The sequence below is a fragment of the Lissotriton helveticus genome, chromosome 12 (assembly GCF_964261635.1).
Source record: "Lissotriton helveticus chromosome 12, aLisHel1.1, whole genome shotgun sequence".
NCBI lineage: Eukaryota > Metazoa > Chordata > Amphibia > Caudata > Salamandridae > Lissotriton > Lissotriton helveticus.
The window spans coordinates 586,919,063-587,207,420 of NC_136073.1; the positions used below are offsets into that span (position 1 = coordinate 586,919,063).

General features: G+C 47.6%; 1 protein-coding gene and 1 pseudogene across 2 annotated transcripts; both read left to right on the forward strand.

Annotated features, from left to right (window-relative positions):
* Nucleotides 1–73,975: 73,975 nt before the first annotated feature.
* On the forward strand, nt 73,976–198,160 carry HDGF (heparin binding growth factor). 2 transcript variants are annotated; one of them, XM_078668452.1, is made up of 6 exons: nt 73,976–74,567; nt 104,061–104,137; nt 127,630–127,765; nt 134,778–134,957; nt 159,991–160,160; nt 195,006–198,160. In XM_078668452.1, exons 1-6 carry the CDS (start codon nt 74,472–74,474, stop codon nt 195,010–195,012), a joined length of 666 nt encoding a protein of 221 aa, XP_078524578.1. In that variant the 5' UTR covers nt 73,976–74,471; the 3' UTR covers nt 195,013–198,160. The 2 variants fall into 2 exon arrangements, 1 of the variants encoding a protein (XP_078524578.1); XR_013603448.1 differs by lacking the exon at nt 195,006–198,160 and adding an exon at nt 161,185–162,934 and having other exon boundaries at nt 74,011–74,567; nt 159,991–160,661.
* On the forward strand, nt 94,791–95,792 carry LOC144799251 (histone-arginine methyltransferase CARM1 pseudogene; annotated as a pseudogene).
* Nucleotides 198,161–288,358: the final 90,198 nt, after the last annotated feature.

Here is a 288,358-nt window from a genome sequence, read left to right on the forward strand (position 1 = left end):
ATAATATTAATAAGGAGCTGTATAAAGCTATCTCTGATATGGACATTGTAGTTGGTGCAGAGAAAGACTTCGGGGAAGTTACCAAACTACATGAGAACTTTTTTGACAATATAAGGGGCTATTTTTTTAAGTCAATTGCTAAGCCAAGGGTAGACAGAACAACCATGTGTAGAGTGGGGTGGTACAATGACGCCTGTAGGTCCGCGAGAACATCCCTAGGTATTGCCATCAAAAGAAGAGATCCTAACGCTGTTAGAAAAGCTAGACAGGATTACAAGAAAAGTATTTATGCGGCAAAGAAATTGTGAGATGAACAACACTGGCAGGACCTTAAAGCAGCTAGTATTGCTAAGGATTCAAGACTTTTTTGGAGTATTGTCAAGTGGGGGAGGGGAGGTCACCCAGAACCCCAGACAAATTATGTGACCCATAGAGGCTGGGTAGACCATTTTGGACCTCAATATGCATGCCGCCCTGATGACAACATCAGAGAATCTCCAACTAATACCTTGTGTATAGATCCACCCTTTAACATCAATGATGTAATAGTGGCCCTTAATTCTGTGACGAGGGGAGAGCACCGGGGCCGGATGGGGTGCCAGCTGACGTTTTTCTTCAGGATAAAACGCGTTGGGGACAGTACATTATGAAACTTGTCAATGCTGTGGCTCAGGGCGCCTCGGTACCGACGTCATGGAAAGGGGCGGTAATAATCCCCGTATATAAAAAGGGCGACAGAACGCAGCCTGGGAATTACAGACCAATCAGTTTGATTGACACTTTACAAAAGGTTATTGGGAAAATGACGCTGGACAAAATATTAAATTGGGTAGAAGGTGAAAATATTTTGTCTCCTTTCCAGGCTGGTTTTCGTAAACTAACTAGCACCATTGACCAGATCTTCCGTTTTACCCTACTCCATTGGAAGACTGTTTTACTTGGTAAAGGCAGCATTTATGCAGCTTTTATCGACTTACGTGCCGCTTTTGATTTAGTACCACGACTCCAGTTATGGGATGTGTTAAACAAATTGGGTATGCCACCAGAAATTCTAACCCTGGTGATGAGGCTGCACGAGTCGAATTATGCAAGAATCCAATGGGGCAGGCATGGAAAAGTAACCTCAGAATTCCCGGTAGAGTGTGGTGTGCGCCACGGTTGTGCTATGGCCCCCACGCTCTTTTCATTATATATTAATGGTGTAGTTGATCGTATGATAAAGGAAAGTGTAGATGCCCCTATTTTGGCTGGTGTAAAAACCCCAATTTTATTGTTTGCGGACGACACGCTTATTTTATCTAAAACTCCTAGTGGCCTACAGCGTGCTTTGAATTTTTTTTAGGAGTTTTGTGTTGACCATGGGCTGGAAGTTAATGTAGCGAAAACGAAGCTCATGGCATTTAATCCGCATCCTAGTTTTAAAGGAAAGTTTTTTATGAATGGGCAATGCGTGGAAATGGTGACGGATTTTATTTATTTAGGCATCCATGTGGCAAAAGGCAATAAGTGGGGAAAACATATAGAAATGGCAGCTCTAAAACACCAAAAACAACAGGTGATGGACAGAATGCAGAACAATGTCATACATTCACCCCAGTACAGAGATCTGGGCCTAAATCCATCGTTTTTTTGCTCACCATGCCTTTCCAGTTTGAACCCAGCTATATGCAAATCAGTCTTGACCCTGTGCCCCATGGGATCAGTCCAGCCCGAACTGCCAAGCCAGGTCCTCCCTGGACTGGAAACAAGCATCCAAGGACCGGTTTCGGGCTTTCAGCCCTCATCAGCCTGGATAGCTTGATTCCAGTGGCATGGAGAGCACGGGACTCACGTCTGAGCATACCCGTCCCACTCGGGGTGACAAAAGCAAAAACAACAGGTGATGGACAGAATGCAGAACAATGTCATACATTCACCCCAGTACAGAGATCTGGGCCTAAATCCATCGTTTTTTTGCTCACCATGCCTTTCCAGTTTGAACCCAGCTATATGCAAATCAGTCTTGACCCTGTGCCCCATGGGAACAGTCCAGCCCGAACTGCCAAGCCAGGTCCTCCCTGGACTGGAAACAAGCATCCAAGGACCGGTTTCGGGCTTTCAGCCCTCATCAGCCTGGATAGCTTGATTCCAGTGGCATGGAGAGCACGGGACTCACGTCTGAGCATACCCGTCCCACTCGGGGTGACAAAAGCAAAAACAACAGGTGATGGACAGAATGCAGAACAATGTCATACATTCACCCCAGTACAGAGATCTGGGCCTAAATCCATTGATTTTTTGCTCACCATGCCTTTCCAGTTTGAACCCAGCTATATGCAAATCAGTCTTGACCCTGTGCCCCATGGGAACAGTCCAGCCCGAACTGCCAAGCCAGGTCTTCCCTGGACTGGAAACAAGCATCCAAGGACCTGTTATGCCAGAAACCGGTCCTGGGAAGCTTGATTCCAGTCCAGGGAAGACATGGCTTGGCAGTTCGGGCTGGACTGTTCCCATTAGGCACAGGGTCAGACTGATTTGCATATAGCCATGTCTGAACTGGGGTGGCGGAGTGAGCTAAAGAACGGTGATGGATTAAACCCAGATCAGTTGACTGGGGGTGAGTGTTTGTATTAGAAACCACCGCAATGGAGCGCACACCGCTAGCCCCTCCTCCGGATCACCCCTCGGGACTCTGGTACTTGTAGTTCAATAGTGGATCACCCAGGTGGGTGCAAGTCGGTCCTTGTTGGACTGATGAATCTCTAGACCCGATATATGTCCCGGGTTTTTGGGTATCGCCCGAGACATGGCTCGGGTTTCGGGATAACTTCCCTCATCAGTAGAGAAATGGTTAGGGGTGGAGGAGAAGGCCGCCAAACAACCGTCAATGGCCTCGATGCCCGAACCGGCACGCAGGGCAGCATCCAGGAGCCCGTCGGCTCAAAGCTCAAGGGAGCCAATTAATAGAAACCACCGCAATGGAGCGCACACCGCTAGCCCCTCCTCCGGATTGCCCCTCGGGATTCTGGTACTTGTAGTTCAATAGTGGATCACCCAGGTGGGTGCAAGTCGGTACTTGTTGGACTGATGAATCTCTAGACCCGATACATGTCCCGGGTTTTTGGGTATCGCCCGAGACATGGCTCGGGTTTCGGGATAACTTCCCTCATCAGTAGAGAAATGGTTAGGGGTGGAGGAGAAGGCCGCCAAACAACCGTCAATGGCCTCGATGCCCAAACCGGCACGCAGGGCAGCATCCAGGAGCCCGTCGGCTCAAAGCTCAATGGAGCCAATTAGTAGAAACCACCGCAATGGAGCGCACACCGCTAGCCCCTCCTCCGGATCACCCCTCGGGACTCTGGTACTTGTAGTTCAATAGTGGATCACCCAGGTGGGTGCAAGTCGGTACTTGTTGGACTGATGAATCTCTAGACCCGATACATGTCCCGGGTTTTTGGGTATCGCCCGAGACATGGCTCGGGTTTCGGGATAACTTCCCTCATCAGTAGAGAAATGGTTAGGGGTGGAGGAGAAGGCCGCCAAACAACCGTCAATGGCCTCGATGCCCGAACCGGCACGCAGGGCAGCATCCAGGAGCCCGTCGGCTCAAAGCTCAATGGAGCCAATTAGTAGAAACCACCGCAATGGAGCCCACACCGCTAGCCCCTCCTCCGAATCACCCCTCAGGACTCTGGTACTTGTAGTTCAATAGTGGATCACCCAGGTGGGTGCAAGTCGGTACTTGTTGGACTGATGAATCTCTAGACCCGATACATGTCCCGGGTTTTTGGGTATCGCCCGAGACATGGCTCGGGCTTCGGGATAACTTCCCTCATCAGTAGAGAAATGGTGAGGGGTGGAGGAGAAGGCCGCCAAACAACCGTCAATGGCCTCGATGCCCGAACCGGCACGCAGGGCAGCATCCAGGAGCCCGTCGGCTCAAAGCTCAATGGAGCCAATTAGTAGAAACCACCGCAATGGAGCGCACACCGCTAGCCCCTCCTCCGGATCACCCCTCGGGACTCTGGTACTTGTAGTTCAATAGTGGATCACCCTGGTGGGTGCAAGTCAGTACTTGTTGGACTGATGAATCTCTAGACCCGATACATGTCCCGGGTTTTTGGGTATCGCCCGAGACATGGCTCGGGTTTCGGGATAACTTCCCTCATCAGTAGAGAAATGGTTAGGGGTGGAGGAGAAGGCCGCCAAACAACCGTCAATGGCCTCGATGCCCGAACCGGCACGCAGGGCAGCATCCAGGAGCCCGTCGGCTCAAAGCTCAATGGAGCCAATTAGTAGAAACCACCGCAATGGAGCGCACACCGCTAGCCCCTCCTCCGGATCACCCCTCGGGACTCTGGTACTTGTAGTTCAATAGTGGATCAGCCAGGTGGGTGCAAGTCGGTACTTGTTGGACTGATGAATCTCTAGACCCGATACATGTCCCGGGTTTTTGGGTATCGCCCGAGACATGGCTCGGGTTTCGGGATAACTTCCCTCATCAGTAGAGAAATGGTTAGGGGTGGAGGAGAAGGCCGCTAAACAACCGTCAATGGCCTCGATGCCCGAACCGGCATGCAGGGCAGCATCCAGGATCCCGTCGGCTCAAAGCTCAATGGAGCCAATTAGTAGAAACCACCGCAATGGAGCCCCTTGAGCTTAAAGCCGACGGGCTCCTGGATGCTGCCCTGCGTGCCGGTTCGGGCATCGAGGCCATTGACGGTTGTTTGGGGGCCTTCTCCTCCACCCCTAACCATTTCTCTACTGATGAGGGAAGTTATCCCGAAACCCGAGCCATGTCTCGGGCGATACCCAAAAACCCGGGACATGTATCGGGTCTAGAGATTCATCAGTCCAACAAGTACTGACTTGCACCCACCTGGGTGATCCACTATTGAACTACAAGTACCAGAATCCCGAGGGGCGATCCGGAGGAGGGGCTAGCGGTGTGCGCTCCATTGCGGCGGTTTCTATTAATTGGCTCCCTTGAGCTTTGAGCCGACGGGCTCCTGGATGCTGCCCTGCGTGCCGGTTCGGGCATCGAGGCCATTGACGGTTGTTTGGCGGCCTTCTCCTCCACCCCTAACCATTTCTCTACTGATGAGGGAAGTTATCCCGAAACCCGAGCCATGTCTCGGGCGATACCCAAAAACCCGGGACATGTATCGGGTCTAGAGATTCATCAGTCCAACAAGTACCGACTTGCACCCACCTGGGTGATCCACTATTGAACTACAAGTACCAGAATCCCGAGGGGCGATCGGGAGGAGGGGCTAGCGGTGTGCGCTCCATTGCGGTGGTTTCTATTAATTGGCTCCCTTGAGCTTTGAGCCGACGGGCTCCTGGATGCTGCCCTGCGTGCCGGTTCGGGCATCGAGGCCATTGACGGTTGTTTGGCGGCCTTCTCCTCCACCCCTAACCATTTCTCTACTGATGAGGGAAGTTATCCCGAAACCCGAGCCATGTCTCGGGCGATACCCAAAAACCCGGGACATGTATCGGGTCTAGAGATTCATCAGTCCAACAAGTACCGACTTGCACCCACCTGGGTGATCCACTATTGAACTACAAGTACCAGAATCCCGAGGGGCGATCCGGAGGAGGGGCTAGCGGTGTGCGCTCCATTGCGGTGGTTTCTATTAATTGGCTCCCTTGAGCTTTGAGCCGACGGGCTCCTGGATGCTGCCCTGCGTGCCGGTTCAGGCATCGAGGCCATTGACGGTTGTTTGGCGGCCTTCTCCTCCACCCCTAACCATTTCTCTACTGATGAGGGAAGTTATCCCGAAACCCGAGCCATGTCTCGGGCGATACCCAAAAACCCGGGACATGTATCGGGTCTAGAGATTCATCAGTCCAACAAGTACCGACTTGCACCCACCTGGGTGATCCACTATTGAACTACAAGTACCAGAATCCCGAGGGGCGATCCGGAGGAGGGGCTAGCGGTGTGCGCTCCATTGCGGTGGTTTCTATTAATTGGCTCCCTTGAGCTTTGAGCCGACGGGCTCCTGGATGCTGCCCTGCGTGCCGGTTCGGGCATCGAGGCCATTGACGGTTGTTTGGCGGCCTTCTCCTCCACCCCTAACCATTTCTCTACTGATGAGGGAAGTTATCCCGAAACCCGAGCCATGTCTCGGGCGATACCCAAAAACCCGGGACATGTATCAGGTCTAGAGATTCATCAGTCCAACAAGTACCGACTTGCACCCACCTGGGTGATCCACTATTGAACTACAAGTACCAGAATCCCGAGGGGCGATCCGGAGGAGGGGCTAGCGGTGTGCGCTCCATTGCGGTGGTTTCTATTAATTGTCTCCCTTGAGCTTTGAGCCGACGGGCTCCTGGATGCTGCCCTGCGTGCCGGTTCGGGCATCGAGGCCATTGACGGTTGTTTGGCGGCCTTCTCCTCCACCCCTAACCATTTCTCTACTGATGAGGGAAGTTATCCCGAAACCCGAGCCATGTCTCGGACGATACCCAAAAACCCGGGACATGTATCGGGTCTAGAGATTCATCAGTCCAACAAGTACCGACTTGCACCCACCTGGGTGATCCACTATTGAACTATAAGTACCAGAATCCCGAGGGGCGATCCGGAGGAGGGGCTAGCGGTGTGCGCTCCATTGCGGTAGTTTCTATTAATTGGCTCCCTTGAGCTTTGAGCCGACGGGCTCCTGGATGCTGCCCTGCGTGCCGGTTCGGGCATCGAGGCCATTGACGGTTGTTTGGCGGCCTTCTCCTCCACCCCTAACCATTTCTCTACTGATGAGGGAAGTTATCCCGACACCCGAGCCATGTCTCGGGCGATACCCAAAAACCCGGGACATGTATCGGGTCTAGAGATTCATCAGTCCAACAAGTACCGACTTGCACCCACCTGGGTGATCCACTATTGAACTACAAGTACCAGAATCCCGAGGGGCGATCCGGAGGAGGGGCTAGCGGTGTGCGCTCCATTGCGGTGGTTTCTATTAATTGGCTCCCTTGAGCTTTGAGCCGACGGGCTCCTGGATGCTGCCCTGCGTGCCGGTTCGGGCATCGAGGCCATTGACGGTTGTTTGGCGGCCTTCTCCTCCACCCCTAACCATTTCTCTACTGATGAGGGAAGTTATCCCGAAACCCGAGCCATGTCTCGGGCGATACCCAAAAACCCGGGACATGTATCGGGTCTAGAGATTCATCAGTCCAACAAGTACCGACTTGCACCCACCTGGGTGATCCACTATTGAACTACAAGTACCAGAATCCCTAGGGGCGATCCGGAGGAGGGGCTAGCGGTGTGCGCTCCATTGCGGTGGTTTCTATTAATTGTCTCCCTTGAGTTTTGAGCCGACGGGCTCCTGGATGCTGCCCTGCGTGCCGGTTCGGGCATCGAGGCCATTGACGGTTGTTTGGCGGCCTTCTCCTCCACCCCTAACCATTTCTCTACTGATGAGGGAAGTTATCCCGAAACCCGAGCCATGTCTCGGGCGATACCCAAAAACCCGGGACATGTATCGGGTCTAGAGATTCATCAGTCCAACAAGTACCGACTTGCACCCACCTGGGTGATCCACTATTGAACTACAAGTACCAGAATCCCGAGGGGCGATCCGGAGGAGGGGCTAGCGGTGTGCGCTCCATTGCGGTGGTTTCTATTAATTGGCTCCCTTGAGCTTTGAGCCGACGGGCTCCTGGATGCTGCCCTGCGTGCCGGTTCGGGCATCGAGGCCATTGACGGTTGTTTGGCAGCCTTCTCCTCCACCCCTAACCATTTCTCTACTGATGAGGGAAGTTATCCCGAAACCCGAGCCATGTCTCGGGCGATACCCAAAAACCCGGGACATGTATCGGGTCTAGAGATTCATCAGTCCAACAAGTACCGACTTGCACCCACCTGGGTGATCCACTATCGAACTACAAGTACCAGAATCCCGAGGGGCGATCCGGAGGAGGGGCTAGCGGTGTGCGCTCCATTGCGGTGGTTTCTATTAATTGGCTCCCTTGAGCTTTGAGCCGACGGGCTCCTGGATGCTGCCCTGCGTGCCGGTTCGGGCATCGAGGCCATTGACGGTTGTTTGGCGGCCTTCTCCTCCACCCCTAACCATTTCTCTACTGATGAGGGAAGTTATCCCGAAACCCGAGCCATGTCTCAGGCGATACCCAAAAACCCGGGACATGTATCGGGTGTCTAGAGATTCATCAGTGTGGCGCTATTTACTAGTAGTGCGTGTGCAGTAGCAGTCTGTTCGTTTTAACTCTCCCGTTTTTGTATTTTTGTTTATTTTAAATTTGGGCACTTATTCCTTGATTTTAAAATTGCCTGGCCCGCATACCCTCATCTCTGTCATCTCTACTTGCACCCTAATTGGTACAACTCACCGCTCTTTGCGGGTCCTTCGCCCTGTTTCGAGGCGGCCATCTTTGGTGAGTGGGAGCAGCGTGCATCAGTCCTTTCTCTACCTTGCTGGTTGAGTATATAGGTAGGCAACCTCGGTCAGCGCGTTCCTTGACCAGCGTGTGGCGCTATTTACTAGTAGTGCGTGTGCAGTAGCAGTCTGTTCGTTTTAACTCTCCCGTTTTTGTATTTTTGTTTATTTTAAATTTGGGCACTTATTCCTTGATTTTAAAATTGCCTGGCCCGCATACCCTCATCTCTGTCATCTCTACTTGCACCCTAATTGGTACAACTCACCGCTCTTTGCGGGTCCTTCGCCCTGTTTCGAGGCGGCCATCTTTGGTGAGTGGGAGCAGCGTGCATCAGTCCTTTCTCTACCTTGCTGGTTGAGTATATAGGTAGGCAACCTCGGTCAGCGCGTTCCTTGACCAGCGTGTGGCGCTATTTACTAGTAGTGCGTGTGCAGTAGCAGTCTGTTCGTTTTAACTCTCCCGTTTTTGTATTTTTGTTTATTTTAAATTTGGGCACTTATTCCTTGATTTTAAAATTGCCTGGCCCGCATACCCTCATCTCTGTCATTTCTACTTGCACCCTAATTGGTACAACTCACCGCTCTTTGCGGGTCCTTCGCCCTGTTTCGAGGCGGCCATCTTTGGTGAGTGGGAGCAGCGTGCATCAGTCCTTTCTCTACCTTGCTGGTTCAGTATATAGGTAGCCATGCCAACGCGCAGCGGTCACGCGCAGCGGGGACGCCGAATTGACGCCGGAGTTACGCCAGAGTTCAGCCCGTCTGTGCCCGTCCGGGCCCAGACGGGCCTAGGGCCTGTCATCATGCCCGTTCCTCTGGCGCCGCCTACCAATAGGTTACGATATGGGAGGGATGTTCTTATCTCCTATCGTCCGCCCCACCCTACCATCTGTTGTTTTTCACAGGAGGGAACCTTTCCTTTTCTACCGTGTAGAGCCTGTCTGTCCGGCCAGAATTCAGTGGCGGGGAAATCCGCCCTTTCCATGGCCCTATTGAACTGCCGGTCCTTGCCGAGTCACGCCATTGAAATTAATTCACTCATCTTGGATCACGAGCTCGATGTGTTGTTTCTTACCGAGACTTGGCTCTCAACCAGCTCCGGCCCTGATATGGTCAGAGCATTCCCTCCAGGTTTTCTTATATCCCATCTTGATAGACCTATAGGGAGGGGAGGAGGCATTGCTATCCTTTTCAGAGACACGCTGGCTTGTAAGATTCAGATCGGAGGGGTGACTGATTGTGAGAGCTGTCAGTTTTCCCTTCGTCTTTCACCTACAGTGTCCTTGGTAGGCTTGTTGATTTATCGCCCCCCCGGACCCTTGGGAAATTTCCCTAACTCTCTCCTAGAAACTACCGCACTTCTTGCTTCCTCAACTGCCAACTTTGTCCTTCTCGGAGATTTCAATATCCATCTTGATGACCCCACTAACGCCGTGGGTGTAGATCTACTCGAGGATCTCAAATCTTTTGGAATCAATTTGGCCAACTCGGGTGCGACCCATGAGAAGGGCCACTTGCTTGATCCCATACTTTCAAATCTGGACTATCTCAATTCATCTCCGGCTTTGGCCCTGCCTTGGACAGACCATTTTTTGGTGTCCGCAATGTGGCAATTTGATAGTCCAGTGGCGGTGGCCCCAAGGGTTCACATCTTGGAAAGAGCCTGGTCGAGGCTCGCAGTTGATTCCTGGGCGGCACACCTGGAGGCTACACTACCCCCTCAGGGAGTTAACCCGATCATTGCTGATGCCAATCTTTACACCTGGCTCTCGGACTCGCTTGATACCCTCCTTCCAAAAAAGAAACAACTTACGAGGGGGAAGAGAGTGGGTTCGGCGCCTTGGTATTCGTCTGAATTGAGGACCCTGAGGAAGGGATGCAAGAGGCTAGAGCGGTCCTGGAGGAGAGACTGGAGTGAATCGAGCCGGAAACAATATCGTGCGGCTCTGAGCAGCTATAAATCTGCTATTCGGGTGGCAAAAGCGGGATTCTTTGAAGAGAGAATAGGCTCTGCGGCCAACTCTTCTAAAGAGTCGTTCAGGGTCATAAAGGAACTACTGAATATCCCCGAACCTCAGGTCATCCATGAGGACCCACGCAAAAAATGCATAGAATTGGCCTCCTTTTTTAAAACTAAAATCGACAACATACTGGCTTCCCTTCCCCGCCAGGGGGAGGTTTCTTCCTTGGAGGACAACTTCAGTTCCCAACTTAGGATGCGTTCAGTGGAGCTGGCCTCTCTTGGTCCGGTCACGATGGAGGAAGTTCTTTCGGTTTTGAGGACCATGAAGAGTGGCTCCCCGAAAGACCCAGCACCTATTAAATATCTTAAACAGGTGGCTTCTACCATCGGTGGCCCAGTGACGGACCTTGTAAACTTGTCCCTCACTCAAGGGATAGTCCCCCCCAGTTGGAAAGGGGCGGTGGTTAAGGCTCTTCTGAAAAAGCCTAACCTGGACCCCGCCGACCTCGCCAACTTTAGGCCGATCTCCTTGCTGCCGGGTATTAGTAAGGTGGCTGAGAAGTTGGTAAACAGTCGCCTGTCGGACTTCCTGGAAGCTAACTCCCTCCTGGGCGATTCCCAAACGGGTTTTCGTCCCGGTCAGGGGACTGACACCGCCCTGCTGGCGGTCGTGGAGAATGCAAGGGGCATTCTGGATTCGGGGGGATCAGTGGCAGTGATCATCCTGGACCTCAGTGCTGCTTTTGATACCGTGGACCATCAGGTGCTTCTCCAACGGCTGTCGGGGGTGGGGGTCACTGGTGTGGCTCTCAAATGGTTTGCTTCCTTCTTGGAAGGTCGGACTTTCGAGGTGTGGGAAGGCCATGAAAAATCATCTACAATCCCTCTCCAGTGTGGGGTGCCACAGGGCTCTTCATTGAGCCCTACCTTATTCAACATCTACATGGCCCCCCTGGAGAGTGTGGTACTGCCGCTGGGTATTAAAATCATCAGCTATGCTGATGATACTCAGCTGGTGGTTGGCCTCTCCCAGTCGGCGCATCATCCCGACCGGCTGCACTCGTGTCTGCAGAAGATCTACACGCGGATGTGCAGCTCAGCGCTAAAGTTAAATGGCTCCAAGACGGAACTCATGCGGCTGGGGAACTCCTCTCCATCTTTGTCCCCCAGCAGCTGGCCTGACTGTCTGGGCCCGGTACCCACCCCCAAGCAGGAGATCAAGAGCTTGGGTGTGTGGCTGGAGCAGGGCCTCTCGTTTAAAACTCATGCTAAAAAGACTGCTGGCGTGTGTTTTGGCCTGCTCCGCTCAGCCCGGAAGATCTTACCTTTGCTCCCAGCGTCCACTAGGAGGCTCCTCATCCAGGGATTGATCATCTCGCGGCTGGATTTCAGCAACGCGTTATTCCTGGGTGCACCTGAATCTACCCTGAACAAACTGCAGCAAGTGCAGAATGAGGCCGCCAGGCTCTTGACGGGTCTCCCCAGGCGCCAGTCTGCTCGCCCGGCGCTGAGGGCTCTGCATTGGCTCCCTGTTAGGGACAGGGTGAAATTCAAATCACTCTGTATAGCGCATAAAGTTCTGCATGGAGTAGGCCCATCTATTCTGGGGGAGATGGTTCAGCCTTACAAGGCTTCTCGCTCTCTTCGCTCCGACCATCAACATCTTCTTCAGGTCGGGAGGGTGAAGAGGGCTAGAACCGGTGGCAGAAGGTTTTCGATAAATGTGGCCACTTTGTGGAATTCACTGCCCCTACAACTTCGCTCGGAAGCTAGTCTTCTCCGGTTCCGCAAACTTTTAAAGACGTTTCTGTTTTCTGTTTAACCCTGCATTATTCTTTGGTAGCGTTATTATCTGGCGAGCGCTGGGATGCCTATTTGGTAACCAGGCGCTATACAAAACTCAGAATAATAATAATAATAATAATCAGTCCAACAAGTACCGACTTGCACCCACCTGGGTGATCCACTATTGAACTACAAGTACCAGAATCCCGAGGGGCGATCCGGAGGAGGGGCTAGCGGTGTGCGCTCCATTGCGGTGGTTTCTATTAATTGGCTCCCTTGAGCTTTGAGCCGACGGGCTTCTGGATGCTGCCCTGCGTGCCGGTTCGGGCATCGAGGCCATTGACGGTTGTTTGGCGGCCTTCTCCTCCACCCCTAACCATTTCTCTACTGATGAGGGAAGTTATCCCGAAACCCGAGCCATGTCTCGGGCGATACCCAAAAACCCGGGACATGTATCGGGTCTAGAGATTCATCAGTCCAACAAGTACCGACTTGCACCCACCTGGGTGATCCACTATTGAACTACAAGTACCAGAATCCCGAGGGGCGATCCGGAGGAGGGGCTAGCGGTGTGCGCTCCATTGCGGTGGTTTCTATTAATTGGCTCCCTTGAGCTTTGAGCCGACGGGCTCCTGGATGCTGCCCTGCGTGCCGGTTCGGGCATCGAGGCCATTGACGGTTGTTTGGCGGCCTTCTCCTCCACCCCTAACCATTTCTCTACTGATGAGGGAAGTTATCCCGAAACCCGAGCCATGTCTCGGGCGATACCCAAAAACCCGGGACATGTATCGGGTCTAGAGATTCATCAGTCCAACAAGTACCGACTTGCACCCACCTGGGTGATCCACTATTGAACTACAAGTACCAGAATCCCGAGGGGCGATCCGGAGGAGGGGCTAGCGGTGTGCGCTCCATTGCGGTGGTTTCTATTAATTGGCTCCCTTGAGCTTTGAGCCGACGGGCTCCTGGATGCTGCCCTGCGTGCCGGTTCGGGCATCGAGGCCATTGACGGTTGTTTGGCGGCCTGCTCCTCCACCCCTAACCATTTCTCTACTGATGAGGGAAGTTATCCCGAAACGCGAGCCATGTCTCGGGCGATACCCAAAAACCCGGGACATGTATCGGGTCTAGAGATTCATCAGTCCAACAAGTACCGACTTGCACCCACCTGGGTGATCCACTATTGAACTACAAGTACCAGAATCCCGAGGGGCGATCCGGAGGAGGGGCTAGCGGTGTGCGCTCCATTGCGGTGGTTTCTATTAATTGGCTCCCTTGAGCTTTGAGCCGACGGGCTCCTGGATGCTGCACTGCGTGCCGGTTCGGGCATCGAGGCCATTGACGGTTGTTTGGCGGCCTTCTCCTCCACCCCTAACCATTTCTCTACTGATGAGGGAAGTTATCCCGAAACCCGAGCCATGTCTCGGGCGATACCCAAAAACCCGGGACATGTATCGGGTCTAGAGATTCATCAGTCCAACAAGTACCGACTTGCACCCACCTGGGTGATCCACTATTGAACTACAAGTACCAGAATCCCGAGGGGCGATCCGGAGGAGGGGCTAGCGGTGTGCGCTCCATTGCGGTGGTTTCTATTAATTGGCTCCCTTGAGCTTTGAGCCGACGGGCTCCTGGATGCTGCCCTGCGTGCCGGTTCGGGCATCGAGGCCATTGACGGTTGTTTGGCGGCCTTCTCCTCCACCCCTAACCATTTCTCTACTGATGAGGGAAGTTATCCCGAAACCCGAGCCATGTCTCGGGCGATACCCAAAAACCCGGGACATGTATCGGGTCTAGAGATTCATCAGTCCAACAAGTACCGACTTGCACCCACCTGGGTGATCCACTATTGAACTACAAGTACCAGAATCCGAGGGGCGATCCGGAGGAGGGGCTAGCGGTGTGCGCTCCATTGCGGTGGTTTCTATTAATTGGCTCCCTTGAGCTTTGAGCCGACGGGCTCCTGGATGCTGCCCTGCGTGCCGGTTCGGGCATCGAGGCCATTGACAGTTGTTTGGCGGCCTTCTCCTCCACCCCTAACCATTTCTCTACTGATGAGGGAAGTTATCCCGAAACCCGAGCCATGTCTCGGGCGATACCCAAAAACCCGGGACATGTATCGGGTCTAGAGATTCATCAGTCCAACAAGTACCGACTTGCACCCACCTGGGTGATCCACTATTGAACTACAAGTACCAGAATCCCGAGGGGCGATCCGGAGGAGGGGCTAGCGGTGTGCGCTCCATTGCGGTGGTTTCTATTAATTGGCTCCCTTGAGCTTTGAGCCGACGGGCTCCTGGATGCTGCCCTGCGTGCCGGTTCGGGCATCGAGGCCATTTACGGTTGTTTGGCGGCCTTCTCCTCCACCCTAACCATTTCTCTACTGATGAGCGAAGTTATCCCGAAACCCGAGCCATGTCTCGGGCGATACCCAAAAACCCGGGACATGTATCGGGTCTAGAGATTCATCAGTCCAACAAGTACCGACTTGCACCCACCTGGGTGATCCACTATTGAACTACAAGTACCAGAATCCCGAGGGGCGATCCGGAGGAGGGGCTAGCGGTGTGCGCTCCATTGCGGTGGTTTCTATTAATTGGCTCCCTTGAGTTTTGAGCCGACGGGCTCCTGGATGCTGCCCTGCGTGCCGGTTCGGGCATCGAGGCCATTGACGGTTGTTTGGCGGCCTTCTCCTCCACCCCTAACCATTTCTCTACTGATGAGGGAAGTTATCCCGAAACCCGAGCCATGACTCGGGCGATACCCAAAAACCCGGGACATGTATCGGGTCTAGAGATTCATCAGTCCAACAAGTACCGACTTGCACCCACCTGGGTGATCCACTATTGAACTACAAGTACCAGAATCCCGAGGGGCGATCCGGAGGAGGGGCTAGCGGTGTGCGCTCCATTGCGGTGGTTTCTATTAATTGGCTCCCTTGAGCTTTGAGCCGACGGGCTTCTGGATGCTGCCCTGCGTGCCGGTTCGGGCATCGAGGCCATTGACGGTTGTTTGGCGGCCTTCTCCTCCACCCCTAACCATTTCTCTACTGATGAGGGAAGTTATCCCGAAACCCGAGCCATGTCTCGGGCGATACCCAAAAACCCGGGACATGTATCGGGTCTAGAGATTCATCAGTCCAACAAGTACCGACTTGCACCCACCTGGGTGATCCACTATTGAACTACAAGTACCAGAATCCCGAGGGGTGATCCGGAGGAGGGGCTAGCGGTGTGCGCTCCATTGCGGTGGTTTCTATTAATTGGCTCCCTTGAGCTTTGAGCCGACGGGCTCCTGGATGCTGCCCTGCGTGCCGGTTCGGGCATCGAGGCCATTGACGGTTGTTTGGCGGCCTTCTCCTCCACCCCTAACCATTTCTCTACTGATGAGGGAAGTTATCCCGAAACCCGAGCCATGTCTCGGGCGATACCCAAAAACCCGGGACATGTATCGGGTCTAGAGATTCATCAGTCCAACAAGTACCGACTTGCACCCACCTGGGTGATCCACTATTGAACTACAAGTACCAGAATCCCGAGGGGCGATCCGGAGGAGGGGCTAGCGGTGTGCGCTCCATTGCGGTGGTTTCTATTAATTGGCTCCCTTGAGCTTTGAGCCGACGGGCTCCTGGATGCTGCCCTGCGTGCCGGTTCGGGCATCGAGGCCATTGACGGTTGTTTGGCGGCCATCTCCTCCACCCCTAACCATTTCTCTACTGATGAGGGAAGTTATCCCGAAACCCGAGCCATGTCTCGGGCGATACCCAAAAACCCGGGACATGTATCGGGTCTAGAGATTCATCAGTCCAACAAGTACCGACTTGCACCCACCTGGGTGATCCACTATTGAACTACAAGTACCAGAATCCAGAGGGGCGATCCGGAGGAGGGGCTAGCGGTGTGCGCTCCATTGCGGTGGTTTCTATTAATTGGCTCCCTTGAGCTTTGAGCCGACGGGCTCCTGGATGCTGCCCTGCGTGCCGGTTCGGGCATCGAGGCCATTGACGGTTGTTTGGCGGCCTGCTCCTCCACCCCTAACCATTTCTCTACTGATGAGGGAAGTTATCCCGAAACGCGAGCCATGTCTCGGGCGATACCCAAAAACCCGGGACATGTATCGGGTCTAGAGATTCATCAGTCCAACAAGTACCGACTTGCACCCACCTGGGTGATCCACTATTGAACTACAAGTACCAGAATCCCGAGGGGCGATCCGGAGGAGGGGCTAGCGGTGTGCGCTCCATTGCGGTGGTTTCTATTAATTGGCTCCCTTGAGCTTTGAGCCGACGGGCTCATGGATGCTGCACTGCGTGCCAGTTCGGGCATCGAGGCCATTGACGGTTGTTTGGCGGCCTTCTCCTCCACCCCTAACCATTTCTCTACTGATGAGGGAAGTTATCCCGAAACCCGAGACATGTCTCGGGCGATACCCAAAAACCCGGGACATGTATCGGGTCTAGAGATTCATCAGTCCAACAAGTACCGACTTGCACCCACCTGGGTGATCCACTATTGAACTACAAGTACCAGAATCCCGAGGGGCGATCCGGAGGAGGGGCTAGCGGTGTGCGCTCCATTGCGGTGGTTTCTATTAATTGGCTCCCTTGAGCTTTGAGCCGACGGGCTCCTGGATGCTGCCCTGCGTGCCGGTTCGGGCATCGAGGCCATTGACGGTTGTTTGGCGGCCTTCTCCTCCACCCCTAACCATTTCTCTACTGATGAGGGAAGTTATCCCGAAACCCGAGCCATGTCTCGGGCGATACCCAAAAACCCGGGACATGTATCGGGTCTAGAGATTCATCAGTCCAACAAGTACCGACTTGCACCCACCTGGGTGATCCACTATTGAACTACAAGTACCAGAATCCGAGGGGCGATCCGGAGGAGGGGCTAGCGGTGTGCGCTCCATTGCGGTGGTTTCTATTAATTGGCTCCCTTGAGCTTTGAGCCGACGGGCTCCTGGATGCTGCCCTGCGTGCCGGTTCGGGCATCGAGGCCATTGACGGTTGTTTGGCGGCCTTCTCCTCCACCCCTAACCATTTCTCTACTGATGAGGGAAGTTATCCCGAAACCCGAGCCATGTCTCGGGCGATACCCAAAAACCCGGGACATGTATCGGGTCTAGAGATTCATCAGTCCAACAAGTACCGACTTGCACCCACCTGGGTGATCCACTATTGAACTACAAGTACCAGAATCCCGAGGGGCGATCCGGAGGAGGGGCTAGCGGTGTGCGCTCCATTGCGGTGGTTTCTATTAATTGGCTCCCTTGAGCTTTGAGCCGACGGGCTCCTGGATGCTGCCCTGCGTGCCGGTTCGGGCATCGAGGCCATTTACGTTGTTTGGCGGCCTTCTCCTCCACCCTAACCATTTCTCTACTGATGAGCGAAGTTATCCCGAAACCCGAGCCATGTCTCGGGCGATACCCAAAAACCCGGGACATGTATCGGGTCTAGAGATTCATCAGTCCAACAAGTACCGACTTGCACCCACCTGGGTGATCCACTATTGAACTACAAGTACCAGAATCCCGAGGGGTGATCCGGAGGAGGGGCTAGCGGTGTGCGCTCCATTGCGGTGGTTTCTATTAATTGGCTCCCTTGAGTTTTGAGCCGACGGGCTCCTGGATGCTGCCCTGCGTGCCGGTTCGGGCATCGAGGCCATTGACGGTTGTTTGGCGGCCTTCTCCTCCACCCCTAACCATTTCTCTACTGTTGACGGAAGTTATCCCGAAACCCGAGCCATGTCTCGGGCGATACCCAAAAACCCGGGACACGTATCGGGTCTAGAGATTCATCAGTCCAACAAGTACCGACTTGCACCCACCTGGGTGATCCACTATTGAACTACAAGTACCAGAATCCCGAGGGGCGATCCGGAGGAGGGGCTAGCGGTGTGCACTCCGTTGCAGTGGTTTCTATTAATTGGCTCCCTTGAGCTTTGAGCCGACGGGCTCCTGGATGCTGCCCTGCGTGCCGGTACGGGCATCGAGGCCATTGACGGTTGTTTGGCGGCCTTCTCCTTCACCCCTAACCATTTCTCTACTGATGAGGGAAGTTATCCCGAAACCCGAGCCATGTCTCGGGCGATACCCAAAACCCGGGACATGTATCGGGTCTAGAGATTCATCAGTCCAACAAGTACCGACTTGCACCCACCTGGGTGATCCACTATTGAACTACAAGTACCAGAATCCCGAGGGGCGATCCGGAGGAGGGGCTAGCGGTGTGCGCTCCATTGCGGTGGTTTCTATTAATTGGCTCCCTTGAGCTTTGAGCCGACGGGCTCCTGGATGCTGCCCTGCGTGCCGGTTCGGGCATCGAGGCCATTGACGGTTGTTTGGCGGCCTTCTCCTCCACCCCTAACCATTTCTCTACTGATGAGGGAAGTTATCCCAAAACCCGAGCCATGTCTCGGGCGATACCCAAAAACCCGGGACATGTATCGGGTCTAGAGATTCATCAGTCCAACAAGTACCGACTTGCACCCACCTGGGTGATCCACTATTGAACTACAAGTACCAGAATCCCGAGGGGCGATCCGGAGGAGGGGCTAGCGGTGTGCGCTCCATTGCGGTGGTTTCTATTAATTGGCTCCCTTGAGCTTTGAGCCGACGGGCTCCTGGATGCTGCCCTGCGTGCCGGTTCGGGCATCGAGGCCATTGACGGTTGTTTGGCGGCCTTCTCCTCCACCCCTAACCATTTCTCTACTGATGAGGGAAGTTATCCCGAAACCCGAGCCATGTCTCGGGCGATACCCAAAAACCCGGGACATGTATCGGGTCTAGAGATTCATCAGTCCAACAAGTACCGACTTACACCCACCTGGGTGATCCACTATTGAACTACAAGTACCAGAATCCCGAGGGGCGATCCGGAGGAGGGGCTAGCGGTGTGCGCTCCATTGCGGTGGTTTCTAGTGAGTGTTTGTATTGTCAACGCTCCGTCCATCACCACCTTTGGTTTTTCTTTGTTCGCCCTAAGTTGGCAGGGTATGCTCAGACGTGAGTCCCTTGCTCACTTTGCCACTGGAGTCAAGCAAGCCCGGCTGAAGAAGGCTGTAATGCCAGAAACCGGGCCTGGGAAGCTTGATTCCGGTCCAGGGAAGACATGGCTTGGCAGTTCGGGCTGGACTGTTCCCATGAGGCACAGGGTCAGACTGATTTGCATATAGCCATGTCTGAACTGGGGTGGCGGAGTGAGCTAAAGAACGGTGATGGATTAAACCCAGATCAGTTGACTGGGGGTGAGTGTTTGTATTGTCAACACTCCGTCCATCACCACCTTTGGTTTTTCTTTGTTCGCCCTAAGTTGGCAGGGTATACTCAGACGTGAGTCCCTTGCTCACTTTGCCACTGGAGTCAAGCAAGCCCGGCTGAAGAAGGCTGTAATGCCAGAAACCGGTCCTGGGAAGCTTGATTCTGGTCCAGGGAAGACATGGCTTGGCAGTTCGGGCTGGACTGTTCCCATGAGGCACAGGGTCAGACTGATTTGCATATAGCCATGTCTGAACTGGGGTGGCGGAGTGAGCTAAAGAACGGTGCTGGATTAAACCCAGATCAGTTGACTGGGGGTGAGTGTTTGTATTGTCAACGCTCCGTACATCACCACCTTTGGTTTTTCTTTGTTCGCCCTAAGTTGGCAGGGTATGCTCAGATGTGAGTCCCTTGCTCACTTTGCCACTGGAGTCAAGCAAGCCCGGCTGAAGAAGACTGTAATGCCAGAAACCGGTCCTGGGAAGCTTGATTCCGGTCCAGGGAAGACATGGCTTGGCAGTTCGGGCTGGACTGTTCCCATGAGGCACAGGGTCAGACTGATTTGCATATAGCCATGTCTGAACTGGGGTGGCGGAGTGAGCTAAAGAACGGTGATGGATTAAACCCAGATCAGTTGACTGGGGGTGGTGTTTGTATTGTCAACGCTCCGTCCATCACCACCTTTGGTTTTTCTTTGTTCGCCCTAAGTTGGCAGGGTATGCTCAGACGTGAGTCCCTTGCTCACTTTGCCACTGGAGTCAAGCAAGCCCGGCTGAAGAAGGCTGTAATGCCAGAAACCGGTCCTGGGAAGCTTGATTCCGGTCCAGGGAAGACATGGCTTGGCAGATAGGGCTGGACTGTTCCCATGAGGCACAGGGTCAGACTGATTTGCATATAGCCATGTCTGAACTGGGGTGGCGGAGTGAGCTAAAGAACGGTGATGGATTAAACCCAGATCAGTTGACTGGGGGTGAGTGTTTGTATTGTCAACGCTCCGTCCATCACCACCTTTGGTTTTTCTTTGTTCGCCCTAAGTTGGCAGGGTATGCTCAGACGGGAGTCCCTTGCTCACTTTGCCACTGGAGTCAAGCAAGCCCGGCTGAAGAAGGCTGTAATGCCAGAAACCGGTCCTGGGAAGCTTGATTCCGGTCCAGGGAAGACATGGCTTGGCAGATAGGGCTGGACTGTTCCCATGAGGCACAGGGTCAGACTGATTTGCATATAGCCATGTCTGAACTGGGGTGGCGGAGTGAGCTAAAGAACGGTGATGGATTAAACCCAGATCAGTTGACTGGGGGTGAGTGTTTGTATTGTCAACGCTCCGTCCATCACCACCTTTGGTTTTTCTTTGTTCGCCCTAAGTTGGCAGGGTATGCTCAGACGTGAGTCCCTTGCTCACTTTGCCACTGGAGTCAAGCAAGCCCGGCGAAGAAGGCTGTAATGCCAGAAACCGGTCCTGGGAAGCTTGATTCCGGTCCAGGGAAGACATGGCTTGGCAGTTCGGGCTGGACTGTTCCCATGAGGCACAGGGTCAGACTGATTTGCATATAGCCATGTCTGAACTGGGGTGGCGGAGTGAGCTAAAGAACGGTGATGGATTAAACCCAGATCAGTTGACTGGGGGTGAGTGTTTGTATTGTCAACGCTCCGTCCATCACCACCTTTGTTTTTTCTTTGTTCGCCCTAAGTTGGCAGGGTATGCTCAGACGTGAGTCCCTTGCTCACTTTGCCACTGGGGTCAAGCAAGCCCGGCTGAAGAAGGCTGTAATGCCAGAAACAGGTCCTGGGAAGCTTGATTCCGGTCCAGGGAAGACATGGCTTGGCAGTTCGGGCTGGACTGTTCCCATGAGGCACAGGGTCAGACTGATTTGCATATAGCCATGTCTGAACTGGGGTGGCGGAGTGAGCTAAAGAACGGTGATGGATTAAACCCAGATCAGTTGACTGGGGGTGAGTGTTTGTATTGTCAACGCTCCGTCCATCACCACCTTTGGTTTTTCTTTATTCGCCCTAAGTTGGCAGGGTATGCTCAGACGTGAGTCCCTTGCTCACTTTGCCACTGGAGTCAAGCAAGCCCGGCTGAAGAAGGCTGTAATGCCAGAAACCGGTCCTGGGAAGCTTGATTCCGGTCCAGGGAAGACATGGCTTGGCAGTTCGGGCTGGACTGTTCCCATGAGGCACAGGGTCAGACTGATTTGCATATAGCCATGTCTGAACTGGGGTGGCGGAGTGAGCTAAAGAACGGTGATGGATTAAACCCAGATCAGTTGACTGGGGGTGAGTGTTTGTATTGTCAACGCTCCGTCCATCACCACCTTTGGTTTTTCTTTGTTCGCCCTAAGTTGGCAGGGTATGCTCAGACGTGAGTCCCTTGCTCACTTTGCCACTGGAGTCAAGCAAGCCCGGCTGAAGAAGGCTGTAATGCCAGAAACCGGTCCTGGGAAGCTTGATTCCGGTCCAGGGAAGACATGGCTTGGCAGTTCGGGCTGGACTGTTCCCATGAGGCACAGGGTCAGACTGATTTGCATATAGCCATGTCTGAACTGGCGTGGCGGAGTGAGCTAAAGAACGGTGATGGATTAAACCCAGATCAGTTGACTGGGGGTGAGTGTTTGTATTGTCAACGCTCCGTCCATCACCACCTTTGGTTTTTCTTTGTTCGCCCTAAGTTGGCAGGGTATGCTCAGACGTGAGTCCCTTGCTCACTTTGCCACTGGAGTCAAGCAAGCCCGGCTGAAGAAGGCTGTAATGCCAGAAACCGGTCCTGGGAAGCTTGATTCCGGTCCAGGGAAGACATGGCTTGGCAGTTCGGGCTGGACTGTTCCCATGAGGCACAGGGTCAGACTGATTTGCATATAGCCATGTCTGAACTGAGGTGGCGGAGTGAGCTAAAGAACGGTGATGGATTAAACCCAGATCAGTTGACTGGGGGTGAGTGTTTGTATTGTCAACGCTCCGTCCATCACCACCTTTGGTTTTTCTTAGCTCTAAAACACCACCAAAATGCAGGAGCAATAAATTTATAGCATAAGAAATCACAGACAAAGCCGATAAAGCCAGCTCTCCAAGTGTATGAGGCAAAAGCCCTAAGCTCGGCACTCTATGGTGCCGAGATGTGGGGATACGAAAAACTAACAGCATTAACGCTCGCGGAGAACAAGTTTCTGCGTAACCTTACTGGTCTTCCAAAGAGTACTCCGATGAAGCCATTGAGATATGACCTGGGTAGAAAGGCTATAGCAGATATGGCCAGATTGCGTCCTATTTTATATTGGCGCCGGCTTTGGGTAACCCCCGAGCGTGCTCATTACGCCTAAGGATTTAGGGATGTTATTAAAATTGATGAATTCAATAAGATAATGTGGCTAAAGGAACTCTCCAGGACTCTGGCGGAAATGGGCATGCAGGGGCTGTGGGAAATTCCAGAGACAGCCCCATTTCCAACCAAAGACATTTTAAAAGAAAAGTATTGGGAATTGGTTGCGTATCGTGACTGGAATAGTGTTGATCCTTTGACCATGGAAGGTCGCTTCCTGGAGGTTAAACCTACACCCAGTTTAGAGCTATATTGGGATGTTATTACAAAACCCGGGGACAGGAAGCTCTATTTCCAGCTTAGAGTAGGATCTTTACCTTTAAGATCACTGACCGGCAGGTGGGCCATTGGTAATAGTAATATTTGTCCGGCTTGCTTGACTGAAAAGGAGACCATAGCCCATTTTCTTTTTGTTTGTCCTACCTATACAATCCCTAGACGAGTTTGGCTGAAAGCTATGTGCATATCGCTAGGTACCAGAGATAGTGCGGTGGCATTACGTTTAATTTGCACTAGCACTTTACCGGTTATCTCAGTAGCAGTTGCCAAATATCTGGGGTGGGCTTGGGCCATTAGGAAAAAATTATGCTGTGATTAACTGGTTTATCCTCGATGCTCTTATCAAATTATGAATTAAAAGTGTGTCTTTTCCCTGATGGGACTTTGCCAGTATGAATTGTGATAATATGAATTTGGTCTCTGTTTTTAATTGTGCCCCATTACCGATCATTGCCCATTTTATCGAATTGTTGATATAGTGCTGTTAAATGCTTTTTTATTCTCTTTCTGTTTCTTTTTAAAAAAAAGAGAATATTTCTTTCTATATGATGATAAATTAGTTTGTAATTGCAACAGAAACTGTTTTAGACATTGTTAATGTCAATGTGTTTATGTTAATAATGGACTGTACATTTTTTAATTTTGCTTTTATGAGTTTTTTGCTCAAATAAAGCTAATTTGACTGACTGGCATGTAACTATACGACAGGACGCGACTCTGCCAAAGATACCGCAGTACAAAATCTCACCAGAGGGGGAGAGAGCACTCACAGACATCATTCACTCACTCGTAGAAGCAGAGGTGGTAGAAGAAGTGGTGAGCAACATTTGTAACAGTCCTATTCTGCCGATCATAAAGAAACAGGAAGAGGAGACGGAAAAGTCTACCGCTTTATCATTGACCTAAGGGAGGTAAACAAGATCGTAGTGCCCCAATATCCAGTCGTTTCTGACATTACCACCATCCTGACCCTCATCCCATCCACTGCCACCGTTTTCACTGTTATTGATCTCAAAAACGCATTCTTTTCTATACCCATTCATAAGGATAGCCACTATCTTTTTGGATTTACCGCTCATTTAGATTTTGTAGAGCACCCCAGGGGTACACAGAAAGTCCGAGCATCTATAGTCAGGCACTTAAAAGACAGCTGGATGCCATACAATTACCAGACGGAGTAGCACTGATACAATACGTAGACAACATCTTGCTGGCAGCAGACACCACTCCAATAGCGGTCACTGCCACCATTCAGTTACTTCATTTCCTTGCCGAGAATGGTCACAAGGTCTCCCGCAAGAAACTGCAATTCTGCCAACCACAAGGGACGTATTTAGGACACCTTTTGTCAAAGGAAGGCAGAACGCTCACACCAGACAGGATCCAGACCATACTAGACACTCCTGTCCCCAAAAACCAGAAACAAGTCCGCTCACTGATAGGGCTCACCTCATTCTGTCGACAATGGTTACCAAACTTGAGCCTCATCGTCAAACCCTTCTCTCCCTCCTAGCCAAAGACACACCCTTTCTACTCCCTTGGACACCCGAATGCCAGTCAGCATTCAAGGAATTATGAGATGCCCTTTGTTCAGCACCTGTTCTAGGGACACCAGACTACTCCAAACCATTTTCCCTCTACACACACGAAAGGGAGGGATGTGCATTATCTGTCTTGACACAATCAATTGGCCACAAGCAACGCCCCTGTGCGTATTTCTCTGCCCCCCTCGACCCAGTAGCTAGAGCGCTGCCCGCGTGCTTACGCGCTGTAGCAGCTGCAGCAGTCTCCATACGACAGAGCGAGGGAATAGTGCTCTCCAACCCCATCACAGTGCTAGTACCACATGCAGTCGACACATTGCTAAACCAGACTAAGACGCAACATTTGACGAGTGCCCGACTGACTGGATACGAACTGACCCTGTTAGCACCCCACATTACGCTGAAACGATGTTCCACCCTCAATCCAGCCACATTGCTGCCTCTTCCAGAAAACGACCCTAATACAATTTTGCTACACGACTGCGTAACCCTCACTGACGAGCAGACTAAAAGTAGAGTTGATCTCCGAGACACTGCCCTCCCAGAACCAGACGGGGAACTATGGGTAGACGGCTCATGCCTCAAGCTCCCTGATGGCACTACCTCAGCAGCGTATGCCGTAACCACAGCTCAAACTGTCCTAGAAACTGCCCGCATTGCCCAACGATCTGCCCAAGCAGCTGAGCTCATTGCCCTTACACAAGCATGCATTCTAGCAGCTGGCACGACAGTCAACATATACACTGATAGCCAGTACGCCTTTGGAGTAGTTCATCATTTCGGACTCCTTTGGAGGGAAAGAGGGTTCCTGACGTCACACAGCACACCCATCTTACATGGAGACCTAGTCTCCGCATTGACAGAAGCACTCCTCCTCCCCAAGCAGCAAGCAGTAATTAAGTGTCAGGCTCATAAGAAGGTGACCGATCTCATTAGGCAGGGAAATGCACTAGCAGACATTACTGCCCAAACCACAGCACAAGACAGAACCACGACACGCATGTATGTGACCAGGTCACAAGCAGAACACTGGACTGACGCTAGGGCGACTGTAAGGGACATACAGAAGACAGGCACACAGAGCGAACTGACTGAATGGGCGCGGTGGGACTGAAAGATGAGGAAGGCTGCTGGAGGACAAAAGACGGTGACAAATGGCTGTTACCAGACGCCTATCTGATCCCCATATTGACCATGGCACACTTACCCGCACACATAGGATCCGCCCCCCATGACCGAACTAATCACGAGGGTATGGAATAACGGCAAGATTGCAGACTCAGCAAGACGTTTAGTACAGCAATGCATGGTGTGCTTGCAACACAACCCAGGGAAGGGGACAGCAGTACCACCGGGAGGGTTCGGGATCCCTGATCACCTCTTTGAAATCCTCCAAATGGATTACATACAATTAGAAAGGTGCCATGGTCTTAAATACATCTTAGTCATTATGTGCGCTTAGGGGTGAAGCAAAAGTTCCCCGCCGTCTTTCACCCCCAATCAGCGGGCCTAGTGGAACGACACAATGCCACACTAAAGTTAAAATTGACAAAGATAGTCTCCACAACTGGGCTGAAATGGCCCGACGCACTCCTACTGGCATTGCTATCGATGCGTTCCACCCGAACCAAGCACAGACTGACCCCATACGAAATAGTCCTTGGCAGGCCCATGAATATTTGGGCGGCACCGAAACCAACCACCATTAATGATGTCCTGGACATATTAATGTCTGATTATCTGTACAAACTAATGAATGAGCTAACGCTTATCCACCAACAGGTGCTGCATGCCATTCCGGACGTGTCCAGGGGCCCAGGACATGATATCAGACCTGGAGACTTCGTCTTGATCGGAAATTTCCAGAGGTCGAAGAATGTGGAACCCAGGTGGACGGGCCCCTGGCAAGTCCTCATCACCACCCGAACTGCCCTTCGAGTGGAAGGAAAGAAAAATTGGATGCACGCCCACCACTGTCGGAAGATCTCGCCAACCCTGACAACCAGCAAGGAAGTGGACATCCAAGAAGAGCTCCTGACCAAAGATCGACCAGCCTTGAACTGCTACCCACAGACAGAGACTCTAGAACTGGCAGAATATCCCAACCCTACTGTACCATCCAAGAAAGGGTACAACCTGAGGTCGAGAAAAGGAGGGCGTCTCGACACGCAGACCACTTACTAAGTCAAAAGTCTCAGATCGGTAGCCAAACACTACAAAGGCTACCAGGAGATACGCTAGACGAAGTATGTGGTCCTGTGAGTCATCGAGCCCCTTGAAAATGATGGAAGATCCCGGGCGACCGAAGAACCGCCGCAACGACGCCAAGACTGCCAAAATTCACACAGTAAAGACAATCGCACTCATAGCAGTATCTCTCACCAGCCTCTTGCTAATGGTCGCAATCTGGATCATCGAAGAGAGTGCTCCTGCTTATCGAACATTGATGCCCACTGTGCAACCCACCACTGAAAAAGAACACTATCTGGTATCACTGTCACCGCACCTCCGAGAACGACGCAGAGAGTTCTGGAATAACTCTTTCGTCCAACTGATGCACCAGCACAATCTTGTTGCAAATGCTACGAACTGTTGGGTCTGTGGGCTGCTACCACATGCCACTGAACATTCTATTCCTTTCATCCCTTCACCTTTCTCTGTTCATGGGTCCTGCCTTGCTTGGTTAATGCTCCTACAAGAAAGCTACAAAGACAATGCCACATCCGATGGGACAATAAAACAATTCTATAACGAGTTCTGGCTGAACAAGACTGGAAGAACGACTGTTCCCTTTTGTCCTCTCACTTCAAATGCGACCTTCCCAATGAACATTCCTGCAAAAGAACGAGTGGAAATGCAAGTGTTCAATAATCCAGCCAGACCCACCTTCTCCTATATAAATAAAAGAACAGCTGCAACCACAACTGTGGCCCTATCTGTGGTGAACGTCTCAGGTCTTGTCTGCATCGAAGGCCATGGGACGCAAATCGTGGGCCACAGTACTTGTCACATCACCAGGACTCTACACACTGCCGACCCCCCTTCATTTGTTGCATCGCCCAATATGTACTTCATCTGTGGTACTAAAGCCTTCACCTGGCTCCCAAAAGGCTGGGGGTGCACTTGCTACATTGCCTTTGTTCTGCCTCCGGCCTACATTGCACCTGCTGGATATCACCGAGAAAAGCGGTCTGGAGGCACAGACCAAGCAGATTCTGCTGCATCCCAGTTTCTTGATGCAGTTAAAGGCCTTGTTCCACTTTGGGGTCCGATGGCAAACAGCTGGGCCATTCGACACCTGTCTCAAGCATTAGAGACAGCTTTGAACGTAACAGCTGGCATCCTCACCAACAACACTGCCGAGCTTCAAGCGGTCCGCCTGATGACTTTGCAAAACCGTGGTACTAGCAGACCGTGGAGGAGCATGCCGCATCATCGGTGCGAGCTGTTGTACCTTTGTCCCTGACAGCTCGCCTTCTGTCTATAAGGCGATCGAACATCTGCACAGACTGGCATCGGAGATCCATCAAGAATAAGAGACTTGGACACTTGGAAGCTGGTTTTGGGGCATCTTAAAAGAGTGGGGGTGGAAAATATTGATGGTCCTCTTGGTTCCGATTTTTATAATATGTGGCTGCTGTTTGGGGATACACTGCATACCACCCTTGTGTTCTCTATGTTTGAAATCTTTGTGCCCTAAGACTGTAGATTCTCGCCTTAGAACGAATTAATGTAATACATGACACAGAGATACAGAACATTATGGGGATCGAAATAGCTTAGCAAGATGTCTTGGGAATGTTCAAAGGGAGGACTGTTAAATCGCAGTTTACAAACGTGAACATCACCGGCGCCATCTTGCCTAACAAGAGCCATTGTCTGCACGTAAACAGCATCCATTTTAGGTGCCGCAGCCATCTCACGCTTTTCAAGTCACCCACGATTCACCCTGACCTCGCAACCATCCCCGGTGCCCTGATTCAGCATGACCAAATGCACTAAGGTCATAAAACCTTGTCCTCGTGACAAGACCCTGGAGCCACTTCCCGCCCTAAACACGTTTGTTCTTTCATCCTCCACACTCGAGCAGGCCCTTCTGATAACCCCCAACTGCACCTGGCCACTCGATCCAGTCCCAGGTTGTAAACCAAGCCCTGCGGACGTAGTTTAGTGCCCCCACACAGCAGGACTTGTTGCACGAACAGAAATACTTGATCTTATCACTTGCATAACCCTTAGATGTGACTGATCACACACATTTACAGATCCTGTCGGAATGTCCAGCTGCGAGATATCAATCACTAATTAAGACCCGGGTGGGGGACGATAAACTGTTGGGACTCTGTGAAAACCTGCTGGGGGCGGGAATTCCTAGGATGTTTGACCATCAATACAGTTACTGTAAATTGTATAAAAAGGAGAGCAGCGGAGAAGTTGTTAGAACACCTCCTGAAGACATCCCTTGTGTCAGACCTGAAGTGTTCTCCTCTAGAGAAATAAACCTGTTCTTGCTTTCCAGTTTTCAGCGCCTGCCTCTTTATTTTGGTAACTATTGATATTGGGAATTAGAGGCGTCTTGCACCAAACAGCCTGAGTATTCGCTAGAGATTGTCTGTTTTTCCACAGCGTAATCCAAGGGTGATTAAGAGTTAAACTTCCGGAGTTTACAATTCCTCACCACACAGAGTAGATATACATTTCCTTGCTGCACTGTTTCAAGTCCATGATTGTACCCAGTGGTCGAAGTGGAGGAAAAAAAGTTGAGGAACTGTGGGCGAAGACTCCGAGGGCGGGGATAACCCAAGGATTGGATTAGTGGGCAGAGTCAGAGGTGTGGCCCGAATGTGCCAAACATCCCAATTTTTAGTATATGTTTGGCATTTCACCGACCAGTTACAGCTTATTGTGTTATTTAATTCAACCAATGGATACACTTGATTATTTAAGGTTTAATAGGAGTTATTGACATTTAAATATATTCACAAAGTGGAATATATTTCCAATCACACAATGTCCTAAATTCGCTTTTAACTTATAAACCGCAAGTAACAAAAGGATCTCTCTGACACAAGCAGTAACTTACTAACCTAGTTAACATTATGTGCACTTTGTGATCTGCATGGTACATGTTCTTTGCAGCAGGCACAATAACCCTCTGTGCCACCTTTCCAGGAGTCAACCCTTCCACTGGACAAAACTCCGATCTCTCTCTAGGAAGAACATTAATCACCGAAGTTATCATGACATTTTTATTGTTGTTGAAAGTTGCTGGAGGCCAGGAAGGAGGCAGCAAGTTTTTTTAAAACCATAATATACTTGCAAACACTACGCACCCACCCGAAATAGGTACCCAGTGCGGTCACACTGTTTGCACCGCCCTAACCTGCTCAAGGTTCATGTGACCTCAGTGACAGAGTCACAGTGACAGGATCACTGTTGCTCTAGGGCAGAGGTCTTCAAACTTTTATAGGTTGAGCCCCCCCAGCTGAATTTTTTTTAATGTCGGCCCCCCCCCCCACCACCTGACAGAAATTTCGGAAATCTGGTACACTACATATTCGACCGCCACCCGCATATCCCGGCCATATCCGGCAAATAATCTTCAACACTATAAGAGTGTTTAGTAAACTACAGGTTTGTGAGTGAGTGTGGTTAAATGACAGAGGCTTATTACATAGCCCAAAACACAATTTTCCAAGGTAAAAGCAGCGCAAATTTCTTTTACTAGGATGCTTAGTTTTACACATGACATAGATTGATTATAACACCACCAACATTAATGTGACGGGTGTGCCTGTTTTTCGCCACAGAGACGGTTAATCTGTGGATGGATTTTCGCTACAGCCATCCACATCCAGTCTTGAACGGTACTTAGTCTTTAATACCGCAAGTGCTGAGACTTAAATAACAAACTGAGTAGAGCAGGTCAATCCAGAACACTAAGAAGCTCCAACTCACTCCTTATTCCTCCAAAATTGAAAAATAAAACCACCCAATACCGATCGTTTTCTGGCACCGCTCCCAGGATGTGCAACGCTCTGCCTGGAGTCCTTAGATGCAACCCCTCCTTCTCCTGTTTTAAAAGGGACCTGAAACTCCATCTCCTAAACAAATACTTTCATGACCAACGTCAACTAACCTAGTCCTCCTTATCCGAGTTGTCTCCTCCCTATTTGGACATTCAAGAATAGTGGTGACCGGACTATGTCACTCTCACCTATTTTTTTTATTGCTCTCCTCCCCCCCCCTCCGCTCCACTGCATATTTATCTACCATGCTGTATTTTGTTCTGTGGTTTTCTTCCTTACTGCCTACAATGTAATGTAATATCCTTCTGCTGTTTACTGTGTGTTTGTAAAGCGCTCTGATACCTACGGGTCAAGCTAGCGCTATATAAAACTTTAAAAATAAATATAAAATAAATAAACCCAATCTCACATAAATAGGAGGACCTGAAAGGCAAAAGAGTTTTGATAGCAGTTGTGCTGTTTGTACAGATTCTGTGAGGATGAGGCACTCTTGCTTTACTTCCTGAAAATAAAATGTATTTGCTCTCTTGTGTTGTTCTTTTGTCTGGTAACAAGTGGCTGCCTAAGAGTGAATTGGTGATGCTCATTTGGATATAAGAGTTTTTGTAATAATGTAAAAGTGAAAATCTCTTTGAACAGGAGAAGGCTCCAGGTTTTTCTTGTCTATAATTGGGCACACAGAGTTTGTTTCTCCCTTGCTCTGTTTCTACGGACCTTGCTGAAACCCCCAGAGATGTTTCTTTACACTACTGCAGTATGGGCACGTCATGCCCCATTGCAAATTTCTTTAAATTATTTTTCTCTGCATTGGTGTGCCAAGGTTTCAGAATGCTATGTGGGGCTTTTTCATAATTTCAGCATAATTGTGAGTATGAGTGACACCTTCTGACAAGCAAAATCAAGCAGTGAAGATGAGGGAAACATAAATATATGGACCATTTGAGCAAAGTGACTGTGCCAGTAAAAGCACATTTTTATAGCATACCAAGTCAGTCGAACAGTAGATCATGATTTACACTCTCTTCCTGCACTGGGCAATGGCGATCTGACCAATGTCACCTTAGCACAGTGAGTAACTGAATGTGTTGTAATGTGAGACACTTTACAACTGACACCCACTGACTGTAGGCTGGAGCCTGATGACGCGCGGCATAAAAGGAATTTGCTAATGTATTTTTATTTTCTCTCTCTCTCTCTCTCTCTCTCTCTCGCTCTCATTCACTATTCAGAAATCAGCGAGTGGCTTTACCTGAAAAGGGAAGGACATGACTACAGGGTCCTGAAGGGACCCGTTTCAATGTCCATTGCTTATATCCTTAAATAAACGTAAACGGTATGATTTAAAAAGACCACATCCATAAACACAGAGGTACACATTTTGTTTTCCAATACACCCATCAACCAGGTATGCAATGTGCGACCCCATTGCGAATCGCAAACAGTGTCTGAGACACTGTTGTACATTGCATTTTGCAACTCGCAAATTGTGAGTCGCAAAATGTAAGCATTGTCCATCTGGCACCTAGTTTTACTGATGAAACTATACAGAAAACAAATAGTGTGGGTATCGGGTTTTAGTGAATAATTTATCTGTACATCAACAAGTCATTTGATTTGTTTTGATCATATTCAAACCTTTGTTTCCATCACACTTACGAAAAAGTGCTTCATTTGTGCTTTCCTGTCCACTGATATATTCTAAAATATTTGTAATGTTCATTTTTAGCCATTTAATTTTTGTTGTGTGCTTAGAAAAAATTAAACTGTACAGTCTTTCCTTTCACAATCACTGTACCCAGCTAGAGTGTGGGTTAGTTCACTTTGTAAACCCTCTTTGAAGTCGGAGAAGGAAAAAAAAAACACCAACCTCCTTTTCAAAAGAATAGAACAGCAAATTGACAGAAAACGTAACCTGACACTTGACCGCCTTCTTTGAATGCAGCATCTCTCACAAAAAAGCTAAAACGTAGCCTTGGAAATAGTGAGTCAGTAGAAAAGAGCCATGCACCCCTTAAAGGTTTTCGATGTACCGGCATGTGTATCATGCTTTTTTGCCCCCACATTGCTGTGGGCAATAAATGCACATTTACTTGCATACACTATCTGAAGCCACTGAGACATATAATACCTGAGGCGAATATAAGAGATTTGGATTAGGACAAATTATGCACATACTGTCTAGGACCACTGATGCTCGTTATAGCCTGGGCGACTGATTCATCTAGCTGTCAGAGGGCACTGACACAATAATACTGGGGGGAAACCTTTGCTTTGGGTCATGCATGCATACTGCATATTCGCCAACCTCCCCTTTCGTTTCAGACCCGTAAAAGAAAAGGGGCCTTGCAATTTAACATACTTAACATGTACAATACCTTGGATGGACACGTTTGCCGATATATGGGATTAGGAGAGAGGGTCAGCCATAGTCAAACCCAACGAGTAATGGGTACCTGAATTAAATTCTATGTGTTTCTTTCTAGTGATCTGTTGGGTTTGTGAGGTTTGAACCATTATTTCCTTTCCCTTGGGGGCGGGGGGTGTATTTTCAGAAATAGATTAATGTGGTCATGTAAGTACTTTGAAATTTACTCTAGCTCTGATGGGAAATTATATGCATTACTATAAAAATATCACCTACTGATTATTGCCTGCAATCTTACTACTTTATTTTTATGAGGCTAAGGCAAGCCTGGCAATTCAAGAGTGCCCACAGTAGTAAAAAAATAAAATAAGTCTGACATTGGGCGCTAGCTTTTGGCAATTCATGTTTTGTCATGGTTTTTGCAAAACGTACTTGTTCGAGAAACTGGTGGGCCCTTATTAAATCTAAAAAAAAACAATGGCAACTACCTTGTGTGTGGATGTGCTCTTTTTGAAAAGGTAGCATGCTGTAACTCATAGTGAAGTCAGTCAATGGCTGAAGGGGGTTAACATTGCCCCCTTGATGCCTGCTGGAGGGGGTGGAAGAAAAATGTGAATGATAAAATCTCAGGCTTATGGATGAAGTTTGGCTGAAAACCTCGATAAGTAACTGTGTTATACATACTTTTAGTAAAAAATAAAATGTCTTGTCTAACATAGTCCAAAAACAACACATCAGGCTGACATTGGCTGCTAGCCTCACCTTTGAGAAAGAAGGCAAAAATAAAGGAAGGAAGGAAAAAAGTAAGAAATGCAGACAAAAATGGAAGGAAGAAGGGCAGAAAAGGGAGGAAGGCAAAAGGGACGAAAAAAGGAAAGAAAAAAGGAAATGTGATGAAAGAAGGCAATAAAGAAATAAAATAAGACTGCAAAAATGAAAAGAGGACATAAAAGAAAATAAAAGGGAAAGGAAGAGAAAGAAGGAAAGAAAGAAGGCAAAGAGAAGGAAAGAAAGAAAGATAGAAGGAACGAAAGACGCAAAGAAAGCAAAAAAAAGGAAAGAAGAAAAAATAAAAGTAGGGAAGAATGAAAAAAGGAGGCAAAACAGAAAGAAAGAATGCACAAAGGAAAGAAGGCAAACAGGAAAGTTGGAAAGAATAAGGAAATAATGCAAAAGAAAGAAAAAAGTAGGAAAGAATGTGAAAAAAGAAAAAAGGAAAGAAAGAAGGAATAAAGCAAAAAAAGGTTTTTAAAAGGCAAGAAATAAAAGTGCAAGAAAGGAAAGAAAGGGGAATGAAAGCAAAAAATTAAGAAAGGAAAGAAGGCAAGGAAGGAAGAAAAAAGGAAAGTAGGCCTAAAAGAACGGAGAAGAAACAATAAAGAAGGCCAGAAGGGGCAAAAGGGAAAAAAGAAAGAATGAAATGAGAAAAAATAGGAAAAAGGAAAGAAGAAAGGAAATAAAGAGGGCTCCCAGTGTAGGATATTGGATACTAAAGCCTAAATAATATTTCACCTATGCTTAAATAACTGTTACAAGTGTGCTGCACATTAAGCACCTAAAAGTTTTTTTTCCGTGCAAACTTTATCAAAGAACCATTGGTGAAACTGAGTCAAAGAAGACATGTGCATGCTGAAAATTAGCAGCAGTTCCCTTCAAAAGGAATTTACAACAGCAATGGAAGGAGACAGAAACTGATGAAACTAGAATGTGCCCTATGCTCACTTCAAATGCATCCTACTATCACATCATGCAAGACTGAGACTAAGTGAAACTCTTTGAGTGTGGGTGTGTACCTTATGAAAGAGCAAAATGCAGTCACTCAATGTGACGTTAACCAGAAGCTTAAGTAGGATGACCCCCAGCACCACGCTGTATGTTGTAGTGGGGGAAGCAAAATGGGAATGACACAACAACAGACCAATGGGTGAAATGAGGTGGCAGAAAGCCCCGTTAAGTAAGAATATTGTACATATTATTTTTGTGAAGTCAAAAGGTCTTGACTAACACCAGACCTAAAAATGTGAGAAACAAGACCCAGGTAAAATTACCTTAGGGTCATTTCAGAAAGCAAGTCTAGTGAAAGTATGACTAGGGCTAATGAACTTGTTTGTGCTGTACTGCACCGATTTCAATATGTACATTTCATATGGAAATTGAAAGTATAAATGGACAGGGGACAGAAGTGCTGTCACTGCAGACTTTACTTTTGCTCAGTGTAGCCTTAAAGCAAGCTTTATACCACAGCGATGGGACTATCTCAGCAGCAGGCGAGTTCTACAAGGCTCTACAGGGAAACCATCAGGGGTGAGGAGGGACGGCACGGCAGTGCCTTTGTGTTAAATCAACGACTGTTAGCATAAATCTGGGGGAGCACCCTGTCATGCTACAGAAACAGTGGGTATACATGTTTAATAATATTTCATAGATACAGATGATTGTTGTAGTCATATATCAGACTGAAGGAAATGAAGTTGGCCGTTGTATGCCAGTTGCTTTATGGCTTTGACACATCCTTCACCCATTTCCAAACCTAGATTTCTTTAATATGGTCTACTGCAACAAATTGATATCTCTTCACCTTTGCCTGAAGTCGAACACAGTTTGAAGAGTTAAAATAGACAGCTCCGATTTTCCCATCTGCCTTAATATAACTCTCTCTTTTCCATACCTCTTTTCCTCAACTGCTTTCTCTCCCCTCCATCATTATTTTCTTTACACTTTCCCAATATATCAACATGTCCCTCATTCACACTCTCTCCCTCGACTCTTCTCTTCATCCCCATCCCTCCCTTTCTTTCCTCCTATCCATTCTCCCGTCACTGTTCTCGTCTTTCTCCTCTTCTCTCCCTGCTCCCTCTATAGCAACCCTTATACTTGCTTTTAAGGCTCACTTATTATACCTTTAATGCCCTGCTCCTTTTCCACTATCTCCTCCTTTCATCTGCTTTTTAATCCTTTTTAGGTCTCGTGACCTACAATGCACTCAAGCGCATTGAGGGAGCGAGAATTCAAGTGCTCGAAATCCTCGTCAAACCAAGGGCTTCGTTCCTGCGGTTTTCTTGAAGTTCACGTGGCCACAGGCACGTGCTTTTGGGCCATAAACTCTGTTCCCCAGCTCCAGCACCTCCCCTCTCTCTCCCCGCAAACAGAGCCTTACATTCATTTCTCCTCCCCCTCCCCAGCCAGCTTCCCCCAGGCCGTAGCAGCACTCCTCCCACACCAGCACCTCCCCTCTCTCTCCCCGCAAACACAGCCTTTACTTTCATTTCTCCTCCCCCTCCCCAGCCAGCTTCCCCCAGGCCGTAGCAGCACTCCTCCCACACCTCCTCGCACGAGCCTTCTCTTCTCTCTGCTCTCCCCTCAGGCGCCGTGACATACTTCAAAGGCTTATCACTTCACACGGCCGCAGGCCGTGCAACCAGAGCACTTCAGTTGGTGCGCAGCCCCCCTCCCAGCACTGCCTTGTTACTCTCGGCAGCCGTGACTCCCTAAACACTTTTTATATTTAATTAGCAGCAGCAGCAATTCTCCTGCGCCAGGCCACATCAAAGGCTCTGCTCCCCGCCCCCGCCGTCACTTATTCACGGCCGCAGGCCGTGACTCCCTAAACACTTTGTTATATTTAATTAGTAGGCTCGAGCTCCCCTGCTGTCACTAATATATAATGTGTTTCCAGCCTGAGATATTCGTCGCTTTTTGATCCTCGCGCCTTTTCCCTTTCAGTTTGAAGGCTCGAGGTCTCCTTCACGCTTCACTACTCACAGCGTATTTATTTTACATTAGAGACTCGTGCTGCTCTTCGCGCTCCACTGCACGCAGAATATTTACATTTGGTTGGCAGGCTCGTGTTTGTTGGCAAGTTCGTGTTTCTGTCAGTGCCCTGCCTTTTAGCTGATGCATTTTCACACGAAATGGCTTGTATGTCATGGGACACGCGCCTTTTGATTCCCATTTTTTTTCTTCCATGAGCCCAGAGGAGGTTAAAATATTCCCCATCCCTCTCTGTGTGCTGCCTTAATACACTGTGGCAAGAGAGGGTCTGGATTTTACATGCGGCTTTCTTTGTAATGCGATCTGAATACATTATGCTTTGTTTCATTTGCAACATGCACTGGCGAGCCATGGGCATGCTGCAGCTCTCGATTTATGTAACTGCTGCTTTCAAGCTTGTGAACAGAAGCTGCTCGGTTGCAGGTAAATAATAATTCAACTCCCCACACACACACACCCCCACACACACAACTCCCCGACAAACACAACCCCCTCACACACCCAACCCCCCCCACACACGCAACCCCACTCACACGCAACACCACACACACGCAACACCACTCACCCACGCAACGCCACTCACCCAAGCAACACCACTCACTCACGCAAAGCCACTTACATCCACGCAGTGCCACTTTCACCCACACAGCACCACTTTCAGACACGCAACGCCACTCACACCCACGCAAGCCCACTATCACCCACGCAACACCACACTCATCCACGCAACGCCACTCATCCACGCAACGCCACTCACACATGCAACGCCACTCACCCACGCAACACCACTCACACATGCAACGCCACTCACCCACGCAACGCCACTCACTCACTCACTCACGCAAAGCCACTCACACCCACGCAGTGCCACTTTCACCCACACAGCACCACTTTCAGACATGCAATGCCACTCACACCCACGCAAGCCCACTATCACCCACGCAAATCCACACTCACCCACTCAACGCCACTCACCCAAGCAACACCACTCACACACGCAACACAACTCACCCACGCAACCCCACTCACACACGCAACGCCACTCATCCACACAACGCCACTCATCCACGCAACGCCACTCATCCACGCAATGCCACTCACACATGCAACGCCACTCACCCACGCAACACCACTCACACATGCAACGCCACTCACTCACGCAACGCCACTCACTCACGCAAATCCACTCACACCCACGCAGTGCCACTTTTACCCACACAGCACCACTTTCAGACACACAACGCCACTCACACCCACGCAAGCTCACTCTCACACACGCAACGCCACACTCACCCATGCAATGCCACTCACACACGCAACGCAACTCACACACGCAACGCCACTCACCCACGCAACACCACTCACCCACGCAACGCCACTCACCCACACAACAACACTCACACATGCAACGCCACTCACCCACGCAACGCCACTCACTCAAAGCCACTCACACCCACGCAGTGCCACTTTCACCCACACATCACCACTTTCAAACACGCAACGCCACTCACACCCACGCAAGCCCACTATCACCCACGCAACGCCACACTCAGCCACGCAATGCCACTCACACACGCAACGCAACTCACACACGCAACACCACTCACCCACGCAACGCCACTCACCCATGCAACACCACTCACCCACGCAACACCACTCACACATGCAACCCCACTCACCCACGCAACGCCACTCACTCACGCAAAACCACCCACGTCCACGCAGTGCCACTTTCACCCACACAGCACCACTTTCAGACGCGCAAGGCCACTCACCCACGCAACGCCACTCACCCACGCAATGCAACTCACCCACGCAACGCCACTCACACAAAACAAAATCAACTCACATACGCAAGGCCATTCACCCACGCAACACCACTCACCCACGCAACGCCACTTACCCGCGCAACGCCACTCACACAAAACAAAATAACTTTGACATTTTACATATCCAAAACTAAAACTTATCTATTGCGAGACCTATTGCATTTCTAATGCTTGTTTTCAATCCCACTTCTTTATCTAACAATATAGTCGGACTTCTGCTTTCACATGCTTTCTTCCCACTCCTCCTTCTTCCAATTAACCTCTTCTCTCCGTTGTTCTATTTTCAATATTCTTTTCCCGTCCTTTTCTTTTTGCCCATTTCTTTTTTCTTGTACACCTCACTTGTTCCCCTCATTGCCTATCTTGTGTAATCTGCTTTCCATCTTCCCCGTCTCTCTTATCGTTCTTTTTCATACTTCCTTTCTATATTCCCTCATCTCCTAACTATTCGCCCTTTCTCACCCTACCTACTCATTCTCTCCTAACTCCTTTCAGCCAATACGTAGCCCTACCTCTTTTTATTCTTTATAGTGCCATCAAATAACTGACTTGAATGAAGACTGGTAAAACTGAAGAGTGTAGGAAAGTGGAGTATTATGTGGTGTGGAGGTTAGACCTCACCATGTAATAGTATCACAATACCCTAACGATGGTCCTTGGATTCACACTAATAAATCCATAGCTCAGTATTGGTAGTGTGGTAAAGAGCAGTCAGGCTTTACTAGAGGAACATGTGTTAAGCATTTCAGAGTACCAACATAGACGATAAGTAATTGACACAACTTGAGAGAAATCCACCACCAATTTATAAAAATAGAGAGTATTTTAATTTTAATTTAGGCACCAAAATGAATGGAATAGCATACATATAACCGGAGTTATAGATTTTTGAAGCAATATAAAATCAGTGCAAAATAATACAGTGAAAGATTATCGTTCCAGTCAATGGGAAAAAACACTAGTGCCAATCGGTCACTTGCAGGTCCAGTTGTGTGGTACCCTTGCAGGGAAAGGGTGATGGGGGTCCCAGGACCAAGCCACGCCATTCAGTTCAATTTTACCTGGTCCGTAGAGCCTGGGTGCAGAGTTGCCCTGGCTGTCCCTGGTACTGTACGGGAGCCGTGGAACAGCTGCTTGTACCGCTGACACGGTGCTGCTGGGGAAAAAGATGAAAAAGCACAACATCAGGGAGGTTGCTGACATCGTATGACGGTCAGATGGAGGTTGTTAACTGGACTGGCGTCCAACAAACCCTGGTAGCAGTGAATTCCCACAATGCACTAGACCGTTTGGATTTAGGCGATCCCTTGTAAGGCCTGAAGGCCAGTGATTCTTCTGATCCAGAGCGTTGTTTTAACTGCAGTTTGCAGGGGACTAGTGCCTCTAGTACAGGGGAGCCTGAGGGTGCTTCAGGCTCCCACAGTGGTCCCTGTGTGTGGCAGAACCCAGAGATAGCCTAGAACAAGCTTCGGGAGACAGTTACAGGAGCATTACCACAGTTGCAGGGTATCCCTGTAGTGCCAGTCCTGTTGTTGCAGACGCAGGTTTCTTCTTCTGTGCTCTTTGAACTGAGGTTCTGGTGTCAGGGGTGCCCATTAAATCTTAGATTTAGAGGTATGGGAGCAAGCAGTCAATGTGCTGCTAGTCCCTATAGCTAGTCTGCCCCGGAGATGACCACATCCAGGGGTGTGGGTCACCTTTTCTACCCAGAACCCTCTATCTACCGCTACTAGAAATGGCAGAACCCTTCGTCCAGCATACAGACCGGGCTCCCCAATCTAGAGGTTTCGCTAGCCTTCTGGGTTTGTGCACCTCCTTGACTATCTAATTTCCCGCTTGTTCAAATTCAAATAAGCCTCGTGCAGGGGGAGGGTTGTTTCCTCTTCTGGCAGGGATGTGGATTTCCTATAGCCCAACAGCCAGAACATATTGTTTGGGGTCAAGGGCAACAAGTTTTCATGTGTATTTTGTCCTTGGGACCCTTTAGCTGCCAGTTTGCAGTACCACATTATGGATCAGGGAAGGGCACTGTCTGCAGTTAAGGCAATGTTTTTGCCAATATGTTAAAGCTGTTCAAACTGGTATTCATGGTTCATTCATTCAAAGCCTTTAATATTAGGGTGAGCACTGTAAGTAAAAGTAAACTTTGACTGCCCTTCTGACAGTGGTTCCTGTATAAAATGTGTACACACGTTTTCAAAGTTTAGCAATATGAGGCTATGTATAATGCTCCCAGAATGCTCTCTGATTTGATGGAAATATTTGCAGATGCTTGAAAGCAAGATTGATGATTCTTTGCTTTCAATATAAAATGTTCATAAAAAAATGAAAGCAAGAAAAATAAATGTTTGCTAAACTACTGCAAAATCTCAGGTACCATTTCTTTGCAGTATGATTTAGTAACGTGTGTTGATGCATGCTAGTATTTCCCAAAAATATTCATAATGGAAAATCAGTTTAACCAGTTTCAATAAGATTACGGGAAACAAAAATAAACAAGCATTGGAGAAAGCCAGTAGGTCTGAAATTGGTGGTCAGCTTTTTAGTTTTGTCAACTTGTGACTTGTTTTGGCATGGTTTTTGTAAAACCTTATTGGTGTTGGAGCTGCCGGGCCATCACCATTATAACAAACATTGACAAAACTAGAAAAAAAGGTTTTGGGTTTCAAAAAGCACACACCGTCACAGTAGTTTCTGGCACTGAACAAAACTTCTTTGTGTGCTGATATGCTCCTTGTGAAAGAGCGGAATGTTGTCACTCACAGTAAAGCCAGCCGACAAAGAGAGAGAGAGACAGAATTTTAAAAACACAAAAGGTCACAGTCAATGCCAGACCAAATTAGGGGCCCAATTATTAAAGAAAGTCTCAAGTGCACCCATGGTATATATCCTTGCATTAAGTGCAGCTATACGGCTTTCGTGAATTCCCAAGAATTTACAGAAGTAGGACAAGAAATAATACTCCTAGAAAATATTTGTGAACTGCATTTTAGCATGTGCAAATATGCCTGTGTAGATCGCTTTCACTTTCCCTCCAACCACTTTTTTCTCAACTCTGGAATAAGGTTTACGTCTGCCATTGTCAGGAGTAAATTTACAACATTTCTCAGTATAGGAAAAGATTAGAGAAGAGTTCTTGAAAACCCTTAAAACGTGCAAGTTAGTAGGTTTGCACAGACTCAAAAGGGCATTCTAACCCTGGAACTATTGCTTACCACTACCTTCAGCCCCAGTATGTAGATCTGCAGAAACATGGCAACATAAGGGGATTGCAAGTATTCAAACACATGTATGGTATGAGCCCTGGCATAATCAGAGAAGCTATATCAGAGCCCTTATATAATGAGATTGCTGCCATAATTTGTCGCTGCACTACATGGCACCAAAGGGGCAAGTGGATTTTGTTACAGGACAAATAGATTTATGAAGCAACCTGCCCCATGGGCAAGTAGATATTTTATTAAATTCCACACCCCTGTCTGGGAGTGAGCTCTAATGCATATCAGAAGCAGTGCAGCATTTGAAGTTCACTGTCTCGATGTCCCATTTCACTAGTCTACCTAGGAGGGAGGAGGTGCAACCTCCTTCCAGCCCATGCCTTTGTTCCTGACTCCTGGGAGTAATCACACTGCCCGGTAGGAGGTCAGAATCCTGTCTTGGCTGCAGCAAGCGCGAGCTTACCAGCCAGAGCACAGTGAAGCTGGGGCAATCAGATGTGCATCCTCTAAGGTAGCCATCTGGGTGCATGCCACATCACCCTCAAAACATGATTCATGTCAGTGGAGAGAAGGCATTTTGTTTGATACCAAACACAACATATTTAGGTGGTACCATAATGGAGCTGCCAACCATGGGTTTGCCCGGGTGCCAGTCCATGCTATCCTTTAACCGTCTATAACTTATAGTGTTCTTTAATAGTTACGGGCACAATAGGGTCATATAACCTTGCCCTTACATGTCCACAGCTTTGATGTAATGCATCCTGCCTCATGGCTTTCGGAATCCCTACTTGGGGAGACTAACATGTATCAAAGATAGTGCATTGACTTTGCAACACATGGTGAGGGTGAAGTCGAGTTCGTGCAGTTTGCACTGTTCCTACAGTCTGCAATGGGAGACCTGCTGTCAGTGGTCTATTTGGATTCCTCGGGGTGGTAAAAACAGTGCTGTTAGCCCTGGGGACCCCTTTACCTCCCAGTATATGGTACCATTGGTATCATATACTAGGGACTTATAAGGGGGTGTAAAGTCCTTGTCAATTGGGCTAGCCAATTAACATATAACAGTTTTAGGGAGAGAGCGCTGGCACTGAAGCCTGGTTAGCAGGCTTCATTGCACTGTCCGAGTCGAAAACCAAAGGGGGGCAAAAAGTGGGGTGACATCTGCAAAAAGCCCTGTTTTCTTACAAAGAGCATGGGAGGTCAGTGAGGGAGAAAGTTTCAAATGGTCAGAAAGGCTGGTTCTCATAGGATAATCTATGAGACCACACATGGTTGGTGATAGAAGAACATAGAGTGTTGAGTAGGAACTCAGTATGAGAAAGTGCAAACATAAGAGCGAGTAAATGGCTAGACTGGATGGGGCCAGCAGCCCCCATCGGTTCAAACTTCAACTTTGTTTCAGCTTTACAAATGTAAGCCATTCAGCACAAAATATGAATCATGAATTACCACAACATTTAAAATTACAATGGGCCTTATCTATATTTACACACAACCCATGCTACATGCCAAATCATTCGACAAAGTGAAAAAATATTATAATTCCACATGTAATTAGCTTGACTTACCCTTTTGAATCTTATACCAAATAACCAGCAGTATTAAACTGAATGCTAAACCAGTAAGGAATTAACATAGTGAGCACCTAAAATGTGCAAATTATGTCTCATCCTCATTAAAATACGCAGTTCTTATGCCAACAAGTGAAACAAGATTACAAAAAAACACATATCTCCTCAGTTACAACTATACAATTACACACCAGACTACATAATCCATTATAAAAACAAGCATTTGCAATGCAATAGGTCTCGCAGTAGTTAAAGTTTGAGCTACTGGCGTTGCAAATAATGATGCAACGCCAATAGCTCAAACTTTCAGTAATGCGAGACCTATTGGATTGCAAATGCTTATTAGTTTTGCTACGTGGACGCATGAGCAGTGACGGAGCACACAGTCATGTTGTAATTACCAAAAACAAGACAAAACACATGACTGTGATGCTGCAGCCTATTGTGAACCTCCCCTTTTTGTCAGCATCCATATGTACAAAGCACAGATTCAAAACAAAGGGATGACCGACCGGCTGAGACCCACGGGAAACAAGATTCAGGCACCAATGACAACGTGTGAGCAGGACTCCAGCAGTGTTGTTCACTTTGATCAGTCCAAATCAATAACAATAAAGGAGATAGAGAGATATACATAAATAACAATAAAGGAGAGAGAGATAAATAACAAACGAGAGGGAGGGAGATAAATAACAATAAAGGAGAGAGAGCGATAAATAATAAAGGCACGTGAGTTTTAGGTTTCGGCATGCAGAACAGTCACTTCATGCAGCAAAGCCGGTTTACAAAGATATGGGACGGTGGCAAAGAGCTATATGAACAAGTCCGGTGCATTGCTGTCCCACGCGCACATGTTCTGGTCTGACAGACAGCAGCATTGAGGAACTGCAGCACCCCGTCTCGAGTCAGTCACACTGTCCGTGCTGTTTAGAACTCTAACTCTTACTTGTATTTATTTACCCCGAGCACGCTCTGGGTTAGTTGCCGGACTGTCATTCTCAGAAATGCATGCTGCCCAAGCGCAGCACGGCAGAAATCTAAGTAAAGAAGCATTGTCAAAGGCAATCTGGTGGGATGGCTAGCGGGTGATGTTTTTTCTGGCGAGGTAGGAGGGGAAGGTCTGACAGAAACAACTGGAGGGTTTTGGGGATTTAAAAGCAACAGCAGGAGGGGTGGGGGTGAATTGAGAAAGCCACAGAGGGATAGTGGGGGATAACTGGAAATAGTGGCGGGGTGAGGGGTTTAAAACAATAATGGGAAGGTGGATGATGGCATTGAAAACAGCAATGGGACGGGGAAGCTTTGAAAGTAACCACACCAAAATAAAACTCGAGTATGCATTAACCTCGCCACAAGAAGTGGGTGAGAGGGACCAGTGTACAATACCTTTGGATCTATTTGGTGCTATATAAAGCTGCAACAAATAAAACAAGAAAGGATAAAAATCCAGCAATATTGACGCTTATTACAAACAGAAACATTTGGCTTCTGACAAGAGATTCAAAATGAATTAAAGTGAAAGATTACATGCTCAATGACGTATCACGTGTAAACAAATGAGTATATAACGGAAAGTATGCCAATCGTTTTTTAAATGTATATATTTATTTATGAGTTTTGTGCAGTGAGAACATGGGCAAAAGGTGTGAGCGTGTTTAAAAAAGAAGAAACAATTTCAAGAGAAAATTAAGAGACACCAACAATAGCAAGAACATTGTTAAACAAACCTTGCCAATACACGTTGCAGCCGGCCACATAATTAGGGGAGGAGAAGCCGCACAGCACACGCTGGGAGAAGCCCTTTGATGTGCTGTGCGGCCGCGATGCGCGCTCTGTGCTGGGGGAGGGCCATTAGGAACAGGAACAGATGGCCAAATGCGCGTGCCTGTACGTGCACTCGAAGAAAACGCCACGGAGAAAAGCGGTGGTTTGACTATCCGATGGAGCACATGAATTCTCCCCCATTTCCCATTGCTTCGCAATGGAAAAGGACGAGACCTAAAAAGTGCTTGTGATATAAAAAAAAAACTGATGTTCAAATCAGCTAATATATCAAATCTGAAAGCTATTACAAGTGTCACCCTGCCGGGCTAAGTGCAATATGATCTTGAGTGAGGAATCTGCTCATTCTTTTCCCCTCTACTGTTATTAGAGAGTTAGTGTGCAGACTGGCTAATATAAAGTGTTTTAGTTGAATATTGTATTGTAGATATCACTCCTGTGAGGTCGAGTACAACATGGTCTCAAGCGCTGGATTTACCCTCTCATTTTCCTACTGCTGTTGTAGAGATGTTGGTGTGAAGATGAGCTAATGTAAAGTGTTTCTTATCAAAAACGAAAATATATTATGGATATTTCTCCTTCTAGGCGAAATACCATAATATCCCAAATGCCAGAGCTACTTGTTTGTTTCCCTCTACTAAAGAAACAGCACAGCCTTTAAAATGAAGTATCAATATTCTAGAGTCTCAAAGAGCAGAACCCCAAGTTTGTTAAGAAAGGTGGATTTCAGACAAGTTGAATCTGGTAGCTTTCCAATCGGCACAGATATATGAAGTCATTAGGATAAAAATGCATCGGAATCAGAAAAAGAAAGTTGTGGCTATAAACGCAATGTATGCCATAAACAATGAGGACCTTCGTCCTGAACAGGAGTTGGGCAGTGACTCTCCACGACAGAGCAGCAGAAGTCACCATAGTGTGCCGGAATCTCCAGGAGTTTCTGGCAGCGAGAGCAACTGGTAGCTTTGTTATAGTTGAAACCCTGGATAGATGCATAGGCCCCCCAGACAGATTATATGTTTTGGATATACAAATTGAGAGTGACATACAACGCACCATTAGAGTAATATTCTGGGGAAATTTTACATTGTCCTATTGCATCTTTTAAGCAGAGTCAATTGGCCCCCACAGTTTTTTCAGACGTCTCCAAAAGGTGATGATGTAATTATTCCTTCATTTTCTGCTCTTGTCCCTGATGAAGTCAAACAAGCCTATGCAAAAGAATGGGCTCTGGCATAAGCCCCAGGTTTATATCGCAATCATGTTGGATAGGATAAGGACTGTCCCTATCATATAATACCCATGCAGTCCAGCCTACAAGTGCAGCCACAGTACCCGATCAAACGGGATGCTAAAACGCCTGTTAAGAGAAATACCAATTGGAGTACCAAGGAGTAATTGGACCCTGTGTGTCTCAAATGAATAATCTTCTTTTTCCTGTTTTAAAACCGGATCATTAATATCGCATAGTCTCAGATTTCAGACATTTAAACAGTCATACACATGCTTTTGCAATACAGAATACACACAGTGCGGTACTCATTAATACTACAGTCCGTAAAAAATAAAAAACCTTGGCATCCGAAATCAGGGATTGGACAGACTTCTCAACGCTTGGCTAGAAACGTTACTTTGCTTGACTAGCCACAAGATATTAAAACAGTCCAGGACTGTTTGATGCCTGTATAGTGTAAATTCTACACAATATTGACCCAGACGCATTGTCTTATGTGAATGATATCTACCTGACGGACGATGAGTTAAACCTACATTTACCCAGAGTAGATCGCATAATATTGGGATTTGCTGAAATTAGCTAGAAGTTCAACTTTAAGAAATCTAACATAGCATTCCTAAGTTTCAGTTACTTGGAATATGAGTTTACCCATGATGGAAAAGTCTAACCCCTCACTTTCTGGAGAAATGAGCACAACTGCAACTCCAAACACTTTAAAGAAATGACATTCCTTGTTAGGATTGCTTAATTTTGGCAGAACTTACATACCTGATTATGCACAACGCATTAAATCCCTATATGAATTCATTCATCCCGATTTTTCCAGTTCACATTGGACATCAGAACATACAGACACACTCACAATAAACGGACTGCAGTGCAGATGGCTATTCTTAAACAGCGGCCACTGGCACAAGGGAAACGCATCCTTGTTGTTACTCCTGATCTAGCCTTAGAGTCTGTTACAAAAGCTAGTGTTCCTAACACTAAAGCCCTCAATCCTAGATGGATACAGTGGTGTTATAATATCTGTCTTTGTCTCTCTCATCTTTTCCTCTCCTTTCCTCACCTTTCCTTCCCCTTGGTCTTGGAGGCGTTCTTTGAAGCTACTGAATAAAGAAGTTGGACTTACCTTTCTGCGTCGGATGTACGTTGTTACAATGCATGCTTTTACAACGCATGCCTTTACGACGCAACTTTTACAACGCAAGTCGTTACAACGACTTGCGTTGGGGGGCGCTGGATAGTGAATAGTTCAATTTACTATTCCAACTCCAGTCCCCGTGGATAGTAGGGAAGGTGTTGGATAGTAAATTAAAACTATTCCCTATCCTAGAGCGCCCCCCAGCGCAAGTCGTTGTAATGGTTGCGTCGTAAAGGTACTGCGTTGTTAAAGTTGCGTTGTAAACGCTGTTCCCCTTCTGCGTCTATCATTACTTCATTTTTGGCGACAAGGATGGAATACGAACCCACGCAAGGATGAAGAAAAAATGCGCAGACCTGTTTGTCCACCCAAGTGGCAAAAAGATTAAGTAATCTTGTAGTTTTATGTGTCTCTGTTTGCAAAGCTTTTTCTTGTTTTGGGATTTGTATCTATCCTCATCCCCTTGTGTTAATCCTCACACTCCTTACTACCTCTCCTCCCTTTCTCCTTTTCTTCTTGTACTCATTCTTCTTCTGCTTCTTCTCCTTTTTTGGGAGGGAGATGTGTTATAATGTCCGTCTTAGTCTCTCCCACCTTTCGACCCCTCGCCTTTCCTTCCCTTGGTCACTCTCCAAGAATTCTGAGTGGGAGGCTATTTAGAATGTTGGGTTCCTCTCAGAGGGTGCCCTGCTGTACTTACAAGTTAGAGGTATTCTTTGAAGCTACTGAATAAAGAAGTTGGACTTACCTTCCTGCGTCTTTCATACCTTCATTTTTGGCAACAAGGATGGGATACAAACCCACGCGAGGAAGAGGAAAACATGTGCAGACCTGTTCGTCCACCCAAGAGGCAAAAAGATTAAGCAATGTCGTAGTTCTATGTCTCTGTTCGCAAAGCGTTTTCTTGTTTTGAGATTTGTGTTTATCCTCATCCCCTTGTGTTAATCCCCACACTCCTTACTACCTCTCCTCCCTTTCTCCTTTTCTTTTCTTCTCGTACTCCTTCTTTTTCTTCTTCTTTTTGGGGAGGGAGATGTGTTATAATCTCCGTCTTAGTCTGTCCCACCTTTTCCTCCAGTCTCCTTACCTTCCCTTGGTCACTCCCCTAGAATTCTGAGTGAGAGGTTATTTAGAATGTTGGGTTCCTCTCAGAGGGTGCCCTGCTGTACTATCAAGTTTAAGGAGTTCTTTGAAGCTACTGAGTAAAGAAGTTGGACTTAACTTCCTGCGTCTGTCATTACTTCATTTTTGGCGACGAGGATGGGATACGAACCAACGCAAGGAAGAGGAAAAAATGCGCAGACCTGTTCGTCCACCCAAGTGGCAAAAAGATTAAGTAATGTCGCAGTTCTATGTGTCTCTGTTTGCAAAGCGTTTTCTTTTTTGGGGATTTGTATTTATCCTCATCCTCTTGTGTTAATCCTCACACTCCTTACTACCTCTCCTCCCTTTCTCCATTTCTTCTCCTACTCCTTCTTCTTCTTCTTTTTGGCGAGGGAGATGTGTTATAATCTCCGTCTTAGTCTCTCCCGCCTTTTCCTCCCCTCTCTTTTCTTTCCCCTTGGTCTCTCCCCTAGAATTCTGAGTGGGAGGCTATTTAGAATGTTAGGTTCCTCTCAGAGGGTGCCCTGCTGTACTTACAAGTTGGAGGCGTTCTTTGAAGCTACTGAATAAAGAAGTTGGACTTACCTTCCTGCGTATGTCATTACTTCAAGTGGGCAACATCCTTAACAGCTGATGATGTAAAATTAGTCTTTGACCCATCCTTACAGACACAATAAGTTCTACAATATGAGCATTTTTATCCCATATTCAGCACAATTTTACCTCTAGAACAGTAAACATGTTATTTATACTGATGGTTCAGCCCAGCCTGCTAGAAGCACCAAGCACCCAATATTCAGTGGCATGCGCAACTGTTTTGGTGTTATATTGGACGGAAACTTCCAACCACAAAAATCTTGCACTCAGTCAGCATCTGTGCACTCAACTGCATAGACGGCTGAACTCAAAGCATTGCTTCTTGTATTGGAACATACGGATCCTAAATTCCCCACATTCATAGTATGCAATTTGTATTACTGTGTCAAATCCTGTCCTCCAATCTCTCCCACTGGGACATCACCCTCAACACCATGTCCCAACTGTCGTCCAGTACTGTTACTTGTTCCCCCCGCTTCTTTTTGTGAATTTGAAGAACCCCCATCAAACAGGTTACTCACCCCCTTAACCAGACCCCTTTTCCAGAAAAACAAACAGACTTCCCAGCTCACATAGTGACTTCTCCACCTTATGATCTTCCTCCTACCAACTGTGCCTTCTCAAGGGGATCAGAAGTTCCATTCCTGAACAAGACCTGAAAAACCTTGTTCAATATTTGGTTATCTCCAGATTGGACTACTGTAATTCTCTCGTTGCAGGCCTCCCAAAGATCCACCTTTCTCCTTTAAAATCCATACTCCAGTTGGCGGCTCACTTTGTCCACTGAGCCATAAGAAGTTACTATAGCACAACCATCCTGATAACTCTTTACTGGCTTCCCACTGAAGCTAGGTCAATATTTAAGAGTGCCTATAACACCCATAAAGCCATCCATACTTCTACCCCTTGCTCGTAGATAACAACTTCAAAATTTCAGGTGGCTCCAGATCCTCATATAATGCTGAAAACCCACTACTTGAACCTCCAACATTCAAAAGAGAAAGACTTATTCTTTCTCAGGTAATGCGTCCAGAATTTGGAACTCGGTTCCACCAAACCTTTGCACCACCACCTCTTTCCGCACCTTCACAATGAACCTTGAAACTCCTCTCTTCCAAAGACACTTTTATCATTAATTCTACTCGCTCAGCCACCCAAAAGGCACATATTCCTTAGCATGACTCTGACAGTTTCCTTACACTCACGGGAGAGCTAGCTCAACCTCCGACCTCAACTATGTAAATATGTCAAATGTACTTATGCAACCCCAATCGCTCCAACTATAGTAAGAAACCTGTAATTTCTTAGGTCAAGCCTGGGAAGCGCATGCGCTCCTCTGCAAAGAATGCTGTATTCAGGTATGGGCTTGAAGCTCCGTCCACTCTCCTCCCATATTTATTTTTCATTGGCTTATGTCATTGTGCTTTGTAAATGTTGGCTTCTGATTTGTTGATAGCTATTACTCTCTCCTTTTTTTAAGGTCTCGCCTACGCAGCGTGCAGGCGCTGTGTAGGAGGACCTTTAGCCGTTGTTCAGCTCTTTTTCGAAACACATACTTGTGCTTGTGGAGGCATTCACCTTGCGGGAGCGAGCAGGGGCGCGCCACAAGCACGAGTATGAGCTTCTAAAAAAAACAAACAGCTGCTGCTTCGCGTGTGCTCGGAAGCATTCCTAGGGCATCTCTTCTATTCTGTGCACTCCCCCCACCCCTCCCACTTGTTGTTCAATTGTTTCGGGGCAGGAACACTCGCGCTTGTTATTTATAAATTGCTATTTGGTGATGTTAACTGCTTGCAATTGTGGTTCACTTTATTTTAAACAAAGGGACGATTCACTCGATACTTCCAGGAAAGGCAATGCATAAATGAAATAAACACATTTGTCATGTGTTACATATAATGATGTTACTCTAGGGCTCTGATACACAGGTCACGTTGGTCTTCATATAAACAAAAATACCTTACAACTGCACAAACTCCGGAACAAAGCTTGGTCATTATACCTCTCAAGTATTTAGCATTGATATTTTTGGGGCGTCTGACTTTAAAGCACTACCGAAAGAGAGAGATTATTTCACTACCGTGCCCCCTCAACATCTAGATACCTTACTACCCCCACATTCCCAAATCCTCTTATTTCCTCTTCCTGACTTATTAACCTCTACCGTAAACCCTGATTCCCATATCCACTCACAATTGACTCCGCTAGCTCTTAATACTATAATCATTAATGACAACCTCACCTCTCATTCTCAGCCATCAACTACCTCTCTATGATCCCCCCTCTACTGATTCTCCCTCATCTCCCTATGCAACCCATACTCTCCCCCATCTTTCTACTTTTGATCTGCGAACTTCCCCATTCCCCTCCTCTCATGCCCCTTCATCCCTTGACCCCTTCATCACCTATTCCCGGACTCATCAAGCCTATCTGAAATTCCTGTTCCTCATACCCTTGCTCAGGCGACCTCACTAGCTCCTGATTCTATAGTCTCTATAGTATGCCCCACTCCCCATGATCTCCCCCTGACTACCTCTCCTACATCCCCCACCTTCAGCGACTTGCCCTCAACTCTCTCAGCCTCCCAAAATTACCCTCCTTTATCCACCCCTCCCAGAGATCTACGATTTTCTCCACTCCCCCCTCCCTGTTTCCTTCCTAAATTGCTCCCAGCTGCACAAAATCCACTCCCTCCCCATGTAACACCTCTCCATACTCCCCCAACGGCTCACCCTACCTCCCCTATGCCTTCCCGGTTAACACCTCCCCATATTCCCCCAAACACTCTCGCAATCCCCATTATACCTTCTCCTGTTATCCCCTCTCCCCATTACCTAACCAACACTCCCAAACCCAATGCCTCGCCCATCCTGACTTCCCCCAACCCCCACTTCTTCTCTAAGAACCCTAGGATCCCAACCTCTCTCCCCCCTCTCTGACTCCACCCCCCCCACCTTAACTCCCATCTCCTCCCCCTCCAGGCTTCCCCCCCCGCTCCTACATTCCAGTCCTCCTCACCTAGCCAATATTAACTCTTCACACCACCTCCTGGATCCAATAGCCCCCCTCATTCCACACTTCTTACCCAATCACTCCTCAATATTGAACTGCATCTCTCGACCCTTGTATTAGAACTCTCTTCCCTCAGAAATGACATCTTTCTCCTCTCCATTAACTACCTTCCCAATCACACCTACCCCTCAGTCCCCTCTCATAATTTCCATGCACCTCATGTCCAAGGATTTATTTCCCCTCCAACAACTCTCCTACTAGATTTACTAACAGTTATACTCCACTCAGCCCACCCCTCCATCGGAGCAATCCTCCCCCACTTGACCTCTTTGAACTTAACAAAGTTTACCCCCTCTGCACCTTAACCTCAAACTCCCCTCCTCTCCAGGCTTCCATCCCAGTGACCTGGGGAATTACTTTGACCACGACCTCCCCTGTCTCTCACTCCCCAATGACTGACAGTTTCAGCTCACTCGGCCCTCCCCCCATCCCTAGCCATCTTACCCCCCTTTACCTCACCGATCACTATAAAACCCTACCCCTCTCCACCTCTTCTGTGAACTCCCCCTCACCTCACTCAGCCATCCCAGTACTCCTGGGAACTAGAAGGTACCCCCTTTACCCAGCGTCACCCAGAACCCCTCAACAACTAACTTCTTTCCTCCCCCGTCCCACCACTCAATACATTAACACCAAGAAAGCCGCTAAACGCTTTAAACACAACTTCCTGAGGTCCCACCCTGAAACCCCCTTTGCCGACACCTACTTCTCACCTGTCAATGGATCACTGAACACCGATATCATCTTCCACACCACACGCAGAGCTCAATGGAGAAAAGCGTTCCTCACCTTACTCACCGTTTCCACCACCAGGAAATCCGCTCACGGCCTAACTCTCTCCATCACACCATTCCAACTCTTCCCAGGCAGAGCCACCATTACCATCTACAATAACGGGATTGTCCTATCTCAATCCACAGACAGGAACCTGGAACTACTAGACAACCTGTTCCCCACGCTCAAAGAGCACCTCTCCAATCCGCGGACCGACACTCATATTTCCTCCAGTCCTACCACCCCTGACATCACAGCTCCCACCACCCACAACCCTTCTAACCTAGTTCAGCACCAGGTAGCTACTACACACTCCTCATTTAGATACGCACCTACCACCCCTGACTTCTCAGATCCCACCCACAACCCTTCTATCCCAGTTCAGCACGAGGTAGCTACCACACACGCCTCAAACATAGACACAGATCTCTCCCCCTCATACACCACTCGCACCCTCACCCCCCCTACCAACCCTCGGACCTCCACGCATACCATCAACACTCCTCTCAACCCTGACATCACAGCTGACATTAACACTCCTCTAACCCCTGACGTCACAGCTCCCACCCACAACACATCTAACCTAGCTCAGCACCAGAACGACACGCACAACGACAAATCTCACCCTTTATCCCCCCCATTCTCAGTCCCCACTACCCTCTAACTAACTACGCAGAACACACCTCCTCTCTTAATTTAACTCCCCCTCCCCACAACAGGACCATCTTCAATCCCATTTCCCCCCCACTCTCAGCCCCCACTACCATTCCTGCACCCCCACCACCACTAACATACACCCATCCTCCACCTTGATCTCTCCGCCTACCACCAATGCCCTCACTCATACCACCAACCTCCTCCCTACCTCATCCACACCCCTCACGCCCAAACCCTCTCTCCTCCCTAACACCATCCCGTACACTAACACAACGGAGCCCTGCACGAACACCAGCCCACTCCCCCACCTGCACGCTAATTCCCTGGTCAGTCATTCACCTCTGATTTCCACCCCCACCTCCAACACCTACCCCACGTTGGACAAGATTATGGCCACCCTCATCCAGATCAAAGAAGACATGCACATCATCAAAGAACTACTCTCCACACACCCCATACACCCCTCACCCACCTCCACCTCCCCTCCCAACATGTCCTCTACCCTTCCTGCTGTCTCTCTCACTCAACACTCCCCACACCGGACGTCAATCCCTGTTCGCAATCGCAACAACCGCCCTCGTCGCCCCTGCAAACCCTCACCCACCTCCACCTCCCCTCCCAACACGTCCCCCACCCTTCTGGTTGACTCTCTCACTCAACACTCCCCACACTGGACTTCAATCCCTGCTCGCAATCGCAACAACCGCCCTCGTCGCCCCTGCAACCCTCCTTCGGACCTCGACACACTCACCCTCCTCCGCTCCTACGACCCAGCCCTCCAAAATAACACATCCACCACACACCTCACCATTCCCACGATACACTCAAATCCCCTTAGACCCCCCACACTAAACAGCAGAATCTCCATCCCCTATAACCTTAGAAAAGTCCCTCTCTCTCTAGAACCCTCTACCACCCTCAACACACCCCGTCTCAAATGCACTCTCCTCAACTGCAGATCGGCCTCGAAACATTCCGCCGCCATCGCTGATCTCCTCCTAACGCTGGACCTTGACCTAATCATCCTCATAGGGGGAAGAAATGGGCTGGAAACAGGTCGGGTGGAGACTGTGGAACAAACCGAGCCTCATGGGGGAATAGAGCAGGCCAATGAGGCGATGAGAATCATTTCCTGGAATATAACAGGTTTGGCAGCTAAATTTAACAACAAAGAGTGGCGTAATTATATTAGCAATTTTCATGTAATTAGCCTACAGGAGACATGGGCCCTTGATAACAGTAACTTCCATATGCAGGGGTATAAATGTTTCTTTGTCCCAGCGCAAAAAACGAGATCGGGGAGAGCCATGGGAGGACTATCCATTTATGTAGATCTAAACCTCCCGGGCAGCTGGTCAACCCCAGACTGGAACTCCCATGCCATACAAGCAGCACGGTTCACCGGGAAGGGTCTAAGACTCACTGTTTTCAATATTTATAACAATGGGGCAGGGGGTGACCACACCTCATTTGTTATAGAGTTGGAAGATAGACTGGGTCAGGAAATTATAGCTCAGAAAAAGGGGCAGGCCCCTGCTCTGCTGGTCATGGGAGACTTTAACTGTCACCTATGCTCGGCTCAGGTCCCAACAGATGTCGAATGGTCCCATTGCCCCGTAGAGAACGGACCGCATTTCTCCCACACGCCGGATGGGTCAGCTTTTAGTAAGATCAGACTTAACTACGATCTGGAGCACACTATCAATATGATGGGTGTGCAGAGGGATGGCACCCTCCCACCTACATTCAAGGGCAGAGGATGCTCATCCATTATTGATTATATCTTGGCTTCTAGACTTTTAATAAATAGAGTCATTAGTGTAGGGATTGAATGGAGCAGCTTTAGTGATCACAACCCCCTTGTCTTGGGGCTGTGGTATCAGGCGGGCTCAAAAGGCAGATACGAAGGTATAATTACGGAAAAGGTAACAGACCAGGGTAGGAGACTAAGGTGGTCCAAAATAGACGGGGAAACCTTCTATAAATCCCTGATGGACTCTGGTAAATCCGCCATTGATGATTGTTTAGACATGGCTGTTCAAGGCTCGAGGTTACTTGAAGCATTTGACCAGATCGCTGATCTTATAGATGGTCTATTAAAAACCAGCATGCCCACAAGGAACCCCTGTAACCCACGATGGTTTGACAGAGACTGCTCAAAGGCCTTGAGGGAGCTCAAAAGTAGCCTTAAGAATAAACCAAGGGACTCCCTACAAATCATGGTGTGCAGGAATAAATACAAGAGGGAGATTAAGAGGAGGAAATTAGCCCTACAGGGAGAAGCGTGGGGAGATCTTAGAGAAGCGGGGGAAAAAAGGGACATGTCCGGGTTCTGGAGAATTATTAATCAACCTACTTTCCAGGAAAATAACACCCAGGAGATAGGATCCAATACTCTCCCAGAACAGTGGGTTTCTCATTACAAGGGATTGTATAATTACGAGCCAGGAAGCAGCGAAGAGCATCCCGAGATCTCACACCAGGGCTTTGTAACAGAGTTTACCATCAAGGAGATCACGGCAGGAATAGAGGGATTGACAAAAAATAAAGCCCCTGCCCTGACGGAATCCCCCCTGATTTGTTTCTGAGCTGTGTAGAACTCTGGGCTCCCATAATGACCAGGGTCATAAATACTGCCATCACTTATGGCTTGCCACCGTCCTGGTCTACAGCCATAATCGTCCCTATTTTTAAGAAGGGCAATAGGGATGACCCTAGGTGTTATCGCCCGATTTCCCTGATCGATGTATCGGCCAAACTCCTGGGAAGGGCGATCCTTAATAGACTGTCCGAGTGGACCGAAGAAAATAACACCTTCTCGGACACTCAATATGGATTCAGGACGGGGAGGTCCACCAGTGATCAATGCCTGAACCTCTATATGCTGACAGCCAAATACACCATGGCCAGCAATGAAGCCATCTATATAGGGTGTTCATGGATTTGGCGGCAGCATTCGATCATGTTAACAGGGAGAAACTTTGGGTCATGATGTCCCTCATGGGGATAGAGGGTGGCCTAATTAATATCTTAAGGGAACTCCACAGCGATACCTCTGCTAAGGTTCGTTTTAATAGGGAGGGGGGGCTGACCGACTCATTTCCTTGTAAGAGTGGGGTTCGGCAAGGTTGTATTCTTGCCCCTTTTTTATTTACCCTTTATATAAATAATTTGGAGCAGTTTTTGTTAAATTTAAAAACAGATTGCCCAAGGGTGGGGACGCGTCATATTCCGGTTCTGCTTTATGCAGATGACGCGGTCCTACTCGCACGTACGCCTAGGAGCTTACAGATTTTGATTGACGGTTTTGTCAAATTTATGGGCTCCCTAGACCTTTTTGTTAATTTGGGCAAATCATATGTGCTGCTGGCTGGTAACAAACCTTACACCAAATTTACATACACGATAGGAAACCACAAAATAGAAGAGGTCAAAACATTTCCCTATCTAGGTGTACTTTTTGACGGGGCTTTAAAATTTAATTCACTAGTTGAGGAGCGTTGCAGCAAAATTATCGCTACCAATGGGGCAATAGCAAGCTATGGTAGGAGGGTAGGCAGATGGAGCCCTGAACAGGTGATGAACCTGTATAGCTCCATATGCTGCTCCAAAGTGACCTATGGGGCAGAGGTATGGGGTTTTGTTAATACTGTAAAAATTCAGCGGGAGGAAAATAAATACCTAAAAACCATCCTGAGGGTACCCCCAAGTACTGCGGGCTTTATAGCACACAGGGAACTAGGGAGGCCTTACCTAGAAGATCAGGTAAAACTTAGGCCAATAGTGGCCTGGTTAAAAATCTGGGTCAACCCTGACGCGTCTCTAAGCAGAGAAATTTTAAATGACTGCTTAGAAAGGGATAATTGTATGAGAATACCATGGCTCAATTATGTAAAGAGCACCTTAGAGGCCCTTGGCTATAGGAACCTCTTCACTAACCCTGCAGCAATTACAGCCCAGCATAAGATGTTAGTAAAAAAAGCTTTTCTGGAGCAAAAAGCACAACAGAGAGCTGAGGCGGAAGGGCTTAAAAAGACAGTGAGGGTTCACAATCTGGCCAAGAGCGTCGAGGGTATGGAGCCATATCTGTACCTCATGCACAACGCTCAGGATAGATTTTTGATGTGCCGCTTCAGATTAAATTTACTGCCTTATATATTGGCATCACCAGCAGGGTTCTCAACAACAATTGAGCAGAAGGGATCCTGCGGCTGCGACAATAGGTCTCTGCAGGATTCCCTTCACTTTGTTCTACTCTGCCCTTTCTTCACCATGCCTAGGCGCAGATTTCTAGTGAAAATTTTAAAACAAGCCAATCTGGAACATGCTAATGAGGCCCTAACATACCTACAGAAAGCATCTGACCCGTTAACATTATGCTGTTTAATGAACTTCATCAAAGTGGCGGTCCGCTTAAGGGTAACTAGAGGTGAAGAATGATGTTCAAAAGTTGTTATTAATTGTTTTAAAGTGTTACAATCCCTTTTTCCTTTTTTAATATGTAAATAATAATTATTGTAACTGGGTTCTTGAAAATGATTTAATGAATTTTTTACTTATGTATAATGTATGTGCTTTTATGGTGATTTTTAATCATCGAATAAAGAATCCTTGAATTGAATTGAAATTGACCTAATCATCCTGACTGAAACCTGGCTAACTGAATCCTCGTCACCTATAATGGACATTCTGGTTCCTCCCAACTACCACATCATTAGACTTGACAGGTCAGGCAAAATAGGTGGTGGAATCGCATGCATCTACAGGAACAACCTCTCTGTTCTGAAAGTCAATTCTACCTCCCTACCATCCCCAACTTCATGTGAATACATCTGCCTCGACATTATTAGTGAGGGCAAACCGATATGCTCTCTTCACAGCATTTACCACCCACCCAGGGACAACCTCACCTTTTCCCAACAAATCATGGGTATGATCTCAACCAATTCCGGGCGGCAGCTCACCCAAATATACCTTGGCGACTTCAACCTCCACTGAAACGATCGCAATGACGCGGTGGTAAATAGTCTTAAAAATTTCCTCAATGCCCTTGACCTCACCCAAATATGCAACAGCCCGACCCACGAGAAAGGCTCTATCCTCGACCTTATCATCTCCAAAGAGGACTCTATCCAACTCGAGTCCATCCAACCCTGTGACTGGTCAGATCACCATATTGTCACATTCTTCATCAATGAAAAAGTTAAATTTAACCCGGTTCAATCCTCCAAGCCCAAAGTCTGGAAAAGAGACCTGAAAAAACTCAACCCAAGCTCTCTGCCTCCTAACAGCTGCAATCTCCTTCTCCCACCGACCGGCGCTACGGACGTTCAATCCCTGACTGACCACTATCTCAACGCTATGACCTCAATAATTAATGAGGCGGCACCTATGCAGCTAAAAAGAGTCTCTACTAAAATCTCCAATCCATGGTACGACGGGAGTCTCAATGAGGATAGACGAGACATGCGAATGGCAGAGCGCACCTGGAGATCAGCTCCCTCTGCACTGCACCTAAAAACTCTGAAGAAAAAGAGAAACGACTATTTCAGGAAAATAAAACGCTCAAAAGCAGATTTCTTCAGCCTCCAGCTCGACCAAGCAAAAAAACGTCCGAGAAAACTGTTTGAGCTAATCAGAACACAATCCAAGGAACAACCCCAACCACTCAGCACTGTACGCGAAGCACCCTCCTGTGAAGACTTCTCCGCTTTCTTTATCCAAAAAACTGACAACATAAAGAGCGATCTCCTCATTGACGCAAGCCTCTACTCCAAACCCCACTGCATAGCACCCACTGATCCAAAAACAATGCTACATGGTCAACCTTTGGCACCTACTCTGAAGAAGAAATTGGCAAACTGCTCAGCACCTTGAAACCATCCAATCACCTCACGGATCCCCTTCCTGCTAACGCTGTAAAAGACTTTACCCCTTTGCTTCTCCCACTCTGGACTAAAATTATCAACAGCTCACTTCAACAAGGAACCATTCCTGACTCCCTCAAAGTTGGACAAGTCACACCTTTACTAAAGAAACCTACAGCCGACCCCTCTGATCTGAACAATTACCGTCCCATTACCAATATTCCCACTCTCGCCAAACTGCTGGAAAAATGCGCACAACTACAATTGACTAAACACATTGAACAGTTTGATCTCCTCAATCCTCATCAATCAGGCTTCCGAGCAGGACACAGTACAGAAACTGCTATGACTCACGTAATTGACGACGCACTTCAAATGCTAGACCAAAACGACACCTGCCTCCTCATCCTCCTTGATCTCTCTTCAGCATTCGACACCGTTAAACATGAGAATTTACTCGAACTACTAAACACAAGAATGGGTTTATCTGGAACTGTTCTCAAGTGGTTCACTTCCTTTCTACACAACAGGTCGCAGAAATTCAAGAGCAACAACCTGATGTCCTCGCCAATACCTGTAACGCTAGGCGTCCCCCAAGGATCCTCCCTATCCCCGACTCTGTTCAACCTAGTTATGGAACCTCTCACCACCTTGCTACAAGCATCCAATGTACACTTTCACATGTACGCCGATGACACCCAACTTTATCTCAAATTACAATCCCCCAAAGACATTTTGCTCCTGAACTCAACGATCAGAAGCACCCAATCCTGGCTTGCCGATAATCATCTCAAACTCAATGCTCTGAAAACAGAGTTCCTTCTGATCTCACCTCCAGCGAAGATCTCCACCACTCAAATTTGGCTTAAACACCTAACCGCACTCAATGTCCAACCCACCATCGTGGACTCAGCAAAATCTTTAGGCATAACACTCGACACCAATCTCAACATGCAGCAACATATCAGCAAGGCAACTAAGGGAGCGAACTTCCAAATCAATACCCTGAGGAAACTTAAACCCTTCCTCCCAGCCAAAGACTTCCAAACCGCAGTACAAGCACTAGTCATCCCTCGAATAGAATATGGCAGCATCGCTCTCTGCGGACTCCCCCTAACTACTACCGCACCCCTAAGAGCTTCTCTAAACGCTGCAGCGAGACTCATCACTGGGTCAAAAAAGCACTCTCACATCTCCCCTGACTTGAAATCCCTGAACTGGCTGCCTTTTGAAGCCAGAATACATCTGAAAATCGCCTGCATGACACACAAGGCGGTACACCTGAACTCACCCGGCTACCTAACTCAGAAGCTAACAATCTCTGGCGGCGCTAGAAACACTAGAGGCACAAACAATCTTCTGCTGAAACCTCGAAGATTCCGGAAGGAAAAAACCTATAAACGCTCCTTCTCAGGAATGGCACCCAGGATCTGGAACTCACTCCCTCCCGAAACCAGGCTCATCTCTTCCACTACACTCTTTAAGAAAGAAGTAAAAGCTATCCTCATGGCTAAATACACCTGAACTATTATTTCGGAATCTTTAAAGACTCTGCACCGATATCTACTACTTGTTTGACCCCGTTGCTTAGTTATATTTCTTGTATTATTGATTTACATGATTGGCTTTGCCCCCACCTATTTGTACTGTTAGCTTTACTGACTTATCTGTTTGACTATGCTCCCTCATGTACCCCTTCTTTGTAAAGCGCTCTGATATCTGCAAAGATCTTGTCCGCGCTATATAAAACTTTCAAAATAAAAATAAAATAAATAAACACTAAACCGCTCAGCTGCATGCTGATTAACTGCCGATCAGCCTCTTGCCACACTACGGATATCGCTGAAACCATTCTCAGCGAAAGCATCAACATCGCATTCTTGACTGAAACTTGGCTCAACCCCCATTCGCTTCTATCCTTGATATGCTTACACCATCAGGATACTCCATCCACTTTCGAATACCTCCGTGCTGATCTTACCACCCCTGGTTCCCCTACTATCTGCCTGCATATCATCTACCACCCCCCCCCCGGTAATTCTCTCACCTTTGCCGAGGAGCTGTCTGACCTTCTAATTCAAGCATCGCTCTCCAAATCCAGAAATCTCTTCCTAGGGGATTTTAATATCCATTGGAATAAAACTGATGACCCCGCAGTTAACCTCATCAAAGATTTTCTGGACATTAGTGGATTGACTCAACTCTGCCAATCTCCACCTCACTCTAAGAGTACCACACTTGATGCTATTATCTCTAGCAAGGAACTGGCTTCTCTTTCCAACATCATACCCGTTGACTGGTCAGATCACCACCTCACCCTCTTCACCATTAACAGCTCTATAACTCCTCCTACCCCCTGCTACAGCAAATAAATTAAACAAACCCGAAATCTTCACCTCATTACCCCTGGCGAGTTGGAATCTACAATAAAAACTCGACTACTGCTCCCCCTCTCTCCCATAGTACCATTGATCTAACTGATCATTACAATAATTTTATCCTTGAAGCCCTTGACCAAATTGCCCCAACCAAATTGAAACTACAAAAAAAAATCCCGTCCAAAACCTGGTTCAACTCTGACCTAAATAACGAGAGACGTGCTCTCAGGTAGTCGGAACGCATTTGGAGGAACCCACCTTCCTCTTCTAATCTGGTACTCCTCAGAAATGCTAGGGCCAACTACAAAGAGCACATCTTCAACGAAAAAGCCTCCTTCCTTCGTTCTCAACTTGATCAGGCTAGAAATCGTCCCAGAGAACTTTTTAACATTGTCAAAAACCAAACCACCTCAGGCCCTACAAAATTACTAACCACTGTGGAGCAGTGTGAAGAAATTGCTAGTTTCTTTCCTGATAAAATCACCAAGATTGATCAATCCTTCTCCCCCACCCCCACTCTACTCAGCCAACACCTCCTCCTTAGCATTCCAACTGTACTTTCTTCCACTTCCCTCCCTCCACCTAATTCCCCTCAACCCCTCCTCTCTTTCTCCCAGTTTGATACTAACTCTATTGACCTCCAGCTAAAAAACAATGCATCTTGGAGTGATTTTTGTCCAATATCAGATAGTGCTGCTCTCAACATCATCGCCAAGCTTAAACCTTCCTCGCATACCAAAGATCCTCTTCGCTCTCATTTGGTTGAGGAACTTAAGCACATCATTGCCCCACTATGGACCAATATTATCAACTCTTCCTTTGCTACAGGTAGTGTTCCTGCTTCCCTCCAACTAGGCCAAATTACCCCCATCATCAAAAACACGGCAGCGGACCCTAACGACTTAAACAATTTGCGCCCTATCTCCAACCTTTATTTCCTATCCAATGCCCTCGAAAAATGCGTCCTGACACAGCTGGACAATCACATCGACACATTCAAGCTCCTTGACGTTTTCCAATCAGGTTTTAGAAAGGGATGCAGCACGACAACAGCAATGCTCAACATTACTGATGACATTCATTGCTCCTTGGACAAAGGCGAATCCTCCCTCCTCATCCTCCTTGACCTCTCCGCTGCCTTTGATACTGTTAACCATGTCACCTTACTCAAGACTCTCAGAGACCGTTTCGGCTTTGACGGCAATGTCCTCAAGTGGTTCACCTCTTCTCTCCAAAATAGAACCCAACAAATAAAACCTAGCGGCTTGATCTCCAAACCTCAACCTGTCTCACTGGGCGTCCCACAAGGCTCTATCCTCTCTCCAACTCTTTTCAACCTCTTCATGGAACCCATCACCCTTATTCTTAAACAAGCTAAAATCAGTTACCACCTCTATGCCGTTGACACACAACTATATTATAAGATCAAATCCCACAATGGCATCTCACATCTCAACAATGCCGTGAATAAAATCCAAGCTTGGTTTCACCTAAACCACCTCAAATTAAATCCCAAAAAAACTGAAATCATTCTATTCGCTCCCAAAAACAACTCGCTCCCTGTCCAACACTGGATCTCAGACATTAAAGTACTCAACTGCTCTCTCACCATCTCCAACTCGGTAAAATCTCTCGGCATTAGCATCGATCAGAATCTCAATATCACCCATCATATAAAAAACTCGGGTAAAAAAGGTGCTCTCTTCACTCTACATCACCTTAAAAAAATTAAACCCTTTATTCCAGCTGACGACTTTAAATCTGTTGTACAATCACTTGTCCTTTCCAGAATTGACTATGGCAACGCCACCCTTGCTGGCACCCCCAAAGTCCACCTTGCCCCGATTGAATCCGTTCTCAACCTGGCGGCCAGGCTTGTCTCTGACTGTAAGCGACACGATCACATCTCCAATGTCCTCAAAAATCTCAAATGGCTTCCAATCGAAGGCAGATCCACCTACAAGATTGCCTGCATCACTCACAAAGCCCTTCACCAAAATACCCCTTCGTACCGTTCAGACAAACTCCAAAAAGCCGGGTGTACTAGATCTCTGAGGAGCACTAACACCCTTGTCCTAATCCCTCCTCAACTCAAAAAGAAAGCGACTCAATCTCGTTCATTCTCAGGTAATGCCCCTTCTATTTGTAATTCTCTTCCCAAAGATCTTCGTTGTAACCCTTCTTACCCCCTCTTTAAAAAAAACCTCAAGCTGCTTCTTCTCAACAAATATTGGGGTCCTTAATTATATTTACCTCTCTTGCCATTTACTCCTCGCATTACCTTTACTCACTCTTTTCCACAACCTTTCCTAAAATCTCTCTCCTTCTTTCATCCTCATTCTAACTACACAACCCCTCTCTATCTACCTCTTCGACTGTCCTCAATCTCTTTACATGCTTTCTGAATTTTCTTTATCCTTATCCACTTGTGAAAGCTTGAATGCCTTATTTTATGTTAACATATTGCTCTCTGTTGATCTGTTCTTGATGTTTAACTTATCCTGTAAAGCACTCTGATACTCTTGGGTCTAGCTAGCGCTATATAAAACCTTTTAAATAAAAAATAAATAAATAGCTAACAACCCCACAAATACCCACAAAGTGGGCACAACATAAACTAGAAATCTATTCCTCCCTGAGCACTTAATAGTAAGCAAAATTCAAAAACCATCAATTAGTAATTTATTTCCTTTGTAAGTCCATATATTTCAGTTGTAGGTACAGCCATGTTTAGTTGAAGTATTCTCAGTTCAAAACAGGTCCTTCTTCAATTAGTAATCCATCATACTTCCAAAATGTAGCCAAATCCAAGAAAATTCTCCTTCTAATTGAAGTTATATACTGTTCCAAAGTGCAGCCATATAATGCCAAAGTGCAGCTAACACGTGTTTCGTCATGCACTTCTCAGTGCATTACTGACTTCATCAGGGCTGCAGCCCAAAATAAATAACATAAGAACAATATACCTCTACACGTACATCTGTATCAGAATCATTTTAGCATTAGAACCAAGACCTTAAGTCAAATTTGTAGAAAGGTAAAGTATATGGTCAAAGTCCCAAATCACCACTGGTGAAAACATAGAAAGTATAAAGGAAACGAGCAATAAAGTTCTAGAGTCACTTAATCACCCTAGTGCACGCGGAACCCAAGAGATAAATGGAACGTACTCAAGGTCAAAGTTACATAAATCACCTTTCATATCAATATTCATTTTAGCTCCTGTAACACTTTGTCCTACACGTAAAAATACACCAGCACTCTGTAAAAGAAAACCAATTGTCCATAAACCACTATCCTCACTATAACCATCTAACATCTAAGATCTGTATTACAAAAATTGTCGCGTAACAACATTAATAACAGTTGTATATTCCTCTCCCTCAGTTACTAAAGTAGGTTCCTGGTATTTCGCATTCTCCATATTATTCCAGAGCATCAAATAAAGTAAAATAACCCAAAGAAGGCGCCCCCATTCAAGTATTTATTTATAGTACTATTGTCTCATTATTCACTTTCAGAATATACATTGCCCCTAACGTTAGAACATAATCCAATTTTTCCATATAAGTAAAAGAAAATACAAGTGTATATCACCAATGGTTATCGTCATTCACAGCATATGTTACCTATGCACTACCCAAACACGTTTTCTGTGCTAATTGCAATGTCTCGGAACACCCCCTTGGTTTGTCGGTAACTTTTCGTTTTATGTGTGTTCCTGTAACAAAGAGACACGTTGTGAGAAGTTAGCCTGGCATATGATGTCCATTAGTTCTAGTGGGCACCTTGCACCAGTCTAATTGACCCTTATTGATGGTGGTTGTAAAGTCAACCTTAAAGAAAGCTATCCTAGTGGTAGCATGGACCAGGAGTCATCAGGCTAAGACTTCAGAGAGCGTATTAAGCAAGTTGTTTTACCAATTATAATCCCTTGAGTACCAAATGAAAGGACACCACACAAGGTATATATCAAATATATATGTATTTATTCAAAACACAACCCCTCTGCACTCTTTATGAGGTCAGAGGTTAAAGTAAAACATTTTCACACACAGAGCACAGGGGTTTGGGGCTATAGACAATTGCACTTATCCACTAGTGTCACGTTTTATCTAAAAGATTAGGTGCTAAGGACTGGAGATCCAAAACCCCTCGATCTCCCTAAGACTAACAAGTCTTAAACAAACATAATCCTCATATGTCCAGCACTCTTTAACAAAATAAAGGTGATCTATAGCTTTTCAACAAAGTCTTAACAGTTTATGGTAAACAATATTATTTCAAATTATTCCATTATTATAACAATTGAGTCCTGATGAATGATGAATCTTCAGTGGAATAGTGGTAAATACTTTATTTATTTCAACAAAAGTTCTTTCTTCAGAAAAAGAGACTGTAGCCGATGCCTACGCGTTTCGTCCAACAAGGACTTCTTTAGGGCTACAAATGATACATATATACATTATTTACACATTGCACATATTACAAAATCAACACAATTCATCTTTAAAACAGCACAATATTTACAGACTTTTTACATGATTCTCAACTGTCCCATAGTTGATTTAAACCATTTACAGTTCCACTGAAGCATTTTCTCTCTAAGTATTTTCAGGCTCAAACTTTTTCTACAATCAGGAAATGTAATGCTCCCAACATTTTTAGCAACGGAATAATTGATTCTAGAATAATTATGTGGGCTGGTGGGTTTTCACTGTTTGGTCTTATAACACAAAGTAAGGATCTAATAAGATCAACATTTTTTGACAAAAATTATAAAGTTAGACAGTATTCCAGGTTCAAAAGAATCAGTACCCTACTGCCACTTCTATTGGTCCAGTTTTTTATTTTACAAAAGGCTGTTTCATTTTTGTTTTTATAAATAAAGTCATCTACAACCCAGCTATTATCGAAAAGTATATATCTACTAATTCTTACCATTTAGATAGCTGTCTTGATTCCTTGATGTACTTAGGAGAGGATTTTACTGGTTCATCTTTTATATAGCTTATTGTTTAAATAGGTCACTTCCTTAGTGCTGTTAGCAAGATCCTATACCATAGGTCTCTATGGAAAAGAGGAGGTTGTACAAATTGTATGAGTACCCACCCTCGAAAGAGTTTTTTTAGTATATACAGAATTATCATCATTTAGGAATTCTATTGAACACACGGAAAAGCTGTTTTATAGTTCGCAAATATTTTCCTACCTTATACATGTAGAATGATATTTCTCCTGATATACATCACTTAGGTTTTTGTTGATGTGAGATCTGTAGTACGCTGGGTTTTTATATGTCCAACATACTGCAAGACTAAAATAAATGTATATATCATTTTCTTATAGTTATCTCTGAGATGAGCCTAATACTTATTTTGAAAAACGAGACCAATTTTATCTTTTTTATCAATGTATTATGTCATCATTCTATTATAGCACGGAAGAAAATATAACCACATTTTTTAGCTAATTTTTCAAAATGTTATGTCATCACCCTATTGCAGCACAAAAGCAGATTCAAAAAAGAGAAACATTATTATAGTCCCCAATATCTTGGTCAGAAGATGTAATATGCACTGGGTAGGAAGAAACTAATCCCATATTCATAGAACACTGTTAGAGGAGAGAAAATATATATCTCATTGTGATCGTGGGCGGTCGGCGGGCTGGAAAAGCAGGCAAGGAGGCCGGATATAGCGTGCAATAGTGTGGTTTATTTCATACACTGAGAGTCGTTATAACGCAGTCCAGGCGATGTGAGGGAGGAAAGAAACCAAAGAAACGATAGCTTCGCTGTGGGTGTCTGGTAAGGCCAAGACGGATTCGGAGGGGTCCGGGTCTTGGGACGAAGGGCTGGTCTTGGATTGCAGATCCAGGTCTTGGGTGAAGGTCGAGCTCTTGGGTGATGGTCCGGGTCTCGAGATGGGAGTCCGCTCTGTGTCGGGGAGTCCTCCGGAGGGCAGTAAGAGAAGACAGAAAAGGAGCCGTTAGTCCCACCGTATTGGGCTATAAGTACCTCTACCAACACCGGGTCGTGAGGGCTTGAAAAGTACCGTGAGGGGAGAAGGATATGGGGTTTCAGGACAGCTGGGGTATGGACGAAGACAAAGAGGCTAGGGCAGCGGCGTGAAACGTGTCGGGGGGGATGGTTAGTATGCCAGGGCTATTTACATCATCGGTGCTTTACAAGTAATTACAGTGAACTGGCAGGGTTAGCGTGCCTAAAGTGTGCTAAGTAGGTAAGATAAACAGTCTACACTATATACAGGCACTTAAAGTGCAACAGAGAGGCTAGGTGTTACTCACGCGCTCCGCCGCAACTCTCCGGGTGAGTTGCGGCCGCTCTTCAGCTTCCTCCTGGGGACTCCACCAGTCCTCGCACCACTCGTCTGCTTCTCCGTTTTCTCCGCTCTCTTCCTCCTCTCCAGTCGCAATCTCCTGCCACGATCTTCCGACGCCTTCTGGTCTTCCGCTTCCGTCTTTTCTGTCTCCTGCCGGCGGTGGGGAGGCTGGACTTCCGGTGTCAGGCGGGTGTGCTTCCGGTTCTCGGACTTCCCGGGTTGGTTCCTGCAAAACAGAGAGGGGAGGGGTTTCTGCTGTCATGGACGCTGCCGCTGAAGGATCCGCCGGGAAAGGGGAGAGTCTGAGTGGCGGTAGCCCGGGTGGTTTACGGGACGGTGTCCCCGGGGTTATCTCCCGAGGAGCCATTTCACACTCATCCACTATCAGGGTCCCTAGACAGCGTTAATACTGAAATTCGATGTCATATTTCCCATTACCAAAACGAACGGACTCTATCCAAAAGTAGGATTCCCGAGCAGAGTAACCCCTTCTACTTACTTGGGTTCGATCTAACAGCTGGCTCCGTGGCGTCGTATCCACCGGAGTTTGCGGGGTTTAAGCGCCATGGCCGGAGTTTAAATAGCCCGCTTGAACATTCAGATTCAATTCACCTGGGTGTAATTTAATTTGCCGTAATTTTTTGCAGGAGCACGCGGGCGCCATCTTAGAAGAGTAAAAAGTGCTTGATTTTGTGCAAATAGTAATGGAAAAATATATCGATGGCTCTATTTCAATAAAATTTTGTGGTTTATAGTTCATTCTTTTATATATACCCTTATTATTACACTTTTTCCCATTCGTTTTGAGTATTTTATTTATTGATTTTATGCCAACAATTTTATCGTAATTTACTGGTACATGATTCTTAGTTTGGATCCATGCAGAACAAAAGTCCCACATTGTTAAGATAAGTCCTATAAGTCTCCCACACGATCGAGCATATATTTTAATAGGGTGCGTGCGTCACATATGACGAGATGGTAGATCTATGAAGATTTGACTATATTAACGGATTAATTGCGGGCGCCATCTTGGAGGGGATATGCTATCGCGATCTCGACGATATTTGGGCAATGCTGGATTAAGTTTTGCGGTTTTAATGCCAGGTTGTTTGTATTGAGTTCGTATCCCTTGTTGTTAAATTATTTTAGAGAAATAAAGGGAATATATTTATATTATGTATACCAATCAAATGTGAATAAAATAAAAGAAATACGACAATATAATTGTTGAAGTTTGTAGCTTTAATTTTAGAAGAATATCAAGGGTGCCAATTTTAACAGCACATCATTATTTATCGACAATTCCCAAATTGCCTATTTAGTTTGGAAGTAGTATTCAGAACATGCCAATTCGATTAATTGAAAGGCTAAGCCATTTGCAGATCTATTTGTTTTTTTGTGTATTTTATATAAAAGATCAAATTTGTATGATTATGAGTTTTCATTTTTCTGGTCGGTTTTTAAGATTAACCCCCAACCTACTAGTTGTAAATTCAGAATCGAGCAGGTATATAGAGGGATATATCATTGGCAACCTCTTGTGCCATCTTGACCATCACATAAATTTAATGAATTTTTTTTTGAATAGTAATAAACTCATTATAAAAAGTGATGCAGTTCATTATTGATGTTAAGTCCTAATGTTGTCGCCCGCAGTCGACAAATCCATCCTGCTTCCGTCTTTCTTAGCTGTATTTCCCTGTTCTCTCCCCGCACTGGGCTCTTGATATGTTCTAGAGCATGGAACCATATATTGCTTTCTAGCGGATGTTGTTCCTGTATGTGTACAGCTACAGGGTATTTGGCATCTTTATTTTTAATAGCTCGTACATGCTCCTGAATCCTGATTTTCAAGCTTCTGATACTACTTCCTATGCAGATTTTATTGCAAGCACATCCTAAAACATATACTGTGTAGGTTGTGTTGCAATTTATAAAAGTCCTTATATTGTAATTTTTGGAAGTATTATATTTGAATTCAGTTTTTTTGTTGAGTCCAATCTTGCATACTACGCATGACCCACAGACATGAAAACCCACCGGTCTGGTTGGTAACCAATTTTTGGAAGAGGGCCTATTGTCTATGTCTGTCACATAGCTGGGACATAGCTTTTTTTTAAGGGTCTCCCCTCTCCTGTACACTACTTTTGGTTTGCCAGAGACAGTTCTCTCTCTTTTGAATCTGCTTTTGTACTGCAATAGGGTGATGATATAACATTTTGAAAAATTAGATAAAAAATGTGGTTATATTTTCTTCCGTGCTATAATAGAATGATGACATAATACATTGATAAAAAAGATAAAAATTGGTCTCGTTTTTCAAAGTAAGTCTTAGACTCATCTCAGAGATAAATATAAGAAAATGATATATAAATTTATTTTACTCTTGCAGTATGTTGGACATATAAAAACCCAGCGTACTACAGATCTCACATCAACAAAAACCTAAGTGATGTATATCAGGAGAAATATCATTCTACATGTATAAGGTAGGAAACTATTTGCGAACTATAAAACAGCTTTTCCGTGTGTACAATATAATTCCTAAATGATGATAATTCTGTATATGCTAAAAAAAACTCTTTAGAGGGTGGGTACTCATACAATTTGTACAACCTCCCCTTTTCCATAGAGACCTATGGTATAGGATCTTGCTAACAGCACTAAGGAAGTGACCTATTTAAACAATACGCTATATAAAAGATGAACCAGTAAAATCCTCTCCTAAGTACATCAAGGAATGAAGACAGCTATCTAAGTGGTAAGAATTAGTAAATATATACTTTTCGATAATAGCTGGGTTGTAGATGACTTCATTTATAAAAACGAAAATGTAACAGCATTTTGTAAAATAGAAAACTGGACCAATAGAAGTGGCAGTAGGGTACTGATTCTTTTGAACCTGGAATACTGTCTAACTTTATAATTTTTCTCAAAAAATGTTGATCTTATTAGATCCTTACTTTGTGTTATAAGACCAAACAGTGAAAACCCACCAGCCCACATAATTATTCTAGAATCAATTATTCCGTTGCTAAAAATGTTGGGAGCATAACATTTCCTGATTGTAGAAAAAGTTTGAGCCTGAAAATACTTAGAGAGAAAATGCTTCAGTGGAACTGTAAATGGTTTAAATCAACTATGGGACAGTTGAGAATCATGTAAAAAGTCTGTAAAAATTGTGCTGTTTTAAAGATGAATTGTGTTGATTTTGTAATATGTGCAATGTGTAAATAATGTATATATGTATCATTTGTAGCCCTGAAGAAGTCCTTGTTGGACGAAACGCGTAGGCATCGGCTACAGTCTGTTTTTATGAAGAAAGAACTTTTGTTGAAATAAATAAATAATTTACCACTATTCCACTGAAGATTCATCATTCATCAGGACTCAATTGTTATAATAATGGAATAATTTGAAATAATATTATTTACCATAAACTGTTAAGACTTTGTTGAAAAGCTATAGATCACCTTTATTTTGTTAAAGAGTGTTGGACATATGAGGGGTAAAAGTACAATACAAGTTACTTAATTAGCATACAATAAGTTGCACAGTATACGTTTTGCCCTAGGGGCCTCACAAACCATATACTAAAATAGTGGTATAAGAACCACTTGAGAGTTAGAAAGCAGGTCTGGGGCCTGTGGAATCGCTGGGGCTTTTTTCTTTCTTATGTAATGTACTTTCCTCTTTTGTAAAGCGCTCTGACACCTCTGGGTAAAGTACGAGCAATATAATAACATATAAATAAATGGGTCTCCGTGAAGGGGGGGGGGCTACGCCGCACTTTGTTACCCTCTATATATTATATCACAAGAACACGCAATGTACTACTAAATTATGTGCACACTCAATTCTTTATTTATACAAGGCGGCACTGCACGGTGCTCCTTCCTTTTCCTCTTAAGTAGGAATTCATCAATTATCCCACATTGGAAATTCTAGCGTGGCTGTACTTCTTCTTTAACTTCTTCAACCGCAGAAGAAGTTCGGCCACGCTAGAATTTCCAATGTGGGATAATTGATGAAATCCTATTTAAGAGGAAAAGGAAGGAGCACCATGCAGTGCCGCCTTGTATAAATAAAGAATTGATTGTGGAGAAAAAACACTGCCTGGGTGAATACCGCACTGAGGAAGAAGTTGAGATTGCACGATTTATCTGCAATATTACTGACTGAGAGGGAAAAGTAAAAATACCTTGCAAGAAAGTATGCTTAGAGAATCATTTTCAAAAGCTGAATATAAGTGCCCTTGAAGTAAAAACCTGAGTCTACAAACATCATTTTGTTTTAATTGTCCTGAGGAAGGTGGTGCGAATATGCAGGATCCACCGAAACGCGTCGATATGTATTAACCTTTGTGTTTTTTAAATATTTTGTATTTTGTATTTGTTTGTATTGAGATTTTGTTTTATTATTGAATTTGTTTGAGACAGCAGTTCTTATTACGAGAAATAACAATTGCAAAAACTGACTGTTATCAGCAGATGTCTTTTTTAGAAAAATATATTTTTAACGAATAATAAAAACACTGAATGAGATATACACCTTGGCAACGTTATGTTTTGATTAATGTTTAGACTGTAAGTGCCTTTGTGGTTCTACTTATATGTGATGTGGGGTCTTGAATATTATGCGGAATGATTGGTGTTAGGTTTTGACTACGAGTGATTTGAGGTAAGCAGGACAACTGCAATAGATTATTTGCAAGACAAAATGTATTTTAGATACAACCAAGGGAACCTTTTTGTTTTACTTGTTTATTTACCCTGTTCCCTTGGGGCTAAAGGGTTACTCTCTTTTCTTAGACACTACTAAATTATGTGCACAAAATATATATATATATATATCCAAGCGTGGCTCACTCTGGGGCCCCAGACGCTCTAGGGTACGGCAGAGCCCTGCAGTGATTCAATGATTCCGGTTTGCCAAAGGCCTTTGGCAAACCGGAATCATATATATATATATATATATATATAATTTGGAAGGAGTATTTTCTTTCAGCCCAAAATTAATGAATAAATTCAGTTCTCGAAATAAGAACATGTTCTATACCTTTAATACACAACACGACCGTTTGGTAAACAGTCCTTATTAACGTCTGCCTGATCGTGAGAAAGGAAAACAACACACCCAACATGGCAACCACTTCGCTGTTCTGTGCTCTCAGACTGAGGTTCCCCTCCCCCTGCATCTCAGGATCTCCTCGGTTAACGATTCTGGGTTCGTTTCATCACCCTGGCGAAAAACATCAATTGCCGAAATAGGAGCCAATTTGAAAACAAGAGCCGCCAAGAGAACCCCACTGACATAAGATAGTGAGAAGGGCAGGGAGGGGCCAAGTACAGACAAGCACGAAACAAAATGGAAGACGAACGATAGAATCTACCTGTCAGAGTATGCAAACCTTGATTGTGTCCATTTTACATGATAAACATTCCATTTAGGCACAATAAAAAGTCTGAACCGCACAAACAACTGTATTTTCGAGCAATCAAATAGATTTTTTGTAAAGACAAACAATATGCAGCAGGCATTCAGCATTAACATTGCATCCTTCATACTGTTTCTTTAGCAGTGCTGTTTGACCCTTCTTCGTAATTGCAGCGAAAGCGAACACTATTTAAAGGCTATGTGCACCTTTCAAGATGGTTTCCACTTTTTGCTGTACACCGATCTGGGTCAAAGGGGCGTGCGACGTCATCCTTCTTCTGTGTCTACTAAAAGCGACGGGACTAGAGGGGAGGTGGTCAGTGCGGAGGAGGATCGGTTTTCTCTCTCTTCGCAAACACAAACAACGCACCCAGAGGCAGTTTTGTAGCGCCTTCGCCGTCAGCGAACAAAAGCGCAAAAACAGCGCTTGTCACCGAAGGGAAACTGTGAGATCTGAGATAGGGATCCGAAGAAGAAGTCTTCTGAAAGCTGCGCGGGCACATCACAAGGCCTTAATCGATCAACGCGAAGGCACTGTAAGAAGCAGCCCCCAGCAAGTGCTCTGGACACCTGGACAGGTCCCCAGAGTCTGACTGGCGCCCTTCCCGCCAACACGCGACTGCTGGACCGTTGGTGCCACCGGCGTTTGAAAGGAAAAAGACCCAAAGAAGCTAAGAGGCCTCTTCGCGCCAGAGTCCTCCGTGGCCGCCTTTTTGGCAAGAGAACACACTTCTAGGCGTTACACTTTCCATTTTAACCGCGCCAATGAAGAAAATCGCCCGTCCCAACCGGCAGACGGAGTACAAATGTGGGGACCTGGTCTTCGCCAAGATGAAGGGTTACCCGCACTGGCCTGCACGGGTAAGACCAAGATTTTCCCTAATTGCACGTTTTCCAAGGGGTTTTGAGCGTTGGTACATTTTAAAACCAGCCACCGAACCTCGTTTTTTGTGGGAGGGGAGTTGGTTGGAGACTTCTTAATTATCGAGAAATTATTTTTGTCGTTTGTACCAATTAACTTGTTATGGTTCCCTTTTACATAATGTGTTATAAAGAAGTGGCAACCGCTTGCGGCGCTTTGACGGTGGTTAGGTGGTTTTCACTGCGACCCAATTTTATGTTCTCGAAGTTAAAAGGAGTTACGATGAATTAGAATGCCAACCGTTTGTAAGTAACTTGGTGTTTAAGTTTTCACTTTCAGGGATTAATGTACCTTATGAACTGCAGCACAGCACGAGCAGTAAAAGTTCCATAAATACGTCGAAATCTGTTTGGCATAGTTATTGAGAATGTTGATTGTATCGATGCTGTTTTGACCTATTTGAGGCAAGCCATGTTCGTGTCTCACAGCTTTGTTGACCTTGGAGTCCCTATCCCTAAGTTATTCCCATCACGCTTCACGTGGGTAGGTAAAGCTGCTTGTAATGGAACGCCCACTATGTCCTGTCCCATTATAAACTATTTCATTGCCGAAATTACCAATGCGCACGATAGGCACATGTCGTTTTGCCCTCTAAGTATTAATTAATCGGTCTGGCCGTCGACCACCCTATTGGCTACCTAGAAGTTTGCTTTGGCGGCAACGTCGCTGGCATCACCGTTGTTGGTGGAGATGTGCAATCCCATTACATAAGCTTCTGTGTGTCTGTTGTCCACCCGGGAATGCTTCCATGGCGGTTAAGTCCATGTTGCACCCATTCTTCTACAATTATATACAATGGGGATTCTGTCGGATTTATTTGTAGTAATGTTTACATATGAGCTCACACAAATGTTTTGTTATTGTAACGTTCCACTGCATGATCTTGGGCTGTTTGTTTAGTGCAGATGTTCATGGAGAATTGTCATTCGGAGGGGGGGGGGGGGTGTTGAAGTTCGTTTGGCTTTTCCTGTCTTTACTGGTGCTCATTGCGTGGGTGCCAATACAAAGTACTCGACACGTTCACGAGTTTCCATCTTTCCTTACCACAGTATTCCATCATTAAATGACCTCCTAGAGAAGAGTTATCTAAAGAGTCCTCTTCGTGTCAACAATAAAAACAAAGTATACACTGATTTTAAGTTTTCACGGTCAGTGAAGCATATTTTGTAAAATATAACACGCTACAAGGTGGGTATTCTAAACCGCGACACAGTACTCGTGGTGAGTGCTGCCCAGAACCTGAATATAATTGGTTGCGTTTACATCTGTAAGCTCAAATGGGGGGCAGTTACTTGCCAAAGAAGACTGTATATTACTGTGAAAGACTAATGAGTCCTACGTTATAATCCACTCTAAAGGTGGATATGGTTGCCTTAAAACTGAACATGAACCCGAAGAGACAATGCCAGCTTACTGTTAAGACCCAATTAGGTGGTAACAAAGCCTACTCAAGGGTTGATGAGTGTTTAAGTAATAACTATAACTTTCTGTACAAGGCAAGATGTGTTGATGTCATATCGTATATAATGGGGTGAATGTTCTGGGAAGGGTTTAGAACGTTACAGGATGAGAGAAACAGTGGTTGTAAGCTGCATCTCTTGATTGTTTCACCAGTAAAGCTTGGCATTGGAGCTTGGTTGGTGTAGTATATGACATAAATTTGACAGTGAGCTGTGAGGCTACACACAGCTGTGTGGGTATTGTCGTCATCCCTTAGACACAGCAGAGTTGTAATTCTGTGTGAGCATAAAGTGTACCAGGATCACTTCACACATCTGCTACAGTTATGCCTGCGAAGATTAACATTTACAGACAGCCTGACCATGTCCGATATTGCATCAGGACTGAGGTCAAAAAGATGCTGGAGTTGGGTCATTTAGCCTTCGGATAGCCATTGGGCTAGTAGAGAGATGAGGTACTGTGTAGATTACCGAGGCTTCAGTGCAGTCACAATGGCTGATACCCATCCAATTCCTAGGGCTGATGACTCTGTGATGCCAAGCCAAAATCAGCATTTTCAATTGCTAGTGGTAAATATCAATTTATTGTAATGCCCTTTGGCCTGAAGAATGCACCTGCCACATTTAAGAATTTGGAGAACGAAGTTCTCACGAGTCTGGATGCCTATAGTGTAGCATATCTAGATGATATTGCTGTCTTTAGTTCCACCTGGGAGGATCACCTGGTCGACCATTGAAAGGTTCTGGAGGCCCTGCAAAAGTCAGGCCACAACGTGCCAGAAAGGGTAAAGCAAGGTTGTGTATTTGGGTCACCTGGTAGGTGGAGGCCAAGTTCAACCATTGAAGAGCAAAATCCAGACTATAATGGGCTGGGTCGCCCCACTACCCGGACTCTGGTCAGAGCTTTATTGGTCCTAACTGGGTACCACAGGAGGTTTGTTAAGGGATATGGATCCATTGTGACTCCCCTTAACTTCCAAAAGGATGCCTAAGAAAGTTAAGTGGGCAGTTGTAGCTTTCAAAAGGCATTTGATGACCTGAAGCAGGCCATGTGCTCTGCTCCCATTTTGCAAAGCCCTGATTACTTCAAAACCGTAATTGTCCAGACAGATGCTTCTGAGATGGGGATAGGAGCTGTTTTGTCACAACTTAATGCAGAGGGCCAGGACCAACCAGTAGCTTATATAAGCAGACGGGTCACCACCCGCCCCTTTTCCTGGGAGAAATGTTGGGCGGCAATTAAGAGGGAGGCCTTTACAGTGCTTTGGGCCTTGAGGAAGTTGAGGCCATACCTGTTTGGTACTCACTTCATTGTTCAGACAGACCATACGCCCCTCGTATGGCTTAATCAGACGAAGGGTGACAATCCTAAACTTGGTGGTTCATTTCCCTACAGGGATGTCCATTTCTGTGGAACATAGACTTGGGGGTAACCATGCCAGATGGGCTCTTCAGATATTTCCAATTAAAAATTCAACTCAACTGGGCAACTTTGTCTAATCTCCTTACTTTGGGGGGGGTGGGGGTTTGTGTATTAAAGTAGGATCTGCTTTCATGGTTACCCCCGCTTTTGCTGGTGTTCCGACTAGTGACTTGTATCCTGCTACTCAGGACCCCGGTCACTGTGATTCCTCCATAAATCTGGCAGTGGTAAGTATGTTGGTACCTTCCTAATTGGCTACTGGTGTACCCAGGTAAGTCCCTAGTATATGGTACTAAGGTACCCAGGGCATAGGTACACCAGTGGTCTCCCATGGGCTGCAGCATGTATTATGCCACCCATGAGAGACCACTCAAACTGTGACTAAAGGTCTGCTTTTGCAGCCTGTGTAAGTTGGTGCTAGCACCCCTTACAATTGATATAAGATTCCTTGTATGAATGGCAGGCTCTTCAGTTCTGAGGGCAGGGTGCTTGGTTATAAGTGTAAGCAGGGCCCCTCTACAAACCCCAGTCGATTCCCCAGGCTTTATAACTGCGGTCAGCCTTTAAATACATATAGTGAACATCATGTCAAAATGAGATGTCTAACTATATATTGGCTGCACTGAATCCAGTCATGTTTGCAATTAAACATGTTGGAATTCTACACCAACACAGCATCCATTGTTGGATGTAGCATCCCATGTACTGGGGGGGGGTCTCTGTATTCCAGGTACCAGCCTGCTAGTGCTGCTGCCGACCAGACACAATTCTGCCCCCCTCTGCTGCCGAGCCGAGCCTGAGCAGTGGAAGGTAAAACAATAGATTTCCTGTCACAGGGACGTGTGACCACCTCCCAGATAGGACTTGGTGTATTGTGCTTGGGTGGTGCACTTGCCATCACCAGCAGACTGCGTTGCAGGGCACATTTGGTGCCCTCCTTGCATACTTCAGTTTGAGCCAGTTCGAAGAGCCGTTGGCTCCCTCTTTGGCGCAAAATTGGCCAAAGGACATGGGCGTAGCCTCCCCTCTGTCCAGCCCTTCCTTTGGGAGTGAATCTTGAATCTTTCCAACCCTTTCCCTAGGGTAATTAAGAGCTTACCTATGGGTGGCTATTTAGGTAAGTTGCGGGGCAAGATTAAAATTCAAAACCACTTCAGCCATTTGGGCACCTTGGACTTCGACCGGAACCAAGACTGCATCAAGGAAGGCTCCTGGTCTCGCCGTACTGCCAGTCTTCTGCATCGTCTGTGCCTGTGCTTCATCCAGGTTCATATCCAGGCCTGTGGGCATCAAAGGCTCCCGCAGTGTTCTCCCTTAGAGTGAATGAGTCACTCCCCTGCATTTTCAGGCACCCCAACGAAGCTGACCGGTCAACTCGTCCTGAGGTCCCACAATCTTCAAAAGGCTCAGCAACACAGCTGGTGGTTCTGCAACTCCCTAGAGGCCTGCACGGTCTTCTCTGCTAGCTTGAGGCCTATAGCCCTTGTTGGAACTGCTGGAACAGCAACCCTTTGTGCAGTATTGACTTGCTGTTGCCAAGGCTTGTTGACTCTGTCCTTCAGAGATCTTCAGGCTACAAGAAGCAGCCGCATCTCTCCCTGTCAAGATCAGGTGCTCACCGCATCCTCTGCACCGTGGGCCTGCATCTTTCAAATCAAACCAGGAATATTTATTTAGCGCAGCATATCACCTGAAAGTCTCATGGCGCTTTGCGGAGGCTCAAATGCTTGGTTTAAGCAGAAGCTGGTTAGGAATCGAACAATCAGGTTTTTAGTTCCCTACGGAAACAATTATGACCTGAGATGACGCGCAAGTGTAAGGGTTATTTATTCCAGAGGGCGGGTGCGAGAAAAGAGAAAGATCTCAACCCCATTCTCGCGGCACGAGTTTTGATCGGTGTTAAAAGGAATTTGCTGCTGGATCTTACATTCCTGCATGGGAGGTACCAGGTGAGTTTCTCTTTCCAGTATCCGGGGCACTTGCCATGTAAATTCTTATGGGTTAGTCCAAGAATCTTAAAATGGGTCCGCTTCCCAACGGGAAGCCAGCGAAGGAATCTCAAGCTGGGAGCTGAAAGGGTCCTTGGAGGGAGATTCAACACCAGTCTGGCGTCTGTATTCTGCAAGACCTGATTTTTTTGGTGAGCTGCAGAAGGTCCTCTTGCGACTCATGTGCTTTCGGCTTGTTGGCCCTCTTGAGGGTCTTCTTTGGATTCAGCTGTCTCCCCTGCTTGCTTGGGGCATGCTCTGACTCTCCTGCACTTAGTGAGTCCCTCAGACCTTGCTGGTCACAACGCTACATCTTTTTCGTCTTTCACGTCTGTTGCTGCTGCCAAGGCTTGTTGGCGCTCTCGCTGGACACCAACCCCTTGGTTCTTGACTTCTGACGTGGGTCAGCTCGTGAACGGCTCTTGGTCTTCCACAGCGTCGCCTGGTCCTCACAGCAGGAGCTGCGCTGAAAAGGTCTCCGTCATCACTCCTGCATCTTCCTTCATCGGCAGTCATTGGTCTTCCGTGCCTCCTGGTCACTCCCGAGTGGCACAGGCTGTCTCTTCTGCTTGCAGGTACTTCTCTTCAAGAATCCACACTTGGATCCCACCGGACTTTCACCTTCTTTGCCAGTGGCATCTATACTGAAGTTCTCCATTGCTGTCTAAGGCGGTTTCCAATGTCAGTTTGCATCTATTCACCCGGTTTCCCTGGTGAAGGTATCCTGGTTCCTGGGATATCCACAGGTGGGGTGACTCTCCAATCTTATGTCTTCCACAGGGTTTCTTCCGGGTCCGCTGGGAAGAGTCCTTCTTCTTAAATTTTGCAACCACAATTTTTCCATTGAGTACGCAGCTTTGTTTCCACTCTGCACACAGTCCCCAGCTCTCTCGAGTCTTCTGGTCCAAGTCTCGACTACAGTCTTAGTTCGCGTCTTTAGTATATGGTTTGGTCTCCCCCTGGAGACCACTGTGTATTTGTGCTTACTTACCTGTTTCCATTTGAAATATTGTGTTGATATCTCTGGGTAGGAGATATACCAATGTGTATAATAAATGTACTTATTTTCAGAACTACACTGTGTGGTTCTTTTTTGTTTAACCTACATTATATGATTATATTGGCTGCTCTCCACAGCTACTACTTACAGAGATTTCCATGGTTTTCTAAGACCACTAAAATCACTGTAAGGGTTCTCTGCTTTAGTGCCAGGGGCTTCACTTAAATAAGTGTGTACCATATACTAAGCCAGCCTCCTACAATACGTGAGCCCAGTAATAACAGCCATGCGCACATACTCCTATCAGCATGTCTGATACACACTAAAAGGACATTAAAAGACAATGCTACCGCTCACTAGAACAAAACAGACCCCAATGGGGGTTTAAAGCGGTGGCTGGGTCAGTGGGAGGAGATGATTTGTGGACAGGGAAATGAGCGGAAACGGGTTGGGAGGAGGAAATCAAAAGCAGCAGCGAAGGGAACAGCAGGGACTCATGCAATGATCTGTGGACTGAGCAAGCAGCAATGGGAGGAGGTGGGGAAACAGAAAAGCAGTGACTGGGGAGAAGGTGAACTGGGGACAGAGCATGAGGGCGGGTGGAAGGAGACTGAGCTAGTAAAAACACTATCACTGTGTAGAGTGCTGAAAGAATGAAAAAAGTAGGTTCTAAAATGGTTGTAAAACTGGAAGCAGTGGATGTTTACATGTGATTGATCATGCTCTGGGGGGGAGAGCTTGCCTAAAGAAGAGGCATGTCCATGCATGCTCGGGACAAATGGTGGCAGAATGTGAGACCGATGATGGAGCGAGCAAATGGGAAGCCTGTGAACGAGCTGAAGACCGCAAATTAAACACAATGTGTCTATTCAAGACATCGCATGCGCCATCTAGCCCAGACCTAAAAAGGATTGTCAAATACTTACCAGTGGTTATTTGAATTTGGTAAGCAGCAAGTGTTAGTTGGCAAATCATTGTGTTTATTTGTGCCCGGATTGACTGTTTAACTGTTTTTAATTGTGATTGCGCCCAAAGCACACTATTAAATCGTGCTTCTGTCACCGCAATGGAAAGTTTCTTTAGCTATGCATTTACAAAGAAAATCGTGCGATTAAGTCTTTGTTGAAACATGTTTTGCAATCAAATCGCATGTACTCAGAATTGGGTGTAATGTTTCATCTGCAAATAAAAATAAAAATAAACAAAGTATGTTTAACCCCTTCCATGCTGCCGTCGGCCATTGGCCGACGGCTGCCCTACCTCGCTGGTGCTGCCGTCGGCCAATGGCCGACGCGGCCCCAGCCGTTTTGCGGAAGTGCTGCACTTCCTCAAAACCGGCGGCGCAGCCGAGGGGGTTAAAGTATTTACCGTTGATTTGGTGGTGCAACATTAATTTTAGTTATGAATGCCTGTGAATTACTTTTCAACATGCCCATAATCCTTGCGTTCGTCGGATGGCCGGGAGCCTTCTGACGCCACAGTGCTCGTGTGCGTCGGACGGCTCCTGGTCGCCAGCACACATGGCACTGGTGATTTCCCCCCCCCCCCCCCCCAGCTCCAGAGGCAGTTCATTCTTCTTTTTTTTTTTTTTTTTTTTTTTTTATCTATCGCTGAAATTACGCTGACGTCTGCTCACTTCAGCACCAAGGCAGGCGGGAGATGTATCATTGCAAAGCGGAGAATCTCTCATTTCCAATGGTACCCCTCCCTAATCGGGGCTCGACAAATCTGAAAAATGGTACTAGTCCTGCAAGTCTAGTACCTTGAAAAATCTCCTCGACCTAACCGTAACCTACTTGACCTCCGTCTCTGAAAGCGGAGCAAATGTAACAAGATTTAAAAGCATCTTTATTGCTCATTGGCTTTGTAAGCAATAAAAAGGCCTTTAAATCTTATTTTGTCACATTTACTCCGTTTTCAAAGGCGGAGGACAAAAGTTAGTATATTTTTCTACTCGCCAGAGTAGGACCTAAAAATAGCTCAACCTCATAAAATTTACCTCGCAAATTCGAGCCGTCGAGTGGATTTGTCGAGCCCTGCTAATGGATCCCGGTTCAGAGTTCGCCGTCCGATCTGGGGTAACCTCCCCCGCTGCCCCCCCCATCTTCATCGGGGGGGGGGGGGGGGTAGAAACCCACTGGACACCAGTCGTTTTTAAAAAAAATATATATTCAAGGGGGCTGCCCCCACCCAAATCTAATTACAAATAGCCTTTCTGCATCATCACGCTGGCACAAATTTCCTACCACCCAGCATTCCCCTTGGTCTCCTGTGAAAAATGATACCTCACTTGTGGGTGCGTGCCCAAAGTAGCGTCCGCCTAAAAACGTATATACAAATTGCCCTTTTGGACCCACTTTGGCCCCCCAATCTCTACACGTTTTGGCCCTTCCATGTCACAGGCACTTTGCCCATCCACACAAGTAAGATATATCATTTTTATTGGGAGACTGAGGAGAACGCTGAGTGGTAGGAAATTTGTGCTGTGTGCTGGTCCCACAACTTTCCCACACATATATTAGAGGAAAATGTGACTTTTTAGCTAAATTTGAAGCTTGCGGTGTATTCTGGGAAGGAAGTGTGGAAGAGGTGTGGCGCAGCAGCCAGGGCGACTGACGCCGGACGCTGGGGATCACGGTTGGATCACCGGCAGCAGGGGTCTGCCCACCACCATTTGACTCTGGGCAATAGCTTGCTTAATCTTCCCGACGGCCCTCAGCGCCGGGAAACCTACGGGTAGCTGTGCGCTTTACAAATACAGGATTATCATCATTAAAGTGGACTACCACATGTCTTTTTTTTTCTTTTTTTTTTTTTCTTTTTTTTCCAGAAATGTCTGGGATTTTTAGGGTTCCCTAGATGTCTGCAAGCCTGGGATCAAAAACACAGGTGCCCAACTTTCTTTCACAAAATGACTTATTTTTTTTAAGGGGGTGTTTTTGTCCTGGGCTTGGCGGTCATCTAGGGACACCTGCAAAACCCAGACATTTCTGAAAACTAGACATCCAGCGAAGTCCCGGGAGGTATAGCTTGCGTGCATCTCCCAACACTTTTCTACCCAGAATCCACTGCAAACCTCGAATTTAGCTATAAAAAATATCTAATTTTCCTCACTTTGCTGTGTGGGGAAAGTAGTGGGATCACCGGGCTGCCAAAAATGTCCTACCACCTGAGTAACAGAACCTGGTGAGAGCCACACAAGTTACCTCATCCTGGATTCCCCCTGGAGGTCTAGTTTTCAAACATGTTACACGTTTGCTAAGTTTCCCTAGGTGCCAGCTGAGTGAGGGTCCAATATTCATCGAAAGGCAAATTACGAAAAAAGCATCCGTTTTCACAGGAAAATGTGTTGTGCCAAAGTTGCGTTTGGGCTGTTTCCTGTCACGGGAACTAGGCTTATCCACACAAGTGTGGAACCATCAGGAGACTTTGGGGGGGGGGTGAGGGGGGGGAGATAGGATATGTCCCAGTAAATTGCCAAAGCTCTGTAGAAAAGTTAAAAAAAAAATATATTTTTATCTATTCTTTATAAAAGTCTGCCTGTACCTGAAAGCCGGGAATATGGTAATTTTAGCTGCACAGACCCTTTTGTTGACACCATTTGCAGGAAATTTCTTCTGTAGCAGATCACCCCCAACAAAATGTAGCTGTATTTTGGCTAATTTCTCTGTTCTCTCCAGGGGAATCAACAAACCCTGGATATCTTCAGGATGTTGGAAGAAAAGGACACAAATTTGGCGTGATTACCGTATGTGGACAAACAATTGGGAGGGTCTAAGCACAAACTACCCCAAATAGCCAAAAGGGCTGGGAAAGGCCTAGCAGCGAAAGGCTTAAACAAAGGTTTTGCTTGCCTTGATTTTGTTTGTAAACACACACCCAATAAAGACTTTAAATTGAAGTGATACAAGTGTGATTTAGCCATGTTTTGAAAGTCCATCCAGGTACTCCGAATTACCAGTATATCATACTGATGCTGTGTAAAATAGCTACACATACGCCCTTGAAAAATTGTGCCTGCCATTTGACCTTGGTATTTAAATTTCAGCAAATGCGACGAGATAAAAACAAGATTTAAAGGCCTGTTTACAGAGGAGCAGACTGGGTATGAGATTGTTCTTGATGCTGCCTCAGTACGGCGACCCACCTTAAAGGTGACCCTCGCTGTAATGTCCAAAGCGCGAACGACGGAAACCCTGCAACAGGAAACCAGACATAACAGCATGGCCAACTTAGCCGAAAGTTCCTTCAAGGAAAGATACTTATTGAGTTTCCAAGATAAGAAAAGGTTCAAGACCAAATTGACGTCCCAGAGAGCCGAATATCGTGGCTCTGGTGGTAGTGACATGCAAATTCCCAGCAGAATAACTGGTGCTCTCCAACCGGTACCCCGTCTACCCGGAAATGAGCTGCAGAGATCGCGGAGTGCAGTGCATTAATAAATCGGTACGCCAAACTGTCCGTTGCCAATTCTGCCGGAAAGTTTAGAATGGGAACGACTCGTGCGACCACGGGATCAAAGTCCTGTCGAAGACACCAACGCATCCACTTAGTCCACGTGGACGGATGGCGTTTTGACGTACTATCTGCCCAGGCCTTTGACAAGAGTGTCTGAGCTGATCCCTAAAGGCCTGGGAGAGGCCACCGTCTCCTGAAAGCCTCCATGTCATGAGGCGGCGAGAGCCTTGGAGGATGAGGTGATGCCGTTCCCCGTCCAGATTGAGAAGAAGATGAGGGAGCAAGGGGAGTAGGATTGGAGAATCCCAAGAAAAGTTCCAGAAGAACCGGACACCAAACTTGAGACTTCCAACATTGCGTCACCATCACCAAATCTTCCTCCAGGAGCCGGATCCGGGCTGCTGTCCTCACCACCACTGAGAAAGGTGGGAACGCATAACCCCTCTCCTGGGCCTCCGCAAGAGGGTCGGTCTCCAAATGAAGAAACTTGGGAGCTGAAGGTCGAGACAGGACGCAATACGATCCACCGAGAACGGACCCCAGTGGTTGTTCAACCACCTGAAGATTGGAATGTCCAGCTTCCACAGGCTGGAATCTTGCAGATGCCTGGAGTGCCAATCCACCACTTGATTGGCCTCGCCTGGAAGATACTCCGCCGTCACGGAAACTTGTTGAGCCAAACAGTACTCCCAAAACTCCTTCGCGTGGTCTGCCAAGGCACGGAAACGAGCCCCCCCCCCCCCCCTCAGGCTTTTGATGTCACAAACTGCCGAGATGTTGTCCATCTTTAGCAATACACACAAACTCACTTGGTCCCTGGTCCAACAGCCGACGGCGAATGAACCTGCTAGGAGGTCCAAGCAGTTGATGTGCAACTTCTGCTCCTCTAACGACTAAACGCTGTCTGTGGAGAATTCCCCGCAACGTGCGCCCCATCCGGACCTGCTGGCATCCGACTCTATGACCAGGTCCTGTGCTGACCCGAAGATCGCTAACCATTCCAGGCCTCCGTGTGCGTCAACGTCCATGACCTCTCCTCCTTTGCTTCCTCCGATAGAGGAACAGTTTGATCGTACGATAGACCCCCCCCTGAGGTGGTGCACTTGGCGTTGCAAGGCATGATAATGAAGGGACCACGGAAAGATTGCCTGAATGGAGGAGGAGAGGAGACTGGCCACCCGGGCAATCTGATGGAGCGAGGTATGGGTCTGCCTCAATACGTGCTGGATTTTGGCCCTCTTACGAGAAGGCAGACTCTAGGAGGAATGGATGGAGTCCACGACAAACCCGAGGAAAACCAGACTGAGTCGGGAAAAGGACCGACTTTGTCCCGTTGATGACCAACCCCAGACCCTCCAAGATGGACACCATCTGTTGCAACTGAGCTATCACCTTCTGGGGACACAGAGCCATGAGAAGAATGTTGTTTCAATGCACTATCATCCGTACACCCTGACTCCTCAAAAACTCTACCACCGGGTGAAACACCTTTGTGCCGATGTAAGCCCGAATGGAGGGGCGGTGAATTTGTTATCTTGGCCCTTTCAACAAAACTAAAGAAACGGTTGATGGGGAGGGTGGATAGGAACCACCAGATAGGCCTCTTTGAGGTCCAACCTGACCATCCAATCGCGCGGAAGGGGTACATCCCGGAGAAGATTAATCCCTTCCATTTTGAAATGCCGGTAGACCAACCATCCGTTGAACTCTTTGAGGTTGATAACCGGCTGACGCCCCCCATCGGTTTTGTCTAACAAAAAAATGTGGCTGAATAAGCCGTTGGGATGCAGAGCTGATCAACAGATGGCTCCTTTCTTGAGCAGCGTGGATACCTCCTTGTCTATCTGCTGGGCATCCGTTACGGAAAAGGAAATGGGGTTTGGAAGCTCTGCCTGTTGCGGTAGATTCTAAAACTCTGTGAAAACCCCTGATGGTCTGAAAGACCCAAGCATCTGACGTAAGCTTCGCCAAGCATCCTGGAAGGCCGCCAGACGACCCCTAATACGCACTTGCTCTGTAGGTATGAAACGTACTGCCTGATTGGCCACCACTGGTGTTGTTGTTAAAGCTGCGGCAGCCTAGGAAGCGTTGCCCCATAGTGTGGTAAAAGTTGGTGTAATTGGCTGTGTTGTACTGCCCTCGCCCGGAGCCTTGTCACCATTCTGCTGACCGCCGCGGCCGGTCGTGCGGCCCGTACCGCGACTGGCCTCTTGGGAGAAACCAGTTTGGAAGACCCTTTTGATGTTGGTCTGGGGCCTTGTCCAAGGAAGTGAAAGTGGCTACAAATGTACCTAATCATTTTACGAACAGGTTCCCTTGAGCCACAGTGCCTGCCTCCGAAGAGGCGGTCGCCCAGTTTTTGGTTCAGCTTTATTAGCTGGAACTTGTCACTTTTACCTCCTCCGCTATATCCAGAATTTTGGTCATAGGGTCTATGGCGTCCAGGAGTTTATCCTGACAGGAACGCCAGGAACAATCTATTCCCTTGCGGTGCTCTTTTCATATATTTGGCCAGGAAGGTAGCCATTTTCGATTCTAGCTCCGGGGTGAGGGCTGCCTTCCCGTCTAACGTGGGACGTGGACACTCTGCCCTGAGACACCCTCTTGCTTCCTTCTCTAGTGGCTTGCGGAGGCGTCTCGCCACAAATTTGGCCACCTTATCCCCAGGTGCCCAGGCTGCGGAACGTGGATGAATGATCTCATCCGGATCCAGCATACCCGTGTCATCCTGTGGTAACGTGACCGAGGAACTGGCCGTGCGCCAAGAATGTGAAGACCCCATATCAGAATCTGTCGGGGGAACCTCGGTCGTCTGATGGGGAACCAGGTGCAGTGGAAACTGCAGTGGAAGCAGTGCAGGGGGAGGTGGGACAGTCTTGGCCAGGAAGGCGCTCTTCAAGTGCGCGAAGGCATCCTTGTCTACCCCCTGTGCCCCCTCCGAGCTACCTCCGCCACATACCAGAGGGGGTTCCCCCACCGCCCAAGAAGAAAACGGGGCTGGTGTGGGAGTAAGTGCTCCTAGGTAAGCCTGCGCCAACTTACATTCTGCAACAGTAAGGTTGGAAAGGCGCTCCTTCATGGGGGCCACCACCTCATTGACACACTTGAATATGGAACTGTCAACTGCCTTGAAAAAGTCATCATCTAGCGGGAGATATTGAGTAGCCGCCTTCTCATAATAGCTGCCCTGCTCCATCCTGTCACAGGGGGAGAAAAACTCGAGGTAAGTAAGCAGGGAAGGTGGAGGTAAGTAAGCAGGGAAGGTGGCCCGGGAATGAACAATTCCCCATCAATGCTAAGGCAGGCTGGGCCTGGGCTGTATACTCAATGGCAGCAAAGAGGACGTGTGCCAAACTTGCCCGTAGGCGTTTTCGCTGAGAAACCCCCGCAAATACGGACCCAGAAGTATTGATTTTGTGAGGCAATACAGACCCCAAAGGGCGTACGTGGTGTGGCGGCAGGGGGGACAGGCTCTGACGCTGCTCGTGCGGCTCCTCTGTTGCAGAACCCGCGAGCTCCCCCTGGCGGGCGACAAGCACTGCCGCAAGTGGGTCGGCCGCGTACGGAGCGAGGAAACTCTCCCGCTGCCTTGAGGGGAATCTAGAATGCAAAAACAGCAATAAAACAAGAAGCACACACGTGTCCCCTGAACGTTTGTCAGCAATTCTCTGCTTTACCCAGAACCTTAAAGGAAACCCAGTCAAACATTCCCCATTAGAGAAATAGCAAAATTGACGTACTTGGCTGTGAAGCAGCAAAGAAAGAGGGGGATTTCGTAACATGAACGCCCTTTCTATGCAGCACTGACACTGTGAAAGGACTAGGATAACACATCCCCGTTGGACTGTTGGGAGTTGTAGTTTTCGGTTTCCATTGTTTTTCTCTTTACGTTTTCGATGTTTTAATACAAAAACTTATTTTGGTTCTTTTCTGGCTGCTGTGTTTTTGTTGTATAGAATAAAGCGTGGAAAGAAAAGCATAATCGGAGCCTCCGGTCCTGACATAGAATCTGACCGTGGCTGGCTCAAAGACCACCCGCCATGGATCTGCCACAGGCAATCGTTGCGATTTGCCTGGCGAGCGGACAGCATCTTTAAAATGGTGGCGGTGCCTAGCAGGCACCGCCGCCATATTACAATGCTGCATCCCTGCCAGCTGGAGTACGGTGGTGAAACTGCCATTCACAGGCTGGCGTGGATTGCATTTGGGGGGGCCCATCGCGGCCCCCCCTTGTGTGGTGGGTGCACGGGGGGGGGTACCCATGCTACCCTTGACATTTCTGTGCTCTAAGTGACGGGCACCGTGTGGTGCCTGCCACATAGTGCACGGAAATGCAAGACCGGCTATTTAGCGTTGCGGCAGGTTCTGCAGACAGTAGCACTCTAACACCCTAGGTGCGACTGCCGTCTTACAGGCGGCCGGTCCCAGTCACCGCAACGATGGCAAGCGAACCCTAGTCTGCCTGCCATTGTAATGACCCCCTTAGTGTCGTGTAGAGTGGAGTATGCATGATTTAGTTGCCCACTGCCGTTACAGCAAAAACTTTTTCTATTGAAATGCCCATTACATTTACAAAGGCATACAGTTTTACTAGTAAAACTACAATGCCCGCAAAGGATAATTTGGTAAAATGGCATCACTTAGTGTATTGATTTTGTTTTGACTGTATTAAAATGTTTCCACTATTATTGCCTAATTCTGATATACCTCCTACACATCCCCAGTGCCCCCAACAAGAATATTACATAAACCGTTACACTTAGAAGTCAGAGAAAGAAAAATAAATAAAACACCATCTCGAGGAGCTGCGCCAGCGACCAAGATGGCCGCTTGAGCCTCGGCTTCGCCGACCGCCACATCCTGACTTGCCATCCGGCACATCATCCTGAGCCCCGTCCCCACCATCGTGTGGGGGACCGGTGCCTGAGCCACTGGGCGGAATTTCGAACGATTTGGGCGCTCCGACGACTCAACGCCATAGTGTTGAACTTTTGGGCCTTTGGGGCACGTCACCGGGACCTTGCGTGTGGCACTGCCCGCTTTGGAGTTCAACAGTGGCGATGTGACCGGAAGTGCACGGTGGCACTCGATCCTCGGAAGCTGCGTTTCATCTGTGGGGCCTCGGGGTCCCCCTCTCAAACAAGTCGCATAGTGCTTCCCTGCCTGTGCAGAGCAACCCGCAATGGTCCGGTATTGATTGACTTTGTGACATATCGGCGTGGCCTAGAGCGGTTTGTGAAGGTGGTGTCCGCACAGAAATTGATAATGGCGGCGAGGGGGGACCCCCGAAAGGTTACCTCCAATAACATCGAGGTCTACCAGGCCGGTTGAGTCCAATAGACTGGAAAAATATAGTTTCTCCAAGGGTTCCCCGGTGGACGAGAGACGCGCTCTAGTGGGTGGCCAGGAAGAGAGCCCCTCCGGGGCGGACCAGACGCTGAAAGACCTGATGGCAGCGATCACCGGGGTCCAGTCTTCCCTCGGTAGGATGGACTCCAAATTGGACACGGTAACCATCGAGGTGGGCTTAATCCGAGCTGACCTAACCAAAACTTTGGAGAAGGTCAAGTCACTCGAGATCAAAACTTAGAGTCTCACCGACAACGTGTCGGAACTCCAGCGGGAGGTGAGAGATCTGAAGGTGTCTCGGACTCAATTTGCCCGCAAACTGGACGAGTATGAGGGACGGGCGAGGTGCAATAATGTCCGCATTCTTGGCGTACCGGAGAGGTCGGAGGGACAGGCCCCAGATCTGTTCGTGGAGGATCTTATCCTGAAACATCTAAAACCCAAGGGTCTCAGTAACTTTTTCACCGTGGAAAGAGCCCACAGAGTCCCCGGTGGATGCCCGAAGACAGGGGCGCCCACTCGTCCTATGGTCGTTCGAATACTGAACTTTCGAGATCGAGACACTATCCTGCAGGCTGCAAGATCTTCCGGAACTCTGGCATATGAGAACGCGTCCTTGCTTTTCTTCCCTGATTGTCCAGAAACAACGTCAGGGTTTCATGGATATCAAAAGGCGGCTGCGCGCCTCGGAAATAAAGTACTCTATGCTGTTCCCTACCCGGCTCCGGATAGAGCGCGACGGCAAAACTTGGTTTTTTGATCATCCAGATGCTGCAATGGACTGGCTGGATCGTGTCCAGGGGCCAGAGACGGAGGGGGACACCCCGATGGACAACGAGGAACAATGATTCCATTTGCTCGTGTCAGTTGACTGTGGTGGCGGGGGCCCTGGTTTGATCGGGCGATCTCTTTTCCCCATTGACTTTGCTAACATTTTGGGGGGTTTTCTCATGGAACTTATTGATGGGGTTGAATGCGGGTTGGGATGGTGGAGGTTGGTGGCCTGTTGTAAGGTCCTCCTCCGTTTTCTACATTTAGATTCCGTAGTTAGATTTGGGGAGACAGGCACACTGGTAGTTGGGGGATGTGCATAAGTTGCATGCAGGGGTGCAGGGTGGGGGGGTTGGGGTGTCGATCTGGGGGTTTTTTTGATTGTTGATTTGTGTTTTGTTTATGACCAGTGCTTGCAACGGATGCCACGGAATGCTTCCGAATTCTCCGGGGATGAGTATGGCTTCAGCTAGATTGGGCTTGGGTGTGTCTGTTCTCAGCTGGAACGTGAATGGCTTGGGAGACCAGATCAAACGTGCCATGGTGGGACAGCTGATTAGGCGCCGATTGCCAGATGTGGTTTTGCTCCAGGAAACTCATCTTATGGGAAAGAGATGTATGGCGTTGCACAGAGGAGGATATAAACTGGTAGCGCATTCTGGTTTTACCTCGGGCTCCAGAGGGGTGGGGGATACTAGTTAAAAACTCCTTTAGTTCACCATACAAGCTACCTGGTCTGATAATCGAGGCCGCTATGTCGGCATCTCGGAACTCTGGGAGGGTAGGACTATCACGTTCCTCTCTGTATATGTTCCCCCCGCGTTGCAGTCCGACACCTTTCCCGACCTGAGCGGGGTGTATTTGTGGCTGCCCATTGGTATTACGGTAATAGGGGGTGATTTCAATGCTGTCATGGATGGAGAGCTGGATAGGTACCCCTCCCGTGTATTATTGCCCTCTCGTAGGTGGTTGTCGGATTTCGTCTCAGGAACGGGTATGATTGACGGGTGGAGACTTCGGCACCCCGGTGACTTGGAGTATACACATGTCAGCAGCGCACCACTCTTTCTCCAGAATCGATTATGTGTTAGTGCCTGCGTCGCAGGCGATGTTTGTTCAGGAAGTGAGTCATTTGGCCAAAGGAGTATCTGATCATTCGCCGATCTGGCTGCGACTGAAAGTCGAACCAAGTAATGTGGCTAGGGTGGCCCCAATTAGCGCTTGGCGGTTGAGAGACCCCACTACCCAAAAAGAGCTTGTCCGTGCAACTGATAGCTACTTCCGAGAGAACGCGGGGACGGTCGACTCTGACTGCTCTCTCTGGGAGGCCTTCAAAACTGTAGTCAGTGGGGAGGCTCTCTCTAATCTCTGGGCAGAAGAAGAAGAGTAGAGCGGAAGTTGATCGAATTGAGGCGGAGCTATCGGCCTTGGAAAGGGAGGTCTCCACTACTGGGGATCTGGGCGATATACATCGCCTCGGTCTCCTTAGAGATGAGTACAAACGCCTGGCGCGCGATGGGGCGAGAGAACACCCAAAGTAGAATTTATGAACACTGCGATAAGGCCGGGAAACTGATTGCTTGGTTGGAGAAGGGTGACTGGGGATCACTGCGATAAGGCCGGGAAACTGATTGCTTGGTTGGAGAAGGGTGACTGGGGATCACGTCTGGTACCGGAGCTGCAGACCGCGGGCTCTGGGGTCACGACTGATCCACAGCTCATAGTGGATGAGTTTGCCCGCTACTACGAGGAGGTCTATACTTCGGTGGGGTCGATCACGGCGGAAGTGAACGCGGAGGTCATTCGAGATATACCGATGCCTGTTTTGTCGGCCGAGAATAGGGAGTTCTTGGATTCCGTCATAACAAATGACGAGGTCGCGATGGCTATCCGGGGGGTTCACTCCGGGAAGGCCTCGGGTCCGAACGGTATTCCCGTTGAACTCTATAAGCTACACGCAGACCGCCTGGCTCCGTTCTTGAAGGATATGTATCTTGAGAGCAGAGAAAATGGTGTGCTCCCTTATGACCAACGCATCGCTAATATTATCGTGATCCACAAAGATGGCAAGCCTCGCTTGGATTGCTCCTCCTACCGCCCAATTTCTCTTTTGAATGCGGAGACTAAGTTCCAGGCTAAGCTGCTCGCGAATCGGCTGGTGAAGGTAATCTCTGAGCTGGTGCACCCGGACCAGTCCGGCTTCATGCCACGCCGCAACACCGCTCTTAATCTTCGTAGACTCCATGGGGTGGTGGCGGGCACCGCTCGCATCCATGAGCCATTGGTGCTTCTGTCGTTGGACGCCACTATGGCGTTCGACAGAGTGGAATGGTTTTATCTGTTTGCGGTGTTGGAGAAGCTCGGGTTTGGGCCGGAATGTATACGGTGGATCCGTCTCTTGTACTCTGCTCCGTTGGCCCGGGTTGTGGTGAACAATCACAAGTCCCGTGATTTTCAGCTACGGAGGGGCACCCGTCGGGGATGTCCCCTCTCACCAGTCTTGTTTGCCCTGGCGCCGCTTGCGGCTTGGGTTCGATGGGATAGGTCAATTAAAGGGTTGCGTTGGACTCCGGAGTGGGCGGACAAAATTTCGCTTTACGCTGATGATGTCCTCATGTATTTGACCTCCCCCCCCGGTAGTCCCTAATTGTTTTTCTGGATGTTTTGGCAATTTATGGGGGATACTCTGGTTTCGCTATTAATTGGAAGAAGTCTATACTTTTTGTATTGAGCGTGACCCGTCCCCCCCCCCCCCTAGAGTACCAGAGAATTGTCCGGTGAAAGTAGAACTGGTGGGTTTCCACTACCTTGGAGTTCATATCTCTTGGGACCCTAAGGTACAATTCGAGGCTAATTTGGTTCCCCCCTTGGCCACTTTCCCTTTTGGTTCGGGCGGTTCTGTTTAAAATGATGGCGCTACCACGGTTTTTAGGTCTCGGCTAGACGAAAGCAAAAGCGAAGCTTTTGCTGTCTAGGCCGAGACCACTTATGTTGTCACTTTTGGGGGAGTGTGGACCGCAGACTGTTACGCGCTTCTCCTGCCGGAGATTTCACCTCGTGGGCGCGCGCGCCCAGCCCGGCGCCATGCACGTCCCCTACCACAGATTCCTTGAGCACACACATACACACATGCACACGCAGGCAGGAAGGCACACACGCGCACCCCCCTTCTTCCCCCCCACTCACCTGCACCCCCCGCCGCATACACACAGGAGCGCACCTACACACACATACAGAGACCCGCCACCGCCGCATACATACAAGCGCGCCCCCCCCCCTCACCTCGGCTGCCGCCGCATACATACAAGCGCCCCCCCCCCCCCAAGCCCCACTTACCGCCATTCTAAACTCTTGCAGCCTCCGCGGGGCTCTCCCTCGGGCATGAGAGCCCCGCGTCACCAGCACTGCTTCTCTCCGTGGGCGCGTGCGCGGGCTTCCGAAGACAGAAGTCCCGCCCCACGGAAGGTTTCGGAACAGGATGGCTCAGACTGATTCAGCAGTTTGAAATCCCAGGATACTCCTTATAACCTGCACATTTTATGAGTTTGAGGTTTGTGTTATGCTGCCACCTTCTGGCTGTTTTATGCTATGGGTTAAGCACATTTTAGATCATAGGTCTAAAAACATAACGTCGCTATTGTGTTTAGTGATACTGATGCATCATTCATGCACATTAATTCATATGTATTTACAACGCCCCCCGCCCGGTCACTCCGAAGATGGCGGTGTCTGTGTTCCCCGGCGTGCGGCTCCTGACCATCGGGGACGCCAATGGCGAGATCCAGCGGCACGCCGAGCAGCAGGCTTTGCGGCTGGAGGCCCAGGGAACCCCCGAGGCCGCTCTCATCGCCCTCTACAACCATGAGGAAGTGTGTGTATTTAAATGTTCTGTGTCGTGTGAAACGGAGTGCAGTCGGGTTGGCAAACAGTCATTTATCATCACATTGGACTGCAACAGTGTACTAATACATTTTGCAACGCCGAACGATTTCTGCTCGTTTTATAATATTCTGAAGAACAGCCGGGGCCACAGCATGGAGCGGTCGGTCTTCAGCCAACGAACAGAGGAGTCCTCTGCTGTGCAGTATTTTCAGTTCTATGGGTATTTATCGCAGCAACAGAACATGATGCAGGACTATGTACGGACAGGCACGTACCAGAGGGCCATCCTGCAGAACCACACAGATTTTAAAGATAAGGTCGTATTAGATGTTGGATGTGACTCCGGAATACTGTCCTTTTTTGCAGCACAGGCCGGTGCCAGGAAAATCTATGCAGTGGAGGCCAGTTCCATGGCACAACACGCAGAGCTTTTAGTAAAGAGTAATAATCTCACTGACCGGATTCTGGTCATCCCAGGGAAAGTGGAAGAGGTCTCGCTCCCAGAGCAGGTGGACATTATCATTTCGGAGCCCATGGGCTACATGTTGTTCAATGAACGTATGCTGGAGAGCTACCTGCATGCTAAGAAGTTCTTGAAGCCCAATGGTAACATGTTCCCGACTATCGGTGATGTCCACCTGGCACCTTTCACTGACGAGCAACTCTACATGGACCAGTTTACAAAGGCCAACTTCTGGTATCAGCCTTCGTTTCATGGTGTTGATTTATCCATCCTCAAAGGCGCTGCAGTTGACGAGTACTTCAAACAGCCTGTCGTGGATACTTTTGATACAAAGCACACGTTCACTCTCTGGCAAGTCGGCGCTGAATAACAGGTGTAAATGTTTTTAAAACTATACACAAAATACTGTAAACAGCAAAGATTGTAATTTGCGTGTGCTTGTAATACTGTAAACAGCAAAGATTGTAATTTGCGTGTGCGTGTCATGAAATACTGTAAACAGCAAAGATTGTAATTTGCGTGTGCGTGTCATGTCTTGGAGCGTGCTCTATTCTGCAGGCTCGAGGGCCACACAACATTTTTTTTAATGGGCACTGCGTGTAAAGAACACTTTATGCATTCGTTCCAGCTCCATAGTTTGTTTTCCTTCTCTTCTATAGCGTGAAACAAGTCTCCGTAGAAGTTAAAGCACTTCGAGAACTGGTATCTCCAGAATAGTACAGTCGCCTTTGGAGCGCTTTATACACGAGTATTTACTGCAAACCAGTGGTGTGAACCTTCTAGCAAAATACTCGCGATGAAACGAACTCTAGGGACGTCTTCACTGTAAACAAAGGCCACAGATAGGTCCTGCATAGTGTGATGATCTAACGCATTAAAGCTCTGACTGGATTTAAAGTGCCATACAATGGCTAGTCTCACTGAGAGTTGTGACCGGGACTACCTGAGATGACGTTTGGGCCATTGTTCGAACATTTGGGAGGTCCCGTGGTGTCTGAGTGCATCAAGTGCTTTATTTATTATGTGGCCGGCCCCAGGCTGGTTTCGTGTTAATGCGAACAGTCATGCCAAACCAAACAGTATGATTGGCTTTCCCGCGGGGGAGGAACTAATGGGAGGGAGGGCGTCACATACAAAGTCCTTCAGACTGGTGAATGAAGCAGGTTAGTACCCCCCGCCCCCTCTCCTGTACCCTGGAGAAGGTGCCTTCTGATTAGAGACGTGGCTATCAAAGGTGCAGTAGGTGCAGTGGCACCAGGCCTCGGGATACCCCAATTATGGCTGTCTTTTACTACCCAAAGAGTGTCTGGGGGACCCATTTCTCTCTTCGTTGCCCCTGCTACACCACAGCTACAGGTCGACTGACTTCTGGGGTGGATAGAGCAGGCTGGTGTCAAAGATGACAGTGCTCCACAACTTGTGGCTAAACTTCTCTCACTGATGGACTTCTCCTGGGAGGTTTCCATCTACCATACAATACAATAGACCAGGGTGACCTCGGCCATGGGCTTTGAAAAACTGATGCCTGGCTTGGAGTGATCATATTGGTTGGGAGAAACAGAAAGCGATAGCCATGGCAGGTCTATACCCAGAATGTATTTATTAGGGATGTTGCTGTTTATTTATCTGTTTTCAAAACCAACACCTAAATAAAAATGTTGTCATTTGCAATGCCAATAGCTCTAACTTTGGCAAAGGCGACACAGTTGCATTGTAAATGCTTGTTATATGCTTTGCAGAACTCTTTCGATCCCGTGCCCCCCTCTTATTTCAACGAGAGAGAATCGCTGCAGCGTCAGCTTCTCTGGGCCGGGAAACCGCGGATCGCATTATCCAAATTAATGTTACCCTGGCATGACGGTGGGATTGGACTGCCCAACATTAGGAAATATTATTGGGCCTCTCAGTTGGCCCCTATCGATCATGCGGTCTATGGCTCCCCGTCTGACCCTGGGTTTGCCATGGATCAGGGCCAATAGCCGGGGGTTGAGTACACCCGGATTTTGTATGCTATGCTAGGCGTGGCAGATTTCCTGTGTTGGGTCCGACGTCGGCTTCGGTGCGGGTGTGGCACGAGGCCAACCGTGCTCTCAATTGTAAAGGTGAGATAACAATGTCCACGCCATTGTGGAACACGGAGGCTTTGGGTAGCCTGTGGAAGTCGAGGGGTTTCGATCGCTGGGACCTGATTGGTATCTCGCAGGTCCGAGATATGTGGGGTAAGAACGGGATTCTGACTTTCGAGGAATTGCAATCCAGACACCAATTGAATGAGAGCGAGCGATTCCGCTATTGGCAACTCAAGCATGCACTGGTAGCGGCCATCCCTCGTCATGTGAAGCCGCTGGTGGCCTCTCCGCTGGAGGATCGTATTCTGGATGGGTATCTCCCTTCCAAGGGGATTTCTCTGGTTTACAACAATTTGGTCAACCACACTGACGATCCTCTGGTGAAAGTCAGAGAACAATGGATTGCAGATGGGTTGGTTTTGGATGATGAGGACTGGGGGGAGGCTGTGTCCTCCCCTCGGGAAGTGGCGATCTCCATGAGACTTCGGCTGGTACAGCTTAGGATCCTCCACCGGTCCTACACCACGGGCCCTGGGTTGTGTCGCATGGGGCTCGCTTTAAACGCAGATTGTCGAAGGGGCTGTGGTGAGCTTGGTACCTTTATGCATATTTTGTGGGAGTGCCCAGAGATTCATAATTATTGGACCAAGATCCATGAGAAAATGAGTTGAGGTGTGGGGAGTACAGATTGCACTTTAGGCACGCCGTTGTTTGCTTAATGTATGGGAGCTCTCCGACCTCACGAGTCATGGTAAGCTTTGGGTCACTCTTGCCTGCATGATCGCTAAGCGAAGTGTTGCACAATTGTGGGGCGCCTGCCGAGCCCCTCAGATTGGGAAATGGATGGAAGACCTTGATTGGTGTATGTTTCGGGAGCGAGCCGTTTATGTGGCCAGAGGGAGACCCCGTAAATGGGGGAAGATATGAGAGGTTTGGAATGCTTACCGAGGGGGCATCTGTAAACCGCCAGAAATAGATCCAATTTGTGAGGACATTGATGCACCATGAACCCATTTTCACACTCCTTCATGATTCTGTAACGCTGGAACCTATACTCGCCGATACTGGTTTGCAGATGTCCCCGGCCCGATGGTCTTGTTAAATGTATTTGTCATTTAATGTTAAATGAAAAGAATAAAAAAAAAAAACACCAATCTCTCTGAAGACAGAGCCTGACATTTGATCTCCGTGAATATACAAGTATGACGAGATTAAAAATTGAAAGGCTTGTTAAATGCTCATTAACTTCTGAACTCCAACATGGACATTTTCGTGGTGCTTCAGCGCCCCCTCCACTCTGTTACTGCCTGTGCCTATGGTATGGGTGTGAAATTGAGGAAGTGCAAGTTATGCTATTAGTAAAGAACACTCAAAATAAAGAAGCTCGTAGACCGAATATTGTTCCTCACAGACATAGGCGATTAGTGGCAAAGATGAGTAGAATCAGTCAAGCAAAAAGATAGGCGGGCGGAAATTCCTTCCTTGGAGTTCCTCCTGAAAAAGGAAGAGCTCCCAGGAAATTGTGCACTTGTGGAGGAATGCAAGGATAATGAGGTGATGTGAGAAGTTGGCCTGATGTATGATGTCCACAATTCTAAGGGGCACCTTGTATCAGTCCAAACAATCCCTTATGGTGGTGGTTGTAAGTCAACCTTAAGGACAAGCTATCCTAGTGGTAGCATGGACTAAGCAGCCTAAAGGCTTAACTCAAGAGGACATGTGAAGCCAGCTGTTTTACCATATGCAATCCTGTAATATCAAATGAAAGGACACCACACAAGTTATATATTATAAAAAAATATGTATTTATTCTCAGAATAATCCCCACTACTCTTTATGAGCAATGAAGCACAAGCGTTAAAACAAAAGCACAATATTACATATAGAAGTTGCACAGTTATGGATGAGGCCGGTGGCCACTCGAACCATATATCAATAAAGTGGTATAACAATCACTAATCGATCAGGGGTAAGGCCTAGGACCTTGGGAATCGCTGGGACTACACTGGACTAACAGCAGTTAGGACGGGAGTAGTCCGCGGGATTCGGGTGCAGTGCAGGAAGCACACGCATGCACCAATGTTAAGTCGATGGATGGATAGGCTTTTATATAGCGCAATATCACCGTCAGGTCTCAAAGCGCTTTGCATTGGGAACCCGTCCTGGTTTTTCCCTGTGAGATAGCCCCTACTGGGTATCCCCAAGGTGAAAGCCAGGCATCCCGCCGCGGGGGGCCGTAGTGGAGATTAAGCAAGCTAATGCCCAGAGTTGCAGAGTGTGAATCTGTGATTCGAGAAGGCACCGAAGCGAGAATTACCGAGTCCGTGGACATTTTGGGCTCAAGACCCTGCCTCGTCGGGAATTGAACCCTGGTCCCGGGTCTGATCTCAGCGTCCGGGTCTGCCTCATCTAACCAGTGAGCCACACTTCTCCTGGTGGAATGCAATACCAGGGAAACTTTTAGAATGTCCCCAAGAAGTCTTGCATAACTAGTCAGCTGCAATATCTGGTAGGCTTCAACCTAAAATTGCTGCAGTGATCTTTATGCCTATTTCGTTATGCATACTCTAGCGTCATGCACATGTCTTGATGGATGGTGGCCAAAGTGTAATGAGCTTCCTTTAATAGGAAACCCGTTCCAAGTCTATTTGCAAGTGGGTCTAAATAAGCATTGGTAGAGAATATTGCTCAGCTATTTAAAGCACTCGTCCATTTGCGTTTTGGTACAGCAGTGGGCTTGATCTGCATCTTAGATGACTGTTATGTACCATTTGCAGATCTATGTAATTGAATTATGGTTTATTAATCTCCTGCAAGTTCAATGTTACCAAGTCTACAACTGTCTCCGAATGTCTGTTTGATCAGAAAAAAATCAAGTTACCCTTGTTGCACACTGAGTAAGCTTTCAGTAATGCACCTTTGGGGCAGCACAGGTGTGGCAAACTATTTGAAAATATTACAATCCTCAGGAAAAGGGGGGAAAAAACTTATTTTTTTTAGAATTTTTTTTTTTAAAAAAAAGGCCTGTTTTTGTTTCTTTATCTACAGTGCATACATTTACCCGTACTTCTTCTTTATTTAGTTGAGCACGTAAAGTGGCTGACCAACTTTGTTAAAAAAAAAAAAATGCCTGACATCGGGATGCTTCAGTCCATTTAAAAAAAAAAAAACATGATTCATTATAATAGAACTGTTCATAACTCAATTTGAATCAATCGTGTTCCATCTGTAAAGCATTGAAAAAGCAGAACAATTCACAAATTTAAAATGTATTCAAATTCTTTGCTATGGATTCCAAGTAAAATTAGTAAAAACAAATGTTTTAAAGCTGCTTTTTTTTTATTTTTTTAGACAATGGAGCTTAGCAACGCTCCACAGATGCAACTGAAGAAACTAACTAGGCCAGCATGCTTTCTGAAAAGCAGTAAAAGCTTAGTATTTTTGTTCTCCACATCCCTGGTTTTGGGTCGCCAGGCAACAAATATAGCAGGTTATTGACTCTTTTTATGCAGATTGCAGATCAGTTTGTTGTCCTATTATGAAGCATATCCCTGCACATCTACCATTCAAGCAGACCCACTACGTTTGTTTCATCACACTCCTATCTGGTCCATATTGATACTCATACACTGAGCACCAAACGCCAGTATCTCCCTACCAAAAGGAGTAACCTCACAACCACCCAGCAACACAGCTGACCTTTGTATCCCTGCAATGTAGACCTTATAACAGTTATAATTTATTTTTAACTATTGTGTGGATTATCTCAGATCAAGTGATAGTCCACATCACAATCTTTATGTTAACTTGCTGTCCTTTCCACTTTGTATGTGCAAACATTTGGCAAACACCATACAACCACATGACCCATTGTCTTCTAAAGGGCGGCTGGGCAATGTGATCTTACACTCTGCCTGCTGCCACCCCCACCTCCCTACCGTAGAGCTACCTTGTTTACTACTGCGTGGCAAAGCATACCTATGAAATTTTCATATGACTTTAAACAGCAGTACTAATCACGTTTTTGCGTTCATTGAGATGGAAAAATTAATGGCCCCTTCACTGTGATTACCTGCTGCTCATATTTGGGCAAATCCACACCAAGCCAGACCTGAAGCATTGCCAAGATTTCAACTCCTGGCACAAATTAAATAATTGAACCAATGCCATAAGGCCAAATAAATGGCAAATGTATGCTCTGCTCAATTCAATATAGTCCAAAGTCCATATTTTGATAAGTGACTGTTTGCTATGACGGGAGTGGCTCTTGCATTTAACAGATAAGTTCTCCGTTCTTAAACTGTGTGAACGTGGTATTCTAACTTTTGTCTTGCTCCTGACTGTCCACTTATCTAGTGTGGGCACTGTGGCCTATCCTTCATAGTGCAAAATCCATTCCTGTCCTGAAACCAGGTGTGCTCTCATTATAAAACGTGGGCTACTGTCCCTGTCCTCGTTGTAACCCACAGCTGTGGTGGCAGTTTATTGTTGTACGATTTGTAGTGTGACAAAACCTTTTTTGTCTTCCAATAAGCGCATGGTCTATGGACTTCTTGTCTAGAGTGCCTCTTAATGTGAGACCCACGACCTCTCCCTGATATCCTTTGTATATGTCGAGTGTGGGTACAGAGTGTGTATGATGAATGTCTGGTAGCTGAGCGTGTGTGTGTGTGTGTGTGTGTGTGTGTGAACCGGAGTCCTGATGCCTGTGGTATCTATTTTTGATGGCCTTGGTTTAGCACGATACATGATGGAGGATGAGGCTAGCATTCCCAGAAAGTGGAAGTGTATTGCCAGCATTCCAGTGGCTGGGAAGTGAAATCTCCGATGCTGAAGTGAGGATGATTGAAACATGATTATTTAAAGAAATTTCACAAAGGTTGTTTAGCAAGTCAATACTGGTTGGCTCTTTCTTAGCACGGCCGTTTGATTAATGGCAGTAGTGAGGAATTCACGTTTTAGGTCAAGTCTGTCCTTTTTGTTTACCTCTTATTACAAAAGCTGTATTTGGGTCTAAAGCTTCACACAGTGTTTCCACACCCTGTGTCTGTGAAATGTATATAAAAGAGGGATCCAAACCAATCCACTTTGCTCCAGTTATCGGTTTTTCATGATCAAGGAATGGAGAGTACTCCAGGTACTGCTCTATTGTCGCTGTCTTCCTGACCGCTAGAATCCCAGAGGTAACGGGACATCATCTGAACTCTCTGCAGGAGGAGCAGACACTCTTTCTAATGCCTACAAGTCTGCCTGCTGGCATAGGGAAGGATAGTGACGCTGCAGGATGAGAATCTGGTGTGTCTACACCTTAACCGCATGCGTGCGGCCGCTATTTTCGCGCTGTGCGGCTTTTTGCGAAAAGCCGCGTTACATGACGAGCTGAGCTCGTCATGAGCATGGAAGGGGTTAAGTAACACACAGAGATGGCAGACTACACTACACAGCAACCAGTGTTGCAACGGAGTCTCTCAAAGTGCTTTTGCTGAGAATTGCTCAGTGTTCAAGCACATCTACCATGTATGCTGGCAACCGATGCAGGCTTGAGACTTTCTGCTCAAATTAATATTTGGAGTATGAACTATTATACTCAGTTGTGCACCTCAACCCGTGGAAGAGTCAAAGTGAAGTAATCGGCACATTTGTCTAAATCATGAGTCTGCCACAGAGTACCGTGGGGATAGGATACTGGAAAGGGGGGTGTGTATTACTTACTGGGGTTCGTAATAAGAGGTACCACTCTATGTGGACTAATTCAATAAAATTCTTGGAGTATTTAGTAAGTGCATTTAAAGTAATTTCCTGCAAATAAGACAATCACCAGGCTCGCAGTTAAATTTGGTTTGTTTGATGACTTGTGTTCTGAGTTAGTTGCACCCCACAGTACCTAGGTGCCTGTGATTGTTCACCCTTGCTACCCCAGGAGTCAAGTGTGAAAGGGTTGTACTTTGCCCAGTGCAGAGCCCTTGTAGGATGGGACGAAGGACACCAATGACAAACTCCCTCAAATTATGCAGTTTGGGCCTTGTAGCCCTTATCTGCTTGTTGCTGATATTTTGCTAACTAACTTGACTTGGAAGAATGGCTGCCTTTTATATGTTAATTTGCCTAATTACGTCTGCTGTTTGAACATGCAAATTGATGAAATCGGACAGTTTGTAGTTCAACCTAAGCATAATTATTCTATGTTTGGTTGGAAAGATTTATAATCTCATGGGACCCATGTCCAATTTGTGCAAGGTTTCAACAAGTACAAATCATTTATCATGTTTCCTTGGTCAGTGTCCGTTGGTTGTTGTATGAATTAAATCGACTTAAATAGTCAAATTTGGTAATCCCTGGCTCTACACACTTTGACTTGCTGGCTGGACAAAGGAAGTAGAAAAGGAGCAGTAGAAGATTTTAGAGCCAATTATGGCAGATGTACTAATTTTAACCCCCCCCCCCATTAAGGCTAGATTTTTTACATTTGTGTTCCTTAGTGATATTTGTGGTTGCATGTAAACTATTTAGCATTAGGTGTCAATCTTTCAGCTTTGAAATGTAAAATGTGCATGTTTCTATATTTTTAGATTGATGAGGTTCCTGAGTCTGCAGTGAAGGGCACCTCTGGTAGATATCAAGTCTTCTTCTTTGGAACCCATGAAACGTAAGTAGGCCTGTAAATGGAGACCTTTTCAGATAATGTATGTATTTTTTTTACTTCAAGAATTGAGTTTTGTAAAACACGACAAACAAATCCTAGGAGTATTCAATAGCTGTGTACATTGGGCCACATGATAAGTCAAGAACATCAACTGAGCGAGATCTTCCATGATAACATGTTATCTAACGTGCATAAAAACCCCTCTTAATGTACTTATAATCAGACATGGTCTTCAAAGTACAACTCCTTAAAGATATGTATGGGTATCGTTTTTATAGCAAGCGGAACCCTGATCCTAAACAATAGAAGAGAAAGAAAAGGTAAGGAGAAATAAAGCTGGGGGGGGGGGGGGTTTACCCATGGCCTTATGTTAAGTCAATGGAATGTAGGTAATCTAAAAAATAAACTGACGTCCAAGTCTGCTATTGAGCCAGCGTAAACAAAAATAACACTATATGTAGGGTTACCAGTTAAAACTGATTATAGCTGGTAAAACAACGCCAATGGGAGCATTTGGTTTTTCCGTATAAAATGGAAAACCTTTTGTATATTACTGCTTTTGTGCCCTCTGATGTCTCTGCAGTATAAGTGCAGCTATTACCTGCTCCTTCTAAAACTTGCTTCGGCCATAAGCTACTCATTATGCTCTTTCAAATACCTGCAAGTTCTGGGTCCCCTGTATACCGTGGACCTAATTCCACTCTGAGTTTAGGAACATGGCTCACAAACATTTTTCTTCTACTCACTGTCCCCTGCAAATTCTCAGCCTATCCAGGGCACAACTATGATCTCAAGGGGGAACTGGGTTTTGCAGCAGGAATCCTCTTCTGGATTCACATTGTGCATCTATTCCGCCATCTTGTGGGAAGTCCATCCCCTGTGACTTCAGACAGCACCCCGGATGTTCCTGTGCATGGTTGCTATCTTCTCAATCTTTTTAATCTTGGGTCTGAAGCACAACAGAGGAGCCCTGAAAGAATCATTGGAAAAATTGAGAAAAGCGAGGAACACTCTAGTACACAGGATGAATGGCTAGAGCAAAGAGTTTTCTCGACCCCCTGACTGGTAACCCTGCTGGTAAAACCCACGTTGACTGGAAAATGGAGAGGAGAGAGGCAGCAAAGGGCCATGGAAAATATCCCATACTAGCAGCCCGCCCCGGCGTTGCCCGGGGGCAGAAGGGGGCTGGGGGCTGCATTTTGAGCATTTGCTTAGTCCCGTCCCGGCCGGGGCCCCCCGACCGCCCGCCCCGACCCCCCACCCACCCGCCCCGACATTGCGTACAGACTATTAGAGAGCAGAACGTGCACAGTGTGAAAGTCTTCGATGCAGCATCCTAGCTAGCCCTTACCAAGCTGCCTCCACAGGCACGATCCGCACCTGTGGGGCGCTTGTGTTAAATTCAGACTTCGGATATGGAGATTTGAGTGCCTTTATAAAACAATGTTCAAAACACTCACGAACTCCAAGAAGAACGTGATTCGAAAGGTATTTACATACGAATACATCTACTTAAGCATATGTTTCTTAATTCATGACCCTATGGTGGTTCACGCATGCGATAAATAACAAGTGGGTTCAAATGCCACTTGTAGGTCAAAATGAGGCCTGGGAGATTAACTCTGCTCCTGCCTGCCCACCCGCCCGCCTGGCTCCCGCCTCTGCCTCACCTCCGCTCCGGACTTAGCCCCCACTCCCGGGCCCCCGCCCGCACCGATATTGCCCGGACCGGCTCCCGCCTCCTGCCTCTCCTTACCTGAGGCGCCGCGCCACTCGTTGCCGCTAGTCACCGCTCCTCCCCGCTTGTCGTCATCACGCAGGTGTAGGTCGCGATTAGCGCTACGTCGCGGCCGGCGCTTGTTTTAGGGGACTACTTTGTTTTTAAACTTTAATTTTTTAATGTACTCTTTTTTTTTATGCAGCCTATGTCCATCTACACACCCTGAGGATTACAACAATGTATTGGGTGTGTGGATTGGCGCTGTGGTTCCCGAGTTTACCTTGCCAAAAGGTGTCTGTTCTCTCTTTATAATAGTAGTATAGATAGATAAGTTCTGCCCCGGCTGCCACCTCAAGTATGACCGGGTAGTGCACACTATCTCTGCAGTCTGTCCCTGTCAAAAGACAATGAGGGCAAAGCATGCGTAGCCTCCTCCGAATTTGTGCTGAAGACACTTTAGGTACAACTCCGATAAAGACTATCCCAGCATGCCATGGCTAGCACCCACAAAAAACATAATCCCTGAAAGACTTCTTCCTATCCAGTGAAGACTAGGAGAACCTTGAGGAGGCCAAACCTGCTCAGGCAGACACTGACGACAACGCACTCCAAAAAAGAAGCGCTGAAGGCGACTAAAGATGCCTAAAGAAAAAATGTCAGAAGGTAACTAAACCGCCAGGCGTGAAGTCCTTGCACGGAGTCCTTGAAAGCAGCCTCTGCGCCAAAACATCTAGTGACTGAAGGACAGTAAAACTTTGAAGAGCTGCATGGGTCCTGTCCAAAGGACACTGGTGGGGACAAGCCTTTGATGAAACCCTTGATGCAAACCGGTACTAGAGAGGGTGTAAGAAAGAAGAGCAAGGACACAAAGACAAGAGAGCTGCCAACGCTGAACATCCCCCACTTGACCCCAGTGTTTCATGGGTAATGACCCTGTGGATGCTGTCGTTGTGACAACCGCAAGAAAGAGCAACAACTCCCTGCATCCACGTGGCCACTACCAGAGAAAAATAAGACTGGATCTGGTGGGAAGGCAGATGCAGAGTGAGGTGACCACACAATGGAGGATTGTCAACTTCAGTGCACTCCTTAACAGTTCTAGCCACCAGCAGTGGGCCGAGATTGACGCACTGATTACCACCCAGGGGAGTTCCCCAAGAGAGCAAAAGCTGTAGTCCAGGAGGGGGAAAAACAACTAACTCCTGCCTCAAATCTTCCTGGATGCAGTCGACAGTCAGCCAACAGATGTGCATGGGAACCACAATGTGGAGACACGCCTGGCTTGAGGGGTCTCCGACCTCAAACTGGAGGTAGAGGCTTAGGTGATCAATATGTCTTTCACAGGTGAGGCCCACTCCGGGCAAGCAGTAGATTAAGCACTGTAACAAACAAAAAAAGACCAATGACACCATGAAGGCAATGGGGGCACTACAGTTTGAAGGGCTTTTTAGAAGAGTTGGAACGGCTGCCAGAGGACCAACAATGCTAGCAACTGTAGCAAAGCTTTCCTCATCAGACGTCCCAGCATCTGGCACATCCGCAATGGCAACACCCAGCAAGGCAACCCTTTTAAGGAATGCCAAGAAGAGCCAGTCTTTAAGAGACTCACTCACTCAACAACCCCACCTCAGGAATCTAGGTGGGGGTGAGACTAGAAGGGCTCCTCCAGGAGTGGGATCAATCACCTCAGACACTGGGATTTTAAACATAAGACATGGTTACTGCGTAGAACTCACCAAGCCACTGCCACTTGTACCCCCAGGGGCAAACACCTTAAAGGTACTGAAACTCCCAATTGCAAAAAACTCATCCAAAAACGAGCCATAGAGGGTCTCTCCAGGGCCGTACTTTCTAGTACCAAAACAAGACGTAGCACATAGTCCGATCCTGGACCTTGGGCTTCTAAACAAGTTCATGCATACTCAACACTTCAAAATGACAATGCGAAAAGAAGTAATCCCACTCCTAAGGAAGGGAGACTACATGGCCACCTTGGATCTAAAGGACATCTACCTGCACGAATCAGTAAACCAGAGACTCCAGGTATCTCAAATTAGTCCCCGACAGGCTACACTACCAATTCAGAGTACTACCATTTGGCATAAAATCTGCACCAAAAGTGTTTACAATTTGTTTGACAACCAGTGAAATGATTTGGTGGAGTAACCGTGTATTAAAGAATGGCACAGGCATACCCAGTCCACAAGAGAATGACTGCAATTGCAGAGCACATTCATCTTTACCAGAAGGTACCATCTCTGGGTGAGAATTGTCATGAAATTGATGGACATGGCGGCATCCTGAATTCCCCTCAAACCACATGCGAGAATGTACATGCGCCCCCATACAGGAATGGATATACAGCAGATGGTCTCAAGCCACAGGAAGCTGGGAGGATCTAGTTGTCACAGCAAGAGTGCAAAAAGAAATCGAATGGTGGAACCCAACAAATGTGAGGATAGGGAGATCTTTCAGATCACTAGCCCCACTGTGACCATAACCATTGATGCACCCTACAAAGGCTGGGGCGGGCTCGTGGACAACCTAAAGGTCTGAGGACTCTGGAGTCCTACGAATACCATGAAATGCACAAACAATCTGGAACTAAAGTTTTCATATCTATGAAAGCATTCAAAGTGCATGTAAAAAAGCAGATTGTGCTAATTCTTACATACAACATGACAACTATATTCTACATCAACAAGCGGGAGAATCGAAGTCCTTCATACTGTCCAGACTAGGGCAGGAGATATGGAGGTGAACGATCCAAAGCAACACGACACTAGAATCAATCTACCTCCTGTAGAAGCGGAACTGAGGCAGATGGATTAAGCCGGCAAGAAAGCACCTCCCACAAATTGGAGACAAACCAGGAGGTACTGGACAGCATATTCAGACTTGAGACAGAGCAAGCATAGACCTATTTGCAATGATAGAAAACGCAAAATGCCAAGAAATCGCATTCAGGTTTTCACACTACCAATCTTAGGGGAATGCCTTGCCGATAGATTGGTTGGGTAGCTTTGCATGCGCCTTTCAACCAATTTCCCCTCATCTCAAGGGTATTGGATGAAGCCAGACATCCTGGTACATCACTCATTCTCATAACCTTGAAGTGGGCCAGAAAGACATGGTACTGTGACCACCTGGAGAGGTCCAGAGGGCAGATGATGCCAATCTAAATACAGGCCCAGCTACACCCAACCTAGCGGCGTCGCCCTAATTACCCAAAATCTGGACACCTACAGCAACCCTCAGGACAATGGATGGAAATCTTGAAGGCTAGGAAACCAAGCACTAGGAAGTGCTAGACCGAAGTGGAGGAGAGACATCTATTGGTGCTGGGACAAGATGGAAGCAAGAACAGCGCACGGTATGGTGCTCACATACCTCACACACCTACAAGATAGCGGCCTGACCTATGCATCACCAAGGGCCCACATTTCTGCAAAAGTGACCTCCACCAGAGGACTGTCTTTTCACAGTCCTGTTAGTGAAGCGATTCCTTGAGGGATCAAAAGCAGCACTACCAAGGTGGAACCAATGTCAATGTGAAACCTGAATGCAGCGCTCACACAATGTCGGGCCATTTCAACTACTGCACAAGACTGGTTAGTTTTTGACCCTGACAACTGCATTATTATAAGTATGTCCCTGTGCAGTCAGCGACCTAAAAGCGTTGATACATGAACCATACCTTCAAATTCACATGGACATGGCTGGCCTATGAACAAACCCACAGTTCCTACCAAAGATGGTATCGCAATTCCACATTGACCAAACCATCCAACTACCAGCCTTTTTCCAGGAGCCCAAGTCTCAGGCCGAGAAAGCGATTCAAGCATTGGACGTGTGAAGAGCACTCATATACGATCTACAGGAGACCAAGAGAATTCAGAAAGGACACAACTTTTCTCCTAAGCTGGAGCAAGCAAAGAAACATCAGCCACCAGGGGGTGATCTCATGATTGATAGTGATGACTGCAAACCTGCTACATGAGGGCGGTTAAGGCTCTACATGCATGCCCCAAGGCACACTTGGTAAGAAGGGCTCAACCCTAGCATTCCTAGCGAACGTATCAATTGCATGACCAGGGAATTGGTCATTCCAATACACCTTAAAGAAATACTACTTTTTAGACATCCAGGTAAACAAGTAGGCCCAGGTTTGACAGCGAGTACTACAATTCTTGGTTGTTAACATATCCTCGTCTCAGCCTAGCCTACACAAGAATACAGCTATGTAATCAGATGTAGAAGTTGTGAATCCAGAAAAGGAATCCTGCTGGACAAAGAAGTAGTTACTGACCAGTAGAAGTAGCTTTGCACCGACCCCCCCCCCCCCTATAAATACAGAGGAAGAAAAATCTGAAGAGTGCGACAATGCACTAACTTCTGAGGTGCTGTCTGATATTACACAAGGAGTGGATTTACTACCAATTAATGGTTGATGCCCACAGCAAATTTAAAAAAAAGGAAGGCAAGAGAAGGACAAACATTTTCAGAACCAAATATATGAATCCAGAAAATTCAGACTGCAAAACCACTCGTACTGGGAAGTAACCATTTATTTTCATCTTTCAGAAAGCTCAGACATCCAGATTGTGGTAACAAAAATCACTGTGCATAGGGGTGCCTCTAGAATCCTTGCCAACCCGAAAGCACTTTACCCAACACTCCTGTTAGTTTTACATTGTGATGTTCTGAAAAGCATGCCTATAGGAGTTGCCCTGCCCCACCTTTCATTCAGAAAGACCAGGTCCAAGTCTTGTACATCTTCAATAGCCATTCAGAATGAGGTGGGGTCCATGCACTGGTTTGGCTGAAACTGCGCTGTCTACAGCACATATATTAATTTTTCCAATTCTGTGTTAGTTTGAGCTGCAGACAGTGTAGCTCCGAAACGTAGTGGCTGCCCTGCCCATAATCACGAAGTTCAGCTTCTATTCCTACTGCATCCATGTCAAAAGGAAGTTTCGAACTTACTGTTCAGAAGCCAGGCCTGACGCTTGACAAACTCGCCTGCAAGCACAAGGCAGACCTATTGAGCGGTGGTCCTTTATTTCCCCGGAAGTCGGAAAATAAACTAGACCAGTTGATGCTGCACATAACTTAAAGTCAGTGCCTTTGGCAACTCTCACGTTTTTGACAGTTATACATTTCTCACTGTTTTCAAATAAAGGGCCAAATGTTTGGTAGAAATGAATGCTTTCAAATAAACAAAACCAAAAAAAGCCCACAGCCATTCGCCCAACAAAGGAAAATACAAATCATTCGGTTTTGCATTGTGATGGTCTGTAAAACATGCCTAAAAGAGACCCTTCTACTTTTGTAGAGATGGACCATAAAATGAATGTCTTTAGGACTGTGCTCACTCTCAGAAAGGGTCCGTGAACCAGTTTTACTCCATCTACTGCATACAGTGCATGCAATAACTCCTAATTTGAATTAGTATATGAGCTGCAACAGTGAAGCTCAGAAACATGAAGAGGAAGCCCCTTCTTTGTATCCCAATATTTTTCGCAGATATAATATGAGTAAAAACAATTCCTTGGGCTGTTTATGGGCCTGCAACTGAAATAGAACGGTCTCATGATACTGCTCTGGGATTACTTTCATATTTCGTGCCTAATTCATCAAAAATGAGTAGATTATTTTGTGGTTGAAGAGTATCCTTCCCGGATGGGACCTATGCTAGACTCACACAGACACTTTTGCATTATGGTGCAAAAGTGTGTGCATGGAGCTAGGCAGCAAGAAAATGTGCCAGTTAAGGAAAGACAGCCGCAACCCCATATGCTAATAGATATGGTAGGTCTGCTTTTTCACGCAACACAGTGCACCAACTTTGATTTCTGTGCTGCATGTCACTTTAGTAAATCTGCACCTTTGTCCTCCTACCAGTGTCAAAATGAAGATTGAAATGTATGGTGCCGAAACCAGACCGACACTGGGCAAAATCCCCTGTCTGTGCCTTAGCGACCATATTTAACCTCTACCGCGCTAGCGGGTTTTCCCGCTGTGCGCTGAAATTTGAAAATCGCGCGGTTTGTGACAAAGCCAGCTCGTCATGCGCGTAGCGCAGGTAACGCCCATGGCGAGCTGGCTTTGTCATCAGCGCTGAAGGGGTTAATAGAACCGTATTAAGCTGCGCTCATTCTTTCTCTCAAGACGGAAAATGCACTAAAACAAAGGTTAAGAACGTTTTTTTCCTTGGGTAAAATGGTTCTGTAAGGTAAGATCCAATTTGGAATAGTTTGTGGCAGCACAATCCATAATGGAAACAGAACTTGATCATGGTGTATAAATGTGCATCTCCAAGACCTTAGCCAGAAGACAAATTCCTAAGAGTAGTGTTATCCTTTGGGTAACTTGGCAAGCAAAGATCTCTTTCCACATCTGAAACCTCATAAAGTATTCAACCAGCACATTGACACTTCAATTGACATCCTATCCGTTTTATTAGTACAGTTTTAGTTTCTAGACAGAACCTGCACTCTTACCTGGATGTCATTCTTTTTAATCCACAGAATGAGTATAAACCATACACCCGCCCTCCTCTCTCTCGGCTTTTACTGTTTGTGGAAATGTCAGACTGGTGAGCTCTATCTTAGGCTATAGTTATATAACACTATATATACCAAAATAATATATTGCCGTTCTCTGCCTCTAGTGCCATCCCATCTCTGAAAATATCCTAAACTATGTTCGGACACTGGTTTCAGTACTTAAAGCCTAAGCCTTAGTGGTGTCATGGACGTACCATGTCCCGACCTCAAAATCTGAGTTGTTAGAAGAAAGCTTAACTATTCCAGAAGTACAGAAACTGCTCCTGTGTTGAGATGTCAACTCTTTACCCACATAGGTCTTAGTTAAACAACAAATTGTGCAAGGTTTACTTAACCATAAGACCTTTGAAACCAACGTGTAAAGTATAATGGGCAATTTTTTTCATCACTGGTAGTTCCTCTAATGAATGTCATTACATCCTCTGCACAAGCTCCCTCTGATTAGATTAAGTATTCACAGGTTCACATAAGTCATGTGAGCGAGAATTATACCGATCAGCAAAGGTTGTTCAGAAAAGGTGAAGATCCACAGACTTCTAACACAACCATAAATTGAGAAAATTATGACCGAAGGGAAGGTGATCAAGGTTTGTCCTGTGGTGACATCCTCCCCCCAAAATTGGATTTGGAAGAGAAGCAGCTGAATGGTTTCTTTTTGTTTGTTGTTGGCATCTCTCATTTGTTGTCCTGCAGCCTTTCCCCAGTGACTTGTGAATTGCCTTTGCTTGCAGGTAAAAAAGGACAGTTTCTTTAAAATAATAGTCACTTTAAAAATAGGAACCATACTTCGTTCCCTTTTTTTGCGATAATTAAAATGTAAAGACATTTTTATCCCGCTTTGTATTCTGTTTAAGACTGACTCCATGCATTAAATTGTATGTCAGCATCTTAGAGAAATGCTAGAGATACAAGCTTTGTAAGAGTTCTTGTGTTCGGTTTCAGAATGGACAATAGGTTTTCAAAAGGTTGCTGCAGACGTTCATGTAGGATCAGTGCCAAAGAAGACATATTAAACAGTGCACTGACCCCATAGGTAGCTGGAACTGGTGCTCTTTTCAGTCCACCCTGAAATACCCCCTCCAACGATAGATTTTTCTCAGAGCGAGTCTCTACTTCCACGTCAAAAGTAGCACCATTCTTGGTACTAGTATCTGCTTTGTCAGCTTTTTCACACCTTAAGGAAAAAACAGGAAGAATAAGTGAGACACAATGGATACATTTGCACAGTGATGAAATTTGGTTTATTAAGAATCATTTGTATTCCCCATTTGAGGCGGAAATGAGGGTGTCTAACCAAATGTAACTTTTTCAGTGCTCTGTGAAGAAATTAATCAGTTTAGTTCTCTATGATTGTTTTTTTTACCAGAATCTCAACTTCTCTAGGCTTTTGAAGCACCAGTTATAATTGCGGTCTTACTGAACGTTGAGCCGCTACTACTGTTACGTTTAGTGTTTTCAAAACCCTGTAATCTACACCTTTTGCTTCTATTGTTTCTGTTCACCTTGTTGGCTACTCATCGCAACAATTGGGATGTGCAAGTACTCTGCCTAAGAACCTCACAAGTGCATTCAATATGTTTCTGACCTTCTTTGATTTTTATCCACTAGACTGAATAAATATAATTTTACCAGCACTGAACTCGACTGGTCATTGCTGCACCAAATGTAAGGGAAAACCTGTCTTTAATTGCCATAAGCAGTGGCTATCGATACTTGTTCTAATGACACTTAGAAGCTAAACGTTAGTTTTATATGTAAAAAGACACTTCATTTACTTATATCTAAGGCTACCTATTTTTAAGCTGATTTCTTCTTTTCCTTTCTAAAGTTGCCTGCTTCCTTTTGAAAGAATCTCTTACTCAATGTATGTTTGATTTTTGTCTCGATCTCGCATGGACCTGCCTGCTTCCAGCGTTTGGAGTTAAGATTATAAAACTCCCAAAGGTAAAATCTGTGGTGTTCCATAACCCACTGACCCAACTGATGTTGTTGCAGGTCTAGGAAAGGGTTCCAGCCTCAGCCATTGTCGTATCTGAATGCATTTTCAAACTTCGAGACAAGGCAATTACCAATGCTAAACCAATAAAGCCTCCCTCCTTAATATCTATTAATAATTTACAAATTTTAGAGCACTTTGGAAAATGTATGTAGTGTTCCATTTCCCTCCACCATGCAAAAGAATTGCTCTTTGGGTTTTCGGTGGTAAGCAGCCTCGAATGCTGCAGACAAAAACATTGTAGACACTAGCCCGCTCTGTAGTGTTCCATTTCCCTCCACCATGCAAAAGAATTGCTCTTTGGGTTTTCGGTGGTAAGCAGCCTCGAATGCTGCAGACAAAAACATTGTAGACACAATAGCCCGCTCTGTCAATTGTTCTGTGTGTATGTATATTGTGAGTAAACACGTATTCATTACATTCAGGTATCCATAATCAACACATGGATGTACTGTTTGATGGCAAAACTGCCATTTAATGTATAGCACTAGGTAGTGATTGCTAAGTCCTTGTGTATCAACCCCTGCTCCACAAGCATTGGCTTTTTTTTTTTGCCACCCTAAACTTTAAAGATTTGGTACCGCTCTAAAATGATTAAGCACGGCCGAAAGATTTTGCCCAACAACACTCCCTTTCTAGTAATAATGCCAAAAGGAGGAATTTGAAGGTTCAGTAGCTCCACTATCACGTTGCAGGTACTTTCAGTCGCTCTACTGTCTTCTCACGTTGCTCTAGGATAGCAGGAGCCATCACCAAAGCTTTTGAAAGTAATTTAACCCCTAGGAGGTGTTATCAAGCTAGTTGCAGAAAACCATAAAGGGCCTGGGGTTCTATTCAGAGTAGTTTAGGCATCTGCCTTATAGAGGTACTAGTCGCCCTGAATATTTTTTTCCCTCCTTGAAGCTTTCCACATAGTAAGGCAAATTCAAATCACTAAAGCTATGCGGACAGGATGTAATCTGATTCTTTTCAGGATATGTGTTTTATGTACCCGTTAGACAATTGCAACATTCTGGAAATTTACATCTGACGTGAACGCAAATGTGCAAAAGTCTGTACTCTGATCTGAAATCCATACCCACCGTTTGTCATAGTTCTTTAAATAATGGTGGCTCATTTTCAGCTGATCAGTTTGATCCCTGAAACAGTTGGTTGGACGACTCTAGTTCCCACTCTTCAGACTCCATTTAGTCTTCAACACTTTTTGATGTGGAATTTTAAAGCAACCATCGGAAGTCTCATTAGATGCCATTGCAAGTGCTTTTCTTTTTAGAAGCAAACATGGGCTCTTGTGTAGGCCCTGAGACAATGTATTTAATTAGGTAATACACGTTTTCTCCTGTCATTTGACTTTGAAATAGTTTTCCAGAAGTTGTGGGTGTAATGACTCCCTGCCTTTATTTGATCCCATTCGGTCTGCTTTGGTTCAAATTTCCATATAGCTAGGAACTGACTAGATACATTAGTTTCCAACCAGGTTTTCAAGTCTTGTCAGTGGACATAAGAATTGAGCTAGCTCAAGGTGTCTTGCACCCAGGCTCAGACTACTACTGCCACAATGATCACCTCTCAGCACATCTGCTGAGTTCCCTGCTGAACCATTAGAATCATTTCACTCCAGAACATGTATCTGTACATAATCCACTTGAAGCTCAATGTTGTTCTTGCAGTCTTGTAGACTGTATTGTAACCAGTGCATTAATAAATAAGCTTTGTGCCTGCCCTTTGCTTGTAAATGGATGGCTTTCCTGTCCTTTCCAAGTTCCTGCTCATTCAATAGCTATTCTCCAGGTATGTCCTGCCCCATGAGTATTCCTGGATTATCATGGGATTTGACTGTGTGAGTTTTGTCCTTTTAGCCTGATGACCGGAAACTTTTATAAGGCATGTTCTTGTGATGTTTGACTTGCAGCATTGTGTAGGCCTTCTGTTTTTCCCCCCTGGATATTGTGCTTCCTTCCCCAAAGCGTTCCTATTAACTGGGATTCAAAATTGGATCTTGATTCTTTACCGTGATTAGTGCTTCACTTTCCCTGATTGAAATGAATCTTAATATTCATGTGTTTCTCCACATCCAGGGAGTTTTAAAACTCCCCTTTTTTCCTGCGTGTGTTTAAACATTGTACATAGCACGAGGTCCTACTCAGCTTGGTGCTCTTATTTTCCAAGTCTGTATAGCATGATTTAACCTTGTTAGGATTCGAACTCCCGACCTATAGACCAGAGCATGCTTCAGTGGTGGATGGTTACACTTTCTAAATCCTCTATATTCTACCTTCAATACCTTTCAGTGATTATCTTGCCAGTTCTGGGTGACTTTTAAAACTTGTGAGGACTGTTTGTTTCACATTGAGTAACAAATCTTTCATGGATAACTTCTGATTCTGCTTCGTTTAGAAGTGCCATTTGTCTTAGTTCTAAGTACTGTTTGTTGTAAATGTTGCATGTCCTTATTTGAAGCAGAATGGTTTGAGCCAAGCTTTGTTCAATTATGGGGTTGTTTTCCTTCCTTTTTACTTCTGCAACAATGGGCCTATTGTCGATGCTTTGTGTTTACTCACTGGAATTTAATCTAGTAGGCTAGCCATTTCATGTATTTAAAGACCCCAGTGTGTTTTGCACAGTTGACCAAACCGGCATTGTAAATGCTTGTCTGAAAAACTGATTGCTTTTCATGGAATACTATTGTGACTTATTTTAAATTCTTTCAAGATTTGGTAATTGTTAATCATTGTGGGTCTGACTAGTAAATATGGACTACTTCTGTGACTCCACAGTTTAGGCTGTTCGCAAACATGTTATTACAGCTTAGAGAAGACAGTCTTTGCGATCTTTTATCTTACTTTTATAAGGCCCATCGAGTTTTGTTTTCTTGTCCCTCTAGTGCTCTGCGAACCTCAACACTGCATCTGCATTCCTGAAAGTGCTCTTGTACGCAGCTAGTACAATTTCTTCAAGGATCCTACAGCAAGTGAAAATGATTAACTGCTTCTGCTGATCTCCTTCCTCCGCTGGCAATTCTTGGAGCTGCTCTCCCTGTAGACACCTCTTATTTGTGAACTTTCCAGCAGATGCTTGTGGTAGCAAGGGAGTTTTTTTTTTATCCCCCCCCCCCCCCAGACTTTTAGCTGCAGACTCTTCAAATTTTGAATATTCCCCAGACAGACTGGATCTGGAAAACTTTTCAGCAGTACCTCTGTGCGCCTCAAAGCGGTGCCTCGTAACTCTGCTCTGATGCCTTTCCACTCTGGAAACTACGTGCAGGACCTTTATATGCACCGCTCACACATGCTGACGTCTGTTCCTCTGGTTCCCAACCCCATATGCTGATCAGGAGCACCCTTCGTATCTCTCAGGCATTGTACCTCATATTTCTCCAGTGAGCAAGGGATGTCGCCTTCCAAAACTACAAGTTTCAATCCCTTTATGGACTGTTGCAAGCAAAGGTCTTTGACAGATCACCACTAGGTATGCTTGGAGTAAAGGCTCGACCCCAGACGCCACACGGCCTGCACTGATAGAGCAAAGGCCATCCGGGAACTTGAGTCAAAATTCTACATTGCCAAGCATAGGACTGGGCCTGGGTAGCTTTAAGCCACTGTCCACGTTCATGGTTCGTATCCATAGACTGAATGGCTTGATCGGCCGGTCTGCTTTGCCCTCCAAGTCTTCAGGTAAATCTTAAAGAAATATGAGAAGTTGAAGCTGGATTCTGTTCCCCTGCGCCACTCAGTCGCATAGGTCGCGCCACTTCTCATTCCTGAAGTTGGCCTGCTCTGGAGCCTGTCCCGCTACACATGCTGGCACAAATAAAGTTTATGGGGAGGAATGGCACGTCTTTTCTAATCTAAGCGCTCACGCAGTTATGCTCTGCCTCTTCAGATCTCTACGGACTCCCTCTGTTCCCCAAGGAGCTGTGAGGCTCTCCATTTGGAATGCTTCTGGCGGTTTTGCCTTGGCGCCTATTTGACACACTGAACCTGCCTTGCCTCCACTGTCCACCCCGCATTTGGCCACGAGACCTGTGCTGGCCCCAGGTTCAAAGATGCCTATGCCGACTCTTATGTGGGAGAAGGAGGACCCAATCGCGCACTCCAGCGTTAAGTAGGCATTGATCGAAAAGTAGCTGCAAATCCACCCAAGGCATCTCTTCCTCTATTGGGCATCCCAGCCCCTCAAGGAAGACAGTCCACCTTGTACTTTAAAAAAAAAAAACTTTTTTACACCAATTCTGACTGACCCAAGGGAATGATGACATTTGGTACGAGGACTTGCCTTGATACCTCTCCAAAGACATCATCCCGCCCCGCCCCCAACCGGGTATGCCACCTAGTAATCTACTTCCTATGTCGTGGGTAGAGAGGCTGATGTTCTTGACCTCCAGCTCCCCACCATTGAGGTAAAACAGAATGTGCTTCTTGAGGCCCTGTAACCAGGACAACCTTAAAAGCCTCTTCTCCCATTTATTGAAGCAATCCTTACCATCAGTGTGTCCAACCCCCTCAGAGGTTCCGGCACTTTTGCTGCTGAAATGCCCCCTACCCTTGAAGTCAGCAAGCCCCACCTGCCAAACCTCTTTAGTGTGACCTTTACAAAACAGCCACCTGGTGCAAGGCAAAATCCAGCGTTTTTTATAATATAAAAAGTTAATGTATTTATTTTCTTAATTTTTTTCCTTCCTTTTTTTTTTAGGGCTCGACTTGTGACGCAGCGCATGCGTTGCTCACCTTGGCGAGACCTATTGTCGTTGGTTTGGTTGGCGAAGGGGGACAGGGATGTGCACGCTCACGGCTCTTTCAGACTGCCCATGTGCACGCTCACGGCGTCTTTCAGCATGCGCCTGTTCAGTTGAGGTGCACGCTCACGGCGTCCCACTCACATCTCGCAACCCAGCTGGATGAGACCGCGTAGCTGCCATTGGCTGAAGAAAACTGTAAAACTGAAGGCGATTGGTTACTTTGGTTCAGTTGATGTTTTGGAAGTTAGACTTGGAGTTCGTACAGACCTCTCTTTTCCTGCAGAGCGCTATTCCTGTCTGATGTAGTGCTAACTACAAGAAACTGCAGTAAAACACCGTGCATCCCCGTGGTTAAACATGTGGGCTGTGGTGTGAATTCCAAATCTTATTTTTTGCCACTAGATGATCATGAGCAAATCTCAATCTCTTATTGGGTCTCCCTTTTCCTACTGCCACAACCGGTGTCACGTGGATGCAGTCTGAACCATAGTACTGGGAACATCATACGTGTATACTTAAGGCTTGAGAACCGGAAGCCAGATTGCGGGGTGGACTCCGGGCCTGGCAACTTCGGGGAGAGGATGGCGCCGCTGCTAAAGAATGGCTACCCAGGGCACGACCGGTACGTGTTTGCAGTGGACGTGGGCAGTACCATCCTCAAATGTCACGTCTACGACAAGGCTGCAGCTATCAGGGGAGCCAGCAGCAAGAAGGTGACTGTGGGGGGAAGGGGGTTGTGTGGGAGAAAAGGAGAGGGGGGGGGTCTGTGAGGGGCGAGGGGAGGGCCGTGCATACTGAGAAGGGAGTGCGTGAAAAGACCCGAAGTGTAAGGAACGGACAGTGAGACAATGCAGGGTTGCAAGAAGAGGTAGAGCAGGGAATGCAAGAGCGGAGTTATGCAGATCGGTCAAGTTCCCTACGTGTATGCTTGAGTTGGTCACCCGGCCCAATCTTTTGCTTTGCTTTTTAGGACTTCAAGTGTTTATTTTTATGAAGGGATAAGCAGGACTGCAAGTCGCAGCATGCAAAGGAAATCCTTGAATTGATGACTCCTATATTGTTGCGTTCTCTTGTATAAACGGATGGCTCTTGTGTTCAGGTTACTTTTGAGACCACAATTCAAAAAAGTCTTCAAACCATACAAAATGCAAATCTCCCTGTCACATTACTGCCTGATGTACACTGTGTTGTGGCTCAGTTTCACCCCTTCTGAGAGGAACAACAAAATGTTTTCTGTTTAGCCAGTCCACTATCGCTAATAACTGCCAACAGCCCTTCTAGAATATTACTTTGTTTGGTTCCTGCTCAGTTTTTGAGATCTTGTGACATCATTCACTGGACAGGCTGTCTAAACACACGTCGCACCCTCCATAGCTCGGCTGGTCATCTGGTCACGTTGGAATTTCCGTTGTGTTGTGAAGGCGGGAAGCTGCTTTCAGGGTCAGGTGGGATATAGTCATCCATCCATAACACCCTGCCAGGTCAGATTCTAGCTGCAGCCATTTGGCGCCTCCTACCATTGTCATGATGGAGGCAGCTCTCTTTTCCAAGTAGCTTCTTCGCAGCCTGTCTCGTGCCGTATGTGCATGGTAGGTTCATGCCAAGCTGACCTGAGCAATAGCAGGAGGCTGACAGGAAGACCTGCCAGGCGTACAACGCCCATTGGGCTGAAAGGGTTTCAAACCCCAACCCCCGTCGTGTGTGGCAGCCCGAACTGAGAGTTTCCCGGGCACACACACAGCTGCACCCGAGTACTTCAAGGTCTTTAAAAGACCATTTACGTGTTAATGAGGCTTTGTTGTTCTTTCACCCCTTCTTGCGCCTGCATCCCCACTCTGCCTATTGCTGGAAGAATTTGCCCTCCCTCCCAGAAATTTCATTTGGCTCTAGTTGCGCCTATGAGGGCTGCTATACCGCCGCAGAGGAGCACACACAAGTACCATTGGGCAAGAAAGAAACTGTCTTTCTCTCTTAGCCGCTCCAGGAAAGACATGGCTTGGCAGTTCGGGCTGGACTGTTCCCATGAGGCAAAGGGTCAAGACTGATTTGCATATGGCCATGTCTGAACTGGGGTGGTGTGGAGTGCAAAAAAAACGATGGATTTAGGCCCAGATCTCTGTACTGTGGTGAATGTATGACATTGTTCTGCATTCTGTCCAACTGTTTTGCATTTGTACACTACCACAACATGATTTAATAATATATTTGTGACCGTGTGCTCCAAAATGCTACCTTATCTCACTCTTGCTGAATGGGCGTGTCTCATTTATGACGCATGTTCTTTGTGATTTTTGAATTTTTCAGAATCCCTAGGAGTCCAATGATACATTGATGGCAGCACCCCTAGCCTGAGCCTGAAAATTGTTCCAGCACCACTGAGTAACAATTACACTGGCGATAATTAAAGCAGCACTCTGTAGAACCAGTAGCCTCAGCCCAGCCATAGCGAACCTGGAATTAGATCAGTGTACCATGCGCACAGTGACCTGCCCAGGCCATTCATGCATCCTATAAAGCCTCAGCAAAAAGTAAAGCTTGTTATACTTAGCCCTACTTTGCCCTATTCATGCAATCCATATGGAAGAGTTTCCCCTGGCGCTGTGCAATGCAATAGGTCTCGTATTTGCGAGAGTTTAAGCTATTGGCATTGTAAATGACAATGCCTTTTATTTATGTTTTTAAAAACCAACACGTAAATAAAAGGCATTGCCTTTTACAATGCCAATAGCTCAAACTCTCACAACTGCGAGACCTATTGCATTGCAAATGCTTGTTCATCTTTGTCTTTCTGACCAGATCGGCATGCGATAATTTCGGACTGGTGGGTTCTGCAGATAGTTTGAAGGTGGTATGCCTTCCCTGCAGCCCCACCCCCTTCTCCAAATGTCTGACTGAAACCCATATCCATTTTTGTTCCAGGAAGTGCATGTGTATTTGGTCAAAGGAGCTGTCAGGAAGTTGTGGCACTGGAAGTGTGAGGCGAGGTGGTTATTCCTGCTACTTTCTGGTGCCCACTCAACTCTTTCCTCGGAAAGGAGAAATTCTAGACTCTCCTCCTGTCCGCGGTCTTGTCTGCCCCCCGCCCTGAAGATTAAATTGCGGCATTGGACCAGAAGGACGCCCATTTCCTCATTCCCAGCCTGGCAATGCCATGTGGTTCGTAGTGAAACTGGAGCATTTCCAGTTCGCTGTGCGTCCCTTTTGGTCTCATCAGTGCTCTTTGGGTGTTCACGAAAGTGATGGTGGTGGCGGCAGCTCATCTTCAGAAGCATCAGTCTTTTACCTTGACTACAGGATATTGAAGGCGGGCTCTCGCCATGCAGTCGTCAGCCAACTCTTGACTATGTTGAACCTCCTGTCATTTTTGATGTTCACTATTAACATGCTGAAGTTCTATCTGACTCAAAAGCTTCCCTCATTGGAGCCATTCAGGAGACTGTTCGGTTCCGTGCCTTTCCCTCAGGAAAAAGTGTCCAAGACATTCCTTCTGATACCAATCTTTCAGCCTTACTCCTTACTCAGAGGCTTTGGGGGCGGATGGTCTCTTGCATCCTGATTGTGCACACCAGGTGGCATGTGTTGGCTCTGCAGTGTGATCTGAAGAAGTCTTAGTGGGCCCAACATCAAGGGAACCTCATTCAGATTTTGGAGAGGACTGTAAAAGATTTGCATTCGAAGTAGCTGGACTGCAATTGTCAGCGAAAAACCACTGTTTCCCACCCAGATTTGACAGTAGTGACTGATGCATCACTTCTTGGTTGAGGCAGCCATCTGGCAGAGGTGGAGATCAAGGGCCATCCACTTGGCATAGAAAGCCTTCCAGTCATCCATCAAAGGAAGTCTGCTACAGGTGCTCATGGACAACAGCACTGTCGTGGTCATGAAAAACCATGGCTGGTTACTGGCTCTGTACCAGAAGGCCCTGCACCTCTGGAAATGGCTGGACTGTCAAGGACATTTCCTGATGGTGAATCACCTGACAGGATCCTTAAATGCTAGGACAGACTAGATAAGCTGCCTGTTCCTAGTGGAGTTTGCAGGCCATCTCTTGCTCGGAGACTCATTCCACCTAGAGAGGAACTCTGAACTCCTGTGTACCGTCCCACCAATAAAACTCCTCCCATGAGCTTGATTGAAGATCAGGGCAGACCGGGCCCAAGTCACCCTTGTGGCTCTGGATAGGGCACAGAAAGTTTGGTTTTCCAAATTCCTAGGCTTGGGCATTCGTCCACCAATGAGGCTGCCCCTTCATGAGGACCTGCTGTCTCAGCAACAGGGCATGGTTCTGTACCTGGGCCAATGCAGTTCCACCTTCAGGCTTGGATTGGAGATTGAGCAGCGACCACTGAAAGCCTTCAACATTCCTCTGGAGTTAGTTGTCATCTTGGCAGCCAGGCGCCTTCATCAAAAACTGTGTACACCAGTTGTTGGAACAAATTTGAGAAGAGGTGTGGCTCTCGCCAGATTGAAACCTTAGGCCAAGTTATCTGACTCTGTTTCTGTCCCTTGCCTAGCAAAGATTTTCTTTGGGCACAGTTAGGGGGTCTCTTTTGGCCTTCTTACTGTTCTCAGATCCCTCTGTTTAAATCACCAGTTGTGATGCATTTTCCCTCTCATGGCCCGGTGGGAGCTTAATCTGGTCCTGACCTATCTGCAGTACACTCTATTTGAGCTGCTTCACAGGTGTACCTTGCAGCTCCTTACTATAAAGACTGTTCCTTGTCGCAATGACCACAGCACGGGAAGTTAATTTAAAGCTGTCAATCCACCATACACTACCTTCTTCCCAGACAAACTGGTTCTGCTGACTCGGGCATTCTTGCTGCCAAGTTGTGATGCTGTTCCACGTCTGTCAAACCATCACCTGCTGGCATTCTATGCTCTGCCTCACCCCTCTAGGGCGAAGGAGACGCTCCATGGCTTGAACCACAAAATAGGGCTGAGCTTCCATATACATTGTACCAGAAAAAAAACACGTGAACAATTTCGCTCTTTTTGGGGTTCTAAGGCTTGAAGAAAGGCAGTGCAGAAGAGAACTATATCCCACCGGATCGTGCTGTGTATATAATGATTGCTGCACAGTGACCAAAAAGCTGCTTCCAGAAGGACTTAGTTATCATTTTAGCCAGCCAAAGCTGCTGCCACTTTGTTAGCACACGGAAGCCCTATCCTAGATATCTGCAAGGTGGCTACATGGGTGCCCCTCCACGGGGCCTCAACAAATCTACTTGATATGACTAGTCTGATTTTATCAGGTCAAGCTATTTTTAGCACTTACTCGTCCATTGAGGCAAGTGAACTTTAGCAGGAAGGAGTAGGTGTTCTGTTCATTCAGAAAGTGAATGAGCAATAATGACTCCTATATCTTGTTTTTATCTTGATACATTTGTCTGTACAAGGACAGAGGTCAAATAGCAGCTTCTTTTTACTAATTGTTTCTTATCTCATCCTGGAAAATGGTGTTTATTTCTCTTTCTCTTATTACAGTTAGTTTGTGTCACGTTTGCTGTCTGACAATCATTGTGAAACATATGGCTGTAAGATGTGATGTGTTTTTTTCCAGCTCTTTTAAACCGCTTGTAAATGAATAGTACTAATGTAAAAATATATCCGAAATCACGAAAAATTTATTTTAGTAATTCAAAGTGTGATGCAAACAAAGACTTAATTAGGAGCAAAACCAATCAGAACACCTTACTTGGCGATGACCAATATTTTTTAGAAACTAGATTTCCAAACGTTATACACTATATAGTGAAAGTGGGTAGGAACGCACTGCTTGCATATAATGGCACCAATACCTCCATATCGTCTTAGTAGTTGTGGTTAAGTTTTCACACAAAGTTGATATTTTTCAGCTAATGCCGTCTTTCAAAATTGTATCTCTAGACACCAATGTTTTGGGATTCTTCCATTCTCCGAGAATATTTGCTGGACATACTGCAAATATGGTTCCATTTCTACAATCCGATAACCAGAAAATGATCGAACTACCCCACCTTTAAAATAACTTTTTATATCATTCTATGGAAGCGGTCCTCCCGCAGTATGACGAGGCACTTGCTGAGTGCCTTTAACTGATAGTGGTAAGGAAAACCCTTGACTAACAGCAGTTTAAGGCCTTTCCAGTCTTATGGATGGAGTCCCTGGGCCTACTGTCCAGCTGCTGTGGGCCTGCTACCGTAGCCTTGATCATGGTTAATTCCCCATGGCTGAGCCATCCTCCTTAATGCCTTCGCACTCGTGGCATTCCATTGGGGATAAGGCTACAGCTACAAGAAGGCCAGTCGAAGCTCACCCTGCTCCATTCATCATTTTTCCTGATCTTGAAATAATAGCATATTCTCTCAATATTTTTGGGATGCTTTTTCCTCCTGCCTGGTTTGCAGCTCATGGATACCATGGACTCGTCAAAGTATGTATGAGACTCCTAGTAGGGTGAGGTCATACAGCTCATACACCAGTGCCTTGTGCCAGATGAGCTACATCTTTGCACACAAATAGCAGATGGTCAATTTTTGCAGCTTTGATATGAATATTGTTATCCTTTGCAGCCTTAGACCATACATATTTAGAAATGTTCTGTTCTGTTCCCCTTATTAAAAAAACGGTCTTGGCACTGGTTTAGAGCAACTTTACCTATTGTTGTAAACTAGATTTGGTATGGCAGTGTTGCAGTCTTTTTTCTCTTTTAAGGTCAGCTAACATCCTAATTCCCCGTGCATTTTGGGTTACTTTGGAATAAGTCGTAGTTCATTTTTATTAGTAGAGCAAGGTACTTTTATGTCCCTATTCTTTCTGATGGTTTGAGTTCCCAGATTCCTTTTGCTGTACTATCCACCCTGTTTGATGGTATGGGTGCTCTGTTTTTCTGACCGTAAGTTGGTTAAATATGAATGTCGTTTCAGGGGCATGTAATGCTTTTTGTGGCGGTCAGCCTGCCATTTTTAGGTCCAGCCTAGTGCAGCACGCATACGCTGCTCTAGAAAAAGGACTTCTTGGAATCGCTCTGGGCTTTCCACACACTCGTGCGTATTTTTATTTATTTTTTGATTGGTCTTTGCGTGTGTCTCGCTAAAAAAGACATCACTCAATTGGCCAAAGGCATCTGCATGTATTCGCCCACGGCCTAAGCCAGCGGTTACGAGCAGGGGTGTGCTGTGTGCCATCTGTTCAGTATCAGATTTCAAAAGCCGTCGCGTAAACTTTGCGCGCGGCCAGGCACTGTTATTCTGTAAATAGCGCTTGTTTCTCTTAGACTTATTTGTCCATTGCCTCACTGGGCTAGGTGCCCTATTGGTTCCGTATTTACTCTCCGGCATATTGAGTGCTACTGTCCCCTGGAATTCTCTTCAGCTTCCAGGGCAGGGGCTCCTTTTATGCGTGGGTTTTCATCTTATTACCACACTTCCAGTTATTTATGCCCTGAGGTCCTCATTACCTGGTGTTCAGGACCTACCTTGTTGAGCTTGGGGTCCTTCTATCCGGTAAGGAGTCGAGTGTATTCTACCCGTAGTCTGCCGTGCCTCCTTTTTTCCGTCTAAGTTCTGGGGAATCAGTGCAATGTTTGGTTTCATAGCTTCTTGCGACTATGGGTGTTTTCTCCAGTGGGTGATCACTGCCCTTTGTGAGTTAGTCCCCTTCAGTTTGACTGTCTATGGTTTTATGCACATATGAGCTGGCTCTTTCCTGTGGGCGCATATCCAGTAGATCTCACCCTTCTGCACTCCAGGCAGATACCTACTGGTTAATTCCCTCCTGGTTACTATCCATTGGGGCTCTGGTTCCCTGCCCTATCCCCCCCCCCCCCCCCCCCCCCCCCCTCTTGATTATGTTCCAAGTTCTTTGATCTATCCCTTCGTGCTATCTTTACTAGGGCGTTTCTGCATTGTGTCCTATTTTTTTTATAGGCACGTCTGTTTTGAGGTTTCTAGGTGTGTTTCGTTCATGGCCCTTTGATCCTTCACGCTGTACACGGACAGTGGTTTTAGCAGATCAGATGACCCGTGCTACGAACCCCTTCCTGAGAGCCAAGAGCCCATCTCCTCCATCATGCTTAATCAGGGTGTTCAGTTGTATATAATGCTGTGTTGGTTTGTATAAAGGTAACAAATGCTTAATACTTTCTATTATAACTTTTCAACATGATGCAAAGCAGCCACAATGCTCTACAACTTAGCCAAGATTTCTGGCTAAACACACAAATCCCAAAGGCGAGACATATTGGGTATGCCAATGCTTGTTTACAATGGAGCCAGAAGATTCGACTACTCTAAATATCACCTGACATCGGTGATGAAGAATTGCCTAGGAAAAATGTACAGCTGCTGCCTGGCACCGGGAACATTTTTCAAGTACGGAATGTGTGTGAGAGCTAACCATCAGAAATAATGTTACCAAAGCTAAGTAACTTAATGCTTCAAAATAAATGAAATGGTCTTCTCTTTAATTGTCTTATGTTTGTTTTAACAGGGCATATCTTGGTTCTAAAGACCTTTTTCCTTATGACGAGTGCAAAGAAAAGTTTGGGAAGTCCAACAAACGAAAAGGATTCACTGAAGGATTGTGGGAAATTGAGAATAATCCAACTGTCAAAGCTGGCCAAGAGGTATTCTGTTTTTATAAAATTAGTTGACATCCACCTTTAACAAACCCCATTCAGATTCCTGGAAATTGGAAGATTAATTCTAGCATCTCCTGTTTATCTGTCATAGCCTTATTAAAGTAACTTTTTAGGAGTATAAAGGGGCTTGGATTGTAGCTAGGCAAATGTCCATCAGTGCTGTTGAAGACTTTTGGTTGTGTTTAAAGTTTTCCTACAGGTTCTTGGATATCAATGTCCAGACTGGGGGGGTGGGAAAGGTTACCCAGGTATGATGGGACGGAGAGGTAGGGATGCTGTTCTCGGTAGTCACATTTCAGCCTCTTTCAATGCTGATTGATGAATGGAACAGAAAGAAGAGTTTACCCATATCATTTTTGACTTGGCTTTTTTTGGCATACTCAATCCTTCTTGGTTGCTGCGAGTGAGAGAAACCTGATGCTATGCTAGCTCCTCTTTTTTCTTTTCTGTCATATCGGTCAGAGGCCGCTCCATACTACTTGATTGCTTTGAGTGAGTAGCCGGGTGCTATGCTAGCTCCTCTTCTTTCTGTAATATCGTTCAGAGGCTGTGTTCCACTCTCCTTTTCAAGTCTGCTTTCAAAACTCTTTGTGGGGGGCCCCTTGTGCTCCATCCACTTCACAATACTTTTTATTTTACATTTGGATTTTGTGGCCACTCCTATTGGATCCTAACATTTTATTTGTGAACCTGTGACGCACAAGTTCTCTGGTACATGGAAACAGACATGTTCGAGGCATGTGGGCTGCTGAATTCATATCTATAGCATATATCGCCGCCTAGTGTTGGGTCCGGATGATTGCACATTGTTGTCCTGGAAGAGTCTTCGAAGTATCACGAGATAGGTGGCTCCTCCCCTGGACTACAGTGCGCATGGGCATCGACTCCATCCTCAGATTGTTTTTTTCCGCCATTGGGTTCGGATGTAATTTCGTTATCTCCAGTTCGGAATCAACATACACTTTTTCGAGGCCCGAAGGCCTTTTTCGAACCGTCGGTATTGTTTGCATTCGGTGCACGGTTCTGTTCCAACTCAGTTCGAGTCGGATATCCAGGGAGTCGTGTGACTCTTCTGTGATCGAGGCCCAGTCGACGCAGTAAGACTTTCGACTGCATGGAACGGAGTCCAATCAAAAACTGTCCCGTGTGTGGATCGAAGTATCCCCACATTGACGTCCACCTAGTGTGCAACAAGTGCCTGTCGCCGGACCACGACGAAGCCAACTGTATGGCTTGTTCCAGGTTTCGTTCAAAGAAGACGATTTCGGCTTTGGCGCGTGGCGCGCCTCGAGGCCCGGCGCTCGGCCCCGGCACCGGTGGACATCTTTGACGAAGAAGCAGACGAACAAGAGGTTCAGATGCAGATTTCACCTCCAACGGTGGACATCGAATACGACTACGAAGCGAATGTCGGAGGCCAAGACGTAGAAGAAGAAGAAGTCGTCGACGAGGTAGGAGACGACGATGAGGCCTATGGGGCCATGGAAGATAGCTCAGAGGAAGAGCTATGCCCCGTTCGAACAATTACAAAGGCTCAGGTCGAGGGATCGCCACACGGCCTTACCCAAGACCTTATACCAGCATCCACGGCCCCGCCTTCCGGCCCGGCTACGGACACTTCGGCGGAGCCGCCATTGTCAAACGAAACCGAAAGTGAAACCATCGGTGTCGACAAAAACAAAAGTGGTTGAGGCGCCATCGAAACCGAAGACATCTGCTGCCTCTTCGGCACCGTCGTCTTCCGAGGTGTCGGGGGCCATCGAAGCCGAAGAAAGCCATCGACCCGGTCAAGTCGGGCAAAAGCGTCGTGCCGAAAATGGTCAAGGACGTCGAGCAGAGGTCCAAAAAGGGCGTCGAGGCTGAGTCAAGCAAGGACGTCAAGCCGAAGTCCAAAAAGGGCGTCCAGCCGAAGTCTAGCAAGGGCGTCGAGCCGAAGACTGGGGCCCCGAAGCCAGTAGTCCAGACCGCCGATCCGAAACAGTCGGCATCGACGTCTGCTGCCACGGACAAAGATCGTAGCGCCCCTAAGAAGGATGATCCTACGCCTCGGACGGAAAAGTCAAGGTCATCGACGCTCTAGTCTCCCCATGTTGGTGGACCGAGGTCGGCTGTCGGGTCGACGAAACCATCCGCTTCCTTTACGTAGCAGGTCTCGGACTCCCTCAAACGAATTAGGGACAAGGCTTCAACGGTGGAACCAACGACACCTTCCACCCCGAAGCAATCTGTTCCGACGCCAAAGACTTCTATCTCTGGATGACCCCACTGCTGGAAGTACGGGCGGAGTACTGATGGATGTAACTCCCACTCATGCATCTGGTGGCTGTACCTGCTGAGCAGATCCGCCATCTGATTGTCCTTGCCCGGGAGGTGTTCCGCCATGAGGAATATGTTCCTCTGAATGGCCCACTTCCACATGCTCTGAGCCAGATGAGACAACTGTGGAGAGTGTGTACCTCCCTGCTTTTGGATGTAGTACATGGCCGTCATGTTGTCCGTCCGGACCAAGATGACCTTGTTGCACAGATGTACCTTGAAGGACTTTAGTGCCATGAAGATCGCCATCAGTTCTAGATAGTTGATGTGCATTTTCTTTTGCTGCGTCGTCCATAGTCCCTGCACCGTGTAGTGGAGTACATGAGCTCCCCATCCCTGGAGAGATGCGTCCGTCGTCAGGATAATCTGTGGCACAGGCTCTTGGAACGGTCGGCCCATGCAAAGGTTGTGTGGATTCCACCAATGCAGAGAGTTGTATGCCCGACCGGTCACCAACACTAGGTCGTTCAACTGTCCTTGAGCCGGAGTCCACTGATGTGCCAAGCATTCTTGGAGCGGGCGCATATGCAACCTCGCGTGCGGGACTATGAAGATGCAGGAGGCCATCATGCCTATCAACTGCATGAACACTCTCGCTGGAAGTGAGTGTTGCGGTCTGAACTTTTGGATTAGCGACTGGATGTTGTAGATCCTCACTGAATTTGGCTGAGCCGTGGCCGCCAGAGTATCTATCGTCGCGCCCAGATACTGTCGCACATGGGCCGGCTGAAGGTGCGACTTCGGATAGTTCAGTGAGAAGCCCAGACCGTGAAGAAGGTGAATGGTGTGGGACATGTCGGCGGCGCACTGCTGGGCTGACTTTGCCTGAACCAGCCAGTCGTCCAGATAAGGGTAGACATGGACGTTCTGTCTCCGGAGGTGCGCAGCCACTGTCGCCAGACATTTCGTGAACACTCTGGGGGCTGTGGTCACTCCGAAAGGAAGGACCTTGAATTGATAATGCCGGTTCTGAATGGTGAATCTGAGGTATTTCCTGTGTGATGGATGGAGTGGAATGTGAAAGTAAGCATCCTTGAGATCCAAGGTTGCGAGGAAGTCTCCCTGATTGAGCAACGGAAGAACCTGCTGCAGTGTTAGCATGTGGAAGTGTTCTGAGAGAATGTACTGGTTTAGGGGCCTGAGGTCCAGAATAGGTCTGAGGGACCCGTCCTTCTTTGGGATTAAGAAGTACAGGGAATACACCCCTGTGCCTTCTTCCTCCACTGGCAAGAGATCTATTGCGCCTTTTTGCAGCATGACAAGAACCTCCTGCTGCAATAAGTGCAAATGCTCTGTGGACATAGGACGGTGTTTTGGTGGTATGTTGGGTGGAGTGGACGTTAGCTCCAAACATTAGCCGAACTGGATAAGTTTCCTGACCCACCTGTCTGTGGTGATGGATTTCCAGACTGGCAGGAACTGCTTGAGTCTCCCCCCCGACAGGTGTTGGATGGTCGGGGGGCAGTGACAGGGCGTCACTGCTTGTTGGTGGCGGAGGAACGGGAGTTGTTGCCCCTGCCTCTGCCCTTGGTGCTGTTGCCCCGGTATCCTCCTCTATTTTGCTTGGTGTAAGAGGATTGCGCCCCACCTTTATTGAATTGTGTTTGTTGGGACATCTGGCCTCTGGAAACACCTCTATTGCTTGAGCGACGAAAAGTGCTCCCCGAAACTGTTGGGACTGGAGAGCCCCCATGGACTTGGCAGTCTCGGTATCCTTCTTTATTTTTTCCAGGGTGGTATCCACCTCTGGACCAAATAATCTGTCAGGGTTTACCGGCTTTGTATTTCCGGCTTAAAACCGGAGATCCTAAGCCATGCCTGACGTCTCCGCATCACACTGGTATTAATTGCCCTGGCTGCAGTGTCCGCAACATCAAGTGCGCACTTGATGGAAGCGTTAGAGATGAGCTTCCCTTCTTGGATAAGCATCTGCCTCCTTATATTGGTCTGGTAGATGCTGCAACAGGGTCTCTAGCGTGTCGTAGTGTGCCCTGTCGTATCTAGCCAGGAGAGCCTGCGTGTTAGAGATACGCCAGATATTGGCCGCCTGAGCTGCTACTCTTTCCTGATGCCTCCAGTACTTTAGATTCTTTGTCTGGGGGAGGAGCTTCACCAGTGGTCTGCGAATTCGCCCTTTTGCGGGCATTAGAAACTACCAGCGAGTCCAATGGCAACTGGCCCTTGATGTAGGTAGGATCGCCAGGTGCCGGTCTGTATTTTTTCTCAATTCTAGGGTTGACTACCCTTGACCTGCGGTCTTAGAGTTTGGCTACCTTGATTTGCCTCCTGAATGCATGGACATCATCCGGGAGGCAAGAAAGCCCACCACTAGGGCCTGCTATGCAGCAAAATGGAAGCGTTTTGTCATTTACTGTACAGAACATCACATCAACCCGCTAGATGCATCCATTCCTAACATCTGTTATTTGTTACATCTTTACAAATGCAATCTAGCATGTGCTTCCATTCGGATACACTTATCCGCCATAGCGGCTTATCTCCAAAACAGGCAGCATCTCTCCGTTTTCAGGGTGCCTGCCATTAAAGCCTTCCTGGAAGGGCTAAAACGGGTCATCCCTCCCAGGTCCCCGCCAGCTCCTGTATGGAACCTCAATGTGGTCCTCACCAGGTTGATGGGCCCACCTTTTAGCCTCTGCATTCCTGTGAGATTCAGTTCTTAACATGGAAAGTGGCTTTTCTCATTGCCATTACGTCTCTACGGCGTGTTAGTGAGCTACAGGCGCTCACTGTACAAGAGCCATTCATTCAAATTCACTCCAACAGGGTGGTGCTGCGCACTAACCCTAAATTTCTTCCTAAAGTGGTTTCGCAGTTTCATGTCAATCAGACCATTGAACTGCCCGCGTTCTTTCAAAACCCTGAGACAGTGGCCGAAAGAATGCTCCACACTCTTGATGTCAAACGAGCGTTGATGTACTACATTGATAGGACCAAAGACTTTAGAAAGACACAACAGCTTTTTGTTGCCTTTTCAGCCCAGCACAAAGGTAACCCCATTTCCAAAGCAGGGATAGCCAGGTGGATCGTTAAGTGTATTCAGATTTGCTACCACAAGGCTAAGCGCACTTTGACGGTCCCCCCAGAGCCCACTCCACCCGCAAGTTGGGGGCCTCCATGGCGTTCCTGGGTAATATTCCTTTGGAAGATATTTGTAGAGCAGCCACATGGTCTACACCACATACATTTACTAAACATTACTGTGTAGATGTGCACGCGAAACAGCAGGCAGCTGTAGGACAGGCTGTTCTTAAAACGCTTTTTCAGACTTCTGCAGCTGGCACAGGCGGCCGCCGTTAATGGAGGGACTGCTATGTATTCTATGCTATAGATATGAATTCAGCAGCCCACATGCCTCGAACTGAATATGCTACTTACCAGTATGCATCTGTTCTTGGCATGTAGGGCTGCTGACATTCATATCGCCCGCCCTCCTCCCCGGCGCCTGTAGCGGCTGCAGACTTTCTTACATTTACTCTTAGCATGGCCATCACTTACACTGTTACACTCCATCTTTGCCACAATGGCTAAAAACAATCTGAGGATGGAGTTGATGCCCATGCGCACTGTAGTCCAGGGTAGGAGCCACCTATCTCGTGATACTTCGAAGACTCTTCCAGGACAACAATGTGCCATCTGGACCCAACACTAGGCGGCGATCTATGCTATAGATATGAATGTCAGCAGCCCTACATGCCAAGAACGGATGCATACTGGTAAGTAGCATATTCATTTTTCCACTGCCTATCCAGCACTTTCAAGGTAGCATTTAAACTCTTGGGCTTAGCTCTGATAAAACAGATTCCTCATCAGACTTCACTAATATTGGTTGGTTGGTTAAACATGGCAACTCCTATGCTTTCTGATACCCACAACTGCAATTTGGGCAAAAACGTTGGTTCTGTTTGAACTTAAAAAAAAAAAATCACATCGACACTGTAGACCAGGTTGAGAGAAATCCTTTCTATTCTTCCTGCATTTTGTGAAACTACCATCTAGAGCAACATTTCTCTATGGCTTGATTACTTTAATTCTCCTTGTACGACCCTCCCCAAATAGGTCCCCTTGACAGATCAGTTAATACAGGGTGCGGCAGCCTAGCTCTTTTGAAACATGTTGTCGTATCTCTTATTGCAATGCTTCGGTTCCATCACAGAGCAGTAGATAACTCTGGTTCTGCTCTCACCCCCACTGATTCATAACATCAGCCTTCACTGTTCCTTAATTAATCTTATGCGATCTTGCACTTCCTCAGGACCCACGGAGGGCAGTGAGCTTTTTCAGTAACTATACCTAAAGGTAGACCTGATCTTCTGTCTGCCCTGTGTGCTACCACAACCAACTCCTGCCCCCCCACACACCAGAACACTAAAGTGGCTCTTACAGAATAGTAAGCCACCGCTAGACACTTCCACTGGAAATGGGCCCAGCTTTTTGTGCTCCATTCAAAGCATGTCACTGTGAAGGTTTTTATGCTACATACTTCTTTGAAACAAGTTGAAACTGATGGCTGCCACTGTAGTAGTAGTAGTAGTAGTACAGTGTGGCTGTTGCAGTGTCATTTAATCATTTTAGATATTTCTGCTTCGCGTCATAACTCTGGGCTTCTTATTGCTATTTATGTATGTGTAGATTTACCCAAGTAAATATTTTCTCTTGTCAGCCGCCCCAGAAGAAAGGTGAGGCAGATGCTGAGTGTGATGCAGATGCAGAAGGAGATGGGGAAAAGAAAGGCAATACAGAGGGAAGCAGTGATGAAGAAGGAAAACTGATTATTGATGAGCAGTCAAAGGAAAAAAATGAGAAGGCTGGGATCAAAAGGAAAGCAGACGATGCATTGGAGGTAAACTGGACACGTTCATTGGTTGGCAGATTGGAGTGTTTTAATTGAACCTAATTGAGAGCTGTATGTCATAAATTGTGCTGCAAGTGTGGAAGAGGGGAGGATTACGGTCGGCACAATGTATGTATGGGGATGGGGGCTTTACATGATTAAATATGTAAGTATGTAATGCCTATGCTGTTACGGCAAGCTTTGTGCAGAGTCTTCCCTTACTGTCCAGAGATGTAAGCTCTAGAAAGTATGCTAGTATGTGCACTTCTCCTTCCTTGCAACACCTGATCTGAATCTTATATTCACAACCATTCTGTTATGTCTTACGATTTTTTTGATAGAGCTGTTTAGTATATTGATGAGAGGAATGACCATAATGAGACTAGCATTGTTGGACAAGAATAAACTGTTATGAACTAATTGTGATAACTGACAGTTTAACTACAGTCTGATCTAATTACTCAATTATTCAATGTGCTTACAAGACCCTACAGGTAGACATTGTACAAAAGCATTTTACACTTTAGTTGTATTAAACAACCTGTGACTAATTTAGTGTGCTCAAGGTTAGGCTGTGGAAAAGAGATGTTTTATGTGAAGACCAATATAACCCTAGGCCAACAAGACTTTCATAAAAAACATTTAACACTGAAGTTTATACACTGGGTGCCTTAGGAAATATGCTGCATGTAAATTAAATGGGAAAAAATGTTCTAGCAACGCTGCTCAAATATATCCACTTTTCCAGTAAGACTAGGAAGACTCATTTTGTAGTTCTGTTGTAGAAGATAGGTTTGTGTTCATCTCAGTGAAGTTGATGAAGTGAAAGATGCAGAGTTCAGTTGAGAATGGTTGTACATCTTGATTAAATTATCAGCTTGCCTGTATGTTAATAGTACTTGAGTGCCAACATTCTAAACTGATGAATACCAACCATGCCGCTCCCTCTCCGTCTGACTGAACCTGCCTTCAGACGAGCTCTAAAGACCTGGCTATTCAACCATTACTAGCCAAGGTTAGCCCCGTGTTACTCAATTGCCTTAGCGCCGGAACACCTCCGCTGGAGGTAGCTGTGCGCTCTACAAACTCCAAAAATAAATAAAACTAAATAGTTAAGTATTTTTGGAATGGCAGCATTGCTGTTCGTGGTTGTTTTTCCATATGAAGTACCAGTATTATCACACTGGAAACCTGGTCTGTATAATGAAAATTAGAACGATAATATACTAATATATTACGTAATCAAAATTGGTACTCTTATCTAGAGTGAAAGCTTTACTCCTCAATGTCCATACAACTTAACCAGAAAACAAATATTTCTTCCTACTGTCAGCTTTACTCAACAAATTAGAATCATTGAGACCTCAAGAAGACTTTAAATTAGTAGTCTTGTTTTTGGTCCTGTCCGCCATCAACACCGGAAATGCCATATTCTGGCAACTGGAAAAGCCATCCTAGATTGGTATGTATGAAGTGCTACTTCAGCATCTCTTGAATCTGGATGATCGTATCAAATGTAACTTTTGTTGTGACCTTTAAAAAATGTACATAGGTCGGCCATCCTTAATCTGTAGTTTTATTGTATTGTGTTTTTGTTTTGTGGCTCAAAAAACACGCTATCAGAACAGATCTTGCTTAGGCATGACCTATTGGCTTTCCCAATGCTTGTTTGATTGTGTCTCCTGCTCCTCAAAGTCTTAAGACCAACAGGTGCAATTTCTTCATAGCATTGTTTAGAAAATTGCTGTTTTGGAATGGTTTTGGTTTTCAGTCCCCAAAACTATGGCCCAAGGCCAAAAGGGTAGAGAGGGTCTTCCACAGTACTGGAAGAGAAAGTGGAGGGATACGTCCTCGCAACCATACACTAACACTCCCCCCAAAAAAATTCGCACCTCCTTGCACTATATTTTGGGCACTACTCAATATTACAGATGTCTCGCCGGTTTAATTGCTTACTTGGAAGCAATTCCATTTTGTTTAATAACCCGCACACACTATAGTAGTGTAATGCTTCATCGGGTACACCCCGACTCCTAAAGGTCTGGGTGTGCTCAACCGTTTTTAAGAGAGCACTTAGAATAGGCCAGGGGGTTCTAAAGATTAAAAATGATCCAGGTATCCCTTTAATGACGGAGTCTCGGGGGATATTAAAATAAAAAATAAATCGTGTTGAGGATTGTAATGGTCCTATGGTCCTATGGCCCTAATGTCATTGCCAACATGTTTCAGCCTTTTAACTACGGCCCCTATGGGTTCTAGGTTTGTTTCAGGGCGAAAACCGTGAGATTCCCTCCCTGTTTTAAATTACATTACTTACAAGGGGCAGGTAGGTGCACCTTCATATCTAGCCTTAGGATAAACGTAACCTGGATCCGAAATGTGAATCTTGGATCCAACCTGTAAATTAGAGCGCATATATAATATAGCTCACAATTACTAAGCGTATCAAACTTGCGCTGCTGCCGCTTTCCACTCTGAAAGATTGTCTAGGATCTGAGCGCATCAGTGCACTATGTTACATGCATCGTGAATCGGATTTATAGTGATTTAAGTGGGAAACCACAGGTCACTATATCATCGGTATTTGTGAATTACACTTCTACCGACTGAAGCTTGAATCAAAGGATAATTAGTAAATTATTGCCCCGCTGCCATACAATCATGCACTATATGCCTTCTAAAAACACCCAATAAACAAAGTGAGAATTGTTTAAATCACTTAATAGTAAAATACCCCCAAAGTTGGACCACGTTACCGCCAGCCGGGGTCAGAGTCTTATGTCATTCTTACCCCACTCAGGAGGACAACCTGTGTCGCAAATGGATACGGAATGAGGGGTATTCCTGTAGTCAAGCACTGATGAGTTTGACTGGGCAGGTAAATGGAAGAGAAAAGACTGGAGGGGTTAAAGAAAGTTTTTGCTCCTGTTAGATACTCCTCCTCTATGGGAGGTTAACATGGTGCTTTCAAGTATCGTGCTACCTTTTGAGCTTATACATCAGGCATCACATAAACATCTCACTTGGAAAACGGCATTCCTTGTGGCTAGAACATCAGCATGTGTTAATGAGATTCAGGCCCTTTGTGCTCATGAGCCAAACATTGTATTCCACTTTTCCAAAATAGTGTTACGGACCGTTCCCAGGTTCCTACCTAAATTGGTCTCGGATTTTCATGTAAATCAAACTCTTTGCCCATTGTCTTTCAAAATCCATCTTCTCCAGCAGTGAGCCCTTCACTCTCTGGATTTAAAGAGTGTTAATGTTCTTCATAACTAAAAACCAAATCTATTTGCAAATTGCAACAATTGTCCATCAATTATGGGCCAGTTCCCACTGGTCTGGCTACCTCCAATCAGTACGTTGCTAGGTGGATTCTCTTGCATCCTATACGGTTATCTCTTACTGGCAAACCCAAAGCACACTCCACTAGTGGCAAAGCAGCCACTACTGCCTTGGTGAGAAATATTCCCTTGGCGCACATCTGCAAAGCTGCTACGTGGAGATCAGTCCACACATTAACTACGCCAGGGGTCTCCAACCTTTTCTGTAGTGAGAGCTATTTCTGATCAGTGAAAATCATTGTAAGCTACTAAAGGCCAAACAACTAGCGCATTTTACAAGAGACCCAACCCTCCCCACGCCCAGCTTCATCAAATTTAAGCCTAATTTCTCTAGAGCCCTTACTGTGTTTTGAACACGCACTGCAGTGAACTGATTTCCCATGGAGAGCAAATGAAACAAGTTGCTGTTTTCTCCATTACATCAGACACATTCTGTGTTAGAAGAAAATGGCACACAAAGTACGAGGACCTTTTAAAGAACATAAGCGGTGGCAGAATCTCAAGCTCACGTAGGATGGCTGCATGAAAGCAGTGCGCCATGCCACACACGGCTGACCAAACACTTTTCACGCATGGAGGTGCACAGCAGATTCCTCGTGGCCGAAGCTTGCTGCTGCTGGTACCTTAGGATGGTGATCTGGTGAGTCGGCGTTGGCTGAGAACTCTGCTTGGTGTCTTAGCGGTGCATGGTCTCAGCGGCATGAAAGCTACTGGGGCCGTTGATGAGGCTGATGCTGTCAAGGTGATTGGTGTGCCGTGTCGCCAAACCCTGCTGCTGCCACCCCATCTGCCCCATAGCCGCCACAGATGAAAGCACCTCCCGAGACAGCATATGGCTGTGCATGTGAGATTCAGGTGAGCCGAGGGTAGAAAAGCTTCTCCATTGTCAGTCACGTGGTCGACCTGGATGCTGCGACTGACAATTGCAATAGCCTCATATTAGCATGCCAGGTGAATCCTTGCTCACAATTAAAGGAGCCAGATACCTGATATATATATATATATATTTTCTTTACCACATAGCTTTGGGGTGACGTTGGATCACACGCCTCCCATTGTTCTTCTCTGCCGAGATCCTCATCTGCCCACTTATGAGTAATCTGCAGCATGCACTGTGCAGGAGCCCACTACTGTTGATATGTCCAGGTGAAATTCAATCTTGAGAGCAACCTAGTACCTGGGCGACTAACACTGGACTCAGTCTGGTAAGCCGGTATCATGATACCATTCTGTGTGAAGTGTTCATTACACTTTCGAAAACAAAACCCCTTACACCCTCACTGTGCAACCAAGCACTGAAGCCGTAGTTATCACAGTACTGCCAGCTGACCTGCTGAAAAGTACTTTTTTCTTCACACCGACACATCTTAGATTAGAACCTTTCAAATAAGGTTACCTAAATATGACCACGGAATGCGAAACGTATCACACAAGCTCTCTGCCTGGCTAGTAATGGGTCTCAAACAATCAGTACAGGCAGCCCCATGGACAACTGACCGCCCCTTGAACGCAAAAGGGCAACGCTGTCATAACCATCCGTGCATGTGACACACATGTTTAAAATAAATCAAGTTCACTTTACTTTCACATTGACCTGTTACTAAATTGGGCGCTTAATAAGCCTCTAGCCAAGAATACACAACCAAAGCACATCTGGTCGAGGGAAGTCCCCGAAAGCCAGCAAAAGGGCATCTAGAATGAGAGAGTCCTTAGGTGCCACACTATTTGTGGGAGGTGCTATCAAAAGGCTCATTGACGGAGCCGAGGCAGCTTTGTTCTGCAACTGATGTATTTGTAAGGGCATTTCATGTTTTGAGATATTAACATTTGGTTCATGGAGCTGTAAGAACTTGCATGTTAGTATGTCTGCGTAAGAATGGGAGCCTAATAATGGTTCCTACAAGCCTCGGGCAACTTCTTCAAAAACATTGCGAAAGATCCTGCTGCACAAAGCATCCAGTGCACGCAGTGGTGAGAAGTGGTGCCTTCCCCCTTACACTCCTGATTGTGCATAAACATTGCCTTAGTTCCAAGGCTCCCCGCATCATAGTCCGCAACATGAGATGCAGGCACAAACCCACATCCTACACATTTCCATTTGGATGTCCATAGTAAAGTTCTGTGGGAGACATTGTAAACGACAGAGCTAGACGCTAATCCCAGCTCTGGAGCTTGACTAATCAATTGTGTGATTCTGGGAAAATCTGTTCTCTAACAAGGAAAAGAAGTAATATAAACACACAATAGAATAGTGTGCTGCCTAGTATGTGGTGACTCCCAGGGCCCATCACAACTTGATCTATGTAGCCTTTTCTCAACTGGACTCCACGTACCACAATCTTCTATCTACAGCACCTCCTGCTACAATATAAATGTTCTTCATAAAGTGCTGCGCTGCTCACTGGAATTAGATCTGCACTGTTCTCGACTGCTTTTTGTCCACTGAACAGCCTAGTCAGAGGCACCTTGGACCTGTTGCTGATGGCATTGCTACAGTCTGATACATCTTCCTATCCGGATTTGTACCACTCCAAACCTTTGTGTTCCAGGGAGTGGATCCGACCCTGGCACACCTGACTCCTCCTGCTCTTTATAATATTTGCATTGGAGCTAGCATCTCCCATGATCTATGACAATGGGGCATGTAGGTATTTAACCAAAACATTCCCTCTGGTGCCACTTGGACTCTGTCCCTGCAGTGATGCGAGAGGGGAAAGTTAACTTCTGTTCCACCAGTTGTGCAACATGCAACCAGGGGTCATCTTGAGGAATACTGTAGCAGAGCCGTAAAGCAGCTGCCTGCAGTGCCCTTAATGTAGCACTGAACCTGCACTGTAGATCACATCTAAGGGCTGAGCTGAAGTTGCTCTTCCAATCCTTTTCCATTTACACGGTTTTGCAGCGTGAATCTTTCTGGATTCACTATGCTGTGCATATTCTGCAATCTGGTGGTTGGGTCCGGAATCGTAGTTTTTTTCTTTTTTTTTTTTTTTGTTTTCGTAGCCCAGGTGGGCGTCGACGTCCCACTATTTAGTGTACCTTCGGTGACGTCGGCATGCTTCCGGCGGAAGCTACCACCCTTGGGCGCCATCTTCAGATTCTTTTTTCCGCCGTTGGGTCTGGATCGTCGCATGAAGCTCCAGAAGTTTTGGAGGAGAAAAGGAGGAAATACAGCAACTCTTCGATGGTAAAGACCTGAGAAGATTGGGAGAAGAGGACCATCAGAGAAGAGACGACAAAGAAAGGAAAGAACTTCGAGATCTTAGACGTCCTTGGAGGTATGCGCACACAGGGGGCCCCCTGAGCGCAGGGATGTACTAGACACCCTTTAAATTCTGCAAAAACTGCCACCTCAAGTTCGCGCAGAAGGACCAGCACCCGGTCTGCAACCTCTGCCTGCCAATCGACCACGAGAGCAGAGACTGCAACGCCTGCTCCGTTCTTAAGCCGAAGACACTCCGAGTTCGAGAGAGACAGAGGACAGCTCACCACACGATGCAGGGCAAGGGCCAGGCCCGACGCTTTACGAACTGGGCCTCTCCACAGACGACGAGGACAACATCGCCGAAGGTCCAGATGGCTTCACGGTCGCAGAGACCGATAAGAAAACGCCTGACAAGGTAGGAGAGTCTACGACCCTGAAAACCCCCACAGGGCCTCGAAAGCCAGAGGCAGACTCTCGAAAGTCAGAGCCTCGAAAGGCGCACCGGCGCCGAAAACTTCGACGACCGAAGCTGCATCCTCCGAAAAAGAGCCCAGCGGATCCTTCGAGAAGGACTCCCGGAGGCCGAAGACAAGCGAAAAGCAAAGCTCGTCGAAGCAAGCCCCCGAAAAAGGGTCTTCGACTTCGAAGGAAAAGGAGCCGAAGAAAGCTTCGACGCCGTCAAAGAGCAGCCGAAACGCTCGACGACTAGCAGGCCGCAGAGAAAGAAAAGAAGGCTCGAGGCCGAAATGGAGAACATCCTTCAGAGAAAGAAGGACTTCGATGAAAAGATGAGAAGTTACAGGATCCCCTCGAAGCCGGCAACAGCCGTCGTTGAGGTGCAGGAGCACGAGGAGTTCGACATCGAAGAGCCGCCGAAAACTCTGGAGCCCTCGGAGCACGAAGAGGAAGAAGACCTCTTACACAGAAGGGGATTACGGGGAGCAGCAGTCAAGCTACGATTCAGGTTCCTCGACGGCCCAAGACCATCGAGGCCGAAAACCCGGAGGAGGCTGTGGAGACATACCCCTAGAGGCCTTCGCCACCAGATGACATTGGGGCATACAATGAGGTGGTCAGGAAGGCTGCAGCAGCTTATGGAGTTAAGCTGGAAGAGAAGCCAAAAGGAGATTTCCTGCTGGAAACATTGCTCCCCACGCAGACAAGAAGCCAATTCTTGCCCATGCTAAAGAGTATCACAGACCAGGGGAAGGAAGCCTTCAAGGACACGGCTACATGCAGATCAGTAACGCCGAGGACGGAGAAGAAATACAAATTCTCCTCCCAGGACCCAGCTTACATCAAGGGATCCGTCACAGCAGATTCAATAATCGCTGCAACAGCCAGAAAAAGGGCAAACGTCCCAACATCTGGACCTCCACCTGACAAGGAAAGCAGGAGGATGGATCTAACTGGCAGGAAAATGGAGAGGAACGCCGCAACGCACTGACGGATGGCGAACTCCAACGCCCTCCTGAATAGACATCAATACCAGCATTGGGATGAGATGGGCCAATTGCTCAAGCACCTCCCGGAACAATACCGTGAGAGGGCATCGCACCTTGTGGAAGAGGGGAAAAGCATCGCTAACTCGTGCCTGAAGACAGCCTTGGATGGGGCTGAAACATCCAGCAGACTCATGGCTATAGGCATCACAGAGAGAAGGCAAGCCTGGCTCAGGATCTCAGGCTTCAAGGCTGAGGTTCAGAACAACATCCTGAACACACCCTTCAACGGTGAAACACTGTTCGGAGCCCCAGTTGATGAGAAGCTCACCCAACTGAAGGACAACGAGACAGCAAGGTCCATGGGGGCCCTGCAATTCAGGTGGATGAGAAGGGGCACTCCTACACGGAGGCCGAACGGCAGGGTTGGAAACCAGCAAGGGCAATCACACCAGGCATTCCACCAGGGGCAACAGAGTGACAACCAAAGTCACCAGGGCCAGCAGAGGCAAAACTGGAACTATCCGAACAGGGGCCAGTCCTTTCGATCAAGAGGAAACGGGCGGGGCCAGAGAAGGAGAGGCGGCGAACAACCCCCCTCTAAGTGACTGCTCACGGGAAAAGGTGCCCACCCACTCGAACCCTCCGAGGGAGGAGCACGGAAGAAAAAAGAGGAGAGGGCTACAGGGACAAGACACAAGGGAACATGTAACACCAGTAGGAGGCAGGCTGAGATTTTTTCTCCAGGAGTGGAGAAAAATAACCACAGACAAGTGGATACTCAACATCATGCAGTTCGGATACTGCATAGAGTTGGAAAAGAGACCACCAAACAGAAAGCCAAAGAAAAGAGAGCACTCTGGAAGAGAGCTGCGATTGCTCCAAGAGGAAGCTCAAGAACTCCTCCTCAAAGCGGCCTTCGAAAGGGTCCCATTCAAAGAACGGAACAAGAGAGTGTACTCAAACTACTTCCTGGTGCCAAAAGTGGACGAAAGCCTAAGACCCATCCTGGACCTACGGTTCCTAAACAAATACGTAAAGACTCCAATTCAAGATGACCTCCCTACAAGAGGTCATCCCGCAGATAAAGGCCGGGGACTTCTTGTCCACCATAGACCTCAAAGATGCGTACCTGCACATCCCCATGAACAGGCAGCACAAGCACATGCTAAGATTCACAGTGAACAAGGATCACTACCAATTCCCAACCCTGGCATTCGGTCTAAAGTCCGCACCAAGGGTGTTCACCAAATGCCTCACGGCAGTGGCTGCACATCTGCGAAGGAAGGGGATACACGTGTACCCCTACCTCGACGACTGGCTCGTAAAGGCAAGCTCTTACAGGACATGCAAAGATCATGCAGAACAGGTCACAAGAACGCTAGCAAGCCTGGGATTCTCCATACACTGGGGAAAATGCTCGAAGGAACCAGAGCAAGTGAAGATCTTCCTGGGAGCTCAAATCGACACTGTCCAATGCAGGGTGTTACCCAGCGAAAAGAGAACACTCCGCCTACTGAGGGAGAAACGTCACTACCAGAAGGGGCGAGCTCTGACAGTGAGAACTGTGAGCAAGATCTTGGGTAACCAGAGGCACTATCACAGGAGAATGCCCTATGGATAAGCTGGTCAAAAACATTTGCCTACGCCTTTCCCCGATACCACTGATCCCCCAGGGTTCTCAACAAATGCATGACAAGCAACATGACGCTCATCCTGGTGGTACCACAATGGGCCAGGCAGACCTGGTACTCACAGATAATGGAGATGGCGCAGGCCCCCCCCCCCCCACAAGTTCTCGAAGAGACCTACTCTCCATGGAAAACGGAGAAGTTCTACACCCAGAGCCGTAGAGCCTCAACCTCTCAACCTCTCAGCCTGGCTCCTGAGGACTTAAAGTTCGCACATCTAAAACTACCAGAGAGCACCTTGCGGGTGCTGCGAGAGGCAAGAAGGCCCAGCACACGCAAGTGCTATGGGGAAAAATGGAAAAGATTCACTCAATGGTGTTGCAAGAAAAAACTCCATAGAAAACTGACCAGGGAATCTACGGTGCTAAGGTACCTCACGCACCTAATAAAAGCTAAGCTCATCCTCGCTGAGGGTACACCTGGCAGCGATTGTGGCGTACACAAGAGGAGAAACAGGGAGAAGCTTCTTCACGTCTCAAGTCGTAAAAAGATTCCTGGAAGGGGCTAAAAGAATAGCGCCACCAAAGAGAATGCCGCCACCGGCCTGGAACCTGAATGTGGTACTGACGGAGCTCATGAAAGCACCTTTCGAACCCATCCACAAAGCATCACTGCAAATGCTAACAATAAACTGCTTTTCTGGTAGCAATCACCTCGCTACGAAGGGTGAGCGAACTGCAGGCACTCACACTGCAGGAACCCTTCATCCAGATACAGTGACAGGGTCGTGAGGAGAACAGATCCACACTTCATGCCAAAGGTGGTGTCAAGGTTCCACATGAATCAGAGTATTCAGATTCCTAGCTTCTTCCAAAACCCCACTACAAGCTCTGAGAGGGCGCTCCACACTCTAGACTCAAGAAGGGCTGTGATGCACAACATTGAAAGGACGAAGGGACACAAAGACAAAACAGTTCTTCGTATCCTTTTCTAACCGTTACATGGGTAAACCAGTGACTAAAAATACCATAGCTCGATGGATCGCACAGACAATACAATTCTGCCACAAACAAGCGGGCCAGGAGCTAACAGGAGGGGCACAGGCCCACTCGACCAGGAAGAAAGGAGCAACAATCGCCTTTCTGGCCAACACACCAATTCAGGACATATGCCTGGCGGCAAAATGGGCTTCAGTGCACACGTTCACTAAGCACTATTGTGTGGATGTACAAATTAACAAAGAAGCACAACTAGGACAAAAGGTGCTTCAACATATATTCAACAACCAACGCTCCTCTTCCACCCAACCGCCACAAAAGTAACGAAAACCGTTACAAAATCTATGCACAGCATAGTGAATCCAGAAAGATTCACGCTGCAAAACGAATAGTTTCTTACCTGTCTGTGTAGTTTTGCAGCTTGAAGATCTTTCTGGATTCACTAGCGAACCCACCCGCCTCCGCCAAAAAGATGAGGCTGGAGAAGAAGGTGGAAACACATAGAAAAGAAAGCAAGTTGAAGCTTCAAGCTGCAAAACTACACCGACAGGTAAACTATTTGTTTCTGTCTCCTGCTGATGGAGAAATCCAGCCTGTTTTCACTCAACTGAGGTATTCGGTGGCGTAAACCCAGCAGCGCTCCAGCTGTCTATAGGCACCAGACTTCACACCACAAGATGCTGCCTGGAACCATGAAGAATTGTCTTCTCAAATATGTAAATATAAATTTCTGTTGCTCAATTTGTCAATACCTGGAGTGAATTAAAAAAAATATATATTTTTTAATTAAAATACCTGGTACACCCGGGGACGCGCTATTTGCAAGCTTCTTGCCACCTACCTTGTTTGTCTGAGGACTTGCCCAGTGCTTTGTTGCGAGGTCTGCTGCCTGCCTTCTGCGGGGCCCGCTGTTCTTCCCTGTCCTTGCCAGCATCCTTATCGCCGCGTCGGGGGGGCGGGACTACACTATCCAGAATCCCATCTGCGCAACGTGTCACTGACCTGCGCCAGGAGGCGCATAAAAATCTACCTGGCCCCAAGCAGTGCCGGACGCGTGCGGGCCAAGGGCGGGCGCGTCCTGCGGCCGGAAGAGTATGGGCTGGGCCACGTTATTTATCTTTTGGACACGAACTATTGTATGGTTGGTCAACTTTCTTTTGTACACCCAATGTTATATTGATTCCCCGATTTATGCAGATTGGTGTTACAGTTAGGCTGTTGGCTAACACGAGGTGAGGCTACCCCTTTTTAAAAGGTCAGTAATTGGGGTCCGAAGGAAGTTGCAGATAACACCAACAGTTACAACCATGGATGCTTTTCTATCAAGGGCAGCTTCAGTAATCGATAAGGAGATCGAACTGGTGTCACTTCAGATCACCCGTTTGTTCTCTACAACATCTTCGAGAGAGCTCCATTAATACCACTGACACTACGACTGAAGGACTAGAGGGCTCTCTACATTGTATGGACACAGTTAACAAAACATTGGGCACAGATTTCTAAAATGACACACCTGTAGATACGGGTGATGTACCACCGAAGTCCTTGTCTCCAGTAAGAACAATGTTAAAAGAAAAGGCCATGTAAATGCCGCAACTATGGGGGGGGGGAGTGTGGGTCTGGTGGGAATATCTCTGTTGTGTCATCAGAGGCCATCCATGGCGATAGATCACCACCACCCCCACCTCCTAGGGAGGATGGTCGCCCCGCTGGTAGCCTTAAGAGGAAGTGTAAGGCCATTGTGAGCCAAGCAAAACAAATCAAACCAAAGGCACCGACTCCAGTATTGGGAGGTACACCTGGGGGCGAGAAATACTTGCTGGAAACTCTCAAACTGGTGTTGAACGCTGTGTTGGAGGAAAAATTGGCACCAATTATGGCTAAACTGTCTGACCTAGACTGCAGGCTAACTGCTAAGAATCAGATTTCCTCTTTCCCTCCTGTCACTGCAAATAGCATCCAAAATAAGTTGACTCCCTCAGCAGGCACTGCACAAGTACCAGGTGTCCTCAATCGCGATGCCCCATCTAGTATCAGGGACCATCATGGGAGCTGCCTGGATACCAGACCTCTAGAGAGTGTGGAAAGGGGTATCTCCGAGGATTTGTCAACTAAAAGGCCTCCGCTAACGGCACAACATAAATATATATCTCAGGGCTCCGGGTATTACAGGGGAGGGAATCGGGGTGTGACCACCAATAGTAGTGCGAACTCCTAAGCAATAGATTTGCCTCCTCAATCGACACCATTAGTGGTAATTTTGGGCAATGTACCGCCCCTTTATCACGGCTCGTCTGAAGTTTATCAGCTTAAGAACAAGGTGATTCTTGGCTCTCTAGCAATACCTCAGTAGGCCCTGAAATAGGCCACAACATCATTCTGGCGCGACGAGTGGGATGGGTGGGGAATTGCACAAAGCCAGGTGGGGGTGATTGTATAATTGTGAATTTCAATGATCGTTTGATCGTGGAGAGAATATTCGGAGAGACCCAAGCAAGACCGTTTAATATGGGCTCTGGAATACAGATCCTCCCCTTGGGTTTCTTTTACCAACCCGAATCTTCACTTAGTAATAATTCTATGTCACACTCAAGCTGGCAGCCACGAAGACCTGAATTTGATAATGGATGTAATAGAGTTCAACATCTGACCCCCCCCCCCGTATGTTAGCAGACAGCGCATGGGGGGAACGTCACCCCCTGTCCTTTCCGTTAGCGCCAAACAGATTTGCTGCCCTTTCATCGTTGGAGGACTGCAACTGACTAATGGTACATATAGACTCCAATGAACCGCTGCCGTCCCCCAAATTCCAGTATATAGGGGCGGGACCTCCCGGACCGTTCACAGATGAAGGACGCCCAGTTGTGTGCCCAGAGGATTTAAAAGCGACTTCCCCTGTGGCCCCATCCAGACAATTGGCCCACAATGTTATCTCCTGGAACATTGCAGGGTTGGCGGGGGAAGGTACAAGATCCAAAGTGGGTAGAGTTTATTAGAGCATTTCCGGTGATTTGTCTGCAAGAGACCTGGATGGTGATATGCAATATATTTTTAGAACGCTATAAAGCCTTTTTTGTACCAGCAACACCGTCGCGCAGTGGCAGAGCCAAAGGAGGTCTGGCCTTATATGTTGCTTTAGCCTTGAATTGCGTAGTTAAATCAATAACCTCCAACAATATTGACATTCAAGCAGTAACCTTAAAAACAGGGAATATAAAGCGGTCTATGATTAATTTTTATAATGCAGTAAACGCTAGAGGAGAAATGTAAAATTGCCCAATTGGGTGATTTTGTTAGACAGCATTGTGGAAGTAATCCCCACCGCATCATATTAACCGGGGACTTTAATGTACATCGATGCAGGAACCCAATGTATACTGCTATGGGAGATCTGGGATGTGATAGGATGGAGGGCCTTCACTTTGAACATTCAGGTCTGGGAGATAAGCTGAACCACTTAACGAATTTGACCTGGTTTCTGCCCTGTCTGTGGTGGACGTGTGTAGTAACCAGCTCGTCCCCACATTTAAAGGCCATAGCGGGGGGTCCTTTATAGATCATATCTTGTTTTCTAATGGTCTTCAATCCATCATATCGGGCTTTAAAATTTAAGAAAGCATCTACAGCGACCATAATCCAGTCTGTGTTCACCTGGGTGGTAATCTACTGAACCTACAGGATATGTCAACAACCCATGGCGTCCTGAAACCTACGGACGGAAGGCATTGACTAAAGTGGTCAAAGGTGAACTCTGACCTTTATGAAAATGTCCATAGATCGTGTGCCCCCGAACTAACATAGTGTGTGTCCTCCGCATCCGTTCCCTGGGACATCCTTCAAGCCTAGGAGGGGATTGTTACAAAAGTAGGATCGATGTTAACCGTCCCCATATCTGGTCCACTACCCAGGGACCCCAAATGGTTCGACCACCCTTGCTCTAAAGCAGCAAGAGAGCTAAAGGCCGCCCTGAAAACCAGCCCAAGAGACCCCCCCCCCCCCCCCCCCCCCCCCCCCCCCCCCATTGATTCGGTCCCTACATTTGACCTATTAAAAGATCTTGATAAAACGCAAAGCTGATCTAAAGGATAAAATCTGGCAAGAACTTTAAGATCCCAACACTATGTAATAGCGAAAGAATTTGGGGTATTATCAACAGACCACTGTTCGATAGGGATGGGGAGCATGAAGTTGTAACTAATATTACTGAAGATGACTGGTTTCACACTTCAGTTCCATCTTCAGGAGTAACACACCGCAACTAGAATTATATGGCGCTGGGCAAGTAGCAATTTGACCTAACTTTACCATGAAAGAGGTTGAGGGGGTATTTTAGGGCTGACCAGTAATAAAGCGCCGGGGCCAGACGGCATGCCCCCGGATCTTTTCAAATCAAGTGTCTTTATGAACACCGGTTCTTACTGCTGTACTGAATGCCGCGGCAGCATCTGGCTGCCCAGGCTCATGGGGAATCTCCACAATAATGCCAGTGTTTACGAAGGGGGACTGCAATAGTACCACTTGTTATAGGCCGATTTTCCTTATTGACTCTGTGGTCAAGGTCGTGGGGGGTGTAATCTTGAACAGACTAACATCTTGGGCCGATGGAAACAGTGTCATCTCCAAAATTCAATACGGGTTTCGGCCAGGTCACTCCACTCTGGCACAATGCCTTATTCTGTACATGGTCCTCTGGAAGTATACCATAGCCCTGACGGGGCACCATCTACATGGCGTTCATGGACCTTTCCTCCGTGTGGCTGTGTCAACCAGGGGAAATTGTGGGAGGCCATGGGGGTGGAGGCCCCCTTGGTTAACCTTCTGAGGGACCTGCACAGGGACACAAAGGCCAATTTTAGATTCTCGCAGGACCTTAGGGTATCTAGGAATTTTAACGCCCTCAGGGGTGTAAGGCAGGGCAGTATATTGGCCCCCTTTCTCTTTGACTTGTATATCAATGAGTTGGATGAGTGCCTGGTTAATACTGGAGTTGACTTCCCCTATGTTGGGTACAGGGGTCTTGCCCGTTCTGCTATATGCAGACGACGTCGTCCTCCTTGCTAAAACGGCCAGAGGTCTGCAGTCCTTACGGAATACCTTTTGTAGTTTTATGGCTGCTCGCGATCTAGCCATTAACAACACAAAGTCTTACATTATGCAGGTGGGGCTGCGAACTAAGAAAGTGTACGCTTTTGCAGTTAATACAGAGAAGGTTCCCTTGACTACAACACTTTCTTACCTGGGAGTCCTATTTGACGACCAGTTAAAATGGGGACCATTACTGCAAAAGAAAAGAAGAGGTAACCCGGGCAAACACTGCTATATTTAACTTTGCGAAGAAAATGGGTAAGCGCCCAAAATGGGTAAGCGCCCAATCGCTGCTTTACTTAAGATCTATCGGTCAAAAATGTTTACACTAGGATGTTATGGTAGCGAACTTTGGGGGTATGTCGCAGCAGAGGGCATTGGGGTGGTTGAGAACAATTTTTTAAAACCGCTCTTGGGGGGGGGGGGGTACCAAAGGGAACCTCTAACTTAATAGTTCATGAGGAAACGGGTATACCCTTTATTGGCGACATTATAGCACTGCAGCCTTTAGTATTCTGGCTTAAGTGTTGGCTAAATAAAGATCTAGTCCTAAACCACCTGTTACTAAAAAGTATTGTCCCAGGACCACATGCTCAACATTCCATGGCTAAAATATTTAAAGTGCTGTTTTTTTGCATTGCATTGCATTTTTCAAATCCAGACTCTATCGTTAAGGCAGACGTGAAGTTTGTGAAAAAATCTTTTACCCAAATGAAAAAACGTAATCGAGAGGGGGTAGACCTAGTAAAACCAAGCATCCGCAATTACGTGATGCTCAAGACTACACCATCATTGGAGCCTTATCTATCATGGCCCATTTCAGGACATGAGCGTTTTTTATTAACCAGTTTCTGCTTCGATTATTTCCACCTTTTATTAGCTGTTCCGAGGGGCTCTCATAGAGGTCAAGTGTTACCACCCTGTCTCCGCAGGATCTGGTACACTTTATATTTGTTTGCTCCCTCTATGATGCACCACGGAGGGTTTTTTTTAAAGCCTTTTTTTAAAAAAACTGAATTTTATTCAGGTTCGCCCAGCGCTTTGCTACTTGCAAATGTTGAATCCTGAAAGCACCTTATTCTTGATTGGATTTTTAAAATCAGCCCTAAAATTAAGAAACTGCAGGGAGATCTAATTGATTGTAAATTAATGAAATTATTACAGTTGTCTCCGATTGTTGTCTGTTAACATCTTATATTTTTTTTTAAAGTGGACTGTTCCTTTTAGAATGGTCTGAGCTCGTGCTCGTAGACTGTTTTTACTGTGTATTATTAACTGTGGTTTTGTTGCTTTTATGGTTTTTATATTCAAAAACCGAATAAAGTACTTTAAAATGAAATGGTACACAGCAATAAATATATTTGACATTATAATCTGTTAAAAAATCAATATACACAGATATAGAAAATGTACAATAAACAGTCATACAATATATCGACTAAAATGTGGCTTTCTGGGAAACAGTTAGATATTTCATTTAAGCCCCGTATTGCTAAACCGATATTTCATTACATAGACATACATAAATAGCAAATCTAAAATAAGTATCTAAAAAGAAAGGCCTCTACCGATTATTTGCATCTGAGAAATTCGCAGCCAGATTCGCTTCATAGGTGAGAATCCCTCCACACCTTAATAGGGGCCCAAATACTCATCCCCAGTTCTTTCATCTTCCTACCTCTCTGTGTTTATAGAGAGGATTCAATATTATGAATCCCTAAGAGTCTGGCCAACCACATCTGGAAGGAGGGTGCTACTGTATCTTTCCATCCTGAAGCTAACAATATCCGGAGGACCGCCACGCATATGAATGCAAAGGCTTTCTCCTCCTTGTTAAGGCCCAGATTGCTATCAGTTCCTATTATCATTAGGGTAGGGGATAGGTTGATCTTGACACCTAGAAGCCCCTCCCAGAATTTCTCGATCTCCCCCCGAATTAGGGTTAGTTTATCACATTGATGGAACATATGTAGCAAGTTGGCTGGCCCCTCCAAGCTTCTTGGGCATTTATTGTCCTCCCTTTTACCCCAATCATATAGTTTTGCTAGTGTAAATAGAAGTTTAAAAGGGTTTTATATTGTTGGGCTCTCAAATTCGAGAAGCGGAAGAGTTTCCCGGCGAACTGCAATGCTTTATCTAAATCCACATCCGGGTCGTGTAGTTTAATTGCCCAGGAGGTTTCAAATTTTTTCAGATCGTCTTGTACCCATGGGATAGTAGAGATCCATAAATCATCTTAATTTTAATTCCGCCACCTAATAGGTAATCGATCATATTAATCGGACCCCCTGGGGACATCTGGGGCCTGGTACCCTTCATAGTTCTAAATATTTGTAAAAATGTGAAGCCTTGGCTAGCCGCAATTCCAAATTTCTGCTGGATCTTTTCAAAACTCGACAGACTATCCCCTTCAAAGATATCACCTATTCTTTTAATTCCTTGTTGCTCCCACAATCTCCCCATCCTATCATTACTAAGTTGCCGGAAAATACTAGAATTCCATAAAGGTGATTGCGAGTGAGTGTGGATGCGACGCTGAGCACTGAAGGCTGTTTTTTTTAACATTGTAACTGTTTTAAAAATTGTGTCTCTGCTTTGTAAATTGTTATTTTGCACAGTCCCCGAAGCACTGTAAAAACTGCCAATACCCTCTATTTTGCAGCGTCGTGAGGCGGAAAGCCGGGACCTGCCCCTAACGCTAGGAAGAACAAAAGCCAAACCGATTTTAGGGTTTTCAGGCTATTTGCTGTCAGTCACTCACCTCGAGGGTAGCCGAGGTAGGACTACGCAGGGCGGCCATCTTGGGTGAGGAGAAGGCTGGTGGGCAAGGACTCGAGTGCTTAGCCACGCCCGCACTCCCGCCCGCAAGCGCATAAAATGGCACCCTCTCGCAGGCAGCGCAGCGGACGGGCGCAGCGGGGCGCTGAAGGCAAGCCCGTCTGCGCCCGCGCCTGGCCGGGACCAGGGGCCAAGACCCCTGCTCCAGCATCGTGGTACTCCAGGGAAGACCTGCTTGCACTAAACAATAAAACCGGTCTTATTAGCCCGCAAACAATGGAGGCACTAAGGCGGGATGAACTGCTGAAACCCATAGCAGATCCATCTACTACTAAAACTTACACTAGGAGGGAAAGAGGAACAGTAACATCTCAGAGCGTGGCCCTGCTTAATACACGCTCTCTCCAAAAACACAATCTGGAGGTGTTCTCCTTGCTCCATGAAGGCAACCTAGACATTTTAGGAGTCACAGAGACGTGGCTAGAGGACTCTTCTATGCCCGACTTAGTGGCTGCACTCCCACCCAACTTCAGTGCCACCACCCATAATAGGAAGGACGGCAGGAAAGGGGGGGGGGGGGGAGTTGCCGTCTTCTATAAAAACTCCTTCAAATCAGAAACCATTTGTGCAGAAAGTATAGAGGGTGCGGACATCTTGGGGGTCAAGCTTTGTTCTGCCACCAATTGCCTGGCGATAACTCATCGTTTATCGCCCTCCCAGAACTCCCCCTACCTTCCTTGAGCCGTTTTTGGGACTGGTTCACGATCTTCGTACAAGATATGAGGGGCTAGTGGTAATGGGAGATTTCAACCTCCACTGGGAGGAGGCCACTAAAGACATTATGTCCAAACAGCTAGATGAGGCCATGACCGCGCTAGAACTTACCCAGATAGTGACTGGCCCTACACACAAGAAGGGTCACACATTGGATCTGATTTGGACCTCAGTCCCGGTGCTGAGCCCGGTCACTATCTCACCTTGCATATGGTCGGATCATCATCTGCTACAGGGTAAATTAGCTTTCCCAGGGCAAGGAGAAATCCCCACCCCTGAGTGGCGGGTGGTGAGAAGATGGAATTTAGTCAATACTGATACTCTATTATCTACATTGGAGAAATCCTCCCACCTTAACAGACCACCAGAAGATGACGTAGAGAGGACCAGCCTCAAACTTTCACTAAAACTGAAAAATGCCATTGAGGCAGTGGCACCTGCACGAAGGGTAAAAATCCGAGACAAAGGAAAAGGGGCCCCATGGCTTAATGATGACCTGAGACTACTCAAACGCTCCCTGCGCCAGAGCGAGAGAGCATGGCGAAAGGGGTATGATCCTTATTCCCAAGCTTTGTACGCAAAAAACCTTACCACCTATAAACAAGCCATCAGGACTAGGAAAGGTGCGTTTTACGAAAGCAGAATTGCGACCGCACCCAATCCCCAAAAAGAAATTTTTAAAGTCCTCACAGAATTGAGGAAAAAGAAGGAACAGTCCCCCTCCTTCACGCAAGAAGACTGCAATAAATTTCAGTCATTCTTCACTACCAAGATATCTGCCCTCCTGACAGAAATTGAGTCCACCCATAGACTGGAATGCCCAGGAACTATTCCAATACCTATCCCCACAGTCACACAGCCCCTAACTTCACTACCATTATTCACTAAAGAAATCTTGGAAAGAGTGATGCATCAAGTCAAATCTGGCTCACCGGCGGACCCTTGCCCCCCAAGGATCTTCAAACGAGCATGGCCAGGACTGGAGGATGACATATTATCGCTTCTAAACAGCTCCCTCACTTCCGGACAGGTTCCTTCGAACCTCAAGGAAGCCCGATTGATCCCGCTCTTAAAAAAGGCAGGGGCTGATACCAAGAAATTAAAAAATTACAGGCCTATTTCACAACTGCCTTTCTTAGCTAAAATACTTGAGCAACATGTACTGCCCAGCCTCTCCCACCATCTTGCGATCAACTCCTTGCTGGAACCCAACCTTCAGGGCCCACAATAGCACGGAATTGGTCATGCTTTCCGTGCTAGACGACCTGCGACTTAAAGCAGACAGGAAAGACCCCTGTGCCCTGGTGCTGCTTGACCTCTCCGCGGCATTTGATACGGTCAATCACGACCTACTATTGTCACGGATGTGGGACTTCGGCATCCAGGGCACGGCCCATGCCTGGCTGACTTCGTTTCTTGGTGAACGGGTTCAGAGAGTACAACTAGAGGACCTGGTATCAGAGGCAGCAAAGATCACTTGTGGAGTCCCACAGGGCTCGGCTTTGTCACCCTTGTTGTTCAATGCATATTTGCAGCCCCTCATTTCATCTCTGAACCAGATGGACTGCAATATATACAATTACGCTGATGATACCCAGATCATCATTCAAATCGGTAACACTCCAACAGCAGATCATAAATTGCAAAACATCCTAAAATTTACCGTCAATTGGATGACGGCAAACTTCTTAAAAATCAATCCTGATGAGACGTAGGTGCTTGCAATTACGACATCTAGCCCTTGGAGTGACCTCCTATGGCCCTCTGAATTAGGAACCCCCCCAGTACCGGCAGAATCAGTTAAAAGTCTCGGCATAGTTGTAGATGTCAACCTCACTATGTCAGCCCAGGTCTCAGCTGTAGTGGGCACCTGTGTGGGCTTAATGAGACAACTGCGCAAACTGTCGCCCATCCTGACGGCGGACACTCTCAGGAGAGCAGTATCAGCATTAATCCTGGCACGGCTGGACTATGGCAACGTCATGTATGTCGGTACTCCAAAAAAGCTAATGAACAGACTCCAGATCTAATGAATGACGCGGCCAGACTCATTTTTAACAAGCCAAGAAGGACCCACGCTACCCCCCTTCTTCGCAAACTTCATTGGCTGCCAATAAATCAGCGGGCCAAGTTCAAGGGCCTATGCATTACGCATAAAGCCTTATACGGGCAAGCACCTAAATACATCAAGGAACGTCTTGTCCCGTATGCTCCTAGTAGGAACCTACGATCATCAGAAGCCGCACTATTGATCTGCCCACGGTTCAAACTATCCTCTAAAGGAGGTCGCACGTTCTCACACACAATCCCCAGTGCTTGGAATAAACTGCCTGAGAACCTGCGCAAAGAAACAAGTCTGCTGCCTTTTAGGAAAAAGCTAAAAACCGTGCTATTTCAGGAGGCATGGGGTACCATCTAGCTTCTTCCCTTAACAAACAGTGTCCACTTGTATCTACACCCCGCTAAACGCTTAGAGACCCCTTAGTGGTAAGGCGCTCTACAAATCAAAAAATACAATACAATACAATACAATAGATTTTGGTAATTACCATTACCTTCTGAACTAATTTCCAGATCTCCCAGACGCTATCCAAGACTTTGTAAGGCATTTTCCTATAGTAGCGCCTGTCATGTTCCGCAGCAGAAGTCCCAGGGCTTCTCTAACCAACAACAGATTATAGATAGATGGGGGTTCTTGATTGCCATATGGGGTGTCAGATTTGTAGCGGGCTCAAATAAAATTGCCATGTGGCTTAACAGACATCCCCATTGGTTGGATCTAATAATGGGCATTGCCAACTCTCCCTTTTCCTGCGAGAGAGACACGTATTTTATGGATCGCCTGATCTTACCATACTGCCAGATAAAATTCATAAACTGTGTCTATAGATTTTATCACTGCCTCGTCAATCATATATGGAATAGAGCGAAATATATAATATTTTGGGGAGCATAGTCATTTTAAGTACATTGACTCCCCCTATTATAGAGGTGTAAGGCATCAATTCTCTTTAAATCTGCTGTAATAGATTTTAGCAACAGATTAAAATTATTTTTTACAATTGTATTTTATTGCGGTACTTATCATAACTCCTAGATAGACCGCTGAGTCTGAATACCTCAGAACAAGTCTTCTAGTATTGTTAGTGCATATTATCTGAGTTTTTATTCCATTCAGGAGATATCCTGAACAACGTCCAAAATCCCCAGCTAACCCCGTAATCGCTGTCATAGCCCTATCTGGTTTGGGGGTGATGATAGCCAAGTCATCAGCAGGCCAGCAGCTTGGTTTCAAACCTATTACAAACAGCTGGCTTAATATCCTCACATCCTAATAATCTCCATACCAGTGGTTCTATATACAGGGCGAAAAGAATTGGTGAACAGGTGCATCCCTGTCGTTTCCCCCCTAGAGATGAAAAAAGATTCTGAACTACCTCCCATTAGCTGATATCTGGCTTTTGGAGTGGTATACATAGCTTTAATAGCTCTCAATATTTTAGGGCCAAAGCCCCTTCGTTCCAGTATCCCCCACAAATACTTACACGTGACGCAATCAAAGGCCTTTTCTGCGTCCAGAAGGATCATGGCCATCCCAACCCCCCACCCCCGTGGCAGCCTGAACATCAAAAAGCGTAATACCCTGCCTGATGTGGTCTGTTGTCCCTCGACCTGGAATACACCTATGCTGCCATGGGGAAGCCAGATCGCCAATGACCCTTTCCAGCCTTTTAGCCAGAACCTTGGCGTAGATCTTAGTGTCTATATTGATGAGGGATATTGGACGATACGAGCCAGGTTTTTCCTTAGGCTTCCCTTTTTTATGGAACACGACTATTTGTCTCCTTCCAGGATTGCGATTTTTTTTTCCCCAGAACAGAATATACTGTTAAATAAGTCCAACAATATAGGGGCAATCTCGTTCTGTATGCATTTATATACTTCGAGCGGGATACTATCTGGCCCTCTGCCTTCCCTGCTGCCAGCTCCTGCAGTGCTTCCACCACCTCCTCTACAACCAACCTGGTGTGAATTTTAACTGTCACTACTTGTTTTGCACTATGATGAGTGTAAGCATTACAGGAAGGGGACATCAAGCAGGGAAAAATACCCTTTGAGGCCAGGCAGACTGCTCTTGTTTTTCCCCACGCTGCTCCACCAGCTGCCACTACTCGCAACTAAGAAACTAAAGCAACCACAACTATTACTGGCCAGGGCTTACCGATTGATCTGCTGGTCCGCACACAAATAAGCGACACGGAGCCAGACTTGAAAAGGTAGGCAACTTACATGCTACCATGCTTTCCGGCCCCTTTCAGCACACGTGGCACAGGTTAAAAGTGCGGTCCCAGGCTGCGAAAGGCAGGTGGCGCAGAGATCATGCAGATGACAAATAACGTCGTACTCTTCAGCCCTCCCCAGCTAAGTTCAATGAAGCGGATCGGAGCAGCTGATTTTGGTGAGGGCGGACTATAAAAAAAAAAAAAGCTAAAAAACAAGACTACCAAAAAGGGCTACAAAATCAGAATGCTGGAGCGAGCTACTCACGGGGCCTCTGCGAGCTACCGGTAGCTCGCGGTCGACCGTTTGGAGACCCCTGCTTAGATGGTCTTGCCAGGGAAACAAAACCACTCCTCAAAGTTCTTTGTCTCAGCTCTGGAAGCAAGGTTACTTATCAAACTGGTATTCCGGTCTTTGGTGACAATTGGGATTTCATGCTAATGGGCTTCTAGAGTCTTGAAGATAAAGGGCAACTTTTACAAAATTACCTGTTCTGAAATATTTAATAAAGTTAGGACTTTACCAATGAATTTGACTTGTAATATTTTTTTAAGTACAATAATTAACTCTGTGGCTGTTTCTGAAGCAGAGATGACCTTATTAAATTGGATTTTATATATGTTCTTTTGTGTGGAACAGTTAACCTGCTACAGTGAAAATGGCTTTTAGGGCCTTTTCACTGTAAGGATATGGTGAACATTAAAACTTTATATAGCCTACTTTTACATGTCCACAGTCATGAGCTGCAGGCCGCATTGGGGCTGACTTATAAATATTCAAACGGAATGTTTAGACTTTTCAAAATAGTTTGTTTTGACAGCTCGAATTTACGGTTTAAACCTACACAGCCAGGCTACCAGTGGCTGACCCACAGTCATGTTAACACTGTCACTATAGTGGGTGGCCCAATGGGTTTTGCAGTCCTTGTGGCATGCAAGTTAGAGGCTCTGTGTACACTTGGGGACTGTAGGGACTATAGGGGCCAATAAGTACATTAAATATGCCAATTAGCTCTGTATGCCAATTTCATCCTCTTGGAAGGGGGATTAGAGGCACTTTGCCACTGGTTAGCAGGGGTAAAGTGCTGAGAGTTCTACAGCCAGCAAACTCAGTGAAGGAAACTATCTGGGGTGGAACCCCACAAAAGCATCCATTTCCAACTAGCATATGCTGCATTTCCCCCCTGTGCTGCTAATTCTAAGACCTATTGTGTTTCTAAGGTGCTACCTGCTTTACCACAGTACACATTTCTCCTCCCAGCAAGGTGGAACTGCTTTATTGAAGTGCTGAGTTGAGTCTGAGGTTTTTACTGCATGACTGGCATTTCCATACTACCAAAGTTGCTTCCCATTGCTTTCTGGCTGACTAATTTCTAGCTGAAACCAAGCTAAACGTTGCAGTCAAGATTTATTATCTTAATTGTTGTTGCTTTTGGTGCAAGTTTTTTCTTTTGCTGACCACTTACGCTAGCAAAGAAGTTTTCTCAAGTTATTAAATATTATAGGATTCATCTAAAAGAGCCAAGGACCAGGAAGAGAAAAGTGAGGATGAAACCAAAGAGTCACTGAAAGAAGTAGAGAAGCAGAAGCCTGATGCAGAAAAAGAAAACAGTGCCCCCCCTGATCCTGAAGATACCAGTGAGGAAGAAGACAAAGATAAAGATGTGGAAGAAAGGTAAATTTGTATCTTAACATACTGCTTGACACTGGATATTTCTGATCTTTGAATATAAAAGGGCATTGTGAAGGAAAACACTTTAAATGAAATAGCCTCATTCATGATTGCCAATTGTTCCTTTGTATTTTACCACATTGTTTCTCACATTGAGATTTGTGTCTTTAAAGCTGCTAATGACAAAACCCTTTGGCTCTGCTGTTTTCTGTATGCACGGTATGCCCGTCTGTGGGCAAGATTTCAGACCTCTTAGAAAATGCCTATTTATCTACTTTAAATGCACTTTATTTTTTTATAACGCGTCCCGTATAGATCTAAACTTGACAAGTGTTAACTGGAGCATCATTTCTTTCCCAGTGATTTCTTTTCAACCAAAAACATAGGCAAATGGCAGATTAACAGTATTTTCCCTTGCGCAGAGGAAAAAATCTTTAACGTACATTTCCATCATAATCATGGTATCTTCACTAATAATTCAGAAAGAGAAAGCTAAATTCAAAGGCAATTTTTTCCATTGTCTCTATAGCATAAAACATAAAATCAAGAGTGAATTAGAAGTAAAGTTACATACAATTATTAATAGCCAAGCGGGTTAAACAGAGAAGTTTAATGCTTCTTTTATCTTAGACAGCTTGGACAGTACTGCTTGGCACTAGCGTGCCATGGTCTTTTTGGTAGGTACAACAATAAGGATGTTCCTTATCAGGAGTATAAAACAGAGGAGAGTAACTCTTGTGTCTCAGGGGAACAGGGTAGATTATATCAACAAACTCAAAGTTCCCTTGAGTCCCTGTGTCTTAAGTTTTTCTGGAGTTTTAATATTAGTTAAAGATCTCCAAAGTAATTCACTGAAAATCTTACTGTGTTTCAAATGACATAATTTTTCATGCACTCAGTACTTCTGTCTCAAATGGAACGCAATTGTGAATTTTCGCTTAATAGAATGAAATCTGTGTCTCTGTGATCAAGGTCTATTAGCCTTTTGGCAGCAGTGGATTATAAAGAACCAAATTCAGCTTCTTAGTTTAGATCTCCTCCATTTCTGTATAAATGGAAGCTATTACTGCCCTCAGTACTGCCCTAACATTGCCTACTTTATTTCGGACGGCAGGGCAATAGCTTGAAATGTACATAGGAATGAGTGTTGGGAGTCATTTAAACTGCTTCCAGTGTTGGCATCCATAATCCCAGGTAAATGTGTATATATTTTTTTTAAGTATTTTTGAAGGCACAGGCTTACAATATAGGGAAATTCAGTAGTTAATAGTAGTTCACACCGTTTTGCTTACCCACACCTCCTGCAATAAAATGCCATACAAATATTGTTAAGCCTATAATCTTTGACTGGGAAGCCTGAAGAATGCCACCATTGAAAGTGCGAGAGAGAAGGTTAAAATTAGCGTGGACCTTTCTAAAAACTGAACACCAGTGATCTTTAGTGGATGTGGCATGAGTATATTTCATTGCTTTTCCTTAACCGAAATACCTTTACAAGTATCAAACATATTTTTTTAAAGAATTCCCTCACATTTCGGTGTCTGTCTTCTGGTATCTGCAAGGAACTGCACAATTTCCACCACCCAGTGCTCACACACTTCTACAAATAAAACCGTTCCTGCTATGGGTAGGCGTGCTGCAATGGCCAGGAACCTGTGTAAACTGTGGCCATATAGATGGTGTACTATTTGTGTGGCTGTGACGCAGTTTTGGCCCTTTATGAGATCCACTAGAATTATGGTTCTCGGGAGCGAGCAGCAGCGCGCCGGGTGCCATCTGTTCAGGATCAGGTTTCCAATTGGCTTTCACTCTCGCGTACAGCGGCTGGCACAATGGTAGCTGCCTTCCTTACAGCGTGCGCCAAAATCGGTTACTTATTCTAAGGGATTATTTTAGTTTTAGGGGGGGGGGGGGTGTTTGTCACAGGAGTCAGTCTTTTACTGCAGAATCCTCATCGTTATTGCCACATGTGTGTCACTCAAAGCAAATGATAAAAATAATTTAATTTTGTCTGATGCACATATTTTAGACTCTTGTTTTATTCCTCAGTATTTATTTCCTCCCGCCCACTCGGGTTGGTTTGTTCCGCCCAAAAGCCTGACTCTCGCCTCACCGATTGAGCGAGGTTAGGGGACCGTCTGCTCTCGATCGGGGATTGGCTGGCTTCAAGGGGGACCTCAGTCGCATGCTAACTGGGCAGAATCGAGCGCGCTCTTGCCTGCCTTGCCCCCTCCCGCCCTCAAGACTGCACAAGGAGGAAGCAGTGTTATAGCGACAAAGGGACTCAGCCTTTGGTCCTGTCTGTCGTAATCCAGATGCAGGAGGGCACCGAGGGCCGCTATCTGCAGTCCGGAGGACCCTTCGGGGCGAGCATCGACCCGTGCGGCTCAGTGCGTAGCCTGCTGCAGGAGAGCTCGGTGGTGAGATTTGTTACTTTGTTGGGGAGCCTTGGGCTGTGAATGTTGCCTGGGTGGGTCTGAGCAGCTGATTGGTCTTATTCGTGTAAAGTGCATCCCTGAGGCTGCCCATGTGTATTGTCTTGTAAGTACCTACTGTTACAAAGGTGGCCCCACTGAATGCTTATATATGTATATATGTATATAACTCTGTTCTATTGTCCCTTCCTGATGGTACTGATCGGTGTTGGATTTTCATAATGCTCTCAGCTCTGGTTGACCGTTTAATGGAATCCTTTTGTGACATCCTGGAAATAGGACATTTATCGCACGTATAATTAGGGGAGGGGTAGGAACATGCTCAACATACTGTGGCTCAACTGTTAATGTAGCGCGTGGCATGCGGGTGGCTAGCTTCAGGCTCCAATCGACCATGCCATGGCGCCTCTTGGCGCGACCTGGTCTAGTGGGCGCTTTGTGGTGAGTGTATCTGGAGGGTGTCCACGCCACAGACCGTTGCGTCTCCGTAGGTCTAAATGCTGCGTCTGTCTGCGGGCGGGCCTCGAGGCGGGGAAGGGTGCTCCGCAGCGGGCTTCCCGCCTGGGGATGCTTCGTCTCCGCTGGTGCTTCGAAGTGTATGCGCTGCTTTGTGGCACTGAGACCTGCACGTTTTACCCGGGTGACCAGCATCATGTGTGCGCATCGGAGCCAGGGGCGATCAGGCTCGGGCAGTGTGTTCTGGCTGACTCACGGGGTAACGTGGGTCGCCTGGTCACATGGACTCCAGTACATGCCCCTTTGTGTTGCCGGAGGAGTGGCTGGGCGTGCCACTGTTTAACACCCCAACGAGTGCACATTACAATTACTGTACACATGGGAACACCTCTCCTGTTGGTCAAAAGGGCTCCCTGTGATTTTTAACTTGTTGCCCAAATGTAATCCCCCTGCATTCATGTTTTTGATTAAGTTTCTTACTTTACAACAAGTTCTCTCTCCATCGAATCTACTCTCCCAACCCCCATCTCTCCCATCAGCTCCTTGCAGTGTCTCGCTGGTTCCCTCTGTCCAGGCACCTCCACCCACCACTCCTTTCTTTTCACAAATACAGTAAAGTTTCACACGGGCAGGCCAATGTCCGGCGGGGTCACGTGCAGGCTGGTGCTCTACATCCTTGTTCCATCCCCTCCCTCTCTGCCTGCTGCCCCTCGAGCTCCCCCGGTCTCTGCCCCGGTCTCTTATCCTTCTCACATCTCCCTTTCTCCTCCCCCTTCTGCCTCCACTCGCTAATGTCTCCTTTAGCCCCTGCTCCAACGCCCCTTCCCAGTCTTGGCTGTCTCTCCTAGATACTCGTGGTCTTGTGTTTTACCTAGGCTTTCTCGCCTTCCTCCTTTATTCTGTCACTTTTACCTCCCGCCTCTCTTACCTCCTCTCCCTCTTTCTCTACTCTCTTACCCCCTCGTTCTTACCGTCTCAAACACCCCTAGGCATTTTGCTGCCTCTTATATCTGCCTCTTTTACCCCCCTCTATGCTGTTTGTGCTAACTCCCTGTCCCTTACCACTGCCTCCATTTCTCTCTCTCCCCCCGCCCCCCCTTTTTTGTTTCCAGTCTTACATTCCAGACTTGCAGCTTAGGAAGAAGTTATCTGTAATTTAAGTTGATATGGTAATCCCATGGGCAGTAGGGAAGGGGGGTGTAGACTGTCAGCTGCTTTTCCAGCACGAAGCCTTGGATGACCTGCAAAATGACCCTGCTCTAATCTGATTGGACACCCTCAAGCCTGTCGCATCTAGAAACAAGATGCGCCCCAGCATCAAACAACGAAGGACACAGGTTTAAAATATCTTAAGAGTTTACATAGATTCCTTCTAGGTCGAGGCTTTTTACTTCTCTTGCAAATAAGTGATGAGCATGGTGAATATAAGCTGCATTAGCCCTGTTGTAAAGGGTTGGACTACACATTGCATCCTGGTAGCACTGTTGAGAAGAGCTCAACCTAATAAAGTTCTTCTAAACAAAAAAAAGTACATTTCAAAGGCAAATGTGAGTGAAAGCCGACTTGTTAGTTTGAAGTGTGGTGTTTTACCCTTCTGAAATGAGTGAGCACGCTCCGAATACCTACACCCCCCCCCCACCCCCATTCCCATTTAACTTCCACCTTCTGAGGCAACGCGATGCAGAAGAGTACCATTTCAAGATGGATTGTACTATGCTTCAGCATCCACTATGGGCTAGCCAAGAAGCAGTCCCCAGAAGGCATGCATGCTCATTCTACCAGAGTGAAGGTTGCTGGCGCATGGTGTACGAGTCAGACATTTGCTAGGCTGCTGTGGGCATCCCACCACACATTCATAAAACTTTAATGCCTGAATCACCAGGCCTGGTGGGACTGGCACTTTGCCTGATGACTCCTACTGGATTTCCTGGTTTGAGTAATTCAAGGACGCCACCAGAGGTGCACTGCTTGGCTGTCTACTGTAGTTAAAATTATCTATAAAAAGAACAAGTTGCACACCTTCGATAATGCCTTTCCTGGTGGCGAGACTAACTGTAGATTCTTCGCCAACCGACCCACCCTTCTTCCCGTTCAGTGGGAGACTTGCATAGTCCATTTAATAGGATGCCAAATCTAAAAATATATGCACACTCTTCTATTTGATTTTCATGGCTCCATGTGCGATGGCGTGGACACATCAGGAAGAGACCAACGGCATGCGTGTGTGCCGCATTTTTTAGGGGCCTCTACATCAAACAGCCAAGTTCGGTTGAAATGACATGATGCCACTTACCAACACATAGAGAAATTGCTTTAGAGTTTCCAGGTCCAGTCTTCCGCCTGTGGGAAAATGCACCGGGTGGGGAAACCAGTTAGTCTGTACCAGAAAAGCTTAACGAAGATGATTAACTTGTTTGTGTAGACTTCCAATCCAAAAGGGAGCCCTGAGAGGGAAAAAGTGTTAAAACATTGTGTTCAATTTTTGTTTTAAAACTAAGCCAATTGCTTAGAAATTGACTGGAATTTTAAGGGCTCTTGCTTTGTGTTTGTATTATATACAGCTCCCACTCTTGCCTTCCAAGAATGAGATATAGGAGGGACAGCTAGCTGGTCAAGCTTTGCTCCTCACATATGTAACCGCAAGGAATGTCCGGTAAGCTGATGACTCTGCCATTGTAAGTCCAGGAGGTTGATTCTGCCTGTCCATTCTCCCTTTGCCCTGAAGCTGATTACTGCAGGAAAGTCCTGCCCAGGATGCTTCGTACACTTTGTTGGTATCACAAAGGGCATGCTGCTGACTTACTGGGAGCTCTGAAGAGAATCGAATTAATAATTTAGCTACTTCAGTGTCTTTTAGTTGCGCGGTTTCTAAATAACAGTAGATCATTATAAAACATTGGGTCCACAGCAGAGGAATTTGTGCCACAGAAGCAGTGAATATTTAATGCAATTTGAGATTGAAAAAGGGCTTCATGATGTATCTCTATATAGACACCTATATAGACCTGAACTATGCCGGCATAGAGAGCTCACATTGCTACTCTTGTTTTGCTTTATCAGCAGTGTAAACTGACCAAAAGATGAATCGGAGTTCATCTTAGACATTTATTCTGTCCAGCAGCAGGCGCAGCTTTCACTGTGAACAAGTAGCAGCTACTTGACATTTTATTTAGTTGAACATAAATGCCTTGCTGGTAGTGCACCAAGCACACAATCCATGTGAGGGAACTGTATCTGGAGTTTATTTGTGGATTGCCATCCAGAAAACCTTGAAATAGTGTATTTTGCCAAGTGGTGCCTTTTACAGCTGGGGCACTCTAGTCTTCCAACACTTCTATGCTTTTACCTGTAATAGCCATCTGAGACATTGCGGGTTAATGTTTGCCGAACCAGCATGTTACAGATAGTATAGTAAATGTCTATAAAATCATTACACAAAACTAGGTGTTGCAATTTAACATGGCCTATCCTATTATCAAACATATGTGGCACATTTCTTTCCTTTGACATCAGTTTCCATACTATGACCTCCAAACAATGTTCCCTCTAATTTTGTTCCTCTGTCTGCGGCAGTATAAGGTCTCTCTGCGCTGCAACTAAGGCTATGTGCGCCGGGAACCAGACCGCGCGTGTGGGTGCAGCACCAAATATCACTGCGAACTTTTACTTAAAGTGAAGAGTGCATTTACACACATGTAGTGCCACATGAAGTGTCTTAAGGCAGGTTTTCAATTTAGATATACACGCAATGACATGAATTGGTTACACGGGCAACTACACTTTGGTTTTGCAGCGTGAATCTTTCTGGATTCACTATGCTGTGCATTATTCCGCAGTCTTGTGGTTGGGTCCGGAATCGTAGTAGTCTTCTTTTTTTTTTTTTTGTAGCCCAGGTGGGCGTCGGCGTCACACCTCCTTGGGTGCATTTCCGGTGACGTCGGCATGCTTCCTGCGGAAGCTCCCACTCTTGGGCGCCATCTTCAGATTCTTTTTTTCCGCGGTCGGGTCTGGATCGTTCCCGTTTGGGCTCCAGACATTTTTGGAGAAAGAAGAAGAAAATACAGAAATTGGAAAGAAAATTCATCTGAAGACTCCAGGAGATTTCATCGATCAAGAGCCAGCAAAGGAGAATTCATCGAGATCTTCGACGAACACGCGACCAGGGAGGCCCTGAGCGCTCGATGATGGACAACACGCCGTTCAAGTTCTGCCGTAACTGCCACCACAAGTACGCGCAGAAGGACCAGCACCCGGTTTGCAACCGTTGCCTACCGGTAGATCACGGAAGCGAGGACTGAAACGCCTGCTCCGCCTTCGCCCCGAAGACCCTGCGTGTGAGAGCGAGCCAGAGGGTAGCGCACGCCACCCTCCAGGGGAAGGCCCCGACTCCATTATGATCTGGGGAAGAGGACAACGCTGCCGCCGAAGACGACAGCTACACGGTCGTAGAGACTGATTACACCAAGACTTCTGATAAGGTAGGAGACTCTACGGCCCCTAAGAACCCGAGAGACTCTGAGTCTCGGAACAACGAGGGCAAGGCCCCGAAAGCGCCGGCACCAAAACACCTGGCGCCCGAGACTACACACAGGCCCAGCGGATCCTCTGAGAAGGAGTCCCCGGCGCCGAGAGCTGTCGAACAGCAAAAGTCGTCGAAAATCGTCCCCCGAAAAGGATCGATCGACGCCTAGGGAGAAGGACCCTAAAGCACCGGCGTCGAAGCCTCTGGCACCGAAAAGCACGGCGCCGAGCCAACCGCCGAAAAGAGCTCCCGAACCATCCGACGCGTAACACGCAGCCGAGATGGAGAAAAAGAGAAGACGCCTCTAGGCCGAAATGGAAAACATCTTGCAGCGTAAGAAAGAATTCGACGCAAAGATGAAAACCTTCACGATTCCCCACAAGACCAAGCCACCAGTGGTGGAGGTGGTCTAGGAGGAAGACGACGACGCCGAGGAACAAGACCCGGACGTTGAGGTGGTCGACGACCAGGAAGATGACGAGAGTCCCTACTATAGTTACAACTATGGGGAGGAAGAGGACAGCAGGACGGACGCCGAGTCGGCCCCCTCTGACTTACAGGAGGTGGATTACCTAGATGTCGACACCGAAAGCCCAGAGGAGGCGGTCGACATATCCCTCGAGGCCCTCGCCGCCGGACGACATCGGGGCCTACAACTCGGTGATAAAGTCTGCCGCAGCAGCATTCAGACTCAAGCTCGACGAAGAGAAGCAGAAAGCAGACTTCCTTCTAGAGACATTGCTCCCCACGCAAACAAGGAGCAAGTACCTGCCAATGCTCGACAGCGTCTTGGCTCAGGGGAAGGAAGCATTCAGGGAACCCGCAACATGCAAGGCAGTCACTCCCAGAACAGAGAAGAAATGCAAGCATTCCTCAAAGGACCCACCCTACATTCAGGGCCCGGTCTCTGCAGACTCCATTATCACGGCCACAGCAAGAAAGAGGGCTAACGTGCCCACTACTTCTGGACCACCACCGGATAAGGAGAGCAAGAGGATGGATCTGGTGGGCAGAAGGATCGAACGGAATGCCGCGACCCACTGGCGCATGGCTAATTCCAACGCCCTGATAAACAGGCACATGTACCAGATCATGGAGGAGCTGGGGCGGTTGGTGAAGGACCTGCCCCAGGATGCCAGGCAGAAGGCCGAAAAACTGGTTGAAGAAGGGAAGAACGCGGCAAATTCTTGCCTCAAGACGGCCCTGGACGGAGCAGACACCTCCAGCAGGCTCATGATGATGGGTGACGCTGAAAGAAGACACGCCTGGCTCAGGATTTCAGGTTTCAAACCAGAGGTGCAACACAGCATCCTGAACACACCGTTCAACGGCGATACGCTTTTCGGAACAACAGTTGATGAGAAGCTCAGTCAACTAAAAAAGATAACAAAACAGCAAGGTCCATGGGAGCATTGCAGTTCAGAGGCAACAAAAGGGGCACCCCGTCACGGAGGCCCGGCGGGAGAGGTGGAAACCAGCCAGGTACATCACACCAGGCTTTCCAACAAACGCACCAGGCAGACTTGCAGGCTCAGCAGGGTCAGCAGAAGCAGTCCTGGCAGTACCAACCAAGAGGCCAGTCCTTTCGAGGGAGAGGAAATGGATGTGGACAGAATAAGAGGGGGACAGCAGCCCGCCTCTAAGTGACTTCAAAAAACTCCGTGTGCCCGCCCACAGAAAAGATCCCAGGGGGCAGCACGTACAGAGGGGTCAAGACAAACTAGACACCTACGACCACATAACACCAGTGGGAGGAAGATTAAGATTTTGCCTCCAAGAATGGAGAGAAATCACATCAGACAAATGGATCCTCAACATCATCCAATTCGGATACTGCATAGAGTTGGAGGGGAGGCCAACAAGCAGAAAACCAAAAAGAAAACCATTAGCAAGCAAACAGCTAGAGCGTCTTCAGGAAGAAGCAAAGGAACTCCTGCAGAAGCAGGCCATAGAACGGGTACCCTTCAAGGAAAGAAACAAAGGAATATACTCAACGTACTTCCTGGTACCAAAAGTAGACGAGACAATGAGACCCATTCTGGACCTAAGGTTCCTGAACAAATTCATAAGAACGCAAAAATTCAAAATGACCTCCCTGCAAGAGGTGCTCCCGCAATTGCAGATCTGGGACTTCATGGTCACGATAGACCTCAAGGGCGCCTACCTGCACATCCCAATGAACAGAAAGCACAAGCATATGCTCAGGTTCACCATCGGAGAAAGCCACTACCAGTTCACAACACTAGCCTTCGGGCTAAAATCAGAACCAAGGGTCTTCACAAAGTGCCTTGCAGCAGTCGCAGCGCACCTACGAAGGCAAGGAATACACTTATACCCTTACCTGGACGACTGGATGGTGAAAGCAAACTCATACCAGAAATGCAAGCAGCACGCACATACAGTGACGAGCACGCTCATAAGCCTGGGGTTCTCCATCCATTGGAAGAAATCATCAATGGAGCCGGAACAAGTGAAGATCTTCCTGGGAGCACAGATCAACACCTTACAGGGCAAGGTGTTCCCCAGCGAGAAGAGGGCGCTGGTGAAGGAAACTCGCCTCTACCGGAAGGGACAAGCTCGGACAGTGAGGACTGCGAGCAAGATCATGGGGATGATGGCATCATGCATCCACCTGGTACCAAATGTACGACTCCACATGAGACCCATTCAAGAATGGCTACAGGAGCAATGGTCACAAGCTACAGGCAGTTGGGAGGATCTAGTGGTTGTAACGCACGCAGTGCAGAAGGAGATGACATGGTGGACCATGGAGAACATAACAAGGGGAAAGCCTCTAACGCCCCCAACGCCAACAGTGACCATCACCACAGACGCATCCTGAAGGGATGGGGCGCTCACATGGAGGAGCTCAAGGTGAGGGGACTGTGGACGCCAGCAGATGCGACAAAGCACATCAATTACCTAGAATTGAAGACCATCTTCCTTGCACTGAAAGCTTTCCAAACAAGACTGTACAAGCACAAGGTGTTGCTACAAACAGACAACACCACCGCGATGTTCTACATCAACAAGCAGGGTGGGACGCAGTCAGCCACGCTTTCAACGCTGGCGCAGGAGATATGGAGATGGGCCATCCCTCTCAAGATAGACCTGCTAGCCATACACCTACCAGGGAAAGACAACGTACAGGCAGACTGGCTCAGCAGACAGACATTGGCATCCCACGAGTGGGCGCTCAATGCTCAAGAGACAAGGTGGCTGTTCGACAGATGGGGAACGCCATCAGTGGACCCGTTTGCCACACGCCGGAATGCAAAATGCCAAAACTTCGCATCCAGACAGCCCGAGGAGGGGTCCCTGGTGAATGCCCTATGGATAGATTGGTCCAGGACATTTGCTTACGCTTTTCCCCCGATACCACTGATGCACAGAGTGCTGAGCAAGTGCAGAGCGAGCAACATGACCCTGATACTGGTCGCGCCACAGTGGGCCAGGCAGACATGGTACTCGCAGATCATGGAGATGACACAGTGTGCACCCCACAGATTCGGCAAGAGGAAAGACCTGCTCTCCATGCAGAACGGAGAGGTGCTACACCCAGAGAGCCTGAGCCTAGTAGCGTGGCTGATGAGGACATAGAGTTCGCACATTTGAGACTGCCAGAAAGCACCCAGAGGGTCCTTCGGGAGGCACGAAGGCCCAGCACTCGGAAGTGCTATGTTGCGAAATGGAAAAGATTCACAATGTGGTGCAGAAAAGAAGGACTTCACAATAAAATGAAGGACTCCACAGTGCTAAAGTACCTGACGCACTTGCTGGAGAAGAACCTTAGCTCATCCTAGAGTTCACTTGGCAGCGATAGTCGCCTACACAAGGGGAGAAACGTGCAAGAGTTTCTTCACATCACAGGTGGTGAAGAGATTCCTGGAAGGAGCGAAAAGGATCGCACCACCCCAGCGGGTGCCGCCACCTGCATGAAACTTGAACATAGTCCTAACGTACCTCCTGAAAGAGCCCTTTGAACCACTTCACAAGGCCTCCCTAAAGATGCTAACTATGAAAACAGCTTTCCTGGTTGCAATAACGTCCTTACGCAGAGTAAGCGAGCTTCAGGCGCTGATGCTACAAGAACCCTACATACAAATACACAATGATAGGGTTGTGATGAGGACTGACCCTCACTTCATGCCGAAGGTGGTGTCCAAATTCCACATGAACCAGTCTATACAGATACCGAGTTTTTTCCAAAAACCAACCACTAGCGCAGAGCGAGCTCTGCACACCCTGGACGCCAGAAGGGTAGTCATGCACTACATTGAGAGGACGAAGGGACACAGGAAAACAAAACAGTTCTTTGTGTCATTCGCCAACAGGCATGGGCAAGGCAGTAACCAAAGAGACTATTGCACGATGGATCGCACAAACAATTCAACTCTGCCACAAACGTGCAGGACAAGAGCTAGCAGAGGGGACACGTGCCCACTCCACTAGGAAAAAGGGTGCTACAATAGCCTTCCTGGCTAACACACCCATACAAGACATATGCCTGGTGGCAACATGGGCTTCGGTGCACACGTTCACGAAGCACTACTGTGTGGATATACAGATGAACAAGGAAGCACAAGTCGGTCAAAAGGTGCTCCAGCACATATTCAATAACCAACGCTCATCTTCCACCCAGCCGCCACAGAAATGAGAAACCGCTACAAAATGTATGCACAGCATAGTGAATCCAGAAAGATTCACGCTGCAAAACGAATAGTTTTCTTACCTGTCGGTGTAGTTTTGCAGCTTGAAGATCTTTCTGGATTCACTAGCGAATCCACCCACCTCTGCCAGAAAGATGAAGCTGGAGAGAGAAGAGGTGGTTAAAAAAAAAAAGGGACTTTAAAAGTACAAGCGGTAAAATATCACCTAAATAGAACATTGCCATTACTTCGGAAACAAAAGAAACCCGGAAAAAAGAACCCGAAGATGGCGCCCAAGAGTGGGAGCTTCCGCAGGAAGCATACCGACGTCACCGGAAATGCACCCAAGGAGGTGTGACGCCGACGCCCACCTGGGCTACAGAAAAAAAAAAAGAAATGACTACGATTCCGGACCCAACCACAAGACCGCGGAATAATGCACAGCATAGTGAATCCAGAAAGATCTTCAAGCTGCAAAACTACACCGACAGGTAAGAAAACTATTCGTTTTAGAAAAGCACAGAACTCCAATGGTGGTACCGTAATACGATTTTACTAAAGATCCTCAACTCGAGCACTGTTCCTAGAGTGGGGAACTGTTGGTAGCCTATACAACATCACATATATATACAAAATTTTGCAGCGTGAATCTTTCTGGATTCACTATGCTGTGCATTATTCCGCGGTCTAGTGGTTGGGTCTGGAATCGTAGTCGTCTTCTTTTTTTTTTTTTTTTTTTTTTCGTAGCCCAGGTGGACGTCGACGTCCCACCTTTAATGAACTTCCTGTGACGTCGGCACGCTTCCTGCAGAAGCTCCCACCTTTGGGCGCCATCTTCAGATTCTTTTTTCCGCCGTTGGGTCTGGATCGTTCCCGAAAGGGCTCCAGAGTTTTGGAGAGAAGAAAACGCAGAAAAGACTATTTTGCAGGAAAATCAAGCAAAGACGACTAGGAACACGATCGAGCACGGACGGCGAAGAAGGGGAACTTCGTAAACTTCGACGTCCAACGGAGGATGCACGCACAGGGGGCCACCTGAGCACGAGAAATGTACAGGACACCGTTTAAATTCTGCCGTAACTGCCATCACAAGTGCGCGCAGAAGGACCAGCACCCGGTTTGCAACCTCTGCCTACCGGTCGACCACAAGAGCAAGGACTGCAAAGCCTGTTCCGCCTTAACGCTGAAGACTCTCCGGGTTGGAGAGCGTCAGAGACTAGCAAATTACAGCATGCAGGGGAAGGGCCAAGCACCATCCCTTCGAGACCTGGGGCCGTCGAGCGACGAGGAGGACTACGTCGCCGAAGAAGACGACGGCTACACGGTCGTAGAAACCGATAAGAAGACTTCAAAGGAGGTAGGAGAGTAGACGGCCCCAAACCCCCTGAAAGACCCCCGAAGGTCTGAGCAAGACTCTCGAAAAACGGAGTCAAAGTCCTCGAAAGGAGCACTGGCGCCGAAACCCTCGACGGCCGCAGATGCATCCAGGGGCAAGCAGCACAGCGGATCCTTAGATAAGGACTCCCAGGTGGCAAAGACGGGCGAAAAGCCATGGTAGTCGAACGTCGCAGAAAAGGAGCGTTTGTCTTCGAAAGACAAAGACCCAAAGGGAGCCTCTGCGTCTACCAAGGATCCGAAACCCTTCTCGACTTCGACGCCAAACAGGCGGCCGAAATGGAAAGGAAGAAAAGACGACTCTAAGCAGACAAGGATAACATCCTGCAGAGGAAAAGGGAATTTGATGAAAGAATGAGGAGCTTCGCGATTCCGCCGAAACAAAAAACGGTAATCGCTGAAGTGGAAGAGGACGACTTCGAGGCCGAAAAGTCCTGAGAACCTGGACCAAGCAGAGGAAGAAGCCTCCTACTACGAGGAGGAGGGCGACAACTATCCACTAACGATCCTCTGCTCAATATCCTCGGGGACACAGGACCTGGAGTGGCAGGACCTCGACGCAGAAAATCCAGAAGAAGGCGTAGACTCGTACCCTTCGAGGCCTTCGCCGCCAGACATTGGGGCCTACAATATCGCGGTCAAAAATGCGGTAGCAGCTTTTGGAGTTAAGCTGGAGGAGGAGAAGCCGAAGGCAGACTTCCTCTTGGAGACCCTGCTCCCCACACAAACTAGGAGCCAGTACCTCCCCATGCTGGACCGTGTCATTGCTTAAGGGAGAGAGGCGTTAAAAGAACTGGCAACTTGCAGGTCAGTGACGCCGAGGACAGAAAAGAAGTACAAACACTCCTCTAAGGATCCTCCCTACATCAGAGGATCGGTGACGGCGGACTCCATCATTGCGGCGACCTCCAGAAAAAGGGCTAATGTGTCAGCAACAACAGGGCCACCACCAGACAAGGAAAGCAGGAGGATGGACCTAACCGGAAGGAAGATAGTATGCCATGTGCCAGTGCATTGCCACATTTCTCTCCAACGCCCTGCTAAACAGGCACCAGTACCAGATTCTGGATGAAATTGGGCAGCTGCTCAAACATCTACCAGATGAGTACCAACAGAGGGCGACACACCTAGTCGAAGAGGGAAAACATGTGGCAAACTCTTGCCTTAAGACAGCCTTGGACGGTGCGGACACGTCCAGCAGGCTGATTATGTTGGGAATAACGGAGAGGAGACAGGCCTGGCTCAGGATATCAGGTTTCAAACCGGAGGTGCAGAAAAACATCCTAAACACCCCGTTCAATGGGGAGACACTGTTTGGGGCACCAGTGGATGAAAAACTCACCCAACTCAAAAAGAACGAAACAACAAGGTCCAAGGGGTACTGCGTCACAGAGGCCAAACGGAAGAGGGGGAAACCAGCCAGGAACGTCACACCAGACCTTCCAGCAGTCCAACAAAGGGGACAGCCAGACACAACAAGGACATAAAAATCAAACCTGGCACTACCATCAAGGGGCCAGTCCTTTTGCCGGAGGGCGAATGGACGTGGACAGAATAAGAGGGAGCCACCAACCCACCTCTCAGTTACTTCGACACGCACTATGTGCCCACCCACACAACACCTCCCGGGGTGGAGCACGACAAAACAAACACAGGATTACACGGACAGAACACCAACGACCATGTAACATCAGTAGGAGGCAGGCTAAGTCACTTCTTCAAGCAATGGAAGAAGATAACAACGGACAAGTGGATACTCCACATCATCCAGTTCGGATATTGCATAGAACTGGAAAGGACACCGCCAAACAGGAGACCAAAGAGAAGGGCGCAGTCAGGAAGAGACCTAGAGCTACTTCAAAAGGAAGCGGAAGAACTCCAAAAGGAGAGCATCAAACCAGTACCTTACAGAGAAAGGAACAGGGGAGTACACTCCACATACTTCCTGGTTCCAAAGGTGGACGACACACTGAGACCCATCCTGGACCTATGGTTCTTAAACCAGTATGTAAGAACACAGTTCAAGAAGACGTCCCTGCAAGAGGTCATTCCTCAGCTAAGAGACGGAGACTTCATGGTCACCATAGACCTCAAAGATGCCTACCTGCATATCCCAATGAACAGGCGGCACAAACCCCTGCTGAGATTTGCCATCAACAAACATCACTACCAGTTCACAGCCCTGGCGTTCGGACTAAAGTCTGCCCCAAGGGTTTTTACAAAGTGCCTTGCAACAGTGGCAGCGCACCGAAGGAGGGAAGGGATACATGTATACCCTTACCTAGACGACTGGCTAATAAAGGCAAGTTCACACAGAGCATGCAAGGAGCATGCTCAGCGCGTGACAAGTACACTGATGGACCTGGGATTCTCCATTCACTGGGAGAAATCCTCAATGGAACCAGAGCAAGTAAAAATCTTCCTGGGTGCACAGATCGACACTATACAGAGCAGGGTGTGGCCCAGCGACAAGAGGACACTGGCCCTATTGAAGGAGACTCGCCTCTACCAGAAGGGGCGAGCTCTGACAGAGAGGACAGCGATCAAGATCATGGGCATGATGGCCTCCTGCATACATCTGGTCCAAAATGTATGGCTCCACATGAGACCATTCCAGGAATGGCTGCAAGAACAATGGTCACACGCTACAGGAAGTTGGAAAGATCTAGTGGTTGTAACGCACTCAGTGCAGGAGGAGATGTTGTGGTGGAACAAGGAGAACATACCAGAAGGGAAGCCTTTAACACCACCGACACCAACAGTGACCATCCCCACAGACGCATCCCAGAAGGGATGGGGGTGCTCACATGACCAAACTCAGGGTGCGGGCCTGTGGACTCCAGAGAATGCGGTCAAACACATCAACTACCTGGAACTAAAGACAGTGTTCCTCGCACTGAAGGCCTTCCAAACGAAACTATACGGCCAGAGAGTGTTGATCCAGACCGACAACGATGTTCTACATCAACAAGCAGGGAGGAACACAATCAGCACCGCTATCAAAACTAGTTCAGGAGATATGCCATACCGCTAAAGATAGACCTGCTAGCCATACACCTACCAGGGAAGGACCATGTGGAAGCAGACTGGCTCAGCAGGCAGACATCGGCAGCCTCGAGTGGCAGCTCAATGCACAGGAAACGCAAAGGCTGTTCAGAAAGTGGGGAACACCGACAATAGACCTGTTTGCAACACACCAGAATGGAAAATGGCAAAGCTTCGCATCCAGGCAACCAGGGGGAAGGCTCCCTGGGGAATGCCCTATGGATAGACTGGTCGAAAACATTTGCCTACGCTTTTTCTCCGATACAACGGATACACAGGGTACTCAGTGCAGATCTGAAAGAAACAGGTTAGTATTAGATTCCTTACCTTAGAATATCCCCAGGCGTCAGTCTGGATCCGGAAACTTTTGCGTAGCAGTACCCCTGCGCGTCGGTAGGCGTCGTCTGCAGGCGTCCCCTGCGGCTCCGCGTCGTCGGCGCCGTGATGACGTCGCTGGAGTATATAGACGCCGCCTCCGCGCGCTGACGTCAGTTCTTCTTTTTTCTGCGCCAGTTAGCGCAGATCCGAAGAGCAGTACTCCGGTCTTTGACCAAGTTTATTGTTAACTACTTAATCTTCTACGGTGCCGGTAGGATGCCCGGTTTCAACGGTTGCGACGAGTGCGACCGCCTGATGTCGGTCACCGACCACCATCGACTCTGCCTCCGGTGTCTGGGCGCGGACCACGACGTGGAGTCCTGCGTCGACTGTCGGGCCTTGACGAACAAGTTACTTACCTTCGGTAACGATATATCTGTAAGAAACAGTAGTTAGTATTAGATTCCTTACCTTAGAATATCCCCAGGCGTCAGTCTGGATCCGGAAACTTTTGCGTAGCAGTACCCCTGCGCGTCGGTAGGCGTCGTCTTCAGGCGTCCCCTGCGGCTCCGCGTCGTCGGCGTCGTGCGCCGTGATGACGTCGCTGGAGTATATAGACGCCGCCTCCGCGCGCTGACGTCAGTTCTTTGCACACAGCTTTTCCGCGCCAGAACACGCAGAGCCATGTGAGAACTAACACTGGTGCCATTTGAAACTAGGGCCCTGAAAGGGATGTCCTTAACCCTAGGTATCAGTTCGCAGAACGGGGAGGATGGGTGGGGCGGTAAGGAATCTAATACTAACTACTGTTTCTTACAGATATATTGTTACCGAAGGTAAGTAACTTGTTCATCTGAAAGAAACAGGTTAGTATTAGATTCCTTACCGTAGAATAGATACCCCAGCAATACCAACCCCGGTGGTGGGTCTGCGAACCAATACAAACCTACACCAGAAAGTCCTGGAGGACCGAACGGCCAAAGAAGCCATCCCTCCGGACTTGACTGTCCAGGCAGTAGTGCCTCGCAAAGGTGTGCAGCGAGGCCCACGTGGCCGCCTGGCAAATGTCCTGCAAAGGGACTCCCCGGCCCAGGGCAGTAGTAGCCGCCGTGGCCCGAGTGGAATGGGCCCTCAGCCCAACAGGAGGCTCCTTCCGAGCCAAAGAGTAGCATGCTTTGATGCACAGGACGACCCACCGAGAGATGGTTCGTTTCTGCACCGCCCTTCCCTTCTTCTCACCCACGTAGCCAAAAAACAGTTGGTCATCCACCCGGAACTGGCGTGTGCGATCCATGTAAAACGAAAGCGCACGTTTTGGGTCCAGACGATGGAGCCGCTCTTCATCCTTTGAAGGAGGCGGGAAGGAGGGCAAGGTGATGGACTGCCCAATGTGAAAAGCAGAGACTACCTTGGGCAGGAAAGAAGGTCTAGTCCGAAGGACCACCTTATCAGGATGAACAGACAAGAAAGGAGGTTTAACAGAAAGAGCCTGGAGCTCACTCACTCTCCTGGCAGAGGTGATGGCCACCAGGAAGGCCGTCTTTAAAGTGAGAAGACGGAGAGGACAGGAATGAAGAGGCTCAAAGGGAGCGCACATCAGGAAAGTCAAGACCAGGTTCAAGTCCCACTGAGGCATCACGAACGGAGTTGGAGGATACATGTGCGTGATGCCCTTCAAGAATCTTAACACAATAGGGGACTTGAATAAAGATGGCTGATCAGGTAGCCTCAAGAAGGCGGAAAGGGCAGAAAGATAGCCCTTGATAGTGCCCAGAGCAGAGCCCTGCTGGGCAAGGGAAAGGAGGAAGAGGAGAACCTCAGACAGAGGGGCAGAAAGGGGATCCACAGCCTTTGCTGTGCACCATGCCACAAATCTGTTCCACCGGCAGGCGTATACCGACTTCGTGGAGGGACGCCTGGCTGCCAGAATTACATCACAGACTTCAGGAGGCAAGTCAAATGGCCTCAGCTGCCGCCGCTCAATCTCCAAGCATGGAGGTGGAGACTGGACAGGTTCGGGTGGAGGACCGTCCCCTGCTGCTGCGACAGAAGGTCCTCCTGATGGGGCAGGCGGATCGAGGGACCGACTGTCATGCTGAGTAGCTCGGGATACCAGTATCTTCGAGCCCAGTCCGGAGCCACAAGGATAACTTGGGCCCGGTCGCGCCTGATCTTCTTCAGCACTCTGGGCAGAAGTGGTATAGGCGGAAAGGCGTACAACAGACCGCAACTCCACTCGCGCCGAAAGGCGTCGCCGAGCGAGTGCCGTCTTGGAAACTCCAACGCGCAGAACTGATGACATTGCGCGTTCTCTTCTGTGGCGAATAGATCTAACCAAGGCTCTCCCCATTGCTGAAAGAGGCCTCTCGCCACGTCCGAGTTCAGACGCCATTCGTGATCCACCGAGCACCGACGGCTGAGTTCGTCCGCCCTGGCGTTCAGAGAACCTGCCAGGTGTTGAACCGTCAGTCACGCCCTGACGTTCCAGCCATTGCCAGAGACGCAGAGCCTCCTGGCAAAGGGTCCACGACCCCACACCGCCCTGTTTGTTGCAGTACCACATGGCGGTGGTGTTGTCCGTGAACACCTGCACTACACTCCCGTTGACAAAGGGGAGGAATGCCTTCAGTGCTAGGCGAATCGCCCGCAGCTCCAACAGGTTGATATGGAGCCGGGACTCCGCCGGAGACCAGATGCATCTGATCTCCGCCTCTCCCAAGTGGCCACCCCAGCCCTGGAGGGACGCGTCCGTCACAACCACGTGCTCCGGTTGGGGAAGGGAGAGGGATCTGCCTCTGACCCAATCGCGGTCCGTAAGCCACCACTGCAACTGTCTCGCAGTGCCCTCCGAGATCAGGACATGGTCGGATAGGTTGCCCTGATGCTGGGCCCACTGAAACTTCAGGTCCCACTGCAGAGCCCGCATCCGCCACCTGGCGTGATGCACCAGTAGGATGCAGGAGGCCATCAGCCCCAGAAGCCGCAGCGTCAACCTGACCGAAACCCGGGATAACGGCTGAAAGATGGGAATCAGAGCCTGAATATCCCGGACCCGCTGTTCCGGGGGATAAACCCGAAACTGCGCCGAGTCGAGAACCGCTCCGATGAAAAGGAGCTTTTGAGAGGGACACAGGTGTGATTTCGGCACATTGATGGAAAACCCCAGCTCGTGCAGGAGGTCTGCCGTCATCTGAAGGTGGTGGACGACTGTCTGGGGCGAGCCCGCCTTCAACAACCAGTCGTCGAGGTAGGGGAAGACCGAAACCCCTAACCGGCGCAGATGAGCTGCGACCACCGCCATCACTTTCGTGAACACCCGTGGGGCGCTGGTAAGGCCGAAGGGGAGCACGATAAACTGAAAGTGCTCGTGGCCTACCGTGAACCGCAGGTAATGCCGGTGGGCCGGCAGGACGGGGATGTGAAAATACGCATCCTGCAAGTCCAACGCTACCATCCAGTCTTGTGGGTCTAGAGCAGCCAAGACCTGAGCCAAAGTCAACATCTTGAACTTCTCCTTCCGGAGGAAGCCGTTGACGTTCCGTAGGTCCAAGATAGGACGCAGGCCTCCTTTGTCCTTCTTGGGCACCAGAAAGTAGTGGGAGTAGCAACCACACCCTACTTCTGGCCCAGGAACGCGCTCGATGGCCCCCTTGGCCAAGAGGGCCGTAACTTCCTCCTGCAGAAGTGTCAAGTGGTCCCCCGACACACGGTGGTTCTGCGGTGGCATGGCTGGAGGAGTGGACTCGAAGGGGAGGGCGTAGCCCCTTCGAACGAGCTGCAGCACCCACCTGTCCGATGTTATCGCGCGCCAGCAGGAGTGGTGATGGCGAACCCTGCCACCCACTGGCGTCACGTGAGCCCGAAAGCTCGGACTAGGAAGGCTTGGATGCAGCAGCGGGGGGAGGCGTGGACTGACCTCGCCGCTGGCCTCTACCGCCACCACGGCGGAAACCACGGCCGCCACCGCGCTGGGGAGCGTTCTGCGGTGCGTGGCTGGCAGCACGTGTGGGACCGCCCCTCCCTTGGCCACGAAAGGGGCGAAACGAACCCGTCTGCTGGCGCTGGGTCGAAAGACCCAAGGAATTGGCCGTGACCCTGGAGTCCTTGAAGCGCTCCAGCGCGTGCTCCGCTTTGTCACCAAACAGGCGACTGCCATCAAATGGCATGTCCATGAGTGTATTTTGGACGTCTGGCGAGAAGTTGGCAGATCTCAGCCAAGCATGGCGACGAATCGCCACCGTCGTGGACATAGCCCGTCCCAGCGAGTCGGTCGTGTCCAGACCACAATGGATCGAGTAACGCGCCGCATCCCGGCCTTCAACGAAGGCCCGGGTGAGCTTGTCCCGCACTTCCTGGGGGCATTGCGGCAAACACTCCTCGACCGTATCCCACAGGGAGTGGGTGTAGCGGCCCAAGAGGCACGCGGTATTACAAGACCGCAGTCCAGCGCTCAAAGAGGAAAAGACCTTTTTACCAAATTGGTCATACCGCTTTGATTCCCGATCGGGCGGAGCCGACGGGAACGCGGACTGCGAAGTGGAGGCCTGGATCACCAGACTCTCCGGGGAGGGATGGGTGGATAGGAAGGCAGGGTCGTCCGAGCACGGACGGTGACGCCTGGCAACGTTCCGGTCAACCGGTGCACCGGAAGCGGGCCTGGACCAGGTGCCCAAAAGGACATCCGTCAGGGCCTCATTAAACGGCAGCAGAGGCTCCTGGGGGCATGACTGCGGTTTAAACACTTCGTTCAGAATGTTCGGCTTGACCTTCGCGACAGGGAGCTCAAGGCTCAAGGCCTTGGCAGCCCTCATCAGGACCACCGAATAGGCAGCACCTGCCTCAGACGCCACAGGGGTCGGGGAGACAAACCCAGGGTTGGGCGACTCGTCCAGACCACTGGCATCACCCAGATCACCTACCCAGTCCACATCATACTGGCAGGCACGGGATAAAGGGTCCTCAGACCCCTCCCAACCCTCTCCATACTCGTCCTCATCGCCGTATTCTGGATCGACGATATAGACCTCGGGGTCAATGGGCCCCATCGGCGCCGGATCCGGCGTCGGACGACGCCGGTCCGACTCCGCGTCAGGAGTCAGAGGGGGAATGGGGGTGGCGCCGCGTGGCGTCGGCGCCCCGACGCCGGCCGGAACCGACGGCGGAGTCGCTGCACCGCGCGGAGGCGGTACCACGGGTTGGCCCAAAGGAACCGACGCCGGAGAGGCCGGTAGACCAGCCGGCGACGAACCTGAGGGGCCCAGCGGCGCCGAGGCTGGAGCCACCGGCGGCGTCGAGGCAGGAGCACCCGAACCGCTCGGGCCCCCAGACGGGACCGACGGGCCCGCAGGCGCCGTAGGCCCCGCCGGAGGAGACCTCGCCCTCATAGCGATGAGGAAGGCCTCGATCTCCTCACGCGACGCGCCTTCCCCAGGGACCGACTGGTATGGGGCAGACGGCGTCGGCAACCCACGCGGGGCCGCGGGGGTGGGGCCACCCAAGCCCCCGGCCGCATCACGCGGGCGTCGGGGGGAGTCGGGGGTACGATGACGACGCCCCGACTTCTTACGCTTACCTGACGAACCGGAGGAATGGTGGCGACTCCCGGAGCGCTCATGGCGGCTCCGCGATCGTTCCTTCGACCGCTCCCTCGACCTCCGACCGGACCGGGACCGCTCTCGACGCGGGGCCGACACACGGAGCTCGAGAAGCTTGCGGGACCGCTCCCGCCTAGCTTTACCAATCTGAAAGAAACAGGTTAGTATTAGATTCCTTACCTTAGAATATCCCCAGGCGTCAGTCTGGATCCGGAAACTTTTGCGTAGCAGTACCCCTGCTACGCCACCCCCATTCCCCCTCTGACTCCTGACGCGGAGTCGGACCGGCGTCGTCCGACGCCGGATCCGGCGCCGATGGGGCCCATTGACCCAGAGGTCTATATCGTCGATCCAGAATACGGCGATGAGGACGAGTATGGAGAGGGTTGGGAGGGGTCTGAGGACCCTTTATCCCGTGCCTGCCAGTATGATGTGGACTGGGTAGGTGATATGGGTGATGCCAGTGGTCTGGACGAGTCGCCCAACCCTGCCTATTCGGTGGTCCTGATGAGGGCTGCCAAGGCCTTGAGCCTTGAGCTCCCTGTCGCGAAGGTCAAGCCGAACATTCTGACCGAAGTGTTTAAACCGCAGTCATGCCCCCAGGAGCCTCTGCTGCCGTTTAATGAGGCCCTGACGGATGTCCTTTTGGGCACCTGGTCCAGGCCCGCTTCCGGTGCACCGGTTGACCGGAACGTTGCCAGGCGTCACCGTCCGTGCTCGGACGACCCTGCCTTCCTATCCACCCATCCCTCCCCGGAGAGTCTGGTGATCCAGGCCTCCACTTCGCAGTCCGCGTTCCCGTCGGCTCCGCCCGATCGGGAATCAAAGCGGTATGACCAATTTGGTAAAAAGGTCTTTTCCTCTTTGAGCGCTGGACTGCGGTCTTGTAATACCGCGTGCCTCTTGGGCCGCTACACCCACTCCCTGTGGGATACGGTCGAGGAGTGTTTGCCGCAATGCCCCCAGGAAGTGCGGGACAAGCTCACCCGGGCCTTCGTTGAAGGCCGGGATGCGGCGCGGTACTCGATCCGTTGTGGTCTGGACACGACCGACTCGCTGGGACGGGCTATGTCCACGACGGTGGCGATTCGTCGCCATGCTTGGCTGAGATCTGCCAACTTCTCGCCAGACGTCCAAAATACACTCATGGACATGTCATTTGATGGCAGTCGCCTGTTTGGTGACAAAGCGGACCACGCGCTGGAGCGCTTCAAGGACTCCAGGGTCACGGCCAAGTCCTTGGGTCTTTCGACCCAGCGCCAGCAGACGGGTTCGTTTCGCCCCTTTCGTGGCCAAGGGAGGGGCGGTCCCACACGTGCTGCCAGCCACGCACCGCAGTACGCTCCCCAGCGCGGTGGCGGCCGTGGTTTCCGCCGTGGTGGCGGTAGAGGCCAGCGGCGAGGTCAGTCCACGCCTCCCCCCGCTGCTGCATCCAAGCCTTCCTAGTCCGAGCTTTCGGGCTCACGTGACGCCAGTGGGTGGCAGGGTTCGCCATCACCACTCCTGCTGGCGCGCGATAACATCGGACAGGTGGGTGCTGCAGCTCGTTCGAAGGGGCTACGCCCTCCCCTTCGAGTCCACTCCTCCAGCCATGCCACCGCAGAACCACCGTGTGTCGGGGGACCACTTGACACTTCTGCAGGAGGAAGTTACGGCCCTCTTGGCCAAGGGGGCCATCGAGCGCGTTCCTGGGCCAGAAGTAGGGTGTGGTTGCTACTCCCACTACTTTCTGGTGCCCAAGAAGGACAAAGGAGGCCTGCGTCCTATCTTGGACCTACGGAACGTCAACGGCTTCCTCCGGAAGGAGAAGTTCAAGATGTTGACTTTGGCTCAGGTCTTGGCTGCTCTAGACCCACAAGACTGGATGGTAGCGTTGGACTTACAGGATGCGTATTTTCACATCCCCGTCCTGCCGGCCCACCGGCGTTACCTGCGGTTCACGGTAGGCCACGAGCACTTTCAGTTTATCGTGCTCCCCTTCGGCCTTACCAGCGCCCCACGGGTGTTCACGAAAGTGATGGCGGTGGTCGCAGCTCATCTGCGCCGGTTAGGGGTTTCGGTCTTCCCCTACCTCGACGACTGGTTGTTGAAGGCGGGCTCGCCCCAGACAGTCGTCCACCACCTTCAGATGACGGCAGACCTCCTGCACGAGCTGGGGTTTTCCATCAATGTGCCGAAATCACACCTGTGTCCCTCTCAAAAGCTCCTTTTCATCGGAGCGGTTCTCGACTCGGCGCAGTTTCGGGTTTATCCCCCGGAACGGCGGGTCCGGGATATTCAGGCTCTGATTCCCATCTTTCAGCCGTTATCCCGGGTTTCGGTCAGGTTGACGCTGCGGCTTCTGGGGCTGATGGCCTCCTGCATCCTACTGGTGCATCACGCCAGGTGGCGGATGCGGGCTCTGCAGTGGGACCTGAAGTTTCAGTGGGCCCAGCATCAGGGCAACCTATCCGACCATGTCCTGATCTCGGAGGGCACTGCGAGACAGTTGCAGTGGTGGCTTACGGACCGCGATTGGGTCAGAGGCAGATCCCTCTCCCTTCCCCAACCGGAGCACGTGGTTGTGACGGACGCGTCCCTCCAGGGCTGGGGTGGCCACTTGGGAGAGGCGGAGATCAGAGGCATCTGGTCTCCGGCGGAGTCCCGGCTCCATATCAACCTGTTGGAGCTGCGGGCGATTCGCCTAGCACTGAAGGCATTCCTCCCCTTTGTCAACGGGAGTGTAGTGCAGGTGTTCACGGACAACACCACCGCCATGTGGTACTGCAACAAACAGGGCGGTGTGGGGTCGTGGACCCTTTGCCAGGAGGCTCTGCGTCTCTGGCAATGGCTGGAACGTCAGGGCGTGACTCTGACGGTTCAACACCTGGCAGGTTCTCTGAACGCCAGGGCGGACGAACTCAGCCGTCGGTGCTCGGTGGATCACGAATGGCATCTGAACTCGGACGTGGCGAGAGGCCTCTTTCAGCAATGGGGAGAGCCTTGGTTAGATCTATTCGCCACAGAAGAGAACGCGCAATGTCATCAGTTCTGCGCGTTGGAGTTTCCAAGACGGCACTCGCTCGGCGACGCCTTTCGGCGCGAGTGGAGTTGCGGTCTGTTGTACGCCTTTCCGCCTATACCACTTCTGCCCAGAATGCTGAAGAAGATCAGGCGCGACCGGGCCCAAGTTATCCTTGTGGCTCCGGACTGGGCTCGAAGATACTGGTATCCCGAGCTACTCAGCATGACAGTCGGTCCCTCGATCCGCCTGCCCCTTCAGGAGGACCTTCTGTCGCAGCAGCAGGGGACGGTCCTCCACCCGAACCTGTCCAGTCTCCACCTCCATGCTTGGAGATTGAGCGGCGGCAGCTGAGGCCATTTGACTTGCCTCCTGAAGTCTGTGATGTAATTCTGGCAGCCAGGCGTCCCTCCACGAAGTCGGTATACGCCTGCCGGTGGAACAGATTTGTGGCATGGTGCACAGCAAAGGCTGTGGATCCCCTTTCTGCCCCTCTGTCTGAGGTTCTCCTCTTCCTCCTTTCCCTTGCCCAGCAGGGCTCTGCTCTGGGCACTATCAAGGGCTATCTTTCTGCCCTTTCCGCCTTCTTGAGGCTACCTGATCAGCCATCTTTATTCAAGTCCCCTATTGTGTTAAGATTCTTGAAGGGCATCACGCACATGTATCCTCCAACTCCGTTCGTGATGCCTCAGTGGGACTTGAACCTGGTCTTGACTTTCCTGATGTGCGCTCCCTTTGAGCCTCTTCATTCCTGTCCTCTCCGTCTTCTCACTTTAAAGACGGCCTTCCTGGTGGCCATCACCTCTGCCAGGAGAGTGAGTGAGCTCCAGGCTCTTTCTGTTAAACCTCCTTTCTTGTCTGTTCATCCTGATAAGGTGGTCCTTCGGACTAGACCTTCTTTCCTGCCCAAGGTAGTCTCTGCTTTTCACATTGGGCAGTCCATCACCTTGCCCTCCTTCTTCCCGCCTCCGCATCCTTCAAAGGATGAAGAGCGGCTCCATCGTCTGGACCCAAAACGTGCGCTTTCGTTTTACATGGATCGCACACGCCAGTTCCGGGTGGATGACCAACTGTTTGTTGGCTACGTGGGTGAGAAGAAGGGAAGGGCGGTGCAGAAACGAACCATCTCTCGGTGGGTAGTCCTGTGCATCAAAGCATGCTACTCTTTGGCTCGGAAGGAGCCTCCTGTTGGGCTGAGGGCCCATTCCACTCGGGCCACGGCGGCTACTACTGCCCTGGGCCGGGGAGTCCCTTTGCAGGACATTTGCCAGGCGGCCACGTGGGCCTCGCTGCACACCTTTGCGAGGCACTACTGCCTGGACAGTCAAGTCCGGAGGGATGGCTTCTTTGGCCGTTCGGTCCTCCAGGACTTTCTGGTGTAGGTTTGTATTGGTTCGCAGACCCACCACCGGGGTTGGTATTGCTGGGGTATCTATTCTAAGGTAAGGAATCTAATACTAACCTGTTTCTTTCAGATGAACAAGTTACTTACCTTCGGTAACGATATATCTGTAAGAAACAGTAGTTAGTATTAGATTCCTTACCGCCCCACCCATCCTCCCCGTTCTGCGAACTGATACCTAGGGTTAAGGACATCCCTTTCAGGGCCCTAGTTTCAAATGGCACCAGTGTTAGTTCTCACATGGCTCTGCGTGTTCTGGCGCGGAAAAGCTGTGTGCAAAGAACTGACGTCAGCGCGCGGAGGCGGCGTCTATATACTCCAGCGACGTCATCACGGCGCACGACGCCGACGACTCGGAGCCGCAGGGGACGCCTGCAGACGACGCCTACCGACGCGCAGGGGTACTGCTACGCAAAAGTTTCCGGATCCAGACTGACGCCTGGGGATATTCTAAGGTAAGGAATCTAATACTAACTACTGTTTCTTACAGATATATCGTTACCGAAGGTAAGTAACTTGTTCAACCAGCAGCATGACCCTGATCCTGGTGGCACCACAGTGGGCCAGGCAGAGTTGGTACTCACAGATAATGGAAATGACACAGGGTGCACCACACGGGTTCGGGAAAAGGAAAGACTTACTCTCCATGCAAGGTGGAGAAGTCCTACATCCAGAGCCAGAGAGTCTCAGTTTAGCAGCATGGCTCCTGAGTTTGAGCACCTAAAGTTAGTGAGTGCACCCTGAGGGTACTACGAGAGGCAAGAAGACCTAGCACACGACGGTGCTATGTGGCAAAATGGAAGAGATTTACACTATGGTGCCACAAGAAAAAGCTACAAAAGAAGATGACAAAAGAATCAAAGGTGTAAAGATCTCACACACCTGCTGAAGGAAAACCTAAGCTCCTCCTTGCTTAAGAGTACACTTTGCGGCGATAGTGTCCTTCACAAGGGGAGAAACAGGGAAGAGCCTCTTTACATCACAGATAGTGAAAAGACTCCTAGAAGGGGCGAAGAGGAGCGCACCTCCAAAAGGATGCCACCGCCGGCATGGAACCTCAATTTAGTGCAAACAGAGCTCATGAAGGCGCCCTTTGAGCCGCTTCATAGGGCATCACTACAAATGCGAACTATGAAAACAGCCTTCTTAGTGGTAATCACCTCGCTGCGCAGGGTGAGCGAACTACAGGCACTAACACTACAAGAACCCTACATCCAAATACACAATGATAGGGTGGTAATGAGAACTGACCCACACTTTATGCCAAAGGTGGTATCAAGGTTCCACATGTAAATGTGGGTGTACTTGTAAAGCGCACTGCGACTCCATGTAGTATCCTGGCACTTAAGACCGCTGGGGAACCCGTCCTGGTTTTCCCTGTGAGATGGTCCCTTTCTGGGTATCTCCAAGGTGAAACCAGGCATCCCCAGCGTCTGTGGGGGGCCGTTGTAGAGATGAGGCAAGCTTAATGCCCAGAGTTGCTGAGTGTGTTCCCTGGTTAGAGTAGGCACCGAGGCGAGAATTATCGAGTCCGTTTTGACCCTGGTCCATGACCCTGCCGCGTCGGGAATTGAACCCTGGTCCCTGCTTACAGGTCTGCCGCCTCTAACCAGTGAGCCACACCACTCCACATCAACCAAACAATACAAATACCAAGCTTCTTTCAGAAGCCAACAACGAGAGCAGAGGGCACTGCACACTCTGGACGCCAGAAGGGCAGTCATGCACTACATAGAGAGAACTAAGGAACACATGAAAACAAAACAGTTCTTTGTGTCCTTCGCAGACAGTTTCTTGGGAGCACCAGTTACTAAGGGAACCATTGCACAATGGCTCGCACAAACTATACAGTTCTGCCACAAGCAAGCAGGGCAGGAACTAGCAGAGGGGCCACGGGCCCACTCTACCAGGAAAAAGGGAGCAACGATAGCCTTCCTGGCTAACACACCCATTCAGGACATATGCCTGGGGGCAACATGGGCTTCAGTACACACGTTCACAAAGCACTACTGTGTGGATATACAAATGAACAAAGAAGCACAAGTAGGACAGAAGGTGCTTCAACATATATTCAACAACAAACGCTCCTCTTCCACCCAGCCGCCACAAATATAACAAACCCCTACAAAGTCTATGCACAGCATAGTGAATCTAGAAAGATTCACGCTGCAAAACTAATAGTTTCTTACCTGTTGGTGTAGTTTTGCAGCTTGAAGATCTTTCTGGATTCACTAGGGAACCCACCCACCCACCTCCGCCAGAAAGATGAGGCTGGAGAAAGAGGGGGTAAAAACAGAGACCATACTGAAACAGACACCTTTGAAGGATAAAGCGGTAAATCACTTACTGGAACATTGCCATAAAATTTGGAAACGGAACACAAACGAGAAAAAAAGAATCCGAAGATGGCGCCCAAGGGTGGGAGCTTCCGCAGAAAGCGTGCCGACGTCACAGGAAGGACACCAAAAGGTGGGATGTCGATGCCCACCTGGGCAGAGAAAAAAATAACAAACAAAGAAAAGACTACGATTCCGGACCCAACCACTAGACCGTGGAATAATGCACAGCATAGTGAATCCAGAAAGATCTTCAAGCTGCAAAACTACACCAACAGGTAAACTATTCGTTCTCCTGCAACCACTGGCTCAAATTAAGCACTAGCAACAGAGTCTGTTGCCTTCTGCTAGGGCTCTAATCGGGTTTTAGGTTAGAACTTTGAGGTATGAGTTCTGGCCTCAGCATTCAATCCCTTTTATGAAAATATAGCGGTTGGCACAAGCCACGATCCAAACCACCAGCTGCACAGGATTTAGGGCAAAACAGAAAAACAGTTCACATAGATGATTTTATAGCTCCCAATCCAAACTACAAGTAATGTGTATTTACCCGAGTTTTATATTGCAGGACAAATGTGATAGTATTTTCAAGGCATATTTTATTTGTTCTTAAAAAATTAACATACATGCTTTAAAATTAGATGAATATATTGAACCACATTCTGCATGCAAAGCAAATAAAGACAGCATCTGCTTTACAAGTACAAATGGGGGTGGGGTCGCACACTACTCACACACCGGAGGTGTCGCCCATAAGGACTCTGGTCAATGTAGTAAAGTGTTTGCGATGCATCATCTTTCGATCTTCTGCGATCTTCGCTGTCTTCGCCATCCCTGGACACGTGTTTCGGGGTATTACCCCTCATCAGCAGGGATAGGCCGTGTACTGGGGTTGCCGATGGCTGCCAATATCTGCCAGGTATAGTACCACTCAGGCGCGTAGATGCGGGATCCCAGGCTCTTCAGCCCGCTGCTCAAGGGAGTTTTAAAGTTACAAATGGGGGTGGGGTCGCACACTACTCACACACCGGCGGTGTCGCCCCTAAGGACTCTGGTCAATGTAGTAAAGTGTTCGCGATGCATCATCTTTCGATCTTCTGCTATCTTCGCTATCCCTGGACACGTGTTTCGGGGTATTACCCCTCATCAGCAGGGATAGGCCGTGTACTGGGGTTGCCGATGGCTGCAAATATCTGCCAGGTATAGTACCACTCAGGCGCGTAGGTGCGGGATCCCAGGCTCGTCAGCCCGCTGCTCAAGGGAGCTTTAAAGTTACAAATGGGGGTGGGGTCGCTTTACAACTACTTCATTTAAATAAAAACTGTCCTGCGTTTTCATTTTTTGGGGAATTGAAACGTAGAAGACCAAAGGGGTCTGATTTAAATATCCATTTATACGTGTATCAAGATGGAGAGAGAGGACCAGAAAGCTAGTCCTTATCCCCCGGATTATATGTTTGTAAATCAAAAATGGACTAGCCAAATTATCAAAAGAAAATAAATAAATTGTTTTAATTTATCAAGGACTCAAGTATGTTTCGTCAACAGTTGGTGGCACCTGGTAGGTGTGCTCATAAAGCCCTCACCCACCAACCTAGTTGGTGGCATGCTTCATCATCGGGCCCACCCAGTGACACCTAGCGTGTCCCGGGTGTGCTTCGACGCCTGAAGACAGCGGAGCAGGTATGTCGCTGTGTGTGCGGTGAAGACTGTTATGGAATGTGAGTTTAAAACGGCTTGGCGGGGATCCCAGTGCCCAAGGGCAAACACACTTTATTGGCTGGGTCACCGTCAGCGGTTAAAAATAAGGCTATTGGATGTTAGAGGCGAGTTACGACCTCCCACATCCTGGGGTGTGTCAACATGTTTCAGCCAGTGCCTTATGATTATGCTGGCTTTCTTCAGGACGGGTAAAAAGGGTGTGTGCAATTAAAACTAGTGGGTGTATATCCAGACTATGTGTATACACGCCCTAAAGTGTTTTTCTATGTGTGAGTGGGGGATTCCCATCTCAAGAAAACACGCTAGTTTGTCAAAAGTGCTACTTCATGGTTAGAGAAGTGGCATGGGTTGACCAGGGTTCTTGGTCAGAGCCTGCCGTAGACCTGTACTGCCTCCTTCCGGTGCAGCGAAGGAGGCAGTACAGGTCTACGGGATGTGGGAGGTCGTAACTCGCCTCTAACATCCAATAGCCTTATTTTTAACCGCTGACGGTGACCCAGCCAATAAAGTGTGTTTGCCCTTGGGCACTGGGATCCCCGCCAAGCCGTTTTAAACTCACATTCCATAAGTCTTCACCGCACACACAGCGACATACCTGCTCCGCTGTCTTCAGGCGTCGAAGCACACCCGGGACACACTAGGTGTCACTGGGTGGGCCCGATGATGAAGCATGCCACCAACTAGGTTGGTGGGTGAGGGCTTTATGAGCACACCTACCAGGTGCCACCAACCGTTGACGAAACATACTTGAGTCCTTGATAAATTAAAACAATTTATTTATTTTCTTTTGATAATTTGGCTAGTCCATTTTTGATTTACAAACATTAAATATCCATTTGCCTTTTGGAAAATGATACTAATGGCTCGTGCCTTTGCATTCTCAAATATGGAAGGCCTCAAGGTATCTCTATTTCAAACATGACAATAAGCAGCAAGGGCCTAGCGCCAATAATGGTCTCACTCTCTACTTTTGTTACCTGCTTGCGATGGGTGATAGCTGGACACTTCAGGGTAATGACAGTGATGGCTGGTGCCATAATTGATCCATGCAGGGCAGGAGAGCTTTGGCCTATCATCTATTTGTCTGTTTTCTTCTTTGTCTCTGTCTAATATAACTTCCTAAATTGTCTCTTCCCATCTTTCATCGATTTTTCACAGCTCTATCTGTTGTTCCAAGCTACTATATCTTTTATACCCCAAATGCTTCATAGTTTTCTCCCTCTGCCTTTAATATAAGTCTGTTCTTTATTGATTGAGGGAGAGGTGTGGTGCCGCGGCCAGGGCGACGGACGCTGGAATCTGGGGACCACGGTTCGATCCCCGGCTCCGGCGGCAGGTTAGCCCAGCACCATATGACTCTGGGCAATAGCTCGCTTAATCTTCCCGACGGCCCCGAGCGCCTAGAGACCCTTACGGGTGATTGTGCGCTTTACAAATGTGGACTTTATTGCCATTCCTGTCACCCACAGTCAATATTTTCCACCAGTTTCTGCCACACTGTCTAAAATATCACACGTAGTCTCTTGGTTCTCTCACACATCCTCCACTCTATCGATTTCCACATGTTCTAAAACTCCTAGTCTCTCAATTTTACAAGTTTTCTCACACATTCTCCTTATCTCCTTCAGTTCCGCCTATCACAGCTCAGTTTTGCAATGTGTTCTCTCACACTGTCATTCTTTAAATCACGAATTTCAGATCCCACATTATAGTTAACTCAGTTCTGTACTCTCTTCACTCCTCCTCTGTCTCTTTCTGCATTACATTGCTCAAAATGTTGTACGGCTATAGAACAAGGAAAATACTACAGAGCACAAAAATAATTTGATGGCTACTATTATGTACTGGGGCATTGTGCACTTGTGCTTGACATCTTATGAGTCATGATGACTCCTGTTATTGACACCCCAAAGATAACACTAGGGTTTCTGAACTAAAACAGAAATTGAAGTAATGCTCAGCCTGTGAACCTAAATTAAAGCATCAAGTGCCTTCAGGTAAGTTACTAAGTTATTTTGTGACTAACCACTTGGTTCCAGCTAGCATTTACATTTATACCAGAACAAAAAAGTGCTTGTGGGCCGTAGATAATGAGATAATTTCAGAACTATAATGCACGCCTGTTTAAGATACGGAGAGGGGTAAGGCAGGGTTGCGTGCTGGCCCCATTCCTATTTACACTATATATTAACAGATTAGGCCAAGCGTTGGCGAATCAGGGCCAAGACCTCCCACAAACTGACACTGCCCATACCGGCCCTATTGTATGCGGACGATGCCATCTTAATGTCACACACTCAGATTGGACTTCAAAGGATAATGACTAGTTTTTCACTATTTATGCATAATCTCGGTCTTGGAGTGAACACATCAAAGACCTTTATCATGAGATGTGGTGCCAGTAGCTCTAAAGTAGGGACATATTTATCGCCAAGAAAAAAGTTGAGTTAACAAAAAGCTTCTCGTATTTAGGAATTTTATTCACGCAAAAGGGAGCTTGGACTCGGGCAATACAAGCAAGTAAACTAATGTTCATTAAGGCCACTGCGGCTTTAGTTAACTTTGCAAGAAAATTGGGCAGACGTCCGCCGTCAGAGTTACTTAACATTTATCAGGCCAAGTCGGTTTCCACAGCCATATATGGCTCAGGTGTCTGGGGTTATGCTGATTCGCACTGAATAGAAGTAGTCGAGAAAGCTTTTTTTAAGATTCTTATTAGCAGTCCCAATCAGTAATTCATCATATGTATTCCACTCTGATATAGGTGTTCCTTATGCATCAGATCTCATAAAAATTGAGCCTATCTTGTTATGACATAGGATCTGGACATCACCAAAGACTACTCTTAATCGGGACATTTAAATGATTGTTTAAAACTTGATCAGGTATCCACCTTTCCATGGATAACGTATGTTGAAAAATGTATGCAAGATCTTGGCCACCCTGAATTTTATAATGGGCCTAATACAAGGACTAGTGTATCAACATTCCTACAGGAAAAATGCCTGACATTATTGGATGAGCTTAGACTAGTAACAAATCTCGAAGCCCACAGTAATGGCAAATCCAGTCTATTTTAACGACTTATAGTATGCAGCCTTACTTGAAAATTATTCAGGGTGGATATGATAGATTTTTGTGGACCAGATTCTGATTGGGAATCTTGCATAGATTAACAAGTTTTCCAGAAATTAATGACTGGTCACAACCTATGAGAAAATGCCCTTGTGACGATGTATCTGAACAGTCAACAGTACATGTGGTTTTATAGTGCAAATTGTATTTCGTGCAGAGGAGGAGATGGGTCCTACCTATTTTAAAGTTGTTTGGTCTTAGGCAATGCCACCCTGCATTTATAACTCTTCAATTTTTAGAAAACATTTTTTACTTGTCATATATTACTGTTTTTAAAAGGCGTATTAATATGTAGAAAAAACATTTTCATGTAAACATGTAACCAAGAATGCAATTTGATCTACTTTTATCTGTATATATTGTATTTATGTTGTGCATCTTAACATTCTGCTTTGTGATACTAAATCAAATAAAGTGTGGTTTATTTAAAACAAGCACTTTTTTGTTATGGTTTAAATTCAAATGCTAGCTGGAACCAAATGGTTAGTCACAAAATGGCTTAGAAACTTACCTGAAGGCACTTGATGCTTGAATTTACGTTCACAGGCTGACTTATTAATTTAATGTGTTTGTTTGTATATAGGTGTGTGTGTGTATATGTATATGTGTGTGTATATATATATATATATATATATGTGTCTGTGTGTATATATAGGTCTGTGTGTGTGTGTGTGTGTGTCTATGTATATATGTGTATATATGTCTATATATGTATATAATATGGATGAGCAGGTTGTAAAAGCAGCAGGAGTCAAACTAGGCATTTACAATATATATATTTGTCCTATAGCAGTGTATTCTTACAATATTTTTTTTTTTCTTCCCCTGTCTCTTTCCAGCCAGTAGCCAATAACCTTTCTGGATGAGCGGGTCACCCGCACCTGTCCTAATGCTGGCTTTTCAGGGTGCTAAAGAAAAGAAGAAAACTAATGTCGGCTGTCCACATGTCTACAATTCGAAGAGATCTCATTTGGGACAATCCATTTGCAACTCAAAAGTATCAGGGGGGCACGCTTGCACTAGTTATCCTGGGTTTTGGTCTCCTTTAATATTATAGTTCCATTCCTTGCAAAATCTTTATTGGTGTTTCCCGAAGGCTTGCAACCTGCTTCATATTTGTTTTATAAGTATGCCTGCTGTTTTTTTATTATTTCTATTTTACAACTTCTTTCAGTCCTGGTAAATCATAATTCACTTGATTGGCTTACCATGTTAAAAGTTTTGGAGGCAGAAGTAGGGCCATTGGAATTAACACTTGTACATTGCAATGAATATTTTAAAATTGAAATTCACAATATATTGGCAGAGTTGCTGATTTTAAGAAGGTTATGCCAGTGCAGGTTTCTCCATTCAAGAGGCATTTCTTGATATATACATGGATTTTAATACTTTGTATCATTTTACTTCTGGATTTGTGAAAACGCGAGAAACATTTTTGTTTTCTCTTAAAGCAACCATGTTTTAGCAGGGAAATAATCTTTTCTGTAATTATTAAAGGGTTATTGATTGGCTGGATTCAACAAATTTTCCTCAGCTACTGCTTTGCAAGCTGACCGTCCTCTTGTTCTGTAATGTACTTATGATAATTTCTGGCCTAAATTCTGGCCAAATGAATAATGGAAAATGTACCTTTCAAACAAACATGTTTTACTGATAATCTGGTTTAGTGATCAACATTTTGGTTGAATATGGGGATTGATTATCACTTCATTATATTTGATGCATAAGCTGCAAAACTAGACTAGTGTGAAATGCCTTGGATAATAGTTTATGAAAATGGAATTGGTGAGAATGTTGTATGCTGCCATAGTCAACAAGTTTTTGTTTTTTTGCCCTCTAGTTAGGAGTTATTCAGTATTTCCAGTAATAACGGACTGTGCATTGGATCACACTAGTTACTATTTCCAATTTAGTAATTGGATATTGAGGCAGTATAAGTCGATTTAAAACCTATGCTAATTTGTTTTAACAATCGTGAGTGTGTATATGAAAAAAGCTTTAATGTTTCCACATAGGATTACATTGATTGTGCCCATTCCTGTGCGACATTGCAGCATTGCTTTTAGGGTGTAATGTAAGAATTTGTATCCAGGGTCAAGTGATCATAGAGGGACTGGAGTGCAGGGCTTAGGGAAATGCACCTTTTAGGAAAACATTTTCCAAGAAAATCTGTTCTGGGACTGGCAAAGAAGAAATAAAGTGGGGGTTTACTACGTGTTTAAACATTTTAAAAAAACTCAGAGGGTGATGCTTGCTCATGTGCACTGTTCAATTTCCACCACACTGGGAAATTAAGAATACGTTGCAGGAGGATTCAACTAAACCAACCTCTACAAATCCACAAATATTTGTGTTCTTGGGATCTTATTTTCCTTCTCTTGGGTATCACTTGTAATTGCATGAGTTACATTGTTTAATTACTCTTAGGTTAAACAAATGACCTGGATTGTAAACCTCTGCCAAGTTTTATTTGAACGCTTGGTTCACTCTAATCTGCACACCTTCTCTTTTAAGATGTTAAAATTGTGATCCATTGAGTGCAGTTTCAAAATATTATAGGCTTGAGCTGCCTCCTGTTCCTTCCCTCTGCATTACTTCCATGTCATTGGTGTAATTTGAATGGTGGACTGGGATTGTTACATGAAGTTCTCATACACAACATAATTTCATGCACAAAAACGAGTCTACTGAAATGGTAATGTTCCAGCTTGCTGCCCTGTGGCATTCTTCTAAAAATGGGACTGTTGCAGAAAGATGTCACTATGTTTAAAGCACTGTCACTTTTATTTACTTTCTAGTGAAGTGGTCTTCTGTGTTTAAGTACTTTCTGTTTTTAAATGTTCACCTCCTGAGCGTTTGAAGTAGATCCAAGCAAAGATTCGAATGTGGTGATTTGGGTGACTGAATGCGTGCTGCCTTTTTAGCCGTACCTTGTGATTGCTTTGCAGTTGGATCATTGAAATCACTGTATTATTGCATTATTAGTTGTATAGTTTCAGCATAACAATTGTAAAGAATTTGCCTTTGTCACTAACGGTCTAGAAAATTGCTTCTAATCTAAATACAGTGGTGCTAAGCAGACTAGTTTTGATTTTCTGGTATTGACAGTTACCAGTTAAATAAGTAGATTATTTACAGTTTCTGCACACTATTATAAGTATTTTCTTTCAAGCTTTCATGACTTATAGCTGGGGGTGCCTTAACATTGTACTTCCTTCCAGCACTGTTCGCTTCCATGCCATTTGGTTATGGAACTTTGTTTACCTTTGCAGAGTTTAATTCCTTTGTATTTCCCCAATTCATCTAAGTGGATCTGCCTCACATGGGACCCTTCTCTAATAATAGGAACCCCATCAGTCTTTTTTGAATAGACAGGCCTGTAATTAAACAGATCTGTTAGCCAGCAGACCAAAGCAATTTTAATCATCTATCTGTGTCGATTTGGAGCCTCTAATGTCTCCTGCCATAATACTTAAATAATATTTGTATAGCACACTATGCCCATGGGTGCAAAATTAGTAGTGGCCCTCCTGTTGCTCATGGTGGTTACTGTGTTACCAGCTTTATTCACTCCAATTGTTCCAGCTATATAAAAGGGATCTTTGAACTGTTTATCTGATGTGGTCAGTGTGAAGATAAATTATGTAGATGTTAATTTTAAACCCTAAGCTTCATGTATCTTGAATATGCATCAAAAGATTAAACATTTTTGTAGGTAACATTTTTAATTAAATAAACAAAAAAAACCTTTCAAAATAGAAAAGAATTGGCTTGAAACACAACTGTCAGTTTTGTAGTTTGATTTCTTAAGTGTTCGCCTCAAGTCTCAACCCCTTCTAGTTTTTGCTATGTGGTGTAATTGTATTGAATTTGTAATATAGAGCAGGTCAGCCCAAGTGGGCTGTATTACAGCTATGATGGAACCTTTACGAATGTAGCTTTTGGAATAGATCTTAGTAGTCTAGGACAATAAAATGTTCATTATTACATGCTCTATGATTGTATGTATATTTTTTAGGATTCCTTGCGACTTCTTTGACAATTTCACTTGTTTTTCACGTCCATCTCTTTGATCATTGGCCCTGGAACCCCCATCTTTGGAATTTATTTTATATTTGTAAACAGACTCCGCCTATCTGATGTTCCTTGGATGCATTTCAGTGTATGAGATGTTTGTTTTTTATTTTATTTTTTATTTTAAATGATTTATTAAATGAGACCTTCCTTTAGGAGGCACATTTGTGTCTTTTATTTAAATGATCAGTTGGATCCGAGTGCATAACTCACTTGTGCTAATCCCTAGATAAAAAACAAGGAAGTCTTAAATGCTGTACTTTTTACTTGGGACTTCTGTAAATCAATACTGTAACAGTGTGGTGGCCAAGGTATGCTTTTTTTGTAGGATACATACGATGAGTGGAAGGTTGCAATATGGTAGAGAAGCAAGAATCCGGTTGTTCACTGGTCATATGGCTAGAATGGGTAATGCCTGGATATATGCTGTCCAGTATGTTACCAACTTCGTGATCCAGACTTTAAAAAGAATGAAGGTCTTGAGCCTGCGTGAGGAAGGTAAGGCAGGTCTTCAGTGACTGGCCAAGAAGGAATAGGGGTCAAACTAAATGGGTCTGTCGTGAGGAGTGCATAACCATTTGAATGCCAGATTTAAGCAGTGGATCTTTAAGTATTTTCTGAATTTGAGATCCTAATGTTTGAGTTTCCACTGCAGAAGTAGTGATTTGTAGAGGTAGGAGGTGTCATGCATGCCATGTGGTGAATAATCGGGGCAGATAAAGTGTACTTCCAAACCGCTTCTTTGACATTGTACGTTTCTGTATTAGGGCACTGTTGTAAAGGCTTCCAACATTTGCATGGTGCTGCATCTCCATGAAAATGAGGGAATAACCCCTTGTCAATCACAAGACACTTGTACCTGTAGCATCCAACTCACAGAAGGGTCCATGCAAGAATCTGTTGCGCCCACCCTAGTTCCATAGTGCCTCAGGAGGACGAACAGGCACACAATCATTTTGTGTGTCTGAAACCCTTAGGGGAAACAAAATATTTTCATTAGCATTTCAACATAACCATCAACCTAAACAGTAAGCAATTGGTATTGTAGGGTCATAAAGTTCCAAACATAAGCAAGAATCACTCATGAGCCAGCAGGACAGTGTGGACCAGCAGTTGACCCTCGGAGAAACCATATCCCGGGGGAGCCCCCAACATTGGTGTTGGTCCCATTGTCGACAAAGGAGTTTCACCTTTTGCTCATGGGACTTGTCTCTCTAAGTCAGAATTATTTCCATCTGTGGAGTTTATTAGAATTGGAATCATAGCACTAAAAGCTAACATATTGTTCTAGACTCTCATCCCTTAGGAACATCCTCATATGGGCCTCTACCAGTAATAAAGTTCTAAATCCGGAACCTCCATTCCACCTCTCGCCCACCTCTCGCCCATGTTCTTTGCAGGGTCTGAAGGCTAATTGTGCACTGCTTCCCTGCCCACAGGAGTTTCAACACAGTCAATCTCTTCTAACACCTGATGGGAAATCTCATACATGGCTCCTTTTATAAATAACATGCAAACACAGAGGTAGGTCAACCATTTTTTACGGCAGCTTTCCTCCTCAAGGAGAGTTTTTGTATATTCCAAAAAGTGATTGAGGGGCGTAGACCTGCGATAACTTGGCCAAAACTGAAGTCTAACATTCAGCTTTCCCAATGGGTGACCTGGATCACAAGATATTTGACAAGATCCTAACTGCCACAATAGACCTGTGTGTGGTAGGCACTCCACAAGTTGGTCTTTTAACCGCCCCAAGGGAAAGAACTGATTTAGTGTCATTGACCCGGAGAGCAGAGAACTCCTAAAACTCTCGTAGGATATTAAGCAATTGAGGGGTGGAGATTGCCGGTTGGTGCACTTAAACCATTGCATCATCAGTGTATAAAGAGACCACTTGCACCGTGGCCCCCACCTACACCCACCTGAATTTAAGTCTTTCAACTGGACCACTGGGCACTGTAACTCTTTGCAACTGTACTGTATCCTTGAACTCTATTTTTTCTTCAAAATAAACACATTTATTTTTTAAGATCAACCATTGCATTAAACACTATCACAAAAACCGTAGAACAGTATTACATCAATGGTAACATTATTAATACTCTATTACAAAGACATTGTTTCTTTCACATGTTATAATGAACCTATCCATGTTTCTTTGATGCCCAATGCATTTCGGGCTCTGGCCCTTCTTAGGGGGCATAGATCTGAAATTAACAAGAACATGTGCTGTTGTCACACACACCTAATGCACAATGAGTCCTCATTATTTACCATGATCTTAGAATGTTATTACCACCCAATGCATCTATAAAACTGTGATGCACTTAAAATCTCCTCGTAGTTGTGCATATTTATGTCTAAATGTTGTGAACCCAAAAGAAGACCTCGAGGTAAGAAAGTGATAGTAAAGAAAAAGTGAACAGAAAATGGATTATGAAATGCCATCACCATTTGACTCAATTTCGCTCATCGACCAATCTCCATAAAGTGCAAAAAACCAAACTGACAACCTCCCTCAACATGCTATGCACCTCCTGTACAAAACCGTGTAACTCCGTGATGTCGGCCATTCACTTACTTGGCTTGCTCAATGTAACCGGATCTATAATGAAAACCATACAGATGGTAACCAGTCTGAGCTCAGTGACATAACATAAACAATGATTCTCTTCCAGGGGATCCTCATCAATAGTCCTAAGCACTGAAAATTCCCGCCCATGTGCGGGACCCCGGAAACAATATAAAAATATATATGTAAAAAACACATATATCTAGCTCCACATATATGTATGTACATATATTATTTTTCTCATACCAATGCAGCCCCAAAAAGAGGCTAACACAATGTAAAACCTTGTACATGTACTGCAATTATAAAGGAAACAAAGAACACATTAAATCAAATATCCTTTGAATTTTGTGTTTTAATGAGTAAAACCACTCCTAACTCCTGAAAATTGCTCATAAAAAGACATTGTTAGTCTCAGGCTGCTTTGAAAAGCAATAACATAGAAAATGAAAGCATTTTCAACAAAAATTGGCACTGTGCCTTTAAGGCAGTCCTGAACCCAGGCTTCCCATCATGCCTCAGGGGTGACAGGTCAGTTCTTTCCGGCTCCTTCTGTCAGGACCCTGGTTAACAGCTCCCACCTTTTTTGACTTTCTGTCAGAATTACTTGGTGTTTTCTTCAATTTTTTGATCTCACTCGACGGGTTTTTACCCTAGAGAGATAGTTATACCTTTTTTGGGCGCAAAAGAGGTACATTTTTTGTCAAAAATGCCTAAGGCTCTTTTTGACACCTGCCCTGCCTGTGGGCATAAGAAGGCTTGGTCAGAACACATCCTGTGTGTATTCGCTGTCTACCTGACTCTCATTAGGTAACATCTTGTGTCCACTGCCAGTCCTTGTCATCCAGAACTATCAAGGACAGAGAAAGAAGCAGGATTTATGGACTTTCAGAGAGAGGTAGGTCTCCAAAGAGACTTATGAAGCGGTCGACGGCGAAAAAAGTTCCGGCCTGCTCTCCTTCGGCGTCGGGATCGGCGTCGAGGTCTCCAACGATGAAGAAGCTGAAGTCTTCAGCGTCGATAGTCAAGAAAGCTCCGCTGCCGTCAACCGGGTGATGTGCAGCGTCTTGAGAGAGATCTCCGTTGAAGCAGGGCGGCTCAACGTCGAGACCTCCGTCGTCGAAGGCTCAGGTAGAGTTTTCGACGTCGAAGCCTCCGCCGTCGCCTAGTCATCGGCGCTCGGCGTCGAGGCAGCCTGTCGTCGTCTGGCTATAGACGATCGACGTCGAGGCATCCCCCGTCGTCGCCAGGTCATCGCGATCGACGTTGAGGGATTCTCCGTCGACGACCCATCGGCATTCATCGTCGTCGAAGGACAATGGTAGTTCGACGTCGAAGCTTCCTCCATCGGCGTCACACCATCGACGCTAGACGTCGAGGCATTCACAAACGTCGGCAGGACACTCGCTGTCGAGAGATGAGCAAAGTTCGACGTTGGAGAAGCATGTATGGACTTCACCTCCTCGGAAGTCGACGTCGAGGCATGGAACTCCAGTGGTTCAGCCTCAGCCAGTGGCGCAGCAGTCTATAAGGTCGTCTGGATCTGCTCCAGCTGCAGAGGATGACCAGGGCTCGCAAGTGAGTGACAGTCACTCTGCCAAGCGGAAGAGGTCTCCAGGACAGAGGGACTCTCGCGGTCGCTCCAGGTCTGCGGCTGGCTCGGGTTCGGACTCTGGTTTGGATGTAATTATTTATTAGTCGGGCAGCGAGGAATCCAGGCATTCGCAAAGGGATGCAACGCCTCCATCACACTCTCCAGTGAAAGATTTAGCGAAAAAGTCGCCTACTGTCAGACTTTCACCGAGATTGTACAAGCCACTTCATCACTGGGCTACGGACAAGGAGACAGCATATCGGATGCAGCAACCGCTCTCTAGGCCTAGAGAACGGTCACGCTCTCCGATGAGGCAAAAAGAAAGATCACGCTCTCCAGTTCGCCAGAGAGAAAGATCACGCTCTCCAGTTCGCCAGAGAGAAAGATCACGCTCTCCAGCTCGCCAGAGAGAAAGATCACGCTCTCCAGCTCGCCAGAGGGAAAGATCACGCTCTCCTGCTCGCCCGAGGGAAAGATCACGCTCCCCTGCTCGCCCGAGGGAAAGATCACGCTCCCCTGCTCGCCCGAGGGAAAGATCACGCTCCCCTGCTCGCCCGAGGGAAAGATCACGCTCCCCTGCTCGCCCGAGGGAAAGATCGCGCTCCCCTGCTCGCCCGAGGGAAAGATCGCGCTCCCCTGCTCGCCCGAGGGAAAGATCGCGCTCCCCTGCTCGCCCGAGGGAAAGATCGCGCTCCCCTGCTCGCCCGAGGGAAAGATCGCGCTCCCCTGCTCGCCCGAGGGAAAGATCGCGCTCCCCTGCTCGCCCGAGGGAAAGATCGCGCTCCCCTGCTCGCCCGAGGGAAAGATCGCGCTCCCCTGCTCGCCCGAGGGAAAGATCGCGCTCCCCTGCTCGCCCGAGGGAAAGATCGCGCTCCCCTGCTCGCCCGAGGGAAAGATCGCGCTCCCCTGCTCGCCCGAGGGAAAGATCGCGCTCCAGAAGCACAAGGAGAGACCGAAGAACTCCTACTTATCCTTCCTCGACCCACTCTCACAGAAACTACTCTCCTACCCTAACAGACTCTACTTCAACGAGGGTATCTCCAACTGATGATATCTTCACTTTTCAGGACATACTTGGTAGGGGAGCTCTTAAGCTGGGAGTTACATTAAAAGCTCCGCAGATCAAGACCTCAATTTTTTAAACACTACAGCATAGATCTGCACCCAACCTCTTCTGCCTTTGGTGCCGGGGATTATAGAGCCAGTTATGGACTTCTTTTTAACCCCAGCGACGGTCAAGGCGGCTCCGGCAAGGATTCCTAAAAAGTACAAATCTCCAGAGGACGATCCGCTATTCCTCAGAGCTGATCCTCCCCGGACTCAGTGATTATCGCGGCGGCGAAGAAGTCCAATGCAGTCGTCTCATCCTCCACTGTTCCTCCGGATAAGGACAGTAAGATGCAAGACTCGTGGGGGAAGGCGGGTCTGCAATACATCAGCGGCTTTTCTCAAGGTTGCCAATGCGGAAGCCCTCTTTGGGCGTTATGACCGATCCCTGTGGGATTCTCTGCAGCGTTTTGTGGAGAAACTCCCAGCAACGGATCGTAAGGACTTTGAGGAAATCCTCCTTGAAGGCAGTCAAGTCTCCGACCAGGTGATAAGCGCCGCAGCGGATGGGGCTACCCTAGCAGCTCATGGGTATGCTCATGGGGTAACGGCAAGGAGGTCATCATGGTTGCGCCTAACGGCGTTAAAACCAGAAGCCCAAGCGCGCATATTGAACTTACCTTTTTCAGGTACTCATCGTTTGGCACAAGTGCAGACGAAGAAATGCAGCGCATGAAGGCAGAGCTGGAAACTCAAGGCGGTGGGTCTTAAGAAGGAGTTCAAGAGGAAATTTCGCTCCTTCAACAAGGGCTCTACAAAGCAGCGGGTTCAAACCCCGAACTGGCAGAAGAGCCACGATCAGCAGGGGTAGCAAAAAGTCCCAGTATAAAGGCAAGCGTAATTACAAGGGAGGTAATAATCAGCGCCAAGGCAACAACACTGGCAAGGCTCAAGCCAAGCAATGAGTCGTCTCTTCCCCCAGCGCCGTGGACCACTCCAGTGGGGGGAAGCCTGGCAAAACATTTGAAGAGTGGCAAAGCATCACAAAAGACAGATGGGTGTTGTCTACGCTTCAGAATGGGTACTGTCTTCGTTTCAATCGCCTCCACCGGTCCCCCCGATGTCAACATCAAATCATCAGCTGCACCTACTGCAAAGAGAAGTCACTTCTCTACTGGAGAAGTGTGGCTCAATGGTTAGAGCGGCAGACCCTGATGCAGAGGTCTAGCCCGGGACCAGGGTTCAATTCTCCGCCTCGGCGGGTCTTGAGCTCAAGAATTCCACGGACCTGATAATTCTCGCCTCGGTGCCTATTCCAATCATGGAGTCCCACTCTGCAACTCTGGGAAATAGCTTGCTTAATCTCCACAACGGCCCCCACAACGCTAAGGATGCCTGGCCTCCACCTTGGGGGTGCCCAGGAGTGGACACCTCACAGGGAAAGCCAGGATGGGTTCCACAGCGGTATTCGTACAAGCGCCTTGAGACCCTTGCGGGTGAGTAGTGCGCTATACAAGTATCAATTTACATTTTTTTTACATTTTTACTCAGTCAGCTATTGAGGGAGTTCCGGTCTCTCAAAGGGGAAAAGGGGTGTACTCCTGTTATTTTCTGGTCAAGAAAAAAGGACAGAAGGCAGAATACAGACCCATCCTGGACTTGCGAACACTAAATCTGCACGTCAAAAAGGAAAGATTCCCTATGTTGGCGCTTCACCAAATATATCCACATCTCGGGAAGGGAGATTGGATGTGTTCGCTGGACCTTCTAGATGCTTATTTTCATTTTCCAATACACCCCAGTCACAGAAGATTTCTTCGGTTCAGGGTGGGGACCTCCCACTATCAGTTCAAAGTCCTACCGTTTGGGTTGAAGTCGGCCCCTCGGGTGTTCACGAAGTGTGTTGCAGTGGTGGCAGCTGCTCTACGCCGCAGAGGGGGGTCTTCGTGTATCCATACTTGGACGATTGGCTGGTGAAAGGTCCTTCCCCCAGTCAGCGTAAGAAATCAGTTCCAAACTTGTAGACAGCTCTGCCAGAGACTAGGGCTACATGTCAACTTCGGAAAGTCAGTCATTCAGCCCACCCAGAGGATCCACTTCCTTGGAGCGCTGCTAGACTCCGAAGCAGGAAAAGTGTTTCCTTCGGAGGAGAGACCATCATCAATCGCCCAGAAATGTAAACTAATTATTTGCTGCAAGGCTCAGAAAGTGCGCAGGATTGCCTCCCTGCTAGGGTCGATGGCGTCTTGCATCTTCCTGGTCCCGAATGCCAGACTTCGAATGCGTCCTCTTCAGCAGGATCTGGAGGACAAGTGGGATCAGCAATCGGCTCGCTAGGACGATCACATCACCATCTCAGACGCAGCTCGAGCTTCTATTCCGTGGTGGACAAAAGCTCAGAATATGCAGGTGGGAGCCCTGTTCCACCAACCTCCCCCTGTGCAAACACTGATCACGGACGCTTCCCTTCTGGGCTGGGGAGCACACATGGGCCTCCTGCAGGTGCAAGGTCAGTGGTCACACAAGGAAAGCCCTTACCATATCAACATGCTGGAGCTGAGAGCAGTACACCTAGCTCTCAAAGCATTCCTCCCCTCAATCTAAGAGACATCTGTGCTAGTACAGACGGACAACACCACCACGATGTACTACTTGAACAAGCAGGGGGGAACGCGCTACCGGATGTCATTGGAAGCGCAGAGGATCTGGCATTGGCTTCTGGCTCGCTGTCTATCTGTCACGGCGTTTCACCTTCCAGGAGAGCAAAACGTGAGGGCAGACGCTCTAAGCCGTCATTTCGACGACAAAGAAGACTGGGTTCTTCATGACGAAGTGGTAGAACTTTTTCAATCCTGGGGTCGTCCCACCCATAGACCTGTTTGCGGACGACCAAAACGCCAAATGCCGAAGCTTCGCCTCCAGGTTCCACCAGCCAGGCTCGAGGGAATGCTCTTTTGATCGACTGGTCAAACAAATTTGTGTACGCCTTTCCACCTCTCCCGTTGATTCCGAAGATGGTGAGCAAGCTAACACACTCGTGCACAACAATGATTCTGATTGCTCCCGATTGGCCGAGGCAGTGGTGGTACACGGACCTGCTTCATCTGTCAGTGACTCCTCACAAGAGACTGCCATGCAGACCGGACCTGTTGTCCAAGATGGACGGGAGGATCTTCCATCCCAACCTTCCGTCACTGAGCTTGGCAGCATGGCTCCTGAGGTCATCCAATACGGCCATCTAGGATTGCCAGAGGACTGCATGTTAATTCTGAAAGAGGCAAGGCGTCCTTCCACCAGACATTCGTATGCATGCAAGTCGTAGAGATTCTATATGTGGTGTATACAGAATAGTCATGATCCGATCAAATGTCAAGAAGAAGCAGTTCTTCCTTATTTGTTGTATCTGGCTATTGCAGGTTTAAAATTTAATTCCATCAAGGTGCACCTAGCGGCCATAACGGCTTATAGGCGGTCACCTTCTCAAACCTCTTTTTTCAAGCTAGCATCTGTCAAGGACTTCCTGCAAGGGTTAAAGTATACCCTCTAGTGCGTCCTCCTTCTCCACCCTGGGAGTTGAACTTGGTGCTATCAAAGTTAATGGGTCCTCCTTTTGAACCCATTCACAAAGCTACTTTACAACATCTTTCATGGAAAGCGGCTTTTTTGGTGGCTATCACATCAGCTCGCAGAGTGAGCGAGATTCAAGCCCTCTGTGCATCAGAACCTCATACGGTGTTCCATTTGAATAGGGTGGTGCTACGGACGCATCCATCTTTTCTGAGTAAAGTGGTGTCTGATTTTCATGTAGATCAGATCATTTCTCTGCCCACTTTTTTTCCCAACCCCTCTACTCCAGCTGAGAGGGCTCTGCATTCTTTAGACCTGAAAAGGGTTTTAAAATTCTATCTTGACAGGTCTAAAGTGATTCGTCATTCATTTTTTTTTTTGCAGAGTTTTATATAGCGCGAACTAGACCCGAATCAGTTATCAGAGCGCTTTACATAGCACCAGTTGCGTTACATGAGGACACTTTTCATTTTAGGCACGGGGAGATTAAGTGATTTGCCCAGAATCACTGGGGGTTTTGGCGTCGTTACCGAGACTCGAACTGAGTTCCCCAGGTCCGAGGTCGAGCGCCTTAGCCGTTAGGCCAACCCCTCTCCCCTGATCATCTTTTTGTTAACTATGGATCGATAAGGCCATGCTGCCTCAAAACGTTCCATTTCCAGATGGATCGTTTCATGTATTTAACTTGCTTACCAGCTTGCGCAAAAACCACTGGGGTTTTCTCCCAAGGCGCATTCCACCAGGGGAAGAGCTGCGACTGCGGCTTTTCTCAATAATGTGCCCAAAGATCTGTAAGGCGGCGACCTGGCGGTCCGTCCATACATTTACCAGACATTATTGTCTTGATTCTTACACGAGAGCAGATACCCAAGTAGGCCAAGCCTCCTTGCGGAATCTGTTTAACAGCCAGTCTGGGCTGTGATGTTGGGTCTTTTAAGGTAGAAAATGTACTTCTCATTTTCTTGCAGGTGGTTGTTAGGCTTGCTATTCTATTCAGTGCTTATGACTATTGATGAGGATCCCCTGGAAGAGAAGGATAAGTTACTTACCTGTAATCCTAGTTCTCTTCCAGGGGTATCCTCATCAAAGTCATAAGCAACCCACCCGCCTCCCCAGGTAAATGAGAGCTGTACGTTTTCATATTTGTATTTAGCCCTGACATCAGGGTTATGCAAAGAACAACTGACCTGTCACCCCTGAGGCATGATGGGAAGCCTGGGTTCAGGGCTGCCTTAAAGGCACAGTGCCAGTTTTTGTTGAAAATGCTTTCATTTTCTATGTTATTGCTTTTCAATGCAACCTGAGACTAACAATGTCTTTTTATGAGCAATTTTCAGGAGTTAGGAGTGGTTTTACTCATTAAAACACAAAAATCAAAGGATATTTGATGTGTTCTTTGTTTCCTTTATAATTGCAGTACATGTACAAGGTTTTACATTGTGTTGGCCTCTTTTTGGGGCTGCATTGGTATGAGAAAAATAATATATGTACATACATATATGTGGAGCTAGATATGTGTTTTTTACATATATATTTTTATATTGTTTCCGGGGTCCCGCACATGGGTGGGAATATTCATTGCTTATGACTTTGATGAGGATACCCCTGGAAGAGAACTAGGATTACAGGTAAGTAACTTATCCTTCACAGACTCTCCTCTTTATACTGACCTTGTTGGTTCTATTATTCTGCCCACGATTCTTTATCGTGATGATGTACTGCTGCACAACGTCTTCGCATTCTGAAAAAAACACAACCACAATCCATCGGTTCAAAACCAATCGTGTCCCCTTTTACTATTTTCTGTGTCTCCCCCAACGTGGCCTCACCTTAGTGGAAAAATCCAAAGGGCGCTGAAGCTGCTCGTTCAGTAACGGCTGATGCCTGTAGTCACCGTAATACTGTGTTCGAGGCATCTGAGCTGCAGATTTCACACTATGCATAGATGGCCACCTAGTGTTGGGCCCGGATGTTTGCAGTTTGTTTTTCTTGTAGAAAGTCTTTGGAAGTCACGAGATAAGGTGGCTCCTCCTTTGGATGATACTGCGCATGGGCATCTGCTTCATCCCCAGATTGTTTTTTCCCGCTACCGGGCTCTGATGTGGTTCCAGCGCTCCTTGTTGGAACCGATTACCGTTGGCGCGCAATCCTCACCGGCTTCAAGAAACTACTCTCGAAAGTGTTTTCCAGTCGACACTACTCTTTAAGACCAAGAACGTTGATTCCGGTCGTTGACTACGGCCTTCGGGCCCAATTAGGCCTCGACTCCAGCTAATTGAAAGGACGCCATTTAAAAAGTGTCCTCAATGTGGGTCGAAGTTTCCCCACACCGACCTCCACGAGGTCTGTAACCTCTGCCTCTCTTCGGAGCACGAGGCCAAGGACTGTTCAGCCTGTGCCCCCTTCTGCCCCAAAAAGACGATCCGGGACCGGAGAGCCGGAAGAACAATGGCTCTATCTTCAGCATCGATTCCGGACGACATCTTCCAGCAAGGTGTTGACGTCCCAGAACAGCACGACGTCTACAGCAACTCAGAGACAGAAGATGCCAGCCCACACTCACTGGCACCGAAGAAACCATCTAGTACTGCACCGAAGTCATCGGCGCCAAAACACTCAGTTCCTTCGGAACCCAAAACATCTTCGGAGCCACACAAAGCTTCCGGCCCCAAGAAGGCATCTGAGCCGAAACACTTGTCGGAGCTGAAAAAAGTATCGGACTCTAAAAAAAAAAACCCTCGGAACCGAAAAGACCCCGGCTTCCCCCCCATTAAAGAAAAAAGGTTGAAAGAAGCCGCTACGGCACCAAAGCAAGCTTCTACGCCGAAAGGTCACACTCCTGAAAGAGACTTGTTTTCTCCTGACCCAAAGCAAAAGACTCTCATAAAATATCCTAAGACTGGTGATTGACTTTATCAAAGAAACGACCATCAGAGGCACCAGCTCCTGCTCCAAAGATGGACATTGCTACTTCACCTATGCATGTGGCTTCCCCGCCTCCTGCACCCAATCCCCCCCCCCCCCCCATATTTCACCACATCTCTCCCCTACACCATCTAGCGCTCATGAGGATAATGGGGTGACATATCAGATACAGGGGCTAACCCAGAGGAGCCATATTATCACCCAACCTCGCCAGACCCATGGGACAACTATAATACACCAGACGTCCCAAATGTACCCCAAGATGACATATACCCCTCTAGGCCTTCACCACCAGAAGACACTATGCGGTTTAACCAGTTACTGATTAGAGCAGCACAACACCACGGGGTAGACATGCACTCCGATGCAGTAGAGGAGGACTTCCTGCTAGATACATTTGACACTGCACAAACGTCCTCTGCAACTTTGCCAATGCTCAAAGGCGTGGTTAAACATGCCTCTGAGGTTTTTAAAGACCAGTCAGAATTCTGGGCATAAACCCAAGAGTTGAGAAAAAGTATGAAGCTGCACCATCTGACCCAGCATATACAAAGGGACCAGTTCCCCTAGACTCTCTAGTCGTGTCTAACGCACGTAAAGGAGCTAACTCTCAAACATCAGACGAAGCTCCCCCACCAGACAAGGAATCTAAACTCCTTGATGCGCCAGGGAAAAGAACTGCCTTACAAGCAGCAGACATGTGGCGCATTGCCAACACACAAGCCTTACTAGCACGCTACGATAGGGCACATTATGATGAGCTCGAAAACATAATGCAACATCTCCCTGATCAATTTAAGGATAGAGCTAGTGAGCTAATTCAAGAAGGAAAAATTATCACTAACACATCTATCCGCTGTGCACTAGATTCAGCAGACACAGCCTCCAGAGCCGTCAATACTAGCGTCCTGCTGCGCAGGCATGCTTGGCTATGTATATCTGGCTTCAAGCCAGAGGTCCAAAGCACTATACTCCATTAACCATTAGATAAGCAACACCTATTTGTACCCGAGGTGGATGTCTCCCTTGAAAAAAGACAGACACAGCAAAATCTATGGGAGCCTGCTATAGGAGCCCTGCAGTCGCAGGCTCCCAGACGTTCATTTCGTCGCTCCACATATAGAGGTGCAACCAGAGGGTACTCATCAGACACACCTTCCACAGCATACAATAGCCCCACTCAGTCTACCTACAGTAAGGGCTACCAAAGGGGAGGTTACCGCGGTAACAACAATAAAGGCAGAGGCAAGAACAACAACTCACGCTCTGCCTCCACCCCTACCCAATGATTCCCCTCCCCCCGCCCCATTCCACTCCTGTCGGGGGAAGGATACAGCAATACCTACCAGCCTGGGAAGACATCACATCAGACAGGTGGGTGCTTTAAATAATTCAGTCAGGTTACTGTCTAGAACTAACATCTCTTCCCCTCCCCTCCCCCCCCCCCCCACACACACCACCCAAACAGCGTTCAATGTCACAAGATCATCTAACGCTGCTCAGACAAGAAGTACTTTCTCTCCTGCAGAAAAATGCAATAGAAATAGTTCCAAAACATCAAAGGAGTATATTCCCTATACTTCTTAATTCCAAAGAAGGACGGATCTCTGAGACCTATTCTAGACCTCAGACCTCTAAACGCTTACAGTCGGATCATTTCCATATGGTCACACTTCAACAAGTCCTTCCACTCCTGTTGCAGAATGACTTTGTTACACTAGATCTCAAAGATGCCTACTTTCACATCCCAATTCACCAGGTGCACGTAAAGTACCTAAGATTTGTGCTAGAAGGACAGCACTACCTATTCAAAGTACTCCCATTTGGAGTAACAGCGCCAAGAGTGTTCACCAAATGTCTAGCAGTGGTAGCAGCACACTTAAGAAGACAGCACATCCACGTCTTCCCATATCGAGACGACTGGCTCATAAAAGCACAGTCGTTCAGCCAGTGTGTACAACACACTCCCAATACAATGTTACTACACAACTTGGGATTCACAGTAAATTACACCAAGTCACATCTGCTACCATTGCACACGCAACAGTACCTAGGAGCTACAATCAATACTCAACTAACACTAGCTTATCCCTCTCCAGCAAGGATAACAAGTGTGCAAACGCTCCTAACAAAATTCAAATCCCAACACTCTCTTCCAGCTCAAGTGTTTATGCAACTCATAGAGATGATGGCATCTTGCATAGTCATAGTACCTTACGCAAGACTGCAAATGCGTTCACTTCAAGAATGTCTAGCACGTCAATGGAATCAGGGTCAGTTAACAGACCTAGTGTTGGTAGACAGTCGGACTCATTGCTCTCTGCAATGGTGGAACACAAAAAACCTGTCAAAAGGCCGCCCATTCCTAGAGCCTGTTCCACAAATAGTACTAACAGCAGACGCATCGCTCTCCGGCTGGGGAGCCCACCTACTGCATCATACCACGCAGGGAAGATGGACACCAATGCAAACACTACTCCACATCAACCATCTGGAGTTGTTAGCTGTGTTTCTAGCTCTAAAAGCATTCCAAAAACAAATTGCAAACAAAACTCTTAGTCCGCACAGACAATATGACAGCCATGTATTACATAAACAAACAAGGAGGGACACACTCTCTGCAGCTCTCTCAGCTAGCTCAGCAGATATGGAGTTGGGCTATACCTCAGAACATCTTCTTAGCCCAACACGTCCCAGGGGTTCAAAACACCATGGCATATCTGCTAAGTCGGTAGACTCAGCAGATGCACGAGTGGGAACTTGATCCACAAGTTCTTCATCCGTTCTTTCAAATGTGGGGACAACCTCAGATAGACCTCTTCGCCACCCACGACAACGCAAAATGCCCACACTTCGCCGCCAGATACCCACATTCATTGGCCAAAGGCAATGCGATATGGATGAACTGGTCAGGACTATTTGCGTACTCTTTTCCTCCTCTACCAATGATTCCTTTACTAGTACGCAAGATGCAACAACTCTCACTAACGCTTATACTAGTAGCTCCACCGTGGGCCAGACAACCGTGGTACACCACACTGCTACAGCTATCTGTGGTACCACATCAAAAACTAAACCTATCTCCACATCTTCTAACTCTGAACCATGGAGAGATCAGGCACCCGCACCCAGCTCAGCTCAACCTTGCGATCTGGCTCCTGAAGTCATAGTTTGGTTATCTAAAACTCCCTCAAGAGTGCATGAACGTTATCAAGGAAGCAAGGCGTCCCACCACTAGAGCATGTTATGCTGCTAAGTGGAAACGTTTTGTAATATACTGTCAAAACAGCAACCTAAATCCCCTAGATGTGTCCATCCAACACGTTATAGGCGATTTACTACACCTTCAAAAGTGTAATTTAGCATACACATCTATCAGGTTGCACCTAGCTGCCATTGCAGCTTACTTACAAAATAGACAACATCTGTCTCTTTTTAGAGTACCGGCCATTAAAGCTTTCATGGAGGGTCTCAAAAGAATAATACCGCCAAGAATACCACCTTCACCTGTGTGGGACTTAAACATAGTGCTCACACGTCTCATGGGGCCTCCATTTGAACCTTTACATAAATGGGAATTGCAATTTCCCACATGGAAAGTGGCTTTCCTAGTAGCCATTACTTCTTTAAGAAGAGTTACTGAAATGCAAGCATTTACCATTCATGAACCTTTTCTGCAAATGCATCACAATAAGGTTGTGCTTCGTACAAACCCTAAATTCCTTCCAAAAGTCATTTCGCCATTCTATCTAAACCAATCTGTGGAACTGCCAGTCTTCTTCTCGCAGCCACAAACAGTAGCAGAAAGAGCTCTGCACACCTTAGATGTCAAAAGAGCATTACTCTACTACATAGAGAGAACACAAAGCTTTAGAAAAACAAAACCTCTTTTTGTATCTTTTTACCACCGCATAAAGGCAACCCAATATCAAAATCTGGTATTGCCAGGTGGATCGTTAAGTGTATCCAAATATGTTATCATAAAGCTAAGCATACACTAACAATTCCTCCAAAAGCCCATTCTGCAAGGAAAATAGGGGCTTCCATGGCATTTTTAGGGAACATTTCTTTAGAAGACATCTGCAAAGCAGCTACATGGTCTACACCGCACACATTCACAAAACACTATTGTGTAGATGTGCAAACAAAGCAACAAGCCACTGTAGGCCAAGCTGTACTTAAAACACCATTTCAAACAACTGCAACAGTTTCTGGTGGTTGCCGCTAACGTGGGTACTGCTATACAATCTATGCAGAGTGTACAATCTGCAGCTCCTATGCCTCGAACGGAAAATGGTACTTACCAGTATGCATCTGTTCTTGGCATGTAGAGCTGCAGAATTGCACACGCCTCCCCGGCTACCTTTATCTGTTCCAGTGTTATCGTCATTAGATACAAACACTCATGGTCATCACAATCTCTTAGCTCCATCACTTCGCTAATGGCGAAAAACAATCTGGGGATGGAGCTGATGCCCATGCGCAGTATCATCCACAGGAGGAGGCACCTATCTCGTGACTTCCAAAGACTTTCTACAAGAAAAACAAACTGCAAACATCCGGGCCCAACACTAGGTGGCCATCTATGCATAGTGTGCAATTCTGCAGCTCTACATGCCAAGAACAGATGCATACTGGTAAGTAGCATTTGCCTTCCTCTGACTGGCTGATAATCGTTCAAGTTACAGCTGCAAGTCCCAATACTGCTGGAAAACACTGTGAGCCGGTTACAAACCGCGCGTCTGAAATCCCTCAGATTCTTCCTTTTAGAAACACCCCCCTCCTCCCATGTTCTCACCTCCTTATGCCGACTCTGCACAACTGCTAAACCTCGCTCCACTCGTCTTCACCTCCTGAGTATCTCTCTTCTTGTACGGGACTCCACTTATAGTACAACCTCGGACTCCAACTTGGAAACGAGTCCTGGAAACAGACAACAGACTACCTGCTAGTAAACGGTGCTGTTGCCTCCTAAACGGTCGCCATATTTGAACCTGTTAAGGCCCGATCTGGTGATCCATGTTTAATTAAAACATGATCCGAAAAATGCCAACAGTTCTAACCCCACAGTGAGGAAATGAAAGATTGAAGAAAAATAGCTCAATGAAAAGTGAATAAAAGGAAAATGAAAGAAAAGAATAGTATGTGGATAGGTGTTTACAGTCCTCCTGTTTTTTAAACATTATATTATTGGATCTCCGAATGTCAAAGTCAGGCTCCTTTTATAAATAACATGCAAACACAGAGTTAGAACGACCATTTTTTTTACAAGGGTAGCTTTCCTCATCAAGGAGAGTTTTTAAATATTCCAAAAAATGATTGAGGGGTGTAGACCTGCGATAACTCGCCCACAATTGAAGTCGAACATTTGCCGTTCCTAATGGGTGACCTGGATCCCAATATATTTGACAAGATCCTAGTTGCCTCAGTAGACTTGTGCGTGGTAGGCACTACACTAGTTGGTCTTTTAACCGCCCCAAGGGAAAGAACTGATTTAGTGTCATTGACCCTGAGAGCAGAGAACTCCCAAAAACTCGTGTAGGATATTAAGCAATAGAGGGGTGGAGATGGCTGATTGGTGCACTTAAACCATCGCATCATCGGTGTTTAAAGAGACCACATGCACCGTGGCCCCCACCTGCAACCCTCATCCATGCAGTGTGGCAAAGATTGCATGCCAGCGGCTCCATCCTCAGGGCAAATATCAAGGGTGACAAAGTGCAGCCCTGACATGTACTCCTATGGGGGAAGGATCCCTGCATCTAGTGCATGATGCACCTTGACCATTGGGGCTTCATATAAAAACTTAACACACCAAATAAAGTGTGAACCCAGGCCCATACTGTTGAGCACCTGCCAGCCATAGTGCCACAGGAAAGCATCAAAAGCCTGCTCAATATTGAGGAAGGCCAGAGCCTAGGGATTATTATTCAGTTCAGGGTCATGTAGGACATGGGTCAGGGATGTATATTATGCATTGTATTCCTATGCAGTATGAATCCTGACTGGTCCTCATGTACCAAATGGGGAAGATAGTGCAGGAACTGTGCCGCCAAAATATGACTAAGTTATTTCTGGTCGACTTTGAGCATTGAAATTGGTTGGGTATGAGCCAGGTGCGGGGGGGACCCTTGCTCTGCTTTGGAATTAGTACCACATGGGCTTTGTGCATAGAAGGTGGCCCTTCTGCAATGCCTCGTCGAATTCATTTAGTCGTTTATCTGCCAGGAATCCTGGTAACGCAGTATAAAATTAAATTTTGCACAGTCCATCTCCGCCAGGGGACTTGGCTGTCATTGCGCCCAGTAAATCCTGACGAGACAACTGGGCTCCTAACAAATACCTATCCTCCGAGGTCAGATTTGGAAGGTGCAAGCCCTCCAGGTAATTAGGGCCCCAGTGCATCCCTGATTGGTTAGTTGGTTTAGTGTCCAAGGTTCGACTATGATCCTCGAAGACTTAGTATATAGCATGTTGGGTATGTACCTCCTGTCCTGCTCGTTTAGAAGAAATTGGTGTACGGGCACCCTCTGACCGGATCAGCCGGACCAAAAGACAGCCCGCCGTGTCTCCTTCCATGTACCATGGTCTCCTACCCGTTTGGCAGATGTTTCTCTAATCGGTCCCATATTTTGCGGACTTTGTGGTGCTGCCTATCCCCCTCTCCCAAGGTTTTCAGATTCGCCTCCAGCTTTTCCAAGGATGCCTCCTGACGTGTCACCTCATTCTCCAATGCGGTGGATACCAACTGAGGTGGCCATGCATACCCCACAGATGACTACGATCATGGGGTCCATTTCAGTGGCACTGCTCCCAGTACTATCCCAATATCTTTAAAATAATCCAGCAGGGCCTCTGAAAGGTAGCCTGGAACGCCTCCTTCGGTGTCATGTGCTCTAGGAAATATGTGAACATCAAGAGAGTGATCAGAGAGATAACGTGCCAAATACTGCACGTCCTCATCTGAATAAAGAAATGGTCAAGCTGACTAAATGTACCAACTGCTGGAGTATAGCATGAGTAGGCATGCTCGTTTGGGTGTCGCCCCTCATAATCTTTCAAATACTGATGTACGCACCAGACAGAAAAACAAAAAATTGTGTATCCGCAAGCACTCGAATAAATAGAATTAAAACAACACTTTGAAAGGTTTTCATATTAAAATGAAAAAGTTTCATTAAAAATGACACAATGTAAATTGAATGTTATCATAACGAGTTTCCTTGAATTTCCTTTCTTTGGAGATCGCAGCAACGTGCGACGGGTAAGCTAGTGTATAATAAATGAGTTCTTGGAGAAATCAATTTTCAAGCAAGGGGAAAGTCCCAGCGGCTTAAGAATCTGGTTTTCCTAGAACTTGTTGTGGCGTAGATGAACGGATGTAAGTAGCCATGCCTGTATTTGGTTAGCATGGACTATGCCTAAATAAGGACTGGGTTTCTATGCCTATAAAACCCCAATGTGAATTGTACCTATGGGCATGAATCGGGAAATTCATACGGAATCTAAAATGAAACACAACAAGGGGCCCCTCCACTTGTTCCGCAAAGCATAGAAATCATTAATTGTTCCTCCTCGACCCTGCCCTCCGCGTCCTCCACACGTCCCTCTGTGTGGGTGACCTGCATTTCAAACCGTACACCACTACCTGCAAACACTTGACCTCTTTTTGAGAGGCCATACCTTCCTCTGCCGACATGACTGTCCACCTTGCGGAGGTCAACCCCGAGGTGATGAATATCCATGGACCTAGTGTCCATCTTTGTTTGAAGTGCCTGTCTGGAGCCCTGAATTGCTGCCAGGACCTGTTATGTTCGGTGTGTGTTCTGCGCACTCTGCTAGGTCAGAGGTCCCCCCCTGCTAGTTCCCCCAATCCCACGGGCCAGGGACTGTATACTCTGTGATCATGTTGGTATGCTGCGTCCCAGCTTTCCTGTCTTTCGCCATTTTGCAACGGTATGTAGCGCTCTTCTAATGCTATGAATACATGGGTCAGTGACCTCCAGGTGCGGGTCTCAGACACCACTGCCAGGCTCCCACTGGTCATCCTCACACAGGCAGGTATTGCGCACCACAATTTCACCCTGAGGTGCCACTTCAAGTGCAGTTCCACAACCCCTCATTACTAGGAGGACCCCCCCCCCTTTGAAGGCACCAGCAATGACCCACAGCTCAGTCTCTCAGCCTCAGGGGGTAGGGGTGGAATGGGTCAGGGGTCCCAGCCCCTCAAGTCTCATATGCAATGGTCCCACACTCCGCACAAGATCTCATGTGTGGAGGATAGGGAGGGGGCTGCAGTCCGGAGGCCCCTCACCGCTGCAATCCTCCCTCTCTGCAGCCAGGGAGGTGGGCACTGTGTCTTTACGACCGTCCAAAAGAAGGGCCCCCACACTGCTCTAGGCCACCAGCAGAGTTTCACCCCTGGCTCTACATGCAGGCCAGGGAAAGCGGAGCACCCTCATTCACCGCCGGGTCCTCTGACTCTGTGGTACAAAACGGGGTGGTGATGGACGGAGCATCTGAACCAATCAAACCCTTACACCCAGTCAACAGATCTGGGTTTAATCCATCACTGTTCTTTAGCCCATTCTGCCACCCCAGTTCAGACATGGCCATATGTAAATCAGTCTGACCCTGTGCCTCATGGGAACAGTCCAGCCCGAACTGCCAAGCCATGCCTTCCCTGGACCGAAAACAAGCTTCCGAGGACCGGTTTCTGGCATTTCAGCCGTCTTCAGCCCGGCTTGCTTGAATCCAGTGGCAAAGTGAGCAAGGGACTTACGTCTGAGCATACCCTGCCAATTTATGGTGAACACAGTGGTACAGCATAGTTTCACCCCAGGCTCTACATGCAGGCCAGGGAAAGTGGAGCACCCTCATTCACCGCCGGGTCCTCTGACTCTGGCGGATCAGCTGTGGGCCCAGGATCCACACAGGTTGGTCCAGTTACCATCCCTGCCAGGCCCGATCAACCATGAGGACGTCACTCTGGTTGGGCGGTCGAAAGCCCACTATCAAGCGACCGGGCAGGGTGACACTGCACCCTGTAGGCAGGGGGCCGCCTGAGACTGGGCAGTCCTCAGCACTTCAGGCCTACACCAGGACTGCTCAAGGGGGAGCAAGCAGCCGTCCCAGGGCCAAGAAAGCCGTTAAGGCCACACGCTCCACCCTTTTGGTGCGCAACCTTCTTGGGTGTCCGCGCACTCCAGGCACATCCTGGTATCCGAGGCTGAACTTTCCATGTGCCGCCAGGCCTCCCAGCAGGTCCATCCCAGGAGCCAGTATTATGCTCTGCAGCTGCTACAGTCCCTTAGGGGTAGTTCCACCCCACAGCGAGGACCTGACACTTGTATTGCCCCAGGATTTGGTAGGATTTCTGCCTGCAGAGTGAGGCATGTCTAATCTTCCATCTTGGTAGGCCACAGCCCCACATCTGGAGCGTTTTGTATAAAATGTTGCCTAGCCCATTGATGAGGGTATGGTGTTGCAATAGTTTTGTGTGCAGCCATGGAGTAACTTGTTGATAAAAAGTGTTTTAAAGATGTAAATTTCTTAAGTGAGCCAATAGAGGGGTTTTAAGATTGTGTTTTAGACCATAAATCTGAGGTACTGTGATGTTCTGAACATAAAGTTTTGAGCTTGCAACAAACTGTGGACACTTGTGTAGGCTGTCCCAATAATCCAACCATAACGTAGCTACTGTTATCTGGGTATTTTCTGAGCAAATTGCAAAACCTCAATTAACAGACTTCTGTGACCCCATTTATTTGATGGTGGCGAGTGGCAGTAAATGTAAGCTGCTCTTCATAGCGTACTCCCAAATTGCATGCTTTATTCACCTGTATTGGGCCAGCCAAGGGATAGGAAAGGTGGCTGAATTAAGAGGGCACAAGGGCAGAATTTTGGTTATTTTGCTTTTTCGTGCAGAACCAGCTATTCTTTCTCCAAAGAAAAACCTGTGATAAGACTGGTAGAGAAGGTTGCCATGATGCTAGGTTTCAAGGTTCGGCCGCATACTTGTGATAGCCAAGCTTATGGAACTATTGAGTGGAGTTATTTAAATGCTACCCCTTTTGAGGAATCTATCTGCAGATTCCTTATCTTTGAATTTCTCTGGCATCAGTCTGGCTCGGGAAGATTTTTCTGTGAGCAATAGCCCTGTGCTCTGGTAGGTGATGTTGGACGGCTCTGCGTGACTGCATCTGCGCTGGACGTGACATCTGCATCACCTGTATAGGTGCCACCTCGACACGCTGACGTTGGTTCTTTTCGCGACAGTCAAGCGTGGATACGTAAAAAGAGCTACCCTCTGTCACTTTGGACAGGGATTTTTTACTTTTCTGCCCCTTTTTTCCTCAATGTGTAAGAAGTGGTGTCTAGGGAGACTTCAAGATTCAAAATCTGTGATGCCTGTCTCTGCACCAGGTCAGTGATGGACTTCCATTTGGTTTGTTTATTGTGTCTGGAGCACGGCCCTAGTCAGTCATGCTCTGACTGCCGGGCCATGGCTCCAGAGGCTTTGAGGGGGCAGTCCCTGAAACTGCTTGCAGCCTGGCAGGCCACAACACAACAGTTTCCTTGAAGGTCTCGGTCGAGCTAAAGGTTTTGGGCCCGCTCGAGGAGTCTCAAGTCTACTTTGTCCCACTCGCAATCATCAGGTCACTCTGGTAAGAAGCACAACTCGTCAAAGTGAGTTTTGGCTTCTCCCCGTGCATCGGCCGACAAGTCTTAGTTCTCCAGATCCCAAAACTGGGTTGGCTTTGCTCTGCTTTTCTGGGAGCCGGAGAGACCCCTGCTCAGTTCAAAGAATGTAATACGCCTGTGCGCCTCCTTTTAAGCGGCCTCACCCCACCGGCGCTCCTTCAGACCCCGTAGGGTCAGAGGGGGCTCCATCAGGGTTCTGCGCTGATGTTGTGATTAGTTCTGGCCTTGTGTTCTGACTGGCGTTGCTTGTGCAATTGTGACCTTCCCCCAGCTCACTGTGGTGCCAGCCCTATTCTCATCCCTGGCTACCCTAAACAGTGTCAACTGATACAGATTCTGGCCCCGACAGGACCCACCGGTCCTAATTTGTTCCCTGAGACTGAAGGGCTAGGATTGTGAGTGATCACTGGACCCTTTAGAAGACTAACCTAATGAGCAGGACATGGACTGGTATGAGGAATTGGGAGAAGCCAGCAGACTGGATACCGCTCAAGATACTGGGCTGCTTACCCTCTAGCCCCCCCTCGTGGCTACGGAGGAGACCATCTTATGCAATGGTGGTGTGTAAGGTGCTTGGGGTCTTTGGACTCTAGCTACCCCCAGTGGTGGTCAAGACTAACATATTCCTACATTGGCAGCTGCTTCTTCTGAACCCTTGCTCCCTTTTAAGGAAGCCCTCACAAACGTAATTTTGGGAACATGGTCCAAACCCAGCACAGGGGCTCCTGTGAACAGGACGATTGTCCACTGCCCTGCCCCGGAGGACTCAAACCTCCTCACTACCAACCCTACCCCACTGCAGAGAGCTTGTTAGTCCAAGCTTCTACCACCCAGGGCATGTTCCCTCTGTGGGAAACGGTTGCTATGCTGCCACAGGGCCTGGAGAAGGCCTGGGCCATCCTTTTCCCAAGCAGTAACGGATGGGAGAGATGTAGCATAGTTCGCCATTTGCTGTGGTTCAGACTCTGCCGACTTGCTGGTCAGATCAATTTCTACGATGGTGGCTGTTAGACACCCGCCTGGCTGAGAACATCTGGCGTTTTGGGGGATGTCCAGACTTCGCTCATTGAAATGCCCTTTGTTGGCACCTGTCTCTTCGGAGACACACCAGACAGCGCTGGAGCGCTTTAAGGGCTCTTGGGCTACGGCTAAGCCCATGGACCTCTCAGCTCCCCTGTCGCCTGTCTGCCGTTCATGGCTACAGAAGGAACTATCAACCAGGGCAACCCTACCCCAGCCACTGAGCGGCACAAGTTCCACAACCCCTGTGCCGACGAGGATGCCGTTTGTTCTAATCCCATGGATCGGGTAGCCAGAGGTCTGGTCAATCTGCCGAATTCCCATAAACGCCTCCCCCCACCACCGGCAGCTTCAGCCTCCAAGCATTACTAGCCTTGCCTTTCAAGAACATGGGGCGTCCAGTTGGTGGCCGGATCTGCCATCAACCTCCACCATTTGCAAAACATTACTTCGGACAGGTGTGTTCTCCAGATTATCCGAAGGGGCTACTCCCTCCTTTTCGAGGCCATCCCTCCCTCCATCCTTTGAATGGCTGACTGAGAGTTATCTCCTTTTGCACCAGGAAGAAAACCTGGCTTCCTTTGTAGTGTAGTTCCTATATTCCCAATAGGCTCTGCGCATGGGAATAATATATCCTGCAGCTTAGACGTAGGACTTAAGTCGACTAGGTCTCTGACAAATATATTAGACTTAATTGTGAGTGCCAGCTAGCTCGGAGGCCACTAGAAACTTTCTCGAAAGTACAAGAAGGGATTAGTCTCTGACAACCATATAACATGACAACTTTGTTTCCCCAGAATGAAACGTATCTCTAGAGTCGCGGAAACAATAGACGGCTATTTCACTCAGTCAGATGTGCATGCTTCGTTTCACCAGAGTTGCTCAGAAATAGAGAGAGGCGTTTTCAATAAAAGTATTTATTGAACAGTCTTATTTCTGAAGCATAAGAAATGCACTGCTACAATTGAAGTGTTGGTTAAGAAGTACAATGCATATAATACGAATAGTATTATAAAATAGTACTGTAAAAGCATGATATGGTTTCTAAGCCATAAACATAGAATACATAAAATACATACAGTGATAAAATAGTGGCTAAAAGTACTCAACTGGTGCTGCTAAAATACGCCTACCCCGGTGTACCTAACCTAAGTCTAGTACGAGGGAGGAATAAGTGTTGTGTAGCTTAAGTCTAGTAATTTTCTGCCAAGAATCTGTTCCAAGAATTCTCTAAGGGTCTAATCAGCTCCGTACCTTGGTTTCAGAATGATAGAGGTCTTGTATCTCTCTCTCAGGACTCGATCTCCCAGCAACCCGCAAGGGCAGCCTGGAAACACCGGAGCTGGATTTCTCAGCAAGAGAAAAGACAGCGTCTTCTCAGTGAGTCAGTTGGAGGGTCCGCTTTCTTCGACATTTGCAGCAGCAGGGCGTCGGGCAAGTAGTTAGTCGATCTGCTCCAAACCACTGTGTGTTTGACTGGGCAAATGTAGGCATATTAATACTTTGAAGGTGCCGAGTTTGACGTAAGATTGGACATAATATCGTCACTAGTGCCTCAGTTCCTTAAACACTCCAGGAGTTCTTGGATAAATTAATATTCAAGCAGGGGGAAGTCTCTGACTGGTGAAGGCGGGTTTTTCCAAGAAATCGTTGTGCATTCCCGGAGTTGAGTGGAAGTAGCCTATGCAGCCCAAATACGGCATGGCTAAGACTAAATAAGGTAATGATTCCTATGCCTATATAAGGATTGGGTGAATTATACCTATATATGGGCATGAATCGGGAAAATTATACTAGGGTCCTAGATTCCTACATAACACCTTGGCCAAGGGAGCCATATAGAGGGTTCTGGTGTCCGAAGTAGGCTGTGGTTGCTATTTCCGCTACTTGTTGATCCTGAAAAACAAGGGTCTTAGTCCTACCAGCCCTCTACTACTACTTCAAAAAGAAGAAATTCAGGATGCTTACATTCGCTCAGGTCTTGTCTGCCGTTGATCCTGGAGACTGGATGGCAGCATTGGACTTACCGGACGCATATTTTCACATTCCCCATCCTGCCTGCCCACAGTAGTTGCCTGCGCTTTGCGTTGGGCCAGGAGTACTTTCAGTTCTCTGTACCCACTTTTGGTCTTACTGCCCCTTGAGGGTTCGCCAAGGAGATGGCAGTGGTTGGGGCTAATCTCTGTAGATCAGGGGTGCCAGTCTTCCCCCTATCTCGATGACTGGCTGTTAAAGGAGGGCTTGCCCAAGCTGTTGTCTCCCATCTCCAGGCTACAGCTGACCTGCATTTGCTGGGGTTCAGTATCAATGTGCCAAAGTCACACCTTATGCCCGATCAGATGCTCCCTATCATCTGAGCTGTTCTGGACACAGTGCAGATTTGGGCCTATCCACCAGAACTGAGAGTTCAGGTTATTCAGTCTGATACTGATGTTTTAGCCTCTATCCTGGATTTCAGTGAGTGAATCTGAGGCTGCTGGGCTTCATGTCCTCATGCTGGTGACACGTGCCAGACGGCATATGCGGGCTCTGCAGTGGGACCGGAAATTCCAGTGGAAGCAGCATCAGGGGACTTTCTCCGACATGGTCCAGATCTCGGAGGGAACTGCACGAGACCTATGTTGGCGGCTAACTGAAATACGATTGGGTCAGAGGCAGACCCCTCTACATTCCCCAACCATATCTCATTGTAGTGACAGATGCATCACTTCTGGGATGGGGCAGCTATCCGGGAGGGATGGCGATCTGAGGAGTCTGGTCCCCGGTGGAAGCTGGATTCCACATCAACATGCTGGAGCGCCCAGCAATCCGAATGGCATTGAAAACCTTTCTCCCGTCCATCACTACCCCCTTTTGTACCGCTCCATCAAAGGAAGGCTAGTTCAGACGACACCACCACCATGTGGTACTGCAACAAAAAGATTGGAGTGGGACCATCAACTCTGTCAAGAGGTCCTGCATCTCTGGACAGGGTTGGAGTAGCAGGGCATTTCCCTGGTGGTTCAACACCAGGCACGTTTCCTGAACGCCAGGGCAGATGAACTCAGCTGGCAATGTCTAGCAGATCATGAGTTGCGTCTTCAACCAGAAGTGGTGCAAGGTCTCTTTCAGAAGTGGTGTGAGCCTTGGTTAGATCGGGTTTCCTCTGCAGGGAATGCGCAATGTCCGCAGTTTTGTGTGTTGGAGTTTCCAGGGTGGCGTTTCTCAGAGACACTTTGTCTCAAGTGGAGCTCAGGACTACGCCTTTACCACCCCTGCCCAGACTTCTTAACCGCATGCGTGCGGCCGCTATTTTTGCGCTGTGCGGCTTTCTGCGAAAAGCCGCGTTACATGACGAGCTGAGCTCGTCATGAGCATGCGAGCGACGCAACTCATGACGAGCTCAGCTCGTCATGCGCATGGAAGGGGGTTAAGAAGCTCAGGAATGTACAGGCAGAAGTCATCCCTGCAGCTCTGTACTGGGCATGATGACTGGTACCCTAAGCTTCTGAAAATTAGCATCGATCCTCCGAGCAGGCTGTCCCTTTGGGTGGATCTTCTGTCGCAGCAGTAGGATAGGGTCCTCCACCCAAACCGGTCAACTATACGCCACCTTGTGTCGACATTGGCTGCAGTTGATAGCTTTCGACCTTCCTCCTGAAGTTTGTAATGCTATTCTAGCGGCCGGGTGTCCTTCAACTAAGCTGGTATATGCTTACCAGTGGAACACATTTTTGCAGCATGAGTCTTTTCTGGTGACTTTTTTTGTCGCCATCTTCAGATTCTTTTTTTCTGCCATTGGGTCTGGAGAGCAAAATCGACGAAAATAGGTGAAATGTATACAAAACAGCGATAAAAGCCTTTTTCGACCTACCGGCCTACTATCCGACGAGCCGCAGTGCGCTGAAAAGGGTAAAGTACGGAACTTCGACGACACGGAGAATGCACATGCAGGGGGCTCCTTGTGCGTGGTAATGGACAAGATGCCTTTCAAGTTCTGTAAGAATTGTCATTATAAATACGCTCAAAGAGACCAGCATCTAGTCTGCAACCTTTGCCTGCCGGATCACCGAAGTGAAGATTGCTATGTGTGCTTGGCTTGCACCCCAAAAACCTTGAGGGTAAGAGAGATACAGAGAAGGGCCAACTACAACATGCAGGGCCAAGGGCCAGCACCGTTGCTTCGAGATCTGGGCCTTTCCAGCGAAGAGCAAGAAAACGTTCCGAAGGCCCGGAAGTTGACGAGGACACAGACTTCCCGGTCGAGAAGAAGACTTCGAAGGAGGTAAGAGCCGTCGACCTCAGACGGAAGGAGACACAAACAAAAATTCTCAAAGACCTCAAAGGGAGCCTCGGCATTGAAACAGTCGACGACCACATCCGCATCCAAAGAGAAACAATACGTCGGATCTTTCGACAAGGACTCTGTGACAGCAAAAACTCTAGAAATCAAAGACGTCGAAAGGCGGTCACGAAAAGCACGCCTCGAGGTCGGAACAGACTTTGACGACAGTATCGACATCGTCGAGCACGAAGAGAAACGCCGAGGATCTCGACGCTGAAACATGCGTCTGAGATCGAGATAAAGAGGCTAGAGGCTGAAATGGCGAATGTGTTGCAAGGCAAAAAAAAATTGATGACCGCTTGAAGCAATTCAAGATACTGCAGAAACCATCAACTGAAGTGGAGAAACTGGTTGAGGAATTGCAGACCCATACAACTCCTGAACCGCTCGACGAAGAAGAGGAATTCTTTGTAGATTAAGTAGATGATGAGGCACAAACTTATGTGGGCTCGGCGTTCTTGGAGGCTCAAGACCTACAATGGCAGGATCTCAACTCCGAATCAACAGAAGAAGCAGTAGACCCATATCCTTTGAGGCCTTCACCACCAGATGCCATTGGGATGTACAACAAAGTCATAAAAAGGGCAGGAGATGCATATCGAGTGCAACTGTAAGATAAGCCACAATCATATTTTCTACTAGAGACTTTACTGCCTACACAATCAAGGTGCCAGTTTCTACCCATGCTGGATTAAGGGAAGGAGGCATTTAAAGAACTTGCCACTTTCAAAGCAGTTACAGCACAAGGAGAGAAAAAATACAAGCATTATATCTACTGCCAAGAAAAGCGCCAATGTACCAACAAATGTTGGACCACCGCCTGACCAGGAGAACAAAAGAAGTGCAGCAATTCAGTGGCGCATTGCAAATTCAAATGCCTTGATAAACAGATGCGCTTATCAACATTGGGAAGAGGTAGTCGAACTACTAAAGCACTTGCCGGAACAGTTCCAAAGGAGGGCAAACCACTTAGTGAAAGAGGGAAAGAACATGGCAAACACATGTTTTAAATGAGCCCTAGATGCTGCAGACAGATGAAAGTCGGCATTACCAAAAGAAGACATGCATGGCTGAGTATCGGGTTTCAAGCCAGAGGTGCAGAATGACATACTAAACTCACGGTTCAATGGGGAACAGCTGTTTGGTAGCGTCATAGATGAGAAGTTGAACCAACTAAAAAAAAAAGACAATGAAACAGCAAGGTCTGTGGGGGCACTACACTTCAGGGGCATGCGTATAGGTACACCCTCAAGGAGCCCAGCAGGCTGCAGTAACCATCAACCTACAGCCTCGCCCAAACATACCAGCAAACTTAAAAAGGGTAAACCAGGGCTAACAAAAAGGGCAGCAACACAATTGGCAGTTCCAACAAGAAAGACAATCCTTTCGAGGACAGCCTCTGGGAAGAGGGCAAACACCGTGAGTAGGACCACAGACCACAGCAAAGTGACTGCATTCAAAGAGTGGGCCGCTTAACAAAAACATCTGAGTGGACCCCCAAACACACTGACAGAAAAAAGAATGAATCCTTTTAAAAAAAACAGTTCCTCCAACATACTACACCAGTAGGAGGCAGATTAAAATACTTCCTGCACTAAGGTAGGCATATCACGTCAGACAAATGGATATTAAACATAATACAGTACGGTTACTGCATAGAACTGACAAAGCAACATCCAAACAAAAAAAATCAGAAAAGGAATGAGCTCTTACGCCAGGAGATGCAAGAACTTAAATCCAAGGAGGCCATAAAAGAAGTACCACAAGAGAAAGGAACTACAGCATTTACTCAACATACTTTCTAATTCCAAAAGTAGACGGAACATTGCGTCCAATACTAGACCCAAGGGCACATTCCAAAGAACAGAAAAATCTATGAAGGTTTGTGGTCAACAAAACACACTACCAATTCAAATTGCTAGCATTTGGCCTAAAAATCAGCACCAAGAGTTTTCACAAAATGCCTAGCTGCTGTAGCCGCTCATCTAAGAAGGCAGGGAATTCATGTATACCTGTACCTAGTCGACTGGTTGATTAGAGCAAGCTGATACAGTCTCTGCAAAGAGCATATACAGCTAGTGATGGAGACAATGGTGCAACTCTGATTTTGACAATGGTCACAAGCAACAGAGAGTTGGGAGGATCTAGTGGTTGTCACGCAAACAATTCATCAGGCGATTGCATGGTGGACCAAAACAAACAGCACAGGGAAGACTTTTCACACAACCAACTCCAACAGTGACCATAACAGGTGCTTCCCAAATAGGATGGGGAGCGCATATGGTACAGCCTCAAGGTAAGAGGGTTGTGGACACAGGAGGATGTGATAAAACACATCAATTTCATGGAGCTAAAAATAGTGTTCCTAGCCTTAAAATTCTTTCAGAAGGAGCTTTACGGAAACCACCATGTTTTATATAAACAAGCAAGTAGGAGCACAGTCTTTAGCACTCCACGCGAGCGTAACCACTGGAAATTGGCAATCCCATAATTGCAGTACACTTGCCAGGGAAGGGCAATGTAGAGGCAGACAGACTGATTAGGCAAATGTCAGCATCCCCCAAATAGGAACTGAATCAATCGGAACTACACAATATTCAGGAAATAGGGGACGCCGCAAATAGACCTATTTGCATCTGACCACAATGCAAAATGCCAACACTTTGCATCCAGGCAACCTTGCAAGCAGTCTCTATGGAATGCGCTATGAATAGACTGGTCTGGGATATTTGCTTAAGCTTTTCCCCCAATACCACTTCTCCACAAAGTGATCAACAAATGCAAGATCAGCCACATGACGATGATTCTCATTGCACCACAGTGGGCCAGACAAACCTGCTTCTCAGAGATAATGACGATCACACAGGAAACAGTACACAGGCTTCCAAAAAGAAAGAACCTGTTAACAATGCAAAACTGAAGGATACTTCACCCAGAACCCAAGAGCCTAAGCTTAGTTGCATGGCTCCTGAGGCCTTAGAATTTGCACACCTCGAACTACCAGAAAGCACACTCGCAGTACTAAGAGAAGCAAGAAAACCCACAATAAGACAATGTTACACAGAAGAATGGAAGAGATACTCCCAATGGTACCTGGAAGAAAACCTCTCAAAAAAGATCACAAGGGAGAGGAAGGTTCTAAAATACCTGATGCATTTACTAAAAAAGTATTCTGATAAATACATCTGCCAGTGGATTCCTCACCTTGTGAATATCCCCTTGCGTCAGCAACATTCGGAAATTCTTTTTGTAGCTTCGCGCCAACATGGACGACGTCACAGAGGCACGGCATCGCATGCGACTCCGATGACGTCAACGACACCATAATAGGCCCACGCCGGCGTGATGACTTCAGTTCCCTTTTTTCTGCGTCGTCGACGCGAACGGTTTCGGGGAATCTCTGTAGTTGTTGGTAACTTTCTTACTGTTTTCTCAGTTTTCTTGCTTCTTTGTCTAATTGAAGATGTCGACTAAGAAGACCGGATTCAAGCCATGTAGAGAGTGTGGAAAAATGATGTCGATCACGGACCCGCACGAGGACTGTATCTGGTGCCTGAGTTCGGACCATGATGTCGATAGCTGTTCTTCGTGTAAGAAGATGAATCTGAAGGCGCTTCGAGAGAGGGAGACTAAGCTTTTAATGGCGAAGTTAAGAGGAAGTAAAGATAAGAAGTCTTTGAGATCCCGTTCGAGAAGGGCGAGGTCAAGATCACTATCGGCGCCGCTTTCGAAGTCTTTATCCGGTCATGCTTCGAAGTCAATAAAGAAGCATAAGAAGCAAAGGCATTAATCTCGCCATCACTCCGGTAAGGATTCGGACTCGAGACCGAAGTCGCCTAAGAGGAGGCATGGGAAGGATGTAGTGTCTCCATCACCAGAGGTCTTGGATCCACCAGGTGAGGCTTCGCCTTCGGAGTCGCAGGTTCAAATGCAGATTCCGGTTCTGAATCCGTCTCAGGCGCTGTCTCCGGCTCGAGAGGATGAAGAAATCCCTTTGGATGAGGGTTCGATGACACGACTACCTGTGGAAGAGGAGGCGAATCCGGAACCTCTGAAGGGTAAGTCTGTGGGTTCTTACCCACCTTTGCCAGCTCCAGGTCAAGACCCTACTGCGTTTTTAAACGCTATGTATGGTGTCTATTCCAGAGCGTGGTACCCCTCTGGTGCACCTTCGGGTCCTATGGGTCCTCTGGCGTATAATTTAGGAGTTCCCCACTCCTATGCTCCAGCTCCCTTTATGCCGGCTCCGACGCCGCCTTGGCATTACTCGGCGCCGCCAAGGTCGTGGACGCCGATACCGACGTCGCCGGCTCCGAGTCGACCTCGAGAACAGCGCCCTGGGCCTACGGATCTCGATATCGGCTCTGTCGGAGTCGTTCACGGATCCAACGGCGCAGCTGTTGAAAGAGAGATCCAGAAGGGATGCTCAGCGCCTCATAGAGGGGCAAAGATATAGAGAGGCTGAGATGGAAGAAGGTGAGCTTCAGGAGGACTGTTTTGAAGATCTTGGAGAAGCTAGTGGTTTGGAGCTTTCTCCTGATTGGGAGCTGCCCTCTGTGTCTGATGCCCCTTCAAAGGATGTTAGGCCATACCACATGGTCATGAGGAAGGCTGCAGAACTTTTAAATTTAACCTTGCCTACAGTGGAATATAAATCCAATCTCTTGACTGAGGTTCTCCATTCCCCAAGTTCTGTTATTGAACCGTTCCTTCCCTTTAATGAAGCATTAACTGAACCTATTTTTGAGGTTTGGAGCATGCCTCTTACTACTCCTGCAGTGGCTAAAAGTGTTGCAAGGAGGTATAGAGTTGCACCTGGGGATCCGGAGTTTTTATCCTCGCATCCTTTGCCTGAAAGTCTGGTTATTCAGGCAGCCTGTTCAATAAAGACTGTGGGTGCTGGCCCTCAAGTGCCTGGGGATAAGGAATCCAAGAAACAGGATCAGACAGCGCATAAGTCTTTCTCTTCAGCAAGTATGGCTTTAAAATCGACTAATGCCACTTGCCTTATGAGTAGATACATACATGCCCTGATGGATTCTTTGCGTTTGTTGGCTCCTAAAATTCCCGATGACAACAGGAAGGATTTTGATGAGGTATTGGCTGATGTGCAGGCGGCTGCACGTCAAGTGATCCAGAGTGGACTAGACACCGCTGATTCAGTTGCTCGCATTATGGGAACTGCTGTTGCCTCTAGAAGGGCTGCCTGGCTGAAGTCATCAGACTTTTCGGCGGACGTTCAGGCTGCGTTATTGGATTTGCCTTTTGACGGTGTTGGTCTTTTTGGTAAAAAAGCTGATGCAGCCTTGGAAAGATTTAAGGACAGTAGGGCTACTGCCAAATCTTTGGGGCTGCAGACTAGAGGTTCAGCTACCAAAAGGTTTAGAGGTTTTGGACGTTCTTCATTTCGTCCCTACCGTCAAGGTCAGCAGCAACAACAGCAGAATCCACTGTATAAATCATACAGGGGTAGGCAAAGAGCTTGTCCAAGAGGACGTCAAGCCTCCTCCTCCTCCACCTCTTCCAACCCCCCAGCCACAGAAAAGCAGCCCTAGATCCGCCATTCCGGATCATGTGGGCCCAGTGGGGGGCCAGCTTACCCATTTTCTACGGGATTGGGAATCGGTTACATCAGATCTTTGGGTTCGCTTTTTTATAAAAAACATTTTCATTGATTTTTTTAGTCTCAAATTTCCATATACATTCGCGCAATGTTACTTACATATTATGATTCCGTTAACACAGTGTGCGTGTATGATCATAAGTCATCATGAACACGTATTAATAGGTTTATATCTGACATCTTAAAAATGTGTCCAACAGTACCAGCAGAATCGTCGCTGTGCTACGTATACAGTCATTAGTTACATGTAATATATGTATGTGGAGAAGCACATTATACATCTTATGTAACAGTGAACTGACTAACTTCCCTTAATGAAATCTCCCCTCCCCATTTAATTTGGTCACTTTTTCTTTATCAATGTTAACGAACCACGGGCACCACAATCACATTCAAAGTATTTACGTTGCAGTACACCGTATCTACACAGTACGTTGGATGATAAGGCAGAGGCAGCATACATCACCATCAAACATTTGGCATATTTAAAAATCTGGATTAAGTTCCGCTGACTTCAGCTCCTCCAACATAGCTTCCCACTCCATTGCTATCGGCGTCTTACGCAGACCCCTCGCCTCCTCTCTGCACAGTGATGTACCCTCTGCACTCCCCCATCTCAGCATTTTCGCATGCCAGCTGGACACCCTAGGATGTTTACATGATTTCCATCGCATAGTAATATTCCTGATAGCCAGTATTATTGCCATAATCTATGAATCGATATTGTACCTTATATTTTGACCTATTTTTATGTAGACCTAGCAAACATTCTTCCACTGTGTCTAGAGGGGAACAGCCTTTATGACGCGGCTGTTACACCGCATGCCGTTACAACGCGGTTTCTTCAACGCAAGTCGTTACCACGACTTGCGCTGGAGGGCGCTGCAGGACAATGAATTTTTTAATTTACTATCCAACACCTTCCCTACTGTACGTAGGCTGGTGTTAGAATAGTAAATTTAAAAATTCCTAAGTCCGCACCCCTCCAACGCAAGTCGTGGTAACGACTTGCGTAAAAAAAAACGCGTTGTAACGGCACGCGGTGTAAAAGCACGCGTTGTAAAGCCGTACAACCGTGTCTAGAACCACATGGTGTGCCGTCTCACCGGTAAACTCTCTTACCGTGGTCCAATATGCTATTATTGTTGGGCAAGACCACAGCATATGTAATAGACCCGCCCCCTCTAACTTGCATCTAGGGTACGAGTGTTGGGTGTGCGGGAACATTTTGTCCAGCCTACCTGGGGTCAAATAGGCCCGGTGCAGTATCATAGTTTGGATGAATTTAAATTTCAAGTTCCTTGACACCTTCCTGGGATGCTCCAGTATTTTCGCCCATTCCTTATCCGTCAGGTCTCTGCCTATCTCTTCTATCCAAATAGTTTTCAACGTGTCTAGGGAGACACGAGTGTGTGTACTGAGCCCAGTATATATCCAGTGGACCAAATGTCTCCCCCCTCCCCATAGAGTGTACCATCTTAACCAATTCGTTGTGTTCGGGTTCCCTCCTTTGTGGTGCCCAGTGTTTATGTAGTGTACCAATGCAGCATGCGTTATATATAGGTGTGCCGGGGCGTCCGTCTCATTAATAAAGGTGTCATGGTCCAATAATGTCTAGTGTCCGAAAAGGTCAGCTACCGTGGTGACACCGACCTCGGTCCAGGGCATTAGTGTGCGTTTGGTGAGCGTGCCAACAGTCAGTGGGATACCCAGCAGTGGTATGTTGCCAGCATATGTGGTGGTCGCACCTGTGTAACGCAGCGCCGCCTTCCAACATGTGATCGCAGTACTCAACAATGGGATCAGATCTCTCTGGGTTTTGTGTCCTGGTAACAGTAGGGCGTGTAGGGTGCCATTGCTAATGTCTGCATCAGTGTATCCTATTTCCTGGAGATTACGACCTGCCGTCCAGTACGATAAACATTGCAACTGGCAGGCGTGATAATATGCTTGAAAGTCCTTTTCAAACTGATACATCTTCGTCCCGTACCCCAGATAAGATCTATCAGTAGAGTATTCAGTGTTTTGAAGGTGGATAATGGCACTATTAATGGCAGGTTAGAGAAGTAATATAGCAGGTGTGACAGGACCAGCATTTTGGCTATTGCAGCTCTCCCCATAACTGATAAAGGCAATGAGGTCCAAAAGACTACACTGGATCTGAAAGACCGTATTGTTCTATCAAGGTTACCCTCCAGCATGTCTGCGTGTGCTCTATAAATCTGGATACCCAGGTATTTAAACGTAGTTGGTGCCACCTGGAGTAGGGTGTCCCCAAAGCTTATGTTTTCGTCCGTTACTTGGTCCCTAAAGAAAAAGGCATGCGATTTTGCAGTGTTTACAGCGAGGCCAGATATAATTTCAAATCTCTTATACAGGTCATGGAGTGGTCTTAAGGGTTGGCGGAGATTGCGCAGATTTATAATAATATCATCCGCATATGCCGAGAAGAGGTGGGTCGTACATCCTATCGGTATACCGATATCTAAGAGGGTTAGTCTCATTGCAGTGCCAAGGGTTCTAGTGCCAGAATAAAGATCAGGGGCGATAGAGGACAACGCTGTCTCGTCCCTCTATGCATCTCGTATTCACCCGATGTGTCTGCCTGTTCTCGTGCGTGCTGTTGGGGTTTTGTACAGCAGCCTTAGCCATGCCATGTAACCTTCCTGTATCCCAAAGCGCGGCAGCGCCTGGAACATATACTCCCGATTGATCTAGTCAAACGCTTGCCTAAGGTCTAAAGAGAGACAGCCCGCGTGGGGGAACTGCTTTGGCGCTTCAGTCATTAAATAGTGCAATTTCCTGATGTTTAGAGAAGTACTACGCGCAGGGAGGAATCCGGTCTGGTCCATATGTACCAAACGCGACAAGAATGGCAGCAGCCTATTGGCCAGTACTTTGCTCAGTATTTTGTACTCAGTGGGTAGGAGCGACAGTGGGCGGTAATTAGCCATATCCGTATGGTCTCTACCGGGTTTAGGCAGTGATATTACCATCGCCTGAGCAGTGGTAAGAGGTAGGGAGCCCTCCTCCCACATTGCATTAAACAGGTCCGTCAATCTGGGCACTAATGTATCTACGTACGTAGCATAAAATTCAATGGGGAGGCCATCTATACCGGGGGTCTTATTACGGGGGAGCCCTTTCATAGCAATCTTTATTTCTTGCTATATTATGGTTCCTGACAGGTCCTTTTGAGCTGGGGGCGCTAGCACTGGGAAAGTCAAGGCAGACAAGAAGGCTTCTGTCTGCACCATGGGTACTCTCATGGGTGCGCCGTATAACGAAGCGTAGTATGTCCTCAATGCCTCATTAATTTCACCCTGTGTGGAGGCCCTTATTCCTTCTTCTGTCCTGATTTCGTTAATCACTATTGTGGGAGGGGTGTCGCTGAGTAATCTAGCTAACAGAGTCCCAGCCTTGTCCGATTCCACATGCGTACGTCGTGTGTACTCCTGGTAATCTATCACCCTAAGGGATTCTAGGAGTTCAGCGTGTTTAATTCTTATCTCTTGAAGAGGACTTTTGTGGGTGTCGTCAGTCGCGGCCAATTGTTCTAGCCTGCCCATTTTAGTTTCAGTGTCCATTAAGGATCTATGGAGTTCCTGTCTGGCACCCACCGTTACACTTATCGCCTTGCCCCTAATCACCGCCTTGAAAGCGTCCCACTCGACTAACCTACTCGTTGCTGTGTTACTGTTTTCCGTGAAGTAGCAATCTATGGTGTGAGAGGTCCGCACGTAGCACAGAGTCTTCTAATAATAGTGACCATAGTCGCCACGTCGGGACCGGGGTGGGTATTTTATCCCATGTAATGCTTATCTCCTGTGGGTTGTGATCTGAAAACGTTTTGGGTAGATATGTGAACTGGAGGACCTGCATGGCTATGCTATCGAAGCAGAGGATTCTGTCTATTCTAGTGTGCAGGTCATGGACTGCCGAGTAGAATGAGTATTCTCGGTGTCCGGGGTGTCGCATCCTCCATACATCACACAATCTCCACCCTGCAATTCATCTTATCAGTGCCTCAGTCTGTTTAACACCCCCGCACCTCGTAGTGGCGGATGTGACCTGTCTACAGCCACATCCATAACCGATTTACAGTCCCCCCCCCAAATGATCCACGGGCATGTATCCCAACCCGCTAGTGCTCCGCTTATCATTTCCCAGTATTTGTCCTGGTCAACTTTAGGGGCATAGATGGATCCCAAGACTACCAATTGCCCATCTAAGGTCCCCCGCACAAAGACATATCTGCCCCATTTATCAATTTTCTGTTCATGTGCTACAAACGGAACCCCATGTCGCACCCAAATCGTGGAGCCCCTTGCGTTGTTCGAGTAAGAGGTAGAGAAAATATGACCCCTTCTTTTCTTTTTAAGTTTAACCACCTCACTTTCCACCATATGTGATTGTTATAGATAGGCTATTTGTGCTTTGTGGCGTAACAGGTGTGCGTGTATCCTATGCCTTTTGTGTTTCGTGCCCATACCTCCTATATTCCAGGTAATTATGGTGTATTTATCCAACACATGCATCGGTCTGGTTTTTGAGGCCCTACAGGTGCTAACATGGTTCGCAAGAAAGCCAATGTGACTAAAGGTACATTTAAAAAAGGGACCGTCCCACCCCCAAACTTTCCCAATACACGGTCTGGAAACAGAAACAGGACCAGACCAGACCAGAACATAACATTGGAGCCAAGGTAACGTAAAGAACATACCAAGGGCCTTCGCCATATGGGGGGCGGCGCCTGCACTTCGCATGTGGATATTTGACATTACAGTCTTCTAGACTAGAGCTACTACAGTACCCGAGCCCAAGCATTGTCTGCCTTACATTACTTATCTAACAGTAGCTAGGGTGAAAGTAGGTGTGTTACAGCTTACAGTTAAAGAAACAAAAAACACTCGATATACTTGCACAATGTCCTCAGCCAAACAGGTCTGCAATCAGCTGCGGTGTGGCAGAAGGGAACAGGGCCACGCTACCCTCTGAGTCCGATCCTTGTGACACCTCATCCTCAGTAGAGGATTTAGCCTCCAGTCGTGGGGCGTTTGTGAATGTTGCTGTTGCGATGATCGCCTGTTTCTTAGATTGTTTCATTTGCTGTGATTTGACTCGCCCTTTTGCAGTAGGCCTCCACGTTCTGTCTCCTCTGCGGCTCGTTGATGCATTCTCCGGGGATCCCTGCCTGCTGGTCATGCACGTGGCATTTTCCGTAGCCCTAGTCAATTCCATCACCTCAAGCCAGCCTTCAACGTCACCGGGGCTCTAGAAGAAATAGGTTTTCTGTTCATGCAATATTTTCAGACGTACCGGGAACAATAGCGCGTATTGTATGTTCAGGTCTTGTAGGCGCCTCTTCATCATCACAAAGGAGGATCGCTGTCGCTGTACCAGCATCGTATAGTCTGGGTATAGGGAGATCCTCGCGTTCTCAAACGTTATTGGCGCTGCCTCTCGAACTTTTTGCAGTAAAGTGTCCCTTTTCTCAGAAGTTTAGTAGTTTCACTATCGGGGGCCTTGGCGGGGCACCCGGCTTTGGTCTGCCGGTAGGTATCCTGTGTGCTCGCTCAATGCAAAGTTGTGAAGAGAGTCCCTCCATCGTGACGTGGTCCCTGAACCACTGTTCCATGTAGCCAGACGTGTCGGGACCTTCACTTTTCTCCAGCAGGCCAATCACCCGGATGTTATTCCGTCGCGCTCTCCCTTCCGCGTCCTCCATGCGGTCCATTAAGGTAGCCACCTGCGTTTGTAATAGTTGTACATCAGTTTCAGTCTGTTTTTGCCGTGGGAGTATCTCAGCTAGAGTCTTCTCTTGGTCTCTAACCTTGTCCGCCGTCTTCGCATGGTCCGTTCTCAGCAGGTTCAGGCCTGTGGTCAGGGTTCCAATCTGTTGTTCAATTACCTTCCCTGAGTCGCGCACTTCCTTCAAGATAAGATCTAGTTTGTCGTCTTGAGCAGGCGCCATTGTAGGGGGGGGACACAACTAGGCACTGGCGTGTTGGCCGCAGTGTCCTGTCCATGGTGCGTGGGATCTGCTTCGGTGTGTCCCTGCTGCTTCGGCCTGTTGCGCCCCATTTCACTTATTCTGCGCAGTATGCAGTCTCACTAGGCCTCTCACACAGGGCAGTGTAGGAGCAAGCGCTGTGTTAGCAGATCTCATCGTGTTCAGTAGTGGTCTCTGTCTGGTGGGGTGCCGACAAATCGCCTTTTGGTGGGCAGTTATAGATCACTTCCTGCCGTCTACAGCGTAATTCTGTGTCATGGGCTGGTAGGCGCACGGCCCGGTACTGCCTGTCGCTCCACGTTCTGTCTCTGCGCGACTAGGGGAGGGAGGGTCGTAGTGTTTTTGCCAGTACGTAGGTCCCACCTTATATCTGCGACATTGCAGGTATCTTCTATGTTGCGCTGTTCACAGCCACTGTCCTACCTCATGCTCCGTGTGAAATGTAATGCCACCCCATTTTCCTAGGCTTGGGGGGGGGTGGGGGGGGGTGGGAAGGTCCACATGGTGGAGAGCGCGCGGTGGGGGCGGGGGGGGGGGGGGGTCTCCCGGTCAGCCCTCGAGTGTGCCTCCGCAGTCTTCTGAGCAATGATGATTATGCAGCTGCGGGCTTCCCGGGTAAGCTCCACTTCAAAGCAGAACCGGACCCCTGGTCATAGGCACCCAAGCAACAAGGGGCAGTGTCATCCGCCCGTGCTCACTGGTATTTAGGGAGAGCCGAGGCCAGAGCAGACCGCCTCCGGCTCCGGCCGCGTCGCCCCGCCCCCACCGCAGCAGGCCTCTCATCCCCTGGCTCGCGTAGTAGCGTTCCCCGGCCGCAAAGTCCACGGAGCTCCCGCCAGGCGGCGCCTCTCGCACCGCGGCGTCCGCCGCCCTCACCAGACTCCTTCGCAGGGGCCCAGCGCTCCGTTATGCAAACGGGTGTCCTCCAATGCGGTGCTCCACGTTCGGGGGCAGTTCCCCACACGGTTTCTCTTCTCCGCCGGATGACAATCAGCGCTCACAGCGGTGCCCACACATTCCGGGAGCCAATGTCTTCTCCGGGCAGCGACAAGGGACCACGGTCCCCCCAGCCCCGGGGGACCACAGTCGCGGGCGTCCAAGCAATGCAGGTAATTTCAGGATAATGCGGGCTCGGGTCAAGACTCGTCCACCATGTTCAGTTGCCGGCCACGCCCCCCAGCATCAGATCTTTGGGTTCTCAATCTCTTAGAAAATGGGTATGCTCTTCCCTTTCGGGAATTCCCTCCAAATTATCCTCCTTGCCAAGGTTTCTGCACGAAGGAACACCTGTTACTCCTGCAGGAGGAAGTCCAGACATTGTTAAGAAAGGGCGCGATAGAGGTGGTTCCAGAGCAGGAAAGGGGTCAGGGGTGCTACTCCCGGTATTTCCTGATACCCAAGAAGGATGGCAGACTTCGTCCAATCCTGGATCTCAGGATTTTGAACCTTTACCTAAAACAGGAGAAGTTCAAGATGCTCACCCTTGCACAGGTTCTTCAGGCGCTGATGGAAGAAGACTGGATGGTGTCAATAGACTTGCAGGATGCATATTTTTACATCCCTATCCTGCAGTCACTCAGGAAGTATCTCAGTTTTACAGTGGGATCGCAACATTACCAGTGTGTGGTTCTACGGTTTGGTCTTACTACTGCGCCTCAAGTCTTCACCAAGGTGATAGCTGTGGTGGCGGCACATCCCAGAAGATCGGGGATACCAGTATTCCCGTATCAGGACGATTGGCTGATCAAAGCAGACTCTCCAGAGAAGGTGCTCCATCATCTGCATGTGACAACTCTGTTTTTGTACAGGTTTGGTTTTTCGATAAATGTGCCCAAATCTCACCTTGTGCCCTCCCAGCGCAACCTGTTTATAGGTGCCGTACTGGATACAACTGTGTGTCGTGCATTCCCTCCTCCACAAAGGATTCGCGACATACAGGAGTTGATTTCTTTATTTCACAATGGAGCGGTCGTTCCAGTCCTGAAGGTCCTTCGCCTGCTCGGTCTGATGGCTTCCTGCATTCTGTTGGTCAACAATGCACGCTGGCACATGACGGCACTCCAGTGGTGCCTCCGCAGGCAGTGGTATCAACACAATGGAGATCTCAGGGAGTCTGTGAGGATCTCCAGAGAAACTGCAGCGGATCTGACTTGGTGGGGAGTGGAAGGCAACCTGTCTCAAGGGAAGCCTTTTCAACTGCCTCCAGCTGTGGCCACAGTGATAACGGATGCATCCACTCTAGGGTGGGGTGCTCATCTGAGGGATCTGGAGGTCAAGGGTCTTTGGTCTCCAGAGGAAAGGTTGCTTCACATCCACCTTCTGGAATTGCGGGCGATACGTCTGGCGTTTAAGGCCTTCCTCCCTTCCCTTCGCGGTCGGTCGGTTCAGGTCCTGACGGACAACACCACCGTGATGTGGTATGTCAACAAGCAGGGAGGAGTAGGGTCGCAGTGTCTCTGCAGAGAGGCTCTGCGTCTCTGGGTTCAGGATCATCAGATTTGTCTGATGGCAAATCATCTGGCCGGAGTTCTAAACATGCATGCAGATAGTCTGTCGGCAGTTCTCCGCTGACCACGAGTGGAGGCTTCATCCAGAGATAGTTCATCACGTCTTTCGGACGGTGGGGACTCCTCAGGTGGACCTGTTCGCCACTCGTGAGAATGCTCACTGCCCGTCATTCTGCAGCCTCCAGTATCCGATGCAGGGAGCCTTGGGGGACACGTTTCAGTTGAGTTGGGACTCGCAACTCCTTTACGCGTTTCCTCCCATACCCTTGATTCCTCGGGTTCTGAGGAAGATTCGCCAAGACCGGGCACAAGTTATATTGGTCAAGAAGGGTGTGGTACACAGATCTTCTCCACCTCTCCTCGTGCCCGCCGCTCCGTCTCCCTTTCAGGGCAGATCTCCTCTCTCAGATGGAGGGGCAGGGTCTACACCCCCACCTCCAGACCTTACACCTTCATGCCTGGAGATTGAATGGGGCAACCTGAATTCCTTTTCTCTCCCACATGATGTGGTGGATGTCATTCTTTCGGCCAGGCGTGACTCCACCAAATCAATCTATTCTTACAGATGGTCTAAATTTGTCGCTTGGTGTGGAGAGAAATCTGTTGACCCTTTGAAGGCTTGTTTGTCTGATATTCTGCAGTTTGCTCTTTCTTTGGCGCAGCAAGGGTTTGGTGTTGCCACAGTTAAGGGTTATCTTTCGGCTTTGTCGGCATTTCTCTGTTTGCCGGATCAGCCGTCATTGTTCAAATCTCCTGTGGTTTTAAGATTTTTGAAGGGCCTTACAAATAAATTTCCTCCTACTCCCTTTATTGTGCCTCAATGGGACTTAAATCTGGTGCTTACTTTCCTGTGGGTTCTCCTTTCGAACGCTTGCACAAGTGTCCCATGAGGCTTTTGTCTTTTAAGACTGTCTTCCTTGTTGCAATTACCTCGGCAAGGAGGGTAAGTGAGCTTCAAGCTCTTAGTTCAAAGCCCCCATTCTTGACCATTCAGTCAGTCAGTCAAAACCACTTTATTCGATTGATTAAAATCATAAAAGTAGACTATATGCTATACAAAACATTATAAAATGTATTATACAATATAAAATACAATTAAAAAAACATTAAAAAGACAAATTCATTGTTAAAGACCAATAGTCAATGTACATAAGCTTATGTTATATGATTAGACATTTCCAGTAGAGCTGCCTGTCTAACCCTCCTACTTCTGACAGACGCAACTAGAAAGCTGGCAACACTAAACATGATTTCTGGGGATTCCATCAATTGTAGAAACAATAATGCAGGTTTACATTGTATGAAGTCCATCTTTTTCATTAGAGGAAAAATAAACCTTTTTCTGGCTTCATGAAAAAAGGGCAAAAGAACATAAAATGCATGGTGTCTTGGGCGGAGAAATCATCGCATTTACACGGGGTCGCATCTTCTAGCCTAATCCAACCCTGCAGGTCCCATAGTACCAGGTGAATTTGGTTGAAACGGAATTTAGTCAAAAGCCATCTGTGAAAAAGGTTAGAAACGATAGACCGATATGATGGCATTGCTAATGACAAAATTACCAAGAAGTGGGTCCTGACAGATGGTTTGCATAGCTCCACTGCTTCCCGCTCTGCTTCGCCAACATTTTTCTTTACCAACTTAAAATAAATCAGCTTTATATAAGGATTCAGGATGAAGGTAAATCTCAGGGCGCCCCAGTTTCTCAGATGACATTTTTACATACGACAGCCACTGGATATCCTTCGTTCTATCTAGTTTAATACAGTCCTTTAGAATCCTATGATTTAAGGTAAGATTCGGATTCAACCAGATTCTAATCCATAACAGGATTGGGGCTATTTTAATTATATTGGCAATATATCCTAAGCCCAACTTGAGATGAACAGAATGGGTCGCAGTGGATTGTGGGAGGCCAAGGAGGGCACGTAAGAATTCATTCTCTTCTGTCTGTATACAGTCAGGTTTAATGTACCCCCATATAGCCGCCCCGTACTTTGCAATTGCGACAGATTTGGCTTTATATATAGCCAAAATAGCCTCAAAGGGTTCCCCCCCCCCAATCTTTTGGCAAATCCTGATATTGCGGCTGAAGAATTTCTCACAGCATTCACCTTTATAGAGAGCTGCGGTGACCACGTTCCCCTGTCGTCAAAGACAACTCCCAAATAGGTGAACACTTTCACCCTGGTGATTTCTTCTTCCCCGCAATAAAAAGATCTAGCGGTACCTTTACCAGCCCCTAGAGACATAATATGTGATTTGCCATTATTGACCACTAGGTCCAGAGAGTTCATAAAGTTCCCAAATGAATCCAGCAGTCTTTGTAAGCCCAAAGGAGTCCTTGCCAATAAAACGGCATCATCCGCATAGAGTAGCACCGGAACCGGTGATCCCCCCCATACGCGGAATGTCGAGTGTAGCTGTTAACAAATTAGCTTCCAGCGAGTTTATGTACAAGGTGAACAACATGGGGGCCAGGATACAGCCCTGACTCCACCCCCCTTCCGGACTTAAAACTAGCCGTACATTTCCCCTCTTGCATCATCCTTATTGAGGCTTTCAGATCTTTATGTAACTTGGCCAAAAAATACACGAGGGGCCGGTCAAGGCCCATTTCCAACAGCATGGTCCACAGCCTGGACCTATCAACTAGGTCAAAGGCCGTGGACGAATCCATAAAGGCCAAGAAAATGGAGCCCCTTGCTGCCCTCGTATATTTGGATATTATTAGGTGTAAATTGAGGCATTGGTCCTCCGTGCCCCTCCCAGCTCTAAAACCATATTGGGCGTGGGACAGTATGTCTTTTTCCAGAGCCCAATCTGATATCTTTGCTAATATAACCTTTCCCAATATTTTAAAGGAGGAGTCAAGTAATGATATAGGCCTATAGCATCTGGGATCTCCCCTTTGGCCCTTCTTGAACACGGGGATTATAGTTGATCGAGACCATGACTTAGGGAATCCTGAAATGGCCGAGGTATTGAAGACATTAGTCAAAATCTTTCCCCAATAAGTGGAGTTAGCCTTTTTTTTTTTTTTGAGTTTTATATAGCACGAACTAGAACCGAATCAGTTATCAGAGCGCTTTACATAGCACCAGTTACGTTACATGAGGACACACTTCATTTTTTTAGGCACGGGGAGATTAAGTGATTTGCCCAGAATCACAGGGGGTTATTGGCGTCGTTACCGAGACTCGAACCCAGATCCCCAGGTCCGAGGTCGAGCGCCTTAGCCGTTAGGCCAACCCCTCTCCCCTTGTACATATCTGAGGGAACCCCGTCAGGGCCTGGTGCCTTACGCCCCGCGGTGCCCTCTATTGCTTTTACAACTTCTACTATATTAAAATTTACAGGTATAATTGATGGATCGGTGATGGGGACCTCAAAAATTTCCGGCTCTAAATCATTCCCATAAATTTGTTTAAAATGGCTTAACCAATCCTCCTCTGCAATATTTAATTCCAATGCAGAGTTCAGATTGCCAGAGGACAAGGGAGTATTAATTATAGACCAAAACTTGGTGCTATCTTTCAATGTCGCTTTATCCATTAGATCAGCCCACGCTTCTTGTTTTATTTCATTTTTCCGTGCCAGGACGACTCTTGAGTACTCCTTCCTAAGCTGAGCAACTAAACCTTTATTCCTTGGCCGATCGTTTAGAGCCTTTTTTAATAGATTATGTGCTTTAGTACATTTATGATTGAACCAGCCCAGTACAGGTTTATTTTTCCCTTCTTTGCTATTTATTGTAAGTTCTTTAGCCACTTGAGAACAAATGGCTTCATATGAGGTAATTACATCCCCCCCACAGAAGTGTGGGTCCGCACATATGTTTAGTTCCTGCGCAGCCTTTGTCGTAATAATATGGAAGAAGTCTTCTGGGGTAACCTTACTCCAATTTAATCTTCTGCCCTGGTCTTTGGTTTTTACCTCAGCTACAACCAGCGGCGAATCAGTTTTATTTAATAAGGAAAATCCATTTATCAATTCAATCACCACCGGATTGTGGTTACTGAACGTGGAGTGTATAGCATTATAAAAAAGTACATATTTTAAAAGTCCCGAGGAAAGAAATATATAGTCTATTATTGACTCACAGTCCCTAGCTACATACGTCGGGGTACGAACACTCTTATCGAAGAACCCTGCCTCAAACAAATCATTGTTGGACAGGAGTATCTCCAGGGCTTCCCCCTTAGAATTATGCTCAAAATGCTGAGGGCATGTACGATCTGGTCTATCAATATCAATAATTTGACAATTTAGACTGCAAGGATGTACATTAAAATCGCCCAACAAAATATAATGGCAAAAAGTGGTTTGCTTTTCCTTATAGGAATTAAAAAAATCAGACAACAAATTAAGCTGCTCATTAGGAGAATCCCCTTGCTGCGAGTTATAACAATTCACCAGGATTAGTTTTGTGTTATTCGCCAAACTTATTTCCAAAATAAGAAAGTTATGGGAAGCGCAGTCAACCCTTTTTACTCTTCCCCTTATGTTCACAGAGACCAAGATCATAAGGCCCCCTCTATCTCTCCTAGCAAGAGATCTCAATGCGGGGACAAAATAGGATGTGAAACCATCAATCCAAAAGTCACAGTCATTATCCCATGTCTCTTGGAGAGCCACAATGTCATATTGTTTCACAAGGTTTAGCCAGTTACTATCATCCCTTTTGGAACGTAGACCTGCAACGTTCCAGCTTAACATCTTTACCTTGTCCCCCACAATTTTACTTATGCTTTCAGGTTTACGACAAGTATTTTTAGGCCTTAGTATGTCTTCTTCAGGCTCCAAATGTTCCCTAACTGCAGATGTCTTCCCCCCCCCCCCCCCCCAAACCCTCACGTCAATCACACAACTCTAATCCAGATAGTGCATCAAATCTATTATGCGTGACAAGGTTAGACCCAAATTTAAAGTAATATCTCCCCCACAGCCCTGCGGAGATCCAAAGGGCCGGGTCTCGATAGGTGTGGATAGTGTAAAAGGTCTCATTCTCGCACTTTGTGGAGGGATTCTACTTAGATGTGAGTAAAAGTACCCTAAGGGGCGCACACAAATACTATTTGCGTCAAACGACATAGAGGCTGCCCTTAACAAAACTATAGTGACATGTTGTGGGTGTCTAAAATTTACAATTATGCATTCCCCGCTACACGTCTTCCTAGATGGCCCGATCCAATTTGCCCTTCTGGTTGATATAATTTCTGTGGCAAATTTTGTTGGAAAGCCACAGCTCCTATTCAACCATGACACGGTTTTGTTTTTAAGAGATTCGTGTGTTTCCTCGGTTAGCTGGGCAGAACGGGGGTCAGAGAGTGGTACATTGGTTAAAACCACTACATAAGGGGCGCAGTCAGGCGGAAGATCTATAAATCTACTTCTCCTCCCTTGACTGCTTCCTAATCTACCCTCTGGACCTGATTGAGTTTGTGAGTCTGCGCTAGTTAAGGAAGAAGGGACGGGTATGCCTGCATTAGTTCTAGCTATGGGCTGAGAAGGTTTCTGCTGGTTAACAACCAAAATTTCCTTCTCTAATCCAACTGGACCCTTCCCGGTAGGTTTTACTCTGTCGGTCAGAGCCAGTTGTTTTTCTAAAAGCACTCCTATCCTCTTTACTTCTGCCGCAAGAGTATCCAGTTTGAGCACTAGGGGTTGAACATACTCTTCTAGTTTGGCTTCAAATTTAGCTTCCAGAGAGTGGACCAGTAGCTCAAACTGCTCTGAGTTTAAGTTAAAACTCGCTGCATTGCTTCCATCCTGCGGCATGGTAGCCACATCAGGGATATGTTTAGCGGGTTTAGAGGTATCAGCCCTTTTTTATACTACACTTTCCCCCACGTTTGCTTTGTTGTTTCCTGCAGGATCTTATTGGTCTGGAGGTTGGTGGGACTTCCTCTGTTTCACTAGAAGATATGTTTAGATCTTCGACCTGCGACTCTGGGTGAACCTGGGCATCCTCTGTTATGACAGCCCGCGAGCCCATCCCAGAAAGGTCCTCTTCCAGTGGTTCCACCACAATAGTAGTAACATCTAGGGCTACATCAAGTGGCCCCTCTCTACCTAAGGAGGCTCTCCTGTCGGTATTAATTTTATTTACCATTTTAACCATGTAATTATCAATGGCACCTGCCCCCACTATAACCTTCTCACTTTTGGATTTAGACATGATATAATCTGGCTATACAATCTTTTGCTACTACCAAGCTTGTTATATAATTAAAGCAGTAAGTGTCTGATCACACAGTTATTTACTACAGTAATTAGTGATATAATAATGAGTAACGATCTCACTGTACGGGAAGACCGAGGGCAGTGGCACGAAAAAGTCAAAGTCTGTGGCCCAGCCCAGTCTCCTCCTGTCCCGGACTGTCACAGACTGTCCCGCCCTTGTCCCGGGCTTCTCCCGGCGCTGCCCGCGCACGTACCCGCGATGCGGGGTCCAAGCAGTGTCTTATACGCCTCCTGGCGCGCGGAATGCGGGCGGCGGCGTCGTCTTCCGCCGCTAGGCTGCCTGGGAAGTATAGTTTTCCTGGCCTCCCTCCACACAGCGGCCGCTCGGTGTTACTGGTGCGGCGGCGAGAGGGAGACAAACGGTCAGCGTAGAGGAGAGTGGCCCACAAGGTAAGCCCCTCGACAAATGATAATCCCCACTTCACCGGGGCCAAGCAGTGTCTTATGCGCCTCCTGGCGCGCGAAATGAGGGCGGCGGCGGCTTCCGCCGCTAGGCTGCCTGGGAAGTGTAGTTTTCCTGGCCTCCCTCCACACAGCGGCCGCTCGGTGTTACTGGTGCGGCGGCGAGAGGGAGACAAACGGTCAGCGTAGAGGAGAGTGGCCCACAAGGTAAGCCCCTCGACAAATGATAATCCTCCATTCTTGACCATTCATGCTGAACGAATGGTTCTTAGGACCAGGGCTGCTTTTCTGCCTAAGGTGGTAACTCCCTTCCATCCAGGACTGTTTATTACCCTTCCTACCTTCTATCCTCCCCCTCACCCTTCCAAGGAGGAGGTGAGACTTCACCGCTTGGACCCGAAGAGGGCGGTGAGCTTCTACCTGGACAGGACAAGAGAGTTCAGGGTGGATGACCAGCTGTTTATTGGATTTGCTGGCTGCAAGAAAGGAAAAGCTCTGCACAAGCGCACACTTTCAAGATGGATCATACTATGCATCAAGATCTGCTACTCCCTGGCGGGTAAGGAACCTCCAGAGGTTATTAGGGCTCATTCTACTAGAGCAAAGTCTTCAACATCTGCTTTGTCTAGGGGTGTGCCTGTTGAGGACATTTGTAGAGCGGCAACTTGGGCCTCCCTCCACACTTTTGCGAAGCATTACTGCTTGGATACCGAGGTGAGGAGGGACGGCCACTTTGCACGTTCTGTCCTCCAGGATTTTCTGGTATAGGAGAGTGGACACCCTCCTCCGGGAGTGGGGACTGCTGTGGGACTCTATTCACAAGGTGAGGAATCCCCTGGCAGATGTATCTATCAGAAGAACAAGTTACTTACCTTGGGTAACGCTTTTTCTGGTAGATACAGTATCTGCCTGTGGATTCCTCACATGCCCACCCGCCGCCCCGTTGTCCACACTTCTATACCTTAGATAATGGCAATGTTTTAATGTATATATGTTATTCTCAAAAGTAGTGTTTTATTCTACTTGAATTACTGCAGTGTCTTTACACTGTGTGTGTTATCTTGACTATTGTATACTGTGTATATATCTACTGTTGTCGGTCCGTCCGTGTGCCTCGAAGGCATGGAAAAAAGGGCGGAACTGACGTCATCACGCTGGCGTGGGCCTATTATGGTGTCAGTGACGTCATCGAACTCGCGTACGATGCCGTGCCTCTGTGACGTTGTCCACATCGGCCCGAAGCTACAAAAAGAATTTCCGAATGTTGCTGACGCAAGGGGATATTCACGAGGTGAGGAATCCACAGGCAGATACTGTATCTACCAGAAAAAGCGTTACCGAAGGTAAGTAACTTGTTCATCTAAGCTATACCTCATTAAAGGTACACTTAGCAGCAATTTCAGCCTATACAAGAGAAGAAACTGGAAAAGTTTTTTCACGTCCTACGTTTTCAAAAGGTTCTTGGAAGGAGCAAAAAGGGTAGCACCTCCAAAAAGGGTACCAGCACCCATATGAAACTTAAATATAGTACTGGCTCAGTTGATGAAGGGTTCGAAACACTGCACAAAGCAACACCACAAATGCTCACTCTAAAGACAGCATTTCTAGTTGCAATTACATCGCTATGTTGAGTTAGTGAACTACAAGCACTAACACTACAAGAACCCTACTTCCAAATACATAATGACAGGATTCACAGTTTATGCCAAAGGTGATATCAAAATTCCACATAAACCAACCTATACAGATTCCAAGTTTCTTCAGAATCCAAAAACACAACTTGAAAAAGCTGTGCGCACTCTTGATGCTAGAAGAGCAGTCATGTTTTACATTGAAAGGACAACCTGTTACTAAGAACACCATCACAAGATGGATTGCTCAGGCCATACAGTTATGCCACATACAAGCAGGACAGACATTACAAGGAGCACCAGGGGCTCACTCAACAAGGAAGAAAGGAGCAACCGTTGCATTTCTAGCAAACACTCTAATTCAAGACATTTTGTTGGCTGCAACATGGTCTTCAGTGCACACGTTCACAAAACATTGTGTAGACATTCAGACAACTAAAGAAGCACAAGTACTTACAATAGTGTTTTAAAATACAATTAGTTAAAATTAGATCAAATTGACCCCCAGTGGCGTAACATGTAAGGCAGAGAGATAAAAGTGGGCATTAATTTACATTCACAGTTAGATCAGTTTCTAGTGTTTCTCAGTCTAACCGCTAGTTTTAGGAAGCTTGAAATGGCACACAAAGTGTAGACATCACTTGCTTTCTGTAAAAATAGGAGGGCTGCATTCGCATGACGTAATTTCTGTTTCCTCAAGATGTGAAGCAAGAATCGACGCCTCGGCAATTGATAAAATGGGCATAATAATATAAAATGAAGGGTGTCCTGCGGAGACCTATTGCCGCAGCCGCAGGCACCCTTCTGCTCAATCGTTAAGGTAAAACCAGAAGGATAAGCTAAAATGTTAGGTAAAAGATTGAGCCTAAAACGCAGCATTAAAAATATCGCATGTTGGTTATGCATCAAGAACAAGTACGGCTCCATGCCTACCCCATTAGCTACTAAATCATATGCCATTACTGTCGTTTTAGCCTTTGCCGCATTAGCTCTAGATCTATGAGATTTTTCTAAAAGCAAATTCTTAATAACAAATTTACAATTGGTCATGATTTGCGAGACATCAAAGAACAAGTGGGACTGATCAATCTCTGTCAAAGTGTTTTTAACATATCTTAGCCAGGGGATTTGCATGCCATTATCCCTTTGCAAACAGTCTTTGACAATTTCCCTTGTTAATTCAGCCTCAGGATTGGTCCATATTCTGATCCAGGCTATGATTGGCTTGATGTTAAATTGATCCGTGATGTATTGGATTCCCAGTTCTGAGTGGGCGATCTCAGCGGCAGTGGAGGGGGGGGCTTTCAGAATTCTCCGAAGAAACTTGTCTTCTTCGATTTGTAGTTTTTTCCCATCCCTGAATCCCCACACCTCTGCACCATATAGTGCCTTTGGCATTGTAACTGATTTGTACAGGGTCATTATTTGTTCAGGGCACCATCGACCCAATCTGTGCGCAAAACTTCGAATGGCTCCATTTGATGCAACCAGCTTAGAGCAATGCTCCTCCAGTAATGGTTTAAAATGCATGTCGCCATCCAGCAATAGGCCCAAGTAAGGAAAGGTGTTCACTATTTCCAGCTTGTGTGTCCCAATTTTAAAAATAGGCTTCTTGGTTGGTTTCTTGCCAGCCATCATGACAAATGATTTTTTTAAATTTACAGACAAATCCAAGTCGGCCATAAACTTCACAAACCCGTTCACCAAATGTTGTAAACTATTCGGTGTTCGGGCTAGGAGGACCGCGTCATCAGCATATAACAATACTGGAATCTGGCGCGGTCCTACTCTCGGGCAATCCACGGCAAGGGAAATAAGATTATTTTCTAAGTCATTGATATATAATGAGAAGAGAAAAGGCGCAAGGATGCATCCTTGCCTTACGCCCTTTGAGCAGGGGAAAGATTCAGTTCGCCCTCCCTCATTGCTGTAACGCACCCTTGCCGTTGTTTTCCAATGGAGCTCCTTTAAGATTTCTATGAGCTCCCTCTCAATTCCCATTTTATACATCATAGCCCATAGTTTATTTCTATTAACATTGTCAAAGGCAGCAGCCAAATCCATAAATCCCATATATATGGTGCCACTACTTGCTTTCGTATATTTAGCCGTTAAAAGGTACAAATTCAAACACTGGTCACTGGTGGATCTGCCCGTTCTGAAGCCGTACTGTGTCTCCGCTAGGGTGCCATGTTCCTCTGTCCAGATCATTAAACGATTTAGAATCACCCGTCCCAGTATTTTCGCGGAGACATCAATTAAAGAGATTGGTCTGTAACATTTGGGATCTTCTCAACTACCCTTTTTGAAAATGGGCACAATCAGGGCGGAGGACCAAGAATGTGGTAGACCTGACCTGATAGCTGCGTTGAGGGCCATTGTTAGGATTGGTGGCCAGAGGTCTAGATTACTTCTGTAAAGGTCTGGTGATGTACCATCGGGCCCTGGCGCTTTATTGGGGGTGAGACCTTGAATCGCCGTCCTTATCTCTTCCAGAGTGAGGGTTACTGCTATACTCCTGTCTCCCACCCATTCTCCCTCCTGCATGCCCGTGTTCGTGTTGTTATATAGGCCCTCAAAGTGGGTGACCCAATCTTCTGGGAGGATTGTGGAAGCAATGGTTGGTGCTATATTGTCGTGGAAACAAGGTCTATTCACAATTCTCCAGAATTCCGAGTAATCCCTGTTTTCACCTGCCTCTCTTAAATCTGCCCAGACTTGTGCTTGCAATACTGCTTTCCTTGCCCTTACAGAAGCCTTGTAACTTTGTCTACAGTTAGCTACATGTGCCACGTTCCTGGGTTTGGACTTAAGGGCTTTTTTTAAATTCCTCAATGCCTTAGAGCAGGTGGAGTCAAACCATCGTGGATGGTTCACTTTTAGCTTGACTGAATCTTTCACTTCCAATAATTTATCTGCTAAGTTTGTTAAAGCTTCAAACGCAGCTACTACCTCTATGGCTTCTATTTGGGTGTTCAGGCATTGATCTACATATTTCTCGCCTTTTTGGACTAAGGCTTTATAAAAGTCCTGGGGGTTTATTTTTGTCCATTTTAGTCGTCTCCCCTGGGCTATCGGTTGCAACCTACCCTCTCTTCTTGTGACCTTTTTCCTGTAACCCACATACCTTAGTTATAATACTAGTGGGTTGTGATCACTAAAAGGACTCCACTTTGTAATAACCTTTATAATGCGGGGTGTCGCAAAAGCTGATATAAACATAAAGTCAATTATTGATGAACACCCTCTCCCCTTAAATGTGGGGACCAGTGTGCCCCCTTCTCCCGTCCTGCCATATCCATAGTGTGGACTAGTGCTTGAGTCTCTATTATAGTTGATAAACTTGTATCTTCCTGGGTATGCTCAAAGTGCGGCCCCTTTTGTAATGGGCATGCCTCCCAGTCTGGTAGTATAGTGGGAAGGTTTGGGCAGAGGTGGGAGTTAAAATCACCCATCAGGAGTGTTATTGGGGTCCCCGCCTCTTTTCTCTGATCAACCTTTTCACTTAATCTTTGACTTAGCTCTAATATAGCAGCGTTCTCCCCTTGTGAGGGCCCTGGATTGTAGATGTTAAAAAGGTCTAGTTTCAATCCTCTGCTTTGGAGTGTTACTAACTGCAGGGTATGTGACACCCATGATGGGACTACCCATTTCCCTTCAATGGATAAATGAACATAAACAGATAAACCTCCTTTCGCTCTCCCTGATCTGCTTTCCTGTGCTGGGACAGCGAAGCACTTGTAACCCTCTAGCTGGAACAATGCCGGATTCAATGCCCAAGTCTCTTGAAAGGCGAGTATCTGGTAATCTTCTATTTCCTTCCTCCATTCTATATTGTCAAACTTAGCAGCTAACCCTGCTACATTCCAGGATATAATGTTTATCTTTCCCTCCTTCTCGTCTTCTTCAGTGGGGACCTGGGGGAGTGGTTTGCTATTACTCCCTTGAAAGTTCCTATCCTCGTTTCTTCCTCTATCCCTAGGGTGGGAGCAATCTACTTCATTAGATGGGGTGCAGTCTACCTCTGTAGATGGGGTAAAATCTCTCTCCCCATCTATAGAAGATACTATATCTTTCATTCCTTGGCCCTCCGTATACTTACATACTCCCAAATCCTTATTCTTAGTCCTGTTACTCTTGACCGATTCAGTCTTATCTAATACCGCTAGTCATTCATTATTGTCTAGGGTCAGTAAAGGGCTAAATCTATTGGTCCACTGAGGGTGTGGCTGATATTGAAAATTCTGGGTAGTAAGATCATTGTACCTTACCCAGTGGTCATCTACTATTCTGCCTCTGTTACCCTGTTTGGGGTTTGTGGGGTATATATCTGGTATTCTAGGGTAAAAGTAGCATAAAGGCATGGTCCTAATTGTGCTTGTGGTGTTTCTGTTTTGATTTTCTAGGATATACTGCACTAGGTTTGTGTTTTTGAAATTTACAATGATACAATTGCCTTCTCTGTCTTTTCTCCTCCTCCCTACCCAGCTTACCCTTCTTACATTTAAAATTTCCCCCTGTTCACCCCCCTGCAATGGTCTATGAATATTTAGCCATTGGATAATCTTGCCTTTTAGTTCCCTTTGCGATTCTCTCTGCCCTATTCTGAGTTCAGGAACCCCCGTGAATATGACTGAAAAAGGACTGGCTTCTGGCGGTAGGTTTACATAAGGCAAGTGGGCTTGGAGTCTTTCATACTGGTCATTGCCCGATTGCGGGTTAAGCTGTTTGGAGCTAACCAATAGTCCTCTATTCGGGTGTTCAGAGTCTCCCTGTCCCGGTCCTTTAGTGTGTTCCCAGTTCCCCGGGTATTTTGTTGTGCCCTCATACCCCTTATTGGCAGTTGGCGTTGGTTTGGGATGCACCTCCGCTATGATGCATTGTTCATTAGTCACGCAGTTGTTATTAGCCAAGCAAGTTAGTTGGGGCGGCACAACAACTTCAGGGTTTGCCTTAGTGACCGTTTGCACCTCCATAACCTTACCCAGTTTCGATATTTCATGCGCCATTTTATCCAATTTACTAGTCAATGGTTTAATTTGACTTATGATGAAGGTTTCCAGATGCTTTTGAAGATCTAAAATGATGTCATTTACCCATCCTGGCGGTATGAAACGACCTGTCTTTTCTGTTGTATACTCCTCTTCTCCCCTATTTACTGGTTTTTCGCTCCTTGTGGGTTTCTTCCGGTTTTGCGAATTTGGGTACTTCCGCCCCCCTTTTCTGCTTTGTTTGTTAGATTTTTTGGAAGTTCCTACCCTACTCGGGGATTCGTCTTCTATCGTTATCTGAGCACATGGAACGTCATCGATGGAATAGTTTTGGGTGACATTTAACGACAACAAGGTACCATTAGTGTCCTCAATTTGCATGGGCGAGAGCGGGACAGTGGTTAATGTCATAGAAATACGTCTTTCGGTCCTTTCTATCTCGCCCGCCACCTTTTGCAGCATTAAGTCTATTGCCGTTGGGGTGTTTTTATGGGGTGCCATATTAGTAGTCAGCGTTCCTGGCTTTTTTTGCAGTCTGAGGAGTTTCTTTTAGTGGAACGAGTTTTAGGTCTTGTAGCCATGATATTTGTGGGTTTTTCGTTTACTACTCGTTCCTCTTCAGGGCCAGACACCTTACTCCGCTTTGCTGTAGTAGTAATCAACTCCTTTATAGGCTTTTTGCTAGGGACACTATAAGTATCATCTACTGCTTCAGAACCCCAGCGTGTTAGGTCTTAAGTAACAGTACCTTATCGTGCAGCCAAGATGTGTTGCCCGTCCCGTCCCTGGGCGTCCCCGGACGGCCACAGACGGCCCGCCCTCTGCCCGGGCTCCGCCCGGCACTGCCCGCGCGCGTCCCGGAGGGAGCGTCCTGATTTTATAGCGCCTCCGGGCGCGCAGCGGCCGGAAGTGGACAGAAGTGGACGCTAGGCTCTCTGGGAGCTGTAGTCTCCAGCCGCCGCCAGCCGCGAGGTGGAGTAGAGTAGAGCGGCAGCGGCGAGACCACAGCGTCAGGGCCCCAGGAGCAGTGCGGCGCCCAACAGGTAAGTGTCCCAGTCCGGCGTGGCTTCAATGTGGCTGTATATCGCCCCCCACTCCACCGAGGGAGCGTCCTGATTTTATAGCACCTCCGGGCGGCGCAGCGCCGTTTCCGGAAGTGGACAGAAGTGGACGCTAGGCTCTCTGGGAGCTGTAGTCTCCAGCCGCCGCCATCCGCGAGGTGGAGTAGAGCGGCAGCGGCGAGACCACAGCGTCAGGGCCCCAGGAGCAGTGCGGCGCCCAACAGGTAAGTGTCCCAGTCCGGCGTGGCTTCAATGTGGCTGTATATCGCCCCCCACTCCACCGAGGGAGCGTCCTGATTTTATAGCACCTCCGGGCGGCGCAGCGCCGTTTCCGGAAGTGGACAGAAGTGGACGCTAGGCTCTCTGGGAGCTGTAGTCTCCAGCCGCCGCCATCCGCGAGGTGGAGTAGAGCGGCAGCGGCGAGACCACAGCGTCAGGGCCCCAGGAGCAGTGCGGCGCCCAACAGGTAAGTGTCCCAGTCCGGCGTGGCTTCAATGTGGCTGTATATCGCCCCCCACTCCACCGAGGGAGCGTCCTGATTTTATAGCGCCTCCGGGCGCGCAGCGGCCGGAAGTGGACACTAGGCTCTCTGGGAGCTGTAGTCTCCAGCCGCCGCCAGCCGCGAGGTGGAGTAGAGCGGCAGCGGCGAGACCACAGCGTCAGGGCCCCAGGAGCAGTGCGGCGCCCAACAGGTAAGTGTCCCAGTCCCGCGTGGCTTCAATGTGGCTGTATATCGCCCCCCACTCCACCGAGGGAGCGTCCTGATTTTATAGCGCCTCCGGGCGCGCAGCGGCCGGAAGTGGACAGAAGTGGACGCTAGGCTCTCTGGGAGCTGTAGTCTCCAGCCGCCGCGAGGTGGAGTAGAGCGGCAGCGGCAAGACCACAGCGTCAGGGCCCCAGGAGCAGTGCGGCGCCCAACAGGTAAGTGTCCCAGTCCGGCGTGGCTTCAATGTGGCTGTATATCGCCCCCCACTCCACCGAGGGAGCGTCCTGATTTTATAGTGCCTCCGGGCGCGCAGCGGCCGGAAGTGGACAGAAGTGGACGCTAGGCTCTCTGGGAGCTGTAGTCTCCAGCCGCCGCCAGCCGCGAGGTGGAGTAGAGCGGCAGCGGCGAGACCACAGCGTCAGGGCCCCAGGAGCAGTGCGGCGCCCAACAGGTAAGTGTCCCAGTCCGGCGTGGCTTCAATGTGGCTGTATATCGCCCTGAGCCTCTGTTCTGTCCAGGGTGAATCATCCACAGAAGGTGCTGGAGGCGAGACCCAGGCATGTATTTTCTTGGGCTCCACTGATGTCAGTACTATTCAGGACTCCTCGTTTTTGGCCTGTGAATTCATGAGACGTGACTGATGTCAGCATGCCGAGGTGACCCTTTATAGGTGACAGCTGACGTCACTTCTTGCGCGGATGCTGACTTACGCTACCTACTGGCGTGCAGGGCTATTGCTGGAAAAATCTTCTGGCTTTTGTCTGGTGCCTGGAAAATTCAAACGTAAGGCATCTGTGGATACATACTGTTTCCACCAGATAAGGTGTTACCGAAAGTAAGTAACTTGTCCTTTACTGCCACAAATGCCCCACATTTTCATAGGTTAATTTTCTCCTATGTGAGACATGGAACCGTGTCTGCAGATTGGTCTATTTTCAAATTCAGGTATACTTGAAAAGAAGTCCTACCAAATCTTTTTCGGCCATTATGCTGTCTGCTGCATGTGGTGTCTAGAAATCTAGAAAGGAAAAGATTAGCTTGTATTTGTTATCCAAATTATCCCACTACTAAGGAGGTTAATGTTTAATGGCCTTCCATTACGAATGGTGGAAGATTCTGGCAGCAGGTTCTTTAAGGGTAAGTTAACTTTTCTGGTGAAAGGAAAAGTCTGCCTAACATACGGTCCCCAAAAATGGGTGGTCCTGATTTATGGAATATGTAGTTTTGAATCCACGCTTCAAGCAACACCTGATTTCCTCAGACTAACTTGGGCTACAATGTAGAACTTCCAAGGGATCATGAAAGAGCTGGCCAAGCATTTCTCTGCAAAAAGTGACGTTTTGATGGATACTTCTAACTGCGGATCCTCACCTTGGGAATATTCCCTAGGTGTCTGAATTTAGAAACGTAAAGTGGAATGCCAGCTTTGTTCTGCTACGAGTGGAGCCGCGTATGAGTACCACCTATGTGCCCTGATGTCAGTCCATTTCTTACTGTGCCTTCATACACCGACCTGCAGCTGCCTCTTGTAGGAAGCTGGCTCTGTATATACTATACCAAAGTGAGGTATAGTGTGCAGAGTCCAGTGGAACCCAAAAGGTAGGCAGAGGTAAAGTAGATAGCACCTCACTCTCTATTTGTGGTAGTGTGGTCGAGCAGTAAGGCTTTATCAGAGAACAGTGTTCAGCATTTATTGTACACACTCCGTCGGCAAATGAATTCACACACTCAAAGACTGAACTTCAGACCAATTCTTTTTGAATAAAAACTTTCTTTTAGTTATTTTATTTTCTAGAACCAAGCAAGCCTGGCAGAGGGAAGCAATACATACTTTACAGTAGTAATGCAGTTGTAACCGTTTGGATTGCAATTGTAGATGCACTTTGTTTTTATTACAGTATTACTGAAAATGCAGTGCTTTAAAAATACAGTACAAATAATTTGTATAGGCTTTTTAGTAAAATGACGGTTGATTACTTTGCAGATTACTTTTCTTACACTGTACAGTATACCTGGATACTGCACTGGGACATTTCGTGTAAACAGATGGATAAAAGCGTTTTTGTTATTTATTACAATTTTAAAAAGGATTTCTTAGGTTTTTCAACTCCACACTTATTTATTAGAAACTTTTCATAGAAAAACAGTCAATGTTATCCTATAGAGGAAAATAGTGTTATCGTTTAACAGGTAAGTACTTTGTTGTGGGAGTTGGTAGTCTGGGGTTAGACGCGGGGGTCCCCCAGGGTCAAGGATGCACTCTTATACACCCTCAGTGGCACTAGAGAGGCCGGGTGCAGAGTGCTGAGTCCCAAGTTATCCAATGGGGGCTAGGGGGCCTCCGGTTGATGGCTGCTGACAAGCAGGTCCCTGGGTTGTGGGAGCAAAGTTCCTGGACTTAAGAGCAGGACAAATGAAAGGTGCACCCTCAGCGGCACTGGGGCAGCCGGGTGCAGAGTGCTGGTTTGGCGTTGGGTGCCCTGTAGCTTTCAATGGGGAGTCTCCGGTTTGCAAACACACTGCTGGCTCTGGACGAAGGTCTTCTGGGTGTGACCACCACTTGGAGAGGTAAGTTGAGATGTTGGGGGTTGGTTAGGCCACTCAAGGCCGTGGGGCGTCAGCTGCAGGGGTGCCTTTTAGGGTTGGATCTTCTTACCAGCTCCTGGTTGTGGTTGGTGGGGGGACCTTCCGGTTTGAGGCTGAAGGTGTCGACTGGAGACTTGAGGCAGGTCAGGGGTCACCGGATCTCAGGTCAGGATCGCTGGGGAGACCCCCTCTTGGTGTTGGGCCACTCAAACTCTGGTTTTGAGTGTCGGGTGCAGACTCGCAGACACTTGCGGAGCTTGGAGTCTGTTGTTGAACAAATCTGGTGTTCACGGGAGACAGAGTCTTTGGGATGGAAGGCAGGCAGGGCCTCTGGGTTTCTCAATGTTGCTGGCTGCTGGACACACCAGGATTTCGCTGAAGCAGGTTCGAGGTTGGGACAGGCCTGCAGGGCTGGGGCCAAGTCAGTGGGCGTCCTCGTTTTGTTAGCTTCGGGACTGCTGTTCGGTCCTTCTTCTGGTTTGTTGTCGGAGGAAGCGAGGTTAAGGGGTGCCCCTAAAAACTAGATTTAGGGGCGTCACGGGTAGGTAAAAAGGTTGGGACCAATGGGTCCCTTCCCTGGGGTGGGTACACCCTCTATTATGCCACCCTCCAGTGGGAGGGGCGCATAAGCCTTTCCCTGGTTGGCTGGGTGCCACCATCTGCAAGATGGCGGGGACTGCGCGTTGTGCTTCACCTCACCCCACCTGCGGGGTGGCGTTGACAGAGGTGGGCACACCTCTCTTCACTTGTTTTTCCCGCTGGTTCTCCCACCCAAAGTGAGGGTCAGAACCAGTGGGGACCAGTTGCTGAAAGCACCAAGTAGCCTGGGGAAGCTCACAAAGGCGGCAAGCCTTTGAAGCTTCCCCTTCGCGGACCCTGCCTATCCTGGGGGAGGAGGCTTGGCACTTTGTCCCAGGATGTGCATTGTTTCAGGCCCCCGAGAGCAGCAGCCTCTCGACCCAGGGGTCCAGAAACCTGTCTGGTGGTGGCAGCTGAAAGCACCCACTCAGCCTGGACAATAGTGGTAGGTCGTTTTTCAAGGGGCAGCTCTAATATGCCCTCTGTGTGCATTTTTTATTAAATCCCACACTTGCATCAGTGTGGGTTCAATGTGCTGAGAAGTTTGATACCAAACTTCCCAGGTTAGCCCTTATGGGACTGTGGAGTTCGTCATGACGGACTCCCAGCACCATATACTCTTAATGGCAGCACTGCACTTACAATGTCTAAGAATGGACTTAGACACTGTAGGGGTACAGGGCTCATGCACCTGCACCCTCACAAATAGTATAGTGCACCCAGCTAGCGTGGTGACTGATCTATGCCGTGGCAGTGGGTTGTAGGCATGGCACACAGGGTTGTATGCCATCTCGACTCTTCACTTTGTTCGGCACCAAATCACGAAGCCTGCAAAGGCAGTGGGTGAGGGTAATGGTACAGGGTCTCTAAGGGTGGTACAATAAGTGCTGCAGCCCTTAGAGGTCTTCCCTGGTCACAGTGCCCTGGGTACCTGTGGTACCATTTACCAGGGGCTGACCTGTGGCCGGAGATGCCAATTGGGTTTTGTTTTCAATGCAGTTTTTGGGAAAAAACATTGGCCCTGGGTATCTGATTGGCAGGAGTCGAGGGCACAATCCATCAAAGCACATCAGCAGTTCAGCAAAAAGTGGTCGCACCCAGGCAGAAAGAGGGCACTTTCTCACACTTGTTTGTTTGAGACCCTTTTAAAAAAAAAAGTTTTCATTTTTGCTGCCAGTGGTGTACACCAAGATATTTTCTCGAGCCCATACATTTTCCTAATTACTTTCCATACTTTGTATGCTGCCCCTAAGACCTTGAATCTAGTACGCTTGTAGTAACTCCAATCTAAGTTTAAAAACGAGCAATTTTTAACTTTAGCTCCCAATAACACCTGATATATAGAGGGCCCACCCCGCAATATCGAGAGGGCCCACCCCTGTAAGCAGTATATCCACACTTTGGAGCATACATGCGTAATAGTACAAGGTGAAGTCCGGTACAGACCAGCCCTCTGACAATCTAGGTAGAACCATATATCGCATAGCCCTACGGGCCTTCCCCCTGGACCACGCAAATCGCTTACAGATAGATTGCAATTGTGCCAAACTCGCCTTTGGAATTTCCAAGGGCACACATCTGAAGAAATACAATATTTTAGGTAGTATCATCATTTTTAATAAATTACATCTCCCTACAAGAGAAAGATGTAGACATTCAGCCCGGTCTAGCTGTCGCCTTACCCCCATCAAAAGAGCATCCCAATTTGTTTTAACTAAGGCAGTTGCTGAGACCCGGATCTTAACACCCAAATAAGTAACCTCTTGACAGGCCCTTGGATCAGAATAAGTCGACAGGTTGGCACATAACATCTGAGTTTTAGCTGTATTTAACTTGTAGCCAGATACTGCCCCAAATTCTGCTGCCAAATACTCTTATCTCTTGCATCGCTATAGTTGGTCTAGTCGTGACAACGGCAACGTCATCCGCATAAGCGAGGACCTTAAACTGATAGTTCTGTATAATTATTGGTTGAATCTTGGTGCTTAATTCCCACATTTTTAAAAACGGATCAATGTATAATGAAAAAAGCAATGGGGAGCACGGGCACCCTTGTCTAGTGCCCCGCTGTATTGAAACTGCCTCCGACTCGAGTCCCATAGTGCAAATCCGGGCAACGGGTTGACGATATAATGTCTGCAGCGAAGCGATAAACTCTGAACCAAAACCACGCCGCTTCATTATTTCCCATAAAAAACACCACGAGACTCGGTCGAAAACCTTCTCGGCATCTAATAAAATTAGGCACAACGCCTCCCCCGTTGTATTGACATGGTCAAAAAATGTTATTACCCAACTTACATGATTTGTCGTACCCTAATGCGGAATGAATCCATGCTGCGTGATAGATACTAGTGGGGTAATAACTGATGCCAGCCTTGTAGCCAATATCTTTGAGTAGATCTTCCCATCCGTATTTAATAACGATATTGGCCGACATGAGCCAGGTAGATTTGCAGGCTTGTCTTTTTTGTGAAACACAACTATGCACGCTTCATCCCAAGAATTGGGTGCAGACCCTTTCTGAGCCGCTCTAATTGTTGCCAGCAGATCGAGCTTCAGTACACTGAAAAATGTTTTATATATTTCCAGAGGTAGTTTATCTGGGCCAACCGCCTTGCCCATAGCTAGCCCATTCACCGCTGCTTCCAATTCCTCAAGCGTAATTGGAGCATCCAACCTTTCTGCCTCATCAACAGGGAGGTCTGACGCACAGTATTGGCGAAGGAGAATGCCCGCCCTATCCTCGTCATAGTAATTTCCATAATAAAGTGTATCATAGAACTGTTTAAACACCTCTAGGATACCACTTTCACCCTCAATAGAACAGCCATTTGTGTCCAAGATGTTATCGATCCTTTGAGCTGCCTCTCTTACTCTAAGTTTTTGGGCGAGGCACCTGCCACTTGCCTCCCCATACTCATAGTGCAGTTGCCGTTTGATAAAGAATTTTTTTGCAGCTTCCTGAGACCAATTAAGATTTATCCTTGCTTTCAGCCATGCTACCGCCGTTGTAAGGGCGGTTATATCAGTCCCTGTGTGAATGCCCTGCATGAGCAACTCCTCAGCCTTTATAAGACCCTGATACAACTCTTGGAGTTTTGCCGCCTGCTTTTTTTGAATACATAGTCCAACACTCAAAGCTTCACCTCTAAAGGCGGCCTTGAAAGTATCCCAGACACACCCAACAATAGTGCTCGCACGATTTATACTGAAAAAGATAGTAATCCATTCTTTCATATGCTCCACAAATTGCTGATCTAATAATAGTTTACGATCAAATGAAAACCCCCTAGGCTTATTAACTGTTGCAATACCTGTTATAGAGATAACCACTGGACCATGATCTGATGTAATTTGTGGATACACCTGAATAGATGCCGGATTCAGTAACAATTGTGGAGCAAAAAAATAGTCCAATCTCACTAACTTTTGGTGAGGAAATGAAAAGATATATCCAGTCTCCGCCCCCCTATGAGAGGCCCAAACATCTACCAGCCCATGTGCATAGAGTAATGATTGCAGAGCTTTGAAGACGCGCGGTTTCCTGCCAATGTACATCGCATTCTCATTACATAAAACATTTGGTGCCAGATTTATATTTAGGTCCCCGCACAGGACCAAAGGTGTTGACCAAGTCGCAAGCTCTACATTTGAAAAATCTAGAATGGCAGCTTCATCAATATTAGACCCATATACTGCACAGATCGTAAATTTTGTGACACTGATGAAACATTCTGCGATTGCCCACCTACCCAACCCATCAGTTAAGATTCTACCGGTATTGCCTATATGTTTTTTAACCAGGATTGCAACTCCTCTAGACGTACAAGTATGTTTAGTGCATGCTAATAGATTAAATCCCAACTCTTCTAACAATTTCATTTTTGCCCAAACTATATGAGTCTCCTGGAGACACATTACATCACAACAGAGCAGCCGTAGTTCCTGTGCCACCCGCCGTCTTTTATCCAAAGAGTTCAAACCTCTGACATTCAGCGTACCTATCCTGATACCCCTAAACACCATCAAATTGAACATGAATTCCCTCCGCTAGCCAGACATACTGAATTGAACAAACAGAAAGATCGTACACAACACTCATTTTCATACTGTACTCATGTATTATTTTCATTTTTCCCCCACACCCCCACCATCAACACCCCACTCACACTACCCACCATCCGCCCCGCCCCCACCCTCCTCCCAACCCCCATCACCCAGAACAGGGCTTGAGGATCATGTCCTCTGTGATGGGAAATGGTTGCAGACCGCCCCCCCGACTCCCACTAGACAACACCCACACCGCATACTTTCTTCCAGTATATTGTCTAATGCCCCCCTGATATCCCTTTATCCACCAGTCTTGATATAGAAAATAATAAAAAAAGAGAAAAAAAAGATCAATCTTCTCATTCTGAATATCTTCCTCCAGGAATAGGTCACATATACTACCAATACTTCCTAGATATTACATACCACTCAAATTAATAAATCGGATATCGGATTCTATACTATTCTGCTTCCTGGAACAGGGCGTTTTCCTGTATACTCTTGTTCAGCTTACAATATACAAACTCCGCTCCATAACTTAACACTAGTATATTCCACAGTAAACCTTGGCATTATATCCACATTTTACCAGCAGTTTTGCAATATATTCTTGCCAAACAAGACCATACCTTATTCTCACATAATTAATAACTCTACTTAGAAGGCCAAGGAATATAAAAACTGAAAAAGGAAGGAGCACTGAGTACAGTGCGGCAAACACCAACTCAAAAATTGTACAAGTCCCAGATTGAAAAAAAAAAAAGGAGGAGGAGAGAAAAAAAGGACCCAAAAACAGTCCAATCTATAGGAAGAAAAGTCTTATATATCTTTAACCAGATGTCTTACTTCAAGCAGCTTTCGAAGATATAAACTGTCCCATTACTCACTGACCAGAGTCTTCAAAAAATCTTGTGCCATTATTTCGGAGGTGAAGTATCGAGTTTGCTCATTGTGTATAACTTTTAATTTCGCAGGGTTAAAGAGAAAAGCAGTCACACCCTTAGATTGGAATGATGAAATCATCTGTTGCAATTGCCATCTTAGCTGAACAGTGGCTGGACAAAAATCAGGGCGCACAAAGAACTCACATCCCATGCCCTGATGTCGCCTATCTGGGTTGGCCAAATCATATATTGCCTCACGAAGCAGATAGTTGTTAATGCAAATGAGAATAGCCCTGGGAAATGTATTAGTGTCAGATCTCGGATCACCTTTTCTTTTACGTAACACAAAAGGAAATCTGTGTGCCCTTATTATTTCAGTGTCCCAATTCCAATCTTTGAGTTCCGGAAATGCCTCCTTAAACATAGCCGCAATGAATTTCCTTGAGTCCTGCCCCTCTTTAGACTCTGCTACACCAAGTACTCGCAAGTTGTTGCGTCTGGATCGATTCTCTAAATTAGTCAGTTTCCAATCAGCATCCTGTTTAGATTTTTGCAACATCTCAATGGCTGATTGTTGTTTAGCCAGAGAGTCCACAGCCCCTGAAATCCACTCTTCTGCCTCCACTACTCTTGTATTTATTTTCGCTGATGTTTTTACCACCCTTCTAACCGAATTCTGCAGTTTACGGACCGCCCCCTGCATACGCAGGCTCTCAGCTTTTGTCTCAGCACGATGATCCATAATACTCTTATAAATTATTTCCAGAGTTACAGGAGTCCCATCCATGCCTGCATCCGTGCCTACATCCATGCCAACATCATCATTTACTGAATTTGAGACGTCTTCAGTTACTGAATCCCCAGTAACTATGGTTTCCCATCTAGGTTGGGTGATTCCTCCAGATAGTGCGTGGGGGGCGCTCTGTCGGGTCCAATGCTTTTTTTACCGTTTCATGAAAAGAGGATTGTTCTGACTCAGGCTCCTCTTCATCAGCCCAGTCGCCTGCAATGCTTAGCCCCTCAGTTTCATCCTCCTCTTCCTTATCATCGTCATTGGGCTCCGAAACTGCTGAGAGATCGGACATTGAATAGAACTTGCCTTCAGAGCCGGCATCAGCCTCAGTGTCCATATCTGATGGCTTTGCCATACTGGGGATTTCCTTGATTACTACATCATTACGACGAAAAGTTGTTTGTACGTCTTTTCCTTGAAGTTGAATAGGGGGCTGACTGAGCACCTCAGGCATTGAAGTTACTTCTACTATTCTCTGTAACGGGCTCAGGGTACCTGGCCCCACATTGAGCCCCAATTCTGAATCCCGGGCCGTTGGACCTTTAGCAGTATTTCCTTTGGCTGGCGCCCGTTTATTAAAGATTGCCGGGACTGTACGCACTTTTTCGCATACTTCCTGCTGGGCCCCTAGAGTATGCTCTTTCTGTCTCTGAGAATTCGGGGTCTGGGAAGAAAGATCAGAGCCTGTTGGAGCTTCACTACCCAGCCTAGCCTCCTCCGCAACAGTGATTATTGTTCCATCCGTAGCCCCAGTTGAGCCGGTCTCATTGGCTGAGCTCACAGAGCTCGCTGAATCCACCACAGTTACTCCCCGGTTTTTCGTGCCTCTGCCTCTTGCCATGCTGCCAGCTACCAACTACCCAGGACAGAGTGCCCCTTACCAAGACTCGCGCCAAGTTGATGCGCTCCACACAGCAAGCACCGGAGCAGCTCTTCCCACCTCTTCCAAACGCCTTAGATAACCTGAGACATATTTCACCAGGTTTTTTCCGTGGGCTTTCAGCAGGGCGTCCGCAGCACCTCCGCTCCTCCGGGGTATTCCAGCAGGTGGTCAGCCTGCCTCTGCCTCACCACAGCTGAGCCGAGCCAAGCCAACTACTCAACTCTCCAAATGACCTGAAACAGATTTTCCGCAGGGTCTTTTTCCCCTCCAACTTCACCCGCTACGCATGCCTCCAGTCCGCCGAACACTGTCAAGGCTCCGTGCTTCACTAAACGCAACTCCGCAAAACTGCACCGCACCACGGCAGGCTCCACCACACAGCTCCACTCCTCCGCAGTGCTCCGCGGAGGTGCTCTGCTCCGCCCCCAGTCCGCCTCCGCCTTCTCCACACTGTGAGGCACTGGAGCCCTGGAGCCGCGTCTGGGGTCGGCGTCCAGCGCTCAGTCCCGCCGAACCGGCCAGCTCTAACACAACACGGGGGGCAGAGTAACTCCCCACAGAACCCTCCGAAACTCAAAGGACATCAGCCCGAGCCCGCAGCTTGCTCCGAAAGCCGCCACGCACAGGTGAGTGCAAGTAGGGAGTCGAAAGGAGCGGTCTGCAGTCCACTTACACAGCCACGCAAGCAGCCGCCAGATTGCCCCTCAAAACTCGTATCTGATACAGCACTGGCTCCAGTGCAGATTTGGATATTGAGCCGATCCTCAGCGCTGGATGATTTGCAGTCTGTTGTGCTGTTGAACTTCAAGCACATTTTATTTTTACACGTAATAATTGTTCCTTCATTCAAATTATACTCTTCATATACTTCATCCAAAACATCATAGTAGGATCTACTTTTAACTTTCATAAGTGTGATCCTCATTCGGGTATTTCAGTACTTCTTTCTCATAATCATTCACATCTACAAAGACATAATTACCACCCTTTGCTTTTATGTTCTAGGCTATACTAAGTCTAATTTTTACTTCTGAGAACATTGACAATACCAGTCAATTGTGATACAATGTACACATTTACTTTGTAGCACAGAATGCATATTAACGTTAAGAAGGCAAAGGAATTTAAACAATTGCCAATGTCTTTAATTAATTTAAAGTATTAAGATGCAGGATTGAGGCCATGTGAGTGTCAGTAGATGGCGTTTCTATGCCATTAAAGAAAATCTTCACAGGCAAAAATTCAAAGTCCAATCAATAAACGTAATTTAAAAATTTGAGGGCCATTACAGAAGGCAAAATGTAATTAGTCAAATTCAAATCCTCATCAATAATGCATCAAATAATGGCAATTGTATTTATATAGCGCTTACTACCTTGACAAGGAGTTTAAGTGCTTTTCGGCGGGTAGCACGTTACTCCGGAACCCAAATTTGATTAGTGGTGAATTTGTATAGGGAAATATAAGCTGTTAATTTGAGCAATGGACATATGAGTCTGTTAGTTGGATTCAATAGGATAGAGGAGGCAAGAGACAAAAAAGGTTTATTATGGAGATAATAGTAGTAATATGAGGTTTGGGATTAGTCAAAGTGTCATGTAGTTCCTACAACTCTATATAGGATCTGCGTTTTAGACTACATAAACCAAGGGAAAGTCTAGAAAGGGTTATTTGGGGGATCATAGTTGTACAGTGATAGTTTTTTTTCTTTTATTAAACTTTACCATTTTGTAGCATACAATATCAAGAAATAGGAGTGCTCACTGTCGTAGTCATGACAACATGACAATAGTCTGAACAGAAATAGAATAGGACTAAAAACATTGACCTGCAGGTACAGCCACACAGCTATATATACTAAAATCCACCCCAGAAGGGGCTCACAACAGCCCAAACACCTCCCCCTTCCTCACACCGACACACAGCATAACCAGAGTGCCTCAGGTATGCTGAGCTGCAGGCCCACCGCCAGATGTCCTACCCAATGTATCCTGGCTATTCCAGCAGTGTTATTAACCCACCCTGGTAGGGACTCTGCCATTCTCAATTGGTGCTGGGGTGTCTGTGTGGGGGGGGGGGGAGCGTTCCGTGGCTACATAGCTCTTGAGTGGGCCCCAGATGTCTTGGCCGTGAGGAGCGTGGCAAAGTGCTGGCATATAAATCACTATTGGTGTTGCAGTATGTTAGGCTGTTCAGCCAATTCTTTAGTGTAGGAGCAGCTTAACGTCTCCAATTAGTGGCAATTTCTCTCTTCGCCAGCAGTAGACTAATGGCGACATATTTCCAAATGTTTTTAGGAAACTTGGTCACATAACCCAATAAAGCCACCTCCGGAGTGGCAACCACATCCAGATCCACCATATCCCCAATTGTCTTGTGGACTGCCTCCCAGTATGCTTGTATCTTAATGCAAGTCCAAGTGAGGTGTGCAAAGTCTTCCTGCGGATCAAGCCTGTGTGGTTTTGCTGGAGTCACATACAGTCTACGTAAGAATTTGAAATGAATTACTTTATGGCGGCTGTTTAGGGAAACCGTTTTCGTCAGGCAACATGATTTAACCCATTGTTCTTCAAGAATGGGATGTCCCAGGTCCTCCTCCCAGGCCATACGGATTTTATCTTCTTCAACAAGAATTCTAGTTAAACATGCGTGATATAATTTAGAAATAAGGTGCACCCACTTTTTACTCTATAGTCCTCGTGAGTGGGGCAAACGAATCTGGTTCCAGGGGGAAACTAGGCAAAGTCGCCCTTAAGGCCGAGCGTCCCGACTCATGACGAACCTATCCATAAAAGTGGCGGTGTGGAAACTCTCCTCATCCATCAATATGAATATATGATCTCCCGGAAACAGGTCCCTAAACGTTTTGATGTCAAATTTGGCCAATGTGCGCTGTACCAATTTCTCCCCCATTATTGGGATCGGAAGGGCCAATGAATATAATAAGGGCGAGCCTGCGATGCGCCGCAGCTTGTCCCAGGCCCAACTAGTGGTGGAAACTGTCTGAATGTCCTTGGGATCTCTGGCCAACACTGTTTGTAGAGCGTCAGGCAAAACCAAATCTGCTTCAGGCCGCAGGTAAGGAATCCTAGCGTTGGGGTGGAACCAGGCATATGCATAAATGCACTTGGCCACCAAATAATGGAGCTGAAGGTCTGGGATGCTGAAACCCCACCCCCCCCCTGTCGTATGGGAGGGTCAACTCCTGCTACCGCACTTGAGGTCGTTTACCTCCCCATGTCAGTCTGATCAGGTGTGAGCGTAATGTTAAAAAGACACTATTCGGTGATGGGATAGGATTGTTAATAAAGAGGTACAGATATTTTGGAAGTACAATCATTGTAATCAAAGCTACTTGTCCAGCGAGAGAGAGGGGAAGCCATATCCATTTTTTGATCTGCGTCTCTAAATTGAGGACAGCTTGGCCATAATTGAGCCTAAGCAATTAAGCGGTGTCCAGATGGATGTGGATGCCCAAATACTTTGTCGAGTCTGTACACCAGTTGAGTGGGAATTCACAGTCCCATTGCATGATGCTGGATGTTAAGGGAAATATTATCAATTTTCGCCAGTTTATTCCCAGGCCCGAAAAGTGTCCGAATCGAATGATTTCTCGTATCATGGGGTCCAAATTCTCCTGAGGTTTAAGAACGTAAAGAATAATATCGTCCGCGTTTAAAGACACTAGTAATGGTCCATCTTTAAACTGCAGCCACCTTTGTAAATGTTTCTCTTGGAAGTGCCGGATTAGCGGGTCGAGCCCCTTACAGCAAGAGCCTCCGCAGAGGCCGGAAAAAGAGGTAACCTCACTTTGGGAGACAGGGGTTGGGCCCCGTTGGCCCTGGGTACTGCCGCAAGGGCCTAGTCGGCCCCACAGCCGGGGATAAGGAAAAAGGGACTAAGGACCCCCTTGAACTGGGCATAAGCCCCATTTATCGACTATTCTGGTGATGGAGTCAACCCCTGGCTAGGGGACTGTTCTGTTGGCCTGCCCCTGAGCAGGAAACCTGTTTCATGTTGATGTGCCATAAAAGCAGGGGATAATATGTTGACATGAGCCACTCCGAAGCCTTGGTTTTAAGTGTAAAGTACTCAATGCCAACTAGGAAACGTTCCATCTCAAAGTGACCCATGAAGTGCTGTGTTCTTTTACTGCACCTGCTTAGGACCAATGGTGATGCCTATGCCTATCGGAAGCCGCGGACGAAGGAGGAAGCACAATCGTGCTAGGGGCACACTGACACCCCACCATACCCTTCAGTCTTATGCTGGCTCATGAGGCATTGATCCCCTTATTGATAAGCATACTACATTATTAGTGTGGTAGCATATATGTGCTGTAATTATTAATTGGTAGTTACTCACATAGTCCTTTTTCACTTTTTTGTACATACACTTTTTTTCTACCTATGTGGAGAATACATTAGTAAGTGACAGGGGGATCTCCCCTAGGTCCTGACGAAGAGGCCCCGTGCCTCGAAACATGTTGACCCACTTAGGAGAGAGAGCCCATTAACCTGCTCTATCTCTCCGTTTCACTTTTTCTTTTTAATAATACCAGCCAGTGTTTAATAAAATTCTTTTTTCCACTAGGCCAGGTATTTTTTAACTCACACCAGATATCACCCCTGACCCCACTGACACTCACTCCTAACACATAGCACCTCCATCTAAAAGGTGCTCCAGCGTATCCGCTTGTCGCAGCACTGCCCCGCCCCGCAGCGGGACGGGAAGACCCCGATGATGAAGCATGACACCAAGGGCCCTTTTGGTGTGTGAGGGGTATTTTAACAAAGATGTTGTATTCCAATGACACCTGGATACACATCCACCCATTGTGAGGTGGCCCTTTCTGATTAACCTAAAACCCTGACAAGAGGAGGACGTGCCCACCTCGGTGCCCACCGGCATCACCTCTTCACTCCCCCCTTTGATTTCCTTAGATGCCTATGTCTAACCTGATGTTTTGGTTCATCCCTAATGTCACGCCTAGTGCGTTGTCCCTGCTTTCATGCTAATGGGGTTGTGGCTCCTACTCGTGTTTTTTTTTTCCTTCTTTCAGAGTTTTATATAGCGCGAACTAGACCCGAACTGAATCAGGTATCAGAGCACTTTACATAGCACCAGTTAAGTTACATGAGGACACGCATTCATTTTAGGCACGGGGAGATTAAGTGATTTGCCCAGAATCACAGGAGGTTTTTGGCGTCGTTACCGAGACTTGAACCCAGATCCCCAGGTCCGAGGTCGCGCGCCCTAGCCGTTAGACCAACCCCTCTACTGTTATAGGCCTGATAGGTGCCCACCTAATGTGCTATGCTCAGAGTAATGTTGCACCTGTACTAATGTGCCTCATGTTTTCCTCTAAGGGTGATGCCCACTGTCAATGTCGCTTGAGCTTTTACAAGGCCTAGTAGGTTGCTCTAGGTTAGGACTGATGCTCTTGGGCCTCAATATCATTTATGCCTCAGGTTCTATGCCATTCTTATGCGCACTGTGTTTCCTGCCTCATGATTTATATCTACTTATTTTCTATGCCTAATGTTCTTTTTGCAGGGGATGCCATGCATAATGTGCTTTTTGCCTAGATGTTATGCTTATGCTAAATGCTTCTCCTCATACTGATACTGGTACTAGTTAATAAGGTTCTGCCCATTGTTAATGGAGTTCCTGCCTGCTGTTGATGCGGACGCCCAATGAGTTTTTGTACCAAATGTTATTGCTTTATGTTGTATTACAGCCTTGGAACTAATGGACTTACCTTTTTCTTCCTTTTATCATTTACCCTGTAGATAATCCCCCTTGTATAGATTGCCCTGTCGCCAGTTGGCGCAGTATTGTAACTACTGTGTTTACTATTGCAAATTTGACCCAATAGAAAAGTTATTCTTTTTCACCAAAACCGGTGTTGTGTCTCTTTTTGTGGTGCGCCTTGTGTGTCGTCTCTGTGTACTGCGTGGATGCTTCACACATGTCCTCAGGAGTTTGGCCTGCCCGTTCTGCACCATGCTACCCCCGTGAAATTGGCTTCCCCATTTCTAACATTAATATGTTGGACCTGGGGTTACCAGTCCTCCTAGGGTAGCCTGGCTCAAGCGGTAAGGCCTATCTCTAAGGCGAATTGTTGCACTTGCGTCACACTCAACACAGTAGCACAGCGTACTTCCACCCAAAAATGACACCACACCTTGTTAGGAAAAATATGGAATGCTTTATAAAAATCTTTAGATTGACTTACTCCTTTAGCAGTGTAAAACCTTAACACATTAAGCACCTCCACATTTGATTATTTGCATCAGTAGAGCTCCACATTGCATTAGATGATAAACCTTTTCTCCAAAAGGATACAAGCTCAGCAAGAACCCATGCACCTCAATCTTCCAGCAGTTATTTTGTAGTTTGAATAAAATAAACAGCAAGTTTAGTGCTTCCTTATAGTGAAACAAAACTGTACATTACTTGGATAATGAAACGGAATTACAATCATCTTTTAGAAAGGCGGATATTTGCATTAATAAGACAGAGACCAGACTCAGGTATCCCAAGTGGAACAGGAACATGCATTACTTTTGGCCGATAAACATAACTCTGTCTGATAATATACAGCACTCTGGCTTCTGAATTGTCGTAGTAATGGTCCAGCAGGGGTTTTATGCTTGGCAGGACCCTAAATTCAGTGGTGTGGTTTTGATAGTTTAAGTTCTCCTGGTTCCTATTACCTCTTCTACCAGGGTACATGAAGTCAAGCCAACCACTAGGCCCTGTAAGGCTTTCCCTGAGTCTGTGTCCCGCACCAGCCCCAAATCCCTGCTTACTTGTAGTCTCGAGGCTATAATGATTAATACCAGCTGACCGACAACTTGGGGAGCTTACTTCCTCACCGGCAGGCCCCCGGTGAAACTATCCGCCCTCGCGCAAGAAAGGCAGGCCTTCACCGTAGTCCTGCTCTGGAGAACGGACGCTTCTGTGGGAGAGCCCAGGCAAGGCTACCAAGGCTCTAGAATCTCTTCAGGCCGCAACTACTCAACTCCGCTGCAGATCCGCCTTTCCAGCGAAGGCGCCAAGCCCTCCACTGGGCCTGCGCGGTCGGAGGAAACCACAGAGCAGCGCCGCCTCTCCTGTGACGCCAAGCCCTCTGCTGACCTGCGCGGGAGAAAGGTGTCTCGCTGCAGCGCCGCTCCTTCGATGAGGCTGACAAGCCCTCCACGGGGGCTGCGCGTAGAAAGGGACGCCTCAAGGCCGCTCCGCCCCCTTTAGCCACAATCACCTCAGCGAGGGCAGCGGTACAGGCACCGCATCTGCCACCGGCTCCTCGCCCGGGGAGGGAGTCACAACACCTACACGGGGCACCTCCAGAACCAATGTCACAGGCCAGGCGACCTCTACCCCACAGCGGTCCTCGGCACAGGTGAGATGGGGCCGGCCAGCGCAGGAATGGGATCGTTAGAGAACGGGGGGGGGGCTCACAGTCTCTTCTTTACCCTCGGGGCAGCTCTCACCCCCACAGATCAAAAGGGGGCAGTACTTTCCACTCAGCACGAGCCCCAGGAGTTACTTAGATCAACTCAGTGAAAGGGACAGTTCTTCCTTTCGTGTGGAGACACCAGGGCAGGGTTCATCAGGAAAATACCTAGGCAGGGCCAGGTCTACGGGTAGAGGGGCGATGACAGCGACAAGGAAGCAACCCTCAAGAGAAGTCAACCCTCTCAGTGCCCTATCCCCCTGGCGCCACAGCCTGCACTCCAGCCAGCCCTATGATGCTCAAAATGGCCGCCCAGGTTCTGACCTTATATACCCTAGGCCAGAGGTTTTCAAACTTTTTTACTCTGAGCCCCCCCTAAGCAAAATGGTTTGGGGTCAGGCCCCCCTCCAAATCTTTATGGCAAGTATTGGGGAGAAGGAGGGACATGGCTGCGTGCAGGGAGCGGGGCTTATGAGATGGTATCAGGAATACATTTTCTATAGATTATGAACTGCACTAAATATGAGACTTATAAATCAGCAAATGCATCAAACAAAAACAGATTTTATCCCAAACAAACTGCTCCCTATAATTGGGAGGTTGTGAGCCCCTCACACGCGTTGACCCCCATGCAACGACACCTGCTGCACTAATGATAACTGCAGTCCTGAGTAGCAGGCTATCTCCTCTGTATCTTTTACCTCTACCTCACCATGACAGATCTTCTCGGTCCTAATGCTTGAAAGAAAAATAAGCTTCGATGCCCCCTTTTTAAAGGTAGACAGTCATAACTGTGATGCAGTGGGCCCCTCAAATCCCTGTGCTCCAGTCCTGCTGCATCTGCTTCCTTAATGATAACCAGCAGTGGCCACTTACACATTTGGCAGCAGTATCAGCTTCACTAATGAATGTCCATTAAAAAATAAGAACACTTCGATTGTCCCCTTCTTTGTGGTATCTCTCTGAAGATGTCGTCTCTGGCCATTTGTAAACATAAAAATGAGTCCTCATACAGTGCTCCCTATTCTGGGCCTTCTCTTTGACAATATCTATGAATCTCGCTCCTTTCTTGTCTCCTAGACCATTGCTGTGAGGCCCCAGGGATCAAGAGGATTAGGGTTCTGCGTCTGAATGCAACCCTGCTGGGCTTCTACCTGCCACCCCATGGAATCAGCTTTCACAAAAACTGCCCCTGAATGGTTATAACTGACTTTGAGGAGTCTCTGCCTGAAAGCGAAGGGTGTGGTGGTAGTGCAGAAAGTTATAGAAACCAGCCATTAATTGAAGTGCATTGTGAGTGCAAAGTGATCACTGTGGGTGCAGGGTGGGGGTGAATGGTTTGAGTGCATGGGGAGTGCATGGGGAACAGTGTGAGGGCATTATGATTGCTGTGAGTGCAGGGTGAGTGTAAAAGTTAAGGATGAAAACGAGGAGAGTGTTGTCTGAATGCAGGGTGCATTTCCAGACACTTGAAGTATGTCAGCATGTTATTGACGGCGGCGTAGCGTTTCACATATAAGTTAAACTGTTGCTATTATGGAATTAACCAGGGATCGAGGGTGGAGGAAATAAATAATATGCTGATCCTGCAACAAACTTAGTTTTATGATTAGGGTTGTCAGCTCATTATTTTGATGTCCCAGGCGGTACAAAAATAAGCACTCACTAAAGCTGTATTTACAGAATTTATCTGTGCATACTTTGAACAGCAAATATAAATAGAAAGCACTTCAAATTGTGTTCTAGGGCTGCCTGAAAGATCCCTGACTGATAATTAAAAGGAACAAAGACAGAAAAGTCACATTACAAATAAATACATACTACTTTATTTATAAACCGCATTTAGTGCCTAAACAAGCAATTTACAGGCTGTTTATGAAACACATGTCTGGCATTTTTCTTTTGGCAACTTGAAGACCTTTTAGCCCTGTGGATGTTGCTGCCTGCCTGTATAATTCTGAAAGAAACTACTACCTTTCCAGCTTGGTTGCTGTGCTCTTCTAATGCAGCCCAAGTGCAACATTCCATACAATTGCCTGGGAGGCTTAAGTGATAGTTGAACTCCAGTATGGGAATATTTTAGAGAAAGTTAAACATTTTCCAAATATTTACAAACGGGTTTGAAATGGTGTAATTTGGCTTCTCTGTGCAGACAAGGGGCTGCTGCCCTAAAGATACTTCTGAAGACAGAAGACTAGGGGGCAGATTTACAAGCCCCCTTGCGCCACTTTTGCGTCATTTGTTCCATGTTAAAAATGATGCAAATGTGGCGCAAGGGAGTTGTAAATCTGCCCCCGGGAGTATCTCATAAATCCCAAAAGTACTGCAGCCCTCACAGTAGGCAAACAAGCATTTGCAATGCAATAAGTCTCTCATTATGTAAGTTTGAACTATTGGCATTGCTAAATAACCAACATCTCAAACATTGATAATGCCAAACCTATTGCATTGCAAATGCTTGTTATTCCTGTGAGTGGTTGTGTAGGCAGGGCCCCGTGCACTGCTTGACCGGGGGCTTGGAATGCTGTTAAGACTGCCCTGGGTGCAGCATGTCTTATGTGGGGGATGTAGGTTTGAGATGCATGAGGCTTTGAAGACATGCTCCATGTAGGGATTATATGTCACTAGCAAACTTGAATACATAGAAAGCAACTTTGCAGCTGGAGGGATAACAATTCCGTAGGTATCGGGTATTAGGGCAGGGGCTGGTATGGGACCAATGCAGAAAGAGAATAAGCAGGTATCGGATGTGAGGGAGAGGGACACCTGAGGAGATCTCTCTGGGGCGCTGTTGGTACAGATCCTGTAATTGGAAGGATTACAGACTTATTATTTTCATTTACTTTTATGTCCATGCTATGTAGATTACAGTGGTGAAGGAGATATTTTGTATCCATATTTACAGCTCCCGGCATTTACGCTGTCTGACCACTAGAAAATAAATTGTCATTTGTTGAACTTTACATAAGTGCAAAACGGCGCCATAGTTGGTAAAACGTAACAAACCCAGGCCCCTGTGATTATTGCCAAACATGCCGTTTTAGGGCTAGTGAAAACTTCTTAAAATGAAGCCCCTTCTTATTTTGTGATGACAGCTTCCACATCCCACTCAGATGGGTTCGCCTTTGACTGTTGTTGATCTTTCTGTTCCTATTTTCGCTCTTTCATCAGTTCTCATTGTTTTTGACAGTGGGTGGGTGCGGTGGTTCAAACAGTTCATGCTTATAATATCGGAGCTGCTGTCTTTGGTTCTCGCTTAAACATGTGTGATCTGTGCCTGCCGCTTCTGTGTTGCTTCATATTGCGGCGGTGCCTCGTTCCTGTTTTAGAAAGCACTGGACAGGGATGGCATTTAAGAGAATGTCAACATTTATTTCGTGTTGTTCTACTGCCCGTGCTTGTGGCGCTGGAAACTATGAAAATAAAATGAAACATTCTTACAAACCCTCACTGGGGAGGGAAACAAGGAGTTAACACTGCTTTTCAACATGATCAGGCTTTCTCACAGTTAACATTCACACCTGGGTGCTAAGAGGCGCGTTCAGCAGCAGTTAACACCTTCTTGGCTGTTGCTTAAGGGCTTACACATTTGCTGCTCAAGTTACTTGTTCTGGAACAACGGGCACTCACCACAAACACACAGATGGTGGGGGGAAAAAAGCACGCCAGCTAGCTGCTGTCCTCCTCATTGGTGACATTCCTACGTGCTGATAGGAAAGCCGGAGCAGCAGCAAATTGAAAATCCCCATTTGAAATGGGTGAAGACTTGCGACGTGGGACAGTGAAAAAGATAACAAAGGTTAAATCTTAGGGAGGAATGCGCGCCCCCCCCCCAGGGGGGCGCGCCCCACGGATTGAAGAACTCTGCCCTAGGCCCAGGTCACTAGAATGGGCCGGAAGGTTCTAGATTCCTCTAATACTAACCGAGGTACAAACTTTGACAGTTGGCAGGCCACTATTTTGTGAGGGTGCCTACCCTTCCTCCATTTTACAAGAGCACCTGTGCTGCATTACTAATAAGTAATAATGAGGCGCCCAGAGACCTAGGGTCAACACCAAAAAAATGTAGTGGACACAAAAAAAAATTAAATAGAAGGCAAAAAGAGATTAAAAATTAGGAAGGACCACCCAAAGGCCTGACAGGTCTAACACACGTCCCCCCCAGCTGAAAGTGGGGAGAGCTACCCATCCCCTTGGGAGATCTCATCACTAAGGCGGAAATACCTTGAGAGACCGTCTGCGTTGGCGTGGTCCACTACAGGCCGATGTTCCACCCTGAAGTCCATTCCCTGTAGGAAGATGGACCACCTTAGCAGCTTAGGATTCTCGCCCCTCATTTGCATCAGCCAACGAAGGGGCCGGTGGTCAGTCTGAACAAGGAAGTGCGAGTCAAACAGGTATGGCCGCAGCTTCTTCAGAGCCCATACCACTGCAAAAGCTTTCCGCTCAATCGCACTCCACTTCTGTTCCCGGGGGAGCAGTCTCCTTGATAGGAAAATAACAGGTTGTTCCAGACCCTCTTCATTGAGTTGCGATAACACTGCCCCAATGCCATGCTCTGATGCATCCGTTTGGACAATAAACTCCTTGAAAAAATCAGGGGCCTTTAAGACAGGAGCCGCACACATTGCTTGCTTTAGGGTGTCAAAAGCTCGTTGACACGCCTCAGTCCAGACTACCCGTCGAGGATGTTTCTTGGATGTAAGCTCAGTTAGGGGAGCCACAATTGTACCATACCCCTTAACAAAGCGACGTTAGTATCCTGTTAGGCCCAGGAAAGCTCGGACCTCCGTTTGAGTCTTGGGGGGTTCCCAGGCCGTGATAGTTTCAATCTTAGCCTGGAGGGGCTGCACCTTCCCCCTGCCCACCAAGTGGCCTAGGTAGACTACCGACCCCTGCCCAATCTGGCATTTGCTAGCCTTGATCGTCAAGCCAGCCTGCTTCAGGGCTTGGAGAACAGCCTGAAGGTGACACAAGTGGTCCTCCCAGCTGCTGCGGAAGACGGCGATGTCGTCAAGATAGGCAGCAGAGAAGGCCTCCATACCGGAGAGGACTTGGTTCACCAGCCGCTGAAATGTGGCAGGGGCGTTCTTAAACCCAAAGGGCATCACACAGAACTGGTAATGGCCCTGAGGCTTGGAGAAGGCTGACCTTTCCCTTGCTCCATCTGTAAGGGAGATCTGCCAGTTCCCTGATGTGAGGTCAAAAGTACTCAGATATTGGGCAGCTCCCAGCCGGTCAATGAGCTCATCCGCCCTAGGGATTGGATGAGCATCAGTCTTTGTCACCGAATTCAGTCCCCTGTAATCCACACAGAACCTGAGTTCTGGAGTGGTGCCCGGCGGGGCAGCTTTTGGTACCAGAACCACCGGACTGGACCAGGGGCTGCTTGAAGGTTCAATGACTCCCAGCTCCAGCATCTTAGTGACTTCACTATGAATGCTGCCCTTCACCTTATCTGACAGCCGGTAGGTCTTGGACTTCACAGGTGGGCTGTCCCCTGTGTCCACATCATGGGTACACAGGTGGGTCCTTCCCGGGATAAGGGAGAACAGCGAGGAATACTGTTCCAGGACTTGACGGCAGTCCCTCCGCTGTTCAGGAGTTAGGGATGGTGAGAGAATCACCCCTTCCACTGACCCATCCTTCTCTTGGGACGCAAAGAGATCAGGTAGAGGCTCACTTTCCTCTTCCTCTGCTCCATCAGGCACCATCATCAAGATGACATCGGGCCTCTCATGGTGGGGTTTGAGGCGGTTGACATGGAGCACCCGATGGGGCTGCCTTGGGGTCTTAAGATCCACTAAGTAAGTGACCTTGCCCTTCTTCTCAAACACTTCAAAGGGGCCTGTCCAGCGATCCTGGAGGGCACTAAGCTCTCCAGGCTCCATGACCCACACTTTCTAGCCAGGCTCCAACTCCACAGGGTGAGCATTGTGGTCATACCACTCTTTCATAACTGCCTGGCTGGCTTCCAGGTTGTCAGAAGCTTGCTTCCACAACTTAGCCATTTGGCTACGGAAGGCCAGCATGTAGCTCACTACATCCTGGGGAAGCTTCCTGGCAGTCTTTTCCCATCCATCTTTCACCAGGCTGAGAGGTCCTCTGACAGGGTGCCCATACAGAAGTTCGAAGGGGCTGAAGCCCACTCCTTTTTGTGGCACTTCCCTGTATGAGAACAACAGACCGGGTAGGAGGACGTCGCATTACCTCCGCAGGCTCTCAGGCAGACTTCTAATCATGCCCTTCAAGGTTTTTTTGAACCTTTCCACCAGACCATTGGTCTGGGGGTGGTAAGGTGTGGAGAACCTATAAGTAACTCCACATTCCTTCCACATGGCCCACATGTATTCTGACATGTAGTTGGCGCCCCTGTCGGACACAACTGCCTTGGGGAAACCCACTCGGGTAAAAATCCCCATCAGGTCCCGAGCCACCGCAGGTGCAGTAACGGTCCTCAAAGGAATAGCCTCTGGGTACCGGGTGGCATGATCCACCAGAACCAGGATAAACCTGTGACCAGCTGAAGTAGGTGGATCCAACGGCCCGGCAATGTCGATGCCCACTCTTTCAAAGGGGGTGCTAACGACAGGTAGTGGTTCCAGGGGAGCTTTCAGCTTAACCACTGTTTTCCCACTGCCTTGGCAAGACACACACGTCCTACAGAAAATGTCGGACGCCACTCTCATCTGAGGCCAATAGAAATGGGGGACAAGCCGGGCAAAGGTCTTGTCCTGTCCCAGGTGTCCTGCTAAGGGAATCTCGTGAGCCAACTCCAAGATAAAGGCTCGGTAACGTTGGGGAACTACCAAGGCCCGTGACGAACCGTGCACTGGAGCCTTGGGTTCACTGTAGAGAAGACCATCCTCCCAGTAGATATGAAAATTCCCTGTAATGTTACCTGCTGCCTGGGCTTCGGCCTGTCGCCTCAGACCCTCAAGGGTAGGGCACTCCTTTTGCCCCTGACAAAACTCTTCTCTGGTAGGTCCTCCCTCCACATGCCATTCCGCAGGGATAGGTAAGTCCTCCAGGAAGACAACATCCTCCTCCGTGGACTCCGGGACCTCCACCTCAGGTGTCCCTTCCATCTCACGGGGTGTGGATGCCGAGGCAGAATTTCCCTGTCCCCGGATCTTCCCCTTTTTGGCAGCGGCTGTGCCTTTGTTCCAGGCTCCAGCCCTTGCAAATTCCCCCTCCGGGCAGTCGCGGATCGTGTGCTTGCACAGGTCCAATCAGGTGAACCAAGCATTTCTGAATGAGTCCGGAATTCCACCTCCTTCCAAGCATTGTGCTCCAGGTCATTTCCCAACAGACAATCGACTGGCACGGCAGGCCTCACTGCAACTCGAAGGAGACCTGCGACCCCTCCCCATTCAAAGGGAACCTCGGCCACAGGATAGTGACCTATTCTGCCTTCAGCCATCACGGCGGGGTGGAGTACGTTTGGGATCACCTGCTCTGGGTACACCAGCTGACTCCTTACCATAGTCATGCTGGCACCTGTGTCCCTCAGAGCCTCCCCTCTCTGGCCATTGATGGTGACCCACTGCCCATACTTGGTAGTATTTGGGGGCACCTGGATCTTAGGAACCATCTCGCTGTCTCCCAGGGACATTAAGGTTATCCCTGCCCTCTCACCTCCCTTATCTAAGGGCAATTCCTCCCCGAGCACTACACTAGCCACTCCCGGGGGTTTTCCTCCAGTGGGAACCCCACCACATTCATAACAGCGGACAACCCTTGGCTGCTGACTATGGTCAGGATAGGGAGATTTTTGTTCATTAACCTTAGGAGTATAACCTGATCCCTTCCCCTGCAAGCTATTTTGGGGGCCTTTCGAGAACTCCCTCTTTTGACCTCCCCCCTCTTTCTTCTGGGGAGCGCCCTGACCTGTCCTTTGGGTATCCCCTCCAGTCCCCTTTGAGGACACCCGGGTACTAGCCCAGATGTCCGCCTCCTCTGCAAGCTTCCTAGGGCTAGCCAGCTTGCTGTCCACCAGGTGTTGACGCAGCTCCGGAAAACATTTCTCGAGTAGGTGCTCCGTTAATAACAGGTCGTACAACCCCTCATAATTAGTCACCTCACTGCCTTGAACCCCACCCTCCAATGCCTTTTTAGCGTAGTCCAGAAAGTTGACCCAATTTTCTGTAGCTAGTTTGTGGCTGGTCCGAAATTTCTGCCTGTATTTTTCAAGGGTCAGCCCAAACTTCCTAATCAAAGCAACCTTCATAGTGGGGTAATTGGTCTGTTCCTCCTGCTCCAAGGCTAAAAGAGCATCCCTCCCCACTGGAGGCATGTACTTGTACAGGCCACCACCCCAATGACTTTCTGAAATCCCATGGGCTCTTAAGGAGACCTCCTAGGCAGCCAACCATTTGGCAATGTCGTCTCCTACACTAAAACTGGCGACTACATCTTTTGGCAAGTAGGGTCTGGGCTCCTTGGTAACCTCCTTAGGTACGCTGCCACCAATAGGATTGCTGGGGGTCCCTACCTGTAGGGCTTTGAGGTCTAACTCCCTTAAACTTAGTTCATGGAGAAATCTCCTTTCCTCCCGCTCCTTCTCCAGTCGGGCTAATTCTAGTTTTAGTTGTCTCTTTTCCCTCCTGTCCGCTAGTTCTGCTGAGGACAGGCTCCTTCCAGACACACTACTGCCCGCCCTCGAAGGTGTCCTAGGACCTGACAACAGATTCCCCCCTTCGGTTTGGTACAGCATGTCTACTTCAATGATGGTGTCACGATCCCCCTCTTCCACCTCCTTTCTCCCATCTGGGTGAGCTGCCACCCATGCTCTCAAGCTGGTTTGGAGTTCCACTTTCTTCGCACCACGGTTGAAGAACACCCCCTTCTCCTGGCAAAATTCTCTAAGTTGGGCCGCTGTGTAAGTCTCTAGCTCAGCCAACTCAAACTCCATTTTACTAGGCGGGGCCTCAGACAGTTATTTCGGAGTACTCAAGAAAGAGGCGTCAAAGAAGGGCTACTTCAACCCACCACCAGAAAGGAATTTGAAAAAAACAAAACTGTCCAATTAGGGAGACCACTAGGAGAAAACTCCAGGTGTAGGGTACGTGGTGCACACTAAGCCACTGTTAAGTGGACGCAAGCACAAGCCCTCATCCCACCACTGAACACCAATATGTTGGACCTGGGGTTACCAGTCCACCTAGGGTAGCCTGGCTCAAGCGGTAAGGCCTATCTCTAAGGCGAATTGTTGCACTTGCGTCACACTCAACACAGTAGCACAGCGTACTTCCACCCAAAAATGACACCACACCTTGTTAGGAAAAATATGGAATGCTTTATAAAAATCTTTAGATTGACTTACTCCTTTAGCAGTGTAAAACCTTAACACATTAAGCACCTCCACATTTGATTATTTGCATCAGTAGAGCTCCACATTGCTTTAGATGATAAACTTTTTCTCCAAAAGGATACGAGCTCAGCAAGAACCCTAGCACCTCAATCTTCCAGCAGTTATTTTGTAGTTTGAATAAAATAAACAGCAAATTTAGTGCTTCCTTATAGTGTAACAAAACTGTACATTACTTGGATAATGAAACAGAATTACAACCTTCTTTTAGCAAGGCGGAAATTTGCATTAATAAGACAGAGACCAGACTCAGGTATCCCAAGTGGAACAGGAACATGCATTACTTTTGGCCGATAAACATAACTCTGTCTGATAATATACAGCACTCTGGCTTCTGAATTGTCGTAGTAAGGGTCCAGCAGGGGTTTTATGCTTGGCAGGACCCTAAATTCAGAGGTGTGGTTTTAACAGTTTAAGTTCTCCTGGTTCCTAAAACCTCTTCTACCAGGGTACCGGAAGTCAAGCCAACCACTAGGCCCTGTAAGGCTTTCCCTGAGTCTGTGTCCTGCAGCAGCCCCAAATCCCTGCTTACTTGTAGTCTCGAGGCTATAATGATTAATACCAGCTGACCGGCAACTTGGGGAGCTTACTTCCTCACCGGCAGGCCCCCGGTGAAACTATCCGCCCTCGTGCAAGAAAGGCAGGCCTTCACCTTAGTCCTGCTCAGGAAAACGGACGCTTCTGTGGGAGAGCCCAGGCAAGGCTACCGAGGCTCTAGAATCTCTTCAGGCCGCAACTACTCAACTCCGCTGCAGATCGGCCTTTCCAGCGAAGGCGCCAAGCCCCCACTGGGCCTGCGCGGTTGGAGGAACACCACAGAGCAGCGCCGCCTCTCCTGTGACGCCAAGCCCTCTGCTGACCTGCGCGGGAGAAAGGTGTCTCGCTGCAGCGCCGCTCCTTCGATGAGGCTGACAAACCCTCCACGGGGCCTGCGCGTAGAAAGGGACGCCTCAAGGCCGCTCCGCCCCCTTTAGCCACAATCACCTCAGCGAGGGCAGTGGTACAGGCACCGCATCTGCCACCGGCTCCTCGCCCAGGGAGGGAGTCACAACACCTACACGGGTCACCTCCAGAACCAATGTCACAGGCCAGGCGACCTCTACCCCACAGCGGTCCTCGGCACAGGTGAGATGGGGCGGGCCAGCACAGGAATGGGATCGTTAGAGAACGGGGGGGGGCTCACAGTCTCTTCTTTACCCCCGGAGCTATCCAGTATCCTCGGGGCAGCTCTCACCCCCACAGATCAAAAGGGGGCAGTACTTTCCACTCTGCACGAGCCCCAGCAGTTACTTAGATCAACTCAGTGAAAGGGACAGTTCTTCCTTTCGTGTGGAGACACCAGGGCAGGGTTCATCAGGAAAATACCTAGGCAGGGCCAGGTCTACGGGTAGAGGGGCGATGACAGCGACAAGGAATCAACCCTCAAGAGAAGTCAACCCCCTCAGTGCCCTATCCCCCTGACGCCACAGCCTGCACTCCAGCCCCAGCCCTATGATGCTCAAAATGGCCGCCCAGGTTCTGACCTTATATACCCTAGGCCCAGGTCACTAGAATGTGCCGGAAGGTTCTAGATTCCTCTAATACTAACCTATGGCCCAGGCTCTGAGGTAAAACTTTGACAGTTGGCAGGCCACCATTTTGTGAGGGTGCCTGCCCTTCCTCCATTTTACAAGAGCACCTGCGCTGCATTACTAATAAGTAATAATGAAGCGCCCAGAGACCTAGGGTCAACACCAAAAAAATGTAGTGGACACAAAAAAAAATTAAATAGAAGGCAAAAAGAGAATGAAAATTAGGAAGGACCACCCAAAGGCCTGACAGGTCTAACAATGGGGTCCAAATTCTCCTGAGGTTTAAGAACGTAAAGAATAATATCGTCCGCGTTTAAAGACACTAGTAATGGTCCAGTGTTAAACTGCAGCCACCTTTGTAAATATTTCTCTTGGAAGTGCCGGATTAGCGGGTCGATTGCAAGTATAAATAAAAGCGACGATCAGGGGCAACCCTGCCTGGTGCCACGTGAAAAGTAGAAGGGGCGAGACAGCGAGCCATTCATTCGCAGTCTTGCGGTGGGACCACTGTATAGCATCGCTCTGATTGTCACAAATCCATCGGGCATGCCCATCCTGAGCATTACGGATATAAAAAAAGGCCACTCCAAGGAGTCAAATGCCTTTTCGGTGTCTAACAGAATGGCTGCCGCCGGGACCTCGGGGTTTATTCTATGAAGGACTGCAAACAGAGTTCGGAGATTAAGTGAGGTAGACCTTTGAGGAACAAATGCTGATTGTGTGGGGGCGATAATTTTGTTCATCAAAAGGGCACGACGAAGGGCAATCATTTTAACGAGGATTTTGTAGTCCAAATTGAGTAGGGATAGTGGTCTGTGCGAGCCAGGGTAAGGGATCCTTGCCCGGCTTAGCGAGAAGGATGATAACAGCCTTTCTGAGTGTAGAGGGCAACAAGTTACTCTCGAGCGATTCGGCATACACCTCTAGCAGTTTAGGAGCCAACAAATTCTTGTAGGCCATATAAAAATCGCAGGTGAAGCCATCCAGGCAAGGCGCAGTGGAGCCATTCAGGGCCTCGATAGCGCTAATGATTTCCTCTTTTGAGAAGGGTTCAGCCAAGAAGTCTTGCATATACTTTTCCAAATACACTAGTGCTATCTTGGACAGGTAATCCTGTGTGGTAGAGTCGTGCACAGTCTTGGAGGTATACAGGGCAGTATAATAGTCTAGGAATTCATCCCGGATCTCCGCAGTGCTGGTGAGGAGCTGCCTTGAAGTAGACCTAAGGTCCGTAATGCATGCTTTGCTATATGGGGCCGCAACATCTGTGCCAATGAAGCCCCGGTCGTTTGCCTTCTCCATAGCGACGGGCAGTCATATATGTGCTTAAGAAGTGGGACTCCTGATCTGCCGATTCCCTAAAGTCAGTGAGTAATGTAATCTGCTGTTTGGTCTTTTCTGGGCTAGGAGGAGATATGCATTCCCTATCCAACGCTACCAGTTGCTGCTCTATACGGGGCAACATAGCCCTCAAATCCTTTAATACCCCGGCGTGCTTTGCGATACATTCCCCCCTGATGTAGGCCTTAAAGGCCACCCACAGCACCGCCCAGGTATCCACCGAACCGATGTTGATGGCCACCCTTGTGCTTATAAGTACGACAAAATTCCTGTGCCTCGTTGGGTGAGTCAAAGATGCGGGGCCTGCCGTTAATGTCCACCCGCAGCCGTGCTGGGTACAAAATGCCATATTTGAGATCTAAATTCCTAAGGGGCCTTAACACTGTTGTATTTACATCTGGCCTCCTGCACCATAACTGTGAAGTCCAGGTACAGAGCTAGTTTGGAACTTTGCCATGTTTTGTCTCCCTGCTCTCTGGCAAGACACAGAGCAGTGTCTCTGTCCTGATAGTTCATAATTTGGGCTATAATGGGCCTGGGTGGGCAGCCTGGGTTAGGACGCGGGCCCATGGTGTGGTGTGCCCGTTCCACCACAAAGCTAGGCATGAAGGCCTCTCTACCTAACAAGTCTACAAGTATGGTTTCATCGAAGGTGTCAATGCGGCCAGTATTCGTGGATTCCGGCACCCCTAGAATGTGTATATTATTACGCCGGCTGCAGGCCTCCAAGTCCTCATTTTTAATAGCAACCTCTTTGAGAATGCGCTCTACTCATTCTAGGCGCTTGAGGGACTGTGCCGAGCTGTCTTTGATTTCCGAGATTCTAGCTTCGGCCACATCAAGCCGCTTGTCATGCACCTCTATTTTGGCACCCAGTCCCTCAAGACATTTGTCGAGAGCATCAAAACTGCCATCTAATGCTCTAAAGCCGGCTCTCCTTTCTTGCAACAGGGAGTTGTAAGTAGCTGATGTCCCTCCTCCAGGGCCTGCGTCCTGCCCACCCTCTGCCATGTCTTTTTCCGTGGCCTTTTCAAACAGCAGGACCCTTTGCTTAGGGTCTTTACGGCCCATGCCGCTGCGTGATGTAGTAGGAGTAGCAGTGCCAATTGCTCCTTTTATGGGGCAGTATCACAGGTGGGTTGCGTTCTGGGGCTTATAAGGGCAAGAGAGCGTGAGGGCTGCTGAGGAGGCCTCAGCGACGCGGCCCGATGGGCGGCCGCTCAGGAGGGTCAAGGGCAGTGATAATGGGGGTGCAATTGCCCAGTGGAACACAGCAGTATCGCAGGAGTGGAAGTGTAAGCCAGCCGGTGCGCTACGGCTCAAGTCAATTTGTGGGGAGTGATCTCCTATACGTAAATCGCAAGTCGAAGCCTGCAAAAATGGCGGCCGCCCACCGGGTCCGGCATGGAAAGAACTGTCAGTACAGGGCCCAGCAGGGACCAATATGCGTTTGTCTGTGCGTTGGTCGGCTCAACAATCGTTGCGCGGGGTAGCCGGGCACAGTACCCAACAAGGCCAGCAACTCACCTCCCCCCAAGCGCTTGTGCGAGCAGCCAGGTGGCTGCCTCCCAGGCTTACCCACGGGCCCTTCCGGGAGTCGCAGAAGCCTATGGCACAGTTTACGCCCAAAGAGAGTAATGGGGTTAGCGAGAGGAGAGTAGGGGGGGGGGAGATGCAAGCGGCCCGCACCCGACGCACTCACCCTGATCTTCGCCCAGAGCGGGCTTCGGCGGTGCGGCACCAGGCTCCAGGAAGTTTAGGCCCACGTCAGTTGTGTATAAGTTCGCAGGCCTGCGGTGGCTCCTCACCTCCGCTATTTCTGATGTTTCGCCTCGCTCTGCCCCTAGTTCCGCACTCTCTGAGATTTCCCTGCACTCCCCATCGCTGCGGCGAGTGGCTGATGTCGCGTAGAGGAGCCCAGCGGTGCGCAATTAGGGTAAAGAACTAATGTGCTCAGTCTACTCGGCAGAGCTTCAGTGCTGCACAGCCATTTTGGTCGACGGTCTGGCTACGCTCCCTTGTACAGTGATACTTGGGAAGAATCGTTAGAGGGTACATTGAGAGAGTTATAGGATGAGAACAAGAATAGTCTATTGGGGAAAGTTGAAGGCCTTTTTTATTTTTTATTTCCACAGTAGGAGTAAAGTGATAAATATATAGATACATAACTAAATATTAAGGTATACATGTATATGGAAAATAAAATATATAATTGTACTATATAGTTCCATATGTACATGTGTGGATAAATAGTTAGAATCTTTTTTGGGGGGGTTATCCATTTTTTGTTTATTTTATATTTTCTCCATATTTTAATAGTTATGATTGTATTTACACACTGTGATAAATAGAAGAGACCCTTAAGCATCTAATCAAATAACCTGTATGTAAATTGTGCAGTGACCTATATACATGTTAATTATAAATACTACATATTTTAACCAAAAGTAATCTCCATTTGTTAAGCAGACCTATAAGAATATCTATATATTTTTAAACCATAAGAAGTACGTATATTTATACAAAGAGTTTTGCGTATCTAAATACATGCATATAATCTAATTATACATGTTTACATACACAGGGATATGCTGTACATTTGTGTTTTGAGTCTGGTGGCTGTGTAGGAAAGAGCCAGCTCTTGAGTAGTCTTCTGAAGATAATATAACTATCTGTTGCTCTTATGTTTGGTGGTAATGAATTCCACAGTTTTGGTGCTTGAATAGACAAAGATGTGCCACCTATGTTTTTTTTTCATGCTGGAGCTTTGAGACGAGTGGAGGTTCCTTTGTTGTATGTATTTGGTGATTTTATTTCTGATCAAATGTAGACCGGTTTCTTTCATTTCTTTGTGGGTGATGCAAAGCAGATTGAAGGTGAATCTTCTGGTAACCAATATAGGGCCCTCAAGGCAGTGGAGATGTGGGCTTGTGGCTTTACGTGTAGGAGTAGTCTGGCAGCAGAGTTCTTAATGTGTTGTAGTCTTTTCTATTTGATAAAAATGATCTGTGGTTGAGGCCAGTGGTGTAATAAAGTTTAGACAGTATAAGAGATAGTAGCTTGGACTGTGTGTGGAAACCCCAGCTGGGATAAGATGCATTACAGACTTTTCATAGTAATTAAGCTTGACCGTGCCAACTTATCCACTTGGGCATTAATTGATAGCTTGGAGTCAGTGGTAATTCCAAGGGTTCTTACTTCCTTGGATGCTCTAAGAGGTGGTCCCAGGTCATCAGGCCAGGTGCAGAGTGGTCATAATTTGTTCAATCACTTCGTTAGTATTTTAATTTTGGACGCATTACATTTGAGGTGGCTCCATGACATCTACTGATCAATGGCTCTGAGGCAACTGAATGTTTTTGAGTTTTCAATGTCTTTGGAGTTTTCCAAGTATTTTTGTCATCTGCGTAGTTCTAGCATGTGAGCTGAAATTCATTGAGCATTGCCAGTAATGCAAATGTGAGTGATATCATCGTGTGTTCTCTCTTTCCAAAGCAAGTCAATAGCCAGAACCAAATATACTTCAGCAAAAGGATTAGCATAAGTATGTGTTGAAGTTTCAAATAATAGAAGTCCACCACCAGGTAAGTGAGAATACCTCTTTATTCTGGTTATCCACTCTCCTGAATGCCTAGTGTACTAACATTCTAACATGAACTCCTAAGG

Coding starts and splice junctions, on each gene's coding strand:
- HDGF (XM_078668452.1), top strand. CDS start 74,472: ATGAAGAAAATCGCCCGTCCCAACCGGCAGACGGAGTACAAATGTGGG. Junction 74,568..104,060: donor ACCCGCACTGGCCTGCACGG/GTAAGACCAAGA, acceptor CTATATTTTTAG/ATTGATGAGGTTCCTGAGTC. Junction 134,958..159,990: donor AAGCAGACGATGCATTGGAG/GTAAACTGGACA, acceptor TAAATATTATAG/GATTCATCTAAAAGAGCCAA.